The 288,358-nt window shown below is 43.3% G+C and overlaps 4 protein-coding genes across 15 annotated transcripts; 1 reads left to right on the top strand and 3 right to left on the bottom strand.

The window, feature by feature from the left end:
* The first annotated feature begins 29,535 nt into the window (after window positions 1-29,535).
* On the top strand, window positions 29,536-37,887 carry GAMT (guanidinoacetate N-methyltransferase). Its single transcript, XM_075825403.1, has 6 exons — window positions 29,536-29,773; window positions 31,696-31,841; window positions 34,206-34,269; window positions 34,350-34,417; window positions 36,874-36,984; window positions 37,512-37,887. The coding sequence occupies exons 1-6, from the start codon at window positions 29,602-29,604 to the stop codon at window positions 37,650-37,652; spliced, it is 702 nt and encodes a 233-aa protein (XP_075681518.1). The 5' UTR covers window positions 29,536-29,601; the 3' UTR covers window positions 37,653-37,887.
* Window positions 37,888-49,459: 11,572 nt separating this feature from the next.
* Window positions 49,460-59,367, bottom strand: NDUFS7 (NADH:ubiquinone oxidoreductase core subunit S7). The gene is made up of 8 exons (XM_075825402.1): window positions 59,279-59,367; window positions 59,052-59,088; window positions 58,888-58,956; window positions 55,319-55,436; window positions 52,933-53,112; window positions 52,708-52,754; window positions 52,168-52,256; window positions 49,460-49,750 (listed from the first exon to the last, which is right to left on the bottom strand). Exons 1-8 carry the CDS (start codon window positions 59,292-59,294, stop codon window positions 49,653-49,655), a joined length of 654 nt encoding a protein of 217 aa, XP_075681517.1. The 5' UTR covers window positions 59,295-59,367; the 3' UTR covers window positions 49,460-49,652.
* Window positions 59,368-92,694: 33,327 nt separating this feature from the next.
* PWWP3A (PWWP domain containing 3A, DNA repair factor) lies at window positions 92,695-158,980 on the bottom strand. Of its 12 annotated transcripts, none has more exons than XM_075825390.1 (14): window positions 158,831-158,980; window positions 151,409-151,496; window positions 124,425-124,495; window positions 120,847-120,917; window positions 115,372-116,118; window positions 110,893-111,018; window positions 107,025-107,095; window positions 106,849-106,934; window positions 105,912-105,972; window positions 104,120-104,195; window positions 98,699-98,749; window positions 95,863-96,299; window positions 93,993-94,081; window positions 92,695-93,918 (listed from the first exon to the last, which is right to left on the bottom strand). In XM_075825390.1, the coding sequence occupies exons 2-14, from the start codon at window positions 151,463-151,465 to the stop codon at window positions 93,831-93,833; spliced, it is 2,031 nt and encodes a 676-aa protein (XP_075681505.1). In that variant the 5' UTR covers window positions 151,466-151,496; window positions 158,831-158,980; the 3' UTR covers window positions 92,695-93,830. The 12 variants fall into 12 exon arrangements, with proteins under 12 accessions (XP_075681505.1, XP_075681504.1, XP_075681508.1 ...); XM_075825389.1 differs by lacking the exon at window positions 158,831-158,980 and adding an exon at window positions 158,701-158,789; XM_075825393.1 differs by lacking the exon at window positions 124,425-124,495.
* A 29,947-nt stretch (window positions 158,981-188,927) lies between these two features.
* LOC142647748 (calcium/calmodulin-dependent protein kinase type IV-like) lies at window positions 188,928-281,620 on the bottom strand. Its single transcript, XM_075825388.1, has 12 exons — window positions 281,376-281,620; window positions 280,646-280,822; window positions 275,523-275,601; window positions 267,790-267,852; window positions 256,832-256,914; window positions 242,702-242,774; window positions 241,516-241,606; window positions 239,162-239,236; window positions 237,610-237,685; window positions 211,661-211,787; window positions 207,768-207,920; window positions 188,928-190,079 (listed from the first exon to the last, which is right to left on the bottom strand). The coding sequence occupies exons 2-12, from the start codon at window positions 280,741-280,743 to the stop codon at window positions 189,843-189,845; spliced, it is 1,155 nt and encodes a 384-aa protein (XP_075681503.1). The 5' UTR covers window positions 280,744-280,822; window positions 281,376-281,620; the 3' UTR covers window positions 188,928-189,842.
* Window positions 281,621-288,358: the final 6,738 nt, after the last annotated feature.

Here is a 288,358-nt window from a genome sequence, read left to right as displayed (position 1 = left end):
GAGATGCATTTGAAGTCATTTATTACCATTTTAGTAAAGATCTCAACTTGCGGACATATGGACAAAGGTGGGAACCTCGCTGATCTGGGCACAACCGATTTAGGGAACCTACCTTGGTCAGTGATAATTTGTTCCTGTAGGAGATCCTCAAGAGCCTTTAAAGCTTCCTTCTCCATTGCACTATTAAGTCCCAGATCTCCACCCGGTCTACTGTGTAGTTTCTTAAGGACTAGCTTACGTGCAAAGAGGTAAAGATCTTTCATGGCTGAAAAAAAGTTAAAGGAATTACTCGGGGAAAACGTTAATCCCCTGCTAAGTACATCACATTGTGTTGCAGATAGGGAGTGCTTAGATAGATTTATCACCTGCAATACGTTCTTGGGTTTCTTCCCCTGTTGGTAAGACGAGATCTCCTTACGTCTGGCCACCTGTCTCTCTCTATTCCTACGGGGATAACTCATTTCGTGGGAATTAAATCCTTCCTCGTTACGTTTGGATCTCAAAGGGTTCTCACTGGATGTTGCAGATGAGAAGGATGTGGATCTTGATCTGGGTGTAGGTCTTAAACCAGGCTTGCGCCATTTGTACATTTTACCCTCCAAAAAGTCGTTGTTATCTCTTTGAAATTTGGAAGATTTGACTGAGAGGATTTCCTGCTCCCATTTCTTAAAGTCCCCATCCAGATCTACATTAAGTTTTTCCAATTCCAAGTTTGAGAGGTCTTTTTTTTTTCAAGGTAATTTGTAACTCCTCTATCTCCCTTTCCAAGTCTATCAAGGTTGTTTGGTTTCCTTGTGATAATAATCCCATAAAACCCCTGGAACACTCAGAGGCTAGACCTTCCCATTTGGTCTTAAAGGTTTCATCCTCAATGGGGAAAGAGGGGAAGACCTGTACTCTCAGGCCTCTAGGTATTAATCCCTTAGATAAATACTTTTCCAGGAACGCCCTGTTCCACCAAATTTTGGTTCTTTTTTTATGTAGCTCTTTGAACCTATTGATACAATCCCTCATATTTCTACCATTAGTGTTTAAAATTGGATTTGCGTCTTCATTAAAAACCTCGTTTAATTGTGAAATCCAGGACTGATCTCGAGTCCTGAAGTCCATTTTAGGCCCGGAGCCAGCAGCTGTGAAAGATACACAGAAATACAATAATATCAACATATGTCTCAACAGGAAAATAGTTATCAGGGTTAGACCACCAACAAGTGCGGATTCAGGCCTCCCTACTGTGGGAATAGAGACTCCAAATTGACTATAGAAAACACTGAGAACAAAGGAGTCATAAACTATTAGGATAATTTTGCCAATGGCATAGAAAAATAAACTTTATTAGGACAGTACAAATTACATACAATTTAAAAATAGACTACAAAATCCAAGACCTGTACACCTCCCAAGTGGCAAAGACGAACATAGAGGAAATACCTCTTATAAATGCAGCTCCGAGAAGAAAGAGATCATTAAATCAAACAAGCAAGGGCTCAGATAAACATATTGTCAGTTCAGTATGATTGAATATCAAGTGAAGGCAAAACGCCAGAAATTGAAATGTAAGTGAAATCGGGTCATATATTCATCCAGACTCATAGTAGCATTGTAGGTAAATGATTAAATGCTGGACTCAAAAAATGACGACAAATTGCTTACATAAGCCCACATCAAGCAAGACATAGTCGCCGCTAGGGAAATTGAAGATCTTACTTTGCTGAAAACAATCCCCAGACATTTTAAAATCCACCATGCATGTGACCCAAGATCTTTCAAAGCTTGGGGTATAGATAGGGTGATATGTGGTATCAGAGGTGGGGATGCCAAGAAATTGCTAGCTCAGAGGGAGTGCAAGTGGATTATCACGCTTGGAACTATGGCCCCTGTTGGTCTGAACGAGACACTTAGTTTTGCGCCATTTTTGTAATCCCTCTACCATTTTTTATATGTTTGTGTTTTTAAATCTGTATGTCTATTAATTTTTATATTTTCTTCTTCTAGTCTTCTACTGTGGCCATTTTCTGACCTGTATATACTCATATTGATCTAAGATCGATATTTTTGAAACATCTGCTCTACTGCTTGTGAGACGTTGATTCTCACTATATGGATCTGCCTGAAATCATCTCTACACGTCGTGGGATAACTCACTGTATTTTATAATTTTCTGTAAATATTGTTGTATATTCGTTATTTTTTATGTTTCTTTGTTGACAGCCTGGGATATGGGTGGAATAAACACATATTGTGTTCCGCTTTAACGAGTGGGACTCTCTTAATTTGTTCTCTTCACTATTGTTTAATATTCAGCATCAGCATGCTGATAATATATTATAAATATGTTATTATAACATGGATTGTATTCTGTGCACTCATTTATGTATATAATTTTCATCTTATTGGTTCGTTTTTATTGATGAACTTTCTTCTTTCTTATTAATGTATTTATTATCTTATCACAGCACTGTGGGTGTTCATTTGCCATTTTTACATTTTTTGCGATCCCGTCTTATTATATCGATTCTCACATTGATCTTATTATGACTATCTCTAATGAGAACCTTTATGGATCGATATGTGCCTTTATATCTGCACTAAAAAAATTTTTTACTGCAGTATATAACTTTGTAGCATTAGAATTCGGTTTTTAAACTTACCTTGACTTCATCCTTTGATGTTGTATACCGGCCCTGCCTGTCATACGCGTCATCGCTGGCTCTGACCCTGTCTGCCGTTTGTTACCTCTCTGCGCGTGCGCGGTTTCCGGAGCCACGCATGCGTAGTGGGGACTCGACTGGCAGGTGTGCGAGTCTCGCGATGTTTCGGTCTGACAAGCACGGCCGCATTGAATTGATTTCATTGGCCTACCCGTACCAGCTGACTGGTTTAAACAATATATTTAAGGTAGAAGGACTTGATCGAAGTTAGTATACCCCTCTGAAAAAGCCATCTACGCGAAACGCGCGTCGGGGTCCCTCCGTACTCGGGAAGTCACTGAACCACAGGAATTATATGGGTTAGTAGCACCATAGGTTTTTACCTTATACCTTTTCTACTTACCTTTCCTCTTGTGGCTTTACTTGCTGGGAAGATATATCTTGCTTGATGTGGGCTTATGTAAGCAATTTGTCGTCATTTTTTGAGTCCAGCATTTAATCATTTACCTACAATGCTACTATGAGTCTGGATGAATATATGACCCGATTTCACTTACATTTCAATTTCTGGCGTTTTGCCTTCACTTGATATTCAATCATACTGAACTGACAATATGTTTATCTGAGCCCTTGCTTGTTTGATTTAATGATCTCTTTCTTCTCGGAGCTGCATTTATAAGAGGTATTTCCTCTATGTTCGTCTTTGCCACTTGGGAGGTGTACAGGTCTTGGATTTTGTAGTCTATTTTTAAATTGTATGTAATTTGTACTGTCCTAATAAAGTTTATTTTTCTATGCCATTGGCAAAATTATCCTAATAGTTTATGACTCCTTTGTTCTCAGTGTTTTCAATACTTATAAATTGCAGTGTATTATACCTGTCAGTTTCACACTGATAGGCAGCCTATAAGGTCCTGCCTTCGGCAGGGCCTAATAAGGCTTCCATACCTGGTAAACCAGGAAGCCATTGTTAGGCTTCCGATTGCCATGGCAGCCATTGGCACCCCCTCGATCGTGTTGCGGGGATGCCGATTGGCTACAAACGACTTTGGGAGGCAAAGTGTTTACTGTATTCTGCGGGTCAGTATGTTTATGGCAATACAAAATTGATATTGTTTTTATATGTTTTACTACTTCTACACAATAAAACATTTTTGTAAAAAATCATGTTGTTGGGTCGCCGTACTCTCAGAGCCATAACTTTTTTGCTTTTCCATCTACAGAGCTGTAAGCGAACTTGTTTTTTGTGGGACGAGTTTTTATTGGTACTATTTCGGGGTACTCGTGACTTTTTGATCACTTTTTATCCTATTTTTTGAGAGGCAAGGTGACCAAAAAACAGCAATTCTGGCATAGTTTATTGTTGTTGTTTTTTTGTACAATGTTCACCTTGTATTATAAATGAAATGTTAACTTTATTCTGCGGGTCAGTACGATTCTGGCGATACCAAATTTATATAGTTTTTTCTTATTTTAGAACTTTTTGCACGACTTATTTGTAAAAAGAATGTATTTTTTCTGTCACCTCAACGGTTAAAATTTTGTAAATGGAGCTGTATGAGGGCTTGTTTTTTGCGACCTCAGCTATAGCTTTTATTGTTACCATTTTTGGATAAATGAAACTTTTTATTCCAGTTTTTGGAAAGCAAGGTGACCAAAAAACAGCAATTCTAGCATTGTTTTTTAGGTGTTTTTTTTTTACGGCGCTCACCGAGTGGGATAAATATCATAATATTTTTATAGTTCAGACCGTTACGTTCTTGGCGATACCAATTATATAAAGTTTCTTTTTTTCCAATAATAAAGGGCTTGATAAGGGAAAAAGGGCGAGTTTTTATTTTATTACTTGAAACTTTTATTTTTTGATGAAGGTCCAACTGTCCGATCGCTGTTATAATACATTGCAATACTTATGTATTGCAGCGTATTATACCTGCCATAAAGCACACTTGACCTGCTGCACTATATACCGACAACACAGGGAAGTGTGTTACAAATATTGCCGCCACCAGGCAAGTTTTTAAAAATAAACAGCTACCACATTGAGAAAAAACAGAACGCATTATTTCCGTTCTAAAGACTTAGGCCGGATTCACACGAGCGTGTGCGTTTTGCGCATGCAAAAAACGCAGCGTTTTGCGTGCGCAAAAGGCACTTAACAGCTCCGTGTGTCAGCCCCGTATGATGCGTGGCTGCGTGATTTTCGCGCAGCCGCCATCATTATGACACTCCGTTTGGATGTTTGTAAACAGAAAAGCACGTGGTGCTTTTCTGTTTACATTCATATTTTGACAGCTGTTTCGCAAATCACGCTCGTCCCATGGAAGTGCTTCCGTGTGGCATGCGTAATTTTCACGCACCCATTGACTTCAATGGGTGCGTGATGCGCGAAATACGCACAAAGAATGGACATGTCGTGAGTTTTTGTCGTGTCGTGAGGACATGTCGTGAGCGGACTCACGCTGCGTAAAAATCACGCAACTGTCTGCACGGCCCCATAGACTAATATAGGTCCGTGCGACGCGCGTGAAAATCACGCGCGTTGCACGGACATATATCCCATTCGTCTGAATAAGCCCTTAGGGTCCTTTTACACTGGCCAATTTTGGCTGTAACAACGAGTGACGGTCAGCGAGACAGCTCGTTGATCGGTGCTTGTTTGCTCCTTTCACAAGGAACTATGTATGCTGATGAGTGATTGTCAGGCTGGATTCACACGACCTATTAACGGACATAATTCGGGCGTTTTAACCTCGAATTACGTCCGAAAATATGGCTCCAAAGCTCCGGCAAACATCTGCCCATTCATTTGAATGTGTTTGCCGATGTACTGTGCCGACGACCTGTAATTTACGCGTAAAATGACTGCCTCGTCAAAGAAGTGCAGGACACTTCTTTGGACGTAATTTGAGCCGTTTTTCATTGAATTCAATGAAGAACAGCTCTAAATTATGGCCGTCAATGACGCCTCGCAAAATGCGATGACGTGTAATTACGTCTGAAATTACGGAGCTGTTTTCTCCTGAAAACAGCTCCGTAATTTCAGACGTAAATGCAGTTTACGTGTGCACATACCCTTAGGGTATGTTCACACACACTAATTACGGACGTAAATCGGGCGTATTAACCCCCGAATTACGTCCGAAATTACGGCTTGAATGCGTTGACAAACATCTGCCCATTGAAAGCAATGGGCTGACGTTTGTCTGTTCACACGAGGCGTATATTTACGCGCCGCTGTCAAATGACGGCGCGTAAATAGACGCCCGCGTCAAAGAAGTAACCTGTCACTTCTTGGGGCGTTATTGGAGCTGTTATTCATTGACTCCAATGAAAAGGAGCGCCAATTACGTCCGTAATGGACGAGGCGTTCAAGCGCCTGCACATGCCGTTACGGCTGAAATTACGGGGAAGTTTTCTCCTGAAAACATCCCCGTAATTTCAGCCGTTACGGACGCTGTCGTGTGAACATATGTGTACATGTAGAGTCAAAAACTTCTCAAAATAGGAGGCTGTTTTCAAGGGAAAACAGCCCCTGACTTTCAGATGTTTTTTGAGCAAATCGCGTTTTTCGCTGCGTTTTTTACGGCCGTTTTTGGAGCTGTTTTCATTCGAGTCTATGAGAAAACGGCTCCAAAAACGTCCCAAGAAGTGTCCTGCACTTCTTTTGACGAGGCTGTAATTTTACGAGCTGTCTTTTGACAGCGACGCGTAGAATGACAGGTCGTCGGCACAGTACATCGTAAAGCCCATTGAAAGTAATGGTCAGATGTTTGCCGACGTATTGGAGCCGTTTTTTCAGACGTAATTCGAGGCGTAAAACGCCTCCATTACGTCTGAAAATAGGTCGTGTGAACCCAGCCTTACTACGATAGTTCGTCCCCATACATTACCATCATGTCGGCAGCACAGCACCATGTTTACACAGGGAGATGTGCTGCCAACACCGATAATATTTTCTACATAAACTATACGATCATCTGATGTACAAGCATTTGCTCGTTCATTGGCTGCTCGTTGCCCTGTTTATACAGGGCAATGATCGGGAACGAGCATTCAAATGAACATACGCTTGCCTGATCATTGGCCTGTGTAAAAGGGCTTTATCCTCCAAGATCTAAATACATGAGAAATTCCCTTTATTCACTGAGAGAATCACTATTGGCCATGAGGGGGATTTCAGATAACATAATTGGGCAGGGAGAACTATTCTTACAAATAATCTCAGTAATCCCTTTGAAGGACATACCATTTGCCATTGTTTTAAATTGAAAACACCAATTCCTTTGATGTAAACATCTCAAATTCTGTCATTGGATTACTGTCATTTCAGTGTCATACAAGAGTTCTAATAAAGTGCATAGGATAAACTTTGTCGAAATGCTTCATCAAGAGTTTCATGACGTGCTGTCTATACTGTCCATATGGAAAGTAAATATAAGTGGTCAAGTCTTTGTTTTGGAGTTTTTCTTTAATTTTATTTTACCTAGAGGAAATACAACCATCCTTATGTGCAAATAATAAGTGCTGTCTTGATAACTTTGTCTTTGGCAGGTTGTGGTTATCCAGAAAATGTTTACACTGGTGTCTAAAGCCCTCTTCACACCATCTACATTCACTACAATGAGGGTATGTATACACACAAAATCAAAAACGTCTGAAAATACGGAGCTGGTTTGAAGGGAAAACAGCTCCTGATTTTCGGACGTTTTTTAAGCAAACTCGTGTTTTTCGCTGTGTTTTTTTACGGCCTTTTTTGGAGCTGTTTTTCTATAGAGTCAATGAAAAACGGCTCCAAAAATGGCTCAAGAAGTGACATGCACTTGTTTTTCGTGGCCTTTTTTTTACGCGGACGTTTTTAAAAACGTCCGCGGAAAAAAACAGCTCATCGGAACAGAACGCTGTTTTTCCCATTGAAATCAATGGGCAGATGTTTGGAGGCGTTCTGCTTTCAAATTTTCGGCTGTTTACTGCCCGAAAAACGGCCGAAAATAAGCCGTGTGAACATACCCTCATAGTGGAATTTGTCACCCATAGACTGTAATGTATACGTTAAACGGATACCGTTATAAACTCTCATGACCCCAGTTCATGACTTATCCATTTAACGGATACCACTATATTCTGTGGTGACAGATGCCACTATTAGGGCTTCCATCACAGCTTAAGTTTAATGTATATGTCAGAAATGTGGCACACGTCATGTACTCGTGGCAGAATTCTGGTCTATTTTGCTTAGCAAGTCTTCCTAAGTGTGTTTTCATCCTGCACATTGCTTCACTATTGCACATTATCTTCCTAAGGCTAAGGTCACATGTAGAGAAAAAATCTCCGCAGAATTCACCCTGAATATTGCAAATAGATAGGAATTATGTGTATATTAAAATCCTCAGCATGCCTAAAATTTGCTGTGAATTTTTTTTCCGTAGCACGTGAATAGGGTTTTGTAAAACTCTATTCAATTGCATGGTGCTTTACTTTGCCACAAATAAATGGTGTGTGAACATAGCCCTAAAGGGACAAAATTCCAAACATCCCTTTTTTTAATTAGTGCCAGGTTGGAAAGTTCAGGTTAGGTTCTTAGGCGGGATTCACACGACAGGGTTTCCCGGCCGGGTGCCGGCCGTTCATAAATCGGCCGGCACCCGGCTGCATTAGGAATAATAGACCCCTAATGGGGCTATTCACACGACCGATTTTTTGACGGCCGGGAAAACCGGCCGTCAAAAAATAGGACGTGCTCTATTTTCGGCCGGGTGCCCGGCCGCCCAGCTCCCATAGAAGTCTATGGGGCCGGGTAATACCCGGCCATCACCGGAATGTGTCCCGAGTGATAGCCGGGTCTACCGTCGCTCGCGCACTCTCTCTCCTCCTCCTCACAGTGCAGAGTGCATGTGAGGAGGAGGAGGAGGGTCTTTTATTGCTCGCTGTAGGAGTCGGAATCCCCAATCCCCGGCCGGGGATTGGGGATTCCGCTACAGGAGAAGTGCGTGACTACACTGTCCAGATATGGACACAGCGAAGTCACTCACTTCTGCAGCGGAATCCCCGACTCTATGGCCGGGGATGCCGCTACAGGAGAAGTGCGTGACTACACTGTCCATATATGGACACAGCGAAGTCACGCACTTCTGCAGCGGAATCCCCGACTCTATGGCCGGGGATGCCGCTACAGGAGAAGTGAGTGGCTATACTGTCCATATATGGACACAGCGAAGTCACGCACTTCTGCAGCGGAATCCCCGACTCTATGGCCGGGGATGCCGCTACAGGAGAAGTGAGTGACTACACTGTCCATATATGGACACAGCGAAGTCACTCACTTCTGCAGCGGAATCCCCGACTCTATGGCTGGGGATTCCGCTACAGGAGAAGTGAGTGACTACACTGTCCATATATGGACACAGCGATGTCACTCACTTCTGCAGCAGAATCCCCGACTCTATGGCCGGGGATTCCGCTACAGGAGAAGTGAGTGACTACACTGTCCATATATGGACATTGAAGTCAGTGACTTCTCCTGGAAGGGGGGGGGATGGGTGCAACCTACAGGGGGCTGTGTGGGATCACCTACAGGGGACTTGGTGGCATCATCTACAGGGGGCTGGGTGGCATCACCTACAGGGGGCTGGGTGGCATCACCTACAGGGGGCAGGGTGGAATCACCTACAGGGGGCAGGGTGGCATCACCTACAGGGGGCAGGGTGGCATCACCTACAGGGGGCTGGGTGGCATTACCTACAGGGGGCAGGGTGGCATCACCAACAGGGGGCAGGGTGGCATCACCAACAGGGGGCTGTGTGGCATCACCTACAGGGGGCTGGGTGGCATTACCTGCAGGGGGCTGGGTGGCATTACCTACAGGGGGCTGGGTGGCATTACCTACAGGGGGCTGTGTGGCATCACCAACAGGGGGCTGGGTGGCATTACCTACCAGGGGGGCTGTGGCATTATCTACAAAGGGCTGTGTGTGGCAACAAATTTAAATGAAATTCATCCGATTTTAAAACGGACAGGGAAAAAAACGGATGCAAATCGGGTCCAAATCGGCCGGTAAAAACGGCAACTCGGCCCGGAGCGGAATCGGAACGGATGCAAATCGGATGCAAACCGGCCGGGAAAATCGGCCAAAAACGGCCGATTTTCCCGGCCGACACTCGGACCCTGTCGTGTGAATGAGGTCTTACCATATAAATACCCGTCATTTTCATCTTTAAAGAGGCTCTGTCACCAGTTTATAACTACCCTATCTTCTACCTAATCTAATAGGCGCTTTAATGTAGATAAGTAATGTGTTGTTTCTTTTTTTTTTTAAAAGTTTATTTTTGACAAATTTATGAGCATTTTAAGTGTTATGCAAATTTGTTCTTAATGCCCAAGTGGCCATTTTATTTTACTCTTGACCAAGTGGGCGTAGTAAAGAGAAGTGTATGATGCTGACCAATCAGCATCATACACTTCTCTTCATTCATGTCCAGCTTAAGCCACAGCACAGCTTGATATCCCAAGATCACGCTGTGCTGTCAATTACTCCCGGAGGCGATGTCCGGTTATTCTCCCGTCCCTTTTGTGAAGGAACTACAGGAGTGACAGCACAGCGTGCTCTCGCGAGGATTGGCTTTGCTGTGGATTAAGCAAAGAAGTGTATGACGCTGATTGGTCAGCGTTATACACTTCTCTTTACTACGCCCACATGGTTCAAGAGTAAAAAAAAACGCCCACATGGGCATTAAGAACAAATTTGCATAACACTTAAAATACTCATAACTTTGTCAAAAATAAAAGTTTTTTTTAAAACACATTACTTATCTACATTAAAGCGCCTATTAGATTAGGTAGAAGATAGGGCAGTTATAAACTGGTGACAGAGCCTGTTTAAGTCCTTTTTTACCATCATGAGCTTCAGACTTTGTTAATAAATATGCATGTATCTGGCGTACTGAAAATTCAGGAACAGTATTAGGGCGGGTTCACACATAGCGGAATTTCACTTAAATTCCGCTGCGGACACTCCGCAGCGTTAATCCGCAGCGGAGCCGTTTCTCCATTGACTTTCACTTTAATTTAGCAGTGTTCGTTTACACGATGCGTACAATTCCGCTGCGGAGCATAGGCTGCGGAGCGGAATTTGGTGTCCGCAGCATGCTCTGTCTGTTGCGGAGCAGTGGCGGACTGGTTGCGGACTCATGGCGGAATTTCTCCATTGACTTCAATGGAGAGTCAAAATTCCGCAATGAAGTCCGCAGATCTTATGTGTGCTGCGGAGCGTATTGTTTTTACTACCATGACATTTCTTCATTCTGGCTGGACCTATGTATTTCTAGGTCTACAGCCAGACTGAGGAAGTCAATGGGGCTCCCGTAATGACGGGAGCGTTGCTAGGAGACGTCTGTAAATAGTCACTGTCCAGGGTGCTGAAAGAGTTACGCGATCGGCAGTAACTGTTTCTGCACCCGGGACAGTGACTACCGATCTCAATATACATGTATCTGTAAAAAAAAATATAAGTTCATACTTACCGAGAACTCCCTGCGTCTGTCTCCAGTCCGGCCTCCCAGGATGACGTTTCAGTGTAAGTGACGGCTGCAGCCAATCACAGGCCAAGCACAGGCTGCAGCGGTCACATGGACTGGAGCGTCATCCAGGGAGGTCGGGCCGGATGCCGAAAGAGGGACGCGTCACCAAGACAACGGGCGGTAAGTATGAATTTCTTTGACTTTCACTAGGGAAAGTGCTGTCCCTTCTCTCTATCCTGCACTGAATAGGGAGAAGAGAAGCACTTTTCCTGCAGTCCGCAGCGGCCAGTCCGCATCAATTTTCTGCACATTTTGTGCAGATCCGCTGCAGAATCTGCAACGCAGATTCTGTGCGGCATTGATGCGGACAGTTGCGGAGGAATTCCGCCATGTGTGGTCATGCCCTTAAATTAAGCAAGAATTTCATAATATTAATTGTTCGGCTTGAGTCAGTTACTGTCAGTGGTGGGATGTAAACGAACCAGTTATTAAAATAACAGTAGGTTTGCAGAATCGGGAGAAGTGGTATACCAACCTGGTCCTTCTTCGCTTGATTCAATTTTATCCATGTCACCAATATGCGCATGTAATTGAAGATATAAGCGGCGCTGCAGGGTGCAAGAGAGCACTGCTCAGCTCTCTGCCTCAGCCGTATGGCGCCTTTTCTGTAACACAGGTGGTGCGATGAAGTGACAGTGTGAACATGTTGGCAGATAGGTATTCCTTACTGGGGCCTTTTTTTTAATGCAGGGAACATTGGTGGGGCACATTGGTGTATATCTTTATTCAGGGGCACAGTGTGGGTCACATTTTAATCAGGGGACAAATTGTGGGTCATATTTTTATTCAGGGGAACAGAGTTGGGCATTCTTTATTAAAGAGAGCTCTTTATGTGACACTGTTAGGCTGGGTTCACACGTGGCGGAATTTCACTTGAATTCCGCTGCGGACACTCCGCAGCGTTAATCCACAGCGGAGCCGTTTCTCCATTGACTTCCACTTCTATTTAGAAGTGTTCGTTTAGACGATGCGTAAAATTCCGCTGCGGAGCATAGGCTGCGGTGCGGAATTTGGTGTCCGCAGCATGCAAGGGATGTTGCGGAGTTGTGGCGGACTGGTTGCGGACTCATGGCGGAATTTCTCCATTGACTTCAATGGAGATTCTAAGTTCCGCAATGAAGTCCGCAGCTGTCATGCACATGTTATGTGTGCTGCGGATGCGTCTTGCTTTTTTGACATGACATTTCTTCATTCTGGCTGGACCTATGTATTTCTAGGTCTACAGCCAGACTGAGGAAGTCAATGGGGCTCCCTTAATGACGGGAGCGTTGCTAGGAGACGTCAGTAAATAGTCACTGTCCAGGGTGCTGAAAGAGTTAAGCGATCGGCAGTAACTGTTTCTGCACCCTGGACAGTGACTACCGATCCCAATATACAGCAACCTGTAAAAAAAAATAGAAGTTCATACTTACCGAGAACTCCCTGCTTCTGTCTCCAGTCCGGCTTCCCAGGATGACGTTTCAGTCTAAGTGACGGCTGCAGCCAATCACAGGCTGCAGCGGTCACATGGACTGCCGCGTCATCCAGGGAGGTCGGGCTGGATGCCGAAAGAGGGACGCGTCACCAAGACAACGGCCGGTAAGTATGAAATTCGTTTACTTTCACTAGGGAAAGTGCTGTCCCTTCTCTCTATCCTGAACTGATAGAGAGAAGGGAAGCACTTTTCCCGCAGTCCGCAGCAGCTAGTCCGCATCAATTTACTGCACATTTTGGGCAGATCCGCCGCAGAATCTGCAACGCAGATTCTGTGCGGCATTTGATGCGGACAGTTGCGGAGGAAATCCGCCACGTGTGGCCATGGCCTTATTTTCAGGGGCACAGTGTGGGGAAGTTCTGCAAAAGCAAAGAGCTGAAGGCACCTGGGCAGCTAACTCTGCAAAGAGGAGAGTTGTCATAGCGGTCTGGAACAGATGAAAAGTAAAAGGAAGTCGAAGGACTCCAGTCAGAGAAGACGTCACCTGTGAGTCTCTGGATGTAACACTTTATTCTGCTCTGACCTCATCTGATCAGTCCTGTAGTCACTCGTACAGTCTGCAAGGTGATGATAGGTGTTAACATTCTTGTTTGTAAAACAACTGCCAGCATACCTTTACCAATGTTAAGGTCATACTGGGCGCTTGGTTTTTGGTTGTATATATGTATGGTTCTGGTGCATTAAACGTTCAATTTGGGGTGACAGAAAAATGGGAGAATTGCTGCGCGCACCAAACATCTCTCCTGTCTTTACACAATGCACAATCTAAACTAAATAGGCTACACACCTCTATGGTACTGAATGTGCAAATATAATTCCATCAGTAAAGAATGAGTGTAATATAGTGTGGGGGATATGTATGTATTCATAGTCTGGCAAAGCAGTTAAAAATTCTAGCCAGGGAGTGGGCACACAAGTTTGGTTAATTTGCAGGTAAAAACTGTAACAAACATATTAATATATGTGGCATATTTGTAATACTGTAATAATTTTATCTGGTTATAGATGTAGGAAAAATGTTATGCGCTACACCACAGGCACCCTGTTGTATATCTTCGTCATCTAAGTAAGGAACCTGTTGTTAAAAATTGTAACCCCACTTACTGCAGTTCCAAGAGTAGAATCTATTGATTGATACAAGAATAAGTCATTGAGTCATATAATAATACATTTGTGTGATATGACTCACAGTATTTTTTACAGTGGGCAGTCAATGGAAGAGCTGTGCAGCTGTCATTTAGCAGTTCTGATATGTGTTGAATTGCATATATTGTACATACGGTCACGGTGCGGGGTGTGGACCCACTGGGCCGTACCGTGTAGCGGATAGGCAACTGGCCAACCAGGTACAATACAATGTCTATAGTCCAGAAAGGGTACCTATGGCAATGTAGACAGTAGCGGTGATTCAGGCCTAAGTTAAGGCTCCGGCAGCAGACAGATGGGTGTAACACAGCAGATGCAGTAGAAGACACAGCTCGACTTCAAATCTAGATGGCACAGAGGCACGGTAGCACAGAATACAGGGTACAGGCAGCAGGAACGGGTAACACTGGGACCTGGATTACACTAGGAGACCATTTGCAAGACAAACTTTAGCTATACAACACCGCTCAGGCAATGATCAAGAGGGCAGAGCCCTTTTATAGTCCAGGAGCATTCTGGTCTGATTGCAGATTACCTGCAATTGTGCGCGCACTGGCTCTTTAAGGCCGTGCACGCGCGGGCGCGCGCGCCCTGCGGGAGACAGTCTCTGAGGCAGGAAGTGAGTGCCGGCGTCTCCCAGGAGGAAGATGCCTCTGAGAACTCACATGTCCATGGCCGCGGCCGTCAGAGGGTAAGTCAGAACGACGGAACGAGGCCATAGACGTTACATATATATATATATATTATTATTTTTTTTAATTTAGTAGAGTTCTCCAATAAAAGCGTTTTATGACATATCAAAGTGACATCCCAGAATCCAAAGTATTAGCTTCTCAGCACTTGATGGTAAACTGTCAGTGTTCCTTGGAAACCACTATTCTCTGTGCACCAGATCCATATTGTCGGATTTAGAGCTTGTACCTGTAAAAGGAATGAATATGGGTGGACGAAGTGTGGATGGAATTATCATTTTACTTTCTTCTGGGTATCCTGTCAGTTGTTAGTCAGTGTCTGCTCTGCAGTTCCTGTATGTGCAGCCTCCATGTTGGTGAGGCCTGTGATCTGATTGGATGAAACGTCCCAACTGAAAAAGGATGTCAGTTTGTTCCAGTGGAGAGAAAAGGGAGGATGTGCTGGCTAGGTCTGGGCATATAGTTAGTGTCCTGAAGTACCTCAACCCCTCCAATAACAAAGGACGACCAGAATGACATAAAATAGTAAAAAAAAAAAAATTTAATGTTATGCTGCTGAAAGAAATATCTAAGTACAGAATTCATTTATATGCGGGTGCCGATGGCGACGATGCTTAACATGCCCTTTCCTCCAAGGATACTGAGGAATCGTGCAAACTTTATTACCGACTGAATATGGCTGTAAAGGACTGTGTACAACTTGCCTAAAATGCCTATAGATGTGAGTTGTGGATCTGCTCCTAAATATTCAGAATACAGATTGTGACTGCAGCCATTTCTGTCTTAAAGAGACTGTCACCACATTATAAGTGCCCTGTCTCCTATATAAGGAGATCGGCGGCGCTGTAATGTAGGTGACAGTAATGCTTTTTATTTAAAAAAACGATCTATTTTCACAACGTTAGGAGCGATTTTGGTTTATGCTAATGAGCTTTCTTAATGCCCAAGTGGGCGTATTTTTACTTTCGACCAAGTGGGGGTTGTACAGAGGAGTGTATGATGCTGACCAATCAGCGTCATGCACTCCATTCATTTACACTGCACTAGCGATATAGTTATATCACTATGTGCAGCCACATACACAAGCCCTAACATTACTGCAGTGTCCTGATAATGAATATACATGACCATCCAGCCTGGACGTCATGTGTACTCAGAATCCCGACACTTCTGAATCTTTTCTGTGAGATTTACAGCAACGGATACGAAATCTCGTTTACCTCGTAATCTCGCGAGATTTCGTATCCATTGCTGGAATCTCACAGAAAAGATTCAGAAGTGTCAGGATTCTGAGTACACATGACGTCCAGGCTGGATTTCATGTGTATTCATTATCAGGACACTGTAGTAATGTTAGGGTTTGTGTATGAGGCTGCACATAGTGATATATCTATATCGCTAGTGCAGTGTAAATGAATGGAGAGGAGTGCATGATGCCAATTGGTCAGCGTCATGCACTCCTCTGTACAACGCCCACTTGGTCGAAAGTAAAGACACGCCCACTTGGGCATTAAGAAAGCTCATTAGCATAAACCAAAATCGCTCCTAACGTTGTGAAAATAGATAGTTTTCTTAAATAAAAAGCATTACTGTCACCTACATTACAGCGCCAATCTCCTTATATAGAAGACAGGCCACTTATAATGTGGTGACAGAGCCTCTTTAAGCAACTATCATATTTCATGTGTGGATGTCCCCGCATCTTGGGTATAAGATTATACTCCAATAAATGTTTGTGTAACTACTGTATTTTACTGCGAGAAGACTCAACGATATAAGAGTGAGAAGATACACTTTAAACAGCCCCTTTAAATTTTGGCGCTGCGAGCAGGGTCAGACTTCACTGTGTCAGGGATCAATACGGACCTGACAACTGCAGGGATGTCAGCTCCAAGTCATTCTGCCACTCCTACCGCACACATTGTGATACTACCTGTGGGTTCAGTGCTAGCAAATATCCACAAGTTTAAATGGGCAAACTATGCTGCTGACAGACTGGACTAAACAGGTAAGAACAATGGCCCGTTTATGCCAATTCACAGTGTCCTGTCAGGCTGACATGGCCTTGTACTCCTTGAAGGGGGATGCTTGAGGAGAAGTGTTAGGGTATGTTCACACGGCCTATTTACGGACGTAATTCGGGCGTTTTTGCCCCGAATTACGTCCGAAAATTACGCCTCAATAGCGCTGACAAACATCTGCCCATTGAAAGCAATGGGCAGACGTTTGTCTGTTCACACGAGGCGTAATTTACGCGCCGCTGTCAAATGACGGCACGTAAATAGACGCCCGCGTCAAAGAAGTGACCTGTCACTTCTTTGGCCGTAATTGGAGCCGTTATTCATTGACTCCAATGAATAGCAGCGCCAATTACGTCCGTAATTGACGCGGCGTTCAAGCGCCTGCACATGCCAGTACGGCTGAAATTATGGGGATGTTTTCAGGCTGAAACATCCCCGTAATTTCAGCCGTAACGGACGCCCTCGTGTGAACATACCCTTAGTATTGCAACCAGAACAACGGTTAACACTAGAGGCCATCATGCAAAGACTAGAGGCATTATATGGAGATATAACCACTGCCACTGACTTCCGCAAGAAGTTTTAGGCCCCATGCACACGAACGTAAAATCGCCAATAACTACAGTCCGTAATTACAGGCCCATTTGTTTCTATGGCTGATGGATACCTTCCCGTATATTTACGGGAAGGTGTCCTTGCCGTAGAAACTTGCCGAAAAAAATAGGACATGTCCTATTTTTTTATTTTACACACCGTGTTCCCATACTTTATAATGGGAGCACAGCCTGTAAATATGGCCGGCTGTCCGCGGCCGTCCGTGCCCCTAATTATGGGTCGTAACTACGGGTACGGTCGTGTGCATGGAGCCTTAGAAACGGGGACAAAGAGAAGGAGAAACTATACAGCAATTTTCAGTGGTTATGCAGTGCCTATGGAATTGTCTGGCCAAAAAGGACAGTGAGAACTTTGTGGCAGTCCACTACTCAGACCAAGTTTTGCGGGATCAATTTGTAAGTGGTGTCCATAGTTATTTCCTTAAAACAGTACATTAGAAGGAAAGCTTCTGCTACTCTTCCAGATGCAGTGAGAGAAGCCATAAGATTACAAAACAATGTGAAGGATAGTGTGCCCATGGATGTTCAAAGGGTTTGCCAGCCTGAGAAAATGCTGCAAAGCAGGATTGAAGCAGATGGCCTAGTGTTTCAGGACTTGACCCGAAAAATACGCGACACTGTACAAGCTATAAAAGAGGAGATGGCCCACTGGCGTGTGAGTGAGAATAATCCTGGAAGGTTTCATCCAGCTCAATGTCTGTCTCCTGGCCCATGGCGGTGCTGGAAGTGTATACAGCCCAATCATCCAGCACGAGATTGCTGGGGAACCAGACCAGCTAGAGCAAAATGGCCATCCTCCAGCTATGTCATAACTAACACACAGGCAGAGGGGGGTGTTTGCCCGAGCACCAGTTATGGACTGCTGTTTATAGGAGCAGTAAAGAAACCACTAGCTGTGCGAGTAAAGGGAAAAGTGAAGTGGTTTACAGTTCAGATAGTAAGGATATCGTTTCATCATAAGGAAAGATAATAGGGAAGAGGTTTTTCTACATCACACAGCCATCACAAGAATTAACCGACTGAAAATACTGCGCAATGTGGGTGATGGGGAGACTGTTAAATTTGATGAAGTGGAAGATTTCAATGCTGCAGCAGCGGCAAATGTTACAGGCCCTGGTGGCATACCGGTAAATGTAAGTCGGTTTGCTCCCAATAGGCGCAGGTAGACATGGGATGGGATTAGGGATGCACGATGCATCGAAATTTCAATACCATTTAGATGCTGTGCGGGAGCAAACTGTTCAATACCGTAAATTTATGTATTTTGATACTAAGCTGTGTGGCCGCACAGCTTAGTATTGAAAAGAGAACATGGTGCGCGCGCAGTGTAAAGGGCCTGCAATGTTCTCTTCTTACAGTGACCCTTTCCCTGCCCCTTTCTCACATTCTCGGTTTATCATTGGTGGCAGCAGAGAAAGGAAGGAGGAGCGTTCATCCCTCTTATTGTGACGCCCCGTTCGTCATTAGTGCCAGCCCCGTCACAGTAGGAGGGAGGAACGCTCCTCCTTCCTTTCTCTACTACCACCAATGATAATCTGAGAATGTGAGAAAGGGGCAGGGAGGGGACTGTCACGAGCGGCACAGGTTTCCGGATGACGTGCCTGTGTCGCTCACACTGCAGTGTAGTGACAGGTCGGCCCCAGGAAGGTATTACAGCGGAGCACAAGCTTGAAATAAAGGCAGCCAGAATTGAGGAACATTGGGGTTAATGTGACCCACATTAACCCCAATGTTGCTATTATGTGAGGGAATTGATGAAGTCATTTATTATTAATGTGAGGCACATGGTGTTATGAATTTAGTACCTCCATGTGCCTTACATTAATAGTAATTAACCTCATGATGTACCTCACACAATAACCCAATGTTGCCCATTACAACTGTGAGCGAAGTACTTCATGGAATCTCTTACTATAATGATTATAGTGGGCCTCATTGGGTTAATGTGTGAGGGAAATTATGTGATTAATTCACATGGCTGTGTTCGGTGCGTGAGATAAAGATCTTAAGTCGCCCGCTTTTCCTGGATCCAACATAGTTCAGAAAGCCGGGCTCCTAGCATCAGGGCGGGTTCACACATGGCGGAATTCCACTTAAATTCCGCTGCGGACACTCCGCAGCGTTAATCCGCAGCGGAGCCGTTTCTCCATTGACTTTCACTTTAATTTAGCAGTGTTCGTTTACACGATGCGTACAATTCCGCTGCGGAGCATAGGCTGCGGAGCGGAATTTGGTGTCCGCAGCATGCTCTGTCTGTTGCGGAGCAGTGGCGGACTCATGGCGGAATTTCTCCATTGACTTCAATGGAGATTCTAAGTTCCGCAATGAAGTCCGCAGCTGTCATGCACATGTCATGTGTGCTGCGGATGCGTCTTGCTTTTTTAACTTGACATTTCTTCATTCTGGCTGGACCTAGGTATTTCTAGGTCTACAGCCAGACTGAGGAAGTCAATGGGGCTCCCGTAATGACGGGAGCGTTGCTAGGAGACGTCTGTAAATAGTCACTGTCCAGGGTGCTGAAAGAGTTAAGCGATCGGCAGTAACTGTTTCTGCACCCGGGACAGTGACTACCGATCCCAATATACATGTATCTGTAAAAAAACATATAAGTTCATACTTACCGAGAACTCCCTGCGTCTGTCTCCAGTCCGGCCTCCCAGGATGACGTTTCAGTGTAAGTGACGGCTGCAGCCAATCACAGGCCAAGCACAGGCTGCAGCGGTCACATGGACTGGCGCGTCATCCAGGGAGGTCGGGCTGGATGCCGAAAGAGGGACGCGTCACCAAGACAACGGCCGGTAAGTATGAAAATCGTTTACTTTCACTAGGGAAAGTGCTGTCCCTTCTCTCTATCCTGCACTGATAGGGAGAAGGGAAGCACTTTTCCCGCAGTCTGCAGCAGCTAGTCCGCATCAATGTACTGCACATTTTGTGCAGATCCGCTGCAGAATCTGCAACGCAGATTCTGTGCGGCATCGATGCGGACAGTTGCGGAGGAATTCCGCCATGTGTGGTCATGCCCTTATAGTCATTCCCCCTCCTCGCGGGAATACAGTCCTATAGTATAATCATTTTTCAGTACGGGAGCCCGGCTTTCTGAACTATGTTGGATCCAGGAAAAGCGGGCGACATATGGTCTGTATCTCACGCACCGAACACAGCCATGTGAATTAACCACATAATTTCCCTCACACACTAACGCAATGAGGCCCACTATAATCATTATTATGTAGAAGCGATCGCTGCATCTTATTGGTTTGTAGCAAATCAGCAGCCCTGCCATGCGATCGCACGGCTGCCAAGGGCTGCTATGACAACAGGAGGCCTAACAATGGCCTCCTGGTCTGCCATTACAGAAGCGACTGACAGATCTAATAAATTGCACTACATAGGTAGTGCAATGTATTAGAAAATAAATCAGACAGTTGTAGCTTCTAGTCCCCTAGTGGGACTAAAAAAGGTGTAACATTTATTTAACAAAAGTGAAAAAAAATGTTGTAAAAAATAAAAGATTCAAGTAATAAAATAAAACACAATCGCACTTTTTCCCTTATCAAGTCATTTATTATTGAAAAAAATATATAAACCATATATATTTGGTATCACTGCGACCGTAACGGGCTGAACTATAAAAATTTTATTTATCCCGCGCAGTGAGCGCCGTAAAAAAAAAAACCTAAAAAACAATAATTTCTATTTTTTGGTCACTTTGCCTTCCAAAAATTGAAATAAAAAGTGATCAAAAAGTCCAAACATGGTACCTATAAAAACTATAGCTTGTTTCGCAAAAAACAAGCCCTCATACAGCTCCGTCAACGAAAAAATGAAAAAGTAATGGTCCTCACAACTTGGCGACAGAAAAAATACATTATTTTTACAAAAGTAATTTTAGGGTATGTTCACACGAAGTGAGCAAAAACGTCTGAAAATACGGAGCTGTTTTCAGGCGAAAATAGCTCCTGATTTTCAGAAGTTTTTTTAACAACTCGTGTTTTTCGCAGCGTTTTTGGAGTTGTTTTTCAGTGGAGTCAATGAAAAACGCCTCGAAAAACGTCCCAAGAAGTGTCCTGCACTTCTTTTGACGAGCCTTCATTTTACGCGCCGTATTTTGACAGAGACGTGTAAAATAAAGGCTCGTGGGAACAGAACATCGTAATTTCCATTGAAAGCAATGGGCACATGATTGTAGGCGTATAAGGGGCGTTTTTTCAAGCGTAATTTGAGGAGTAAAACGCCCGAATTACGTCTGAAAACACTACGTGTGAACATACCCTAAGGGCACGTTCACACATGGCGGAATTGCTGTGAAATTCTGCTGCGGACAGTCCGCACTGGAAATCCGCAGCAGTCTGTCCATTGGTTTCCACACCTTTTTAGTTATCTTTGTGCAGACGTTGCGGACAACTCCGCTGCGGACCATATGCTGCTGTGCGGAATTTGGTGTCCGTAGCATAAACTGACTGTTGTGGACTTGATGCGTACTTGTGGTGTAATTTCTCCATTGACTTTAATGGAGTTGCAAAATTTCGCAATGAAATCCGCAGATATTATGTGTGTTGCGTTGCGGATTGCTTTCGCGAACAGGATATTTCATCATTCTGGCTGGACCTATGTGTTTCGAGGTCTATAGCCAGACTGAGATGGAATGTTTTAAAAGAGACCACGATGTACTCTTCACCTGAATCCGCAACGACTAATCCGCAGCATTTTACTTCACATTTTAGGCAAAGGCGCAACGGAATCTGCAACGCAGATTATGTGCGGCATTGATGCGGACAGTGTCTACAGAATTCCGCCACGTCTGAACATGCCCATATTGTGCAAAAAGTTGTAAAATATAAAAAAGCGCTATCAATTTGGTATTGCCGAAATTGTACTGACCCACAGAATAAAGTTAACGGAATTTATAACGCGTGTAGAAAAAGAAAAATAGAACTATGCCAGAATTGAGGTTTTTTGGTCATCTTGCCTCCCAGAAAATAGGATAAAAAGTGATCAAAAAGTTGCATGTACCCCAAAATAGTACCAATAATAACTACAGCTTGTCCTGCAAAAAAACAGCCCTCATACCCCTACATCTATGAAAAATAAAATAAAGGTAAAGAGGCTCTGTCACCAGATTAGAAATGCCCTATCTCCTACATCATTTTATGGGCGCGGGAATGTAGTTAACAGCAGTGTGTTTTATTTTGAGAAACAATCTTTTTTCAGCAAGTTATGACCTTTATTACATTTATGCAAATTCATTTCTTAATGCCCAAGTGGGCGCTTTTTAACGTTTAACCAAGTGGGCGTATTACAAAGAAGTGTATGACGCTGACCAATCAGCATCATACACTTCTCTCCATTACACCCAAGCTTGTTTCACTGAACAGCGTGATCTTGCGAGACCACGCTGTGACGTCACTTCCACCCTCAGGTCCTTTATCCCTGTGTCTGAAGACTGAACATAGATCGTCTCCAGGCGTATGAGAAGTTAGTCGTCGCATTTGCAGCAGCAGCAGCAGCAGCAGCAGAGGAGGCAGCATCACACAGGGCAGGTAAGCATATAGAACTCCCTAGAGATGAAGGACCTGTGGACGGAAGTGACGTCACATGAGATCGCGCTATTCAGTGAAACAAGTTTGGGTGTAATGGAGAGAAGTGTATGACGCTGATTGGTCAGCGTCATACACTTCTTTGTAATACACCCACTTGGTTAAAAGTTAAAAAACGCCCACTTGGGCATTAAGAAACGAATTTGCATAAATGTAGTAAAGGTCATAACTTGCTGAAAAAAGATTGTTTCTCAAAATAAAAAACACTGCTGTTAACTACATTCCAGCGCCCATAAAATGATGTAGGAGATAGGGCATTTTTAATCTTGGGACAGAGCCTCTTTTGCAGTTGTGCAGCCGAGGGGAACATTTCTTCTGTTTCAAGAGGCAATTTTCAAGGCCCTAAAATTAAGGAACCAGGAAAGCGAGGGCTCAAACATATCTGCTAGAAGCGAGGGTGCCCGTATTATACCAGGACAACACTTCCTAGCAAAATTCCCCAAACTGCAAAGGTGCGGAGTGTGGACCAAAAGGGGGATAAGGAAGTACATTTATCAGTGCGACACCGGCCTGTGCAGAAAGGATTGTGTCACCGCGTAATACACATCTATGAATTATTTTACACATTTTTTACCCCAGTTTATTACCACATATGGGGTATTTGCATACTCCAGAGAAGTTGCTTTACAAATGTTGGGGGGCTTTTTCTTCTTTATCACTTGTGAACATTGTTTGTTTGTTTTTTGCTAAAACTACACCTTATTGGAATTTCCAAAATGGGGTATTTTTTGAGGAGTTTCCCTTGTTTTGGCATCACAAGACTTCTTCAAACCTGACATGGAGCCTAAAATATAATCTAATAAAAAGGAGGCCCCAAAACCCACTGCTTCTGAAGCCGGTGTTTCAGTCCATTAGCACACTAGGACCAAATGTGGGATATTTATAAAAACTGCAGAATCCGGGCAATAGATATGAATTTCAGCTAAAAAAATAAAGTGTGTAAATTTCACCTCTAATTTGCTTTAATTCTTGTGAAACACCTTAAAGAGACTCTGTCACCACATTATAAGTGCCCTATCTCCTACATAAGGAGATCGGCGCTGTAATGTAGGTGACAGTAATGCTTTTTATTTAAAAAAACTATCTATTTTCACAACGTTAGGAGCGATTTTGGTTTATGCTAATGAGTTGCTTAATGCCCAAGTGGGCGTATTTTTACTTTCGACCAAGTGGGCGTTGTACAGGGGAGTGTATGACGCTGACCAATCGGCATCATGCACTCCTCTCCATTCATTTAGACAGCAGAATCGCATTCTTACTAGAACATGATCTGCAGCCACATACACAGCGATTCTGCTTGATTAACGTTAATCCAGTGTCCTGATAATGAATACAAATGACCATCCAGCCTGGACGTCATGTGTATTCAGAATCCTGATACTTCTGAATCTTTTCTCTGAGATTTCAGCAACGGAAACGAAATCTCGCGAGATTACGGAGGTAAACGAGAAATAGGAATATTAGATTCTAATTTATAACATTTCGATGTGCTGGGCACTAGAGGGAGCACTTCCCAAAATTGCAGCATGGTCAATGTGGTAAAGCAACCTCATTGCTTTATGCTGCAAATTTGGGGTAGACACACTCTCCTCTAGTGTCCTCACACAATCCCCCCTCCCTTATTCTGGCCAGTGCCAGGAGAAGGAGGGGGTTGAATCTTCAAACCTCCTACACTGTGTGCCGCCATTTTCTGAGCGACTGCAGTGTAGGAGGATTAGATACAGTGCTCAGCAGACAGTATAACACGGACATACACGAACATAATACACATATCACATACACGAACATAAATTACCTGCTCCTGCCGCCTCCGCTCCTATTCCTTGCGCCTTCGCTTCCTTGAGCATATGGCCGGAAGCCGCTGCCGGAAGTCGTCATCTTACTGTCCTGCCGTGGCTTCCGGTCCACATGAAAATGGTGCCGGATTTCACTCTGCCAAAGACCTTCCTTTTGGTCTGTGTGGGAGCAGTGAATTCTCTATGGGGATGTATGTGCCGTATTCCATCTCTGTATGTGTCGTTAAAGGGAATGTGTCGCTAGAATTTTTTTTTATTTTTTTTAGTTAAACAGTTAGTGTATAGGTGATTAAACATTGTTCTAATTTTTTACATTTTTTCACGAGTCAGGAAATATTATAAATTAGATTCTAATTTATAATATTTCCCAGTGCTGGTCACTAGATGGAGCAATTCCCAAAATTGCAGCATTGCATGTGGTAAAGCAACCACATTGCTTTATGCTGCAAAATTTGAGAAAACTCACTCGCTCTAGTGAGCTCTCAGAACCCCCCCTCCTTTATCCTGGCTAGTGCCGGGAGAAACGAGGGGATTGAACGGTCAAACCTCCTACACTGTGTGTCGCCATTTTTTGAGCTAACACACAGTGTAGAAGGTTTACATACAGTAGTAAACACACAGTAAAACACGTACATACACAGACCTAACTTACCTGCTCCTGCCGCCGCCGGTCCGTCCGCTCCGTCTGCTCCCTCCGCTCCAAGTGCACAAGTCCGGAAGCCGCGACCGGAAGTAGTAATCTTACTGTCCGGCCGTGACTTCCGGTCCACAAGAAAATGGCACCGGACGTCGCACAGTTCAATTTGTTCCCACACAGACGGCGTACAGCATAGTGGATGGATCGGGCCCCGTTCGCATTCACTATGGGACTGTATGTGCCGTATTCCATGTCTGTATGTGTCGTTAATCGACACATACAGAGATGGAAAAAAAATGGCAGCCCCCATGGACAAGAAAAAGTGAAAAAAGAAAAAATAGTAAAACACAAACACACAAATAAAGAAAAAAATGTTTAATAAAACACTAAAAGCAAATTGATCGAAAAAAAATTTTTTTCGTGACACTGGTCCTTTAAGAGATTCAAAAAAAATGGCAGCCCCCATAGAGAAGTAAAAGTAAGAAAAAAGTAAAAAGAAGAACACAAAAACACAAATAAATAAAATTTATTTTAATATCATGCTAAAAGCAATTGGATAAAAAAAAAAAAATTTCATGACACCTTCCCTTTAAGGGTATGTTCACACGCTTAGCAAAAAACGTCTGAAATACACAGCTGTTTTCAAGGAAAAACAGCTCCTGATTTTCAGACGGTTTTTATTCAAATTCGCGTTTTTCGCTGCGTTTTTGTTTTTCTATAGAGTCAATGAAAAACGGCTCCAAAAACGGCTCAAGAAATGACATGCTGTTTCTTAAAACGGCAGCGTAAATATACGCCCCGTCGGAACAGAATGCCGTATTTCCCATTGAAATCAATGGACAGATGTTTGGAGGCGTTCTGCTTCCGATTTTTCGGCCGTTTTTGGCCCGAAAAACAGCCAAAAATAAGCCGTGTGAACATACTCTAAGGGTATGTGCACACACACTAATTACGTCCGTAATTTACGGACGTATTTCGGCCGCAAGTAGTGGACCGAACTCAGTGCAGGGAGCCGGGCTCCTAGCATCATAGTTATGTACGATGCTAGGAGTCCCTGCCTCGCTGCAGGACAACTGTCCCGTACTGTAATCATGTTTACAGTACGGGACAGTTGTCCTGCAGCGAGGCAGGGACTCCTAGCATCGTACATAAGTATGATGCTTGGAGCCCGGCTCCCTGCACTGTGTTCGGTCCACTACTTGCGGCCGAAATACGTCCGTAAATTACGGACGTAATTAGTGTGTGTGCACATACCCTAAAAGGTGAGAAACATTCTAAATGCTGTTTTGAATACTTTGAGGGGTGCAGTTTTTAAAATGGGGTGAATTTTGGATGTTTGTATTGTATGGGACCCTCAAAGACACTTCACAACTGAACTGATCCATGTAAAAATTGCCTTTTGAAATTTTCTTGAAAATTTTAGAAATTGCTGCTGAAGTTCTAAGTCTTGTAACATCCTAGAAAAATTAAGGGAGTTCAAAAAACGATGCCAACATAAAGTAAACATATGGGAAATATTAACTAGTAACTATTTTGTGTGGTATAACTATCTGTTTTACAAGCAGATACATTTAAAGAGGCTCTGTCACCACATTATAAGTGCCCTATCTCCTACATAAGGAGATCGGCGCTATAATGTAGGTCACAGCAGTGCTTTTTATTTAAAAAAAACGATCTATTTTTACCACTTTATTAGCGATTTTAGATTTATGCTAATGAGTTGCTTAATGCCCAAGTGGGTGTATTTTTACATTAGACCAAGTGGGCGTTGTACAGGGGAGTGTATGACGCTGACCAATCAGCGTCATACACTCCTCTCCATTCATTTACTCAGCGCATAGGGATCCTTCTAGATCCTTATGTGCTGTCTTATACTAACACATTAACAATACTGAAGTGTTTAGACAGTGAATAGACATTCCACGGGATGTCTATTCACAATCCCTGCACTTCGTTACTGTTTCTATGGTAGTTACAGCAGAGGAAGCGTAATTTCGTTGTAACCTGTCATTTACAGCGAGATCTCGCGAGATCACGCTTCCTCTACTGTAACTACCACAGACAGAGTAGCGAAGCGCAGAGATTGTGAATAGACATCCCATGGAATGTCTATTCACTGTCTAATCACTTCAGTATTGTTAATGTGTTAGTATAAGACAGCACATAAGGATCTAGCAGGATCCCTATGCGCTGTGTAAATGAATGGAGAGGAGTGCATGAGGCTGATTGGTCACTGATTGGTCAGCGTCATGCACTCCTCTGCACAACGCCCACTTGGTCTAAAGTAAAAACACGCCCACTTGGGCATTAAGCAACTCATTAGCATAAATCTAAAATCGCTAATAAAGTGGTAAAAATAGATCGTTTTTTAAAATAAAAAGCATTACTGTCACCTACATTACAGCGCCGATCTCCTTATGTAGGAGATAGGCCACTTATAATATGGTGACAGATATGACCATAATGCCCCCAACACTGCTAGCCAGAGTGCCCTCATTTACAGCGCCATACAAAAAGTGCCTCATAAACAGTCCCAGTAACTTTTCACAAAAAGAAAACAACCCAAAGCAACCCATACTCACCTCACGCTCTTTGCACACAGGGAGAACCGACTAGCCAAAAAGTCGATGCTCACAAGTCCCTTCGGTTGCCAGCACTGGTCTCAGTCAGAACATTTTAGTGCCAGAGTTTTACAGAACCCTAAGGGTAGGTTCACACACAAACTCAAAAATGTCTGAAAATACGGAGCTGTTTTCAAGGGAAAACAGCTCCTGATTTTCAGACATTTTTTAAGCCACTCGCGTTTTTCGCTGTGTTTTTTACGGCCGTTTTTGGAGCTGTTTTCAATGGAGTCAATGAAAAACGGCTCCAAAAACGGCCCAAGAAGTGACCTGCGCTTCATTTTCGTGGCCAAAACGGCTTGCTGGAACAGAACGCCGTTTTTCCCATTGATATTAATGGGCAGATATTTGGAGGCGTTCTGCTTCCGATTTTTCGGCCCTTTTTCGGGCGTTTACGGGCCGAAAATAGGCCATGTGAACATACCCTGAGGCTCACACTGAGTTTTTTTGCAGGCACAAAAATCTGCCTCAAAATTCCTTCAGGAATTTTGAGGCAAATTTTGACCTGCCTGCGTTTTTTTTGCCGTGGTTTTGTTGGCGTTTTTTCTTTGTTGCAAAAAATGCTGCGAAAAAAGGTCAGAAACGAGCACCGCTGGTTTTTTCTGCCTCCCAGTGAGTTCAATGGGAAGTCAGAGGCGGAAACCGCAGCAAGAAAGGGTATACCGTGAGCGACTAAAAGCCACCCGGGAAATAAAATGGGGAGGGGGGGGCTGATTCCGACGCGGTTTCCACATCAAAATCGGCGCCACAAATCTCTGTGTGAACATGGTCTAAGGCCTTGTTCCCACAGTGCAAGTGTTGCAGATTTTGCATGCATTATTTAAGCCAAAACCTTCCTTTATATATATTTCTCCCATCTAGGTTTCGTTCCTGGTTTTGCAAAATCCGCAGCAAATCTGCACTGTGGGAACAAGGTCTAATACAGCCCCAATAGAAGTCTATTGGGCCATACCGTACATCCATATGGATCCAATTTTATCAGGAGGTATGTTGTGTGAATTGTGGCGAGCTCCATTGGATGTAGATAGGACAGTTATACACTGCTACATGATGACACGCTGAAGTGTGAACAGGGGGTGAGACAAACCAATGTGTCCCCACCAGCCCTTCTCCACAAAACCTCCCAGTGGGTGAAAGGTATTTTTTTAACCCTTTGATAACCGCTTCACCTCATGTTTGGGCGTGTTTTTTTTCAGCCAATTTTTCAGCTAAAAAAAGAGCAAAAAATAAAATAAAAAAAGAAGAAAAGTACCGGAGACTAAATTCTGCCTGTAAATACTTAGAAAATGTGATGCTTTTCCAACAGAATCGGCAGCTACACTCGAAGGCTCTGATATAACCAACTTCATACTGGCAAAGAAGAGCAGTGGACCATACCAACCAATCAAATCAGTTGCTTCACATGCAAAGCTACGTTGAAAAAAATGAAAGCTGGAATTTGATAGGTTGCTAGGGGTAACACTACTTATAGTCAGCAGTCGTTATTATTCACGACGTCCAAAGCACACGATGCAGTCATTTACACTCAGTTACTTTATGTGCACTTAAAAAAAACAAAAAACCTGACAGAGCGTAAGAAATAAACAAGTATCGTCCATTACAAACAACGATAAACCCGCCGAGCCAATCTCCCCGTATAAAGCAATCTGTGTAGTGACCACACCCACCAGCGGGCACGCCCCCGTCAGCCACGCCCCCTGCTGGGATCCCTATATCCCCGGTCCCGGCCCGGTGCCCTGTCTCTCTGCACTAGTGAGTTACCCGGGTCGTGCAGCCATGGCTTCAGAGAAGATCTTCACAGAGGGGGAAAGCTGCCAGTCCTCTTGGCACAACGCCACTGCAGGGTACAATGAAACGGATACACACTTGGAAATCTTGGGCAAGCCGGTAATGGAGAGATGGGAGACCCCCTACATGCACAGTTTAGCCGGTGTGGCAGCCAGCAAAGGTATGCTCGACTCTGGCATAAATACAGGGGTGCTGGCAGCGGGTGCCTGGCACTCCATACTACTGTCCCTGGGCACAAGTTGTCTCGCCTTTGGCAGATCTATAAGCGTGGCTGTATGTGTGAATAGTTTTTGCATATAATACAGATAATGAGCCTTTGGCATCTGTTTCATTTATGGTATTAACATGCCACCATCTGATCTATTAAAACCCTCCTCATAAGAAATCTATCTATATAATGTGTGTGGCACTCATCAATGCATGAAAGGAGTTAATGTTTTCTGACAGTAATGTTTGCCTGCAGCCAGGCACAAGGTGTAAGGTGGATGTCAGAATAGTTACACTTGGTGACAGCTGTGCTGTAGAGAGGGGGGGTTGGGATTCAGACTCTGCTCTTTTAATAGTGCTTGTAGGACTCCATGACTTTGTTTCTTCACTCCTAGTATGGATTGAGTAACTAAAGTCTTGTTCACACACTGCAGGTTTTGCATGTGTATTTTAAGCCAAAACCAGGAATGGAACCTAAACAGAAAAAAAAAATATTTAAAGGGGTTGTCCACTACTGGTGACCTATTCTCAGGATAGGTCATCAGTATAATCAGTGGGGGTTGCACCGATCAGCTTCTCAGACTGTCTCCAGGCACCGGATGTTATACACTATGCAGTGTGCGGTGCAGAAGGCTTGGACTACTGCGTAGCGGCCGTGTTGCAGAACTGCTTCTTTTCACTTGAATAGAAGCGGAGCTGTAAGGCTGGGTTCACACGAGCATGTTCGGTCTGTAAAGGATGGAACGTATTTCGGCCGCAAGTCCCGGACCGAACACACTGCAGGGAGCCGGGCTCCTAGCATCATAGTTATGTACGATGCTAGGAGTCCCTGCCTCTCCGTGGAACTACTGTCCCATACTGAAAACATGATTACAGTATGGGACAGTTGTCCTGCAGCGAGGCAGGGACTCCTAGCATTGTACATAACTATGATGCTAGGAGCCCGGCTCCCTGCACGGTGTTCGGTCTGGGACTTGCGGCCGAAATACGTTCCGTCCTTTACGGATCGAATATGCTCGTGTGAACCCAGCCTTACACTGCCGCTATATTATGACCGGAGCAATGTACTTCCGACATCCAGTGCCTGGAGGCAGCTGATGGGTGTCGGTGTCTGACACCCACTGATCATATACTACTGGAAAGGTAATCGGTATGAAAAATAGGCCGGACAACCCCTTTATTAAGCCATATGTTCTTGTGAGCAGGCTAGAATGACTAAATGGCTTCAGCCATGCCAGCCTGCTGGCACACCAGAGACAACTTGTATTTCCTGTGCTCTAATGCAAAATCTGTAATGTCCCCCACCCAGGCTTGTACCAATTATAATACTCCAATCTCATAGGGTAAAAGGGCCTTTGGGCACCATCTCCCAGATGTGAGTAGTACCTCTGCACCTTCTTTACCTGTGCCACTGTGCATAGTTTTGCGAGTATCAAACCTTCTCCATGTCCGGAGCATGTGTAACTAATCTTATAAGGTAAGTACTACACCTACAAGGAAGCCCACTGCACTAGCTGTAGTTTAGCTCTTGTGATATGGACTACGTGTGCCATCATGCCATGCCAGGCTCAGAATACTGTGCCAGCACAGGGTGTGGACATGTCAGTGATTGCTTCTGAGACTCTCACCAATTGATCTGGTGATGGTTACTGCGGTTCCCACGGGTGTACATACCCTCTATACTCCCGTACACTTATAGCCCTAAATTTGGGAAAACATTGCCTAGAAATGAAGGTTCACTTGCATCCGGTCACTCGACGTCCCCATTTCTAATCCACTTTATTAGCCTCTACTTTTTTGCGTGCTTTGTAAATCTACTTTGTCACTTGACTGCCCTGTTGTTCATTCTTTGCTAACCAATTACTCGTCTTAAAGGAGGACGAGTGCTGGAGCTTGGCTTTGGCATGGCGATAGCCGCTACTAAATTGGAAGAGTATAACATAGAAGAACACTGGATTGTGGAATGCAACGATGGCGTATTCCAGCGACTACAGGAATGGGCCAAAGCACAACCTCATAAGGTACAGATGTAAAGGTGTGATCTGATCAGCCTTATGCTGGAACTATCAATATTCAAAGTAAAGGGCATAATTCCACTGCTAGAGGTAGTCCTACATCCTGTAACTTCTACATTGACATGCATCTGGCTTGTCCACTAATACAAAACACTCTTCTAACGAATGCTCTCTTCTGCCCTACTACTTCTACTAAACCTAGGGATTCCTTTATTAGCAGGTTACCGAGATCCCCAACCTTTATACCCTATACACTTCACTACAGCAAGGGTATAGCAACCACAGGCCATCCATAAAGCCGTAACTTGTGTACAGAGTCCTCCAGCTGATAGGATGCTATATGAAGATGAAGCTGGTAATATCCCACAACCTGGGCAATGTTTGTGCATCAGTATCTGGGCACACTATGGCAATTTTATTTTTACATTTCATTAAGCCCCTATTAGGGTATGTTCACACGGCCTATTTACGGATGTAATTCGGGCGTTTTTGCCCCGAATTCCGTCCGAAAATAGCGCCTCAATAGCGCTGACAAACATCTGCCCATTGAAAGCAATGGGCAGACGTCTGTTCACACGAGGCGTAATTTACGCGCCGCTGTCAAATGACGGTGCGTAAATAGATGCCCGCGTCAAAGAAGTGACCTGTCACTTCTTTGGCCGTATTTGGAGCCGTTATTCATTGACTCCAATGAATAGCAGCGCCAATTACGTCCGTAATTGACGCGGCGTTCTAGCGCCTGCACATGCCGTTACGGCTGAAATTACGGGGATGTTTTCAGGCTGAAACATCCCCGTAATTTCAGCCGTTACGGACGCCCTCGTGTGAACATACCCTTACACTGGCCAGTGCAGCGAGCGCCGATAAACGATACGTCGTTGATTGGCGCTCACTTGCTCCTGTCACACGGAGCTATGGATAGGGACGAGCGGTCGTTACTCCGATTATCATGTCGGCAGCGCGTCTCCCTGTTTAGAGATGTGCTGCCGACAACTATATTTTACTTTTCTTAAAACTATTCGATCAGCAGATTATAGAGCGTTTGCTCGTTCATCTGCTGATCGTTCCCCTGTTAGCACTGGGCAATTATTGGCAATGAGCGTTCTATGAACGCTTGTCTGCCCGATATTCGCCCAGTGTAAAAGGCCTTTACTTTGGCCCTATATTATAAACTGTAAGGAGGTGGTGTCAATAGAACATGGCGCTACCCAAAGGACATCCTAGTATCAAGTGTTCATATTATTCCCCTGTAGTGCAATATAAGTGAAGGAAAGTGACGACTACTGAGTGCCATTTTTGAAGCCTGGTAAACTGCTATAGCTCTGCTGGGATCTCTTTCTAATATGTGGATTGACCATGGACCAAAAATATAAGGGCTTATTCAAATGGCTTAAGACCCCTGTCCATACGCCCCCCTCGATTTACATGGTCGGCCCATGCATTTTAATGGGGGTGGTGTAAGACTAGATCTCCCCTACAGCAGGCAGCTATAACAGCTGATCACTGAAGGCTGGACTGGCAATAACAGCTGATGGTGGCTTGCTCTAGAGGAGAGGTGTCCAGTTGGGGCAAACTTTTTAATGTCCTTCCTGCTAAATAGTGATTGGAGCCCGCAAACATCTGCCCATTGCTTTCAATGGGTTTTGCGATGTTCTGTTCCCACAAGGTGTAATTTTATCAGTCGCTGTCAAAAGACGGCGCATAAAGACGCCCGCGTCAAAGAAGTGCATGTCACTTCTTGGGATGTTTTTGGAGCCATTTTTCATTGACTCCATTGAAAAACCGCTCCAATAACGTCCGTAAAATACGCAGCGAAAAACGCGAGTTAAAAAAACAACTGAAAATCAGGAGCTGTGTTCAGGCTAAAACGGCTTCGTAATTTCAGACGTATTTTGCTACTGCGTGTGAACATGCCCTAACTAGAAAACAATTTTCAGTTATTTAGTAGAGAAAGTTAGAATGCCATATTTTAGAGTGCATATAATAGGCAGGCATGTGCTCATAGGATTGTAGAGGGTCAATGTGCACGTATGAGTGTGCTCACTGGGTTCATGAGTGCAAATCTAGATAGGAACAATAGGATGTGTATTTGAAACTAACAGAAATTGGACAAAGTGCAAAATAAGGGGGTCTAACGGGGCAGTGAACAAAAGTCGTTTAAAGAACTGCATAGTCGGCATGTAGAGAAATACTATGCAGCCTATGCGTAGATAATTCAGGTGAGAGTGCACTGGCAGTAAGGACATCACGTGCTTTGTGCAAATGAGGTCTAATAAATACTAAGATGGTCATAGGGTGGCAAAGGCATATCCTGGTAAAAGATAGAAAGACCCTGCAAAAAGTCACTGACTTCTGGATAATCATTTACAGATTGTACCACTGAAAGGGCTGTGGGAAGATGTGGTGCCCACTTTACCAGATGGTCACTTTGATGGTAAGAATGTCGTGTTTTGTTTTTGTTTTTTCCCCCTCCGATTTTGTATTTATTTTTAATGAGTTCTGCCTTCCATTTAGGAATCTTGTATGACACATATCCTTTGTCTGATGAGACATGGCATACACATCAGTTCAACTTTATCAAGGTAATTTCATGTATCTTTCTGAATAGCATAGTCGCTGAACCACCGCTCAATGTGTTGCATAAATGCTAAACTGCATTAGTCCCTGCATGCCAGCCATTATGGACCCATTCATGAGTGAGTAGGGAAAACCCTACAGTTCAGCATTGGTGATGCTGTGGTTTCCTGGACAGCCATATTGGGGATGCCTTAAAGAGGCTCTGTCACCAGATTCTCAAATCCCTATCTTCTATTGCATGGGATCGGAGCTGCAATGTAGATAACAGTAATGTTTTTGTTTTTTTTATGAATACACATGATCATCCAGCCTGGACGTCATGTGTATTCAGAATCCTGACACTTCTGAATCTTTTCTTTGAGATTTCTAGCAAGTGAAACGAAATCTCGTTTACCTCGTAATCTCGTGAGATTTTGCTTCCCTTGCCGGAGTCTCACAGAAAAGATTCAGAAGTGTCAGGATTCTGAATACACATGACGTCCGGGCTGGATGATCATGTGTATTCACTATCAGGACACTTGATTAATGTTAATCTCTGTATGCGGCTGCACATCGCTGCTGTGTAAATGAATGGAGAGGAGTGTATGATGCTGACTGGTCACTGATTGGTCAGCGTCATACACGTAAACACGCCCAGTTAAAAACACAATACATGCCCAGTTGGACATTTCAAACCTCATTTGCATAAATATAAAATAGCTCATAACTTGGCCAAAAAAAATGAACGTTTTTAAAAAACAAAACAAAAAACAAGTTACTGTTATCTACATTGCAGCGCCGATCACATGCAATAGGAGATAGGGATTTGAGAATCTGGTGACAGAGCCTCTTTAAGCAGCCCTGCATCAATAAGTTCAGGGCATCTAAAAATGAACGTTTTTAAAAAACAAAACAAAAAACAAGTTACTGTTATCTACATTGCAGCGCCGATCACATGCAATAGGAGATAGGGATTTGAGAATCTGGTGACAGCCTCTTTAAGCAGCCCTGCATCAATAAGTTCAGGGCATCTAAAGTGTGTGTGTGTGTGTGTGTGTGTGTGTGTGTGTGTGTGTGTGTGTGTGTGTGTGTGTGTGTGTGTGTGTGTGTGTGTGTGTGTGTGTGTGTGTGTGTGTGTGTGTGTGTGTGTGTGTGTGTGTGTGTGTGTGTGTGTGTGTGTGTGTGTGTGTGTGTGTGTGTGTGTGTGTGTGTGTGTGTGTGTGTGTGTGTGTGTGTGTGTGTGTGTGTGTGTGTGTGTGTGTGTGTGTCTCTGAACAACGCTGTTTCTGCAACTCCTATAGTAGTGAATGGCAGTTATGGAAGCAGCATAGCTCAGCGAGCTACACCATTTGCGTAATTCCTGGTCAGGAATCACACGCCTAAGCCACAACACAGAACGGGGTTTAGGGGGCCCTGTTCTAGAGATAGATGCGGGTTCCACCTCTGGAACCTGCACCTATCTGACAAATCCAGTGGATGTCTAAGATGGGAGAACCCCTTTAAACTGTATTAAAGACTATGTAAACCTTTTATGAAAGGCTTTTATTATAATAATAATAATAATAATAATGTGTTTGGTGCAACTCTCAAATTTAGATTTTAAATTATTTTTTTACTTTTTGAGATACAGCTGTTCTGTATTCTCTATACAGAGCAGCTGTATTGTTCACCTCTGACCTGAATCATTCAGTCCCGCAGACCTGACTAACAGGATTTAGCGAACAATACAGCTGCTCTGTATGGAGAATACAAAGCAGCTGTATCTCAAAGTAAAGAATTTTTCATAAAAACTAATTTGAAAGTTCCACCAATCCATACTAACTGACCTGTTTTTAATTTAAAAAAAATAGTGTCATGGTTGTGTGATAGTATTTTATTTTCTGGTATATTAAATATATACTGCTGATATAGCCTACACCCTAGTAACTCCTTTTACAGGAATACTCGTCAGAACTGATAGTTATTCTTAAAGCAGGGCCTGAGGCAGCGGTGCATGACATAGGGATTCTCTCTGGTGTTCTTTGAATACCTATGCCCTGCACTAGGCATGACCTACTCCTGTTGCTCTAAGTGTTCTCTTAAGTCTGTTATGAAGACCAGACATAGATGGTAACAGGTCACATGGCAATATTTGGTCCTGTTGTAGGCAAACCTTTGCGTCACATTTCCAAACAGGAGAGCTCCAGTGCCCCATGGTATAGTAGAGCACTGTTCCATTGCTCTGGTAAGGGCCCCTAATGCTACTGTTACTACGGTAGATCAAGCAACTGTCTGTCTCTGAACTTCTCGCTATTGGTCAAAGATCGGCCTTCCAACAGATTAGTGACAATGCCTCTGTCTAATTTGCTGGCAGCAAGGCATGCATTGTGAATGCCCCTCATGCCAAGGCAGTACAGAGAGGCCCTGTGGGATGTTCACATGTATTACAACATACACTAACTATTATGTTTTTTTTATTAACTTTATATGTCTTGTTTTCCAGGGTCATGCCTACCGCCTGCTGAAACCTGGTGGAGTCCTTACATACTGTAACTTGACATCTTGGGGAGAGTTTTTGAAAACCAAATACAATGACATAGAAAAAATGTTTCAGGTAAGTTGTCCTAAGATAATTTTGTTTTTATAGTTTCATTTACTTCCAGGGAGCATCCGGCTGTACCTGTATTGTGCGGTTATTGTGCAGGCTCCAGAGCGGAGTCCGCGGCATCACTTGCAGGTTCCAGCTGTGTTACAAAGCTGACTCCTTCAAAGTGTATGGGGCTGACAAACAGCCGAGTGCTGTGCTTGACTGTTTTCATTAGCTCCATAGACTTTGACTGGAGGAGAGGCCAGGCATTTGCACTGCTTCTCTGTTCAAACTCCCTCTAGCTGGCATCTTGGACCAGCGGTCAGACCCCATGGATCAATATTTTTCCCCTATCTCGAGGATAGGTGGGAAGTGCTAGGAGGCTGGAGTACCCCTTTAAGGGGTTAAGCCCCACTGCAACTAATAATATGTGAACATACACTGTACTGTATGTGTTTTTATTTAGTTACACATCACATGTGCAGTACTAGCCTGACTTTTCTAGCAGAACTTGTACCTTTTATTATGTGTTTAAAAATGTCTACCTCTTACAGGAGACTCAAGTACCTCAGCTGTTGGAGGCTGGTTTCAAGCAGGAAAATATTAGTACCACAGTGATGGATCTTATCCCTCCAGAAGAATGCAGATATTACTCTTTCCCTAAGATGATTACTCCCACCATCCTCAAGGCCTGAGTAGAAGGGATTCTTTTGTTCTGAAGAAGAGAAATCCTGAAGACCAAGCTGCCTTCCTTCCCACGTTGTGCAATAGCATCACTCAGCACCTACTATAAAAGTATGGGGCGCACAAGCTCTACCAGAATGTGGTTACCCTGCGTGGGCAGTGGCAAAGGGCACATGACTGTGCAGAACATCCAGAGCACTATTTTTCACTGAAAATGAATGCTGAATAAAATGTGCTAGTTTTTGACATGCTGTTTCTGTATTCTCATTCTCTCTCGCTATAATCCTGATTACAATTCGCGCAAAAGTTCAGTGTGGCATCTGTATATGGTGCACGGCTGCCTGATTTTCGCGCAGCCGGCATAATAATGACAGTTTTTATGTTACGAAACCGTAAAGGAGGGGCTTTTATGTTTCCCTTCACTTCTTTAACAACTGTAGCGCGAATCACGCGTGTCACCCGGAAGTGCTTCCGTGTGCCGCGTGCAATTTGCACGCACCCATTGACTACAATGGGTGCGTGCTGCGCGAAACATGGGCAAGTGTAGGACATGTCGTGTGTCCGCTGCGTAAAACTCACGACCTGTCCTATATTTGTGCGTTTTTTGCGCATCACGCACCCATTGAAGTCTATTGGTGCGTGAAAATCACGCGCAGCACATGGAAGCACTTCCGTGATTCGCGCAACAGCAGTAAAAACTATGAATAAAAACAAAAGAACCATGTGCTTTTCTGTTTACAAACATAGTGTCATAATGATGGCGGCTGCGCGAAAATCACGCAGCCACGCATCATATGCTGCTGACACACGGAGCTCTTATGTACCTTTGCGCGTGCAAAAGGCACACGAGCGCCGATCAACGAGACATTGTTTATTGGCGCTCGTTTGCTCCTGTCACACGGAGCTATGTCGTTACTCCGATCGCTTGTCCCCATACATTGTCTGCAATGAGTCTCCCTGTTTACACGGAGATGTGCTGCCGACAACGATAAGGGTATGTGCACACGACCTATTTTCAGACGTAATTCAGGCGTTTTACGCCTGAAAAGACGTCTCTCTTACGTCGGCAAACATCTGCCCATTGCTTGCAATGGGTTTTACGATGTTCTGTTCAGACGAGGTGTAATTTTACACGTCACTGTCAAAAGTGCAGGACACTTCTTGGGATGTTTTTCATTGACTTCGATGCAAAAAAACGCTCCAATTACGTCCGTAAAAGACACGAGTACTTCGCCTGGAAACTGTTTCGGAATTTCAGACGTAATTTGCGTGTGAACATACCCTTATATTTTACTCTTTTAAAACTATACATTCAGCAGATGATCCAGCGTTTGCTCGTTCATCTGCTGATCGCTGCCCTGTTTACACAGGGCAATTATTGGCAACGAGCGTTAGAAGAATGTTACTGATCGCCCAGTATAAAACCCCCTTTTTATTCTGGATGACATGTGGCAAGGCCGGTAAACTAAACATTAGCCAGCATGTAACTTTTGGCATGCATTCAGCCCACTATATCCTATAGATCTTGGGAGTCTCCTGGTGCATATGCCAAACGTACTCTTTAAAGGGAACCTGTCACCAGCATTTCACCTATTGAACTTTATTTATCCCTCAGTGGCCGCTGCTATAAAAAGTTAATTGCCGTTATCCCCTCTCCTAAACTCCTCCTCCGACTATAAATAACGGTCCGCAAACATTTTGTGCCTTTTATTGTAATAATCCGGTGTCTCGTTGTGCGCACACACCAGAAGAGGACATCAATGCACAAGCGTGGGATTTTGTGTGCTGGGGGAAGGCGAGGAGCTGTCAATCAAAACTATGTAGGCGGGGTAAACTCGGAAAAACATGAGGAATGAAGATTTGACCTTTTTTCAAGCGACGATTTGACTCTTTTCTGCTCATTAGCATATGGTTTGGGAACTCTAAAAAGCTGAATACTAAAGCTACAGAGCTGACTAAGGCTATGTTCACACGGAGTATTTTGCAGGCAGAATTTCTGCCTCAAAATTCCGTTTGGACGTTTGAGGCAGATTTTCCTCCCTGCACGCAGATTTTCGCAGCGTTTTTCACCCGCGGCCATTGGGCGCTGCGGGCATAAAACACAGCGAAATACGCTTTCTCTGCCTGAAGTTAATGGGAGGTCAGAGGCGGAAACGCCCGAAGATAGGGCATGTCGCTTCTTTCTCCCACGAGCCGGTTTTACTGTTCGCGGGAGAAAACCGCCTCCCCTTGAAATCGACGGGAGGCATTTTCGGGCCGTTTTTCACTAGTTCTGCAGCGCGGTTTCCGCGTCAAAAAACTGTGTGAATTTTGCCTAAGAAGACTAATTATAGGTCATATAGAAGTGATTTTTCACCCACTACCACCAGGTATTGCTGGTTTAATAGGTGAAATGCTGGTGACCGGTTCGGTTTAAATGTGGTGTGAAACAAATTTAAGGATGTGAAACTGTCATATGACCACTGCACATTATAGAAATGCACCAATCCGCTATCATATCAAATCCACTGACAGGTGATGTGAATAATTTCGTTATAATGGCACCTGTCAAGGTATAAGATACATTAGGCAGCAAGTGAAGTCAGTTCTTGATGCTGATATATTGGGTGCATATAAAACAAAATGGCTAAGCGTAAGGTAAACCTCAGGTCCTAGCATTCGTGTTAATGACATGTTTCCTCAAAGCCAGGAGAAATTATTTCCACAAAAAACGTTTAGAAAAAAGATCATCAGGAACGCCATCTTGCATGCTGACAGTGGTCATCCCCGACACACTGTTACAGCCATTCCGGTAGGGCGAAAAGAAATTGCAGTGGAGAGGATGGTTTCCATAGGGAACAGTCGTTGATCTGCCAGAGACTTAATAAAAGAGGCTACAAAAATTTAACTCTTGATAGGGCCAAGGCTATCTCTGACTAAGTCTAGAGACCAGCTGCTCTTCCATAGGAAAAGGTGTAATGTTCTTGATCTGGATCAGCCAACCCTTGTGCTGCGGTACAGCAATCAATTTTATGAAATTAAAAATATTATCCACAGATATATCCCAATTCTTCTAGAGACTGAAGAATTGGATGATATCATAAAACGTGGTTACAGAATTGTTTCTAGAAGAGCATCCATGCCTGGCAACATATCGTCCCCGTCTCCATCCAACAGAGCTAACGTTACATGGTTATAGCATAATGGCTTCTTTAAACATGGTTCGTACCCATGCAAAGTATGTACGTTTGTTTAACCTAAAAGGTTTTTGATTCTAGCAGCCGTAGAAATTTCATGATAACCTATACTACCGTTCAAAAGTTTAGGGTCACTTAGAAATTTCCTTATTTTTGCAAGAAAAGCACAGGTTTTTTTTCAATGAAGACTACATTAAATTAATCAGAAATACACTCTATGCATTGTTAATGTGCTAAATGACTATTCTAGATGCAAACGTCTGGTTTTTAATGCAATATCTACATTGAGGTATAGAGGCCCATTTCCAGCAACCATCACTCCAGTGTTCTAATGGTACATTGTGTTTGCTAACTGTGTTAGAAGGCTAATGGATGATTAGAAAACACTCAAACCCTTGTACAATTATGTTAGCACCGCTGTAAACAGTTTTGCTGTTTAGAGGAGCTATAAAACTGACCTTCCTTTGAGCTAGTTGAGAATCTGGAGCATTACATTTGTGGGTTCGATTAAACTCTCAAAATGGCTAGAAAAAGAGAGCTTTCATGTGAAACTCGACAGTCTATTCTTGTTCTTAGAAATGAAGGCTATTCCATGCGAGAAATTGCCAAGAAACCTACAACGGTGTGTACTACTCCCTTCAGAGGACAGCACAAGCAGGCTCTAAGCAGAGTAGAAAGAGAAGTGGGAGGCCCCACTGCACAACTGAGCAACAAGACAAGTACATTAGAGTCTCTAGTTTGAGAAATAGACGCCTCACAGGTCCTCAACTGGCAGCTTCATTAAATAGTACCCGCAAAACGCCAGTGTCAACGTCTACAGTGAAGAGGCGACTCCGGGATGCTGGCCTTCAGGGCAGAGTGGCAAAGAAAAAGCCATATCTGAGACTGGCTAATAAAAGGAAAAGATAAAAAAGGGCAAAAGCACACAGACATTGGACAGAGGAAGATTGGAAAAAAGTGTTATGGACAGACGTATCGAAGTTTGAGGTGTTTGGATCACACAGAAGAACATTTGTGAGACGCAGAACAACTGAAAAGATGCTGGAAGAGTGCCTGACGCCATCTGTCAAGCATGGTGGAGGTAATGTGATGGTCTGGGGTTGCTTCGGTGCTGGTAAAGTGGGAGATTTGTACAAGGTAAAAGGGATTTTGAATAAGGAAGGCTATCACTCCATTTTGCAACGCCATGCCATACCCTGTGGACAGCGCTTGATTGGAGCCAATTTCATCCTACAACAGGACAATGACCCAAAGCACACCTCCAAATTATGCAAGAACTATTTATGGAAGAAGCAGGCAGCTGGTATTCTATCTGTAATGGAGTGGCCAGCGCAGTCACCAGATCTCAACCCCATAGAGCTGTTGTTCGAGCAGCTTGACCGTATGGTACGCAAGAAGTGCCCATCAAGCCAATCCAACTTGTGGGAGGGCCTTTTGGAAGCATGGGGTGAAATTTCTCCCGATTACCTCAGCAAATTAACAGCTAGAATGCCAAAGGTCTGCAATGCTGTAATTGCTTCAAATGGAGCATTCTTTGACGAAAGCAAAGTTTGAAGGAGAAAATTATTATTTGAAATAAAAATCATTATTTCTAACCTTGTCAATGTCTTGACTATATTTTCTAGTCATTTTGCAACTCATTTGATAAATATAAGTGAGTTTTCATGGAAAACACAATTGTCTGGGTGACCCCAAACTTTTGAACGGTAGTGTATATAAACTGCAATAACGAGTACGTAGTTTATATTCTCAAATGTATGGAATGCTGTCATGTACGTTGGCTGCACGATCAGAAAATGTAAGACCAGAATACTTGAACATCTAGGCTACATCAGAAACCCTGCAATTCTCAATATTTCAAATGCAGCACGACATTTCATTACATGTCATAACAGATCGATTAAGCCATTTAGTACATATGCCATAGAGCAAAGAAAATGTCCAGCAAGAGGTGGCAACCGTAAACACATCCTTCTAGATCAGGGGTCTCAAGCACGCGGGCCGCAAGCGGCCCCTGGGGCTGTTATCTGCGGCCCGCGGGACACCGAGGCGCTAGAATCGGCTCTGCTCCGGGACTCTGTGGAATTCCCTGACATCGCTGTCTATATATGGACAGGGTGTCAGGGTCTTCCCCAGAGCGGAGTCCCGGGCAGAGCGCTGGTATCGGCTCTGCTCCGGGACTCTGTGGAATACCCTGACAACGCTGTCCATATATGGACAGTGTGTCAGGGTCTTCCCCAGAGCGGAGTCCCAGGCAGAGCGCTAGTATCGGCTCTGCTCCGGGACTCTGTGGAATTCACTGATATCGGTGTCCACGTTTGGACACACGATGTCTGGTGCTTCCCCAGAGGCAGAATCCCAGGCAGAGCGCTAGTATAGGCTCTGCTCTGGGTAAGCCTCTGACATCGCTGTCCATACACTGACAATGATGTCAGGGGCTTCCCCAGAGCAGGAGTCCCAGTGATGTCGGGAGCACAGCTGGAGTCCCAGGAAGAGCCTACTAGCGCTCTGCCCGGGACTCCAGCTCTGGGGTTGCCCCTGACATCTCTGTCCATATATGGACAGTGATGTCAGGAGCAGAGCTGGAATCCCAGGCAGGGTGCTAGAAGCGGCTCTGCTCTGGGACTCCAGCTCTGGGCAAGCCCCTGACATCACTGTGGCAGCATCTGCAGAGGGCACTGTGGCATTATCTAGGGGTGTGTTGCATTATCTACACAGGGCACTGTGGCAGCATCTAGGGGTGTGTGGCATTATCTACAGAGGGCACTGCGGCAGAATCCACAGAGGGCACTATGTAAAAAGGGGCTGCCTAATCTTGACATGTGTGGCTGCCAAACACTGCTAACTGAGTCGCCAGACTGCATTTAGCGACACTTAGGGTATGTGCACACGATAACTGCAATTACGTCTGAAAAAAACTGAGCTGTTTTCAGACGTAATTGTATGTACTTGCGATTTTACGGACGTAATTTGGAGCTGTTCTTCATTGGAGTCAATGAAAAACGGCTCCAATTACGTCCCAAGAAGCGTCCTGCACTTCTTTTGACGAGGCTGTAATTTTACGCGCCGTCTTTTCACAGCGACGCGTAAAATGACAGGTAGTCTGCACAGTACATCGTAAAGCCCATTGAAAGTAATGGTCAGATGTTTGCCGACGTATTTGAGTAGTTTTTTCAGACGTAATTCGAGGCGTAAAACGCCTCCATTACGTCTGAAAATAGGTCGTGTGAACCCAGCCGAAAACTGGAAAACTGGATTGTTGAAATAAGCACGTGGAGAAATATCTCAAATTTTAAACCTAGCGCTATTATTATAGTAATGTAGTATTGTTGTAGTAGTTCAAATAACTAATTGATTAACAATAATTTTGTAAATAAATTCTATAAATTTAATTTTATAAATAAATTTGAAAGTAATGCGGCCCGTCAACTTCCCATTTTTTCTATATGTGGCCCACCTACCCGGCCGAGTTTGAGACCCCTGTTCTAGATAGTAGATCCAAAAGGCCTCTATCTGAAAACCAGATTTCCAATGGGCTTAAATCTTAAAAAAAGAACTCCTGTTTCACCACTGAATTGGTTCCCAAGTAAATAAGCCCACTACGGTCGACTACTTTATGCATACAAAATGGCTATGGACCAGTACCATTATGACATTACATCTTGAGCTTCATGTCCATTAAATTTAGATAACCTCTTTCTTCTCCAATATACATTTATGTTTATTATGATCTTTCATAACCCTGTTGCCACCATAGTAGGTTTCTCTTGTTAACCCAAAGATCATGTATCATCATCACCTTGCTAATCTTCGATCAAAGTTTTGTCTTGGTAGATAATACTGGATGCAAAAATTGTTCTAATAATTTGTTTATTAACAACCTTTTTGGGTCAAACCATTTTTTTCTATCAAATATATTGTATGTTTGTGTGACACTTGTTGACGAAGAGACAATTATTTTGTTTTTATCGTACGCTCCGATATCTTTGCTCACTGCAAGGATCATTGTTTTAACAGTTATTATTACTAAACCTCCTTTTGCATCTATATCCGCTTTATTGTATAAATAATAAAAATATAGTGAATGTAATTCAATTCTTCCCGCTGGTACCAGTGTATTTTTGGTAACCTTTGCCTATTTCGGACGAAGGTTGCTTTATTCAGATGCACCGTCTACTTCCTGCAAGCTCAGGTGGGAGTTCCGGCTTGTCAGCTGTTCTTCTGCAAAGGGGATGTTTGACTTCCTTGTGTCGGTTACATTGATTGGACACTGAATGAAACGGGATAAATTTGGATGGAGAACTGATCTGATGTAAAACGCAGGTTGTTTTGTTTGCAGCTTTCATAATGTGCCATGACCAAGGACAGGTCATCTGTCTGAAACGTGTAGTTTATTGCTGAGGCAACCACCCCCATACATATTGCATTTTATTAGGATCTGAAATAACCAACTACCAAAACACTATGGCACACCAAGTATACTCCCCCAAATAATTTCAGTGGCCTCTTTCAGCAGGCTAATGCGCCCTGCCACAGTGCAAGAAAATGTGCAGAAATGGTTTAAGGAACATGACAGAGTTCAAGGGGTTGACTTGACCTCTAACTTTCCCAGATATCAACCCAAGCGAGAATCTGTGGGAGGTGCTGGAAAAACTACTCCAATACATGGAGGCCGCACCATGCAACTTAAAGGATCTACAGTTAACGTCTTTGCGCCAGATACCATAGGACATCTTGAGGTCAGGTAGAGTCCATACCTCTGGAGTCAGAGCTGTTGGGGAACTTACACAATATTAGGCAGGTAGTTTTAATGTCATAGCTGATTGGTGTATGTACACACTGATTAATTTGCGGTGTATTCTTTCCAACTATACTTGCCCGAAACTGAAGCCTGTTTTCTCTATTGGGATCCAATCGAAATTAGTGTGAAGCCATAGATTTACTCCGGATTATCCCTTTTACTGCCAGAATGTTGTGTGGCCATCTGATTTAACCCCTTAATGACCCGTCTATTTTAGGCCTTGAAGACCAAGCAAATTTTTACGTTTTTCCATTCTCATTCAAAGAGCTGTAACTCTTTTATTGTTGCATTGACATAGCTGTTTAAGGACTTGTTTTTTTGCGGGACGAGTTGTATGTTTGTATAGCACCATTTTGGGGAACATATTTTTTTTTTTTGGTGGTGTGGGGGGGGGATAAAAAAAAAAATAAAACATTTTTGCAACACTTTTTTTGTGTCCTAAATTCACACAGTTTACCGTGTGGTATAAATAACACCTTTATTCAGTGAGTTGTTACGATTGCGACTATATCATATCTATATAGCTTTCTTACGTTTTACTACTTTTACACCTTAAAACCACTTTAAAAAAAAAAAAAAAAAAAATTATTTGTCACCATATTTAAAGAGCCATATCTTTTTTACTTTTCTGCCGATGCAGCTGTATGAGGGCTTTTTATTTTTAGTTTTTTGCAGGATGACTTGTAGTTTTTATTGGTACCATTGCAGTACATGCAACTTTTTGATCCATTTTTGAACAGAAAACAGCATTTCTGGATTTACTTAATCTTTTAGAGTGTTTGAGTGGGTTTAATAACATAATAGCTTTATAGCTGGAGTCATCACGTACGCGGCGATACCAAATATGTGCAACTGCTTTACTTTTTTTTTTTTGCATAATAAAAGCATTGCATAAGGGGAAAAAGTTTTCTGTTTTTTTTAGTCCCACTAGGGGATTAACGATTTTATTTTTTTTAATCGCTTTTAGAACACTGCAATATTTCTGTATTGCAGTGTATTACTGCCGGTCAGTGTAAAACTGACTGACATTAACCAGAGGCAGATCTAGGGGCCTTTATTGGGGCACCAGCACACAGCGATCGCATAATGGGCGCGAGAGGGAGCCCTCTCCCTCCAAAACCACTTAGATGCAGCACTTGCTATTAAGCGCCACATGTACAAAAAGAGAGCAGGGAGCTGTAACTGCTCCTGGCAGTGCTGTTTTGGGCTATGGTCACACGGCCTATTTACGGTCACCTCCAAACATCTGCCCATTGACTTCAATGGGAAAAACTGCGTTTCGTTCCGACAGGGTGTTTTGTTACGTGGCAGTTTGAAAAAACAGCCCGTAAGAAGTGCATGTCACATCCTGAGCCGTTTTTTCATAGTCTAAAAATGAAAAGGTGTATAAAAACGCATCAAAAAACTCTTGATGCTTAACAGCTGAAAACCAAAACGGCTCAGTATTTTGTGTGTTTTTTCGTTTGCCGTGTGAACATACTCTTATTCTGACGCAGTGCTGCAAAAAAAGCGTATTGGCAGTCACTAACCGGCTAAACTCCATCTGCTGACCAACACAGCTGATGGTTTGGTCTGAAGTCACATAGAATTAATATGATGAATAGACAGCCCTCATTCTAATGTTTGTGCTCTTCATGATTTTACCCCCTTCCTGACCAGAGGCTTTACCCCCCCCCCCTTTCTAACCAGAAGCTTTACCCCCCCCCCCCCCCGCTTCATGACCAGAGGCTTTACTACCCCCCCCCCCCCTTCCTGGCCAGAGGCTTTATCCCCCCCCCCCTCCTGACCAGGCCCATTTTCACATTTTAGCCATGTGCCAATTTAAAAGAAAATTGTTCTTCTATTACTCTTCCAATCTACGTGTATTTGGTCTTGTTTTTCTCAGAACATGTTTGGCTCCCATATTGTATGAAAAAAATTGATATATTTTCCTTTTTAAAAAATGTAAAAGGGAGAATGGGAAATAAATGTAAAAAAATATGCATATGTCATTTTAAGTTGTTTTTTTTACATCTGGTGCATACCACTGGGTAAAGACGTCTGAATACATATTTGGGAACTTCTGCCGACTTCAAAGAGACCAAATATGTGGGCATTTGGTACACGCTGTGCTCAAGGCGGAGCTTACAATGAATGGTGCGCAAACTGGCTTTTGGAGAGCAAACTTTCCAAAGCTGGTTCCATAGCGATGTTTGTGTATGCGACCAGTGTCGCGGCCAAAGTCGCCGTGTAGCCCCAGCCTAAAAATGGACAATACATCTGTACATATGATATGAAAGATATAGATAAAGAGATCGGTAGATAGAAATAATAATCTTTATTCGTATAACACAAAAAATAAATAAAATCGCAATTTAGAACTGTCTCATATCTGTCGACAGATAGATACTGTATATAGATAGGACATTCATAAACAGAGTTAGATAGAAATATATATATTTTTTATTATACACTGTTCTCCCTCTCCTGACAGCCTGCCAGGAGATGGGGGTGCCATGAGGGGGGGGGGGGCAGTTGTCACAATGATCACATGCTCAGAGACCTCAGTGATTGGTCTCTGGGCAGAGCTGCGGGATGTCATCTGTCTGGAGACAGCCGTATCACGGAGCTAAATACCGCTTCAGACCGGCAAACAGGCTCTCTGCAGGACATTCTGGAACGGCCCTGCAGAGTTAATTAAGGACCGCCTGGACGGTCCGGCAGTGGATATAGAACGTTAAAGGGGTTGATTACTTTAGAATACACTGCAGATAATATTGGTAAACTTACTATTTCCAGTTCAGCGCTATTCACCTGGGGTCATAAGCCACGCCTCCTTGCCATCTTCCATATGACCGCAGCACCCATCCATAAGATGGCTGAGGACAGAGGAGCATTTGATTAGACACGTCACTCTGCATCTTATATTGTAACACCGTGCGTCCTGGAAACGAGCGCAGGCACAGTGCGTTACAATGGAGGTCTAATCACATGCTCCTTCATCCTCTGACATAATGGACGGGAGCTACGGCCATAAAGAAGATACAGTTGTCAGATCCTATGACAACAGCGCCGAAATCCAAATAAAGTCAAATAGTACGTTTACAAATAATATTGTTTAGAATGCACTGCGGATTTCTTAAAGTGACCATCCCCTTTAATAATTTCTTGAAGACGATCAACATAAGAAAGTAAGTACATGTTTAGATGCACTATTGGAAGCGCTATTGGGCAGCTGTCCTCTCCTGCGGAAAACAGAATAAACTGCCCACAAATCCAGAACAGAGTCATTTGGAGTGGTTTATATACACTTCAAAAAAGAACTGCAGTTTATACCTAGAACACTCAGGTGGTCTCCTTTTTAAAGGATTTAGTGTAATGATGCGTTTCCTAGATAGAAGGCGATAAAAATACAGGAATTATTGGGCAAAGCACTGGAGTGAGTGAGCGTAGACACGTTTATACTTCTAATCTTCCTACACAGGCTTATAAGGCAAGCTGGAAATATCAGTCACATGTATGTAGATCTGAATGTGCTAAAAACGAGACGGGACGTAAAGCGAAGTGTTGTAAAATCTGCAGGATGCCCTCTATTTTATGGAAATCTTTCACAGATGCAAAAGGGTTAAAACACACACCAAAATCTGAACGCATCTTGCAGCATTTGTTTTCTGCCATTTGTGAACGAAGATCCAACCCCCAGAATGGAGGTTTGAGGTTAAAGAAAAGCACATGCAAGTTTGCACTATGTACAGTACCGGCAGGTGTTGGATTTCCCTTGCTATCTACGATCACACTATAGCATGGGAGTTGGTCCAGGTGTGTTGTGAAAAGTGTGTCCCCGTGAAATAACACCATCATCTTAGGTTACAGTCCTCTTTAATGTTCTAGAAAGTACAGGGTTGAAAAGAAGCTACTCATTCATACAGAGGCGAAAACCTTGGCATATATCAACACGATCGTCAGATGGTGGCAGCAGAATCGGTTTGTGCACCTTCACAAATAGGACATACCAAGCATTTCTACAATTAAATTAAAAAAAACACACCACACGCTTATGTCCGATACCAAATCCGGATCTTCTTTTCTCTTTTGATCTTCTTTTGCAGCTGCAGGATACCATATAAAAGAGCTTCAGCAGTAGGAGGGCACCCTGGAAATAGCCCAAATAAAGAGAAGTACAGGTCAAATATTTTGTAAGTGCTTCACTTCAGGGAAACATTATGCTACAGCGCATGGCTGACATCTATAGCGGTGTGGAAGAAAGGAAGGGGCTATTTGGACTTTCAACAATGAAGGGGGGAGGCAGAATGTCTTTTGTATTAACGGTTTTAGCAAATAAAGGTTGTTCTTTGAACGACGAAACGTTCTACAGTTTTCCAGTATACTTTGCATCCGTTCCTCGCGATCTTCAAAAGGATTACAATCTCTTCTGGTCATGTGATGGACACACAGGTGCACGGCTCGTTAGACACAGCTCTGATACACCCACTGTAACGAGCCGTGCACCTGTGTGTCCATCACATGACCAGAAGAGATTGTAATCCTTTTGAAGATCGCGAGGAACGGATGCAAAATATACTGGAAAACTGTAGAACATTTCGTTATTCAAAGAACAACCTTTATTTGCTAAAACCAGAATACCCCATTAAAGCGTAACTAAACGTTAAAAAAAACAAAGCACAAAAACAACTGTGGACATATCATAGTGACACGTCAGAAGTATTGATCAGTGGGGGTCTGAACACGGAGACCCCCCCCACCGATCGCTAAAATGAAGTGGTTGAAATGCTCGGGTGTGCCATCCCACGCCCCATTGACAGTTCAGGGGGTTATTTAAATATCGGGCGCCAGATATAACGACACCGATATCTAAATACCAGAGGAGGGTAGGAGAAAAATGTAAAGTGCCCCAGGGTTTGTGCAGCCCTGCCAATTATATGCTGCACATGTATGGGGAGGCGAAAGGTTCTCTTTAAAAAGCAGCATGTAAAGCCATTCTTAGGCTGGTTCCCACGTACCATAAATACTGCAGAATTCTGCAGCATTTACATTAGCAGCAAAGTGGATGAGACTTTGGAATAATGGATTTACACGTTGTTTTTTAGCCAAACGTACACACGTTTGTCCAACACATGTTCACCGAGAATAATGTTAGAGAGTGGTGGAAGTTTTTTTTCTTTAGTCACCCAAAAGAGTCAAGCATTAGGAAAACACACAAACCACACTGTTTATTGAGTCTATTCCAAGTTTGGCCAAAAGAAAAAAAATAAATAAAATTCCTCCTGTACTCACTCGGCAGGCATATAGTATATGAACAGGCATATTGGCCATGGTAACTGTAAGGCCCTGTTCACACAGAGCTTTTTGGCGCCTCTTGAGGTGGAAATCGTGCTGAAAACGCTTCCCATTGATTTCAAGGAGTTTTTCCCGTGAGAAGAAAAAAACTGAAAAAAAAAAAAAAAAAAACGAAAAAAAAAAAAACGCTCGCAGCATTTTTTGCAAGCGGCGCTAAATGCCTTCTGCCGAATTCCTGAAGGAATTTTGAGGCAGATCTTTCCACCTGCAAAAAAAACGCACTGTGAACAGGGCCTAAAAGGTGCTTTTACATGGGCATTTCTGCCGGGAAACTAGCGGCAATAGACTATATAGTATGTCCATCGGCGCTAGTTTAGCTCCATTACATAGAGCAGGTACTGTATGGGGACGAGCGGGAGCGTTTACTCCCATATAGTTTGTATCATTGTCGGCAGGACATCTGTTTACACGGGGAGGCACGCTGCTGCCAATTATGAATTTTACTGCCGCATAGAAGATGTGATCAGCCAGCAAAATAGCGTTCTGTTCCCCCGATCCGCCCGTGTAAAAGGCCTTTATTTGAACACCAGAGAACAAATACTATTTTGCCTACATTATAAATGGTTTGATTACTTTGGAATGTCCTAATTTGCACCAAAGTCAATGATGTCCCTGTAAACGGATCCCTATGCGCTGAGTAAATGAATAGGGAGAAGCGCATGACGCTGATTAGTTACTGATTGGTCAGCGTCATGCACTCCTCTGTACAACGCCCACTTGGTCAATTGTAAAACACGCCCAGTTGTCCATTGAGAAACTCATTAGCATAAACCAAAATCGCTCCTAACTTTGTGAAAACAGATAGTTTTTTTTAAATAAAAAGCATTACTGTCACCTACATTATAGCGCCCATCTCCTTATATAGGAGATAGGGCACTTATAATGTGGTGACAGAGTCTCTTTAAGTCCTCTTGAACACGACCGAGTGACACCCGATAGTTTTCACGAACCCATTCACTTTAGTGGGTGAATCGGGTACATATAAAGAAAAAAAAAATAACCAGACCTATCTTTCCACGGATCAGTGTGTCAGAGCATGTCTGATCTTTCCACGTATCATGGACGGGACTCGGGCGGTACACACTTTCATGTGCATTAGGGCAAAAGGGCTACTGTACTATTTTTCAACACTATTTAAGATAAAACAAATTAGAGGCTTCAGTTGAATAAAAAGATAGAATAATTGAGCCTTGTCAACATGAAGACGGTTACCTGGAACATAGATATCAACAGGGACAATTCTGTCACAGCCTCTGACTACCGAGTACGAGTAATGGTAGTAGCCTCCTCCATTAGCACAGCTGTGGGATAGAAATTATTAGGTGAGAAAATTGCAACAGGTATGTCAGCAGACATAGCAGGCCGCCACGCTGCGAAAAGTCCATAAGGCCTCACATACACGGCCAAGACAACTGGAACGTATACGGCATTTGATGGAACATGCCACAATTCATTTCCCTAACAAATTTACACAGGGAAGTCTGTGTACAAACATACAGTACGGGCCCATAAATGTGCAGAATCATACAACACAGATCCAGATTACGGCCTTGTGGATGAGGAAGCTGCTAAAGGTTCCACATTCCTGTGGGTAAAGGATCATCTTGGTACAATACACATTGCTGCCTAAACTGGGGGTGAGCATCTTTCAACGCTATGGGTTTTTTTTTCTTCCTGTACCATCATGGGGCAAGACAGCTCTATGTATAGCTCAGCAGCGGTTCCATCAGTCACTGCCCATCATTGACTTACCTGCCCATGGAAACGACATAACGAGGCTCCGGCATCTGATCATAAACCTGTGAATGACACAACAAACAGAAGAAAAATCAGAACTAATTCCGCACACTTTAAATGGTCAATTAATAACAAAATAAATCTATTTGTCAAATGGTTTGCTTTGATAAGACCGAGTACATTCTGACACATGGTCAACACGATTTAAAAGTGCAAAACATTAGAAGAAGTAAAACTTGCCTTTCTCAGGGCAGGTGCCATCTTATTAGTGAGAGTCCCAGCAACAATCATGACATCTGCTTGCCTAGGGCTAGCACGGAATACAACACCAAACCGGTCCATGTCATAACGTGGGGCAGCCATGTGCATCATCTCCACAGCACAACATGCCAATCCAAAGGTCATTGGCCACAGGGAGCTCTGTAGGTATAATATAGAGAAAAGACAATACTTTACCCACTGAAGGTGCGCCTGTCCTGCGAAACCTCTATACAATGGCCCAAGTGTCAAATTGGTTCTCACAAACCCTCGTACCACTGAAACAAGGCATTCTCACTGTACAAGGTTCTGAAACACCATCTAAATCACGATTTTTCATCTTTTTCTTCGGTTTGAGTCGCCTTATCCCTCTAGTCTGTTGGTGGCTAGTGGGTAGGCAGCAGCACGTCATGATATGCCCACGCCTCCCAGTACTTCCTAGCATCACAGCTACTGCAAACCCGCCTACTTCAAGCTGGGGCTCCATAAACATAGTCTCCCCCAGGCATCCAAGAAAATAGTCCCTATTTGTGATCACCTACAGCCCTCTCCATCTCATAACACGTATAAGGGCCCCATGCACACGAACGTGCTTTTGTGGCCACAATTCCCCCGAGAGTTGCAGCCCCATTCATTCCTATGGGGCCATGCACACGACCGTGGTTTTCACGGTCCGTGCATGGCCCAGGAGCCCGGACCGCAAAAAGATCAGACATGTATTATTACGGCCATGTTCTGCGGTCCAGGCTCATAGAAAATAATGTGCCCGGCCCGCGATTTACGGCGGGCTCGCGGCTGACAGTCCGCTGCCGGCTGACCTGAAAATCCCGGCCGTGCACATGGCTACGGTCGTGTGCATGAGGCCTTACAGTGTGGAAGGATGATTTTGAGGGAACAGCTTTGGAAAACACAATGACAAGTACAGAATAAACATTTCACCTAAGACTATAAATGTTTAGTCTGTACTGGTCAGATGTGTTAGTGACGCTGTGACCGCCCTAATGGAAATAAATAATAGAAGCTTCAGAATATTTGTGCCTATATGGTATAAGTTTAAAAAAATAAAAAAAAGGAAGGAAGGGACAATAAGGCTCTATACAGGGTCCGAGTGTCGGCCGATAAAAACGGCCGTTTTGGCCCGATTTTCTCGGCCGTTTTGTATCCGTTCCGGGTTTTTTTTTTAACAGACGATTTTGACCCATTTTACATCAGTTTTTTTCCCTGTCTGTTTTAAAAATGGCTGAATTTCATTTGTAAATTTTTTGCCACACTTTTCCATCTGTGGGTAGCGCCACACAGCCCACCTTGTGGGTAGCGCCCACCCCATAGATGGCAACCCCCTACCTTCCTGTAGATAGCGCCACTGTAGGGGACCGTTCCCAGAGAAGTCTGACTTCAATGTCCATATATGGAGAGTGAAGTCGGGTACTCCTCCAGGAGTGGAAACACCGGCCACAGCGCAGTAGGAGACTGCACCAGGAGAAGTCCCTGACATGACTGTCCATATGTAGACAGTGAAGTTAGGGACTTCTCCTGGAGCGGAATCCCCGGCCACAGCTTCAGCAACGCTATGGAATGGGGATTACGCTCCTACAGGGAGTAAAAAAAATAAGAAATACCCTCCTCCTCACATGCACTTTGAGAAGAAGAGAGCGAGCGGCAGAATGCACAGCCCCATAGACTTCTATGGGAGCCGTGCGGCTGGGAGAACAACCGAAAATAGGGCATGCTCCACTTTTTGACGGTCCGGGCTGTCCAAAAAAATAAAAATACATCGGTGTCAATAGAACCATTTGGGGTCTATTGTTCCTACTGCAGCCGTGTGACGGCCGTTCAAATAACGGCCGGGAATCCCTGTCGTGTGAATAGGGCCTTAAGTGTCTGCACAACTTCTCTGAGCATTACAAAAAAGTATGTGGTTTAAAGCAAGCACATCACAACAGGGATGGTTATCCGGCACAAGCGTGTCCACCGCTGGATGATAGTCATCGTATAGCCCTCAAACTTTTTTCAACAAAAGCTTCGTTGATTACGCTTTAAAAACAGAGGCATACTGCGCAGTACACGATTCTTTAACATAACATGGGAGTCTATGGGCGACGTATGCAACTGTACAGTAAAAACAAAGTGTGAACAGAGCCCAATTACAACCCATAAAGGGTTTAATTACACAACTGTATGGTGTAGAAGGGGGAGAGCTGTTAACAGACTGACCCTGGAAGGGGGGAGGGGGGAAGAGATTATGGTCTAACTCATTAGGGACCTTAGGCAGGTGGCTGGTTCAAAGTGCATCTGCCTTGTGAGCTCCATGTTATATAAAAAAAAAAAAGTCACTCTCAATATAAAACATCAATTACGCAGATCTTACCCTTCTTGCCCAGTTCACCAGATCATCCAACTTTGTCACTATAAATTCCCCCTTGCTGCTTACTGCTGACGGTTTTGCTGCACTGACAGCACTGCTCTTCTGTCTGACAGGTAAGGCACTGAAACAAACAAAAAACAATTCATCAGTATACTCAGGGCACTGCTGTAACTACTGCACTAAATACAGAGAACTCTGCTCAGCATGTGCTGACCCAGACAACCCAGCAGTGCGGTCATAAGACATAGGGAGCACTCCAACTGTCACTACCAGTGACCATGTATATGGTGTCTAGGCAGTGAGGTCACCGATACAGGTGGTCGTTACCAACTGGGAAGAAAAAGGCAAATATGCAACTGCTATTAGGTCATCCGTACGTGATAGATTTTTTAGGACACTGCGGGTAAGTTTGCGTTTTCTGGTGTAGCGGTCTGAAAGAAGACCTTTTACACATCACGTTTGTGGTGTCCGTTTAGTGTACACGACAGGAAAGCTTCCAACACACGTGTCCCTCCTAGGGCTCCATCAGCCTGACAGAGGCTGAAAGTTTGTCCCTTTGGCCTCTGTCAGGCGGATATAGGTCAGTCTAATTTTTTTGTTGAAGTATGGAATAGCTATATATTTTATTTTTTTCTAACATGGGAGCCTAAGTATGCAACTGTATCTTACAAGCATTTGTTTAACAGATACGTCATGGGCTTTTCTATGAACGCTCATTATCCCAGTTCACATCGTAGCCGTTTTACAAATATTCTATGGTGAGGGATGCCACCAGTGGCGGATCATATGGGCGGTTCGGGCACGAACCGCACATCATTTTAAAAAAATTACATTGCAGCGCGCTAGCGCCGCTAATGGGGAGGAAGGGCGGGCTGAGAGGGAATAGGGCCGCACCGTCCACCCTGCTGCCTTTCTGAGGGGGCGGCGGAACTGAAACCAGCCGTTGCCACCCCCTACTGCACTAATTGTACCTGCGTCTATAGAGCACAGGTACAATTACATGCATAAGCGCAGAATGGCCCGATTGGCAGGGCAGAATGAGTTGTCCCACCAATCAGCACCTTTCAACTAGTTGAGAGGTGCTGATTGTGGGGGGGGGGTGTCATTATGCCCTGCCAATCAACGATGGTAGCGGCGCGATGACGTCATCGCACCGCTTCCATTGTTGAAGGGCGTTGATTGACGGGGCATGTCATTCTGCCCTGCCAATCTGCGCCTTTCAAAGACGCAAGCAGCCCGATGGCGTCGCTCAGCACCAGCAGACCTGCTCAGAAAAGAGCAGGCCTGCATTGACACAGGACGGCGTGGGAACGGGATCACAGTGAGTATGTAAATGTTGTTGTATTCAACTAAAAAGTGTGGGCGGCATTATATACAGGAGGGGGAGGCTTTATGTGAGGCACAATCTACAGGGCGGGCTCTATCTACAGGGCGGGCTCTATCTACAGGGCGGGCACGCGTGCGCATAATTAGAGGTGCAGTGTATGGTACTATTATATATAGGAACATATTGTGCAGCACCATGATAACTTTATCTTTGTTTATAGATGCAGAAATGTTTGAAAAGTGAGAAGCCCAAGACGTCTGAGCGGAAAACTGCAGAAATGGGTCGTGGCTGAGAGAAGTCAAGAAGAAGAAGAGAGAAAAAGAAGAACTAGAATCTGAAATGAAGTCACCGGTAAGTCACTTAATGTAAATTTTTATTCTGCCTCTAATCAGTAATGTAGTCACTGTATGATCTGCAGCGAGATGATGGGTGGTATTATATATATTTTTTTTTTTTTTAGAGAAACAGCAATTCCCAGCATATCCTTACCATTGTTCGGGCCATGCTGGGAGCTGTCGTTTTATCCATACAAACCTATACAGCAGAGGTTGCACTAAATTGAGCTGTATTTGTGCTGGTGTTGTATTTATGTACTGAGCTTGGATTTCGGGCTGTATTTATGTACAGAGCTTGGTTCTGGTGTTGTATATATGTAGTGAGCTTGGTTCTACTACTGTATATATGTACGGAGCTTGGTTGTGGTACTGTATATATGTGCTGAGCTTGGTTCTGGTACACGGTTTCCGTAAGTCCCATAGAACTGAATGGTAGTTCCGGAAACCGCGTCACTCGCATGCTACGCTGCTTCCGTAACTGCTATTCACTACTTTGAGTTACGGAAAGTTCATGGTCAGGAAGTGGCCAAGAGGCAGCGATAGAAGAAAGAGGTAGAACAGGGTTTAGGGGGCCCGGTTCTAGAGCTAGAAGCGAGTCCAACCTCTGGGAGCTGCACCTATGTGACAGGATCTGTCATAAATTTCCCTCACGGGAAAACCAGTAACTAAACTTCTATCATGTCATAGTGAAATGTCAGAAGTTTTGATCGGTGGGGTACCGAGCACTCAGACTCCCATGGATTACTAAAACAAAGCGGCAGAAGCGCTAAGGTGACCGCTGTGCCGCTTCGTTTCTGATCTGCTTTTCTCGGAAAGCCGAGCAAGCGGTGTACGGACATACACCACTCAGAGGAATGCCGATCAGTAGCAAAGCGGTGCAACATTCAATCGTGCGCTTCTGCCTCTTCACTTTAGCGATCGGTGGGGGTCTCAGTGCTCAAACCCCCCACCGATTAATAGTTCTGACATCACTATGACATGTTCAAAGTTTAATTACACTTTAAAGAGAGGTGTTATAATTTATTATTATTTTTCTTTCCTTAATAAAACAGTGTATCAGTGTGTTTGGTGCAACTTTCTAAATACTTTTTATTAAAAAAAATGTTAACTTTTTTTTTTTTTTTTAGATACAGCTGCTTTGGATCCTGTATACAGAGCAGCAGTATCTAGTGCCAAAAACTGTATCCGTCAGGTCAGTGGCACTGACGGGTACAGTGTCAGCAGGTTGGATTGCATGTGAGGGGAAAGGAGGGGACCCAAGTTGTGTCAACAGCCCAGGGCCCATGGTACACTTAATCCACCACTGAATGCCACTGTTAGGGCATCCACCACATCCTACATTTAATGTATACGATGATTTTCGCTCGTATGTGATCAGAAAGAAAGGTGTGTATTTTTCTCCAGAAACAGCACCACACTTGTTCATGGCCTGTCTGGTAGCGCAGCTCTTCACCATATATTTGAATGGAGCGGATCTTTAATACTAATCACAAGTACTGGGCACGGGAGGCACGGCTTCTCATGGTCTACATCATTAAAAAACATTAAAGTGGTTTTCCCAACTCAAAGATCATGCCATCACTTTCTGATTGGTCAGGTTCCAACTGCTACAATCCCCACCAATCCTAGGAAATAAGGGGCCATAGTGCTAGTTTAGTGCTGCCTTCCCTGCACAGTGGTGCTTTCAGCAACCAGTTCTATTTATTGAATGGGTCAGTACAGCAGAGCTGGTGGCTAGGACGCTACTATGCAGGGAATACCCATTAAAGGGACAGCACTAAACTAACACTGTGGCCCCTTCAGAACGTATTGGTTTAGGACCCTTACATTCCACATGTATCCCCTTGTTCTACAACCTACTCCCCCATACACTACCATATTGGAGTACTTTATAGCTACATGTGCATTACCTGATCACACCGTCAATGTCTGCGGCCGGCTGCCAGGCACGAGTGTGGAGGGCTGCGGTGGACAGTGGTCTGCAGGGAGGGTGAGAAGTGATATGAGGATTAGTCCATATAGAGGAGACATTACATTCATAGTAGGCAAATGTACGAGGCTGGATATAACCTACCGATATGTCTGCAGCCAGAGCCGAGACAGCCTGGGAACTATAGAAAAACACAACACTATTACCCATAATGCAGCGGTACAAGGTCCTATACGAGCAGCGTGAAAGAGCGCACACACGTCAATGTCTATGGCGGAGGTCAGTGTGATATAACGCTATCAGAACCACTACAGTTTACTCTAATGTCCTTCACGTCAGCGAGAACTGCATGTTTTCCATGACCCTCTCACCTGTCAGCGCGGCCATCTTTACTTAGGTCGCCCCCTGAGCGCTTCCGGTGACCACTCAACTGTAGTCCGTCCTGAAAAACATTCCCCAAATAAAGCGACCAATACTGGCGGGTACCGGAAGTTTCCGCACTTGAGCGCTGTATGCTGGGAGCAACTCACAATTATTACTGGAGTAGTTATATCAATTACATCGGTACCTGTGGGCGTTAAATTACAAAGATTTTATTCAGTATTCAGTCTTTTAATTGTCTTGATCAATTTTGTGTATGCAAGTGTTTTAATTAAATAATTTTATATATATATATTTTATATATATATATATATATATATATATATAATTATTATTTTTATTATTATTATATATATATATATTTTTTTTTATATTTTGAAATAAACATATCATGAATACACATTTGCTTGGAATATATACATTTACATATATTCCACCCAAGTTTAGACAATAAAAAATAAGGCAAAAAAAAATCTTTTAGACGATAGTGAACTAATCAGGGGCGTAGCTATCGGGTGCAGAGGTAACTGTCGCACCCGGGCCCTGGAGCCTTATGGGGCCCAAAAGCCCCTCAGTCTCATAAGAAGACACCGGTATTCTAAATGATATATGGTAGGTGGGGGTCCTGTTATAGATCCTAACCTGTTGATAGCACTACACACTCCACCCTATACATAGCGCTACACCCCCAAACTGTAGATAGCGCCATTGGGGCTCTCTCTAGGAGCGGAATCCCCAGCCAGAGCTTTATCGACGCTGCTCTGGCACGTGGTCAAATTAGTTCTCCTTGCCATCTAGATGCTTGACCGCTGATCCCAGTAGCTGTATGGCTATCCTGCTCGCCCTTTCTACATCCACTAGATGAACATGACTTCTACTATCCTGCACTGGAAGGGCATATTCTTTGATCACTGTATGGACACCGTCGTTTCACTGTATTCTTTTTTGATTGGGGGGTGCACCCCTGCACCCTTCATCCAAGTATTGCTTGGCAGATTCCTGCTAAAGTTTATACCATGGTTATTGCAATTGCTTTTGGTTTGGGGATCCAAGAAGAATTCATGCCTACGTGCATGGAAGTAGGGCGGGGGTGGGGAATTTTTTTTGCTTGTCGTTTCACATGTTTGTTTCCATAATGTACTTCATTTGTGTGCTAATACTTGGATCTCAGGTGCCTCTTATTGCATTTACTTAGGTCCTTTATGGACGGCCAAGGCCTTGAATTGTATGTTTCTTCCTTACTATGTCTTCTGGTTTAGAATCTTTTTTTACATTGAATGTGAGGGACCTTATTCCCGCTGCAGCCATTTTTCGGATATTCATTTTCATTTTTTTCTTCCCCCACCTTCCAAAAGCCATAACTTTCTTTTATTTTTCCATCGATATAGCCCTATGCGGGCTATATGCGGAACGAGTTGTTATTTTTAATGGCACCATGTATTGTACCATATAATGTACTAGGAAACGGAGAGAAAATCTTTGTTGTGTGGAAAATTAAAAAGACAATGATTACTCCATTGTTATTTGCACTGTTTTTACGGCGTTCACCATGCAATTAAAACGTCATATTAACTTTATTCTGTGGCAATACCAAATTTGTATATATTTTTTTACATTTTACTACTTTTAAAAGGAATAAAAACGAATTGTAAAAATTTAGTTAATTTTGTGTCACCAAATCCTGAGAGCCAGAACTTTTTTATTTTTATGTCAATTGAGTGATATGTGGGCTTATTTTTTGCGGGATAAGCTTTAGTTTTTAACCCCTTAACGCACCAGGACGCACCGGTACGTCCTGCATTGAAGTGCTTTAAGGCACCGGGACGTACCGGTGTGTCCTGGCTAAAAACTGTCGCCCTGTCAAAGGACAAGGTGACAGAACTGTGCCGTCAACTGTTTATGACAGTTGATCGGCACAGTAAGACGGCAGGGGACCATTCACAGCGGTCTCCTGCCGGCGATCGCTGTGATTGGTCAGTCAAAGCAGACTGACCAATCACAGCTCCATGACGTAGTGTATGTGATGGCGCTGGCTCAGAAGCTGAGCCAGCGCTATCACCGCCGGGTAACGGCTGTGCAACAACCCGCTGTAACGGCCAGGACCGGAGCTAGGCTCCGATCCGGCCGATTAACCCCTTCGATGCATCGATCAACGCGATCGATGCATCGAAGTGTCTTGTAGCCTGTCGGCAACCAAGATGGTTGCCACGGGCGCGGGTGTCAGCTGCTTGTCACAGCTGACATCATGCCCTAATGGCCAGGACCGGAGCTAGGCTCCGATCCGGACGATTAACCCCTTAGATGCAGCTTTGGCTGCATCTAAGTGATTAGATCGTACCCTATGGTTGCTAATGACAACCATCGGCACCCGCGGGTGTTCCGATGGTTGCTATGGCAACCATAGCCTAACAATCGCTTCCTAGAACGGAAGCCTATTAGGCCCCGCCGGGAGGCGAAGCCTAATAGGCTTGCTGTCAGTGAATAGCTGACAGCTCTAATGCACTGCACTATGTAGGTAGTGCATTGTATTAGAATAGCGATCAGGGCTTCATGCCTTCAAGTTCCCTAGTGGGACAAAAGAAAAAGTTAAAACAAGTTAATAAAAATGTTGTAAAAAAGTTTAAAAAAATAAGTTTCATGTTAAAAAACACTATAACAGCCTTTTTTCCTATAATAAGTCTTTTATTATAGGAAAAACAAAAAAACATAAAAAAAGTACACATATGTGGTATCCCCGCATCCGTAACGACCCAAACTATAAAAATATCACGCTATTTTACCCGTACGGTGAACACCATAAAAAAATTAAATAAAAAACTATTCCAGAATCGCTGTTTGTTAGTCACTACCCCTCGCAAAACAGAATAAAAAAAGGGATCTAAAAGTTGCATGTACCACAAAATTATACCATTAAAAACTGCAGCCCGTCCCGCAAAAAACAAGCCCTCCCTCCTGCTTTTTTGACAGAAAAAATAAAAAAGTTATGGCTCTCAGAATCTGGTGACACCAAAAATAAATTATTTGAAACAAAAGTGATTCTATCGTGCAGACGCTGCAAAACATAAGAAAAACTATATATATATGGTATCGCCGTAATCGTACCGACCCGCAGAATAAATTAAAATTGTCATTCATAGCGCATGGCGAACGCCGTAAAAAAAACTAAATAAAAAACATCAGAGTTGCAGGTTTTTGGTCACCTTGCTTGCCAAAAAAATGAAATACAAAGTGATCAAAAAATCGCATGTACCCCAAAATGGTACCAATGAAATCTACAGATTGTCCTGCAACAAATAAGCCCCCACCCAGCTCAGGTGGAGAAAAAATAAAGAAGTTTTGGCTCTCAGAATATGGCGATGCAAAATGTGCAGAGTGTCCAAAAGCGGATAAGATCGGGCGCCATTTATCAGTACGACAGCGACCACATGTCTGCGGATTATTATTTATTTACCCAATTATTATACCCTCTTATTATACCCTGATGTTCTCCGCACAGATTACATACGCCCCCACATCATAAACTGAAATACCAGTAATACCCCAAACAGAACAACTAGCGAGCAAAATCCACGCTCCAAAAGCCAAATGGCGCTCCCTCCCTTCAGCGTGCCCAAGCAGCAGTGTACGTCCACATATATGGCATCGCCATACCCGGGAGAACCCGCTTAACAGTTTGAGGTATTTGTCTTCAGTGGCACGAACTGGGCACAAAATATTGTGCACTAAAATGGCACATACCTGTGGAAATTTGCAATTTTCACTTTGCACCATCCACTGAGCATTCATTTCTAATAGAAGAAAAAACCTGTGTGGTCAAAATGCCTTCAGGGGTGCAGTTTCCAAAATGGGGGTCACTACTTGGGGGTTTGTTTTAGTATTTGACCCCAGAGCTCTGCCATTGTGGGCTAATGCTGCGAAAATCACCAAAATAGGCCTTTCACTCCTAAACCCTGTCATATGTCCAGGCAAATGATAAATGCCTTGAGGGGTGTAGTTTACCAAATGGGGTCACTTCTCAGGGTTTTACACTCTACTCTGGTACCTAAGGGAGCTCTGCGAATGCGACATGGCGCCCGTACACCAGTCCAGCAAAATCTGCGCTCTAAAAGCCACATGGCACTCCTTCCATTTTGAGCTCTGCCATGTGTCCAAACAGCAGTTTAGGGCCACACATGGGGTATTGCTGTACTCGGGAGAAATTGGGTAACAAATGATGTGTTGTTTTTTCTCCTATTACCCCTTGTGGGAAAAAAAATGGGTGCAAAACTACATATTTTTGGGGAAAAAAATAATTTTTCATTTTCACTGCCTCATTCTAATACAATCTATGAAACACCTGTGGGATCAAAATGCTCAGTACACCCCTAGATGATTACCCTGAGGGGTAACGTTTCCAAAATGGAGTCACTTTTCAGGGGTTTCTACTGTATGGGTACCTCAGGGGCTCTGTAAATGCGACATGGCGCCCAAAAAACAATCAACCAAAATCTACATGCCAAGCAGCACTCCTGCCATTCTGAGCCCAGCGGTGTATCCAAGCAGCAGTTTATAACCACATATGGGGTATTGCCGTACTCGGGAGAAATTGTTTTACAATTGTTGGGGCGCTTTTTCTCCTTTATTCCTTGTGAAAATGAAAACAATTCAACATTTTAGTGGAAAGAATGTAGATTTTCATTTTCACTGCATAATCCCAATAATTCAGCAAAAAAACTGTGGGGTCAAAATGCTCATTATACCGCTAGATAAATTCCACGAGGGGTATAGTTCCCAAATGGGGTCACTTTTGCCAGGTTTGCAGTATTTTGGCCCCTCAGTGGCTTTGCAAATGTGACATGGGGCCGCAAACCATTCCAGCAAAACTTGAGCTCCAAAAGTCAAATGGCGCTCCATCCTTTCTAACTTCCGCCATGTGTCCAAACAGCAGTTTATTACCACATATGGGGTATTGCTGTGCTCAGAAGAGTTTACTTTACAAATATTGGGGTGTTTTTTCTCCTTTTATCTGTTGTAAAAATTAATTTCAATTTCAATTTCACGGCATAATTCCCATAAATTCAGCAAAACTCGTGTAGGGTCAAAATGCTAATTACAGCCCTAGAAAAATTCCTTGAGGGGTGTCGTTTCCAAAATGGGGTAACTTTTGGGGAGTTTCCACTGTTATGGTCCCTCCAGGGCTTTGCAAACACGACATGGCCGTTTTACCCACATAGTTTAGGGGGCATGGGCATGTAATTAGGTAAACCACCCCCGCTGTTTTGCAATTGACAAAATCCCGAATGTTGTATTTTTTCTGTGTTGCAACACTGATAAAGCTATTCCCTTTGAGAATGAAATCACAAGCTTTACAGCTACCACATCTAAAAGTGCCTGGTATTTGTCTATCCAGCCACGTACCCCTAGGTGTAATGGGGTCAAAACAACTGTGCATGACTCTATCCCTAATGTTTTTCCCTCTCCGATACGTGACAGAAGGCCACTGTGTGATCTGATCTACCAAATCTATATCAGAACTGAGAATACGCCAGTACCTTTTCAGGATCTGCATAATATCATTTTGTTTAGAATCATAGGTGCCTATGAGTCTCGTAACTTGTTCTTCTTTACGTTTTTTAGGAACCAGGAGACATTGCCTGTCTGCGTCCCTTGCTCCCTCATAGGCCTTCCTGATTACACTCTTGGGGAAACCTCTATCCTTCAATCTTGTTTTGAGTTCTTGGGCCTGGCACTCAAAATCACCCATGGAGCTACAATTCCTACGTACTCTCATAAATTGGCCTTTCGGAATGCCACGTTTGAGGGGATAAGGATGACAACTATTCCATTGCAAGAAACTATTGGTTGCTGTTTCTTTCCGGTGTACCTTGGTACGAATTGTGCCTTCTTCTGTTTTTATAATTTTCAAATCCAGAAAAGACAATTCTTTTTCACTGATCTCATATGTGAACTTAAGCCCTACATCATTTGTATTGAGGGCTGCTACAAAACTATGGAACTCCTCTGCTGTAGAGTTCCAGAGAAGCAGCACGTCATCAATATATCTAATCCATAATCCAACGGATGAAGTCCATTTAGCAAAGTTGTCCCCAAAGACAATTGTCTCCTCCCACCAGCCAAGAAATAAATTTGCATAGGTGGGAGCTGCAGGACTCCCCATTGCAGTGCCACATTGCTGATGAAAGATCTTGTCTTCAAAGATAAATATATTTTTTTCAAGAACAAATTGTAATAACTGCAAAACAAAATGGTTATGGGCTGCAAACTGAGTGCCTCTTGATCCAAGAAAGTACTCGATCGCCTTATAACCTAATTTGTGAGGTATGGATGAATACAACGCCTCAACATCCAGGCTAGCCAGAAGTGTGTCTTTCTCCAAAGAAATACCGTCAATCTGTTTCAAGACATCCATAGTGTCACGTACATATGATGTGAGACTCAAAACAAAAGGGCGCAACACCTGATCAACATATGTACTCACATTTTGAGTTAAATTATTAATGCCTGAAACAATGGGTCTGCCACGTAAGGGGGGATACCCTTTGTGGATTTTGGGCAGGCTATAAAAACACGCCATGATGGGAAATTGTGGGAACAGGAACCCAAACTCACTCGCACTAATCAAAGATCTGCTCTTTGCATCACTCAGAATGCCCAGCAACTCTTTCTTGAATAGTGCTGTGGGGTTGTCCTTTAAAATGGTGTAACAGTCAGGGTTGAGTAAAATGTCCTCACACATTTTTTTATAATCATCCCTACTCATGACCACAATGTTCCCACCTTTATCAGATGCCTTTAGAACAATATTTTGTTTTTTCTCTAAAGTGGTCAGAGCTACTCGTTCGGACCAAGACAAGTTGTTATCTATGCCCCTAATGTCCTGACTAAGATTTTTGATCTCATCTCCCACCATCTCCACAAATAAATCCACATTGGTAAAGTCTCCTATAGGTGGCAACTTTCTACTCTTCATTTTTAGATTGGTGAAAGGACCTAGACCTGGGGTTCTACCAGATTCCTCTAGTAACCCCTCTAAGGCCACAAGGCCTTCCATATCAGACTCTTCTAACCCCAATTCCATGCATTTTTTCCTATTATGGTGTTTGAAGAATTTGATCCATTTGAGCTTGCGAGCAAATAAATTGAGATCCTTTATCCAAGAAAATGAGTCAAATTTAACTGTGGGGACAAAGGAAAGTCCCTTTTCTAATAATGTACTCTCTGATGCACTCAAATTGTATTCAGATAGGTTGATGATTTGTAGCCTATCCATATTATTTCCCTTCACTAATCCTTTTGTCCCCTCAGCATGTAGCGGGAAATGGGGGGATTGTTGGCTAAAAAATTATTGCCACTATTAGAAGAGGCTCTAGCACGGCCTCTATTTCTACCTCTAGCTCCTCCCCTATATTTTTGTTTTCCACCACTACCACCAAAAAAAGGGCCCACTCTTTCAGAGTCTGTTGTTTCACTCTCTGATGTGGAAGGGTCAGATTCCCTCAGCCCCCTATTAGTCTGTTGATATTGCTGTTGTTGGGTATTAACAAAGTCGTAAGCTTTTTTCTCCCTAAATTCCTGTAGGTCTCTCTGGAATTGGAAGTGTTTACGTTCCTTTAAATGATTAGTGAACCTTTCTATAGTTTGTTGAAGGATTTTGTCTTTTTTATCAAAACCAGGGGTATCTACCAAAGACTTAGCTGCCTCAATTTCTTTTTTAAGCTCAGCACTAATAGAGTCAAACTGGACTTTTTCTTCCTCCACTAAAATCTGCATCAGCCTAAGTGAACTCCCTGTGATCTCCTGTTCCCACCTATCTTTTATATTAGTGGTTTTTAATCTTGATGCTGGAACAATGGGGACCCTAAGGCCTCTGGGAACTATGTTATTTTTTAAATAGTTATCCAGACTCTGAATCTCCCACCAGCTTCTAGTGTAATCCTTATGCAATCTATTAAGGTTTTTAAAGGTAGATTTGAGAGATGCACCCTGTACTGTATACACCAGTTCACATTCAGAAAAGACACTTTTTGCCTCACTCATCCACCCTTCTGTGTTTAAATCAGAGAGTGCAAAGGCTGCCATACCCAGATATAATGGAATTATTAACTGTATGGACTAAATATAAATTCACTGTATAAATTGATATAAATATAATTGTGCTCCCACAATATGAAAAAATTAGAAGGTTCACTGAAGTGACAACTGAGTAAAATATACCTTTTAATAGTAACTCGTTTTAAAAACAGGGGTAACACACCACTGTGAAATGAGCCCCACCGTGAAAATTAAAAAACGTATTAAACAGAAAACACTGAGTCATTATGATAGATATATCTCAGTGTTTGTAACAATATTTGTCTGGAACCAGCATATATCCTGGGCACAGCAATAGTACAATCCCCAAAAGAAGCACCAGTGTCCGAAATAAATCACCGGATCTCCTAGTGCTGGGTGTAACACAATGTTACTGTCCCCTATGCAGACATTCCATATACAATAAACGACCCTACGCGTTTCAGATACTCATCCTCAGGGGTCCGTATCTTGGTAACTCTGGCCTCATCACCAGCGATAATAGTGTTCAACAGCAGATATTCTGCTGTGCGTCACGGGAAGATGCACGTATCGATGTCAACGGCATACTTCATTGCAGGCGCTGGGTTACTATAAACACCTAAACTCCACCCCTCGTATTTGGCGGCGATACATGAACTGACCAATCACAACACCCTCTCGATTCGTGACACCTGCCCATGTGACCCCCCGCCGTCAGCTGACAGCCAGGGGTCATCATCGACCGCATCATGCCGAACGCGCAGGCGCAGTAGAAGCCAAGGACGTGTCGCCCGGACTGCCAAGTAAGAGGAAGGTAAGCGCAAAACGATAATTTATTTTCTAAGTATATCTTGCGGGACAGTTACCCACCGCAAGTGGACTACCCTACAACGCAACTCTTAAGCTAATAAACACATATTAGGTGGACAAGTTTACTGAGTCCCTTCCATTTGAAAAATCTGACAAAAGATCTCTTTATGTGTTGGCTGGCCAATATGGCCATATCGAACATAGTGCACTATGCAAATGGAACCCACCCACCCACAGAGGCAACCCAAGGTGAAATTTGGCCACCTTAAGGGGAATGGTATTGCATATTAAATAAAACACGTATAATTAGTCTGCTCGTTTAAACCCGCTGGTTGTATGCATGCCAGTCTATGGATCCATTGGGCTTCTTTGCGTAGAATTAGGTTGTCCCAGTCACCTCCTCTTTTTGGGGGTCTAATGAGTTCAATTGCTTGAAACTTTAAACATGCTGCATGGCCTTGATGTTTAGCATGCACATGCTTAGATATTGGGGTGTCCCTAACATGGATAATATCTCCAACATGCTCCCTTATCCGGCGTCGAAATTGTCGTGCTGTTTTACCCACATAGTTTAGGGGGCATGGGCATGTAATTAGGTAAACCACCCCCGCTGTTTTGCAATTGACAAAATCCCGAATGTTGTATTTTTTCTGTGTTGCAACACTGATAAAGCTATTCCCTTTGAGAATGAAATCACAAGCTTTACAGCTACCACATCTAAAAGTGCCTGGTATTTGTCTATCCAGCCACGTACCCCTAGGTGTAATGGGGTCAAAACAACTGTGCATGACTCTATCCCTAATGTTTTTCCCTCTCCGATACGTGACAGAAGGCCACTGTGTGATCTGATCTACCAAATCTATATCAGAACTGAGAATACGCCAGTACCTTTTCAGGATCTGCATAATATCATTTTGTTTAGAATCATAGGTGCCTATGAGTCTCGTAACTTGTTCTTCTTTACGTTTTTTAGGAACCAGGAGACATTGCCTGTCTGCGTCCCTTGCTCCCTCATAGGCCTTCCTGATTACACTCTTGGGGAAACCTCTATCCTTCAATCTTGTTTTGAGTTCTTGGGCCTGGCACTCAAAATCACCCATGGAGCTACAATTCCTACGTACTCTCATAAATTGGCCTTTCGGAATGCCACGTTTGAGGGGATAAGGATGACAACTATTCCATTGCAAGAAACTATTGGTTGCTGTTTCTTTCCGGTGTACCTTGGTACGAATTGTGCCTTCTTCTGTTTTTATAATTTTCAAATCCAGAAAAGACAATTCTTTTTCACTGATCTCACATGTGAACTTAAGCCCTACATCATTTGTATTGAGGGCTGCTACAAAACTATGGAACTCCTCTGCTGTAGAGTTCCAGAGAAGCAGCACGTCATCAATATATCTAATCCATAATCCAACGGATGAAGTCCATTTAGCAAAGTTGTCCCCAAAGACAATTGTCTCCTCCCACCAGCCAAGAAATAAATTTGCATAGGTGGGAGCTGCAGGACTCCCCATTGCAGTGCCACATTGCTGATGAAAGATCTTGTCTTCAAAGATAAATATATTTTTTTCAAGAACAAATTGTAATAACTGCAAAACAAAATGGTTATGGGCTGCAAACTGAGTGCCTCTTGATCCAAGAAAGTACTCGATCGCCTTATAACCTAATTTGTGAGGTATGGATGAATACAACGCCTCAACATCCACAAATTAGGTTATAAGGCGATCGAGTACTTTCTTGGATCAAGAGGCACTCAGTTTGCAGCCCATAACCATTTTGTTTTGCAGTTATTACAATTTGTTCTTGAAAAAAATATATTTATCTTTGAAGACAAGATCTTTCATCAGCAATGTGGCACTGCAATGGGGAGTCCTGCAGCTCCCACCTATGCAAATTTATTTCTTGGCTGGTGGGAGGAGACAATTGTCTTTGGGGACAACTTTGCTAAATGGACTTCATCCGTTGGATTATGGATTAGATATATTGATGACGTGCTGCTTCTCTGGAACTCTACAGCAGAGGAGTTCCATAGTTTTGTAGCAGCCCTCAATACAAATGATGTAGGGCTTAAGTTCACATGTGAGATCAGTGAAAAAGAATTGTCTTTTCTGGATTTGAAAATTATAAAAACAGAAGAAGGCACAATTCGTACCAAGGTACACCGGAAAGAAACAGCAACCAATAGTTTCTTGCAATGGAATAGTTGTCATCCTTATCCCCTCAAACGTGGCATTCCGAAAGGCCAATTTATGAGAGTACGTAGGAATTGTAGCTCCATGGGTGATTTTGAGTGCCAGGCCCAAGAACTCAAAACAAGATTGAAGGATAGAGGTTTCCCCAAGAGTGTAATCAGGAAGGCCTATGAGGGAGCAAGGGACGCAGACAGGCAATGTCTCCTGGTTCCTAAAAAACGTAAAGAAGAACAAGTTACGAGACTCATAGGCACCTATGATTCTAAACAAAATGATATTATGCAGATCCTGAAAAGGTACTGGCGTATTCTCAGTTCTGATATAGATTTGGTAGATCAGATCACACAGTGGCCTTCTGTCACGTATCGGAGAGGGAAAAACATTAGGGATAGAGTCATGCACAGTTGTTTTGACCCCATTACACCTAGGGGTACGTGGCTGGATAGACAAATACCAGGCACTTTTAGATGTGGTAGCTGTAAAGCTTGTGATTTCATTCTCAAAGGGAATAGCTTTATCAGTGTTGCAACACAGAAAAAATACAACATTCGGGATTTTGTCAATTGCAAAACAGCGGGGGTGGTTTACCTAATTACATGCCCATGCCCCCTAAACTATGTGGGTAAAACAGCACGACAATTTCGACGCCGGATAAGGGAGCATGTTGGAGATATTATCCATGTTAGGGACACCCCAATATCTAAGCATGTGCATGCTAAACATCAAGGCCATGCAGCATGTTTAAAGTTTCAAGCAATTGAACTCATTAGACCCCCAAAAAGAGGAGGTGACTGGGACAACCTAATTCTACGCAAAGAAGCCCAATGGATCCATAGACTGGCATGCATACAACCAGCGGGTTTAAACGAGCAGACTAATTATACGTGTTTTATTTAATATGCAATACCATTCCCCTTAAGGTGGCCAAATTTCACCTTGGGTTGCCTCTGTGGGTGGGTGGGTTCCATTTGCATAGTGCACTATGTTCGATATGGCCATATTGGCCAGCCAACACATAAAGAGATCTTTTGTCAGATTTTTCAAATGGAAGGGACTCAGTAAACTTGTCCACCTAATATGTGTTTATTAGCTTAAGAGTTGCGTTGTAGGGTAGTCCACTTGCGGTGGGTAACTGTCCCGCAAGATATACTTAGAAAATAAATTATCGTTTTGCGCTTACCTTCCTCTTACTTGGCAGTCCGGGCGACACGTCCTTGGCTTCTACTGCGCCTGCGCGTTCGGCATGATGCGGTCGATGATGACCCCTGGCTGTCAGCTGACGGCGGGGGGTCACATGGGCAGGTGTCACGAATCGAGAGGGTGTTGTGATTGGTCAGTTCATGTATCGCCGCCAAATACGAGGGGTGGAGTTTAGGTGTTTATAGTAACCCAGCGCCTGCAATGAAGTATGCCGTTGACATCGATACGTGCATCTTCCCGTGACGCACAGCAGAATATCTGCTGTTGAACACTATTATCGCTGGTGATGAGGCCAGAGTTACCAAGATACGGACCCCTGAGGATGAGTATCTGAAACGCGTAGGGTCGTTTATTGTATATGGAATGTCTGCATAGGGGACAGTAACATTGTGTTACACCCAGCACTAGGAGATCCGGTGATTTATTTCGGACACTGGTGCTTCTTTTGGGGATTGTACTATTGCTGTGCCCAGGATATATGCTGGTTCCAGACAAATATTGTTACAAACACTGAGATATATCTATCATAATGACTCAGTGTTTTCTGTTTAATACGTTTTTTAATTTTCACGGTGGGGCTCATTTCACAGTGGTGTGTTACCCCTGTTTTTAAAACGAGTTACTATTAAAAGGTATATTTTACTCAGTTGTCACTTCAGTGAACCTCCAAACACGACATGGCACCGAAAACCAATCAAGCAAAATCTACGCTCCAAAATCCAAATGGCCCTCGTTCCCTTCTGAGCCCTGCCGTGGGTCCAAACAGCAGTTTATTACCACATATGGGATATTTCCATAATCGGGAGACATTGCTTTACAAATGTTGGGGTGCTTTTTCTCCTTTATTCCTTGTAAAAACTAAAACATCGTATGTTTTTTCAGAAAAAAAGTAGATTTTGATTTTCACAGACCAGTTCCAATAAATTTAGCAAAAAACCTGTGGGCTAAAAATGCTAACTATACCTCTTGAAAAATTTCCATGAGGGGTATAGTTTCCAAAATGGGGTCACTTTTGGGGGGTTTCCACTGTTTTGGCACCACAAGACCTCCTCAAACCTGACATGGTGCCTAAAATATATTCCTAAAAAAAGGAGGCCCCAAAATCCACCAGGTGCTCCTTTGCTTCTGAGGCCGGTGCTTCAGTCCATTACCGCACTAGGGCCACATGTGGGATATTTCTAAAAATTGCAGAATCTGGGCAATAAATATTGAGTTGCATTTCTCTGGTAAAACCTTCTGTGTTACAGAAAAAACTATTACAAATGAATTTCGTAAAAAAAATTTTGCTTTATTTCCTGTGAAATGCCTAAAGGGTTCAAATAATTTCTGAATGCTGTTTTGAATACTTTGAGGGGTGAAGTTTTTAAAATGGGGTGTTTTATTGGGGGTTTCTAATATATAAGGCCCTCAAAGCCACTTCACTGCAACTGGCCCATGTAAAAATAGCCTTTTGAAATTTTCTTGAAAATGCGAGAAATTGCAGCTAAAGTTCTAAGCCTTGTAACGTCCTAGAAAAATAAAAGAATGTTCAAAAAACGATGCAAACATAAAGTAGACCTATGGGAAATATAAACTAGTAAGTATTTTGTGTGGTATTACTATCTGTTTTACAAGAAGATACATTACAATTTAGAAAAATGCAGATTTTTGCAAATTTTCTCTAAATTTTGGTGTTTTTTACAAATAAATATTGAATTTAACGACAACATTTTTTCAGTATCATAAAGTACAATATGTCACGAGAAAACATTCTCAGAATCGCTTGGATAGGCAAAAGCATTCTGGAGTTATTACCACATAAAGTGACACATGTCAGATTTGCAAGAATCGGCTGTGTCCACAAGGACAAAACAGGCTTAGACACTAAGGGGTTAATGGTACAATTTTGGGGTACATGCAAGTTTTTGATCACTTTTTATTCCATTTCTTCATGTTTCTGACAGGCACGTAGGCAGGGCTTATAGGAGTAAAAAGTTGGCAGACCTGGCGGCCTTCATTAGACCCCCAGGCTGCCATGCCAACCATCAGCAACCCACGATCGCGTTGCAAGGGGGCCGATGGGACGTCAGAGGGGGTCGACCCCCTCTTTCTAATGCTCTGGGATGCTGTTGTCGCTATTGACCATGGCATCTAAAGGGTTAAACTAGCGGGTTCGCAGTTGAGCGCGATCCTGCTCATTACAGTGAGGTGTCGTCTGTAACATACAGCCAACATCCGCGTTGTATGGATAGGGCTCAGCCCGTGAGCCCGCTCCATACTTCCCCCTACCCGGCTATAACGTCAGTATACGTCATACGTTGGGAAGGGGATAATGATCATATCAAGAGAGCCATTGTATTTAGGTATTTACATAAGCACGACTGAGACATCGTATGCCTTCAGGAGACCCACATAACGAGAAATAAACTCCAACTTCTCAATAGACAATGGATTGGTTGGTCGTACCGTTTCACATTTACTAATCTGCCTAGGGGTGTCTCGATCTTCATTAAACGCACTGTTCATTTTCACCTTATTACAGTGACCTTAGACCCAGATGTCAAATTTGTTTTCATCCACTGCCTACTCTACCATAAACCTTTCTCCTGATAGAGGTATATTCAATGTTCCCTATAAGTCTTGGCAGCTCCTGAGCGGGGCAATTAGGGAGCAGGGCAAGTCTCCATTAATGGTGGGAGATCTGATGACCAAAAGTAATACCCCCAGAAAAACGCTAATATAGCGTACTAAATAAGAGAATAAGAAAACTTATTTTAAATTAGTTTTAATTACTTTTTTAAATACTATAATATTACAAGAACACCAGTAAAATAGACAGTTATAAACACCAATTAGCATCAATGAAAGAATCCCTCCCTTACACCACTGTCCTTACAGATAGCGCCACACAGACCCCCCTGTAGATAGCAACACACCTCCTCCCTGTAGATAGCGCCACACGAACCCCCTGTAGATAGCAACACACCCTCTCCCTGTAGATAGTGCCACACACAGACCCCCCTGTAGATAGCGCCACACAGCCCTCCTGTAGATAGTGCCACACAGCACCCCCCTATAGATAGCACCATGCAGCTCCCTGTAGATAGCACCACACAGATCCCCTGTAGATAATACCAAACAGCCCCTTGTATATACTGCCACACAGAAATCCCCCCTCCCCTTGTATATACTGCCACACAGCAATCCCCCTCCCCTTGTATATACTGTCACACCGAATCCGCTCTCCCCTTGTATATACTGCCACATAGCAATCCCCCCATCCCTTGTATATACTACCACACAGCCCCCCCTTCCCTTGTATATACTGGCACACAGCAATCCCCCCTCCCCTTGTATATACTGATAAACAGCAATCCCCCTCCCCTTGTATATACTGCCACACTGCAATCCCCCCTCTCCTTGTATATACTGTCACACAGCAATCCCCCTCTCCTTGTATATACTGTCACACAGCAATCCCCCTCCCCTTGTATATACTGCCACACAGAAATCCCCCCTCCCCTTGTATATAGTCACACAGCAATCCCACCTCTCCTTGTATATACTGCCACACAGCCCCCTCCCATTGTATATACTGCCACACAGCAATCCCCCTCCCCTTGTATATACTGCCACACCGAATCCGCTCTCCCCTTGTATATACTGCCACATAGCAATCCCCCTCCCCTTGTATATGCTGCCACACAGCCCCCCTCCCATTGTATATACTGCCACACAGCAATCCCCCCTCCCCTTGTATATGGTGCTAAACAGCAATCCCCCCTGTATATAGTGCTACACAGCACCCCTCTCCCATAGTATATACTGCTACACAGCCCCCTTCCCCTTGTATATACTGCCACACAGCCCCCCTCCCCTTGTATATAGTGCCACACAGCAATCCCCCTCCCCTTGTATATACTGCCACACCGAATCCACTCTCCCCTTGTATCTACTGCCACATAGCAATCCCCCTCCCCTTGTATATACTGTCACACAGCAATCCCCCCTCTCCTTGTATATACTGTCACACAGCAATCCCCCTCCCCTTGTATATACTGCCACACAGAAATCCCCCCTCCCCTTTTATATAGTCACACAGCAATCCCACCTCTCCTTGTATATAGTGCCACACAGCCCCCCTCCCATTGTATATTCTGCCACACAGCAATCCCCCCTCCCTTTGTATATGGTGCTAAACAGCAATCCCCCCTGTATATAGTGCTACACAGCACCCTCTCCCATAGTATATACTCAGGGGCGTAGCTAAAGGCTCATGGGCCCCGATGCAAAAGTTCTTATTGGGCCCCCCCCCGCAAACTCCTCATGGCCGATGGTCCGCAGCTTTCAGCTGCATCGCTGGGTCTCCTAAGTGACCCAACAATGCAGCACTAGCAGCCGGGGCGTCACTAAGGCTGGGCTCACACACCCTATTTACGGACGTAATTCGGGAGTTTTAGCATTGAATTACGTCCGAAAATGCGGCTCAAAAGCGTTGGCAAACATCTGCCCATTCATTTGAATGGGTCTTACGATGTTCTGTGCCGACGGTCATTTTTTTTACGCGCCGCTGTCAAAAGGCGGTGCGGAAAAAAGACGCCCGCGTCAAAGAAGTGCCTGTCACTTCTTCAGACGTAAATGGAGCCGTTTTCCATGGACTCCATGGAAAAACAGCTCCAATTACGTCCGTAATGGACGCAGCAAAAGACGCCTGCACATGCCTTTACGGTAAGGGACGCTGCCGTGTGAACATACCCTCAGGGCTTAAAATGTCAGGGGAAATAGCCCCAATACATATGTGTCCGCCCAAAAAAAAATGTGTGTATAGGAGACAGCATAGCATATCTATAGCACTACGACCCGATAAACTATGGATAGGATTAGATACATTGGCTCAGCAGACAGTATCACACATGATAGGATTAGATACAGTGGCTGAGGAGACAGTATCACACATGATAGGATTAGTTACAGTGGCTGAGCAGACAGTATCACATGATAGAATTAGATATAATGGCTCAGCAGACAGTATCACACATGATAGGATTAGATACAGGGCCCAGCAGACAGTATCACACATGATAGGATTAGATACAGGACTCAGCTCGCTGACATTGCGGCTCCAGCGCTGGACTCAGGAAAGGTAAGAATAATAATTTTGCTTCTTTATGTGTTACTGATTATTTTTGTGTGTTTGTGTTTTTTTTACAGGTTCGGTTGTTGGACTTCGGATTTGAGGACTTCAATGACGGCATTTTTTTTATTCTCAATAAAATGGTTAATGAGGGTTGTGTTTTTTTATTTCAATAAAATATTTTTCTATGTGCTTGTATCTTTTTAAACTTTATTATCACCGCCTTAGTAATGGCCGCTGGCTGATTGCCAACCTCCATTACTAAGGCGGGGCTTAATGTTAGCAGGTGCAGAGGCCAACACTAACCCCCATTATTACCCCGGTACCCACCACCACCAGGGGTGCTGGGAAGAGCCGGGTACGAACCAGTACCCGATCATCTGTAGTGACGGCCAGGCACCAGGGCAGCCGCAGGCTGGTAGTATTAGGCTGGGGAAGGCCAAAAACAGTGGCCCTTCCCACCCTGGTAATGCTGCCTGCTGCTGCTGTGTTGTATCTGGCTGGTTATGAAAATTGGGGGGGACCCGACATCGTTCTTTCCAATTATTTTTTTTATTTCTATTTTTTAAATGACGTGGGGTCCCCCCATTTTTCATAACCAGCCAGATACAATAAAGCAGCAGCAGCCTAGCATTATCAGGGTGGGAAGGGCCACTGTATCTGGCCTTTCCCCTCCTGATAATACCAGCCTGCGGCCACCCCAGTGGCCGACCATCACTACAGATGGTCAGGTACTGGATGGTACCCGGCTCTTCCCAGCACCCCTGGTGGCGGTGGGTACCGGGGTAATAAAGGGGGTTAGTGTTAGCCTCTGCACCGGCTAACACTAAGCCCCACCTTAGCAATGGATGCTGTCAATCAACCGGCGGCCATTACTAAGGCGGTAGTAATATAGTTTAAAACAAAACACAAAGACATAGAAAAAATATTTTATTGAAATAAAAAAATAACCACACAACCCTCATTAACCATATTATTGATAATAAAAAAAAAGCCGTCATCTAAGTAGTCCTGGAATCTGCCGTAGTCCAACGACCCAACCTGTAAGAAAACACACAAAAAAAAAGGATTAGTAACACATGTGTTAGGCTTAGATACAGGGCCCATGTGTGATACTGTCTGTGCGACCCTGTATCTAAGCCTACCACAACGTAGGCTTAGATACAGGGTCCAGCAGACAGTAATCTTATACAGTATAAGATTACTGTGTGCTGGGGCCCTGCATCTAAACCTACAGTGTGGTACGCTTATATACAGGGCCCAGTAGACAGGATCACACATGGGCCATGTATCTAAGCCTACCATGTGATTTGCTTAGATACAGGGCCCAGCAGACAGCATCACACAATCTGTGATCCTGTCTCATGGGCCCCCTAAGCCTGCTACATCGTAGGCTTAGGGGTTGTGCAGTCCCTAAACATTGATGGCCTATCCACAGGATAGGCCATCAATAGCTGATGTGTCTCCCGGGACCCGCAAATCAGCTGTTTTGAAGGGGCCGCAGCACTCGTACGAGAGCTGCTTCCCCTTCATTTCACTACTCGCTCACACTGTGAATCGCCGACACCGATTCACAGTGTGACCGGAATGAAGTGACCGGAATGAAGGGGAGCAGCTCTCGTACGAGTGCTGCGGCCCCTTCAAAACAGCTGATTGGCAGGTCCCGGGAGTCGGACCCCGCCAGTCAGGGCTACTAATCTTACCTTCCTCTTCAGCCGCGGCGGTAGTCCTGTCGTTTCGATGCTGTGCGCGGCGCATAGCGCTGTGACGTCATGCGCTGCGCACAGCGCTTGACGTCAGGACCTCCGCTGCGATCCGGAACCAGGAAGGTAAGTAAAGTCTGTTACTATAGTAACAGGGGCCCGCGGCCCGAGTTACTATAGTAACTTTTTATTGATGTGGTGCGGGGGGCTGTGGGCCCCCCTGGCTTCGGGGCCCGGTCGCAATTGCGAACGCTGCGACCCCTATAGCTACGCCAGTGTATATACTGCTACACAGCCCCCCTTCCCCTTGTATATACTGCCACACAGCCCCCCTCCCCTTGTATATAGTGCCACACAGCAATCCCCCTCCCCTTGTATATACTGCCACACAGCAATCCCCCTCTCCCCTTGTATATACTGCCACACAGCCCCCCCTCCCCTTGTATATACTGACAAAGAGCAATCCCCCCTCCTCTTGTATATACTGCCACATAGCATCTCCCTTCCCCTTATATATACTGCCACACAGCCCCCCTCCCCTTGTGTATACTGCCACGCAGAAATTCCCCCTCCCCTTGTATATGATTCTACAGAGCAATCCCCCCTTTAAATAGTGCTACACAGCCCGTCTCTCCCCTTGTATATACTGCTACACAGCCCGTCTCTCCCCTTGTATATACTGCCACACAGCAATCCCCCTTCTATATATTACCACGCAGCCCCCTCAAAAAACAAAATTTTTTACTTACCTTGCCCTGCTCCCACAACAGACGGAGCGCTACACTGCCTCTCGGGCGGGACACATGCGCAGAACGGCGTGATGATGTGACGTCATCACGCCAGCCTGCAAAGGGAGTCTTCCCAGCGCCTTATAGGCTGTAGGCCTAACGTGGCCTGCAGCCTATAGTATTCATTTGTATCTACGTCCTGAGGACGCATATACAAGTGAATGTGGCTGTCGCTAACACCGGAGCCCCCTCCAGTGCTAGCGATGCCACTGCATCCGCCCGCCGCCCGTGACAGTGCGCGGGCTTTAAACTTTAATGAGCGGACTGTGGATGGTGCGCGGCCGCGCATCTTATAGGGAACACTGGGTATATGTCTCTCCCCCGTTTTCCCTCACTACTATTAATACTATTCTAGCATTTATAGCCATTTAACCTTCCGTCCAAGGTATCTGGTTGGGTGATTTTAACTCTACCTGGGATAAACGCTTAGATAAGTTCCTTAGCTCTGGACAGGGTTCCATATCTCCTGCTCCTTCTTCTCTCCCCTCTCTCCTTTTGGAATTTAACATCACGGATGTCTGGAGAACTAGAAATCCTCATACCCGACAATATTCCTGTTTCACCCCCCAATTCGAAGCATTATCGTGTATTGGCTTGATGCTCATTCACGCATCTCTTCTAACGGCATTTGATTCAGCAGAGTATCTCTCCAGATCAGTCTCTGATCATTCCCCTGGTCGTTTTCGTATTAAACTGCCGAACATACCCCCTAAAACTCACTGGAAATTGAACCCCTTTTGGCAAAAAATTCTTCCTTCCTCTGAAAAGTGGCAACCGTTTTCTTCTACATAATGATGGCAGTGCCTCTCCATTGGTTGTGTGGGACTCCTTTAAGGCATATGTAGGCGGTACCATGACTGTGGTAATTATTGATTTAAAAAGGGGTTTGGCACATAACAAACTGCAACTTGCTAATGAGCTCTCGCAGTGGAACTTCAATATGTTAATGACCCAACTAGGGATCACAAATCTGAATGGCTTTGTAAGGTCCATCTGTACTGTACCTCCTTGAATAGTAAGGCACAGAAAAAAACATTTTTCTCAAGACAGTCCCATTACGAACAGGGCAATAAATGTGGCAAACTTTTGGCATGTATAGCTAAGGGTGACCAGGAACCTACCGTAATATTACTCCTAGAGACTCCTGATGGTACCCAGTCCTCCGACCTGCAGGTAACATTCCTCACACATCAGTGCCTCCTCTATAGAAATTACCAAGTACTTGGATTAGGTGATCCTTCCCTCCTTATCAGCCGCTGATCAAGAAATTCTAGAGGGCTCCATCACAACGGAAATCCTGGAGTCTATTGCCTCCTTTCAGACATCTAAATCACCTGGCAGTGATGGCCTGCCTGTTGAATTCTACAGGACTCATGCAGACTTTCTAGTTACCCGTCTCCTGGATGTTTATTTGGCGGCAATGGACCCCGTAGAACTGCCCTGCTCTATGCGTGAGGCTAACATAGTGGTGCTACCTAAACCGGGTGAGAACCCCCTATTTTGTCACTCATATCGCTTCTCCAGACTGATGTCAAAATTCTGGCCAAGTTACTGGCTAGGAGATTGAATGCTGTTATATTGTCCTTTTATACCCCCCATTCCGACATGCTTCATGCCTGGCAAATCTACAGCCATTAATCTCTGCCAGTTGTTAACTCTAGGGTTGTAGTCTCCCTCGATGCCGCCAAGGCATTTGTTTCTATTGAGTGGGACCTCTTCTTTCTGACCCTTACTAAATTTGGCTTTGGCCCTATGTTTATCAAGGGGGTCAAATTGCTTTACTCTGCTCCATCCTCTAGAGTGGCAGTGAATGCTTGGACTTGGAACCCTTTCCCTTCGCGTAGTTACCAATCAGGGCTGCCCCCTCTGCCCTTTATTGTTTGCTCTAGCAGTAGAATGCCAGGAGGAGCGACTCTGGTGAGAACCCCGCATTATAGGTTTTAATTTCCCTCCCCTACAAGAAAAGGTCAGCATGTATGCAGATGACACTTTGTTGTATCTTGCAGACTCTGGTGAATCCCTTCATACAATGCTCTCTGTCATTACCTGCTTTGGATCAATGTCTGGCTTATCCATTAATTGGTCGAAGTCCCATATTGTACCACTAGATATATCGGTTCATGCTGAATTGGCAGTATCTACACCGCTCCTGTGGTCCCTCCATTACCTATAGTGGAATACAGATTTCTCGATCAGTCGCTGAATTTGAGACATTGAATGTCACCCCGCTCATTACCTTTTTATAAACCAAGATTGGGGGGTGGAATAAGATGCTCCTATCCACTGCAGCAAGATTGAGCCTAGTTAAAAGGACCCTTATGCCCAAAATCCTGTATATACTTCAACAATCCCCTGTATATTTCCCTGCCCGCTTATTGCAAAGTCTTGAAAACATATTCACTACATTTGTTTGGAATAATGGCAGATCATGATTAGCAATCAGGCTACTATACGCCCCATGGGATGAGGGTGACGTGTCTCTTCCCAGTCTTAAAGGGAAAGTGTCACGAAAATATTTTTTTTATATAATATTGCTTTTAGTATGTCATTAAAATAAATTTTATTTATTTGTGTTTTTGTGTTGTACTTTTTTCTTTCTTTTACTTCTCTATGGGGGCTGCCATTTTTTTTTTCATCTCTGTATGTGTCGATTAACGACACATACAGAGATGGAATACGACACATACATCCCCATAGAGAATGCGAACAGGAGCCGTTCCATTCCCTATAGCGTACGCCGTCTGTGTGGGAACAGCGCATGCGCCGCTCCCACACAAACCAAAAGGAAGGTCTTTGGTAGAGCGACATCCGGCGCCATTTTCATGTGAACCGGAAGCCGCGGCCAGACAGTAAGATGACGACTTCTGGTCACGGCTTCCGACCATATGTTCAAGGCAGCGCAGACACAAGGACTAGGAGCGGAGGCAGCAGGAGCAGGTAAGTTATGTTTGTGTATGTATGTTAGTGTTATACTGTCTGCTGAGCACTATATCTAATCCTCCTACACTGTGCATTCGCTCAGAAAATGGCGGCACACAGTGTAGGAGGTTTGAACATTCAATCCCCTCCTTTCTCTTGGCACTAGCCAGGATAAGGGAGGGGGGATTCTGTGAGCTCACTAGAGCGAGTGTGTCTTCTCAAATTTTGCAGCATAAAGCAATGTGGTTGCTTTACCACATGCCAATGCTGCAATTTTGGGAATTGCTCCATCTAGTGACCAGCACTGGGAAATGTTATAAATTAGAATCTAATTTATAATATTTATAATATTTCCTGACTCGTGAAAAAATTAAAAAAATTAGAACAATGTTTAATCATTTATACACGAACGGTTTAACTAAAAAAAAAATTTAATTTGTCTAGCGACACATTCCCTTTAATATGCAAAGGTGTTGTTGATATTTGTAGTGATGCATTGTATTGATAAATTCCAATGATAAACAAGATAAATAGTGTACGTTTGGTATTCAAGTATATAAAGTCCTGCCTAAATAAACGTTTAAAATATTTTTATTAGTGTAGTATTTAAAAGAGGGTACTCATGCCAAAATTTACTGTGAATAGGCGTTGGCAAAACAGAGACACAGTTCCCTGATAAAGTGTCAAAATAAGGAAATTGGTACACCTTAGTATCGATACAACACCCGACAGGGGTAGTGAATCACACTACTCGTCAGTTTGCCATAACGATACAAAATAGCTCAGCCTCATATGAATGTCCCACATGCACTGATACTATGTGCACCGCTTGGAACATGAACAGAGAACCTAGCAATAATCAATGTGGTCTGTTTGCCACAGATAAGCAATTTTCCAGCAATCTCTCAACGCGTTTCTGCAACCTTATACCCAAAGGGAAGCGTCAGGGGTTTTGTTAATTGCTTGTACTAGAATGAGCAGCTACCATACAGCACATATTATGCTGCTGAATTTGTGTATTCTCCGGAGCGCACTGAGACACTGATACCTGGTCTAACGCGCGCCGGAGACTCTCACAAGACTTATACAGCTAGCCCCGCCTATACGAGAGGCGTGATTGATAGGACAGAGCCTATCGGTGTATCACAACTTGTGAGTAACGCCCACCGATCCGACCTGCCCATGGTAACAGAAACGCCAATCCGAGAGATGCATAGAGCATCAGCAGTTTCTAGGGGAGTTTCAGACGGTTTACCAGTACGTTTGCTACATAAACCAGGTAGGTGTGAATGTGTGCTCAACAAAGAGCGAATTGTCTGTGTCTATGAAGCGGGGATCAGTTACAGTTTATGCCAATGGCAATGTCTTGTCTAAACACCCAATTATAGATGTCTACAATTGGGTGCGTAAGATGCAAAAACAAACTATAGAGCACACGTAGTGCCCCATCTCAGTAAACATTAGGAGTAGAAGAATCATTATAGATTGTGACCCCTTGCACGGAATTGCTAATAGGATAAGGTTCCTTAACAGAGAGCCTATATGGAACTACCAGAGCTATATTTTTAGATACTTGTAATAGATGTACTAGCAATGATATTAATAGCAAATATACATGTATAAGTGGAAGGCTAAAGGAAGGAAAGAAAGGATAGATATTCATTAAGCCCAAATGGACTAACTGTTTTCATCCTGAAAATCCATTGGGCTTCCTTCTGCAAGATTCTTTTGTCCCAGTCACCCCCTCTAGTTGGTGGCTCAATGTGTTCCATCCCCTGGAACTTGAGGACGATGGGATCACCAGAATGATGCTCCCATACATGTCTAGAGACTGAGGTATCTTCCTTCCTGTTAATATCACAGATGTGATCTCTAACCCTCCGTCTGAGTTCTCGCCTAGTCTTTCCAACATACTGTATACCACAGACACAGGTAATCATATAAACTACTCCTGTTGTCAGGCAGTTAATGAAAGATCTTGTATAGAAGGTTTCACCTGTGGTTGTACTTACAAATTTGCGGGTATTGAGAATAGAGCAACAGGCTTTGCATCTCCCACATTTAAACGTACCTTTGATATTCGATGACAACCAGGTACTATTTTTTACCTCAAAAACTGCATATCAACACGCTCTGGGTGCTAATAGAGATTGTTTGTTAAACCCCAAAGTACGCCCAGTACAGGATGAGACAATTAGAGTGATAGGTACCTATGATGCTGCACATCGTGAGGTTAGGAGGATACTCACTTTATATTGGGATATCCTTAAATCAGATCCAGATGTAGGCAGCTTGGTAGGCGATAGACCACTTATCACCTTCAAAAGAGGCCGAAATATTAACCCTTTCCCGCGATTGGGCGTAACTGTACGTCCGAAATCAAAGTGATTTCCCGCAGCCGGGCATACAGTTACGCCCTGCAGATAAAGCGAGCACAGGAGCTGTGCGCGCTTTATCTTCAGCGGCTGTCAGCTGTTATACACAGCTGACATGCCGCTGCAATGGCTGTTACCGCCGATCGCAGCCATTTAACCCCTTCAATGCGGCTGTCAATGACATCCGCCGCATTGAAGTGGTTTACAGAGGGAGGGAGCTCCCTCTGTAACCCCCGGCCCCCCCGCGGTGGTTCGCGGGTGGCGATTGTTGCTATGGCAACCAGGAAGCCGTTACTAGGCTTCCTGGTTGCCCAGGTACGGTAGCCTATTAGGTCCTGCCCGAGGCAGGACCTAATACGCTAACTGTCAAATGAAAAATGACAGTTACGATGCACTGCACTACATAAGTAGTACAAGTGCATCGTACCGGGGATCAGAAGATAAGATCTTCAAGTCCCCAGGTCAGTATAAAAGAAAAAGTAAAAAATGTAAAAAAAAATGTGAAAGAAAAATAAATAAATAAAAGTTAATAAATAATAAATAAATAATAACAACAACACTTGTCCTGTTTCCCTGATCAACTCCTTTATTATTAAAAAAACATGAAAATATGAAAAAAAACTATACATAATAGGTATCGCCGCGTTCGGAACGGCCTGATCTATAAAAATATCACATTATTTTTACCGCACGGTGAACACCGTAAATTTTTTTAATAAAAAACAATGACCGCATTTTATTTTTTGGTCATCTTGTCTCAAAAAAAATGTAATAAAAAGTGATCAAAAAGTTGCAAGTAACGCAAAATGGTACCAATAGAAACTACAGTTCGCCACGCATAAAACAAGCCCTCCCGCAGCGATATCAACGAAAAAATAAAAAAGTTACGGCTCTCAGAAAATGGCGACACTAAAACATGATTTTGTTAGAAGAGTATTTTTACTGTGGGAACGCAGTGAAACGGAAAAAAACGATATAAATTTGGTGTCACTGTAATCGTATCGCCCCGCAGAATAAAGTTAACATGTTGTTTATACTGCACGGTGAACACTGTAAAAAAAAACAAAAAAGAAACGTGCTGGAATGGCTGTTTTTTGGTTTCCTCATCTCCCCAAAAATGTAATAAATAGTGATAAAAAAAATTGCATGTACCCCAAAATGGAACCAATAAAAATTACAGCTCGTTCCACAAAAAAGGCGCCCTCACACACGCCCTAACGTAAAAATAACACGTTATGACTCTCAAAACGCAATGGTGCAAAATGATGCTAAATGACGACCCAGACAAATTTTTAGGTCCAGTAGAATTTCACTAAATACCCCACATCGTCTTTTGCTGGACCCCACAGGTGGACCCTGTAGACGCAGCAGAAATGAGGAAACTTTAGGGCCTTGTGCGGCTTATAGGGCTAGTGAAGAAGTCAAATATAAGGCAACACTGGAGCGCAGATATTTTGTATAAGGGTATGTGCACACACACTAATTACGTCCGTAATTGACGGACGTATTTCGGCCGCAAGTACCGGACCGAACACAGTGCAGGGAGCCGGGCTCCTAGCATCATAGTTATGTACGATGCTAGGAGTCCCTGTCTCTCCGTGGAACTACTGTCCCATACTGTAATCATGTTTTCAGTACGGGACAGTTGTCCTGCAGCGAGGCAGGGACTCCTAGCATCGTACATAAGTATGATGCTAGGAGCCCGGCTCCCTGCACTGTGTTCGGTCCGGTACTTGCGGCCGAAATACGTCCGTCAATTACGGACGTAATTAGTGTGTGTGCACATACCCTAATACCCAATAAACCCGGCCTGTGTATAAAGGATTGGTTCCAAGCGTACCACACCAATCCATGGATTCTTCATTCACCCCATTTATTACATCATCCTATTATGACCTGTTGCACTCCGCCCAGCTTACATATACCCTGATGTACTCCGCACAGCTTACATATACCCTGATGTACTCCGCACAGCTTACATATACCCTGATGTACTCCGCCCAGCTTACATATACCCTGATGTACTCCGCACAGCTTACATATAGCCTGATGTACTCCGCACAGCTTACATATAGCTTGATGTACCCGCACATATTACATATACCCTGATGTACTCCACAGTTTACATATACCCTGATGTACTCCGCACAGCTTACATATACCCTGATCTACACCCCTAGATTAATTCCTCTAGTGGTGTAGTTTCCCAAATGGAGTCACTTTTGGGGGGTTAACACTGTACTGGTACCTTAGGAGCTTTACAAATGCGACATGGTGCCGAGAAATCAAACCAGCAAAATCTGTACTTCAAAAGCTAAATGGTGTGCCTTCCCTTCTGAGTCCTGCCGCTTCCCCAAACAGCTGTTTATGACCACATGTTGGGTATTTCTGTACTCTGGAGAAGTTGCTTTACAAATGTTGGGGTGCTTTTCCTCATTTATTTGTTGAAAAAATTAAAAATTTGGAGGTAAAAATACATGGTATTGGAAAATAATTTCATTTTTCATTTTCACTGCCCAATTCTAATGAAATCTATGAAACACCTGTGAGGTCAAAATGCTCACTACACCCCTAGATTAATTCCTCAAGGAGTTTAGTTTCCAAAATGGGGTATTTTTTGGGGTGTTTCCTTTGTTTCGGCACCACAAGACCTCTTCTAACCTGACATGGTGCCTGAAATATAATCTAAGGAAAGGAAGGCCCTAAAAGGCTGTAGGTGCTCCTTTGCTTCTGAGGCCGGTGCTTCAGTCCATTAGCGCACTAGGGCCACATGTGGGATATTTCTAAAAACTGCAGAATCAGGGCAATAAATATTCAGTTGTGCTTCTCCGGTAAAAACATTCAGTATTACAGGAAAAATTTATTAAAATGGAATAAAATGGAAATTCAGCCAAAAAAATGAAATTTGTAGATTTCCCCGCTACATTGCTTTAATTCCTTTGAAACGCCTAAAGGGTTAAAAAAAAAACGGGAAGGTGCCCGTGCCGTTGAAAAAGATAGAACATGTCCTATTTCAGGCCGTAATAACGGCACGGGCAGCCCATAAAAGTCTATGGAGCTCCCGTAATGACAGGTGGCTACGTGTGTGCACCCGTCATTACGGCAGCGTTGCTAGGCGACGTCAGTAAATAGTCACTGTCCAGGGTGCTGAAAGAGTTAACTGATCGGCAGTAACTCTTTCAGCACCCTGGACAGCGAATTCCGATCAGAATATAGAGCAACCTGTATAAAAAAAAAAAAGACGTTCATACTTACCGAGAACTTCCTGCTTCTTCCTCCAGTCCGGTCTCCCGGCCGTTGCCTTGGTGACGCGTCCCTCTCGACATCCGGCCCGACATCCCTGGATGACGTTTCAGCCCATCTGACCGCTGCAGCCAATCACATGCTGCAGCGGTCACATGGACTCTGCCGCTTCATCCAGGGATGTCGGGCTGGATGTCAAGAGAGGGACGCGTCACCAAGGCAACGGCCGGGTAAGTATGAATTTCTTTTACTTTTACCTCGGATAGGGCTGCCTCTTCTCTCTATCCTGCACTGATAGAGAGAAGGGGCTGCCGATTAGTGCAGTGCAATTTTGCATTGAAAACGTGCCCGTAAATACGGGTGGAATACGGGTGACACCGGAACCGTATTTCCGGGCACGGGTCCGTAAATACTGGTGCAAAACGGGTCGAATACGTGTGACACCGGACCCGTATTTACGGGAGGGAAAAAATAAGTTCGTGTGCATGAGGCCTCAGACGGAGGGTTAGAGATCACATCTGTGATATTAACAGGAAGGAAGATACCTCAGTCTCTAGACATGTATGGGAGCATCATTCTGGTGATCCCATCGTCCTCAAGTTCCAGGGGATGGAACACATTGAGCCACCAACTAGAGGGGGTGACTGGGACAAAAGAATCTTGCAGAAGGAAGCCCAATGGATTTTTAGGATGAAAACAGTTAGTCCATTTGGGCTTAATGAATATCTATCCTTTCTTTCCTTCCTTTAGCCTTCCACTTATACATGTATATTTGCTATTAATATCATTGCTAGTACATCTATTACAAGTATCTAAAAATATAGCTCTGGTAGTTCCATATAGGCTCTCTGTTAAGGAACCTTATCCTATTAGCAATTCCGTGCAAGGGGTCACAATCTATAATGATTCTTCTACTCCTAATGTTTACTGAGATGGGGCACTACGTGTGCTCTATAGTTTGTTTTTGCATCTTACGCACCCAATTGTAGACATCTATAATTGGGTGTTTAGACAGGACATTGCCATTGGCATAAACTGTAACTGATCCCCGCTTCATAGACACAGACAATTCGCTCTTTGTTGAGCACACATTCACACCTACCTGGTTTATGTAGCAAACGTACTGGTAAACTGTCTGAAACTCCCCTAGAAACTGCTGATGCTCTTTGCATCTCTCGGATTGGCGTTTGTTACCATAGGCAGGTGGGATCGGTGGGCGTTACTCACAAGTTGTGATACACCGATAGGCTCTGTCCTATCAATCACGCCTCTCGTATAGGCAGGGCTAGCTGTATAAGTCTTGTGAGAGTCTCCGGCGCGCGTTAGACCAGGTATCTGTGTCTCAGTGCGCTCCGGAGAATACACAAATTCAGCAGCATAATATGTGCTGTATGGTAGCTGCTCATTCTAGTACAAGCAATTAACAAAACCCCTAAGGGTATGTTCACACGATGAGAGGCATTTACGTGTGAAAAGACAGACTGTTAACAGCTGCCTCGTTTCACACGTAAATGCTCCTCCTCGTAATTTACGAGGCGTCTGAGACTCTCGTAAATCTTGAGCTGTGCTTCATTGAGTTCAATGAAGAACAGCTCAAATTACGTGGCAAAGAAGTGCCCTGCACTTCTTTTCCGAGGCAGTCCATTTACGCGTCGTCGTTTGACAGCTGTCAAACGACGACGCGTAAATTACAGGTGGTCTGCACAGTACGTCGGCAAACCCATTCAAATGGCATAATACGCCTCCTTTACGTCTGAAAATAGGTAGTGTGAACCAAGCCTAACGCTTCCCTTTGGGTATAAGGTTGCAGAAACGCGTTGGGAGATAGTATCAGTGCATGTGGGACGTTCATGAGGCTGAGCTATTTTCTATCGTTATGGCAAACTGACGAGTAGTGTGATTCACTACCCGTCGGGTGTTGTATCGATACTAAGGTGTACCAATTACTACCTTATTTTGACACTTTATCAGGGAACTGTGTCTGTTTTGCCAACGCCTATTCACAGTAAATTTTGGCATGAGTGCCCTCTTTTAAATACTACACTAATAAAAATATTTTAAACGTTTATTTAGGCAGGACTTTATGATGCATTGTATTGTATCTTCAGAGTGTATATGAGCAATGTTTTCTCGGTTTTATTTATTTTATTTTCTGCTATGTACGCACTGTTGTATATAAGTGATACATTGAGATTTATTTTTTCGGGTTCCTGTGAGTACCCCTCATCTTTGCGGTATTGTATCATTCTCTGAAAGTTTCTATTTTATATGACCTTCGATATTAATTTAAAAAAAAAAAAGTTATAATAATGTTTCTCTGCATAATTAGCGACCACATAGGTCTACGTATTATTCTTTTGAATTACCACAAATGAGATACTCCATCTTGGCTAAAAATGCTTTTTATCCTGGTTGAAAATATGTAGTGCGACCTCTTACGAGAAATCAAAATCAATATTTGGGGTGACCACACTTTGCCTTCAAAATAGCATTAATTCTTCTAGGTACACGTCTATTTTTGAAAGCATTCTTACTTTTCAGCATTTTTCCACAACTGCCTAAAACTTTTGCACAGTACTGTTTATGTATGTATGTATGTATGTATGTATGTATGTATATATATATACACACACACACACACACACACACACACACACACACACACACACACACACACACACTTGCCATTATATACTATTTAGTAGGATGTAGATTTCAGATATTCGAAAAAGTTTTTCAAATTTTTTTAACGTACACTTTTTACATTTTCTTATAGTAAGCTTCCTTGAAGGTTAAGACTTTTTTTTCAAAGCTTTCAGAACTGAGCACACAAGTGTTGAAGCCCATATGATCGATTACTCAATTTCTCCTATCCACGTCACATTGTTAGATTGTTCCCAGTATTTATTTTGCAAGGTGGAAAAACAGTTTGTAGGATTCCCAAAATCTATCCGATCTTATGTAAGGTTGGATTCACACAGGACGGAAATGCTGCAGATTTTACGCAGCGTGTCTGCAGTTTACATGCAGATTTCACTGTGGATTTAACTTTTGCTACATTGAAAACTGTGAAATCCTCCGAACATCCAAAACAGAATAAGCAGCATGCTCCAATTTCAGTCTAGAAAATGTTCACCGGAAGGTGGATGAGATTATTTTTCAAATCTCATCCACAATCCACGGCACTAGAATATACTTATATTGGCAGGGTACAAAAGTGGGTAGGGAACCCACTTGACATAACATAGCCTTATATATTATACCACTTATAAATGTCCACTTCAAAATACTATCTGGTTCAATTTATTTTAGGTACACTAAAATTTTTTGAGCACAAGCAGACAAACACAATTGTTTTTTACCCATTCTTATTATTTATTTAGCATGTGGATTAATTTACCATTGTAAACACTATATCATTAAAGGATAATGGTGTCCTTTCTATAGCCGTTCATGTAAACTGCCATGGGCAGGGAAAGTCTTATATGCAATTATCTATAGTAGCAGAACATGCACAGCTCCTCAAGCAAGTCCCCTTTCATACTACATTTTATTATTTGGAAAACCATTAACCCAGCCTAAAAAAACCATTCCTGAAGTATTCCATAAACAACTATTGGCTAAACAGTATGTAAAGAGTTTAAAATGTTGTGTCTAAAAGGCTCAACCTTTATAGCTACTCACCAATACTATTATTTTCTTCATTTATATAACCCTAAAATGTTCTGCAGCGCTGTACAAATTGTCATTACAGCCCCGCTACACCACACTTCTCCATTCTTACCACTTACCCTTGACCCCCATCACCACGCAACATTGAACCTTTTAGGCAGTTTTTGCATGCATATTGCAAGCCAAAACCAGAATTGGATCCAGGAGAGCAGACCTATAAGGCCTTATTTACACGACAGGGTCCGAGTGTCGGCCGGTTTGCATCCGTTCCGGGCATATCTGGACAGTGACATCTGGGGCAACTCCTGAAGTGGAATCCCCATGTGGCCGGTGATTCCACTTCAGGAAAAGCCCGTCGTCTGTGTCCATTTATGGACACTGAACGTTACTGGCTTCTCCTGGTGTGGAATATCCCAGTCACAGAGTGTTCAGGGATTCCGCTTCAGGAGTTTCCCGATGTAGCTGTCCAGATATGGACAGAGACATCAAGCGCTCTGTCCAGGAGCGGAATCCCCGAACACACGGGGATTCCGCTCCTTCAGGGAGCTAAAGTTGGGCTAGAACATAACAGAGCAGGGAGATACCTCCCTGCTCTGCTATAGTGGCGTCACTAAAGCAGCAGCAGCAGCAGCAGCTGCCAGCGGCGCCATGGGAGGTGTCGCTGGGCTAGGGCGCTTTTAAAACAAGCCAGCGCAGTGCCCCCTTCCTCCTGCTGTACAACCCGGCCCTGCCACACAGTACCCCTGTATACAGCACCCCCACAATGTAGAAACTTACCTGCAGCATACAGCGATTCGTTCGAGTGGCATAAACTCCTCCTCACATGCACTCTGCGCTGTGAGGAAAGCGAGCGACGGTAGACACAGCCGTCACTCGGGACACATGTCGGTGATGGACGTGTATTATCCGGCCCCATAGACTTCTATGGGAGCCCGGCCGAAAATAGGGCACGTCCCATTTTTTGGCGGCCGGTTTTCCCGGCCCGTCAAAAAAAATTGGTCGTGTGAATAGCCCCATTAGGGGTTTATTGTTCCTACTGCAGCGTTTTATGAACGGCCATCACCCGGCCGGGAAACCCTGTCGTGTGAATAAGGGCTAAGGCCTTCCTTTACATATTTCTTCTGTTTAGCTTCAGTTCCTGGTTTTGGCTTAATAACTACATGCAAAATCTGCACTGTGGGAAACCGTCCTTCGAATATAGTACTGGCGCAATAATTTGGACCTGGAAAGCAATAGACTGTAATGCCGCGACACAATCTAATCTTTAGATGCACAGTACAAGATTGCTATAGAAAAGTGGCATAGATATAGAAAAGAACATGCAGCGTTTCACACAAGGAACAGATGCATATAAACATTTATTTCTTAGTAACACCATTTTTATAGTTTTTTTTATTTATATCTTGTCTGAATAGTAAAAAATAACATTTTTTTAAAGAAAAAAACCAAAAAAGTACAAATCAGGAACAAGAAGACTGCTTGAGGATTCCTTCCATCTTAATACTTGATATATACTGTTATCAGTGCGAATTCAATGATGTACGAATTCCATTTTTTTCAGCATGCAGGAGTAGTAGGTTTGTTGTATAGTCATTAGTGTATCCAGTATATTCATCGTTGTGTTCCAGGGTTCCAACCTATTCCCTGGAGATGCAATATGTTCCCACAAAGCCACAGGCTGACATTATACAAAATTAAGCAAACATGTATTCAACAAAAACGTCTTGGCAAGAGGCTTCAGCACACACATTAAACGCAAATCACCAGTGCTTATTTTTCATTTTCAAAATTGCATAACCAGAACGGCAAACACTAAAGGCCTTTATACAGGGACCAATGATCAGGCGAACAAGCTTTCGTACAAACGCTCCCAATCATAGCCCTGTGTAAGAGGGGAGCAAAAAGCAGATGAATGAGCGAAGGCTCCTTCGTCTGTTGACTGCATCTATTATGCAACTTGTTGTCAGCAGAACATCTCTCCGTGTAAATAGGGGATGTGCTGCCGACAATACGTACACTGTATGGGGATGAGCGATCAAATAAATCATCTTTCGTCCCCATACATTTTACATTGGTTCATGTAAAGGGCCTTTGAACGAGCACCGATCCACCTGTGGTCAGCGCTCCTAATGGGAAACCTGTCCATGTAAATCAGTTTTAAGAAGATTTGAAATGTGCACTTATTTTTAAAGACATCCCCTTACGTCTTTACAGAGAAACCCTAATTATGGTTTGGCACATCGGAATATTTTTTTCCAGCGGTTAGCGTTAACCAATGGGACATGTTTGACATATAGAACAAAACAGCTATGAAGAGGTGAGGACAACATGACAATATGATCATGACCAGGACTTGGTGCAATACTGGCATGTAAAACACAAAATAACGGAACCAACCGTCTGAAGAACGGAAGCCAAAGTTTGAACACAGTAGCTACAGATTAAAGCGATCTGGCCAGTCAAAATTTCACATAGCTATTTTCTTGAATCATTTTTGATATTAGCCTCTGACAGCTTAAGTCTCTTTTTTTCCAAAATCTGTTCCTCAAAGATTTTTCTTTCCCTGAAAAAAATAAAAAATGTAAATATGATGAGAATATTATCAATGTAATAAATAAGTACCAGGTATGTGGTTACCTTTTAGTGACACAAGGCCCCTTTAAGTATTTCACTTTAGCTTTTTCATAGCTCATTTGTCCTGTGGCAGCAATTGCAAAGATGACAGCCTGAAAAGAAAAAAAATGTAAAAAAAAAACAAACAAAAAAAAAACGTATACTGAAAGCATATGCAATTGTATAGCTGTACAGTTAGATATATCTGATAAGCCCAAAGAAATGGGATGCTGGGTATGTACTGTATGCACTGGGTGGGGTTTATATAATTCCAACAATATATTTTTTTAAAAAGGCTTCACCTAGGTGGAGCCCACTTAATTGTATATAGCATGCACTGTTAGTGTAGGGTCATTAATATCTAGGATACATAGAAATAAATTAGCAGAAGAGGAACCTGCAATAGAATAAGTTATTACGAGACCGCTGGATCGGCACTAGTTTGCTCCTGTCACAAGGAGCTATGTATGGGGACGAGCGCTCGTTACTCCAATCGCTCGTCCCCATACATTTTTATCATGTCGGCAGCACGTCGATGTGCTGCCGATAACAATAATAGTTTAAGGCATTTAAAACATTGCAATCAGCGTTTGCTCGTTCATCTGCGGATTGCTACCCCGACAATTATCGGGAGTGAGCGTTCTTTGTGCCCGATAATTGGCCAGTGCAAAAAGGAACTCTCGTGTAGGGTCAATTAAGTGGGCTCCACCTAGGTGAAGCCTTTTTGTAAATATATTGTTTGAATTGTCCACTATTGACTTCCATTATAAACAAACAAAAAAAATTCTTTAACTCCTTCCCGACCGCCCACCGTCTTTTGATGTCAGGCGGTGCAGGTCCCCAGTCTACAGTGACGTCTTTTGGCGTCGCTATAGATGAGGCTGATGAGCGCTAACTAACAGCACCTGATCTCAGAGCAGCCTCCTGAATACAGCTGGGGTCGGAAAACATTTGTACCCGAGCTGTTTAACCCTTTGATCGCCGCGGTCCGTGACCGCAGCATAATCAAAAGGGAATTCCCCTCTTTGATCGCATCACCGGGATTCCAGTGATGCGATCAATCACCGGGGAATCCCTCTGCAGTCAGCCCTGGAGACCTTCAAAGGACCCCAGGGCTGTCTATGTCTATGTGCTGCTCTAACAGCAGCCTGTGTCATAGTGACACAGTGTAATGTATTAGCATACAGGAGTATGTTAATACATTACAAGTAAAAAATAAAGTTACAAATAAAGTTATCCCCCCAAAAAAAGTCATTATTTTGCATAAAATATATTTTATTGCCCCCACATTACATAAAACCTACACATATTAGGTCTGCACGACCGTAATAACCTGCCAAATTCATTTAAAAGGTTATTTAGCATGAAACGTGAACGGAATAAAAAGAAATAAAAACAATGCAGAGAATCGCTTTTTCCTATATTCACGCTGTAAAAAAAAATAAAAAATTGCGTGGAAAAAATACTATTTCTCTAACATGAAAACAAGGCCTCATACAGCCACGTCAATGAAAAAATAAAAAAAGTTATTGCTGCTGAAACGCAGAGAGACAAAAACAGAAACATTTAGCTGGGCATTAAGGTCTTTTCAGGCCCGGTCATTAAGGGGTGAAAAGGGGTTGTCTAGTAGGTATATTTTCATATACCCTATTAGGAACATCTGAGTTAATAGAGAGGGCCCCCTCTTTAGGATCCTCATCTCTTGGCCAAAGTGGGGAGAGATTACAAAGAGCGTCTCTCACTTGTTTATCTAAATATTGCAGTGATATTCTGGCATGTACATACTGGAACATCTCCACTTGACACTATATTGATATGCCATTACCATTTAACTTATATTCACTTTTATCTAGAAAATTATTATTAGATGCAATATGAAAGCAGAAGATTTTACCTCAGGGAGCAGAACCTCAAAGATAAACTGTGTCTGATCTCCGAGCATTAGCTTTTTTGTAGCACCGCTCATTTTCTCACAGACGGTCTGTAGGTAGCACACCACAAGCTCCATCTGCTCTTCATCTTCAATATAGGTTTCTAGGCAGTTTATGCGTCGGTTTGATGCCTGAAATTTCTTTAGCCATTCAGACTTTTTTTTCCCTGCCAAGATGGCTAAAAGGTGATTTTCTGCCTCTTTGTTGTCCACAATAAACTCCACCAGTTTCTCATTTGCGCGGTCCCTGGCTGCGCGTGCTCGGTCAGGAAGCAGCTTCCGGTTCCTCTTCTGTGACTCAACGCCGATTTCCTCTTGCTGATCTTCAGTTACTTCTAAGTCTTCTATGGGGAAAGGTACTGCTCTCTTGCCGCTTTCCAGTTCTCTCCGTACTGGCAGACCTACAGTACCAGAACACACCAATTGCAGCATGGCACTCATTAAAATGTGTAATTCATTATATTTTTTAGACTTTTAATGATATTTTTCAAGTTTACGTCTTATTCTTTATTGAGGAAGTGTTTATATAGTTTATTTTATGTGGATATCACTGGAGAAAAAAAAAAGTGGGTCTGAAGCCTAAAACAGAGCTTTACACACTACTTGGGTGGATAACTGGACAAAATATACGTGAAGTGTGCTCTAACTAAGTCTTTGGTCCACTGCAAGGCCGCTCTGCGATCCTTGGTACGAATGAGGTCTGGCTTTCTGATCAGTCTAAGGCTGAAATCACACATCAAGTCTTTGTTAAAAAAAGAAAAAACTGCATCAGACACACTCACACACACCATAAATTATCAGTCTTCCCCCTTATACGATTCCCTTTTTTTGGATCCACTCCTATGTTTGCCTCAAAAACGGCATGCTTGAAAAAGGCTGTTTTGTAGACGAAATCTTGCACAAACAGAATAAAAGGTCTATGATTGTTTGCGTCTAAGAGGGGTACGGTCTTTTATTTGTATACTTGACAGTTTGATGGAAGCCAGTTGGACAGAGACTCAGTTGGGACTTGCTCCACGTCCATTGAAAGAACTTTGGATGCGGTCCATTCCCCACTATTACAAAAACGGAATGTGTGATTCCAGCCTAATGAGACCATTGCGAAGCTCCACCATTGAATCTGCTGCAGCACACAGCACTGGTTCACATGAGTGAATGTGTGATCAGTCACAAAGCTACGTCCTAGCAAGAGAATTCTGACTGCAACTGTGCCGCTGAGGTGGCCTTAAAGGCTTAAACCCAGACAGGCCCACAGAACATAAAAATAATATTTCATGGCACAAAAAAAAAATTGTATTACAAGTAATAGACAGCATGGTTTTACGAATGACAGAAGTTGTCAACTTCACCAGATTTGTTTTTAAAGGTAAGTAGAAGCCTAGATTGAGGGGCCGCTGTGGATATAGTGGTTTTGCGGCAATTTTGCGAAAATAAAGCACAAATTGACCGTGACCTGTGAACACTGGCTCATAGAATGTTGCATAACTTTTTATCAGTTATACAGTGATTAAGTTTTATTTACATAAAAATCCAAGACTCCTTTAATTGAACCGATTCGATTTTTGCAGAGGACACCAAGTTATTGTAAATTAGTACGGTCTATGGAAAATGTTTATAAATTACAAGCCGTCTTGAACACTATTAAGATTTACTAAAATGCGGCACAAATTGCGCCAAGAAAGCGCAGTATATAGCATAGGCCAAATTTATTATGTGCTTTAGACACTTCTTTTTCTAGACACTTTTCAAAATGGCAAGAAGTGCTGCGAAGAGGAGTCATAAAATGAACCAGATTTTTGTGCCCGACATGCACATTTTTTTAGTACAAAATATTGATTTAAAGCACACCAGCTAAGAAGCGGTGTAAGGAAGAGAAAAGTGACTGACATGTCTAGCAAGATCCGTGCGCTACGGTGATAAATTTGATACAGTTTCTGCATATCTGGTCTAGTTTTATATCGCCTATCTTTAATAAACTGTATTGTCAGGAGGTAAACTGGTAGAGTAATTTGTTGAGAAGGATCTGGGTGTATTTGTAGCTCTTAGAGTAAATAACAGCATGCAATGTCAATCAGCTGCTTCTAAGGCCAGCAAGATCTTGTCGTGTATTAAAAGAGGCATGGACTTGCGGGACAGGGATGTAATATTACCACTTTACAAAGCATTAGTGAGGCCTCATCTAGCAGTTCAGTTCTGGGCTCCAGTTCATAGAAAGGATTATCTTTATTAACATGATATCACCTAGAGACAGGCAGACATGTTATAAGTAAATTCACACAGTGAAGTTGTGCAATAACCACAATAATAATAGTTATTCTACCATTAGTCCTATTTAGTTCACCTAGCTTATGAATGTTGATAACTGAATGCACACATGGTGCGTGTGGGTGATCTCATGACTGACGCCTTTTTATTTCTATTCGGTTAGCCCACGGATGCATTACATGGAATGGGCTATACAAATTTACTGTGCAGAGAGAATTAAACCTCACTGGTGTAGGAAAGGTATGAGAGCAGATTTGAAATACCTTTATATATATATATATATATATATATATATATAAAAAAAAAAAAAAGATGGTATGGTTTCCTTTTCAAAAAATACATAAAAAAAACAAAACAGAATGCCCCTTAAAGTGAAAATCTACTGTATCGCCAGATATGTCTTTTCTTTATGTCATATAGGATAGTGCCAGGGGGGAGGGTTTTGTATGCTTTGTTTTGCATTGTATAAATTTGAAGCTTCAATAAAAACATATGGTTTAAAAAAAAAAAAAATGTAAAGTAAAAATCGACTTACTGATAGCTGCAGTGCAGTAAGCCTTAAAAGAACCAGAAAAGGAACCACAGCCTATAATACAGTGAAGAAAATGTAAGTTATTGCCAAAAAATAGTGATACATTTCATCATACAGCGGACATGAAGAAAAAAGAAAAGTTGTCTTCTCCTAACCAAGGCCATACCCCGCTCACAGTGCTAATCAGTTTGTAGCCCAGCATTAAGAGAAGCAAAACTAAACATAGGTTAGAAAAAAAAAAAAGGACTTAAAGCGGTTGTCCAGGAATTTTCTTTCTAAAAACGGTCCCCCAGCCTTGGTTTGCCTTCCCTAATACCCCCTATTAAACTTCTAACCGGTTTCAGTTTGATCTAAATTGTCACTGCTACCGTTTCTGCTTGTTTACATCCCTTGCTTCTGGTACTGGCTGTTTCCTGTCTTGTAACTCACCATACCCATGATCCCTTGCTGCATCTGAGGAGACAGCTTACATCCCCCTTCCTCCAAAGCATCTCAGCTATTTGCATACTGCCACACCCCTTTATGTTCACAGTGTGATTCCCTGCTCTAATTACAGGCACCCAGCTCCCGACACACACTGTCTTACACACTAATAATCATCATTATCCTTTGTGCTTCCATCTATCCCTGATCGAATTACAGGCACCCATCCCCCTCCCCCACCCCTTTAACTGACTGATAGATGTAATTCTGCCCAGTCCACCTATGTCAGACATCTTGTTACACACAAACCAGTATAAAGAGAGATAGGCCTATCCCTTTTATACTTACATGAATGGTTTGTGTTGCGCAAAGTATAATGAAGTGCTGTGGTTTGTAGAGAAATAAACCAGTCCAACAGATAGATGAAAACAGTTTGAACACTTTATTCAATTAACAAATGTTGTTGCAGACAGTAATTAGGCAAATAGATTAAAAAAAAGGGCCATTAGCGATAGGAGAACAATAGAGGAGGAGTAGGGAGCGTGGAGGACAAGATAAAAGGAGGAGGGGGCGTGTTAGGGAAGAGACAAGACGACCAGGCAGTGCGGGAACTACGAGCGTGAAGAGGGCTGAGGAGGCGTGGACGACGAGATAGAAGGAGGGGGCGTGTACTAAGATTGATGACGCTCCGTGTCTTTGCTCAGCCAAGACTTCCTGCTGTGTAAAGACACGGCACATCATCAACTACATCTACAGGCGGCGGGACCAGAGGCGGCGGAGCCCTGAAGAGCTCATGAAACATCCGCCTGGCCCACTGCCTGTAAATGTAGCTGATGACGCGCCGTGCCTTTCTCAGCCGGAAATGCTGGCTGAGCAAAGACACAGTACCTCACAGGAAATAAAAAATTTACCCTGGGTGCGGTCATATTTTCTCATACATATCATTGGGTGATGCAATTCCTATAATTCAAAGATGGTAGTATTTGCGTTCACTAAAAAAGTGCAAGAGTAAGAGCGCTTAAGAATAATTTTATTAGGTATATTTATTAAAACATGGGCTAAAACTAGCCAAATTATATCATAACAGGCTACCAAACAGGGAGCGACCAGGATAGAGTAGCAACCAAAGGCAATAAGGAGAGGGGGAGAGAGAGGGGGAGAGAGAGGGGGAGAGAGAGGGGGAGAGAGAGGGGGAGAGAGAGGGGGAGAGAGAGGGGGAGAGAGAGGGGGAGAGAGAGGGAGAGAGAGGGAGAGAGAGAGGGGGAGAGAGAGGGAGAGAGAGAGAGAGAGAGAGAACACACAAAAGAGCGAGCGAGCGCGAGAGGGAGAGCGAGCACGAGAGGGAGAGCGAGCGAGTACGAGAGAGAGCTTGAGCAAGCACGAGAAAAAAAAAAATAGAAAATGTTTCCATTCACACCTCTGAAAATACGTCTTCCAAGTGCAGCTTTAAGGGTAGGAAGAGGCCGGCTGACACACCTCGAACCTCTTCCGAAAAAACATTAGATCCGATGACAGCAGCCTCAATAGCCATGCCATTAAATATAACAACTATCAATTTGGGAGGAAGAGAGAAACCTGAGAAAACAGGTCTGGTCAGATGGATAGACTCCAGGGAACATCTGAATCTGCATATCAGAAGCGCTTCAGCCAGTCTGAAGCCAGTAGGATCACAGTTCGTCCTTTTCCGCCTTTATCTTCTTAATCAGCCGCAAATGCGGGGGCTGGGTTGAGAAAGAGGTAAGGAAGGGGGAACCAAGTCCATGGGATCACTACAGAATTTGTCATGAATACCAAAGTATCGCCAGCTGTAGCGACTGAATGTACCTTGTGAAACTATGAGGTTGACTTCTGTTTTAGAAGTCACAGATCTGGGTGAATACGTCGGGGTGAAAAGACTATTCACCGGGATCTATAATTTTTTTAGATAATCGGCTGCACGTTTCTCCACTCCTGTGATGAGGACTCCCGAGAGTGCCGGAACGTGAAGGTCCACCCATGCGAGAACACGGGATGCCTCTTTCATGGCTGGCTTACTGGGTGTGCAGCCTTGGTGAATGATAAAAGCCATGGCCATGTCTGTCTGTACCCACATCAGGTGTTCCAGGAGATGTTGCCAGTGAATTATAAAAAGATCACTCTTAGATCCTGTATGTTGATTGGCAATCGAGCCCCCTGCGTGTTTTATCGACCATGGACTGATGGAGGATATACTCCCCCAGCCCAGGAAACTAGCATTCGTAGTGAACACCAGTTAGTGAACCCAGAGGAAGGAGCCACCCTTGATCGGCAAAGCGGCCCTGACAGATGGAAGGACCAATTAGGAGACCGGGGGAGGGGGCTTGTCCCAGTTGGCCATCTGCAAAGCACTGAAAGGAAATTGAGCCAATTGAATCACCATCAAGGCCGCCACTATTTTTCCAGGGAGCCTCATACAGACCCGGCGTGAGAAATGGCAAGGTTGACAGAGAGTCTAGACCAAAGCGAATCAGTCTCGATTGTGAGCCTGAGGCTCACCAAGTTTTCCCACGTTAGATGAGGGGTTTTACAAGATTCTTACCTAATAGGGGGTGACCACAATCCTCATGGACAGAAGTGCCATGAAGGCTGCAATGACCTGGGTAAATACGCAAGGATCAGTGGACAAATGAATGGAATGGAGACAAACTGATAATGCTTAGACTGAACTGCAAACTGGAACCGTTAATGGGGCAGGGGAATAGGGACAATGTAAAGCCGCGTCCATAACGACAACTGATGAATGAAATTTGTCCGGTTCCATTCATGTAATGACTGATCAAAGAGATTCTATCTAAAAACACAGCAAACAGACAGGGTGGATTTTTCCTTTGCCTCATGAACAGTTTGGAGTAAAAACTGCGAACCTCTCTCTCTCTCGGGGGAACTGGTACAATCATGCCCCGATCTAGCAGCGGGCACAAGGTCAGGGTAAAACCTGACTTGAGAGGATTATCAAGGAGGACAAGCTGGAAGAAACGATCACGGGAAATAGATGTAAACTATTTTGTACAGGGTCGATACAACCTCCCCCTGACTCAGGCGTCCTCATATTGTGAGAGCAACACGTCCTGGAAAAGAAGGAGGAGCCCCTTCAGGAAGTGTGGGGTTTGTTTGGCTCAGACTTGGTCAAGCTGCGACTTTGCTGTTTGCGCGTTACCAGAAGGCACAGGACTTAAATAATTGTCTTTTCTTAACTTGGAAAGAGGATTCTCTCTCCGCTCGGGAGGTCGAGAACTACTGAAAGGAACAAAAAGGCAACGACTTATGGCCTGGTCCCGGATGTCAAACCCACACATAACCTTAGTCCAGCTTTTTGCCAAATAGGCATTTACTGGTGATGGGGAGACCTGCAAGGGACTTCTGCAAAGCCAAGTCCACACTATAGGTCTTCAGCCAGAGAAACCTGCGAATAGAAAACAATATAGGCAGCAGCTAGAGAGGAACGCTTAGCCGATTACAGAGTGTCTGAACAGAGATATTTGCCGGTGTGGGCAATCTGCTAGTTCTTCTGCTGGAGCCCCATTAAGGATTCCCTGCCTGAGTTGTTTAGTCCATGCATATATAGCCTCGTACACCCAAGTAGATGCAAAGGCTGATCCTGCCACCTTAAATCCAGTCCTCTGCCAGATGAGTGGTAAACCTTAAAAAACCAAACAGGTGGATCCCACCATAGGAAACCCCATTTTAAAACAAGGTTTTCAGGGAAAGGGTAGAGGATATCTAAATGTTTTGGTTTTTGAAAAGGTTTGTTAGGGTACTTCCATTCACTAGTTAGGACCACCTAAAAAGAATTGTTAGTGAAGAGAGGCAGAGGCCTCTCTTTAATTTGGAGAGTATCCTTAACTAGGATAAGGCTGTCCGTCAAGTCTCCAATTTTGAGGATTGCAGACTCAGAATCTGACACCTATGGCAAAATTCGCCCAAGGTGCTCACATTTTGTAGAACGTCTAACGAGCCAGTCTTCAGGCTAACGAGGAACACCATTCAGTCGAAGGTGCAGGGCTCTCAGCTGAGCTCTTCTGCACCTTTATTTCAGTGACGGTAGGATCTCAGCACCCAGACCCACACCAATTTAAACTTGTGATGTGTCTCTATGACATAAATTATTTTTTTTTAAAGTGTAGATCCTCTAAAACAGAGAGAAAGGACAAAACAGGCAGGGCAATTGTTCACACACGGATATATACCAGTAAAAAGTGGGGTTGGGTAGTAGAGAAGATCTTTATCTCAACACATACTCGATGAAGGCGACAGATCCTCTCAGCATAGCTCAGAAACTACACAAATCATATAAATCAATGCCTGAAAAGTGAAAGTACAGCGCATATATCCAATTCTGGCAAGGGAATGAACACAGCAACTCATCACTGCTCAAAAATAGGAGTAGGTCATAAAATGACACAGTTTAGGGAGTAAAAATGGCTTCACAGTCTTGCCCAAAGTGCATTCAGAATGTCATCACACGTTCTGGGTGGGTAAACGGTACAGCATCATGTCACAATGTGAGTAGACAAAAGCACATCACATCAAACAATATTAATGTAAATACAGTTACAGCATGACATCTTGCAGTTTAATACACTTTGAATTTTGATTTAAAAATTGAAGTAAATTTCCAGCAAAATGTTTTGCATCTCTCAAATCTTCCCTCAATTACTCACTACCCATGGTGCGAAAATTAACCAAGCCTCTATTCATAAAAAACATTCCCTCTAAAGAATATTTTATTATGTGTGGAGCAAGGCTGCAGAGGGTGTGCTTGTGGTACCCAGTCTGGGCCCATCCATTTATCAAGTTTCTGTCTTGCCCCTTCAAAGTATTACTTATCTAGTTCATCAGAGAAGAAGAGACTGTTCATGAAGAAAAACACTGTTTAGAGATGAAAAGAAATATGAAAACTACCACAAAAAAGCAGAAGACAACGAGATCAATACTATCGCAGGACCGTGAGTTTGGGAGAGGGAGTAAAAGATTTAAACTCACCCAAGCGGATTCTGTAGTCTGATATTAGAGAGTCACACCAGTCAATGGAGCTGCCAAAATCTTTGCGAGCACTTTCCTTAAATTACAGAATGATAGAGAACTCAGAAAGAATGATTGTGCATTACACTCAAGGCCATTTTACAATGGCCAATTATCGGGCAAACTTGGGTTCACAGAACGCTCGTTCACGAGAATTACCCGGTGTTAACAGTGCAACGATCAGCCGATGAATGAGCAAACGATCATAGTGGGGAAAACACCCGTTTTTCTTTTTTTTATGGCTGAATTCAAAGTAAATTATGCTTCACAACCACTAGACAGACTTCAAAGTTAATGGTTTCTACAGAGCAACAGTAACTTAAAGGAATCTTGTACTGGTGACCGATTCTTTTTTTAAAGAGTACCGGTCAGCTCTCCTGACAAGTCTGTTTTAGTAAATACAGTGATCCCTCAAGTTACATTGGCCTCAGGTTAAAATATTTTCAAGATACAGTGGTCTTTCCTGGACTATCGAAACCACATTCAACATACAATGCCACAGACAATGTAGGATCTGCGGCATGTGTAATTGGCTGGAAGATCCAGCCAATCAGCTTGGCCATTTTATTGCACACACTGATTGGCTGTCTAGTACTACATGTCCTGTACTGTTCTTTACCTGCACCAGGATGATCTGCTGTTGGGCACCAGGTGAGGGCTGCCTCGTTTTATTTTTCTGGTATACGGTGTACTGTACAGGACTCTAAAGTGATTTACAGCAGCTCTCTCTGACTTTTATATGTGAGAACTCGCTTTATCTGTATTAGTTATCAGCTTAATCTTTTTTTTTTTTTCTTACTTTGGGAAGACATTTTAGGGTTTTGGAAACAAGTACTAGTTTTACAGAGTTTGTATCAAGTTCTAATATTTTCAACTTACAATGATCGTCCCGGAACTAATTATTATTGTTACTTGAGGGACTATTGTACTATACTATACTATTGTATAGTATTCCGCACTAAACAAGAATTGTGCAGCATCTTTTCTGTTTTGTATCGTTCCGTTATTCCTCCTGGAATTGTATGAATAAAGTGACAACTGGGTGCTATCATTTGCATTCCCAATAGGGTGTGTGCCTATACATTCTGACACTGACATTGTCAGACTGTGTAGAGCAATGATAAACTACCTGCAGCACTCCAACTGTTGTGATACTACAACACCCAGCATGTCCTGACAGCCAACGGCTTTATTATTCCAGTCAAATGCTGTGAATTGTAGTTTCACAACAGCTGTAGTGCCGAAGGTTGCCGACCCCTGGTGTAGAGGCACGACCCATTGACAACGGAAATACAAATGCTAAGTTGTCAACTAAGGTAGAAGAAAGATATTTCAGCAGAATTATTTAATGTGAAATACAAGTATTTACTAAAACAGCCACTGACAAGTCCTCTTCACGTAATAAGCATTTTTCAACGGAAATTAATGGTTATTGCTTCATAAAATGCAGCTGGATTCAAAAACAATCACCCTGAACTTTTAAGCTGGACTTAAACATGCCGTTTTTGTGGCAATTTTTGAACCAAACCCAAGTGGATACAAGAGAGAAGTAGTAACAGTCTTTTTCATAAAATATATATATATATATATATATATATATATATATATATACACACACACACATATACACACATACATATATATACATATATAAAAAAAAAAAAAGTTTCCTTCGTTTTGGAAACACTCCTGTGATTGGCTCAAAAAACTGCATGTGTGATTTCAGCCATATTCAAATTTGCCACGGACTTACCAAAAGCTGCTGCTTTTCTGGACAGTCATAATGCTTTATGGAACGAAGTGCAACTTTAAAACTATATATAAAAAAAAAATAATGTTTTTAAAAATTTGGCATTTTATATTTTTTCAAACTTTAAGCTTTTAAAAGCAATAAAAAGAGACAAACTGAAAGGCAAAAACAGCATAGGATAGAGGGGGAATACTGAGCTCTGGGATATATAGTTGTCCAATTTCATTTAGTATTCTGTGTAAAAGGCTGTTTTCATGCTGCCAGGAATAATTGGGGATGCCGGGGGTAATCTTTCACCAATTAAAGGACCGAGCTCCCATTTTATGTCATAATATTATATTTTAGGGTTTCCTTAGTTCGATATTCTGTACAATAACACGTTTCAGTGGTTTATTCCCCTACATCCTAGACATCATCCTGCAGAGATGATGTGCCATATATCCACATGACCGATGCCAGTCATCACTGGCTACACACTAGCATCACAGCTGAGGCCAGTGATTGGCTGCCACGGTCACGCGGATGTACGGAACCAGAGTACAAAGGGGCTTTTAACAGGCGAGTACCGTTTAATTTTTTTGGGCTTCTAGTTTATTTCATTATCGCACAACCTCTCCAACTAACATATTCACGCCAAATGTAAAAATCGGTCATATTAGTAAACCAAACGTTAGAGCAGTAGCCAAAATGTGATAATTATGGGTTATTTACATACACTTTTCTTTAGACGCAACTATATTTTGCAAAATTCCTACAACAGAAGGATGCTGCCATACTGGTTGTCATCCATGTAAAAATTCTTTTTTTTGTGCCCTGGACCCCTTTGGTAGCGTAGTGAAGCCTAAAAAAAACTGGACACACACACACATTTTACTGACACCCGAACCAAAATCGCTCTCTCTCATATATAAATATAAGGAAAAGAAAATTAATATCTCACCATTTAACTTTCTTTGTAGGATCAGAAATGGACTCCTCTAAAAATATTATAGTTGCCTTCTTGTGTTTTGAGTCCACCAGTTTCACCTGTTACAAGAATACTGTTTAGTGCTTCCAGTGAGCATAAAAAAAGCGCTAAAAAACTATATTATATATTTGTTTTAAATTTATTCTTACCAATGATGGCCAGTAGGGGTACTGCTGAAATTTACACCAGACGAAAGCTCCAGGTTTAATCGCAGCTGGTTCTAAATGAAAATAAATACAATGGTAATTAAATTATGCTAATACCAGACCTAGAGAATAAGACATATGAGACAAATAAGGGGAACTGTGTAAAATTAACCAGGGTATCTTTAGAAGAATGTGATTTAAATGTATAAAAAGCGGTTTAAAGTGGTTGTCCCAGAATCAACAATTATCACCTATCCACAAGATACGTGATCATTTTCTGATCCCACTAATTCCGAAAATTGGGGTCCCGAACCCCCAGATCCTCCTCGCTGTATGCTTTGCAGTGAAGAGGACATTAAATGGAGCTACGGTCGAGCATGCACCCACCGCTCCATTCACTGTCTATGGGACTGACAGAAGCAGGAGAGCGTTGTACTCGACTGTTTCAGTCATTCTCAGACTTTGAATGGAGTGGCAGAGCGCATTCTCGGCCGCCACTCTATTTAATGTCCTCTTCACTGCAGTTGAGCAGTTGGGAGGTACAAGGGGGGGGGGGGGGGGGGTTTGAGACCCCCAGTCTCTCAATCAGTAGGGTCCCAGCGGTGGGCCTCCCGGCAATCAGACAATTTTTACCTATCTAGAGAGCTGGTGAAAACCCCCTGGTGGGTCTTTGCTTGCCACTAGTTAGTGGAAGAGAACAGCTTATTGCTCCGGCAGCCTTCCGATACAGGGGTGGGCCACCAGGAGTTCCTGGGTGAGCACCGCTTACTGTGGCGAAGCAGACTGTCATTGGCTCCACTTACTGTGGTAATCCAAAGGCTGTTCGGGACAACGTCAGCCTGACTTCACTGAATCGCACTGTGACGTCACTGCATTGCGTCGCCTGTGCTGAACAGCAGGCAGAAGACCCAGCATCTTGTCGTGGAAACAGCGTTCGGAGAGTTGAATTATTATTTTTTATTGGCGCAAAGAGAGGCCTAACTACTATATGGGGGACCTTGTTACTGTATGGGGGCCCGCTTCTATATGGGGCACAAGAGTTGAAATTACTACTGTGTGGGTGCACGAATACTGTTCGGTACCTAGAGGGGGCACTAATACTGTTTGGAGGGCAATTTTACTGCATGGAGCCCAAAAGGGGGGTACTATTACTGTGTGGGGCACCAAAATGGGCATTATTACTGTGTGGGTCAATACGGATGCTGCTGAAAAATCAAGGAGTCAGCGATGTATTTTGCTGCTAATTCTGCAGAGACGAATCATGGCTGGAAGAAGTCTTCATGGCGGGCCAGATGAGGAATAAAAGGAAAGTAAACGACTTCAATCAGAGAAGACGTCACCTGTGAGTCATTGGATGTAACTGTACAGTAGTCACTTATATTGTCTGCAGAGAGCCTGTGTAAAACTGGCATCTACCACTATATGGTGGTAATATTGGTCTTTGAATAATACCACTATACGGTTACTGAATAAAAAAAACACTATTCAGTCAGTATGTGGTGGTAATATGTAGTCATGATGCTGCTGTATTATTCAGTCACTATGTAGTGGTAATATGTGGTCATAGTGTGGTAGTATAATTTAGTAACAGTACGGTGGCAGGAGTTGACCCAGGTAGAAAATTTGCCTTGGGGCCGACAGGATTCTAGTTACGCCCCTGAGTGCAAAAGTAGTAAAAATGTAAACTAGACATATTTGGTATCGATGCAGCCATTTTGACCTATAGAATAAAGTTATCATCTTCACTTAAACCGCATGGTGAATACCGTAAAAAAAAATCCAAACGCCAATAGCGGAGTTACAATATTTTTCCACCCCCCCCCCCCATTTCTTTTAATAATAGTTAATCAATCAAGGCTATGTACCACCCAAATGGTGTCACTAAATAACAGAAGAAGCAGGTTTTGTACTATTTTTTTTTTTTTACCAGATTCATCGCAGATATAGCCATGTAGCTGAAGGATGGGCCCCCAAAATCAATTCCACTGGAGGGTCCTAGAGAGACTGTATGGACACACCCCTCTGCTAAGTGGAATGGTAACACTCAGTAATCAATTTATTCATATATTTCCAGGAGAAATAACTGAACAGAAAGCAGAATTCTTAGAAAATAGGGAATGCAAGTATTTACTAAAACAGACATGTCAAGAGAGTGGACAGGTACGCTTTATAGAGAACCTTTCACCTGCCCATACATGTGCAACATGTAATAGGCAGGGCTTCACAAAAATTGTCTCACTTTAAAAAAAAATTCTAACTTCCTCCGTTATTTACATATCGGTGCCGTTCTATTTGGCGCCTGGTATGAAATAAGCCCCTGACCTGTCAATGGGCGTTTCTATCTAACTAAATGGCAAGGGGGCGTGATCTCTTCGCTCGGACACTGTTCAATCATCTACGGACATTGTGAGGACGGCTTGCGCTGTGTTCCCTCCCGTGAGAACACACACAGAGAGCGCTCTCTGCAGAACCACCAGTCTGTGTGTGTTCACGAGAGCTGAAGAGTGAGAGCACACGCGCTCTCTAGCTCTTGCTGTGGCACTGTCCGTAGCGGATTGGACAGTGTCACAGCCATAGTAACACGTCCCCTTGCCATTATATGCCCCATTGACAGTTCAGGAGGTTATTTAAATATCGGGAGCCAAATATAATGGCACCGATATCAAAATAACGGAGGAGGGTAGGAAAAAACTTTAACCCCTTAATGACCGCCGATACGTCTTTTTACGGCGGTCATTAGTGGGCTTTATTCTAGAGCGCCGCCAAACTACGTCGCTGCATTAGAATAAAGTAAACAGAGCAGGGAGCCGTGAAATCTCCCTGCTCTCAGCTGCCAGAAGCAGCTGAGGGCTGGGGGCGTCCCTGCTCTGCCGGGTGAGATCGATATTAGTATCGATCTCACCCGTTTAACCCTTCAGATGCGGTGCACAATAGCGAGCACCGCATCTGAATGGTTTTGCAGAGAGGGAGGGAGCCTCCCTCTCATCTCACTGACACCCGGCGATAAAATCGCTGAGTGTCTGTGTCTTCTATGGCAGCCGGGGGTCTAATAAAGACCCCCAGGTCTGCCTGCAGCGAATGCCTGCTAGATCATGCCGCAGGCATGACCTAGCAGATGCCTGTCCGTTTTAAACGGACAGGCAGTAATACACTGCAATACAAAAGTATTGCAGTGTATTATAATAGCGATCGGAGAATAGGGAAGTCCCCTAGTGGGACTAGTAAAAAAGTAAAAAAAGTTTAATAAAGTTAATTAAAAAAAAAAGTGAAAAAAAAAAAAAATGAAAAACCCAGCTTTTCCCCTTACAAAATGCTTTACTATTAAAAAAAACTACAATAAAGCAAAAAAGTTACACATATTTGGTATCGCCGCGTCCGTAACGACCCCGACTATAAAGCTGTTACATTATTTAACCCGCACGGTGAACGTCGTAAAAAATAAAATAAAAAACAATGGAAAAATTGCTGTTTTCTGTTAATCCTGACTTAAAAAAAATGTGATAGAAAGTGATCAAAAAGTCGCATCTACTCTCAAATGGTACCAATAAAAACTGCAAGTCGTCCCGCAAAAAACAAGACCTTATACAGCTATGCCGACGCAAAAATAAAAAAGTTACAGCTCTTCGAATGTGACAATGGAAAAATGTAAAAAATCGCTTGGACATTAGGGCCCAGAATGCCAGCAGGGGGAAGGGGTTAAAGTGCCCCGGGTTTGTGCAGCCCTCCCCATTATATGATGCACATGTATGGGGAGGTGAAAGGTAAATATTAGTGGAGCTTAAAAAACATGTATGGAGTGCCAATACCATTATTTTAGAGCAGCCAGAGCGGAAAAAAATGCTAACACTTGTTATGCAACATAACAGCTTACCTTTCTGGAGCACAACAACTGGCAGTTGTATATCTTCCTCTGGATCATCATGTGTCGGGAACGCCACATGCACATGTGTACATTCAGGAGAGCTCATTTCCAAAGAGAGCTCAGATGATGATAATCCTGGAGGAAATATTATATAATAAAATTAGAAAGTCACACGAATATAATGAACAATGTGAGGCAAAGTAAAAAACAAAAAAAAACAAACAAGAACATCTATAGCCCCTGTTCACACAGGGATTTTTTGAAAATCTGAGCTTTTTATTGCACAGACGGAATTTTGACCTGCCTGCACACCGTTTACCGCAGCTTTATTTGTCCGCGGCCATTGAGCGCCGCGGGCAAGAAAAACTGTAAAAAATGCTTTCTCTGCCTCACATTGATGTCAATGGGAGGTCAGAGGCGGAAACGACTGAAGAAAGGGCATGTCACTCCTTTTCCCCACGAGCGTTTATTTCCGCTCTCGGGAAAACCACCTCCACCTCCCATTGAAATCAATGGGAGGCGATTTCGGCAGTTTGACGCGGCAAAAAGCTCAGAGTGAACAGGGCCTTAGGTGTCATTAAGCAGTTTAGAAGCTCATATTGAATGTATCTTTTGTCTTTCCATCATCGAAAATATTTTCTTTATTCCACTGACAAAAAGTATTATAATTTAGTGGACACAACATTTTGCCATAGGAATCGAAGCAGAACAAATAGGATAGGAATTGAGCCGTTTCTGTGCAATATAAGAAATTGTATCTGCGGTTACATGGAAACGATCAATAAACAAAGTCTCTGCTGTTGATGGATCTTATTAGGTGTCTTTATACTATTGTACACTGAAATGATTAGATATACTCTTCTGAATGGGCTTTGGATCGGATTGGCTCTTTATCACCTTAGTACAAACCTGAAGTTCAACTATTTTATCAAATACAGGTATTGGGTATTCAAGTGTTATCAGACCATTTTGACGCTTATGTATTATGGTATAGTCACATGTGCCAGTAGCGTGACACACAGCAAAACCACGTGTTTGGTCAACCAACTGTTGAGGTCTTCGGCTGTGGGGTTTTACAAGTGAAACAGGTTTTATTGTGTAAACCTCTAAAACTGCAGTAAAATACAGGCTGTTTTGTCGCAAGGTTTTTGACCTTACAACACACTACTGGCACGTATGAATACATCCTCAAGGAGATCGGCTCCACAGTTTAAGGCTAAATTCAGACTTTGTATTTTGCGGTGATTTTGTGCAGATGTCCAGATGTTTGTACAAATATTATTATTCACATTCTGCATTCACAACCATGCAATTTTCAGGGCTTGCGGTGCTGAAAACTAAAAAACAGCAAGAGCCATTTGCTGCAATGCTGGTGTTTCCTCACTGACCTCAGCATGGAAAACCGCATGCAAGAACCAGTATCGTGATTGTAGTTTTCCATAGCAGTTCTAGGACAATTTAACGTTTTTTGTGACAAAGATCACAACTGTATTTACGAACATCATTTATTACTGAGCGGTTTTGGTGTGGCTGTGAGCGGCACCGATCAGTGCGAATAACTTACAGTTCTAAATAAAAAATATAATATTAAAAGGGGTTGTCCGAAGATTAAATGTTATCCCGTAACCACAGGATAGGTGATAACATGCTGATTGGTGGGGTTCTGACCGAAGGGACCCCCCCCCCCCGATCACGAGAACGGGGGTCCCGTTCCTCCAAATTAATGGTGCAGCAGGTTCAGAATGTGCACTGCTGCTCCAGTCACTGTCTATAGGACTGTCAGAGATAGCTGAGCACTGGACTCTATCTCCGACAGTCCTATAGACAGCGACTGGAGAAGCAGTGCACACATTCTCAACCTGCTCCTCCATTCTTTTGGAGGAACGGGAGCCCCTTTCTCGTTATCCGTTCACTGTGCAGTAAAAAAAACCAAAAAAAAAACCAAAAACACACGTTAGCTTTATCAATACGATTACAGCGATGCCAAATTTATTTTATATTTTGTAAAAGTAGTAAAACCTATACTACTTTTACAAAATCTAAAAGAATTTGTTCAAAAAAAATTTTTTTTTATGTGTTGCCATATTCTGAGAGCCATAACTTTATTTTTTATTTTTCCCGTCTTTGGAACTATGTGAGGGCTTGTTTTTTGTGGGGCAAACAGAGTTATCATTGGTACCATTTTGGGGTAAATATGAATTATTGATCACGGTTTACGACTTTTTTGGAAGACAAGGTGACCAAAAAACAGAAATTCTTGCATTCCCATTAGATTTTTTTTTTATGGCGTTGATGATTTTTTTTTAAACTTTACTAAAATAACTGTAGGTACCTTGTAGGTAATGCCACACAGCACCCCCTTGTACATAGCTTCCCCCATAGATGGGGTCCTTTAAGTCAGGGACTTCTCCTGGAGAGGAATCCCCGGCCACAGCTTCGGTCGAAGCTGTGGCTAGGGATTCCGCTCCTACAGGAAGCCACAAAATACCTTCCTCCTACATTACAGGCGGTGGGCCGGGCAGATGTTTCATGAGCTCTTCAGAGTTTCGCCTCTAATCCCACTTCCTGTAAACACAGTTGATCATAGTACACGCCCCCTCCTCCTCGGCCATGTTACGGCCATTCTAAGATGTGTGAGGAGGCGTGGACGACGAGATATGAGGGCGGCGCCTGTACTATGATGGATGACGCTCCGTGTCTTTGATCATCCAGCACTTCCGATTGAACAGAGGCACGGCGCGTCATCAACTATGTTTACAGGCAGTGGGACCAGAGGATGAGCTCTGAAGAGCTCATGAAACATCCGCCCGGCCCACCGCCTGTAAATGTAGTTGATGGCTATGCCTCTGGCTTACCCAGAAGTACTGGCTGAGCAGAGACATGGAACGTCACCGGGAAAGAAAAATTTACTCTGGGAGCAGTCACGTGACCGAACATTGTAAGTCGGTAACGCTGCCATATTTAAACATATTCTTATAATTAGAAAAGTAAATGTAGATGACACATTAGGTTATAATAAAAACAAAATGTATTCCTGGCCAACCCCTTTAAGTAATCAAAAGAGCCATAACTTTTTTCGTCAACATAGCCATATGAGGGCTTGTTATTTGTGGCATGAATTGTATTTTAACGCCAATGAACTTTTGACAGCAGCGGCCAGCGAGGGGTGAGTAGAGTTCAATAGGTGAAATGCGGGTGACAGATTCCCTTTAATGTACAATAAAATGTACTGAAAACAATTGTGGAGTGGAATGGAAAAAAAACCTGCAATTCCCCCATAGTTTTTTTAATTTAGATTTTACGGCATTCACCATGCAACAAAAATGACATAACTAATCTGTGTGTTGGTACAATTATGGCGATACCAAATTTATATTTTACTACTTTTACTAAATAAAAACAATTTGTTAAAAAAGCAGTCAAACCATCAGCGACTTTTAATGAATAATACTGTGCACGACAAGGGAAACTAGCGCATGCGCAGTGCCGTGTGCAGTGTTAGGCTACAGTCACAAGACAGTGAAAAACGTCCGTTTTCAGAACAATGAAGTTCTATGGGTGAATACTGGCCGTCAAAAAATAAATGTCTTATTTTTGGCCGTTTTCATGGCCATATAACTCAATGGATCAGTTTTTAAACTGACGTTATTCAGGAATCAATCCTTGAGACAGCTGTTAAAAACAGATTCTGGTCAAGAGGATTCCTAGGGAACAGCGCTACTTTAAGCGCTGACCCCGGGGAAGCCCATGACTATTAAGTCCCCGGTCAGAGAATCGCAAATTCTCTGGTCGGGGACTCCTGTCTTAGGAAACCCCACATCCCCCCTGTTGATAGCGCCACACACGCCCAACTGGGTAGCTAGCGCTGCACCCATGCTCTGGCTGAGGATTCCGCTCCTAGATGGAGACCCAATAGCACTATCTACATGGGGAGTGTAGCGCTATCTATCCGGTGGGGGGTGTGGCACTATCTATAGTGGGCATTGTGGCACTATCTACATGGGCTCTGTGGCGTTTTCAGGGGGTTTGGACAAAAAAAACAAAAACCCTGACAAATGTAATCCATCCGTTTTTTTTCTTTTTTAACGGCCATGAAAAACAAAAAAGAGAAACGAATGGCAAAAGGCCATTAAAAACGGATAGACGGATTGGAAATGGATGAAAATTTGGAGACACACTGATGCAAAATGCCCATGAAAAACGGACAGTTGATCCGCTTTTATTTAACGGCCATTTTTTTTCACCTTATTCAATGAAGGCTGCTGATGAACAGGTGTGGTCACATGCCACTTCATCAGCGGCCATGTTTGAACCTGAGCCCCATACAGTGATGAAGATTGGACTACACAAGGGGGCAGCACTATAAAAATCCTGACACCGGCAGAGCTTTAAATAACATTATATTAGTAAGTGACTATGTGCTGTTTCCAGAACATTTCAAATAGAAAATGATAAAGTGGCCAGCCCCTAAAAGTTTAACAATGCTACCTTTTTCCTCTTCAAAGTCTGGCATGCGGTTCTTCAAATATTTGTGCACTTTATGGCTACTTTCTTTCTCTGTGTCAGTTTCTGAAGATGAAGCCGGCAAATGAGTATTGGACTCTTGAACTCCTCTTTTTCCAACAAGATGTAATCTGCGCTGTACAGGACGCTGCTTAGTCCCCTTCTGCCCCCTTGTATTCTGGGACATTGTCAAGGAATCTAAATCCTTGGCCGTGTTGCTAGAGCCCTTTAATTTGCCCACTGAAATTTTACTCTTTTTAGATTTTTGATCATCTGCAAGAGATACACCATCGCAAAAGGTTTCTTCTCCACATAAAGGTTCAACTTGATGTGGCCTTTTTTTGCTCATTTGTCTATGACCTATGGGACTCCCTGAAATATGTTGTGCAATGCTACGTTTAGTTGGAGAAACTCCTGTTTTATTTGTTGTATATGGAATTTCCAAAGCATCTTTAGAAACCGCTGCATCAGGCGGTTTCAGTTTCTTCTTATCACTTCCGTCAGAACTTTCTCTCTCTTTTCCTTTAGTTTTATTTGGTCTAGTAGTTATTCCATGAGATTTAGTGTTTTTTTTGTTGATGCCTGTCTCTTTCTGTTCATATGCTCGGGTGCTGGATGAACTTGTGCCCTGAGATGCTGAGAAAGAAGGTGGTTTCATCATGTCCACAGCATTCTTTATAGCCCTCCGATAGGTTACATCTTCAGTGGTGGAGATCAACTTTTTAGTTCTGTCTGGTTAAAAAAAAAAAAAAAGATCAGGCACCAATCAAACACAGAGACTGCACAGATAAATATGTCAATTTGAGTAAAACGTCCTAACCAAAATTAGGACAAATGTACAGATTTTGTTACACAGAAATTTAATATCAGTCTTTCGGCAAGGCCGGTCTTTCCGCTCTACTGCACCCACTGATCGGCATTCCGAACTCTTGCCACGTGCAATATTCAAAACAGATGCCTCTTAGCCTAATTAGACAAAACAGACCACATTACAACGTGGATGAAGCCACGTAGTCTGTTCTTGTTCTCCTTATGGAGTTCAGCTTTGGGTTCCACACTAAAAATTATATAGGAGAGACTGAGATTGTACAAAGGCAGGAAACTTGGAATTGTTTGGGAAGCCTCATGTGCATGGCCTGTGATCAATGTTTCCTCTAAGGGTATGTTCACACAGTGTTTTCAGATGTTTTTCGGGCTGTAAACGTCCTGAATAACGGCTGAAAAATCGGAAGCAGAACACCTCCAAATATCTGCCCATTGATTTCAATGGGAAAAAAACGGCCTTCTGTTCCGACGGGGCGTTTTAAAAAAAAAAAAACGGCCGTAAAAAAAGTGCATGTCACTTCTTCAGCCGTTTTTAGACCCGTTTTTCATAGATTCTATAGAAAAACAGCTCCAAAAACGTCCGTCAAAAAGGCAATGAAAAAAGCGACTTGATTAAAAAACGTCTTAAAATCTGGAGCTGTTTTCCCTTGAAAACCGCTCCGTATTTTCAGACGTTTTTTATTTTGTGTGTGCACATATCCTCAGTCTTGGCAGCTCCTGAGCAGGGCAAGTCTCCATTAATGGTGGGAGATCTGATGACCAAATGTAATACCCCCAGAAAACATTAATATAGCAACTAAATAAGAGAAAACTTATTTGAAATTAGTTTTAATTACTTTTTTAAATACTATAATATTTCAAATCCACCAGTAAAATAGACAGTTATAAACACCAACAGACCCCCCTGCAGATAGCGCCATCAGCCCCCTTGTATATACTGCCACAGCAATCCCTCTCCCCTTGTATATACTGCCACGCAGCAATCCCCCCTGTATATACTGCCATACAGCCCCCCTCCCCTTGTATATACTGCCACACAGCCCCCCTCTCCCCTTGTTAAAAACAGATTCTAGCCAAGAGGATTCCTAGGGCACAGCGCTACTTTAAACGCTGACCCCGGCACACAGTAATCCCCCCTCCCCTTGTATATACTGCCACGTAGCAATCCCCCCTCCCCTTGTATATACTGCCATGCAGCAATCCCCATCCCCTTGTATATACTGCCACGCAGCAATCCCCCCTCCACTTGTATATACTGCCACACAGCAATCCCCCTCCCCTTGTATATACTGCCACGAAGCAATCCCCCCATCCCTTTTTATATACTGCCACACAGCCCCCTTCCCATTGTATATACTGCCACACAGCAATCCCCCCTCCCCTTGTATATACGGCCACACCGAATCCGCTCTCCCCTTGTATATACTGCCACATAGCAATCCCCCTCCCCTTGTATATACTGCCACACAGCAATCCCCCCTCCCCTTGTATAAACTGTCACACAGCAATCCCCCCTATCCTTGTATATACTGTCACACAGCAATCCCCCTCCCCTTGTATATACTGCCACACAGAAATCCCCCCATCCCTTTTATATAGTCACACAGCAATCCCACCTCCCATTGTATATACTGCCACACAGCCCCCTCCCATTGTATATACTGCCACACAACAATCCCCCCTTCCCTTGTATATACTGCCACACAGCCCCCCTCATTGCATATACTGCCACACAGCAATTCCCTCTCCCCTGTATATAATGCTACACATCAATCCCCCCCCCTGTATAGTACCACAAAGCAAGGTTCGCGGGCGGACTGTGGAAGGTGCGCGCCCGCAAACCTTTTAGGGAGCACTGCCCGTGATTACGGCCGCGGACTGTCACCCGCATTATAAATTTGAGGCGCACGGTCCGTAAATCAAAAATATAATAGGACATGTCCTATTTTATGTGGGTCATTTCTAGGGCCCGGACACCTACCCGGCTATGACGTAGCCATACATCAAATGTCGGGAAGGTGTTAAAAAAACAAAAAGTTGTGTCCCCCCCCCCCCCCCATATTCTGAAAGCCATAACTCTTTTTTTTTTTGGGTCTATTGTGTGGTGTGAAAAATACAATGGAGCGGACCTCAATAGTTGGTGGGCGTGCAACAGTTAAATTCAAAAAAGGCTGCCTGCCGGCAGAAATAAGCCCTGTTTTCCAACCATTATTAAAGAGTAAAAATAAAAAAGTCTTTATTCAATTTGCAACAAGGACAGACGAAATTTAAAAGTTAATGTCCATTTCTGACAGCAATTAGCACAGTGCCAGACGTAAGAGCTCTGTCTAGAAAGGGTTAAGTACCACAACCACAGAGCGCTACATGCAGTTAGTTATTAGTTAGATTCAAAGGTGTCAATAGGACAATTATTAAAATAAAGGTAGAAGCCCCCCCCCCCCCGACATGTTTCGCTACGATGTAGCGTCCTCAGGGGTATCGGGGCCAATGACCTTGTGGTGTGAGGGCTTACATTTTGCAGGACGAACTGTAGTTTTTATTGGTACATACGACTTTTTGATCACATTCTTGTATATATTTTTAATTTTTTTTTAAGCACTAATGTGACCAAAAAACAGCGATTCTTGAGGTTTTTTTTACAGCGTTCACCTTGCGAGTTATAAATTTTTTTTATATTGTAATAGTTCAGACGTGGCGATAATTTTATTTGTTTTTACATTACTTTAGAGGAGAAATGGGAAAGGGGGGCTAATGGGCTGTCTGAGAGGGCTGTCTCCTCTTTCGCTATTGACCGCGACATTTAAGTGATTAAACTGCCAGGAACACGCAGTTCCTGGCCATAAGAGCAGGGTGTCTTTTGTAAAATACAGCTGACACCTGCAGCATATGGACCGCCAAAACACATATGAAGTCGCCCATTGATTTCAATGGGAGGCAGATGCATTTGGCCGCTCTTGGAAAATAAAAACCTGGGATGTCCTTTCTTTCCGCCCATTGAAATCAATGTGAGGCAGGAAAAACCGCGTTGCTCTGAGCTTCAATGGCTGCGGGCGAAAAATGCTGCTAAAAGATACGGAAAAATAGTGCAGGCCGTTCAAAATTTGCCTCAAAATTCCTGAACGAATTTTAAGGCCCTGTTGATACAGCGGAAACCGTGGCAAAAAAACTGCCGTAATTGCATCCCATTGATTTCATGGGAGGTGGAGGAGTTTTTTTCCCACGAGAGGAAAAAAACGCTTGCGGGAACAGAAGAGACATGCCCTATCTTGAGGTGTTCTCTGCCTCAAAAACCCAATTGAAATCAATGGTAGACAAAAAATACTGCGAGCCGTTCGAGGCGTTTTTTTTTTAGACGTTTTTTTTTTCCTTGTGCCTGTTGAAGAGGTAAAAGTGGCACAAAAAGGCGACAAAGCAGCCTGTGGTGCAAAACTAATTAAAAAATAAAATAAAATCCGGAGCTGATTTTTCGAAAAATCAAAACCGCGTGTCATAAGGATGGCATATGCGTGAAAATCACGCTGCCGCGCACCAAACACTTATGACACATGGAACTGAAACGCGCAAAAAACGCAGTGTTTTTTGCACGCGCAAAATGCACACGTTTCGTGTGAATAAGCCTTAGGCCCCATGCACACGACCGTGCCCGCAATCGCGGCCCGCGATTGCGGGCACGGCCGGCCGCTGACTGACAGCCGCATTTTCGGGCCGTGCTCCCATACAAAGTATGGGAGCACGGCCCGCAAAATGCGAAAGAACGGACATGTTCCATATTTCCACGGCACTGACACCCTTCCGTAGTGCTACGGAAAGGTGTCAGTGTTCAATTTTGCTGTCGTGTGCATGGGGCCTTAGAGATAAAGTCTGCAGAGGGAAAAGCGGCTAAATAATGCAGAATACAAGTCATTTAATGTACACACATATGACAGCTTATTCTGAAAAGTCACCTAAAAAGTAAAGTACGCTTTAAGCCATTAGCATAATAAATACATTTAGCAGCTTCCTCTGCATATGGACAGCTAATTGGCCTGTGTCCACACATGCTGAGCAACAGTGAATATAATTGGTCAAAGCGCTCACAAGCTAAAGCCTTTAGTCAGTAACCGGAAAATGTGTTTATTTTATTTAAAAAACAGCTCGACAGGACACTAAAAAAGTAATAAATATAATTTAACTGAACACACGTGAGAATATATCGTAATACAATTACAACTCATAACACAAATGCTCTTTAAGGATTCCACCGGATAGGCCATCAGCATATAATCAGTGCGGGTCCAACACCAGAACCCCGCACCGATCAGCTGCTCCGGTGGCCTGCGCGCACCGGATGTTATGGCACATTATGTAATGTACGGAGCAAGAAGCAGTTGGCTCCGAACATTGAATAGCAGCCGTGCTGCCAAACTGCAGCTCTGCTCCTATTCACTGGAATAGGAACAGAACTGCAGCACTGAAGCTTTGTCGCAATTTCATGACCGGAGCCTTCTGCTTCCAGCATGGATGTCCGATGCTCGCAAGTCAAAGCGGCTTAACAGTAACAGTGCGGGCTCCAGGTGTCAGACCCTCACAGCTCACGTACTTGTGGATAGGTCATCAGTTGTCCGGTAGTGGACAACCCTTTTAATCATGTTTTACCTAGTTGGTCACTAATCTTCTGTAGTTCGTCCTCCAGGAAGGGTTTTGTATCAGTCAAACTCACATCTATCCTTGAAAAGAATGTGAAATAATAAAGGAAGTAATTCAACAGCATAAAGAGACAATATGACAAGTTACATCTAAAAGTTGTAACTCCCTTCATTGAAACTAATTTACAACGTATGATTACATGAATGGATTTAAATATTCATACATCTTATATTAAAGGGGTTGTTCAGTCACAAAACATTGATGGCCTATCCTCAGGATAGGCTATAAATATGTGATCGGCTGGGGTCTGACTTACAGCACCCCCGCCGATCAGCTGTTTCGCCTTCATTTCCTTTACTGCTCACACGTGTACCGCCGTCACACTCGTAGAAGTGGTATAAAAAGGTATTCCAGCCTTCTCCCACTGATTCAGAGCGAGCAGCAAAGGAAATAAAGGGGAAGCAGTGCCAATACAACCCCCTAAAAACAGCTGATCATCGGGGATTCCAGGAGGCGGAGATTCAGCGCAGATAACCGATGTCATCTTGCGCCTTTAATTTTTCCCCGGTTTCAACTGTATCTGCGTCATTAGCAGATACAGTTGAATCCAAATGGTAGAGCAGGGAGCAGTCAGCTCCCTGCTCTACCATTCACTATGTAACGCCCACCGTTCGGTGCAGACAGGCGCAATGACGTCACTGTCTTGTGCCGGTCTATGCCAAACTGTGAGCGACTCAGGACAGACAGACGCGAGGCAGTGACGTCATCGCATCGGTCTGCACCGAGCCACACCGACCGGAGAGATCTCTACCACTTGCCATGGGATTGGGAGGAGTATGTATTTTATTAGCCACTATTGGGGCATTAAACTGTCTGGGGGCATTTGTGGGGCAGCAGTGTCAGGGGGTATATTATATCCAGTAGTATACAGCAGGCTCAGGGGATATATATTAATTCAATGGCATGGCACGTAAATAGGGGGGAGTGGTATGCAAAAAGGGGCCTGGCCTATATAATCGTTCATAAATTTTAATTGAGGTTACATGTTCAATTAATTGTGATCATAATCGCCCAGCCCTAGTAGGTACCACCTCAGGGACCCACACCTCTCTGAAGAACAGGGGTCTCCCCACTGCCCTGGTAAGATGGCCGCCAGATCCAAGTGGAGAATGAATGGAGAGATGGCTGCAGTATGTGGACTTATACCTCTCAAACATTTATGGCATATCTTGTCACTGCGCCATAAATGTCTGAGATGGGAATACCCCTTTTAAGTAACAATTTTATTTTATTTCCTTTAATAAAAGGGTATCTTTTCCACGCACATAAACCGGTCATTGTTATCACACTATAGATTTTGCCTGGGGTTAGGCCTCTCTACAACTGTCTAATCTTCCTTACTTCGCAGCTGCCACTTCAGAGATCTATGACACTCTTCAGCTAGTCAGCGAGCTGCCCAGGAGTCAGCAAAGGAGATAAAAGTAAAATTTCATTAATCCAGAACCAGACTGCTCGAAAACCCCGATAATCCAACATGCAGCAAAAATAGTCCCATGTCAGATTAACAAAACTACCAGATACTCCAACACTGCCTTAGGGTCCAAAGTGATGATCCAACTCGTAACAAATCTGTGTTGGCCCCTACATTCCATGGAAAGTGGTTACCTTTAAAATCACTTACTACAACAAATTCAACACACCTCAAATACAAAACTGTAATACCTTCTCATCATGCAAAGTACAAGTCTGAAAGGACTTCTCATGTACCCAATACATAAAATAAACAAGTGGGCGTTGGTCGACATGGACTACATGAGAAAAGTTCCAAGCACACTTTTGATGTTATTTGATCTTGAAGTTCAGTTTCACGGAGGTGTAGTGCATGCCACTCAAAATTCTCTCAACTGCTGCTTAGCAACATACACTCCTCAACATTGAAATTGCAACACCAAGAAGGAAAAGTTTTGGAATTGTGGAAATCACAGGATCGATAGACATGTAAATAATATGCAAATGATGAATAAATCAAGATGTTTGGAATATTTTGTTTCCATTTTTTTAGTATCGAGTAGGAGCGCCACGCGCAGAAATACTCGCACTTACACGTCTTGGCATGCTAATAATGAGGTTATTAATGGTTGTAGGAGGAATGTTATGCCACGCTGAATACACTTGGGCATGCAAATCATCCAGATTGGCTGCTGACAGCTCCATTTGCAATTGCCAACCAATGATGTCCCAGATGTTCTTGAAGGGAGACAAGTCCAGAGACGCTGAAGGTCATGGTAGCAGATTTAGGCCACGCAGTAGGACGAGCAACACACAGCCTGGCATTGTCCGGTTGAAAAACTGCTTCTGGGACACTTTGGAGAAATGGCCGTACTACTGGTTCCACGACCAAATCAATGTAACGCTGAGCTGTTGGTGTACCTGAAAAGAAGACTAGAGGGGTCCGGCTACCGTACATCACCGCCACACCATAACCCATATACCCCATACCATAATCCCGGGAGTAGGACCGGCCTTGTGAAGGCCTCTTAATGGCATTGCCCACGTGGTCTCCAGACCAATCTGCGACTATCATTTAGTCTGAGACAAAAGTGGAACTTATTGCTGAAAAGGATAGACTTCCATTCCAGCCTCCATTGCAGTCTTGGTGTGCACCATGATACCCTTTGAAAGCGGTGGTGTGTGATCAATGGAACACCTGTAGCTGGATGTCTGGCTCGTAGCCCAATGTAATGCAAACCACTTCTGATGGTTTGTGTTGACACTTGTTTCCGACCTAGGCTTGGGATGTAACATTCAATTTCACTTGCAGTACAGAATGTATCACTATGCGCCATTCTTTCAATCAGATGACCCATCCGTGTAGAGGTTGAGGTCATTCCCGTTCATTTTTGTTCTCTCAACTTCTGATACACACAACGTTGAACAGTGCTGACCTCTCGGCCTAGTTGTTTAGCGATCTGGCGGAGTGATAAACCAGGGTCTCGCAGTTCAAGCATTCTGTCCCTTTCAGTTTGTGACAAGTGGCGATAACTGGCATATTGACGAACAGGAGGCGTTCCACACCACTTGATTTTTGAGGTGTCACGTGGCTAAAAAAAAACAAAAAAAAAAAACCCCCTTTGCTTTCAATCTGGCTTTTCTGCCCCTTTCACATGCCACAGATTGGAGCTAGGTACTTGTAAATTTGATCATTTGAAGATCTTAGCGACACCGGCTATTTATACGATTTGCATAACCTTACGGCTTGTCCTTCTTGGTGTTGCAATTTCAATGTTGAGTAGTGTATAATAAAAAAAAAGCTGCTCATATCAGGACCAGTATATGACAAACTGGCAACTTCCCATCCGCTGATAAGGAGCAACAGAGACAATTCTAAGTGGACCTACACTTCAAAGTCAATATGCACAAAACTCTGTGTGCCGAGACCCCAAAAGACAGCCAGAAAAAAGCGTCTTCATAGTACTGTGCTTCTCCTGAGAGAGAGAGATGCTCTGCAGCCATAGACGTTGGAATTAAGAAATATCATTGGTTAAGTACTGTACGTTGTATTTATTGAAATTGGAGATTTACTCAACTGTTTTTTTATGGAAAATATCTCAACACTCAATCTGCATTTGTTGGACGAATGTTTGGGTCGTGACAACACCTGATTAAGAAGAAAAGATCATGTTACAACCACAAATTCTTACCTTAAAGGGGTATTCCGGTTGTAACAAGTTATCACCCATCCACTGGATAGGTGATAACTATTAGATCGGTGATGGTCTGACTGCTGGGACCCCCACTGTTCGCCAGAATGAGGGGATAGGTGATAACTTGTTACAACCAGAATACCCCTTAAGGGCCAGTTCCCACTGAGTTTTTTTACCCGTTTTTTGACGTGGAAACCGCGTCGGAAAACGCTCCAAAAAATGGCCGAAAATGCCTCCCATTGATTTCAATGGGAGGCGGAGGTTTTTTTTTTCCAGCGAGCGGAAAAACCGGCTCGCGGGAAAAAGAGGAGACATACCCTATCTTCGGGCGTTAACGCCTCTGACCTTCCATTAACATCAATGGGAGGAAGAAAAAGCATATGCCCGCGGGCGAAAAACGCAGCGAAAATCGGCGGGCAGGCAGGCAGAGGAAAATCTGGCTCAAAATTCCAAACGGAACTTTGAGGCAGATTTTCCTCCTGCAAAAAAACTCTGTGTGAACCCAGCCTTAACGTGTAAAAAATTTAAATGATACCGTTTCATTTTCACTGAAAAGCCACTATTTTAAATCGTAATAATCTTAAAAGTAATAATATGAAATGTTAAATACTTTTGTGTCAAAAAAGACAAAAGTATAATAGTAATAAAAGTATAAAAGTAATAATAAAATAGTAATAAAAGTATAAAAGTAATAATAAAAAGCAAACATTTCTTTGTTGTTAACTATATTGTATACCAACGAGAAAAAAAAAAAAAGGAGGACACGGTCCCGCACATCCAGTTTTTACAGTGATCTATTGCGGTTGCGAAGCAAAAATATATATATATAAAAAAATGAACAGGAGCTTCTCAATGCACAGTTTGATCAAACTGAAAAGGACAGTATATATTCTCTTCTTGATATATATTAACTACAGTGCATTGTATAGATTCATGTATCCAAAATAATTTTCTATAAAAGGTCAATATATTTAAAAAAAAAACAAAAAAAACACCAGTAGTACGTATTGAAGGCAAACAATTTACTATGGAAGGTCCTAGATACAAGGCCCTGTTCACACGGACTATTTTGGCGCGGAAACAGCTCTGCAAAACTCGTCAAAATCTGGCCGAAAATGCCGCCCATTGATTTCAATAGGAGGCGGAGGCGCTTTTTTACCACGAGCGGAAAAACCGCCTCGGGGTAAAAAGCGACATGACCTATCGTGAGGCGGTTTCCGCCTCCAAAACCCCATTTCAATCAGTGAGAGACGGGGAAAAAACGCCTCGACGAGTGTTTTGACGCGTTTTTGTCAAACCACTGTGCAAAAAACGTCTGGAGCAGTTTTTGCAGGAGGAATTTTCCTCCTGCAAAAAACTCAGTGTGAACAAGGCCTAAAAGTTGCAGCTTCTTCCTCAGAGATCGTCACATGCTGCAGGCCCTGGCTGCTGTAATAAAGTGAACTACTATATATTTTTTGGAATTTTCCATCATGATCTCCATTGAAGAACACTATAGTCACATAATGGCTGCCCCAAGGAATCAATTGAGAACATTCAACAGCACAGTAACTATTGACAAAATAGACTAGAGGATTAGGCGGGATTCACACGACCGGGTCGTTCCCGAGCCCGAGTGTCGGCCGGTAAAATCGGCCATTTTGCATTAAGTTCTGCATCCGTGCCGGGCAGATCCGGACAGTGACATCAGCGGCAACTCCTGAAGGGGAATCCCCATGTGTTCGGGGATTCCGCTTCAGGAGTTTCCCCTGATGTCACTGCACAGATATGGACAGAGACATCAAACGCTCTGTCCAGGAGCGGAATCCCCGAAAACATGGGGATTCCGCTCCTTCAAGGAACTAAAGTGCGGCTAGCACATAGCAGAGCGGGGAGATACCTCCCCGCTCTGCTATAGTGGCGTCGCTACAGTAGTAGCAGCAGCAGCTGCTAGCGGCGCCATCGAAGGGGTCGCCGGGCCAGGGTGCTTTTCAAGCAGGGGAAGGGAGCCAGCGCAGCTGTACACCCCGGCCCTGCCACACAGTGTACAGCGATGCCATTCGTCAGAATGGCATCAACTCCTCCTCCTCACATGCACTCTGCGCTGTGAGGAGGAGATAGAGCGCAAGCTCCGGAAAACCCGGCCATCACTCGGGACACATCCCGGTGACGGCCGTGTATTACCCGGCCCCATAGACTTCTATGGGAGCCTGGCGGCCGGGTACCCGGGCGAAGATAGAGCATGTCCTAAAATCGGTCGTGTGAATAGCCCCATTAGGGGTCTATTATTCCTAATGCAGCCGGGTGCCGGCCGATTTATGAACGGCCGGCACCCGGCCGGGAAACCCTGCCGTGTGAATGAGGCCTTATTGTCCTTTTAAAGTGTATTGACAAAACAATTCCAGTTTAGGGTCAGTTCACACAGAGTTTTTTTTTTTACATGTTTTATGACGCGGAAACTGTGTTGGAAAACGTGCCAAACGGCTGAAAATGCCTCCCTTTGATTTCAATGGGAGGTGGAGGCGTTTTTTCCCCCTGCCGAGAGCGGAAAAACAGTCTTGCGGGAAAAAGAAGCGACATGCCCTATCTTCGGGCGTTTACGTCTCTGACCTCCCATTGTTATCAATGGGAGGCAGAGAAAGCGTATTTCGTGGCGTTTTCACCCGTGGCACTCAATGGCCGCGAGCGAAAAACGCAGCAAACGGCGTGCAGGCAGATCAAAATCTGCCTCAAAATTCCAAACAGAATTTTGAGGCAGAATTTTCTGCCTGCAAAAAACTGTGTGAACTCACTGCCTAATTAGCGTTAGGCCAAACTCTCAATCAATAGCTATTCCTACCGGCCTGCCCGTATAAACACTCGGATGAGCGTGCTTGTGTACTTTATGGGGAGAGGGGAATACACCGTGTTCCAAATTATTATGCACATTGCATTTAAGTGTCATAAACATTTAATTATTAGTTTTTCAATTAAACTCATGGATGGTATTGCGTCTAAGGGTATGCGCACACGCTAGCTTCCTTTTACGTTTGAAAAGACAGACTGTTTTCAGGAGAAAACAGCTGCGTCGTTACACACGTAAATGCTCCTCCTCGCATTATGCGAGGCGTCTTTGACGCCCGTAATCTTGAGCTGCTCTTCAATGACTTCAATGAAGAACGGCTCAAATTACGTTGCAAAGAAGTGGCCTGCACTTCTTTGCCGAGGCAGTCAATTTACGCGTCTTCGTTTGACAGCTGTCAAACGACGACGCGCAAATGACAGGTCGTCTGCACAGTACGTCGGCAAACCCATTCAAATGAATGAGCAGATTTGTCTGAAAATTGGTCGTGTGAACCCAGCCTTAGGGCTCTTTGGAACATTGTAATCAATCTCAGACACCTGTGATAATTAGTTTGCCAGGTGTGCCCAATCAAAGGAAAACTACTTAAGAAGGACGTTCCACATTATTAAGCAGGCCACAGGTTTCAAGCAATATGGGAAAGAAAAAGGATCTCTGCTGCCGAAAAGCGTGAAATAGTGCAATACCTTGGACAAGGTATGAAAACATTGGATATTTCAAGAAAACTTAACCCCTTAATGACCAGGCCATTTTGCCCGTTAATGACCAAGGATTATTTTTTGTTTTTCCACGGTCGCATTCCAGGAGTCGAAACTTTTTTTTTTCTTCTGTCGACATAGCCGTATAAGGGCTTGGTTTTTTGCGGGACGAGTTGTATTTTGTAATTGTACCATTTTTAGATGATTATAATATATTGTTTAACTTTATTTTAGGAGAGAATTGAAAATAAGCAGTTATAAATTTACACCGTTTACTATGCAGCGTAAATAACATGTTAACTTTATTCTAAGGGTCGGCACGATTACGGGGATACCAAATCCGTAAAGGTTTTATGTTTTCCTACGTTTGCACAAGAAAATGCCTTTTCGAAAAAAATTACTTGTTTTTGCATTGCCACATTCCAAGAGACGTAACTTTTTTTATTTTTCCGTCTATGTGGGCTTGATTTTTGCGGGCCAATGTGTAGTTTTCATTAGTACTAATTTGGGGTACATAGGACTTATAGATACATTATTTATGGGGGGGAATGGGAGAAAAGAGAATTTTGCGGTTTTTTTTCGACGCCGTTCATCCGGCGGTTTAATTAATGTGTTCATTTTATTGGTCAAGTAGTTACGATCGCGGGGATACCATGTGTGTGTGATTTGTTTTGACACTTTAAATAAAACCACTTCTTGGGCAAAAAAAATTATTTTATTTTTTCTCAAACTTTAACTGATTTACATTTTTTTTTTTTTTGGCACACCAGGGGACTTCACTATGCGATCTGCTGATCGCATATATAATGCTTTGGTATACTTAGTATACCAAAGCACCATTGCCTGTCAGTGTAAAACTGACAGGCAACCTATTAGGTCATGCCTCCGGTATCGCCTAAGGCTGGATTCACACATGCACATTACGTCCGTAATGGACGGACGTATTTCGGCCGGAAGTCCCGGACCGAACACACTGCAGAGAGCCGGGCTCCTAGCATCATAGTTATGTACGACGCAAGGAGTCCCTGCCTCACTGCAGGACAACTGTCCCGTACTGAAAACATGATTACAGTACGGGACAGTTGTCCTGCAGCGTGGCAGGGACTCCTTGCGTCGTACATAACTATGATGCTAGAGAGCCCGGCTCCCTGCAGTGTGTTCGGTCCGGGACCTCCGGCCGAAATACGTCCGTCCATTACGGACGTAATGTGCTCGTGTGAATCCAGCCTAACAGGCAGATGCTGAAGGCAGACCTGGGGGCCCCTGGCTGCCATGGAAACCCAACGGCGACCCGCGATTTCTTTGCGGGGGTGCCGATGGGGTGACAGAGGGAGCTCCCTCCCTCTGTCAAACACACTAGGTGCCGCTGTCACTATTGACAGCGGCATTTAATGTGTTAAACTGCCGGAACCGGAGCGCGCTTAGATTCCGGCAGTTGCAGCAGGAGCCAGGCTGTATATAACAGCCGTGCTCCTGCCGCTGATCGCGTGGGTACAGTGGCAGTACCCGCGCCATCACAGGACGGATATATCCGTCCTCCTGCGCGAACTAGCAGCTGCAGAGGACGGATATATCAGTCCTTTGGCGTTAAGCAAGCTCATCGTACTGTGAAAAGATTTGTGGCTGATTCAGAGCACAGACGGGTTCATTCAGATAAAGGCATAATGAGGAAGGTTTCTGCCAGACAAATTAATAGGATTGGGAGAGCAGCTGCTAAAATGCCATTGCAAAGCAGCAAACCGGTATTTGAAGCCGCTGATGCCTCTGGAGTCCCACGAACCTCAAGGTGTAGGATCCTCCAGAGGTTTGCAAGTGTGCATAAAGCTATTATTCGGCCACCCCTAAACAATGCTCACAAGCAGAAACTGTTGCACTTGCTCAGAAATACATGAAGACTAATTTTCAAACCGTGTCGTTTACTGATGAGTGCCGTGCAACCCTGGATGGTCCAGATGGATGGTTGGTGAATGGCCACCATGTCCCAACAAGGCTGCGACGTCAGAAAGGAGGTGGCGGAGTCATGTTTTGGGCTGGAATCGTGGGGAGAGAGCTGGTAGGCCCCTTTAGGGTCCCTGACGGTGTGAAAATGACCTCTGCAAAGTATGTAGACTTTATGACTGACCACTTTCTTCCGTGGTACAAAAAGAAGAACCTTGCCTTCCATAGCAAGATTATCTACATGAATGACAATGCACCATCTCATGCTGCAAAGAAAACCTCTGTCATTGGCTGCTATGGGCATAAAAGGAGAGAAACTCATGGTGTGGCCCCCATGTAGCCCTGACCTCAACCCTATTGAGAACCTTTGGAGCATCCTCAAGAAAAATATCTGAGGGTGGGAGGCAGTTAACATCAAAACAAACTCTGGGAGGCTATTCTGACATCCTGCAAAGATATTCAAGCAGAAACTGTCCAAATACTCACATTCAATGGCTGCAAGAATTGTGAAGGTGATATCAAAGAAGGGGTCCTATGTTAACATGTAACTTGGCCTGTTAAGTTTTTTTTGATTGAAAGAGCTTTTGATTTCTGTAAATATGACCTCCTGATGTGGCAAATTAAACAAATTACCATTTTAGTTCTCTTTACAACTTTTAAAATGATTTGATCTCTGTTGTGCATAATAATTTGAGACCGTGCATTTTGAGTTTTTTACTTCTAAAAAAAAAAAAAAAAAAAAAAAAAACTTATTAGGAGATTTGTTAAATAAAATTTGCATTATACTCCAACGGTTGATGGCTTGAAGATTATACTGACTGTCATTTGCATCGACTATTTAGGAAAATCAGCGAAAAATAACATTTGCATAATTTGGAACGGTGTAAGCCGCTGCCGGTCACATTTGGCAGTGGCTTATCTCCTATGAGAACAAAAGAACTCGTTCTGTCCTTCGACATATGCCATTGGGCGGGGTCAAGACACCCCCATACACAGTAGGTGGTCAACGTTCGTCTAATGTGTATGGGCACATTTAGGCTTTGTTCACATCCTTTTCGCCAACAACATTTCGTGTTTGTATTTAGGAAAAGCATGAAAAAAAAAATCTCCATGACCGCACACCTGAGATTGCCTTTACATCTAATAGGGGAAATATATAAAAAAAAGGTTAAATCAGGGGTCGCAAACACATGGCCCGCATGCGACCCCTGAGGCTGTCATCTGCGGCCAGCAGGGAATCGAAGCGGTCTCGGGAGAGGCGAGAGCAGGCCGAAGGAGGAGTGCGCTGTCGCTCCGTCATGACGTCCCAGAGCAGTGCTTATACTAGCGCTCTGCTCCGGTACTCCTGCTCTGAGGAAGAGCTGGAGTACCAGTCAGAGTGCTAGTAGCACTCTGCCTGGGACTCCGGCTCTGGGCTTGCCCCTGACATCACTGTCCATATATGGAGAGTGATGTCAGGAGCAGAGCTAGAGTCCCAGGAAGAGTGCGACTTATCCGGTTATAGGTAATCAGTTGTCCGGATGTGGACAACCCATTTAACTTCTATGGGACTCCTGGAAACAGCCTAGCAAAACAAAAAAAACGCAACCTAATAAAAATCACAAGGTTTATAGCGTGTTCAGCATGGACTTCCACCTAACAATTGGCCGCAAAAATGTTGCGTTTTTCATAAAACCGCTGCACATGAAGCCACCCTTATGCCTGATGAAGTAGTAGGGATTCAAAGACGATGAAAGATCGAATCTCTGTCATGCTCCGCGCCATGTACTAGGAATAACACTGCATCAATTTTTCCCGAGGGGGGGGGGGGTATAGAAAAACTGAGATATACCATTTTTATAAAAAAAAAAAATCTGCAACATTAGGTGTGCGCAGAGAGACGCTACTAGATGTTACCCCGATTCAGCAGTTTTTAGAAATATCCCATATGTGGCCCTAGAGATAAGAGAGCATCTTGTGCATTTTGGGGCCCCCTTTTTGCTAGGTTATTTTACAGGCAACATTATAGTTTTACAGAGGCCTTGGTGTCAAAACATAAGAAACACCCAAAAAAAATTTTATTATGGAGAGGACACGCCTCAAAAAATTTTTTCCAAGATGATGTCGTTTTAGCTCAAAAATTTCCCTTTCCAGAAGGAACACTTGAGAAAAAGCAACCCCAAGTTTGTTACGTAATTTCTCCCGAGTACGGCAATATGGGTTTGTAAACTTCTGTTTGGGCACACGGCAAGGCTCAGAAGGGAAGGAGCGCCAGTTGGCTTCTGGAGCAGAGTTGGCTGGGTTGGTTTCTAGACGCCAATGTCTCATTTGCAGAGCCCCTGAGCTACCAGTACAGTGGAAACCCCAGTAGAAGTGATTAATTTTGGAAACTACACTCAAAGATATCATCTAGAATTAGTGAGCATTATAGAATTTATTTGAATTGGGCTGTATATGATTTTTTTTCCAAGATGTAGTTTTAGATTAAATTATTTTATTTTCAAAAGGAATGGAAGGGAGAAAAAAAATTAATAAATTGTTATGCAATTTCTCCCAAGTAAGGCAGTACCCCCAAACAACCGTTTGGGCACATGGCAGGGCTCAGAAGGAGCACAATATGGCTTTTGGAATGCAGATTTTGCTAGATTGGTTTCCGGGTACCATGTCGCAATTACAAAGCCACAAAATACCAGTACAGTGTAAAAACCCCAAAGAACTGACCCCATTGTGGAAATTATGCCAATCACTACATTTATCAAGGGGTGTAATGAGCATTTTAACCCCACATGTGTTTTCCCATAAATTAACGCGTAGCATATGGTGCCAAGTGAAAATTGCAATTTTTCCACAGATATGATAGTTTGGGCAGTGTAGGGCTCAGAAGGAAGGGGAGCAATTTGGCTTTTGGAGTGCAGATTTTGCTTGGTAGTAGTTTTGTTTGGAGTATTACTGGTATTTCAGTTTATAATGTGGGGGCATATGTAAGCTGAGCAGACTACATTAGGGCATAATAAAAGGTGGTATAATAGGGTAAATAAATGATAAAATTATCCATGGATGTTTGGCCTGTTCAGAATTACTTCAAAGCATAACAAAGTCGCACTGAAAAATAGCGTTCATCCTTTACCCCTTTTGGAACACACTCTGCACCTTTGCAGTTGCGGGAATTTTGCTGGCAGAATGTTGCCCTGACACCATCACTTCCAGCAGATATGTTTGTTTGGGCCCTCCCCTTCCTGGTTCCCAAATATTAGGACCTTGATAATCACCTCTTGAAACAAGAAATATTCTCCTCTGGTCTACCCATCGGGATGTTTTTCTTCAACCCCGCCTTACAGGAGACATAACTTTTTTCATAGATGTAGCTGTAGGAGGGCCAATTTTTGCAGGACAAGCTGTAGTTTTTGTTGGTGCTATTTTGGGGTGCCTGTGACTTTCTTTTTTTATTACATTTTTGGCAGCCAAGGTAATAAAAAAAACTGTTAGTCCTGCATAGTTTTTCATCGATCCGTATACGTGACATGTTAACTTTATTCTGCGGGTCAGTAAGACTATTGCAAAATACAAAATTTATAGTATTACATTTACACAATCAATTTTTATTTATTTTAAATAAAAATGTGTTGCTATATTCCGAGAGCCATAACGTTTTAGTTTTCAGTCAGCGGAGCTATGCGAGGGCTTGTTTTTCGCAGGACGAGCGGTCGCTTTTATTGGTACCATTTCAGGGTACAATTAGACTTTTTGATCACTTTTTATTCAATTTTTGGAAAGGCAACTTGACCGAAATACTGCAATTCTGGCATTGTGTAATTGCGTTCACCGCCTGGGATCAAGAACGTAATGTTTTTAGGTAGTTACCTAAATTATGTATAGTTTATCAGTTTAATTTTTTCCCCCAATGATAAAAGGACAAAATTAATTTCATGTCTTGAAACAAATTCTTTTTTACAACTTTTTTTTTTTTTTTTTGAGTCGCACTATGGGACTTGAAGGCCTGAACCTCTGATTGCTGTTATAATACACTGCACTAATTTTGTAGTGCAGTGTAGAACAGTCAATTTTACACTGACAGGCAGTCTGTTAGGCCCTAACTCTATTAGGCTTTCGTACACGGCAGACTGGGAGGCCATTGTTAGTTGCTATGCCAATCGGAGGCCTATCGGCACCCCCGGCATTGCGTCGCAGGGAAGCCGATGAGCTACAAACCACTAAGATGCCGTGGTCGCTATTGACCGCAGAATTTAAGGGGTTAATCGGCCTTGATCAGAGCTAGTTGCGATCCGTTACAGCAGAGTGTCAGCTGTAATATACAGCTTATAAACGCTGCTGATTGCCGTACTGTTATGATGAGTCCGCGCAAACAGTGGAAACCACTTGCCGACCATAACGTAGTTATGGCAAATATCTGCAATGGGTTAAATAGAGCTGTTGCAGTTACCCAGTTTCTTGTTTTCCAGCAAATATTCTGCCTTGCAGTACATGAGATGCTTCCGCTGTGTTGCATCCGCTAAATGTAGGGATGTTTCTTTCACTAACTTAGATACTGGTACATCTATTTTTGGGTTTGTTTCACAATCACAGGTATCTTCTATTTTTTCCTCTGGGAATTAACCCTTTCACGACCAAGGACGAAAATGAACGTCATGGTCGGCTGCTAGTTCCCGCACCATGACGTTCATTTTCGTCCGCATTTCAAACTGTCACTGTGTAAACACAGAGTGACAGACGCACGCTGACAGCTGTCCTAGACATCAGTCTCGCCGGACAGCGGACCATCGCCGCTGCTTTCGGCAGTTAACCCCTTAAGTGCGGCGACGGATTGCCGTCGCTGCATTTAAGTGGTTTGAAGCACATCGGCAGCCCCCACGAAGTGATCGTGGGGGCTACCGATGCTTGTCACGGCAATCTGAGGTCAGATAATGACCTCCGGGTTGCCATGTACGGAAGCCTCGGAGGAACAGCCTCCGGCCGTTCCTCCTCTGCTTCCTGTCAGTGTGACAGTCACGTCACAATGACAGTTAGGAGTACATCACACTACGTGTGTAATGTACTCTAGCAGCGATCAAAGCTGCAAGTCTAAGTGTCCCCTAGTGGGACAAGTGAAAAAAGTAAAAAACTGTAATAAAAATGTTTTAAAAAAAGTGTAAAAATAAGTTAAGTTCTATAAACACAAAATGCTTTTTTTTTTATAAGACTTTTATTATAGAAAAAAAATGAACACGTTAAAAAAGTACACATATTTCATATCACCGCGTTCGTAACGACCCCAACTATAAAACTATAATGTTATTTTTCCCGCACGGTGAACACCCCAAAAAAAAAAAAAAACTATAAAAAACGTCAATCACAATTTTTTGGGTCACCACCGCTCCCTAAATAAAGAATAAAAAGTGATCAAAAAGTCGCATGTACCCGAAAATAGTACCAATAAAAACTTCTATCCGTCCCGCAAAATACAAGCCCTTACACAGCTTTTTTGACTAAAAAATTATGGCTCTCTGAATATGGTGACACAGAAATTATTTTTTTTTATAAATAAGTGATTTTATTGTGCAAACGCTAAAAAAAAGGACCAAACCTATATACATATGGTATCGCCGTAATTGTACCAACCCGCAGAATAAAGTAAAAATGTCATTTATAGCGTACGGTGAGCGCCGCAAAAAGAAAACCTAAAAAACGGTGTCAGAACTCCTGTTTTTTGCTCAGGATTGCAAAAAAATTGAATAAAAAGTGATAAAAAAAAATAAAATAAATCGCATGTACCCCAAAATGGTACCAATGAAAACGACAGATTGTCCCGCAACAAATAAGCCCTCACAGGGCTAGGTGGTGAAAAAATAAAGTTCTGGCTTTCAGAATATGGCGATGCAAAATGTGCAGAGTGTTCCAAAAGTCAATAAGATCGGGCGACATTTATCAGTGTGACATCGGCCACATATCTATGAAATATTATTTATTTACCCCATTATTGTACCCTCTTATGCCCTGATGTTCTCCGCACAGATTACATATGCCCCCACATTAGAAACACCAGTAAAACCCCAAACAGAACTACTGCCAAGCAAAATCTGCGCTCCAAAAGCAAAATGGCGCTCCCTCCCTTCTGAGGTCTGCAGCTTGCCCAAGCAGCAGTTTGCGCCCACACATATGGCGTCGCCATACCAGAGAACCCGCTTAACGTTTTATGAGGTATTTGTCTTCTGTGGCACAAACTGGGCAAAACATATTATGCACTAAAATGGCGTATCAGTGGAAAATTTCAATTTTCACTTTGAACCATCCGCTGCGCATTAACCCCTTTGCGCACTATGACTTAATTGCCAGTCATGGTGCGGCGGTTGATGTATGGAGCCGGCTCACGTGCTGAGCCCGCTCCATACGCTGCGGGTGTCAGCTGTGTATTACAGCAGGCCCCCTCAGTACTAACGGACAAGTACAGCGATCGCTCTGTTACAGAAGCCTGTAAGAATAACAATATACTGCAATACATTAGTATTGCAGTATATTGTACCAGTCATCCAATGATCGCTGGATCAAGTCCCCTAAGGGGATTGATTAATAAAATGTGTAGAAGAATTATAGTTATTAGTAGTGAGAATTTTTTTTTTTTAAAGAGGCTCTGTCACCAGATTTTGCAACCCCTATCTGCTATTGCAGCAGATCGGCGCTGCAATGTAGATTACAGTAACGTTTTTATTTTTAAAAAACGAGCATTATTGGCCAAGTTATGACCATTTTTGTATTTATGCAAATGAGGCTTGCAAAAGTACAACTGGGCGTGTTTACAGTGAAAATACAACTGGGCGTGTATTATGTGCGTACATCGGGGCGTTTTTACTTTTACTAGAGGGCGTTGTGAATAGAAGTGTATGATGCTGACGAATCAGCATCATCCACTTCTGTTCGTTACCACCCAGCTTCTGGCAGTGCAGACACAGCCGTGTTCTCGAGAGATCACGCTGTGACATCACTCACTTCCTGCCCCAGGTCCCGCATCGTGTCGGCCACATCGGCACCAGAGGCTACAGTTGATTCTGCAGCAGCATCAGCGTTTGCAGGTAAGTAGCTACATCGACTTACCTGCAAACGCCGATGCTGCTGCAGAATCAACTGTAGCCTCTGGTGCCCTCGCTCGTCCGACACGATGCAGGACCTGTGAGTGACGTCACAGCGTGATCTCTCTCGAGAACACGCTGTGTCTGCACTGCCAGAAGCTGGGCGTTCTGAAGAGAAGTGGATGATACTTCTCGTCAGAACGCCCAGCTAGTAAAAGAAGTAAAAACGCCCCGATGTAACACACATAATACACGCCCAGTTGGACTTTAGCAAGCCTCATTTACATAAATACAAAAATGGTCATAACTTGGCCAAAAATGCTAGTTTTTTAAAAATAAAAACGTTACTGTAATCTACATTGCAGCGCCTATCTGCTGCAATAGGAGATAGGGGTTGCAAAATCTGGTGACAGAGCCTCTTTAAAGATAAAACAAAACACCTTTTCGCATTTTTCTTCTAAAGTAATGTAAAAAAATGAACAAAATTGGTATCGCTACGTCCGTAAAAGTCCGAATTACAATATACCATTATTTAATTTGCACAGTGCACACCTTAAAAAAAATTAATTGAAACCGCCAAAATCGCAGTTTTTTTTTTTTTGTCACCTTCGCTCTAAAAAAAAATGTAATACAACTTTTGAATCACTTTTTATGTACCAAAAAATGGTACCAATAAAAACTGCAGCTCCTCCCGCAAGAAATAAGCCCTCACACCACTCTATTGATGGAAAAATAAAAAAGTTATGGCTCTTGGAAAGCGGGGAGTGAAAATCTAAAATATGAAAGCAAAAAATGGATCAGTCCTGAAAGGGTTAATTCATTTCTAATGAAAAACGTATGACCCCATGTGGGGTATTTCCATACTCGGGAGAAATTGCTTTATAAAAAATGTTTTGTTTTTTTTTCTCCTCCTTTATCCCTTGTGAAAATGAGAAAATGCAACATTTTAGTGGAAAAAATTTTGATATTAATTTTCACGCCCTAATTCTAATAAACTCTGCAAAAGACCCGTGGGGTGTAAATGCTCACTATACCCCTAGAAATATTCCTTGAAGGTTTTTCCAAAATGGGGTCACTTTTGGTGGGTTTCCACTGTTTTGGTCCCTCCAGTGCATTGCAAATGCGACATGGCACCGAAAACCATTCCAGCAAAATCATAAATCCAAATGGCGCTCCATCCCTTCTGAGCCCTGCTGTGGGTCCAAACAGCAGTTTATTACCACATATGGGGTATTGTAGAAATCGGGAGAGATTGCTTTACAAATGTTGGGGTGCATTTTCTTCGTTATTCCTTGTAAATAATAAAAATTTCTATGTTTCAGAAAAAAAGTACATTTTAATTTTTACAGACTAATTCCAATATATTTAGCGAAAAACCTGTGGTCAAAATGCTAACTATACCCCTAGATAAATACCTTAAGGGGTCTAGTTTTCGAAATGGGGTAGTTTATGGGGAGTTTCTATAGTTCTGGCAGCTCAAAGCCTCTCCAAATGTACAGTGGGGCCTAAAACATTTTCAAGCAAAATATGAGTCCTGAAAGCCTCCGGGTGCTCCCTTCCTTTTGGGTCCTACCGTGTGTCCAGGTAGCGCATTAGGGCCACAATGTGGGTATTTTTGAAAACAGGAGAAACAGGGTGATAGATTTTGGGGTGTGTTTCTTCATTCTCATGGTCGCTTTACAAAGAAATTAGTCTTCAAACTGATACTTTTATGAAAAAAAGTGAAATTATTTTTTTTCACCTGCTATGTATTCAATTTAGCAAAAAACTGGGGTCAAAATACTTACTATACCCCTAGGTAAATACCTTAAAGGCATGGTGTTGCCAGAAAAACATGTTTTTTTTTTAAAAATTAAACATTTAGTGTGTGGGTGATTAAACATGGTTCAAATTTTTTTTATTTTTTTCACGAGTCAGGAAATAGTCAGGAAATATTATAAATTAATTCTAATTTATAATACTACCCATTTTTGGTCACTAGATGGAGCTAGTTCCCAAAATTGCAGCATTGCAACATTGGGTTAAAAGCCCTCGCTCTAGTGAGCTCTCAGCATCCCCCCCCTCCTTTATCCTGGCTAGTGCCGGGATAAACGAGGGGTTTGAAAGGTTTAACCTCCTACACTGTGTGTCGCCATTTTTTGAGGTAACCCACAGTGTAGTAGGTTTACATACAGTAGTAAACACACACAAACACTAACATACATTGAAATGTCTTACCTGCTCCTGCCGCCGCGGCTCCCTCCGGCCCGTCCGCTCCCTTTGCTGCCGCTGTTCCATGTGCACAAGTCCGGAAGCCGCGACCGGAAGTAGTAATATTACGGTCCGGCCGCGACTTCCGGTCCACAGGAAAATGGCGCCGGACGGCGCCAATTTCGAATAGGACTGTGTGGGAGCGGCGCATGCGCAGTTCCCACACAGACGCCGTACACGGACGTGAATGGGACGGGAGCCGTTCACAGTCCCTATGGGACTGTGGCTGCCGTACTCCATGTCTGTGTGTGTCGTTAATCGACACACACAGAAATGGAACAAAAAATGGCAGCCCCCATAGGGAAGAAAAAGTGTAAAAATAAGAAAAAGTAAAACACAAACACACAAATGAATAAAAACGTTTTTATTAAAGCACTAACATCTTTAACATATAAAAAAAATTATTTGCCATGACACTGTTCCTTTAAGGGGTCTAGTTTTCTAAATGGGGTCATTTGTGGGGGTTTTAATCACTCAGACCTATAAGCCTCTGAAAACCTGGCTTGGTGCAGGAAAACAAAATGTACTTCAAAATGTATAAAATTATTATTCAATTTAAGTCCTCTAAATTGCTGAAAATTTTATTTTTTCAAAAGTGCTGCCAAAATAGAGTAAAGAGATAGAAATCTATATTTAATTAAAAAAATTGTACAGTATGTATGTACATATGTGATATATTGCAGTTAAAAATAGGGGAAAATGGTAATTTTTACAAAATTTCTTCCATTTTTCTATTAATTAATTTCCGCAAATCGTATCAGTCTACTTTTACCACTAAAATAAAGTACAACATGTGACGAAAAAACAATGTCAGAATTACTTGGATATTCAAAACTTTCAGTTATTCTCTGATAAAGTCAGACATACCAGATTTGACAAATTTGGCTTGGTCATTAAGGTACAAACATGCCCGGTCATTAAGGGGTTAAGGTTCCTTTTTCTGGTTTGTTTCATTCAAGCTTCATTGGGGCAGATTTACAATTCAAAATGCACCAGAATTCTCACTCAAATAGAGCCAGAATTCTGGTGCACATGCCATGTGCCACATTTAACAACTGTTTTAGACATTTCTTGCACCACACTCGACAAGGGGGTGTGGCTTAGTCGAAGAGGATAGTAGTCTAGCAAAGGCGAGGCTTAAAATGCACCACTGTGCACTAACATTTGGCTGCAAATCAAGAGGCAATATAAGTAAGAGAAAATGGTCTAAGGCCCTATTCACATCACGTTTTGGCCTTCTGTCGGAGGTATACGTTGCCCCGGGGACTGGCCCTAGGAAAACTCCTGAAGTCACTGTCCATATAATCGACAGTGACCTCAGGAGCTTTCCCAGGGTCGGAGTCCTGGGGCAGACCATCTACTAGTGCTCTGCCTCGGGACTCCAGCACTGCTCCGGAAGTCATTTGTCCATTTATGGACAGTGCTGTCGGGAATTTTGCAAATCCCCTGACGTCCCAGTCAATATATGGACAGTGATGTCGGGAGCTTCCCGAGGTATACGTTTAATATTAAAAAGACACTCTCTTGGTCTCCGTCGGGATAACTGAGCCCTATGAACACGTTTATTGTGTACGTCAGGAGCTTCTGTAGATGCTGGAGAGAGCTGCCCATACATATCCCCAGCGGGATGGGGAACCACTGCCTTCGGGGACAGGAAATAAATCCGGAAAAGCAGGGGAAAGGGCTTTTTGTCTCAGTGTTTTCCCTGTTTCTACAAGGTGTGGATGCAATCTTGGGTGTCTGGTCATGGAAACCACAAAAGAAAAAAAAAAAACATACTGCAGACCTATGAAACTGCAAGCCTATACAGTTGCATACTTCTCAGCCATTGACTTTTATTTAAAAAAAAAAAATTATATATATATATATTTATATTAAGGTAGGGCTTGGCGATTAAGACCTGAATCAAAATCACGATTAATTAAACATGTAACCTCAATTAATAAGTGATTTAGGCCACACCCTTTTTTTTGCATACCATACCCCCTATTGGATTGCTACAGCTTTGAATTAATATTTATCTAGAGCCTACTGTCTGACACTGCCCCCACAGTGCTCTCCACACAGCATAATGCCCCATAATTACCCTCCACCAGGGACGGACTGGGACTTAAAAATGGCAGGGATGATTTTAAGCACACAGGCCCACTGCAGGGCATATGCAGCCGCCAGTGTTGGGCTGGGCCCACCTTTCAGTTATACAAGACATTATTTATTAAAAACCGGTGTAAATGAAAAGAGGAATAGTTCTTGATAGTCCCAACTCCAACGAATCCACTGCTTTTCCACGAGAATAATGGACATGCTCGTTATTCTAGAGGATTTTTTTGGTATATAGTGCCCCACATATAGCCTCTCCTGTAGATTGTGGCCCACATATAGCTCCCCTGTATATAGTGCCCCACATATAGCCTCTCCTGTAGATTGTGGCCCACATATAGCTCCCCTGTATATAGTGCCCCACATATAGCCGCTCACACTTTTAAGTGGAAAAAAAAGACAAAAAAACCCAACAACTTTACATACTCACCTCGATCCCATTCCCACGTCATCCTATGTCAATGCAGGCCTGCTCTCTTCTCTGGGGCTGAACGCCGGCGCTGATTTACAGGGCAGAATGACTTGCCCCGTCAATCAGCAGCCTTTCAACAGAAGCGGTTGACAGGCGCTGATTGGCGGGGCAAGTCTTTCTGCCCTGCCAATCAGCGTCATTGTAAGGCAGATACAATTAGTGAATGAGGGGGTGGCGGCAGCTGGTTTCAGTGGCGCCACTGCCCAGGGCCAATTCTAGCTTTTCTGCTGCCTGAGGCGAAAATTTAAATGGCGCCCCCCAGATCTTGATTGGCATCCCCCTGATTGTTCTACATTACTACCAGCCTTCTCCTTTGCATTGTACTCCCCTGGCATGCGCGGTGCAATGATGAAGCCGAGCAGAGTACAACTCGCTGAACGGTGCGTGTTCATGGAGTACAAGGCAATGGTGCATCCAAGAAAGTTGGAGGAGACTGGTAGTGATGTAGAACAGTCAGGGAGATGTCAACCAAACATGGAAAGGTAGACTTGCAGTTAGGACTGTGTAACTCTACAGGATAGCGGCACCGACCCATGACCCTTAGTAATTAGCATATAGCGTCGACTATTTTAAAAGTTGATTTGAAAGATTTTCATCTGAAACAAACATACATGTTTGGAAATATTGTCAGGTCATGTATAACTGCATGGTGGCAGTTCAAGGGGTTAAAACTACCAGACTGGTTCTGATTAAACATACAATGAATTGCAACAATGCCATCTTCTCTACACCAGAACCAAGCTCAGTACATATATACAACACCAGAACCAAGCTCCGTATATGTATACAGTACCAAGCTCAGTAAATATATACAGCACCACAACAAAGCTCAGTACATCTATACAGCACCAAAACAAAGCTCAGTACATATATACAGCACCAGAACATGAACAGTGGTAATGATATACTGGGAGTTGCTTATACCCCAAAAAAATAGTACCCTCCATCTGTATAGATCATACAGTAATAGTTAGGCTTCATTCTCACCTGCGTCGGGGTTCCGTCAGACCTTTCCGTCAGGGGAACTCATGAACGGAAACCAAACAGAAACCATAGCTTTCCGTTACCATTACCATTGATTTCAATGGTAACGCTTCCATTGCTAATAGTTTCCGTTTGTCTCAGTTTCGCATGGTTTCCGTTTTTTTGGGCGGAATCAATAGAGTAGTCTACTGTATCCACCTGTAATCTACCACATTTAAGTAACTTAGATGTGATTTATTATAGGTGGATCCTACGTGTCAGAGACACACAGGACACGCTGACACTGAACCAGTCAGTCCAACGCACCTGAAATGTTCAGGATGCAGCGTAAGATACAGCTGCTCTGTATACAGGATACAGAGCAGCTGTATCTCAAAAAGTAAAAAGATTCAATAAAAACTAATTATAAAGTTGCACAAAACACAGACTGACATTTTATTAAAAAAATAAAAAATCCCCTTCAAAGGGGTACACAGCCTTTAATGCAAACAATCAGATCGTAATAACAACCATCGTCCAGTGCAGCACGTGCAGTTTTACCAAAAGTCGGTGCGGTTTTCAAATGATTGATAGGGTATGTTCACGCGCAATCTCAAAACAGTCTGAAAATACGGAGCAGTTTTCAAGGGAAAACTGCTCCCGATTTTTCAGACGTTTTTAACGCCACTCGCGATTTTCGCAGCGTTTTTTACGGCAGTTTTTGGAGCTGTTTTCTATAGTCCATGAAAAACTGCTCCCAAAACGTCCCAAGAAGTGACCTGCACTTTTTCGCAGCCGGTTTTTAATTTTTTTTTTTACACGTCAGTTTTTCAAAATGGCCACGTAAAAAAACGGACCGTTGGAACAGAACGCCGTTTTTTCCATTGCAATCAATGGGCAGATGTTTGGAGGCGTTCTGCTTCCGATTTTACGGTCGTTTACGTCCTGAAACGGCCGAAAATAGGCTGTGTGAACATACCCTTATGGTTTGCAAAAAACTGCATGGACATTAACAATCATTTGAAAACTGCGCTGACTCGTGGGAATGCAGCATGTTGTATCGTTGTAAGACAACAGCTACTATATGTATATACTGTACGGGTATGTTCACACAGGACGGATACGTTGTGTAAAAGCATACCGCGTATACGCCCTGTGCGCTGCAGGGAATTCAAGATGAAAAAACGCACCAAATTGTGGTGCAGTTTTTCGGCCAAGAATGGCCACTGCGGAAAACTGAGCAGAAAAAATGGATACTTACCATGGTGACGCTTCCCTCCTACATCCCTGGGATGATGATTCATCCCATGTGACTGCTGCAGCCTGCGATTGGATGCAGCGGTCACATGGATGAAACGTCATCCCAGGAGGCCGGCCCGGACAAAAAAGAAACTGAATTCTGGGTAAGTATAAGATTAAAATTTTTCTTGAGTTGCGTTTTTTTTTTTTTTGCATTGGAATCGTGGCATTTCCGCCGCAAAAAAACATAACTTCTGCTATTTGTTGCAGGTTTTACCTCCCCATTGAATTAAATGGGGAAAACCCGAAACAAGTAAGCAGCGTTTATGCACATACAATTGACATGCTGTGGATTAAAAAAACGGGCCGCAGGTCAATTTCTGAGCCTTTTTTCCGTTCATCGCGTGGGTGAGATTTGTTCAAATCTCACCCACTCTGTTGCTACTGCATTAGGGCTTGTCCACACGTAACGGAATTGCAGCGTATTTTCCATCCGGCATTGCGGATGCAAAATACGCAGAGTAAAGTAGCAGCAAAGTGGGTGATACTTATCAAATCCTATCCACACGCTGCGTAAAATTTCTGAAAAGAAGTTTACCTGCTGTGTCACTTCACTACATGTCGCTTCCTGCTGCGGAAAGTGCACAATCGCTGCGTTTTTCAGAGGAGAGGTCACCATCCCCAACAATGAGAAAAACGCAGCAAAATACGCACCATTTTCTGCAGCAATTCCAATACATGTGGAGAAGCCCTTATGCTGCGGATATAGCTTATACACACACAACGGAATTGCTGCAGAAAGTTTCTGCAGCAATTCCATTTGAAAGTCAAAGGCTTTCCGAAGTGGCAAAAACGCACCATTTCCTGCGGTGTTTACGACAGAAAATGGTGCGTAAATTGCTGCTTTTTTCTCAATGTTAGGAGATGGTGACATCTGCAATAAAAAAAACGCAGCAATTCTGCACTTTCCGTAGCAGGAATTGACATGCTGCGGTCCGTAAATTACGCACCGCGGGTCAATTTCGGCACAGAAATTTTACGCAGCGTGTGGATAAGATTTGTTAAAGGTCATCCACTATGCTGCTACTGTATTCTGCTATGTTTTTTCAGCCGAATTTCCGGCCAGAAAAAACACAGCAATTCAGGAGCGTGTGGACGAGCCCTTACCACAACTAAATCCATTGGTAAAATCTGCAGTATTTAAACTAGGAGTGAAATACATACAACAGCTATAGCGCTCTCCACTTGTGTGTATAATATATATATATATATATATATATATATATATATATATATATACACACATACGAAAACATAACATCCAGAATACACATACACACGAACACATCACATTATATATATACACACACATACATACATACATATACACAACCGTTCAAAAGTTTAGGGTCACTTAGAAATTTCCTTATTTTTGAAAGAAAAGCACAGTTTTTTCAATGAAGATAACATTAAATTAATCAGAAATACACTCTATATATTGTTAATGTGCTAAATGACTATTCTAGCTGCAAACGTCTGGTTTTTAATGCAATATCTACATAGGTGTATAGAGGCCCATTTCCACAAACCATCACTCCAGTGTTCTAATGGTAAATTGTGTTTGCCAACTGTGTTAGAACACTAATGGATGATTAGAAAACACTTGAAAACCCTTGTGCAATTATGTTAGCACCGCTGTAAACAGTTTTGCTGTTTAGAGGAGCTATAAAACTGACCTTCCTTTGAGCTAGTTGAGAATCTGGAGCATTACATTTGTGGGTTCGATTAAACTCTCAAAATGGCTAGAAAAAGAGAGCTTTCATGTGAAACTCGACAGTCTATTCTTGTTCTTAGAAATGAAGGCTATTCCATGCGAGAAATTGCCAAGAAACTGAAGATTTCCTACAACGATGTGTACTACTCCCTTCAGAGGACAGCACAAACAGGCTCTAACCAGAGTAGAAAGAGAAGTGGGAGGCCCCGCTGCGCAACAAGACAAGTACATTAGAGTCTCTAGTTTGAGAAATAGACGCCTCACAGGTCCTCAACTGGCAGCTTCATTAAATAGTACCCGCAAAACGCCAGTGTCAACGTCTACAGTGAAGAGGCGACTCCGGGATGCTGGCCTTCAGGGCAGAGTGGCAAAGAAAAAGCCATATCTGAGACTGGCTAATAAAAGGAAAAGATTAATATGGGCAAAAGCACACAGACATTGGACAGAGGAAGATTGGAAAAAAAGTGTTATGGACAGACGAATCGAAGTTTGAGGTGTTTGGATCACACAGAAGAACATTTGTGAGACGCAGAACAACTGAAAAGCTGCTGGAAGAGTGCCTGACGCCATCTGTCAAGCATGGTGGAGGTAATGTGATGGTCTGGGGTTGCTTTGGTGCTGGTAAAGTGGGAGATTTGTACAAGGTAAAAGGAATTTTGAATAAGGAAGGTTCACTCCATTTTGCAACGCCATGCCATACCCTGTGGACAGCGCTTGATTGGAGCCAATTTCATCCTACAACAGGACAATGACCCAAAGCACACCTCCAAATTATGCAAGAACTATTTAGGGAAGAAGCAGGCAGCTGGTATTCTATCTGTAATGGAGTGGCCAGCGCAGTCACCAGATCTCAACCCCATAGAGCGGTTGTGGGAGCAGCTTGAGCGTATGGTGCGCAAGAAGTGCCCATCAAGCCAATCCAACTTGTGGGAGGGGCTTCTGGAAGCATGGGGTGAAATTTCTCCAGATTACCTCAGCAAATTAACAGCTAGAATGCCAAAGGTCTGCAATGCTGTAATTGCTGCAAATGGAGCATTCTTTGACGAAAGCAAAGTTTGAAGGAGAAAATTATTATTTCAAATAAAAATCATTATTTCTAACCTTGTCAATGTCTTGACTATATTTTCTAGTCTTTTTGCAATTCATTTGATAAATATAAGTGAGTTTTCATGGAAAACACAAAATTGTCTGGGTGACCCCAAACTTTTGACCGGTAGTGTATATACACACACATTATATATATATATATATATATATATATATACACACACACACACCATACACATGTGTGTGTGATCTGTACATGTGTGTGTGTGTATAATATATATATACACACACACACACACACACACAAACACATCACACACTATATATACACACACTTACACATCACACACTATATACACACACACACTATATATATATATATACACACACATTTACACATCACAAACTATGTATATACACACGAACACATCACACACTATATATATATATATATATATACACACACACATCACACACTATATATATATATATATACACACACACATCACACACACTACCACATCACACACTACATATACACACACACGTACACATCAGACACACAAATATGCACATTGCATGCACACATTATACACATATAAAGTACACATTGTAAAAACACATGCACTTACTTTTATGTAGGATATTTGTGGAGGGAGTTCAGCAGGCTAATGGGGTGATGGTCTTCTCTCCAGCACTTCTCCTGCTCACAGCCCGACATAGAGCGCGCAGACAGTCTCGCCTCCCCCACCCTCACGTCCATACTGGTAACAGCAGGAGGAGGAAAGGTTGTGTGAAGAGCAGGTAAAGGGAGATTTTAAAGCAGCACAGGGAGATTTAGTAATAGCAGCACAGACCACGGCTGCTATTACAGTCGGACGGCAGTTCTTAGCTGCTGTGCCGGCCACCCCTACAAATGCTGTACCCTGCTGCCTGAGCCGACACTGATTGTTTGGACGGCCAGCAGGCGGCCCACTGTTCATCGGCCCATCTGGCATTTGCCAGAACTGCCCGATGGCCAGTCCGGCCCTACCCTCCACACAGTATAATGCCCCCCATAGCTGCCCCCACACAGTATAATACCCACGTAACTGCTACCATAGCTGCCCTCCACACAGTAGAATACCCCATAACGACCACCATAGCTGTCCTCCACACAGTATAAAGTCCGCCATAGCTGCCCCCACACTGTATAATGGCCAACAGCTGCCACACAGTATATTGCCCTCATAGATGCTCACACACAGCTCGTTCCACCGACAAGTGGAGTAGATCAGTCTGCTCCTCCGCTCTGTGTGGCTTGGTCGCAGACAGGCGCGATGACATCGCTGCCTCATGCTGGTCTGTGCTGAGCTGTGAGCGTCTGGCGATACATAGTAAATGGCAGACCTTACGGCTCCCTACTCTACCATTGGATTCAACTGTATCTGCATCCTGAGGATGCATATACCGTTGAAACTGGGGGAAAAAAAAAATAAGCAAAAGAAACCGAAATGCGCAAGAGGACTTCTTAATTGCGATTAATTTTGTGTATTTTTCTCGCTTAATTGCCCAGCCCTACCTTTATGGTATCAGTACAATTAACAAAAAGTATTTTGGCATATGTCAGGCACACAGCAGTCTATAGAGACGCCTTAAAATCTTCCAGACCCATGTGGTGTGAACTCTTAGTAAATAGAGAATTACATGGTCACATCACTGGTTCTTTTGAATGGGCGCCAAGCGATAATACATTTTCTCGGTAGAGCTTGGCTGTTTCCGTCAGCCTCATAGACAGTAAATTGAGCGGCAGGGCGAATGCTCGACGACCGATCCATTCAAACCCCTCCTAACTGCGGCCATGCAGCGAGGAGGAAAAGGGTGCTCAGGACCCCCATTCTAGAGATCAGTGGGGGCCCCAAACAATCAGACATTTATCACCCTATCCTGTGGATGTGTGATAAATGACCATTTTGGTACAACCCCTTCAACATTTGCATCATGCCTGAACAACAAGAGTACCACCTACTACCAAATTGTAAATATAGGGCCTGCAATCTCATCTCATTAGTACATGGAAGGTAATACTGGAAAATTATTTAGGAGGCTACAAACAAGAGCTCAAATTACATGTTTGATATCCAACTCTGGTTAGATTTAAATGTACACCTTCAGTCCAATTTTATTTCTTTAGCGTATCTAAAATAAAAAAATGAAGCAACTTTTGCAAACAGTCTTCATTAAATAATATCCTACTGTTTTGAGTCTACAGCTCCCCTGCTTCTCCATGATAGTAGATAAAACCCTGTCCAGTCTGATCTTGCAGTCATACTACCACCTCCATTCTTACATACATTTGTTTGATTAGCAAGAAGTGACAGACGGAAATATGACTGCAGGATCAGACTACATAGTGTTTGTGGTCTATGGCCATAGAGACGCATCTATCCGCATATGAGATATAGACACAAAATGGTAGGACATTTTTAATGAAAACTATCTGCAAAACGACTTCATTTTCATTTAAGCTACATTGGAGCAATAGAAAAAATTGGCTTGAAAATGTGAACATATCCTTTAAAGTAAGGCTAAGATCACACTACTGTTAAACTTCCGTCAGAGGAAGAGAGAAACGAGAGTCCAAACGGAAAGCATCGCTTATCATTGATTTCAATGGTAATTCTTTTGTTTCAGATGCTTTCAGTTTGCCTTCGTTCGCTAGGGTTCCGTTTTTCTTTACAAAAGCAAAAGTGCAGTCTGCACCAATTTTAGCAACAGAGATACATCACATCATGGAACATGCTTTAAAAGCTATGTACACCTTTGAAAGGGATTTATTTTTTAATAAAAAGTTCAATCAGTGTGTTTGGTGCAACTTTATCATTAACTTTTATTACGCAGGATCGAGACGTTACTGATCACATCCAAGTTCATAACTTAGATGTGAGATTACACTGAACCCGTCAGTCTCGTGGAGCTGACAAATTCAGGTCTTAGCAAACGATACTGCGGCTCTGTATGCAGAATACAAAGCAGCTGTATCTCAAAAAGTAAAAATTATTTTTAATAAAAACTAATTATAAAGTTGCACCAAACGCAATGACTGACGTTTTCATTAAAAAAATAAATCCCTTTCAATTGTATACATAGCCTTTAAATGACTACATGGTGAATATGGGGAAAAATCTCTCAAGCAGAAGCCACAAATACGGGGAAAAATATCTCAAGTAGAAGCCACAAATATTTACTGATATAAATTACAATATGGATTAAAAAACATTATTCAGATAAAAACTGCTAAAATACTAGACATTTAAAATTATGGCTCCTTTAAACTACCGTATATCATGTATGCCATGGATGTGGTTAAATAGTATTATATTTCAGGGAGTGTATATTTTGCACAAAGAACGTCATTAAATCCAGTGAGAAGAAAGCAGGGAAACCTATCCCAAGTGGTATTTGATCACATTTGTGGTGTAAAAATTACATCTTCCACAAAGAGCAATGTTATGACTGTCTGACAGCGGCCTAAGGCCTCATGCACACTTCCATCACCGTTCTCACGGATCCGTGTGTCCGTGATTGGATCAGTGTGGTTCCCGTGTGCCGCGCATGGTCCTCACTGTCCAACGGTAGTCACTTTCCAGGGTGCTGAAAGGGTTAACGATTAGTGCTGGATAGAGAAAAGGGGCTGCACTGATCGGCAGTAACTCTTTCAGCACCCTGGACAGTGACTACCGCTGGACAGTGAGTACCATGCGCGGCGCTCGCAATATAGATTTCTAATGTTTCCTTCAAAAACCCCAACTCAGAAAAAAATAAGTTTATACTTGCCCAGAACTCCCTGCTTCTTCCTCCAGTTCGGCCTCCCGGGATGACATTTCATCCCATGTGACCGCTTCAGCCAATCACAGGCTGCAGCGGTCACATGGACTGCCACGTCATCCAGGGAGGTCCGACTGGATGTCAAAAGAGGGACGCGTCAGCAAGACAACGGCCGGGGTACGTATGAACTGCTTTTACTTTCTATCGCTGCGGATGCCCTGCCCGAAAGGGCTGCTCCTTCTCTTTATCCAGCAATGATCGCCAGCCTCTTCTCTCTATTCAGCACTGATAGAGAGAAGAGGCTTCTGATCAGAGCTGGATAGAGCGAAAGGGCTGCCGATTAGTGCGGAGCAATATCTCTCTCTGTGTGTACTTCTGCCCGCCCGGCCATTGCTAGGCAACAGCTCCATCACACACGGATGCCTTCCGTGTGCCTTCAGTTTTTTTGAAGGACCCATTGACTTGTATGGGCCCCACGGTCACGGAATCTCGGACCAAATTAGGACATGCTCTACTTTTGTGAGAACGGAACAACGGGACCGTCAAGAAAACTGAAGTGTGCATGGCCCCATTGAAATGAATTGGTCAGGGTGCTAGATGTAAAAAAAAACAAAACACGGCTAGCACCCTGAAGGAAGAAAAACGGAAGTGGGCAAGGGTATGGAATAAATCCTCCTGCCAGAAGCATGATCAGTATACATACACAAGTGGTACTTACCTTTGCTGGCCATAAACGATTATTCCACATACATAAGACATAGTCTGCAGGACCCATGGTACACCTTCATTTACATCAGAATTTTATTCTTCAGTCGCGGACAACAAGAGAATATCTAGGTATTAGTATACGAGCATATACGTTAACAGAGAATTTAAAGCAGAGTACACTGACATTTCTTTTCCTTGACAGTAAGGGCCTGTTCACATCAGTGTTCAGTTCTGTTGATGGGTTCCATTAGACCTTTCGATCAGGGGAACCCATCAAGGGAAAGGCAAATGGAAACCATAGCTCATGTTTGCATTACCATTGATTTCAATGGTAAAGCTTCCGTTGCAAATGGTTTCCATTTGTCTCCGTTCTGTAAGGTTTCCGTTTTGTTTTTTTGACTGAATCAAAATTTCATAGACAATGCACAGAACTTAAAAAAAAAAAAAAAAAAAAAAAAACAACCACCACAATTTTATAACAAAGAAATTGGAGCACCGCTGGACATGACAGGACCTGGGTGGGTCATTTACGTAAAGGGCTTTTCTTCGACCGGACAACTGATGACCTACCCGCAATGCTTTGGCTGCCTCCGGGCACCTGATGTCCATCCTTGAAGCAGATGGCTCCGGTCACGGAATAGCGGCCAAGCTGCAGCTCTGCTCCTGTTCAAGTGAATAGGAGCAGAACTGAAGTTATGCAGAACGGTCGCTATGCAGTGGTCTGAGCCATCTGCTCCATACCGTTCAAAACATCTGGCACCTGGAGGCAGCCGGAGCGCCTGATAGGTGCGGGGTCCGGGTATCGGACCCGCAACGATCATATACTGATGACCTATCCTGTGGATAGGTAATCAGTTTTACGGTCATGGAAAACCCCTTTAAAGTCTGTGCACCTTAAAATTAATGTTTTTTTAAATGATATTTAGTAAATTGTTGTTTATTTAATTTAACTCTTTAGTGACGAGTTGTATTTTTATTTTTTATGGCACCATTTGGGGTACATACGTTTATTCAATTTTTTTTGAGGGGAAGGGAATAAAAAAAAATTACGCCGTTTACAATATGTTATACACCACATAACTTTATGATTACGGCGATACCATATTTATGTTTTTTTTGTTTTACTACTCCTGTGTAATAAAAACACAATTTTTTAAAGAGGCTGTCACCAGATTATAAGTGCCCTATCTCCTACCTAATCAGATCGGCGCTGTAATGTAGATAAGAGGTTTTTATTTTGAAAAAACTATAATTTTTGAGCAAGTTATAAACAATTTTAGATTTATGCTAATTAGTTCTTAATGACCAACTGGGCGTTATTTTCACTTTTTACCAAGTGGGCGTTGTAAAGAGAAGTGTATGACGCTGACCATCATACACTTCTCTTCATTCCAGTCCATCTAATTTCACTGCACAGCGTGATCTCGCGAAATCACTCTGTGACGGTACTTCCTCCCACAGGTCCTTCACCGGAGAGATGGAAGAGTCAACAGACATCGCCTCCAGCCGTGCCAGGACGTTTATCCGAATCTGCAGCGGCTGGAGGCGATATCCGTTCAGTCTTCCATGGCTCTGATGAAGAACCTGTGGGAGAAAGTCCCGTCACAGCGTGATCTTGCGAGATCACGCTGTGCAGTGAAACAAGCTGAGCATGAATGGAGAGAAGTGTACGAAGCAGATTGGTCAGCGTCATACACTTCTCTTTACAACGCCCAGTTGGTAAAAAGTTAAACAGCCAGTTGGTCATTAAGAACTCATTTGCATCAATCAAACATTTTTCATTGTTCAGCTCAAAAATGATTGTTTTTCAAAATAAAAACCACTGTTCTGTACATTCCAGCGCCGATCAGATTATGTAGGAGATGGGGCACTTATAATCTGGTGACAGAGTCTCTAAGTATTTGGGTCTCCATAGTCTAAGAGCCATAACATTTTAATTTTTCCGCCTACATAGCTGTATGAGGACTTATTTTTTAAAATTTTTATTGGTACCATTTTGGAGAACCTATGACCTGTTTAATCGCTTTTGTATTTTTTAGAACGCAGGATGAAGAGAAAACAGCAAAGCTTCTGGCAGTGCAGATCTGTGACGTCACTCACAGGTCCTGCATCGTGTCGGACGAGCGAGGACACATCGGCACCAGAGGCTACAGATGATTCTGCAGCAGCATCGGCGTTTGCAGGTAAGTAGCTACATCGACTTACCTGCTAACGCCGATGCTGCTGCAGAATCAACTGAAGCCTCTGGTGCCGATGTGTCCGACACGATGCAGGACCTGTGAGTGACGTCACAGATCTGCACTGCCAGAAGCTGGGCGTTCTGAAGAGAAGTGGATGATACTTCTCGTCAGAGCGCCCAGCTAGTAAAAGTAGTAAAAACGCCCCGATGTACGCACATAATACACGCCCACTTGGACTTTTACTTTTAAACACACCCACTTGGACTTTTGCAAGCCTCATTTGCATAACTACAAAAATGGTCATAACTTGGCCAAAAAAACAAAAACGTTACTGTAATCTACATTGCAGCGCCGATCTGCTGCAATAGCAGATAGGGGCTGCAAAACTGGTGACAGAGCCTCTTTAAGGCCCAGTTCACACGGAGTTGTTTTTTTTTAGCTGATTTTGATGCGGAAACCACGTTGGAATCCGCACAAAAACGGAGAAACCGCTCGTGGTATAAAAAAATTCTTGCCACGATTCTGCCTCTGACCTCCCATTGAAATCAATGGGAGATAGAGAAAGCGTTTTTTTGCCCGCAGCGCTCAATGGCCGTGACAAGAAATTGCAGGCAGGTCAAATTCTGCCTCAAAATTCCTGAAGGAATTTTAAGGCCTTATTCACACGAACGTGTTACACGTCCGTGATACGCGCGTCATTTTCACGCGCATCGCACAAACCTATGTAAGTGAATGGGGCCGTTAAGACTGTGAGTCATTTTCACGCAGCGCATGTGCGCTGCATACAACTCACATGTCCTATACTTGCCCGTGTTTCGCGCAGCACGCACCCATTGAAGTAAATGGGTGCGTGCAAATCACGCTCGGCACACGGAAGCACTTCTGGGTGCCGCGCGTGATTCGCGCAACAGTAGTAAAAAGAATGAATGAAAACAGAAAAGCACCTCGTGCTTTTCTGTTGTTTGTAAACATAAAAACAGAGTGTCATAATCACGCAGCCACGCACCATATGCTGATGCCACACAGACCTGTTGCGCACGCAAAACGGACACGCTCGTGTGAATAAGGCCCAAGGCAGATTTTTCTGCGTGCAAAAAAAAAAAAAGTGTGAACAGGGCCTTATAGTCTGGGTTGTTACGTACACGGCGATACCAATTACATGTAGCTTTTTTCATTTTAGTAATTTATTTCTTAATAAAGTATCTTGCAAGTGGAAAAAAATGTTTACAATTTTTTTTTACATTATAAATTTTATTGTATTTTTTACTTTTTTTTTTATTACCACTATTGGACTTTACTAAGGCCCCATGCACACGACAGTAAATTTGATACGCAATTACGGATCCGTAATTGCGGATCAAAAAACGGATCCATTCATTTCTATGGCCCACGGACACCTCCCTGTAGATTTACGGGAAGGTGTCCAGGACGTAGATAAGATCCTATTTTTGAATTTACGGACCCTGCTCCTATACTTTAGGCCCGCATGTCCCGTACCGAACACACTGCAGGGAGCCGGGCTCCTAGCATCATAGTTATGTACGACGCTAGGAGTCCCTGCCTCTCTGTGGAACTACTGTCCCGTACTGAAAACATGATTACAGTACGGGACAGTTGTCGTGCAGCGAGGCAGCGACTCCTAGCATCGTACATAACTATGATGCTAGGAGCCCGGCTCCCTGCAGTGTGTTCGGTCCGGGACATGCGGACCGTATATCATGGACCGAACACGATTGTGTGCATGGGGGCTTATAATAGGAGATGGCCTGCAAAATGTGGATGACAGTCCGCAGCCACCCGTGCCTATAATCACAGACCGTGTTTACGGCCACAGCCATGTGCAGGAAGAGTAAGTGATTGTTTGATCGCTTTTATAATACACTGCAATAATTCTGTATTGCAGTGTATTATGCCAGTCAGTGTAAAACTGACAGGCAGACTATTTGGCCCTGCACCTAGAATGGCCTAATAGACATACATTGTTGGCAGATCTGGGGGGCCATATTTGGGCCCCTGGCTGCCATGGAAATCATCAGCACCTGCAATCGTGTAGCAGAGGTGCCGATGGGGTGACCGAGAATCATCACAGCATCTAAGGGTATAAATTCCAATCCCGGCTGTTAGGCCCCATGCACACGACCGTACTCGTAATTATGACTCGTTATTCCGAGCCGTGCTCCCATTATAAAGTATAGTAGAACGGCCCGTAAAAGAAAAAAATAGAACATGTTCTATCTTTTTCAACGGCACGGGCACCTTCCCGTGAGAAAACGGGAAGGTACCCGTGGCCAACAGAAGTCTATGGGCCCGTTATTTTGGGTCGTAATCACGACCCGTAATAACGGGTGTTTTTACGGTCGTGCGCATGAGGCCTTAGAGTAGGAGCACGGCTGTCATTGGACAGCCAGGTACTCGCTGTAACCGCAATGTATTCGCAATGAAGGTGTTAAAATAAGAACATTCAACTCTCCATGATACCGTAGGTACTCTTTAACTAGAGCTGTGAACCCTTTAAACTGAAGATTGTGGGGGTCCCGGCATTCGAACTTCACCAACCAAATCAGATAGCGGGATTCTTCTTTGCTGCTTAGTTATTGAAGTCTTACAAAAAAAAAGTTTTAGCCAACAACCGCGGGCCGCATTTTCGCACCATGCTCACATACAAAGTATGGGAGCACAGCCCGCAAAAAACGAAAAGTAGGACATGCTCCATATTTCCCGGCACGGACACCCTTCCGTAGCGATACGGAAAGGTGTCCGCGGCTAATAGAACCGGGAGGGCCCGTAATTGCAGACCGTATTGCAGTCTGCAATTACGGAGTTTTTTTTTACGGTTGTGTGCATGGGGCCTAATTCTGTAAAAACTTGCCTTTACAAATGTTGCACTTCTTTTCAGTTATGTTTTTTTTCGCTCCAATTCACATCCACAGTGAACGAATTTTGCTGATGCTTTCTACAAGCAACCTGTATGAAGTTTATATACAAATCCACTATAAGGGGTTATTCAGACGGACGGGATATACGTCCGTGCAACGCTCGTGATTTTCACGCGCGTCGCATGGTCCTATATTAGTCTATGGGGCTGTGCAGACAGTTGCGTGATTTTTATGCAGCGTGAGTCCGGTGTTTTTCACGCATCCATTGAAGTCAATGGGTGCGTGAAGATCACGCATGCCCAACGGAAGCACTTCCGTGTGACAAGCGTGAATCGCGCAACAGCTGTGAAAAGGATGAATGAAAACAGAAAAGCACCACGTGCTTGTTTACAAACATACAAATGGAGTGTCATAATGATGGCGGCTGTGCGAAAACCACGCAGCCGCGCATCATATGATGCTGCCACATGGAGCTGTCAAGTGCCTTTTGTGCAGGCAATACGCCTCGTTTTTTGCGTGCGCAAAAGGCACACGCTCGTGTGAATCCGGCCTAACACAGTTTTCTAGCGCTGATTTTGACGCGGAAACTGCATCGAAATCGCCACCAAAAAAAAACTTCTGAAACAGTCTCCCATTGATTTCAATGGGAGGGAAAAAAGCTGCACGTTCATTCTTGCTGAGGTTCCACCTCTGACCTCTCAATGAAATCAATGGGAGGCAAAAAAATCGTTTATCGTGGTTTTTTTTTTTGCCCAAGGCACTCAATGGCCACAGGTGAAAAACACCACGAAAACCGTGGCAAGAAAGTGCAGGCAGGTCAGTTTTTTGAGGCTTTTGTTTTACGCTGTTCACTTTGCGGTTTAAATAACATGTGCACTTTACTGTTCAGGTCGTTACAATCGTGGTGATACCACGTAAGTGTACTTTTTATTTTTTATACTAAAACAACTTTTAATGGAAAAATGTTTTTTTAATTTTTTTACTGCGCGCTGTTTTTTTTTTAAATAAATTTGATTTGACTTTTTTTTTTTAGTCCCACTTGGAGACTTCACTATGGAATCTTTTGATCACGTATAGCAGCGGTTCCCAACCATTGGTTCGGGAGCCACATGTGGCTCTTGACCTCCAGTTGTGTAGCTCGTGATAGGATCCTGGCGTTATGACCATATGCGTGGACTACAAGAAGACTTCCAAATTGACTATATTGAAGACATATCCTAGCCTCTGAACTGCGCCAATTCGGATGCTATAATATCCATTTTCTTCTGTATATACCACTTAAAACATGCAATACCACTTTCTTGATTTCCGCCATGTTTGGACTGTGGCTCACGACCATCACTCCAACTTTAATGTGACTCACAAGATCCAAAAGGTTGGGTACCTCTAACCTATATAATGCTACGGTACATTTTGTATACCAAAGCTTTATTGCCTGTTAGTGTAAAACCGACTGACAATCTATTAGGTCTGACACACAATGGTGCATTTGCGTTCACAATTTATCCTAAGCAACAACATGTGGGCTCAAACTACTCACTATATCTCTGAATGAATACCTTAGGGGGGGGCGTAGTTTTCAAAATGGGTTCACTTTTAAGGGGTGTCACAACGTTCTGCCAGATCAAATCCTTCTCAGGCATGAAGTGGGACCTGTAGGTCATTCAAGCTAAAATGATGCGCTAGAAAACCACAGGGTGCTCCTTTGCTTTTGTGCCCCACTGCGTGGCCAGGCAGCAGATTACGGGGGTATTTCCTAATACTGGAGACACAGGGCAATAAACGTTAGGGTGCGTTTGCTTCATTTTTTTTGCACGGTATATGAAAAACGCGTCCTAGAAGTGACGCATTTGTTAAATTTTCAAACCTACATTATATTAATTCTTGCAACAAAATGATGATTGGAATCAATCGCTGTCCTGTGACTTCCCCTTTAAATGGGCTTATACTGTAGTAATGGTCGTGTGTCCCTTTATTCTCAAACCTGTGCTACAATCCGGTTACTATTGGTAAAACATCTGCTCCAACTCACGTTGGATTGGTGGAGTAATTTCATCTAAAGTCATAAGCAATGAAGTTAAAATCATAAAGGAATAAAGTTGACTGAGCACATGAAAAACATAGGAGGTGAAAAGACAGCAATCCCATAGTAATAAACACAAGGTATCGACTAACAACTCTGTAAAACTCCATAGATAATAATACAAAGACAACAACGAATGCGGACATACACCCCAGATACGTACGGACTACAGGAGAGGACACCCGCACACGAGCGCACGATCCGCCTATACACATACAGGGAGTAGTCCCGTACACACGCACCGTACCCTACAGGCCGGCGGCTGTCATCCCGCAGAGTCGGCAGTTACTTACTCCAACACCGCCCTACCGATGACGACATGTAAGGACCCGCCCATTAACCTAGATCCTTCTGCCCGCCCGAACCAGTGCGTGAGTTTCAGAAAGTGGGCTGGCCGTCTCTTTCTGTCTGATTGGTCGAGTTAGTAAGCTGCTCCCGCTTAAACATTGGCGCGCCCTTTGTCGCTGGCTTGTGGGGGCGGTGGATGGAATGCTGGGAGCTTGTGTTGAGGTGTTCCCGCCAGAATGTGCGTTTGTTCTGTGTTACTTCCTAATGGTTTGCTGGTTTCTCTTTTCTATTCCTTTGGCCAGTCCCAAGAGAGAATATTAGAAGTGTTCGAGGTTGAGAGTTGCACGGCACATGTTTGAGATAACTCGGTGACAACCCAAATCTATTGGAGTATGACTTTTTAGAGTTGGTTTCTTCAAGTTTTTGCAATTTAGTATTTATTACATGTTTGGATCTGTCAGGCAGTGTTCACCGTTTTTTGCAGGTGGAAAATTCTGCCTTAAAATTCAGTTTGGGAATTTTGAGGCAGATTTTGTCCTTCTCGCACGTCGTTTGCCGCGATTTTTGCTGTGTTTTTCACTCGCGCCCATTGAGTGCTATGGGAAAAAAACTCAGCGAAATACGCTTTCTCTGCCTACCATTGAAATGTCAATGGGAGGTCAGAGGCGTAAACGTGCGAAGATAGGGCATGTCCCTTCTGCGAGGCGGTTTTACCGGGAGAAAACCACCTCCCATTGAAATCAATGGGATGCATTTTTGGGTGGTTTTTGACGAGTTTTGCAGAGCAAAAAGCATGTCAAAATACTCCGTGTGAACGGGGCCTTAAAGAACTGTTCCCATTGTGGACAATTTTGACTGTTCCACAGGATAGGCCATAAATGTCCAATAGACGTGGGACCCGTATGTATAACTAGAATGGGGCTCCTTGACCCTCAGTCCTACCTTCTGGGCTCCGGCCACTGGTTTACGAGGTGGCTGGTAGTATGGAAACCGCATAGCTTGTCAGTTTCTAAAAAAGCTGTCGCCTCCTGTTAGTGGCCTCCAGACCAGTAGCAGAAGGTAGGTCGTGGGGCCCTGGTTTAGAGATAGATGTGGGACCTGCATCGATCAATATAAATGTCTGAGATGGCAATACCCACTTTTGCAAGGGTTTTAAACTAGTTTCTCTACCATAGTATATTTACTATCTCTCCCTGATCTGTGGTGGTCTGTCTAAGACCCCCCCTTACAATCCTCAGAAGCTAGGGACTGCAGCTCTTGTTAAAGTGGTTGTCTCAATAGAGCTTGTCCCAGGGTCCTGCGTTCCTGGAGAACAGCGTTTTTTTAGCGTTGTAAAGAGAAGTGTGACTCAATCAGTCAGCAATGATGTACTGTCACATACTCGCACATTAATGTTACTGAAGTGTCTTTAGAGTGAATAGACATCGCTTCCAGCCAGGACGTGATGTCCATGCAGAATCCTGACATTTCGGTAACATTTGTGTGGGACTTACAGCATATCGAGATCACGCTTCGCTGTCATTTAGAGCGTGATCTCGTGAGATCACGCTTGCGGTCATTAAGTCCCACACAAACGTTACCGAAGTGTCGGGATTGTGAATAGATATCAGTGACGTTAATGTGAGAGTAAGTGTCAGCAAGCGTGATCTCGCAATATCACTATATGCGGAGTACATGAATGGAGAGAAGTGTGACGCTGATTGGTCAGCGTCATACACGTGTCTCTACAACGCCCACGTGGTCAAAAGCTAAAAAATGTCTAGTTGGGCATTAAGAAAGTCATTGGCATAAATCGAATGGGTCATAACTTGGTCCAAATTGATCGGTTTTATAAATAAAATAAAAAAAACTGCTGTAATCTACATTACAGCGCCGATCACAATTTGTAAAGAGGCTCTGTCACCAGATTATCAAATCCCTATCTCCTATTGAATGTGATGGGCGCTGCAATGTAGATAACAGCAAAGTTTTTTGTTTTTTTTGAGAAACGATTATTTTTGCCCAAGTTATGAGCAATTTTATATTTATGCAAATTATCTTTTCAATGGACAACTGGGCGTGTTTTCTCGTTTTACCAACTGGGCGTGTTTTGTGTTGTTACCAACTGGGCGTGTATTGTGTTTTTACCAACTGGGCGTTGTGAATAGAAGTGTATGACGCTGACAAATCAGCGTCATACACTTCTCATCGTTCCCATCCAGCTTCTTTCACTGCAGACACACAGCGTGACAACACCCACAGGTCCTTCAACCTTGGCGTCGGACAGAGAAGATACATGGGCTCCAGCCATCCGAGAGGGTAATATGCTCGTCTCTAGGGCGGTTATTATGCTTACCATCACACGGTGATGCTGCAGCAGATTCAACTGTACCCTCTGACGCCTGGAGCTGATGTGTCTTCTCTCGTCCGACGCCAAGGTTGAAGGACCTGTGGGTGACCTCATCGTTCCCACCCAGCTTTCACTGCAGACACACAGCGTGCAAAAAACGTCTCCCATTGATTTCAATGGGGTTTTTGAGGCGGAAAACGCCCCCAGATAGGGCATGTCGCTTCTTTTTACCGCGAGCGGTTTTTCTGCTCGTGGTAAAAAAAAGCCTCCACCTCCCATTGAAATCAATGGGAGTCAATTTTGGACGTTTTTTGCTGCAGTTTCCCTGGCAAATACTGCGGGAAAAACTGTGTGAACGGAGCCTTAAGGTCCGAGCCATTTTTGACTTTCGTTTTTCACTTCCCGAGTTCCAAGAGCCATAACGTCTTTATTTTTCTGTCAATAGTGGTGTGAGGGCTTATATTTTGTGGGAGGAGTTGTAGTTTCTATTGGTAGTATTTTCAGTAAAGTGTCGGGAGTGTGACTAGACATCGCGTCCTGGCTGGAGGTGATGTCTATTCATTCTCAAGACACTTCGGTAAAGTTAATGTGGGAGTATGTGACTGCTGTGTTGTGAGTACTGCTAAAAATGAATGGAGAGAAGTGTATGACTCTAATTGGTCAGTGTCATACACTTCTCTTCACAACGCCCAGTTGGTAAGAAAAAAGTAAAAACATGCCCAGTTGTCTCTTAAGAAACGAATTGGCATAAATCTAAAATTGCTCATAACTTGCTCAAAAATGATAGTTTTTCAAAATAAAACCCACTTCTGTTATCTACATTAGGCTATGTTCACACAGAGTATTTTGCCGAGTTTTTTGACGCGGAAACCGCGTCGCAAAACTCGGCAAAAACGGCCCAAAAATGCCTCCCATTGATTTCAATGGGAGGCATCGGTCGTCTTTTTCCCGGGAGCAGTAAAACGGCCTCGCGGGAAAAAGCGACATGCCCCATCTTCGGGCGCTTCCGCCTCTGACCTCCCATTGACTTCAATGGGAGGCAGAGAGAGCGTATTTCGCTGTGTTTTATGCCCGCGGCGCTCAATGGCCGCGGGCGAAAAACGCAGCGAAAATCAGCGTGCAGGGAGAGGAAAATCTGCCTCAAACTTCCAAACTGAATTTTGAGGCAGATATTCCTCCTGCAAAATACTCCGTGTGAACATAACCTTACAGTGCCGATCAGATTATGTAGGCGATAGGGCACTTTTAATTTGGTGACCGAGCCTCTTTAAGCCCTGCCACAGGCAGGGCTTAACAAAGGCAGAGTGAAGGCAGCCCTTGGGGCCTTCATTAGGCCCCTGGGCTGCCATAACAACCATAGTCACCCCCGATCTCATTGCGGGGAGGACGATAAGCTGTTGGAGAGGGCCGTCCCTCTTTTCAATGCCTTAGATGCTGCGGTCGTGATTGACTGCCGCAATAAAGGGGTTAAACAGCCAGGAACAGCGTGGTCGCTGCTCCTGGGGGGTTAGTCCCGGGTGTTGGCTGTAAAACACAGCCGACACCTGCAGCATATGAAGCGCGCTCAGCTCGTAAGCACGCTCAAAACATCACCCCCTGCACCATGACGTACCGGTGCGTCAAGGGGTTAAAGTGTTCAAAGGTTTACGTAGCCTTTTAAGAACTGAGCTAATCTTGGCCTCAAAGGCTCTTTAATAATTCAATGTTTTATTGTGGTTTAAGCAAGTTTTGAATTGGGTTTCACTAAAAAACATTTTTTACACTACTTTGAGTTTGGCCTCCCACACACGAGCGTGTTTGGTCCGTGGTATACGGTCCGTACGTCGGCCGAGTTTCCTGGACCGAACACACTGCAGGAAGACGGGCTCCTAGTATCATAGCAACAACTGTCTCGTACTGTAATCATGTTTTCAGTACAGGACAGTCGTCCTGCAGCGAGGGAGTGACACCTAGCGTCATAGATAACTATGATGCTAGGAACCCGGCTCCCTGCGTTGTTTGGTCTGGGAAATGTGGCCGACGTACGGACTGTATATCATGGACCAAACACGCTTGTGTGTGAGGCTCCTTAGGCCTTATTCACACGACAGTGTCCGAGTGTCGGCCGATAAAATTGTCCATTTTTTCCAGCAGTTTTGCATCCGTTCCAATTCCGTTCCGGGCTGGGCATATCTGTACAGTGACATCAGGGGCAACTCCTGAAGTGGAATCCCCATGTGGCTGGTCATTCCACTTCAGGAAAAGCCCCTGTTGTCTGTGTCCATTTATGGACACTAAACGTTACTGGCTTCTGGTGTGGAATCCCCGATCACAGAGTGCTCGGGGATTCCGCTTCAGGAGTTTCCCCTGATGTCCCTGTCCATATATGGACAGAGACATCAAGCGCTCTGTCCAGGAGCGGAATCCCCGAACACAAGGGGATTCCGCTCCTTCAGGGAGCTAAAGTGGGGCTAGCACATAGCAGATCAGGGAGATACCTCCCTCCTCTGCTAGTTCAGCGCCCCCTTCCACCTGCTGTACACCCCAGCCCTGCCACACAGTACCCCTGTATACAGCACCCCCACATTGTATAAACTTACCTGCAGCATACAGCGCTTCGTCCGAATGGCATAAACTCCTCCTCCTCACATGCACTGCGCTGTGAGGAGAGAGCGAGCAACGGTAGACACTGCCGTCACTCGGGACACATTCCGGTGATGGCCGCGTATTACCCGGCCCCATAGACTTCTATGGGGGCCGGGTGAACGGCTGAAAATAGGGCATGTCCCATTTTTTGACGGCCGGTTTTCCCGGCCTGTCAAATCGGTCGTGTGAATAGCCCCATTAGGGGTCTATTGTTCCTACTGCAGCCGGGTGACAGCTGTATTATGAACGGCCATCACCCGGCCTGGAAACCCTGTCGTGTCCTGGATACATAGAAGCTAAATCTTGTGGTCAAGCAGAATTAGTCAGGTCAGCAGGACTGATTGCTTCGGTGGGTGCTGGTGCGGTCTCTGACACAGTTTCCATCTAATATCGATCACATCCAAGTTTCTGAATTTAGATGCGATCGATAATAGCTTGATCCTGCATGTCATACATGCGTGGTTAGTTCTCGCCGAAGACGCCAGTTCTGTTGACCTGACTGATACTGCTGTGACCGCAAGATAGAGCTTCTATGTATCCAGGACACACAGAAGCTGCATCACAAAGCAAAATGTTTTTTTAACCCTTTCATGACCAAGGGTCATTGATGCCCCTGTATCCAGGTCAAATTTTCCATTTTTGATATGCGCTTCTTTAAACGATAATATTTTTTGCAACCACTTTGTTTATCATAACTATTCTTACTTTGTGGTTTGTATTTTTTATAAGATTTGCGGCTAATTTTCTAGATTAGTTTAATTCAATGTTTACATTTTTATCACTAGCAGACAAATCACAAAAATTAGAAAAAAGCCAACACTCTAAATACACACACACACACACACACACACACACACACACACACACACACACACACACACCCCTGTAACAATTATTCGTCTTCTCTCTGTTAGCCTGGATTGCTGCGAGGGGAGAGGGAAGAAGGCTATTTTCACAACCATAAAATATAACGACCGTTAAAAACTGACTCAGTTTTTCATGGCTGTTTTGCATCAGTGTCTCAAAATTGTCATCAGTTTACTGGCTGTCTGACTATTTATTTTTAACTACCGTTTGCTACCCTATTTCATGGCCATTAAGTAAATGGATGATTTTCATTCGTCAGTGTTTTTGCAGATAGTGCCCACATGGTGCCACACAGTGCCCATGTAGATAGTGCCTAGATTGCACCACCCCCTATAGATTCTGCTCCCAAAGGGAGCCCCTGACATCGCTGTCCGCATATGGACAGTGATGTCAGGGGCTCCCTCTAGGAGCACAATCCCCAACTAAAGCGCCAGCAGCGGTGCCCTCTGGATCGCGTCACGGGGAATCCCTGTGACTCAATCGAGGGACATACCATATATGGGCAGACGGCCCACGGTCTATTGAAGGACCCCAGGGCTGTCTGACCGTATTTCCGGTTATGGCATACTTAGGCAAGTCCTAACAACTGCCTGTGTACTATCCGTACATAGGCTAATGTACTGGCATATAGATATATGCCAGTACATTAACCCCTTCCCTCTTTGGCCACTTTTGACCTTCCTGACAAAGTGAAACATGTCAGATTTGAAAAATTAGGCTCTATGTGGTAATAACTTCGGAATGCTTTTACCTATCCAAGCGATTCTGAGATTTTCTCGTGACACATTGGACTTTGTTACTAGCAAAATTTGCTCGATAAGTTAGGTATTTGATTGTGAAAAACACCAAAATTGAGAGAAAAATTGCAAAAATTAGCTTTTTTTCTGAATTTAAATGTATCTGCTTGTAAGACAGGCTGTTATACCACACAAAATAGTTGATAATTAACATCCCCCATATGTCTACATTAGATTGAACATTCTTTTATTTTTCTTGGATGTTACAAGGCTTTGAACTTTAGCAGCAATTTCTCACATTTTCAAGAACATTTCAAAAGGCTATTTTTACAGGGGCCAGTTCAGTTGTGAAGAGGCTTTGAGGGCCTTATATATTAAAAACCCCCAAAAAGTCACCATTTTAAAAACTTCACCCCTCAAAGTATTCAAAATAGCATTTAGAAAGTTTCTTAACCCTTTAGATGTTTCACAGGAATTAAAGTAAAGGTGAAATTTACAAATTTCATATTTTTTTGCAGAAATTCATTTTTAATCAATTTTGTTTGTAACACACCATTTAACCAGAGAAATGCAACTCAATATTTATTGCCCAGGTTCTGCAGTTTTAGGAAATATCCCACATGTGGCCCAAGCATGCTTATAGACTGAAGTGCCGGCCTCAGAAGCAAAGGAGCACCTAGTGGATTTTGGGCCTCCTTTGTTTTTGTTTTTTTTTTAGAATATGTTTTAGGCAACTTGTCAGGTTTGAAACACTCCAAAAGTTACCCCATTTTGGAAACTACACCCCTCAAGGAATTTATCTAGGGGTATAGTTAGTACTTTGACCACACAGGTTTTTCGCTAAATATATAGGAATTAGGCCCCATGCACACGAACGTGCTTTTGCAGCCGCAATTCCCCTGAAAATCCACGGGAGAATAGCGGCCCCGTTCATTGCTATGGGGCCATGTACACGACCGTGGTTTCCAGACCGCAGAAAGAACGGGCAAGCCTTATTACGGCCATGTTCTGCGGTCCGGGCTCATTGAAAATAATGGCCGCGGCCATGTGCACAGCACACGGCTGACACTCCGTGGCCGGTCGACCCGAAAATCACAGCCGTGCACATGGCTACGGTCGAGTGCATGAGGCCTAAGTCTGTAAAAATGAAAATCTACTTTTTTTCAGAAAAAACATAGACATTTTTAATAAGGAATAAAGGAAAAAAAGAACCCCAACATATGTAAAGCATTTTCTCCTGATTTCGGAAATACCCTATATATGACAATAAAGTGCTGACTGGACCCACTGCAGGGCTCAGAAGGGAAGGAGTGCCATTTGGATTTTGGAGCACGGATTTTGCTGGTTTGGTTTTCGGTGCCATGTCGCGTTTGCAACACCCTGGAGGGACCAAAACAGGGGAAACCCTCCAAGTGACCCCATTTTGGAAACTACACCTCTCAAGGAATTTATCTAGGGGTATAGTTAGCATTTTGACCCCACAGGTTTTTTGCAGAATTTATTAGAATTAGGCCACGAAAATGAATATCACAATTTTGTCCACTAAAATGTTGAATTTTCACAAGGGATAAAGGAGAAATAAAACAAACAATTTTTGTAAAGCAATTTTTCCCGAGTACGGAAATACCCCACATGTGGTCATACGTCTTTTTCATTAGAAATGAATTAAACCTTTCACTCTCCGTCTTCCAAGAGCCATAGCGGTTTTCTTTTTCCGTCAGTAGAGTGGTGTGAGGGCTTATTTCCTGCGGGAGGAGCTGTATCTTCTATTGACACCATTTAAAGTGCCATAAAATGTACTGGGAAACTGAAAATAAATTTGTTGCGGGCTGATATAGGAAAAAAATCTGATTCCATTATTTGGGGGGTTTCGTTTTTACAGCTTTCGCCATGCGGTAAAAAGGAAAACTTTTCTTTATTCTGCGGCTCAATACAATTACGGTGATACCAAATTTTATATCGTTTTTTTATTTTTATATTTTACTACTTTTACAAAGAAAAATCTAATAGTTAAAATAAAAATTGTTTTATTTCACCACATTCTGAGAGGCATAACTTTTTTTTTTTCGGTCGATTTTTTTGCGGGACGAGCTGTAGTTTTTATTGGCACCATTTTTTGGTACATAAAAAGTGATCAAAAAGTTATTACATTTTTTTTTTTTTTTTTTTTTTTTGAGCGATTTTGGCGGTTTAAATTATTTGTTTTTTACAGTGTTCACCGTGCGAGTTAAATAATGGTATATTGTAATAGTTCGGCTTTTTACGGACGTAGCGATACCAATTTTGTTTACTTTTTTACATTATTTAGAAGAAAAGTGGTAATTTTTTATTTTTTTTTTCTCACTACTAAAAACTTTAAGTCTTCTACACATTTTATTAGTCCCCTTGGGAGACTTGATCCAGCGATCATTGGATCGCTGGTACAATATACTGCAATACTAATGTATTGCAGTATATTGTTATTCTTACAGGCTTCTGCAACAGCACGATCGCTGTTCCTGTCCGTTAGTCCCGGGTATCAGCTGTAATACACAGCTGACACCCGCAGTGTATGGCGTGGGCTCAGCACGTGAGCCCGCTCCATACATCAACCCCCGCACCATGACGTGCAATTAAGTCATAGTGCGCAAATGGGTTAATGGACAGCGGATGGTTCAAAGTGGATATTGCAATTTTCCACTGATATGCCATTTTAGTGCATAATATGTTGTGCCCAGTTTGTGCCACTGAAGACAAATACCTCCTAAAACTTTAAGAGGGTTCTACCGGGTATGGCGATGCCATATATCTGGGCGCAAACTGCTGTTTGGGTACGCTGCAGGGATCAGAAGTGAGGGAGCGCCATTTTGCTTTTGGAGCGCGGATTTTGCTTGGAAGTTTGGGGTTTTGCTAGTGTTTCAGTTTATAATGTGGGGGCATATGTAATCTGTGCGGGGTACATCAGGGCATAATAATGCGGTAAATAATTCATAGCTATGTGGCCAGTGTCGCACTGATAAATGGCGCCCGATCTTATCCGCTTTTTGAACACACTGCACATTTTGCGTCATCATATTCTGAGAGCCGTGAGAGGGCTTATTTGTTGCGGGACAATCTGTAGTTTTCATTGGTACCATTTTGGGGTACATGCGTTTTTTTTGGGATCACTTTTTATTCCATTTTTTTGCAAGCCGGGTGACCAAAAACAAGCAATTCTGACAATGTTTTTTTAGTTTATTTTTTTGCGTCGTTCACCGTACATTATAAATGACAATTTAACTTTTTGCAGGTCGATAAGATTACGGCGATACCATATGTATATAGGTTTTTTTTATGTTTTGCAGCGTTTGCGCAATGAAATCACTTTTCCATAAAATTATTTATTTTCTGTGTCACAATATTCTGAGAGTGATAACTTTTTTATTTTTTAGTCAAAAAAGCGGTGTAAGGGCTTGTTTTTTGCGGGACGGGTTGTAGTTTTTATCGGTACTATTTACGGGTGCATGCGACTTTTTGAACACTTTTTATTCTCTATTTTGGGAGGGGGATGACCAAAAAATTGTGACTCTGTCGTAGTTTTATTGATTATTTTTTTTCGGGTGTTCATCGTGCGGGAAAAATAACATTATAGTTTTAGAGTTGGGATCGTTACGAACGCGGTGATACCAGATATAATGGAAGTCTTATTATAGGAAAAAAAACATTTTTGGTTTATATAACTTTTTTTATTTTGACTTTTTTTATTTTTTTGAAAACATTTTTATTAAGTTTTTTTACATTTGTCACACTAGGGGACATTTAGACTTGCAGCTTTGATCGCTGCTAGAGTACATTACACTACCTACGTAGTGTAATGTATTCTAACTGTCATTGTGTCATTGTCTCGGCCTCCGGCTGCTCCTCCTAGGCTTCCGTACGTGGCAGCCCGGAGGCCATTGTCTGGCCTCCGGTTGCCGTGACAAGGATCGCCAGAAGCCACAAATGTATGTGGGGGGCTGCCGATCTGCTCTAAACCTCTTCAATGCGGCGATCGCATTCGACTGCCGCATCAAAGGGGTTAATTGCCAAAATCGGCAGCGGTGGTCCGCTGACCGGCAAGACTGGAGTGTCAGCTGTCGGGTACCGCTCCGCAACTGTACGTCCTGGTGTGGGAAGCAAGCCCTCTCCAGGACGTATAGTTGCAGCACAACATTTGTAAAGCAATTTCTCCCGTGTACGGCAATACCCCACGTGTGGTCATAAATGTTTTTTCATTAGAAAGTAATTAACCCTTTCCGGACTGATCCATTTTTTCTTTTCCTTTTTTCGTTTTTTCCTCCCCGCTTTCCAAGAGCCATAACTTTTATTTTTCCGTCAATAGAGTGGTTTGAGGGCTTATTTATTGAGGGACCAGCGGTCTTTTTTTTTTTATTGGTACCATTTTTTGGTACATTCAACTTTTTGAGCACTTTTTATTACATTTTTTGGTAGAGCCAAGGTGACCAAAAATCAGCGATTTTACCCTTTTTTAAATTCTTTATTTTTCACGTGAGACGCTCCATACATCACCCCCCACACCACGACATGCTATGTCGTGGTGCGCGAAGGGGTTAATGTGCAGAGTGCAAATTTTAAATTTTCCACTCATATGCCATTTTAGTGCACTATATGTTATGCCACTGAAGACAAATACCTCATAAAATATTAACCGGGTTCTCCCGGGTATGGCGATGCCATATCTGTGGACGTAAACTGGTGTTTAGGCACGCTGCAGGGCTCAGAAGGGAGGGAGCGCCATTTGGCTTTTGGGGAGCAGATGTAGCTTGGTAGTTCTGTTTGGGGTTTTACTGGTGTTTAAGTTTATAATGTGGGGGCATATGTAATCTGTGCGGGGTACGTCAGGATAGAATAAGAGGGTATAATAATGCAGTAAATAATAATTCATAGATATGTGGCCGGTGTCGCACTGATAAATGGCGCCCGATCTTATCCGCTTTTGGACACTCTGCACATTTTGCATCGCCATATTCTGAGAGCCAGAACTTTTTTATTTTTTCTCCACCGGAGCCGTGTGAGGGTTTATTCTAGGCGGGACAATCTAGTTTTCATTGGTACGATTTTGGGGTACCAGAAATTTTTTTGATCATGTTTTATTCCATTTTTTGGCAAGCAAGGTGACCGAAAACCATAAATTCTGCCAATGTTTTTTCTTATTTATTTATTCTTTATTTTTTTATGGCCTTCACCCTAGGCTATAAATGACCATTTTACTTTATTCTGCGGGTCGGTACGATTACGGCGATACCAGATGTATATAGTTTTTTTTACATTTTGCAGCGTTTGCGCAATAAAATCACTTATTTATAAAATAAATTATTTTCTGTGTCACCATATTCTGAGAGCGATAACTTTTTTTTATTTTTCAGTCAAAAAAGCGGTGTAAGGGCTTGTTTATTGCGGGACGGGTTGTAGTTTGTATTGGTACCATTTTGGCGTAAATGTGACTTTTTGATCACTTTTTATTGTATATTTTGGGAGGGTTGGTAACCAAAAAATTGTGATTCGGGCACTGTTTTTCGTTTATTTTTTTCGCAGTGTTCATCGTGCGGGAAAAATATTAGTTTTATAGTTGGGGTCGTTACGAACGCGGTGATACCAAATATGTGTACTTTTTTTAACGTGTTAATTTTTTTCCTATAATAGACTTATTATAGGAAAAAAAGCATTTTTTGTTTGTCATTTCTAACTTTTAGTTTTACACTTTTTAAAAACATTATTATTATTTCTTTTACTATTTTTACTTGTCCCACTAGGGGACACTTAGACTTGAAGCTCTGATCGCTGCTGGAACACATTACACTACCTACGTGGTGTGATGTGTTCTAACTGTCGTTGTGACGTGATAGTCACACTGACAGGAAGCCTCAGAGAACCAGCTGAGGCTGCTCCTCTGAGGCTTCCGTACATGGCAACCCGGAGGCCACTGTCTGGCCTCTGGTTGCCGTGATAAGGATCACCAGCCCCCGCAAATGCATGTGGGGGGCTGCCGATCTGCTCTAAACCTCTTCAATGTGGTGATCGCAATCGACCACCGCATCAAAGGGGTTAATTGCCGATTTCAGCGGCGACAGGCCGCTGATCGGCAAAGGGGAGAGCAGGGCAGACACCCTGCACAGTTAACCGCCACTGCGGTGTAGCGCCGCGTGGCGGTTAACTGTTAAAGAGCGGATGTAACTGCACGCCCAGGTTCGCGAAGTTACTGCTCACCTGGGCGTTCATGTACAGCAAGGTGCGGGAAGGGGTTAAAGAGGCTTGCCCATCAGGGACATTTATCGCATAGCCACAGGATATGCCACAAATGTCAAATGCGTGTCCCACCTTTGGGACCTGCATCTAGCTCTAGAATGGGGTCTATAAACCCCGTCCTACCTTTCATGGTTCCCACTGCCACTAGTAATTTCCAACCATGCAATCATAAAACCATGTAGCTCGCTGAGCTATGCTGTTTTCGTAACTCCTGTAGAAATGAATGGCAGTTACAGAAGCAGTGTAGCATGCAAGCTAAACTGTTTTCTGATTACATGGTTGGAAATGACTAGTGGCAATGGGAACCATGAAAAGTAGAACGGGGTTTAGGGGGCCCAGTTCTAGAGATGGGTGCGGGACCCTGACCTGACATTTATGGCATATCCTGTGGATATGCCATAGATGTCACTGATGGGCAAACCCTTTACTCATTGAATTCAGGTATCTTATTTAGTCCCATTGTCACAAGTGCATAAAATCCAGCACCTAGCCATGCAGTCTCCTTTGCAGAAATTTGTGAAAGAATGGGACATTCTAAAGAGATGCTACCGTTGCAACAAGTCAGTTTGTAGAATATCTAGGAGAAAAGGGATTTCTCAATCAACTGTGAGTGGTGATATTGTAAAAGGGAAGCGTTTAGGAACCACATAAACTCTGCCACAAAGTTGCTGCTCATGTAATGTTACAGAGCAGAGTCGGTGACTGTTGAGGTGTATAAGTCGCTTACGCTCTGCTGACTAACTGCAGAGTTCCAAACCTGCTCTGGCCTTACCATCCACATAACCGCTGCCCCCTATCTTCATGGCATACGTTTTCTTGGCTGAGCAGCTGCCAGCCTTGCATCATCAAGCATGCCGACACCGGGCAGTGGAAACGTTCTGTAGAGTAATGAATCGTGCTTCTTTATAAGGCAGTCCTATGGACGAATATAATGTTATGGGGTTGTTTTTTTAGGGGTTGACCTAGGTTCCTTAGTTTCAGTTAAGGAAAATATTAATGCTTCAGCATACCAAGACATTTTGGACAATTGTATTCTTCCAACTTTGTGGGAATGTCAGGTCCGTATATCAGGGAAGCTCCTTTCTCCCTGTCATTTCACACCGAATAACCACCTCTGTAAATTGAAAGCTGAAGGCATGCCTGGAAAGAAGTAAACCAGTCAGAGATGTTCGGTACACAACTTTCCCTTAATCAGAAAAGAGGAGAACTAAACTTTATTCAGAACAAAGAAACACACAGAGAGAAGACACATGTCCCTCCCTAGAGATGTGGGACTTGCTTAAGTCCCATTGGCTCCTCAGCTGTAAGTTTTCCTGTACATTCTTCTGCACACTCCTCTTTGCATTCCAGGGGGCGGTGTCTTCCATAGGCGTGTTATGCAGGCTCTTTGTGCTCCATGAATCCAATCTCTTTGTGTAATATACTGAATATATATATATATATATATATATATATATATATATATATATATATATAATGTAAGGATAATATTTTTCAAACAATATACATAGTAATGATCCCTGACAGGAACAGTTTGGGGAAGGCCCTTTTCTGTTTCAGCATGACTGTGCCCAGGCACACAATGCAAGGTACATAAAAGCATGGTTGGATGAATTTGGTGTGGAAGAACTTAAGTGGCTTGCAAAGAGCCCCGACCTCAACCCCATCAAACACCACGTTAGCGTCGTACTCACAAATGCTCTTCTGGATGAATGGCCAAAAATCTTCCCAGAAGAGTGGAACCTGTTTCAGCTGCAGAGGGAGGACCAACTCCATATTAATGCTTATGGATTTAGAACGGGATGCCCTAAAAGCTTTTGCAGGCTTAAAGAGGCTCTGTCACCAGATTTTGCAACCCCTATCTGCTATTGCAGCAGATAGGCGCTGCAATGTAGATTACAGTAACGGTTTTATTTTTAAAAAACGAGCATTTTTGGCCAAGTTATGACCATTTTTGTAGTTATGCAAATGAGGCTTGCAAAAGTCCAAGTGGGTGTGTTTAAAAGTAAAAGTCCAAGTGGGTGTGTATTATGTGCGTACATCGGGGCGTTTTTAATACTTTCACTAGCTGGGCGCTGTGAAGAGAAGTAACATCCTCTTCTCTTCAGAACGCCCAGCTTCTGACAGTGCAGATCTGTGACGTCACTCACAGGTCCTGCATCGTGACGGCCACATCGGCACCAGAGGCTACAGTTGATTCTGCAGCAGCATCAGCGTTTGCAGGTAAGTCGATCTTACCTGCAAACGCTGATGCTGCTGCAGAATCAACTGTAGCCTCTGGTGCCGATGTGGCCGTCACGATGCAGGACCTGTGAGTGATGTCACAGATCTGCACTGTCAGAAGCTGGGCGTTCTGAAGAGAAGAGGATGTTACTTCTCTTCACAGCGCCCAGCTAGTGAAAGTATTAAAAACGCCCCGATGTACGCACATAATACACACCCACTTGGACTTTTACTTTTAAACACACCCACTTGGACTTTTGCAAGCCTCATTTGCATAACTACAAAAATGGTCATAACTTGGCCAAAAATGCTCGTTTTTTAAAAATAAAAACGTTACTGTAATCTACATTGCAGCGCCTATCTGCTGCAATAGCAGATAGGGGTTGCAAAATCTGGTGACAGAGCCTCTTTAATGTGTAGGTGTCCCAATACTTTTGTCCATATGGTGTATCTGAGTTCTTTCCATGAGCATAGTATCTGTCCCCTAAATTGAGCTGACGCTTGCATTGATCTGCATCTACATAAATCACATAATATAATTCTCTGCTTTTTTAAAATGTTGTTCTGCAAGTATATTCACATGGGACAGATTTGTTGCAGAAAGTTCTGTGACTGTCCCATTCATCATGGCATTTGCAGATATCTATTCACATGTTGCAAAAATAAAAAAATGTATGCAATGGATTAGCAGTCCCAGAAATTTCTGCAATAAATCTACGACGTGTGAACATACCAGAGCTGCAGAAAAATCTACCACAAATCTGCCTGCAGACTCTGATGCAAATTTGCGTGTTACACGTGGAGTTTGCTGCGAATTTCAATACTCTCAATTAAAGGGGTGAAATCTGCAAGATAAACTGACATGCTGTGGATTTTAAAATTTGCACTGCAGGTCCATTTCTGTGAGGAAAAATTCTGCAGCATGTAATGTGAGATTTGTCCATCTCATCTACATGGCTGTTCCTGTATACCGCTGCAGATTTTCTGTCCACAAATACGGATGAGAAATCTGCAACATTTCTGCTACTTTTCCATCTAGCCTAAAGCAGACAGTGCCAGCTCTGCTGCTAAATGAAGTCACTTACTATAAGGAGCCTCACACACGAGCGTGTTTGGTCCGTGATATACGGTTCATACGTCAGCCGCATTTCCCGGATCGAACACAGTGCAGGGCTCTAATACGCTAGGTGTCACTGCCTCTCTGCGAAACTACTGTCCCGTACTGAAAACCTGACCCAATCGGACCTGAAAATCGGACCCAAAACGCCTCCAAACATCTGTGCGTTGATTTCAATGGGAAAACGGCGTTCTGTTCCGACGGAGCGTTTTTCGCTATGTTTTTTACGAGTAAAAAAACGGCCGCGAAAAAGTGCAGGGATGTTTTTGGAGCCGTTTTTCATTGACTCGATCGAAAAAAGCTCCAAAAAACGGCCCTAAAAAACTTCTGAAAATCAGGAGCTGTTTTCCCTTGAAAACGGCTCCGTATTTTGAGACTTTTTTGAGTTTGTGTGTGAACCTACCCTCACAGTGCGGGATAGTTGTCCCGCAGCGAGGCATTGACTACTAGCGTCATAGATAACTATGATGCTAGGAGCCCGGCTCCCTGCAGTGTGTTCGGTCCGGGAAATGCGGCCGACGTACGGACCGTATACCACAGACCAAACACGCTCGTGTGTGAGGCTCCTAAGAAAAAATATTAGGGAATGGCTGTTTTTGTTATTAAAGTAAAAAGTTTATTTTCAATGCACAAGAAGTTACTGAAATGTTTAGTGTCTGCATGTTTGTTATAATTCACCTAGGGAGCATTTTATTTTCTTTCTTCACAAAAAAAAATACTGTTTTTTTATAAACCAACAAAAATATAAGCCATAGAGGATGTCTCCTAATAACTTACTAGAAGTTATGTCAAGATTATTATTATAGTAAAATATATTTATCTACTGCTGCATATTTTCATGTCTGAAATTCAAAGTTAACTTAAAGGGTTATTCCCAAGTTGATAAATGTAGCTATTAAGCTCCCCCATGTAAAAATACGAACTTTTCTAATTACCTGTCCGTCGCCCAGCGATGTCGTTTTACTGCGATTCTTGATTGAAGTCCAGGTCAGTCCCTCTTTGTATCTTGCGCGTTGTCTAGGTTCCCGGCCACCGCTATCTACCTTTAGCGGTGGCCGCGCATGCGTAATGACATCCTCTCCTTCCTGAGGAGAGGATGTCATTTATCTTGTGAACGCGCATCTCGGCGCATGCGCCGTAGATGCACGGCGAGACACCAGTCGCACGTTATATATATATATATATATATATGTGTGTGTGTGTGTGTGTGTGTGTGTGTGTGTATATATATATATATATATATATATATATATACACACGTGTGTGTGTGTATATACACACGTGTTTGTACGTATAGGTGAGAAGTATTGGACTACTGCGTAGATCTGTTTTTTCAAATTTTAATAAAATGGTTAATGAGGGTTTTGTTGGGGATTTCTTATTTCAATAAAAAAAGAATTGTCTGTGTTGTTTTTTTTTAAACTTTATTAGTGCCTAGATAATGGCAGTTGGCTGATTGACAGCGTCCATTATTAAGGTGGTACTTAGTGTTAGCCGGTGCAGAGGCTAGCACTAACCAACCCCGGTACCCACCACCACCAGGGGTGCCGGGAAGAGCTTGGTATGATCCAGTACCCGACCATCTGTTGTGATGGTCGGGTACTGGGGCGGCCGTAGGCTGGTATTAGGAGGCTGGGAAGGGCCAAAAACAGTGGACCTTCCCACCCTTGTAATGCTAGGCTGCTGCTGCTGTGTTGAATCGGGCTGGTTATAAAAATTGTTGTTTTTTTTTAAATTTAACAGAAGGGCCACTGGTTTTGTCCATTCCTAGGCTAATAACACTGTGTTGTATGTGGCTGGTTATGAAAAATTGAGTGGAACCCCAGGGTAATAATGGTGGTTAGTGTTCGCCTCTGCATCGGCTAACACTAAGCCTCGCCTTAGTAATGGATGTTGTCACTCAGACAGCGGCCATTACTAAAGTGGTAGTAATAAAATTTGAAAAGAAAAGACAAAGATATAGATAAAATATTTTATTGAAATAAAGCACCCCCAACACGACCCTCATTAACCATTTTATTGTAGAAAAAAAACGTCATCTAAGTAGTCCTCGAAACCGACGTAGTCCAAACACCAAACCTGTAAAAAAAAAAAAAATGAAATAAAACATGTCGTAGGCTTAGATTCAGTTTAATGTGTGATCCTGACTGTTATACCATGTATAGAAGCCTGCCGCGAAGTTGACTTAGATACAGGGCGCCAGCAGACAATATCATACATGGCCATACATGCATGCATGCATACATACATACAGTGAAGGAAATAAGTATTTGTTCCCTTGCTGATTTTGTAAGTTTGCCCACTGTCAAAGACATGAGCAGTCTTGAATTTTTAGGCTAGGTTAATTTTACCAGTGAGAGATAGATTATATTAAAAAAAAAACAGAAAATCACATTGTCAAAATTATATATATTTATTTGCATTGTGCACAGAGAAATAAGTATTTGATCCCTTTGGCAAACAAGACTTAATACTTGGTGGCAAAACCCTTGTTGGCAAGCACAGCAGTCAGACGTTTTTTTGTAGTTGATGATGAGGTTTGCACACATGTTAGATGGAATTTTGGCCCACTCCTCTTTGCAGATCATCTGTAAATCATTAAGATTTCGAGGCTGTAGCTTGCCAACTCGGATCTTCAGCTCCCTCCATAAGTTTTCGATGGGATTAAGGTCTGGAGACTGGCTAGGCCACTCCATGACCTTAATGTGCTTCTTTTTGAGCCACTCCTTTGTTGCCTTGGCTGTATGTTTCGGGTCATTGTCGTGCTGGAAGACCCAGCCACGAGCTATTTTTAATGTCCTGGTGCAGGGAAGGAGGTTGTCACTCAGGATTTGACGGTACATGGCTCCATCCATTCTCCCATTGATGCGGTGAAGTAGTCCTGTACCCTTAGCAGAGAAACACCCCCAAAACATAATGTTTCCACCTCCATGCTTGACAGTGGGGACAGTGTTCTTTGGGTCATAGGCAGCATTTCTCTTCCTCCAAACACGGCGAGTTGAGTTAATGCCAAAGAGCTCAATTTTAGTCTCATCTTACCACAGCACCTTCTCCCAATCACTCTCAGAATCATCCAGATGTTCATTTGCAAACTACAGATGGGCCTGTACATGTGCCTTCTTGAGCAGGGGGACCTTGCGGGCACTGCAGGATTTTAATCCATTACGGCGTAATGTGTTACCAATGGTTTTCTTGGTGACTGTGGTCCCAGCTGCCTTGAGATCATTAACAAGTTCCCCCCGTGTAGTTTTCGGCTGAGCTCTCACCTTCCTCAGGAACAAGGATACCCCACGAGGTGAAATTTTGCATGGAGCCCCAGATCGATGTCGATTGATAGTCATTTTGTATGTCTTCCATTTTCTTACTATTGCACCAACAGTTGTCTCCTTCTCACCCAGCGTCTTACTTATGGTTTTGTAGCCCATTCCAGCTTTGTGCAGGTCTATGATCTTGTCCCTGACATACTTAGAAAGCTCTTTGGTCTTCCCCATGTTGTAGAGGTGAGAGTCAGACTGATTAATTGAGTCTGTGGACAGGAGTCTTTTATACAGGTGACCATTTAAGACAGCTGTCTTTAATGCATGCACCAAGTTGATTTGGAGCGTGTAACTGGTCTGGTGGAGGCTGAACTCTTAATGGTTGGTAGGGGATCAAATACTTATTTCTCTGTGCACAATGCAAATAAATATATATAATTTTGACTATGTGATTTTCTGTTTTTTTTTTTTTATATAATCTATCTCTCACTGGTAAAATTAACCTAGCCTAAAAATTCTAGACTGTTCATGTCTTTGACAGTGGGCAAACTTGCAAAATCAGCAAGGGATCAAATACTTATTTCCTTCACTGTACATACAAGCATGCAAATATACATACATGCGAACACACGCATGCACAAATATACATGCAAACATAATTACATACATGCACATATATAAACATACATGCAAAAATAAATACATGCAAACATACATACATGCACATATATACATACATGCCAACATACATACATACATACATACATACATACATGCAAATATATACAGGCAAACATAATTACATACATGCACATATATATAAACATACATGCAAAAATAAATACATTCAAACATACATGCACATATATACATACATACACACACGCCAACATACATGCCAACATACATGCAAATATACATACAAACATGCACATATATACATACATGCCAACATACATGCAAAAATAAATACATGCAAACATACATACATGCATATACATACATACATGCCAACATACATACATGCATACATACATACATGCAAATATACATACAAACATGCACATATATACATACATGCCAACATACATGCAAACATACATGCACATATATACATACATGACAACATACATACATGCACATATACACATACATCATACATACATACATACATGACAACATATATACATAAATAAACTCACCTAAGACGTTCCCACGAAGATTTGAACGGTCCCGTCACTTTTCTTCTTACTGCTCCCATTCACAATAACAGAGCGGTGGGCGCAGATGACGTAATTACGTGTGCCTGATATGATTACGTCATCTGCGCCACAACGCATTGTTACTATGAATGCGAGCGGTGCCAAGAAGAAGGAAGATGGCAAGTGACGGGACCGTTCAGAGCGCCGTTAGAACGTCTTAGGTGAGTTTATTTTTTTAAATATATTTTTAGTTGCTCACCGGGTGCTGATGCAGCACCAGTGCGGCGGATAAAAAAAATTACATGTAGTGACAGGGTGGGTGATGGAAAAGTGGCTTGCCGAAACGGGGTGTAGTGTAGTGTAGATGACATTCACGGTAAGTTCGTCTCAAACGTGCTTACCATGCCCGCTTGAGACTAACATTTTCCCGATGTTTCTAGAACTACAGTATCTAGCAACGTCGGGAGCGCGCACACTGCAGAGCGGAGCGGCTTGATTGACATCGAGCCGCTCACGCTCCTTTTTAGAAAAGATAACCAGCACTTGCTGAGTTATCAAGTGTAAAAAAAAGGTACTTAGGAAATGAATTTTTAATTTTTTTTAACAGCAAATGTTTTAAAATTCATTTCCTGCTTAGAATGTCTAAAAAAAATAATTTGAGTCAACTTGGGAATAACCCTTTAAAGGGGTTTTCCCCATCGGATGCATTTATGACATATCCACAGGATATGTCAGATAGATGCAGGTCCCACCTCTGGGACCCACACCTATCTCTAGAACAGGACTCCCTAAACCTTGTTCTACTGCTCTGTGTTGTGGCTGAAGTGTGTGATTCTCAACCATGAAATACGGAAACCGCGTAGCTTGCAAGCTTCCGTAACTGCCATTCACTACTATGGGCGTTACGGAAACAGCGTAGCTTAGCGAGCTACGCTGTTTATATAATTCATGGTCGTAAGTCACAAGCTTCAGCCACAACAGAGAGCAGTAGAACTGGGTTTAGGGGCCCCTTTCTAGAAATAGGTGCAGATCCCATCTATCTGACATATCCTGTGGATATAAATGTCTCTGATGGGAAAAACTCCTTTAAATGGGTTTTCCCACCAATATAAGTTATGACATAATGCGAAGATATGCAACAACTTACTGATTGGTGGAGTCCAACGACGGAGACAATAATGGTCCCCAGAACAAAGAAGTTGTATTGCAGTGCCTTCACATCATTGGATTAGAAGTGGTTCTGTGTAGCTCCAGAAGTTACACATCCAAGCCATATGCCATAGCTTAATATGATAGGGAAGCCACCTTAAAGTGTATGTCTACCTTTGCAGTCACATATGTTATTGCTTCAATGCATGTAACAAAAACCTCCTACCATTGTGTCAACAGATCCAATGCAGACCGATGTCTCAGTGGTTACAGACTTTAGACAAACCCTGTGTAGTCGGATTATGCAGTCTTCCATTTGTCCCCTACTTCTTGGTGACGTACTGTCACGATCTGTGGGTATGTGGACCCACTGGGCCGTACCGCCGTAGCAGGATAGCAGCTGGCCAAACGGTACGAAGTCCAGGTCTACAGTTCGGATAAAGGTACCTGTGGCAATTCAGACAGTAGCGATGGTTTAGGCTCGGATGAAACTGTCAGCAGGCAGACAACAGGTACGGTGAAACACAGCGGGTGTAGTAGGCGACACAACATGACTTCAACTCTGTACAGCACAGGAACACGGTAGCACAGGATACAGGTAGCCAGAACGGGAACACTGGGAACTGAAAAACACTCAAGGGACCATTTGCAAAGACAAACACGGGTAGGTACAAGCAACGCTCAGGCAATGAAGGAAGGGGCAGGGCCCTTCTTATAGTCCAGGGTGATCTGGGAGCAATCAGCTCAATCTCACACGTGTGCGCTATGGCTATTCAAGGCTGGACTGAGCTCGTGCGCGCACCCTAGTGGTCACTGCGGAACACGACGGCCGCACATGCTGGCATCTCTGGAGAGAAAGGCGTCGGCAGGATGAGAGGAGTTCGTGACCACGGACGTTACACGTACATTTGTTAGAAAACGTCTTTTTTTTATTTTAGACGCATTGGAGAATTGTAAAAAATTGCGTTGATTCAACATTTATAATATACAGTATATAATAATAATGTTTTTAATGCTCACCACAGTTTAAATCTGCACATAATATACATAAAAAGTAACTTATTGCATTGCTTATTGTGTACTGGTCTTCAGCCTGCATTATAAATAACCAAAAGCCCAAGCGAAGGGTTAGGGTATGTTCACACGCTTAACAAAAAACGTCTGAAAATACGGAGCTGTTTTCAAGGGAAAACAGCTCCTGATTTTCAGAAGTTTTTTGAGCAGCTCGCGTTTTTTTATGGCCGTTTTTGGAGCTGTTTTCAATAGTCTATGAAAAACGGCTCCAAAAACGTCCCAAGGAGTGTCCTGCACTTCTTTTGACGAGCTGTCATTTTACGCGCCATATTTTGACAGCGACGTGTAAAATTAATGCTCGTGCGAACAGAACATCGTAAAACCCATTGAAAGCAATGGGCAGATGTTTGTAAGCGTACTAGGGGCGTTTTTTCAGGCGTAATTCGAGGCGTAAAATGCCCGAATTATGTCTGAAAATAGGCCGTGTGAACATACCCTCAGGTAGAAAAATTCTACAATTGTATTTGCTAAATTAAAACAATAACCTAAGTTCCACAACACTTTTAAAACTTAAAGAGGCTCTGTCACCAGATTCTGAAATCCCTATCTCCTATTGCATGTGATCGGCGCTGCAATGTAGATAACAGCAACGTTTTTTTAAAAAAAAGTTTACAGTGCTTGGGAATAAGTGACTGGGGCAGAAGAGGATGGAGGCGCAGCCTTATATAGTGGATCGAGCGGGTACCCCAGCAGCATTTAAAAAAAACAGGATCCTGACCTGTCCACAGAGTTTAAGGCAGCACAGAGTATTTCAGGAGATGAGCGTGCGGATCTTGTGCGGGGTGGTGACTTGCCAATCATGTGAAGGTGTTATTGAGGACAGGAGTGGAGGAGAGGTAACAGACTGAGAGCTACGTAATGGTAACAGCAGCACAGAATATTGCCAATCATGTGAAGGTGTTATTGAGGACAGGAGTGGAGGAGAGGTAACAGACTGAGAGCTACGTAATGGTAACAGCAGCACAGAATATTTCAGGAGAGGAGCTTGGAGATGTTGAGGAGTGTATAGAAAAATTGGTAGAGACCCTAGCAGCTGGCAGGGATAATTTTAATGAACGAACAAATAAATGTGCTAGGCACAAGGAAGTCCCAAGTTTCCCAGCTGCTATAGAATTAATTAAAATATAACTTTTAATGTTTAAATTAGAAACAAATTGGAAACAAGTTGCAGTGCATAAGGTAAATGGTTGTACAATAGTTTGTGTCAATTAAAATTTTTCTTCAGAGCTGGTTAGTCTAACGTTGGAGATCTGATGTATGTTAGGATCTCAGTGTGTCAGGCATGGACGGCAGCTGCAGACTGCTCGGGCAGCCTCTAGTATGACACAGTGATAGAGTTTATTTGTTAGACCAGCAATGATTTTAAAAAAGAAACGCTAGCCCCCCCGACATGTTTCACTGCTTCAGCAGCGTCTTCAGGGGATAATTTCAGGGCTATTACTCGCGCGTTTGATTTCCTCTTCCTTATATAGTGAGGAGACACCTCTTTCATGGTGTGTCATCACCCTGAAACAACCAATAGAGATTGTGAACCGGGACGAGCCTACTCTGTGTTTGACTGGCACAGAGATCGGCCTATCATATGTAGAGGCCGTTGTTCCGGACATGTGGAATACTTAGTGCATGCGCACTACAGTTGAATCAGGTAATAGAATCAGGTAATAGAAATTATGGCTTTCTGGAGATCGTTATTCACAGGGGACCTGGTGGTGATGCCCAAAACTGATACGATACATTGTATATGCAGGTGCATTCTATGTTGCCGGCGAAATCTTAGTTTTTTATCAAGCAATGGAGTTGTCTGATAAAATAGGTCATTGGTTTCATGGATATATATATGTCTGTGATACAGACAGAGATGTCATTGTTTAGATCAGACTCTAAGTAGCGACGCTTGCGTGCCTTAGTTAGATCCAGACATAGAATTATGATGTTAAGGGGAACCACTATTATCACTAAAGATGCCGTAATAGACGAGAGAGAAAAAGGAGTAAATGTGCTCTGTGTTTAGATGCACTGCATCCTATCAGCTGTGTCTACGTTTACTGGCATTCAGTGTAGATCCTAGATTTAGAAGTAGTTACATCTAGATGTATATATATTTATTGGGATGACAGTGAGATATGGCCTTTATTGAGACCACTGCTGTCATCAGAGAATACCGCAGCAGATAGATGCGCTGTATGTACAGTCGCATTACATATTGTCATCTAAATTTAGATTTGCCTGCTGTGATGTTGTTACTGTAAGTCACATCTATATTTACCCACATATGATTGAATTACTATGTGGCAGGTGTATTTTCTAAAGAGAGCCAGAATATGCGCCGTGTGTGCCGGCGTGTGAGGTATTGACTACTATGTCATAGTTTCTCATCCTAATATAGTTGCACTGTTTGAGTAACTGTTTAGATGTATATATACATCCACAAACAGTAGTGGTAGTTGAAGTGTTGGCATCGGTGTCCGTGGTGATGACATGTATAGAGGGAGAGGAATATATTGCGAAATCACTGGCCCATTCTGCAGGCAGATCCCGACCTATCTGAGGTAATCTCTAATAGCCCAAGTATAACGTATCGACGTGGCAAGAACCTCCGAGAATATCTTACGCACAGCCACTATACAACAATATCTACTCCTCGTCAAACATGGCTTCCATCACCTGCCACAGGATCATACCCCTGTGGCAAATGTTCCTTCTGCCCCTACATGTTAAAAAACAAAATTTTCAAAAACCCAGTAGACGATAAACAATATACTATAAGGCAATTTATAAACTGCCAGAGTAGCGGTGTTATATATGCCGCCACTTGTCCATGTCCAAAACTCTACATCGGCAAGACCGTCCAACAACTAAGAAGAAGGATCTCAAAGCACATCAGTACAATAAACACACAAGAAGATACACCCCTCTCGAGGCACATTAGATACTTCCATCAAGGAAATAGTAACACTCTCAAATTCTGGGGTATTGCACAAGTAAAACTGGGTCCAAGATCTGGAAACCTAGACAAAAAATTATTACAAGAAGAGGCACGCTGGATACACAGACTCAATTCTCTCAGTCCCAATGGTCTCAATGAGGGTTTCACATTTGCTGCTTTCCTGTAGCTTATCCATAACCTACTCAGAATTTTCTCCATAGCTTTCCCCTATCAATTTCTCCATACATCCACTTACTTATACTACCACAGTCACTAGTACCAATTCCACACACATTTACCCTAACTATTACCTATTAACTAAAAGGATGCTATACAGGACTTCTAAAAAAACACAAAAAACATACAATTATCAATATATATCAGCATACTCAACAAGCAGTTTTGACAACAGACTCACAACGCACCGCCGTTGTACAATTTAAAATAGGACATCTTTCCTCTCCCTCTATACATGTCATCACCACGGACACCGATGCCAACACTTCAACTACCACTACTGTTTGTGGATGTATATATACATCTAAACAGTTACTCAAACAGTGCAACTATATTAGGATGAGAAACTATGACATAGTAGTCAATACCTCACACGCCGGCGCACACGGCGCATATTCTGGCTCTCTTTAGAAAATACACCTGCCACATAGTAATTCAATCATATGTGGGTAAATATAGATGTGACTTACAGTAACAACATCACAGCAGGCAAATCTAAATTTAGATGACAATATGTAATGCGACTGTACATACAGCGCATCTATCTGCTGCGGTATTCTCTGATGACAGCAGTGGTCTCAATAAAGGCCATATCTCACTGTCATCCCAATAAATATATATACATCTAGATGTAACTACTTCTAAATCTAGGATCTACACTGAATGCCAGTAAACGTAGACACAGCTGATAGGATGCAGTGCATCTAAACACAGAGCACATTTACTCCTTTTTCTCTCTCGTCTATTACGGCATCTTTAGTGATAATAGTGGTTCCCCTTAACATCATAATTCTATGTCCGGATCTAACTAAGGCACGCAAGCGTCGCTACTTAGAGTCTGATCTAAACAATGACATCTCTGTCTGTATCACAGACATATATATATCCATGGAACCAATGACCTATTTTATCAGACAACTCCATTGCTTGATAAAAAACTAAGATTTCGCCGGCAACATAGAATGCACCTGCATATACAATGTATCGTATCAGTTTTGGGCATCACCACCAGGTCCCCTGTGAATAACGATCTCCAGAAAGCCATAATTTCTATTACCTGATTCTATTACCTGATTCAACTGTAGTGCGCATGCACTAAGTATTCCACATGTCCGGAACAACGGCCTCTACATATGATAGGCCGATCTCTGTGCCAGTCAAACACAGAGTAGGCTCGTCCCGGTTCACAATCTCTATTGGTTGTTTCAGGGTGATGACACACCATGAAAGAGGCGTCTCCTCACTATATAAGGAAGAGGAAATCAAACGCGCGAGTAATAGCCCTGAAATTATCCCCTGAAGACGCTGCTGAAGCAGTGAAACATGTCGGGGGGGCTAGCGTTTCTTTTTTAAAATCATTGCTGGTCTAACAAATAAACTCTATCACTGTGTCATACTAGAGGCTGCCCGAGCAGTCTGCAGCTGCCGTCCATGCCTGACACACTGAGATCCTAACATACATCAGATCTCCAACGTTAGACTAACCAGCTCTGAAGAAAAATTTTAATTGACACAAACTATTGTACAACCATTTACCTTATGCACTGCAACTTGTTTCCAATTTGTTTCTAATTTAAACATTAAAAGTTATATTTTAATTAATTCTATAGCAGCTGGGAAACTTGGGACTTCCTTGTGCCTAGCACATTTATTTGTTAGTTGAGGAGTGTATGACGCTGACTGGTCAGTGATTGGTCAGCGTCATACACATAAACACGCCCAGTTAAAAACACAATACACGCCCAGTTGTCCATTTCAAAGCTCATTTGCATATATATATATAAAATAGCTCATAACTTGGCCAAAAATGAACGTTTTTTAAAAAAAACAAAACACGTTGCTGTTATCTACATTGCAGCGCCGATCACATGCAATAGGAGATAGGGATTTGAGAATCTGGTGACAGAGCCTCTTTAAGTGTTGTCCCGTTCTGCTCACATACCTTTCTTTTAACAGTGCGATAGCCTCTGCCTTAAAAAAAAAATGGTATAGCTCACATTGTAGTCCATAGAAATGCATCCATAGGATAACTGACTAGACTAAACATGGCATCAGTCATGTGACCCACCACCCACACATCATGTGACCACTTGCATCCAGGTAACACTGTCCAGGTATCTAATAGGTTAATATTATTTTACTGAGGATTTCAAAGTAATTCTACCTACAGCAACATCTCATAATGTCTGTCTGTGTAGGATCAGATCTTACATTGTCTCTGCTGTGTCTGTGGGTGTTTTTTTTTTCTTTATAGTTATCCTTATTAACAACATGCCATCACTTCGAGACAGGCAGCCAATTTATACCTGTACATACATGCACAGTGAAGCAGTTGTTCATTATCATTCTACCATTAGTCTCATACCTCACAACTTTCAAGCATTGCCAAGAGTTACAACCAATGCAGGTTGCAGAGCACAGCATGGCAATTTTTTTCCCCTGTTAAACCACATCCCACCCATACACACCAAGTTCAGCCCACACAGTATCATGGTCCCATAGTGCCTCCCCACAGTATAATGCCCCTATCGCTCCCCTACCCCGTATAATACCCCATAGTGCCTCCCACACGGTATAATGTCAAATAGCTGCCTCTACACAGTATAATGCCCCCATAGCTGCCCCATACAGTATAACGCCCACACAGATGCCCCTATACAGTATAATGCCCCATAGCTGCCTCAATTCAGTATAATTTCCCCTTAGATGTCCCCATACAGTATATTGTCCCCTTAGCAGGTGCCCCATACAGTATACTGTCCCCTTAGCAGGTTCCCCATACAGTATAATGCCCCCTTAGCAGGTGGCCTATACAGTATAATGCGCCCAGACAGTATAATGTCCCCTTAGCTGCCGCAATACAGTATAATTCCCCTTAGCAGGTGCCCAATACAGTATCATGCCCCCTTAGCAGGTAGCCCATACATGCAAATTTATCAAAAATTAAAAACTCTAATTTCACATGGATGTAAGTATGCAGACCCTTTGCTACGACACTTGAAATTGACCTCCGGGGGCCACCCATTTCTTTAGATCATCTTTGAAATGTTTCTACACCTTGATTGGAGTCCACCTGTTGTGTATTCATGTGATTGGACATAATTTGGTAAAACACACCCTTGTCTATATAAGGTCTCACAGCTGACATTGCATATCAGAGCAAAAACCAAGCCATGAGGAGGAAAGAACTGCCTGTAGAGCTCAGAGACAGCATTGTGTGGAGGCACAGATCTGGAGAAGGGTACTGTAGTCTGTAGTTCCCAAGAGCACAGTGGCCTCAATGATTCTTAAATGGAAGAAGTTTGGAACAACCATGACTCTTCCTAGAGCTCGCCGCCCCACCAAACTAAGTAATCGGGGGAGAAGGGCCTTGGTAAGAGAGGTGACCAGTGAAGCATGGTGGTGGCATCATCATGCTGTGGAGGTATTTTTTAGCATCTGGGACAGGGAGACTGGTCAGGGTTGAGGGAGTGTTAGGAGGGATGCATTTAAAAAAAAAATACTCACCTAACAGATCCCCCGGCATTCCAGTGCCACCGATCCATACCTCCGTTGTTTATTGACATGGCTGCAGCGATGATGTGCCTGTATACCCACATGATCGCAGCAGCCAATCACTGGTCTCAGTGGGTATACGGCACAGGACCACTGAGTACTATGTGTACTATGTATGTGTACTTTGTAACCATGTGTATTTCTTTAGGCCCCACGCACACAACCGTAGATTTTGTTCTTAATTATGGACCCATTCATTTCCGTGGCCGATGGACCCCTTCCCATATATTTACGGGAAGGCGTCCGTGCCGTAGATACCCTCAGGAAAAAATAGGACGTCCTATTTTATTATTTTACGGACCTTGCTCCTATACTTTATAATGGGAGCACAGTCCGCAAATGCGGATGATTGTCCGCGGCCGGCCATGCCTGTAATCATGGACCGTGATTACCGGCACGGTCGTCTGCATGGGGCCTTAGTAAAATCCTTAGCCATCATATTTAGGACACCAGTGATGGTAAAGAGCAATAAACAACATAATAAACAATGTTTGTGACAAAATATTTAGTGCTGTAATCAAAAGAAACTATTTTCTCTGCCACAAGGGGATTTTTATTTGTAAGAACAAAAACGATACGATAACTATTAACCTCTCAATCTCAACCCTTCAATCTTGATGACGTTTTTTTTATACATGCATGCATAATTCACGTTAGGCTGAATTCACACAGCTCCTGGCGCTTACTTTAAGCATATACCTAGCCCCCAATTCACCCAATGGAGGCCAAAAGGGTGCTTTTCATCTCCGTAAGGCTGGCATGCAGTGGTATACTTTTATTTTTTTGGACTGTATGGAATAGCGTAGTCTGCTGAGCTATTCCACACAGAGGCATCCTGCAAAAAAAAAAAACAACATACTGCACGGTATAAGTATTTTTAACATGTGAGCCTATGGGCGACGAATGCGAATATATGCCAATACAGTAGCATCTGTTGGAGGTATACATTGGCAAATACTCTCGACGTATACCTTCTCCCTACGCTGCAATGTGAATAGACCATTACTGGGAAACTGACTTCGCATGGATTAACAAATCAGGACGTTTATGGCCGCATGCACATGTTGCATATTACGTGCGGTTTTGCAGCGCGTATGGCAAAACCGCAGCGTAATACAGTACCAGCAAAGTCCAGGTAATCTCATGTCCGTGCATATTTTTGAAACCGCAGCATGTCTATATATCTCGCGATTCCACTTACCAATTCTATCCCTGTAGTTCTAAAGAAATACACCGCAAAACCCGCAGCATGAAAACGCAGCTATTTATGCAGCAAAACGTAAAAAACGCATTAAAAAAATGCACCTTTCTTGCGGTTTTGCTGCGTATTTTCCGCAGCAAAATACGCAACGTGTGCATGTAACCTAGCATTGGCAAAATCCTTGTTGAATTACTGCCAATGCCATGTTTTCTAAATCTAACATAAAATTAACCCTGCTAAATATTTTATAAAAGTCATCTGCCTGTTTCATTGTATGTCACCTTTGAGTTCAGTGAGTGCTTCTGCCTAACAGGTTCTTGTGAAGGCCCCTCTGATAAATTAGGTAGTTCTTTAGATGAACGGAGGCCACCACTCTCAACATCTAAAATCTGACAAATTTTTGGATCTTCTGAGTTTTGCATCTCTTTGGAATTATCAGGGTGATTATGATTTCCCAAACGGCTTGATGCGACCACAGCTTTCATTGCTGCCTATGGAGAAAGACAAGGAAAAAATCAAGTTACCATTCTAAAGTACTTAACACAGCATAAAATGGAAAATTGTATGGGCCATGTATGTATTAACAGGTTCCCGACCGCTGGCTGTGTTTTTACGTCCAGCGGACAGGGTCTCTGAAGTCCGCCGTATAGACTAATTACGGCGGCACTTCAGAGACTGTGCACGCGCGATCGCGTGCACACAGCCCTGTGCCCTGGCTGTTGCTAACAGCCATGGGAACTGGGCAGAGGGTCAGGGGCCAATCTTTTGGTCCCTGAACATGTGCTCGCTGTGAAAACGAATCACATGCATTTCTATGTAAATATAGTGTGCAAGCACCCTATGCCTACGCTGTTACTAACAGCTCTGGTCCCTGATACTCTGCCCAGTGCCCAATCTGATGGTCCCTGAACATGTGATCACAGCGATCACATTTGTTTTTATTTTGACATTTCTGGCAGCAAATCTCCTGCCTCTTTTCTTCTTCTCACACATTGCTTCAGAAGAGACTTGAGAGAATTGCTGCCAGAATAATACTGTGAAAAAAAATTATGCAGTGTTGCACTATAAAACATTCTCTGTATAGATAGATTTCTATCTTTTATTATATTAGAGTTGGCAGGTAGGGCATATATAATTATATATATATATATATATATATATATATATATATATATAGCAATAGCTGTTTATTTTTTTGTTAGCGGTAGTGTAGATGGCGTCGGAAATGGAACCTGTTTTAGGCAGTGACGATGATAGCGTCACTTCAGGTTCATCTTCAGGGGATGTTATCCCTGACGCAGTTGAAACTGCAGAACATGAAAGCGCAGGGACTATTAGCGCTGTAGCACGGGACAGCCTGGTCCCTCCAGTCCAGGCTCTTGTATGGGCACCTGCTTCATAATTTGGGCCTAGAATCCACTGATTTACTGCCACTCCTGGCATAACTGTGGACAATACAAATTTTGTCCAAATGGATTACTTCCAGTTTTTTTTATTACAGATGACCTCCTAAATATGATTGTCCACGATACTAATTTATATGCCACTCAGTATATAAGGCAGAAACCTTCATCCACCCATGCCAGAGATTGGACGCACACCAATTTGCAGGAAGTAAAAAAAAAAAAAATTTGGGGCTCACCCTAAATATGGGTATTGTCAAAAAGTCCTCCGTAAGATCGTACTGGTCAACAAGACCCGCCCAAGCCACCCCAGTGTATTCTGCAGTAACGCCCAGGTCTCGTTATAAGACAATAATGAGGTTCCTCCACTTCAACGACAATGCACAGGCCCCCCCAAGTACCGATGCAAACAGTGATCGGTTGTTCATTATAAATTCCCTCAATAATTTATTTCTGCAACTCTACGCCCCTGAGCAGAATGTAAGTGTGGACGAATCGCTCATCAACTTCCATGGAAGACTTAGCTTTCGCCAATATCTACCTTCCAAAAGGGCAAGATATGGCGTTAAGCTCTACAAATTGTGTGAAAGCGGGTCGGGATATACCACAGCCTTCAGGATTTATGAAGGGCGGGACCGCCCTCCTGATCTTTCCACCAGCAGTAAGATCGTGTGGGAGTACCACCTCTACTGTGATTTTTATTCCAGTGTGCCCCTGTTTAGGCATTTGCATGCTGCAAGGACTGGGGCATGTGGTACCATGTGCAGAAATCGAATTGGTGTTCCGCAGCAATTAGTGGGGAAGCGCACGGTAAAGGGGGACTCCTGTGCTTATGCATCTGAGGAATTTCTGGCGTTCAAGTTCAGGGATCGCAAAGATCTGTATGTACTAAGCAAAATACATACCGCAGGAACAGTGGCAGTGAGGGAAAGAGGGGCAACATCGGACAAGCACAAACCAGTGAGCGTGTCCGAATATAACAAGTACATGGGGGGGGGGGGTGGATTTAAGCGACCAGGTTTTACAGCCGTATTTAGTAAAATTAAAAACAAAAAACCTGGTACAAAAAAGTGGCCATTTTATCTTTTACAGGTGGCAATCCACAACTCATCTGCGCTCTATAAAAAAAAGCAGAAGCAGAGACACATACCTGGATTTCCAGGAGAAAATTATTGAAGGCCTCATATTTGACGTTCAGGACACCAGAGAATGCCCCCAGTCTGAGGATGTCACGCGACTGACTGAAAGACACTTCATCAGTCGGATTCCCCCCTCGCAGCAGGACAACTGTCCCGTACTGTAATCATGTTTTCAGTACGGGACAGAAATGGATTTGTTTAAGGGGTCTGTATTTAGGGGGCCTGGTTTGGGGACTGTATTTAGTGGGTCTGGCCTGTATTTAGGAGGTTTGGTGTCTGTATTAGTTTAAGGGGTCTGGGGTCTGTATTTAGGGGGTCTGAGGTCTGTATCAGTTTAAGGGGTTTTAGGGTCTGTATATTTAGGGGTCTGAGGTCTGTATTTAGGGGGCCTGTTTCAGGGTCTGTATTAGTTTAGGGGTCTGTATTTAGGGGTCTGGTCTGGGGTCCGTATTAGATAACGGGGTCTGGTCTGGGGTCTGTATTACTAAAGGGAGGCAGGTCTGGGTTCATTATTAATGTAGGGGGTCAGGTCTGGGGTCTGTATTAGTTTGAGGTCTGGTGTCTGTATTTAGGGGTCTGGGGTCTATATTAGTTTATGGGGTCTATTTAGGGGGCCTAGTCTAGGGTCTGTATTAGTTTAGGGGGTCTGGTCTGGGGTCTGTATTAAGGGAGTCAGGTCTGGGGTCAATATTAGTGTAGGGGGTCAGGTCTGGGGACTGTATTTAGGGGTCTGGTCTGAGGTCTTTATTTATTTTGGGTGCTTGTTCTGGGGTCTGTATTTGTTTAGGGGGGGTCTGGTCTGGGGACTGCAATAGTTTAGAAGGTCTGTGTCTGTATGTATTCTATGATCTAGTCTAGGGTCCAAATTTATTAGTAAAAGGGGTTGCCCGGGTACATCGATAGGTCATCAGTTTAAAAAACGGTCTGTGCCCGGACAACCACTTTAACCCCTTAGCGCTCAGTGACGTACTATTCCGTCATGGTAACCATCCCGTTCTCGCTCCGTGACGGAATAGTACGTCACGGGAGGAACGGCCATTTCGGCCGTACTCCCGACACATACAGGAGCTGTGACAGCTGCTGTCTTGTACAGCGGTTGCCGCAGCTCCCATAGCGGGGACTGATCACTGTGTCAACGCTGATTAACCCCTTAAAAGCCGCGTTCAATAGCGATCGCGGCTTCTTAGGGGTTAAACCACCATCGACGGCCCGCTACATGATAGCGGGCAGCGATGGTTTCTATGGCAATCGGACGTCTAACAATGGCATCTGGCTATGCCATCTACGAAAGCCTAGTGGGTCCTGACAAAGTCAGGACCCACTACGCTTGCTGTCAGTGAGTAGCTGACAGCTCTAATACACTGCACTACGCATGTAGTGCAGTGTATTAGAATTGCGATCAGGGCCTCCTGCCCAACAGGCCCCTAGTGGGACAAAGTAATAAAGTTAAAAAAAGTTGTGTAAAAATAAGAAAATAAAAGTTTTAAAAGTAATAAAAGTAAAAATCCCCCTTTTTCCCTTATCAGTCCTTTATTATTATTAATATAAATAAACAAATAAACGATACATAATTGGTATCGCCGCATCCGTAACGGCCTGAACTACAAAATTATTTTGTTATTTATCCCGTGCGGGGAACGCCATAAAAGAAAATAATAATAAATCATACCAGAATCACAATTGTTTGGTCACTTCACCTCCCAAAAAATGGAATAAGAAGAGATCAAAAAGTCGCATTTACCTAAAAATGGTTCTGATCAAAACTACAGTTCGTTACGCAAAAAATAAGTGCTCACACGGCTTTCTTGATGGAAAAATAAAAAAAGTTATGGCTCTTAGAATAAGGTAACACAAAAAGTAAATGATTTTTTACAAAAAGTATTTTATTGTGCAAAAGCCATAAGACATAAAATACTATAAACATCTGGTATCGCCGTAATCGTGTCGCCACGCAGAATAAAGTGAATATGTCATTTATAGCGCATGGTGAACACTGTATAAAAAATAGAATAATAAAACAATAGTAGAACAAAAAGTTGCATGCACCTCATGAAAACTACAATGAATTCCTCACGGGGTCTAGTTTCCAAAATAGGGTCACTTTTGGGGGGTTTCCACTGTTTTGGCACCACAAGACCTCTTCAAACCGGACATGGTGCCTAATAAAAAGGAGGCCTCAAAATCCTCTAGGTGCTCCGGAGCTTCAGTCCATTACCGCACTAGGGCCACATGTGGGATATTTCTCAAAACTGCAGAATCTGGGCAATAAGTATTGGGTTGCGTTTCTCTAGTAAAACATTCTGTTTTACAGAAAAAAATGGAATAAAAAGGATTTTCTGGCAAAAAATAAATAAATGTAAATTTCACCTCTACCTTGCTCTAAATTCCTGTGAAACACCTAAAGGGTTAATAAACTTTCTATATGCTGTTGTGAATACTTTGAGGGGTCTAGTTTCTAAAATGGGGTGTTTGATAGGGGTTTCTAATATATGGGCTCCTCAAAGCAACTTCAGAAACTGAACTGGAACCTAAAAAATAAATAAATGAGGCAATACTTTGCTTCTTACATTATACTGATGAGCAGTGCCCACCCCGAGATGACCCCAGTTTTGACCGTTTGTATAAACGGAGACCCCTATTAGACCGTTTCAGTGCCCGGTTTTCCCAAGCATTCACCCCCAAGAAGTGTATTTCTATTGATGAGTCCTCGGTACATTTTAAAGGGAGGCTTCAATTCCGCCAGTACCTGCCGGGTAGGAGGGCAAGGTATGGCGTGAAGATGTATAAGCTGTGCGAGGGTGCATCAGGGTATACTTACAAATTTAGGCTATATGAAGGGAAGGACACCAGTATTCAGCCCCAAGAATGCCCCCCCCCTTACTGGGATTTAATGCAATAATTGTGTGCGATTTGGTGCACCCAATTGCTGGACCAGGGTTACCACCTCTACCTGGATAATTTTTATACCAGCGTCCCACTCTTCAAGTGCCTCGCTTCCAGAAGTACTGCGGCATGCGGCACTGCTAGAAGAAATCTGAGAGGCCTCCCTAAGACACTGCTTGGGCAAACACTCAGAAGGGGTGAGAGCAGGGCACATTCTAGCAGCAACATATTGTGTGTCAAGTACAAGGACAAGAGAGAAGTCCTTGTATTGACAACAATACATGGCCACACCAGTACCCATGTACCTGTACGAGGTACCAATACAGAGACCCCCAAACCAGACTGCATCCTGGACTACAGTAGGTTCATGGGAGGGGTGGACGTGTCAGATCAAGTCCTGAAGCCCTACAGCACCATGCGGAAATCAAGGGTGTGGTATAAGAAGCTGGCCGTGCACATCATACAGATGGCATTGTACAATGCGTACGTGCTACGTCGATGTACAGGCCAGAGGGGAACTTTCCTGGAATTTCAAAAGGTGGTTATCAAGAACCTAATCTTTAGGGACCAAGAAGGGGGGCACCCAGTTCTTCTGGAAGCGAGGCCACACGCATCGTACCAGGGCAACAATTTCCAGGAGAAGTTCCCCCAAACTGGGTAGAAGGGAAAAAGTCAAAAGAGGTGCAAAGTCTGCTATAAGAGGGGGATAAGGAAGAACACAATATATCAATGTGACACGTGTCCCAAAAAACCAGGGCTCTGTATGAAAGAGTGTTTTAAAATTTATCATACATCCCTTGATTTTTAATCTACCCCAGTTTTACTTACCCTGATGCACTCTGCACAGCTTATCCCCCTCATCTTTCCCTTCTGAGCCCTGCTGTGTGCCCAGGCAGCTGATAACAGCCACATGTAGGATATTTTCATACTCGGGAGAACCCACATTACAGTTTATGGGGTGTATGTCTCCGGTGAAAATGCTCACTACACCTCTAGATGAATGCCTTAAGGGGTGTCGTTTTTAAAACGGGGTCACTTCTCGGGTGTTTCAACTGTACTGGTACCTCAGGGGCTTCTGCATACATGACTTCGCACCAGAAAATCCACAGTAGGCCAAATAGTGGTCCTTTCCTTCTGAGCCCTCCCATGGGCCCAAACGGCAGTTTATCACCACAAATGGGGTATTGCCGCACTCAGGACAAATTGGGCAACAAAATGGGGTATTTTATTTCTTTTGAAAATAAGAAATTTTGAGCCAAAACTACATCTTCTTGGAATAAATTTAAATTTTTTTAATTCACAGCCCAATTCAAATAAATTCTATGAAAATACTGTGGGGTCACAACACCCATAAATGAATTTCTTGAGTGGTGTAGTTTCCAAAGTGGTGTCACTTCTGGTGGGCTTCTATTGCTTTGATACCTATGGGGCTCTGCAAATGCGACATGGCACCCGAAAACCAATCCAGCAAAATCTGGACTCCAAAGAACAAATAGCACTCCTTTCCTTCTGAGACCTCCCATGGACCCAAACGGCAGTTTATCACCACAAATGGGGTATTGCTGGACTCAGGATAAATTGGGCAACAAAATGGGGTATTTATCTCATTGGAAAAAAAAATCATTTTTTTAATTTCACAGCCCAATTCAAATACGTTCTGTGTAAAAACTGTGGGATCAAAATGGTAACAACCACCATAAATGAATTCCTTGAGGGGTGTAGTTTCCAAAATGGGGTCACTTTTGGGGGATTCCTACTGTTTTGGCACCTCAACACCTCTTCAAACCTGGTATGCTGCCTAAAATATATTGTAATAAAAAGGAGGCACCAAAATGCACTAGGTGCTTCTTTGCTTCTGGGGCTTGTGGTTTAGTCCACAAGCACACTAGAGCCACATGTGGGACATTTCTAAAAACTGCAGAATCTGGACAATACATATGTAGTAGTGTTTCTCTGGTAAAACCTTCTGTGTTGCAGAAAAAAATTGAATAAAATTGAAATTCAGCAAGACAAATGAAATTTGCAAATTTCACCTCCACTATGCTTTAATTCCTGTAAAATGCCTAAAGGGTTAAAAAAAACTTTCTAACTGCTGTTTTGAATACTTTGAAGGGTCTAGTTTTTAAAATGGGGTATTTTATGGGTGTTTCTAATACATAGGCCCCTCAAAGCCACTTCAGAACTGAACAGGTACCTTAAACAAAAGGCTTTTGAAATTTTCTTCAAAATATGAGAAATTGCTGTTTATGTTCTAAGCCTTGTAACATCCAAGAAAAATAAGAGTGCTCAAAAAACGATGCCAATCTAAAGTAAAGATATGGGAAATGTGAACTAGTAACTATTTTGGGTGGTATATCCATGTGTTTTACAAGCAGATACATTTAAATTCAGAAAAATTCAATTTTTTTCAACATTTTCTCAAAATGTTGCAATTTTTCACCAATAAACACTGAATATATCGATCAAATTTTACCACGAACATAAAGCCCAATGTGTCACGAGAAAACCATCTCCGAATCGCTTGGATAGGTTTAAGCATTCTGAAGTTATTACCACATAATGTGAAATATGTCAGATTTGAAAAATGGGCTCCGAGCCTTAATTAAGGCGCAAACTAGGCTGCGTCCTTAAGGGGTTAATTTATGGTCCTGGGCCTTGGTGTCTAAATTTGTGTGTTTCTATAGAGGCTGGAAATGGCTGCAGAAGTGATGGGAAAAGATGTCTCATCAGGAGAAGTCGCCATAACGGTCTGCATCAGATGAAGAAAAGAAAACGACTCCCATCAGAGAAAACATCACTAGTAAGTCACTGGATCTATAGAGGATCTGTCCCCTCTCCTGACATGTCTGTTATAGGAAATCCTTGTATTCCACATAAAGTCTTTTTGTACCCAGGACTAATAGACAAATGCGTGTTACCATTCCCATTGTCAGGAGGATGTGTCCTAATAAGGAAGGATGAACAATTGTTTAATTTTTCATATTATTCTATGTGTAATTCCAATATCTTTTGTTTTATGCCTACATGTCAAGATGATGTTATCTCACATTACGTGACTTATGTAACATTTTCTTTCTGCTTAGCTTGTCTTGTGTGGTCAAACGTCTCAGACAGAGCACGCCTTTATTCTGTATATTTCAGCAAATAGCTTGACCACATCTTGCAGAGTAATTGTGGTTTTGTCCTATATATATGTGTTATACTTGCCAGTAAAAACAGAGATATTCTGACAGAGAATCATGACTGCTGTGCCTGATTTGATGTACAGAGGGCCCGTATATATTTCTCAAAGCCAACATTAATTTGAACACCACTCAACAAAGAAGGGGAGTCCATTTTGCTTCTGACAAACACGGTCTACCTGCAGGGGGCTTCTATGACAGTCCCTACACGGTGTGATACAGTCAGCGATGGTTGGAGACTGTCAGTATGTAGGGACAGAGCCCTTTGACAAGGGGAATTGTAACAACCATTTGTCAATGCGCACACAGAAAGGTGGTGTTCACTATAGACACGGCAGAGCGGCCCAAGTTTGTGGAACAGCCCAGTGCCTATGGTCTACTTAGTCCGCCACTGCTGCTACTGTATTCTGCTGTGTAGTTTCCGGTCTTTAGGTTGTTAATAACTGAAAGGCTATATACACCTTTGGAAGGAATTTTTTTTATTATTATTCAATGTGTTATGTGTTTTTAAAGCAATTTTCTAATGAATAAAAAAATGTTTCTACTTTTTACAATACAGCTTCTATGTATACTGTACACATAGAAGCTGTATCGTTCTCTCTCTGACTGCTCGACTGAGAATGGGTCCTGCGTGTTTCTGACACACAGGATTCAGTTAATATCGATCACACTTTGTTGGCTTTGTTCCACATTAAAATCACTGAGGAACCACAGCAACCTGTAGATCAGTGCTTCTCAAAGGGTGTATTCACACGGTGCGGTTTTGCCACGTTTTTTGCAGCACAGCTGAAAATTGCATTTAAAAAAATGCATTCGTTTTTACAGCGATTTGCAAAATCGCTGTAAAAACGTATATATTTTTTGTGTGTTTTTTGGCCACGGGGCGAAACATGCGGCAAAACTTCACCTTGTGAATACACCCAAACTGAGTCAGACCTAACCAGTGAGGCACCCCTCCAGTTGTTGGTGAGATGCAGCTGGGGAGGCAAGTTTGAATAGGCGCACACACCAACTGGTAACATCCAGTTGTCAATCTATTCATATATTTCTAGGAACAACAACAGAGATGCAACACAACATAGAGTTCCAAGAAAAGATGCTCCAGAATAGTTATTTCATGTGCAATACAATTATTTACTAAAACAGACACGACAGGAGAAGTGACAGTTCCTCTTTAACCCCTTCTTGGCATCTGGGAGGCCAGGAGGGAAAGTACAGAGCAGGCTCATGACCTCAGCCCACTCTATAAGTTGAGGGTGTCGGCTGTCACTGCAATGAGTGGGATCCTGCTAATTTAATGCCTTCGATTCCGAGGTCAACAGCGACCGTGGCATCTAAGCCATTAGAAAGAAGGGGGCGGCCCCTCCAACGACCCATCATCTCCCGATGCTACACAATCGCGGGGTGCCGATGGTTGTCATAGCAGCCTGGTGGCCCCCCAGGTCTGCCATCTTTGTGCTCCTATTAAGTCCAGAGGCAGGCCTTAATAGGAGTCTGTACAAATCACGATATACTGCAATACATTAGCATTGCAGTATATTGTGCTACCGTTCCAATGATCACTGGTTCAAGTCCCCTAAAATACAGTTGAATAAAGTTTTTTTGATATATTCAAAAAAATATATATTTAAAGTTAATTTTTTTTCCCATTTCCCCCAAAAAGTTATCTAAAAGAAAATAAATAATTAACTGGTATCACCACGTCTGTAAAAGTCCAAACTATTACAATAAAACAATATTGAACCCGCAGGGGGGGACACAGTAAAAATAAATTGTAAGCGCCAGAATCCAAGTTTTTGGTTACCTCATCTCCCACAAAAAAAAATAATATATGATCAAAAAGTCTTATGTACCCTGAAAAAAAATACAATCGGTCCCGCAAAAAAGAAGCCCTCGCACCGCGTAACCCCTTTAGTACGCAGCCTGTTTTGGCCTTGTGGCACAGCCGATTTTTTTCAAATCTGACGTGTCACTTTATGTGGTAATAACTTGGGAATGCTTTTACCTATCCAAGCGATTCTGAGAGTGTTTTCTCATGCCATATTGTACTTTATGTTAGTGGAAAAATTTGGTCGATAAATTCAATATTTATTAGTGAAAAACACCAAAATGTAGAGAAAATGTGCATTTTTCTAAATTTAAATGCATCTGCTTGTAAAACAGATAGTAATATCACACAAAATAGTTACTAGTTTACATCTCCAATATCTCTACTTTATGTTTGCATCGTTTTTTGAACGTTCTTTTATTTTTCTAGGACGTTACAAGGCTTAGAACTTTAGCAGTAATTTCTCACATTTTCAAGAAAATGTAAAAATGCTATTTTTACAGGTACCAGTTTAGTTCTAATTTTTTATTTTTTTGCAGAAATTAATATTTAATCAATTTTTTTCTGTAACAGAAAATTTTACCAGAGAAATGCAACTCCGAATTTATTGACCAGGTTCTGCAGTTTTTAGAAATATCCCACATGTGGCCCTAGTGTCCTAATGAACCGAAACACAGGCCTCAGAAGCAAAGGAGCACCTAGATGATTTTGGGGTCTGTTTTTTTAGATTATATTTTAGGCACCATGTCACGTTTGAAGAGGTCTTGTGGTGCCAAAACAGTGGAAACTCCCCAAAAGTGACCCCATTTTTGGAAACTACACCCCTCAAGGAATTTATCTAGGGGTATAGTTATCATTTTGACCCCACAGGTATTTTGCTATATTTATTGGAGTTAGTCTGTGAAAATGAAAATCTGAAATTTGTAATATTTACAAGCAATTAAGAAGAAAATGCACCCCAACATTTGTAAAGCATCTTCTCCCGATTACGGAAATAACCCATATGTGGTAATAAACTGCTGTTTGAACCCACAGCAGGGCTCAGAAGGGAAGGAGTGCCATTTGGATTTTGGAGCACAGATTTTGCTGGAATGGTTTTCAGTGCCATGTCGCGTTTGCAACGCCTTGGAGAGAACAAAACAGTGGGAACACCCAAAAAGTGACCCCATTTAGGAAACTACACCCCTCAAGGAATTTTTCTAGGGGTATAGTGAGCATTTATACCACACAGGTTTTTTGCAGAATTTAGTGGAATTAGGCCGTGAAAATGAATGTCAACATTTTTGTCCACTAAAATGTTGAATGTTTTCATTTTCGCAAGGGATAAAGGAGAAAAAGCCGCCAACAATTTGTAACGCAATCTCTCCCGAGGAGGACAATACCCCACATGTGGTAATAATTGTTTTTTTAAATAGAAATTAATTAACCTTTGCAGGACTGATCCTTTTTTGCTTTTCCATTTTAGTTTTTCACTCCCCGCCTTCCAAACGCCATACATTTTTTAATTTTCCATCAATAGAGCGGTGTGGGGGCTTATTTTTTGCGGGAAGAGTTTTAGTTTCTATTGACACCGTTTAAAGTACCATATAATGTACTGGGAAACTGAAAATAAAATTATTTGCAGGGTGAAATTGGAAAAAACTGTGATTCCTCCATTGTTATTTGGGTTTCGTTTTTACCGCTTTCATCGTGCGGTAAAAATGACAACTTCACTTTATTCTGCGGGTCAATACGATTACGGTGATGCCAAATGTATATAGTTTTTTTTATATTTTACTACTTTTACAAAGAAAAAACTATATTTGTTAAAAAAAGAAATTGTTTTGTATCAACACATTCTGAGAGCCATAACTTTTTTATTTTTTGGTCGATTGAGCGGTGTGAGGGCTTATTTTTGGCGCGACGAGCTGTAGTTTTTATTGGTACCATTTTTTGGTACGTACATCTTTTTGATCACATTTTATTTAGAGCTAAGGTGTCCAAAAAACAGTGATTTTGGCGTTTTCAATTCTTTATTTCTTACGGCGTTCATTATATGGTTACGGCGATACCATATGTATATCGTTTTTTTAATGTTTCGCAGCATTTGCGCAATAAAATCACTTGTTTATAAAATAATTACAGTATATTTCTGTGTCACCAAATTCTGAGAGCCATAACTTTTTTTATTTTTCAGTTAAAAAAGCTGTGTAAGGGCTTGTTTTTTGCGGGACGGGTTGTCGTTTTTATTGGTGTTATTTTGTGATACATACGACTTTTTGATCACTTTTTATGCTATATTTTGGGAGGGGTGGTGACCAAAAAATAGTGATTCTGGCATAGTATTTAGTTTATTTTTTTTGCGGCGTTCACCGTGCGGGAAAAATAATATTACAGTTTTATAGTTTGAGTCTTTACGAACGCGGTGATACCAAATATGTGTACTTTTTTTTTAATGTGTTAATTTTTTTCCTATAATAAGAAACTTATTATAGGAAAAAAAATCTATTTTTACACTTTTGTAAAACATTTTTATTAACTTTTTTTAATTTTTTTTTTACTTTTTACACTTTCTTTTTTTACCTGCAGCTCTGATTGCTGCTAAAATACATTACACTACCTAGGCAGTGTAATGTATTTCAACTGTCAGTGTGACGTCACAGTCACTCTGACAGCCTCTAGCTGGTCCTCGTAGGCTTCCATACATGGCAGACCCGGATGCCATAACAAGCATCAGCAACCCCCACAATTGCATGGGGGCTGCTGATGTGCTACAAACCCCCTAAATGCAGCAATCGCAATTGAGCGCCACATTTAACGGGTTAATTGACTAAATCAGCGGCGATGAGCTGCTGATCGGCTACAGTGGAGTGTCAGCTGTCGGGGACAGCTGACCTCCCGGTTCCCGATGCACACTGTCACCGGCACTGTCACCGACAGTGTGCATCGGGAACGACACAGTGACTTCCTGTTACTCTGACAGGAAGTCTATCAGGAGGCTGGTCCTGATAGGCTTCCGTGCATGGCAGACACGGAGGCCATTACTTGGCCTCCGGTCGCCATGCTAGCCATCTGCAAACCTGACGATTTTATTGTGAGGTCTGCCAATGTGCTAGAAACCCCTAAAATGCGGCGATTGCATTTAAGGGGTTAATTGCCGAAATCAGCAGAAATGAGTCTGCTGATCAGCAACAGTGGATTGTCAGCTGTTGGGGACAGCTGGCCTCCCGGTACCCATTTTAACACCTTCCCGACATTTGTCGTATAGATAAGTCATGGAAAGCTAGTGCTTCCCGCATTTTGCCATATCCATACGACAAATGGTGGACACCGGCTCAGAAGCTGAGTCGGTGCCACCATTGCCGGATGTCAGTGGTATCTTACAGCTGACATCCGGCTGTAATTCCGGGTACCGAAATTAGCTTTGATCCCCGCAATTAACCCCTTAAATTCCGCGCTCAAACGTGATCGCTGCATTTAAGCTGTTTGCAGCTCATCGGAACCCCTGCCTAGCGCGGAAGCCTTCCAGGACCCGCCTGGCGGCGGAGCCTGAAAGGCTTCCGTAGCCAACGGCAAGATGGCGCCAGCTCAGGAGCTGAGCCAGCGTCATCAGCGTTGGATGTCAGCTATATGTTACAAGTGATATCTACCTGTAACAGCAGGAACCGGAGATAGCTCCGATCACTGCCATTAACCCCATAGATGCAGCGATCGCTGCATTTTAGCGGTTGCTAGCAGATCGCCAGCCCTGCCATGCAATCATGGCAGGCGACTGCTGCTATGTTAACAGGAGACCTAACAATGGCCTCCTGCTCTGTCATTACGGAAGCCGATTAGGCCCCGCCAGGAGGCGAAGCCTAATCGACTTGCTGTCAGTGAATGACTGACAGATCTAATACATTGCACTACAAAGGTAGTGCAATGCATTAGAAAAAAAAAATCTGACAGTTGGACCTTCAAGTCCCTTAGTGGGACTTGAAATAAAGTGTAAAAAAATAGTTTTAAAACATATACCATAATAAAAGTTTCAAGTAATAAAATAAAACACAATCGCCCTGTTCCCTTATCAAGTTCTTTATTATTGAAAAAAATTAAATAAACCATACATATTTGGTATCGCTGCGTCCGTAACCGCCTGAACTATAAAAATATTATATTATTTATTCCACGCGGGGAACGGCGTAAAAAAAAAACCTTAAAAAACTATACCAGCATTTCTGTTTTTTGGTCACTTTGCCCTACAAATATTGGTATAAAAAGTGATCAAAAAGTCTTGCAAAAAACAAGCCCTCATACAACTCTGTCGACGAAAAAATTAAAACGTTATGGTTCTCACAACTTGGCGACAGTAAAAATACATTCTTTTTACAAAAGAAATTTTATTGTGCAAAAAGTTGTAAAACATAAAAAAGTGCTATAAATTTGGTATCGCCAGAATCGTACTGACCCGCAGAGTAAAGTTAACATGTAGTTTATAACGCATGGTGAACGTTGTATAAAAAGACCCGAAAAAAAACTATGCCAGAATAGCAGTTTTTTGGTCCCTTGCCTTCCAAAAAATAGGTCATCAAAGTCATCAAAAAGTCGCATGTACCCCAAAATAGTACCAATAATAACTACAGCTCATCCCACAAAAAAAAAACAGCCCTCATAGCACTATGTCTATCAAAAAATACAATTAATTAAGGCTTCCATAAGTCAGGAAATAAAAAATATGCAGTTGTGCCGGCCCGAGGGGAACATTTCTTCTGTTTCAAGAGGCGAATTATCAAGGCCCTAAAATTAGGGAACTAGGAAGTGTAGGGCCCAAACATATCTGCTGGAAGCGAGGGTGCCCGTATTATACCAAGGCAACACTTCCTAGCAAAATTCCCAACACTGCAAAGGTGCGGAGTGTGGACCAAAAGGGGGATAAGAAAGGACATCAGTGCGACACCGGCCTGTGCATATAGGATTGCTTCGCAACGTAACACACATCTATGGATTATTTTTCTGTTTTTTTTTAACCCAATTATTATACCACCTGACTATGCCCCTGATGTACTCTGCCTGGCTTACATATGCCCCCACATTATAAACACCAGCAATACTCAAACAAATCTACTACCAAGCAAAATCCGCTCTCCAAAAGCCAAATGGTGCTCCCTCCCCTCTGAACCCTACAGCGTGCCCAAACAGCTGTTTACTTACACATATATGGTATCGCCATAAACCGGAGAACCCTTTTAACAATTTTTGGGGTGTGTTTCTCCAGTGGCACAAGCTGGGCACAACCTATTTGCCACTGAAATAGCATATCTGGGGGAAAATTTTAATTTTTACTTTGCACCATCCGCAGCGCAATCATTTATGGAAAAGACCTGTGGGGTGAAGATGCTCAATACACCTCTTAATAAATGCCATGAGGGGCGCAGTTTCCAAAATGGGGTCACTTCTCAGGGGTTTCATTTATTATTTCCCATCAGAGATCTGCAAACACCTGCGGGGTTAACATGCCCACTACACCCCTAGGTGAATACCTTGAGGCGTGTAGTTTCCAAAATGTGGTCACTTCTGGGGAGTTTCCACTGCTTTTGTCCCACAGGCGCTTTGCAAATGCGACATAGCGCCCAGAAACCAATCCAGTAAAATCTGCACTCCAAAAGCCAAATGGTGCTCCTTCCCTTCTGAGCCCCGCCGTGTGCCCAAACAGCAGTTTATGACCACAAATGGGTATTTCCTTACTCCAGAGAATCTGCTTTACAAGTGTTGGGGGTTATTTTTATCCTTCATTTGTTGAGAAAATGAGACATTTTGAGCTAAAGCTACGTCTTGTTGAAGAAAAGGGATTGTTTTTATTTTCACTGCCCAATTCTAATATATTCTATGAAACACCTGTGGGGTCAAAATGCTCACTACACCCCTAGATTAATTCTTCAAGGGGTGTCATTTCCTAAATGGAGTCACTTTTTGGGCGTTTTCATTGTTTTGTCCCCTTAGGGGCTTTGCAAATGTGACCTGGCCTCCGCAAACCATTCCTGCTAAATGTGAGCTCCAAAAGCCAAATAGCGTTCTTTCCCATCTAAGCCTTGCCGTGTGTCCAAACTGCCGTTTATGACCACATGTGGGGTATTGTTTTACTCGGGAGAAATTGCTTTACAAATTTTGCAGTGCTTTTTCTCCTTTAGTCCTTGTGGAAATGAAAAAAATTTGCTAAACCTACATTTTCTTTGAAAAAATTTAGATTTTAATTTTTACGGCCTACTTCCAATTATTTCTGCAATGAACCTGTGGGGTCAAAATGCTCACTATAGCCCAAGATAATTTCCTTGAGGTGTGTAGTTTTCCAAATGGGGTCACTTTTGGGGGATTTCCACTGTTTTGGCACCGCAAGAGCCCTTCAAACCTGAGATGGTGCCTAAAATATATTCGAATAAAAAGGAGGCCCCAAAATCCTCTAGGTGCTCCTTTGCTTCTGAGGCTGGTGCTTCAGTCCATTACCACACTAGGGCCACATGTGGGATATTTCCTAAATCTGCAGAATAAATATTGAGTTGCATTTCTATGGTAAAACTTTCTGTGTTACGAAAAAAATGGCTTAAAAATGAATTTCTACAAAAAAAAAAATGAAATGTGTAAATTTCACCTCTACTTTGCTTTAATTCCTGTGAAACATCTAAAGAGTTAAGAAACTTTCTAAATGCTGTTTTGAATACTTTAAGGGGTGACGTTTTTAAAATGGGATGATTTATTGGGGGTTTCTAATATATAAGGCCCTCAAAGCCACTTCACAACTGAACTGGCCCCTGTAAAAATAGCCTTTTGAAATATTTTTGAAAATGTGAGAAAGTGCTGCTACAGTATCTAAGCCTCGTAACGTCCTAGAAAAATAAAAGGATGTTCAAAAAATTATGCCAATCTAAAGTACACATATGGGGGATGTTAATTAGCGACTATTTTGTGTGTTATAACTGCCTGTCTTACAAGCAGATACATTTAAATTTAGAAAAATGATAATTTTTGCAATTTTTCACAAAATGTTGGTGTTTTTCACAATTAAATACTTAATGTATCGAGCAAATTTTGCCAGTAACATAAAGTCCAATGTGTCACGAGAAAACAGTCTCAGAATCGCTTGGATAGGTGAAAGCATTCCGAAGTTATAACCACATAAAGTGAAACATGTGAGATTTGAAAAATGAGGCTCCGTCAGGAAGGTCAAAAGTGGCCAAAGCGGGAAGGGGTTAATAAGGCTAGTGTTTTAGAAGCGTTTTTTGATGCAGTTTAAAATACCATAAAAAAATTGTGTGTAAAGAAGGCTTAAAATGAGTAAAAAATATATATTTGGTTTCACCGTAATCGTATTGAAACACAAAATAAAGTTACCTGTAGTTTTTACCACATGTGAATGCTGTAAAAACAAAATAAAAAAACCAATGGAGGAATCAATGTTTTTTTTTCCAATTCTAAGCCACAAATCATTTTCTCCAGTTTCCCAGTACATTATGTGGTACAATAAATTGTGCTGTGAAAAACTACAACTTGTCTAGCAAAAAACAAGCCGTCATACGGCTATATAGATGGAAAAAGAAAAAAAGTTATGGCTTTTAGAATGTGGGAAGAAAAAAAGCAAAGATGAAAAATCGAAAAATGGCTGTGGAGGAAATGGGTTAAAGTTTTAAAAGTATGCTTCAATCCTCTTTCACTTCTAGTGTATCTACATAGGGCCATCACGGGGAGTAAAATTAATTGTTTTAAAAAAAAAAGTTTAATTGAAAAACCATACCTTAAGTTTGCGCTTAGCATTGAATTCTTGAAGTTTCTTTTGTGTGCGGTCCATATGGGAAAACTTAGCAGCCCTTCCTGTTACCCATGGGTGCTGCAAAGCCTGAGAGACTGTTAATCGTTTCTTTGGATCTAACACAATCAACTTCTTAACCTGCAATAGAAATGTGGTAGGTTTACAGTTTCAGTATAATATATGTGTATATAGAGAATTAAAATCTTCATCATCCTGGCTGCTCACTGGTTACACTGTTGTCTTGCAGCACTGGGTCTTGGGACAAGGATACATGTGCACGGAGTTGTATGTCCTTCCCGTATTAGCATTGGTCTCCTCTGGTCAAGGTCCTATTACACGGCCTAATATAGGTTGTGAAAACGAGCGCCGATCAACCAAGGCTGCTCATTGATCGGCGCTTGTTTGCTCTTTTCACAAGGAGCAATGCTTGTTAATGTACGATCGCTCGTCCCCATACATTTCTATCATGTCGGCAGCAGATCTTCCGATTTACACAGGGAGATGTGCTGCCGAAACAATAATATTTTTTCCTGCATAAACCATACAATCAGCCGATGAACGAATGTGATGATCGGGAAAAAGCGTTCATATGAACGCTCATTTGCGCGATCATTGGCCCGTGTAATAGGGCCTTTACTGTGGTTTCCTCCTAAACTCCCCAAACATACTGGTTATATGGCTTTCTTTTGTATATGTTATCAAGGAAATTAGAATGTGAGACACGGGATATGAGTAATGACAATCTCTGTTCAGTGCTGTGGAATATGTTGGTGCTATATAAGCAACATTAAAGAGACTCTGTCACCACATTATAAGTGCCCTATCTCCTATATAAGGAGATCGGCGCTGTAATGTAGGTGACAGTAATGCTTTTTATTTAAAAAAACGATCTATTTTCACAAAGTTAGGAGCGATTTAAGTTTATGCTAATGAGCTTTCTTAATGCCCAAGTGGGCGTACTTTTACTTTCGACCAAGTGGGCGTTGTACAGAGGAGTGCAAGACGCTGACCAATCGGCATCATGCACTCCTCTCCATTCATTTACACTGCACTAGCGATATAGTTATATCACTATGTGCAGCTACATACACAAGCCCTAACATTACTACAGTGTCCTGATAATGAATACACATGAAATCCAGACTGGACGTCATGTGTACTCAGAATCCTGACACTTCTGACTCTTTTTTGTGAGATTCCAGCAACGGATACGAAATCTCGCGAGATCACGGAGCTAAACGAGATTTGGTTTCACTTGCCGGAATCTCACAAAAAAGTACACATGATGTCCAGGCTGGATGGTCATGTGTATTCATTATCAGGACACTGTAGTAATGTTAGGGTTTGTGTATGAGGCTGCACATAGTGATATATCTATATCGCTAGTGCAGTGTAAATGAATGGAGAGGAGTGCATGATGCCGATTGGTCAGCGTCATGCACTCCTCTGTACAACGCCCACTTGGTCGAAAGTAAAAGTATGCCCACTTGGGCATTAAGAAAGCTCATTAGCATAAACTTAAATCGCTCCTAAGGCCTCATGCACACGACCGTATTTTTTCCCACCCGTAAATACTGGCGTAAATACGGGTCCGTTGTCACACGTATTCGACCCGTTTTGCACCAGTATTTACGGACCCGTGCCCATAAATATGGGTCCGGTGTCACCCGTATTCCACCCGTATTTACGGCCACGTTTTTGGCGGCAAAATAGCACTGCACTAATCGGCAGCCCCTTCTCTCTATCAGTGCAGGATAGAGAGAAGGGACAGCCCTTTCTGTAATAAAAGTTAAAGAAATTCATAATTACCCGGCCGTTGTCTTGGTGACGCGTCCCTCTCTTCACATCCAGCCCGACATCCCTGGATGACACGGCAGTCCATGTGACCGCTGCAGCCTGTGATTGACCTGTGATTGGCTGCAGCGGTCACATGGAATGAAACGTCATCCAGGGACGGCCAGGACGTCGGGCCGGATGTCGAGAGGGACACGTCACCAAGGCAACGGCCGGGAGACCGGACTGGAGGAAGCAGGAAGTTCTCGGTAAGTATGAACGTCTTTTATTTTTATTTTTTACAGGTTGCTCTTTATTCTGATCGGTAGTCACTGTCCAGGGTGCTGAAAGAGTTACTGCCGATCAGTTAACTCTTTCAGCTCCCTGGACAGTGACTATTTACTGACGTCGCTTAGCAACGCTGCCGTAATGACGGGTGCACACATGTAGCCACCCGTCATTACGGGAGCTCCATAGACTTCTATGGACTGTCCGTGCCGTTATTACGGCCTGAAATAGGACATGTTCTATCTTTTTTAACGGCACGGGCACCTTCCCGTAAGAACACGGGAAGGTACCCGTGGCCAATAGAAGTCTATGAGCCCGTTATTACGGGTCGTAATTACGACCCGTAATAACGGGAGTTTTTACGGTCGTGTGCATGAGGCCTAACTTTGTGAAAAAAGATCGTTTTTTTAAATAAAAAGCATTACTGTCACCTACATTACAGCGCCCATCTCCTTATGTAGGAGACAGGGCACTTATAATGTGGTGACAGAGCCTCTTTAAATAATCAGAACTGTTGTGATTACAATTAGAATAGCAAATTCTACTATTAATTACCTTAAAAAGAAAAACGAACTCCCTTCTATGGAAAACCTGAATATTCAACATTATTTTTAAATGTTTCCTTGATGTTAGGAAACAGGTTAAACACATAAGGAAATTAGAGCTTACACATATGTCAAGTAAAACATACAGCATGCAGCTCTGTTTTTCTCTTTATTCTGCTCCTATGATGGATCAGAACAACGGAAAGACTTGACACATATGAGAACAAAGCCTAATGAGTGCTAAAACTGTAAACATTGGGGGAGATTTATTAAGACTGGCCTTCCATACACAAACTTATATATAAAGATAGTTGGACGAAGATTCCCTTCATTTAATAAGAGGCGCACGTCTCTAATCAAATAAAGCGCCCAAGCTGGAAATCTACGCCAGATGCTAGATGGCGTAGATTTCCACTATAAGTTCGACAGTTTTGGCCGTAAATGAAAGTAAATTTGTTAGTTTGCATGCCACGCCCTTTCTCGAAGCCACGCCCACTTTGGGAAAATTAAAGCAACATTTGATGCATTTAAGAATTTTTATGCATTAAGAATTTACACACAACAACTCTACAAACCACTGATGGACCATTATTTGTGAGGATCCAATGTACAATCCATCATTTCAATCTTCGCTGATCACAGGGAGGAAACTCCTCTCTGCCAGGCGAGGAGTGACAAGTGTTGAACAGTTAAAAAGTGTTGGATCTCAGAAGAGCCTGTGCTAGGCTATAATGCTTATTGTAAGTGTCGCTACAAGCGGCATTTACAGATTGTGCCAAGAATAACTTTTTATGCAGCACAATCAATTAAGATCACGCTGGCCAAATAATGTAACATTCACTTAGAAAGATGAACAAAATTCCCTAGTGTAAATAGAAATTAAAGAGGATCTATCAGCTCTACTGACATGTCGGTTTTGGTAAATACTTGTATTCCCCATGAAATAACAATTCTGGAGCATCTTTTCTTAGAACTCTGAGTTGTGCTGTTCCTCTGTTATTCCTCCTAGAAATTTATGAATAAATTGACAACTGGATGTTGCCAGTTGGTGGTATGTCCCTACACAGACTGACAAAGTCTAATCAGTGCTGACAGTTTCATACTGTGTAGGGACATGCCCCTTTGACAAGGAGAATGGTACATTTCCAGGAGGAAAAGGAATAACACAGAGCAGATCTCTAACAATTCAAAAGTTGCATTAAACACCATAATACAGTGTTCAATGGTTTACATAGCCTTTAAGTCTAACATATTGCAATTTTAGTATCTCACCAAGTCTTTAGCATTCAGTGAAATTTCGTCCCACCAGGGTGACATGAATTCAAAGTCACAACTCAGAATTCTGCTGTACATATACTGATCTCCCCGTGCATCAAAGAATGGTTCAAACCCACATAGCCTGGTAAAGAAAAAAGATTTATAATGTTCATCTGCAAATATGGCCATTACACAAACACAGCCGGGATCATAGTGTGGGTGTTGTATTATAAGATTGAAATTTGTAACGAAAATCCGCCACAAATCTTCCATGTGTGAATGTGGTCTTGGAGCAGTGTTCCTGGTGCGTTTATATGGGCACTGCTGAAGAAATAGGCACTAGGTGATTGTTGTATTGTTATTGCTATGTGGCTTGAACAATTAAATGGGTAATTCCCTGTAGAGGTTATTACGGTGCTGGAACTGTTTGGGGGCTACACTCCTGTAGTCTGGAACATCTATAATGTGGCACCAATATGCAGGTAGCTGAAGTATGAAGACATTCTGACAGTATGCTATCTGCAGTGGCGGATTATCATTAGGGCGTTTCGGGCGGTCGCCCGGGGCCCAAGACTGCCAGGGGGCCCAAGGAGCCTATGACCGCCCGAACCCCCTCATGCCCAGTGGCGTCGCTAGCACCGGAGGGAGCCCCGGTGCCAGGACCGCACCTGTCAGGCGAGGGGAGCTTTGCTTCTACTTAGCAGCCGTGGTCTGTGCTGCTTTAGAAGCTCCCCCTCCAGCCCCCCTTCCCTGCTCTAAACATCTCTGCTGCTAGCTGTCGGGACATGGGGGAGGGGAGACTGTCGGCGGGCTCTGTGCTGTGAGCAGGAGAAGAGCTGCAGTGAAGACATAAAAGGTAAGTGCATGTGTGTTTAATATCCATATTCATGTGTGTTTAATGTCCATATTCATGTATGTTTAATGTCCATATTCATGTATGTTTAATGTCCATATTCATGTATGTTTAATGTCCATATTCATGTATGTTTAATGTCCATATTCATGTGTTTACAAGGTGTACTTTGTGTATAATGTGCATACTCGTGTATAATGTGCCTACTTAGTGTATAATGTGCATACTCGTGTGTACTTTGTGTACTATGCATACTTTGTGTATAATGTGCCTACTTTGTGTACTTTGTGCATAATGTGTGTACTTTGTGTACTGTGCGTACTTTGTGCATAATGTGCGTACTTTGTACTGTGCGTACTTTGTGCATAATGTGCGTACTTTGTGCGTACTTTGTGCATAATGTGCGTACTTTGTGCGTACTTTGTGCATAATGTGCGTACTTTGTGCATAATGTGCGTACTTTGTGCATAATGTGCGTACTTTGTGCATAATGTGCCTACTTTGTGCATAATGTGCGTACTTTGTGCATAATGTGCCTACTTTGTGCATAATGTGCCTACTTTGTGCATAATGTGCGTACTTTGTGCATAATGTGCCTACTTTGTGCATAATGTGCGTACTTTGTGCATAATGTGGTACTTTGTGTACTGTGCATACTTTGTGCATAATGTGCATACTTTGTGCATAATGTGCGTACTTTGTGCATAATGTGCCTACTTTGTGCATAATGTGCCTACTTTGTGCATAATGTGCGTACTTTGTGCATAATGTGCCTACTTTGTGCATAATGTGGGTACTTTGTGCATAATGTGCGTACTTTGTGTACTTTGTGCATAATGTGTGTACTTTGTGCATAATGTGCGTACTTTGTGCATAATGTGGTACTTTGTGTACTGTGCATACTTTGTGCATAATGTGCGTACTTTGTGTACTTTGTGCATAATGTGCGTACTTTGTGCATAATGTGCCTACTTTGTGCATAATGTGCGTACTTTGTGTACTTTGTGCATAATGTGCGTACTTTGTGCATAATGTGCCTACTTTGTGTACTTTGTGCATAATGTGGTACTTTGTGTACTGTGCGTACTTTGTGCATAATGTGCCTACTTTGTGTACTGTGTGTACTTTGTGCATAATGTGCGTACTTTGTGCATAATGTGCGTACTGTGTGTACTTTGTGCATAATGTGCCTACTTTGTGTACTAGTGTTTAGGTAGTGTTAGCAATAGTTACGGCGCGGCAGGGTGGTGGTGGAGAAGGGGGGCCCAAGTTTGGGTAACAGCCCAGGGCCCATGGTCTTCTTAATCCGCCACTGGCTATCTGTGTGCTATGCATGTTTTGTGAAACTTGTTTAAACCCTTCACGACTGCCATATGGCTATATACGTTCCAACTGCCAATTCCCCGTGCAGTTGTCATGTTTATAAATGTTGGCAGCCTGGAATGAGTGCAGTGCTGCTTCAGTTTGAGCAGCGCTGCACTCTCATGTCTGCCGGGGCTTTGAGAGCCCTGGAATACACCCCCACTGTAGATAGTGCCTAACACAACCCTATGTAGATAGCGCAAAACCCCCTGTAGATAGCGCCACCTAAGCTCCCTCTAGGAGCTGAATCCCCAGCCAGTACTACAAAGATTCCGCTCCTACAGTGAGCTACAATGGTGCTAGCTACACGAAAGGGGTGCCATTTTCGTGTGTGTGTGGGGGGGGGAGGGGTGATATCTACACAGGGAGTGGCGCTATCTGCAGGAAGGGTGGCGTTATCTGCAGGGGGTGGCGCTATCTGCAGGGGAATGTTGATATCTACGGGGGGATGGTGCAATCTACAGGGGAGATAGTGCTGTCTACAGCAGCTGGCGCTATCTGCAGGTGGTGGCACTATCTACATGGGGTGTGGTCCTATCTACAGGGGGTGCTATATACAGGGGGTGTGGCACTATCTACATGGGCACTGTGGCATTATATGGGCACTACCTACAGGGGACACTGCAATTTACATGGGCACTGTGTGTGGCACTATGTGGGCACTTCTACAGTGAGAACTCTGGCACTATTTACAGTGGGCAATATCTATGTAGGCACTGGCACTATCTACAGTGGGCAATGTGGCACTATCTACAGTGGTATTGCATCACTATCTACATGGGCACTGTGGTATTTTCAGGTGGCTGGGACAAAATAACCCTAACGAATAGAATTCATTTTTTTAATGTCTGTATAGGGAAGTGTCCCCTAATATATATATATATATATATATATATATATATATATATATATATATATATATATATTGTGAGGGTTTAGCATCAGGAGAGGTTGGTACTGCGGTTTCTTAGTAGCCAGAGACAGGGACACCGTGCATTAAAGTTCATAACAGGGCTTTGCCTGTGTTTTATTCTTGTCAAAGAAACAGCCTCTTGTACAACAAGGCAAAATACAAAATAAATCCTGCTCGTCTGAGCACTAACTAAACAAGAGATTATCTAACTATACCAAGTGCCTTCCTACCAGGCACTGGACACAAAGTAACACAGGTCTTTACTCACATAGAATACAGGCTACTCCAGACTTAGTAGTCTCCAGTCTGAGTCAGGGGTGAGACTCTCACACACTGTGTCTGCACCTTTTTATACACAGGCTGCAGGTGCAGCTAATTGAGCAGCAGCCTTGTCCTACAAACAGAGATGGACTAGGAATTGGGGAACCCGCCCTGCTCTTCCCCAATCCAACTCCAGGCCCTTTTTCCGGCTTTTCCTTAAGCCGAGATTGGAAAGCTAGAGCTTTCTATTGCAAAAAATACTCATTCCCTGGAGCCTAGGATACATATGACAGGATTCTAGGGGAAATGTACCTTCCCTCAATTACTTTACCTGTCACTGTCTCACATACCCTCTTCCTCTGTTCGAGCCCGTGGGATCGGACACATTTAGCTACAAGGCAGTGTGTCCTAGACAAAGCGTCAGCATTGCCCTGCAGTTTTCCTGCTCTGTGTTCCACAGTATATTTGAAGTTCTGCAAAGTAAGAAACCACCGTGTAACTCTTGAATTTCTCTCTTTAGCTTGACACATCCACGTAAGAGGAGAGTGGTCTGTAACCAGCCTAAACTGACGACCCAATAAATAATATCTCAGGGACTCAAGTGCCCACTTAATTGTCAAGCACTCCCGTTCAACTATGCTATAGGTTTTCTCAGCCGGGGTAAGTTTTCTGCTCAAATAGGTCACAGGATGTTCCTCACCACCCACCTCTTGTGACAGAACTGCTCCGAGCCCCACATCAGAAGCATCAGTTTGGACAACAAACTCCTTTTTGAAGTCAGGAGTGACTAAGACTGGTTGGTTACACAGGGCCAGTTTCAACTCTTGAATGGCGCTTTCAGCCTTCGTGTCCCACTTGACCATGACAGACTTACTTCCCTTGGTAAGATCTGTCAGGGGCGCTGCTGTGCTGGCAAAGTTTGGAATGAACCTGCGGTAATAACCTACAATTCCTAGAAAAGCTCTGACCTGCTTTTTGGTTGAGGGCTGGGGCCAGTTTTGGATAGCCTCAACTTTGTTGACCTGTGGCTTTATCACCCCTCTCCCAATTATTTACCCCAGATACCGTGCTTCCTCCAAGCCTAAGGAACATTTCTTTGGGTTTGCTGTTAACCCCGCGGCTCTGAGGGAGTTTAGTACTGCTTGTACTTTTGGTAAGTGGCTTTCCCAGTCATCACTAAAGATTATAATGTCGTCCAGATATGCCAAAGCATACCGACGATGGGGTTTGAGGACTATGTCCATTAACCTTTGAATGGTCGCTGGAGCCCCATGTAGCCCAAATGGTAAACAAATATATTGAAACAGACCATCCGGGGTGATGAACGCAGTTTTCTCTTTGGCGCCCTCCGTGAGGGGTACTTGCCAATAGCCTTTGGTTAAATCAAGTGTTGAAAAATACCTTGAATGGCCCAGTCTCTCTATTAACTCGTCAACTCTTGGCATTGGGTATGCGTCAAACTTTGACATCTCATTTAACTTGCGGAAGTCGTTACAGAAAAGTAATGACCCATCTGGTTTCGGAATCAATACAATGGGACTTGACCATTCACTTTTTGACTCTTCAATAATCCCAGGGTCTAGCATTTTCTTGACCTCCTCAGATATGGCTTGTCTACGAGCTTCAGGGACTCTGTAGGGTTTCAAGTGGACCCGAACCTGAGGCTCGGTCACAATGTCATGTTTTATTATACTAGTCTGTCCTGGCAGTTCTGAAAACACGTCTGTGTTTCTCTGCACAAACTCTTTTGTCTCCTGTTTCTGTGGCTTTGCGAGGGATTCTGACACATACACATCTGGGTTAAGACTATAGGGGGTACTTACTGCCATGAGGGTCTCTCTTTCTTTCCATGGCTTAATTAAGTTTACATGGTATAACTGCACTGTCTTCCTTTTACCTGGTTGGTAAATTTTATAATTTACATCCCCCACCTTTTCAATTATCTCATACGGCCTTTGCCATCTAGCAAGAAATTTGCTTTCTACGGTCGGCACTAAGACCAACACTCGATCACCAGAGTTAAAATTTCTAACTTTAGCAGTTCGGTTATACACCCTGCTCTGAGCATCCTGAGCTTGCTCCAAGTGTTCCTTAACTATCGGCATGACCGCAGCGATTCGGTCTTGCATCAACGTGACATGCTCAATTACACTCCTATAAGGTGTGGACTCTTGCTCCCAGGTTTCCTTGGCTATGTCCAGGAGACCACGGGGTTGTCTGCCGTATACAAGTTCAAAAGGAGAAAACCCTGTGGATGATTGAGGAACTTCACGTACAGCGAACATCAAATAGGGCAGAAGACAGTCCCAATCCTTCCCATCCTTACTAACCACCTTCCTCAACATGCCTTTTAATGTCTTATTGAATCTTTCGACAAGACCATCAGTTTGAGGGTGATATATAGAGGTACGCAGGTGTTTAATTTTCAGCAGTTTACATAATTCCTTGGTGATTTTGGACATAAAGGGAGTTCCCTGATCGGTAAGGATTTCCTTAGGTAAACCAGTACGGGAAAACATGTAAAACAACTCTCTTGCAATGGCTTTTGAAGAGGAATTTCGCAAAGGGACTGCCTCAGGGTAGCGTGTGGCATAGACCAACACCACTAGGATATATTGATGTCCTCTAGAGGATTTGACTAAAGGGCCGACTAGATCCATGGCAATTCTTTCAAAAGGGATCCCAATGATAGGCAAAGGCACCAGCGGACTCCTAAAATGTGGCATAGGAGCCGTTATCTGACACTCCGGGCAGGACTCGCAATACCTCTGAACTTCCGTATATACCCCCGGCCAGAAGAATCGTTGTAAGATACGCTCTCTGGTCTTTTCGCAACCTAGATGTCCACCCAGCACGTGTTTATGAGCCAGGTCCAACACCGTTCTACGATATGGTTGGGGTATCACCAGCTGTTCAACAACCTCCCCACGTACGTTATCTATCCGATACAGCAAATCCTGGTTAACCGCCATGTGTGGAAACACCTTATCAGCCCCTGGATGTTGAGGCACTCCATTTAATACCTTAGTATTTTCCCTGGCTTTTACCAATGTGGGATCGCTAAGTTGAGCATTCCCAAAATTGTTACGTGATACATTTAACTCTGGTATATCATAAATTTCCTCCTGCTCATCTGTTTCACCAGCAAAAACAGCCAGAGGAAATTTATCAGGCTCAGTGGTCAGCCCTACTGCTGGCACCTCAGCATCCTCGTTAAAGGGTTCTGGGCTAATCACAGCGCACACATTAATACCATCATTAACATTTACAGTGGAGGTTACATCTTTCTTCCTCCACAAGTCCCAGAACACTGGGAAGTCTCTCCCCAGGATCACACTGTGCATCAGGGACTTGACCACACCCACTTCATGGCGAGCCATTCCACAGGAAGTCTCTAGAGTGACCAAAGCGGTGGGGTATTCTTTAGTGTCCCCATGAATGCACAGGACCCCTATACTATGTCCTCTGAATGTTCCAGGGTCTATCAGGCTGGCATGCACCAGGGTAACCAGACTCCCAGAATCCAGCAAGGCACTCACAGTACACCCTTCCACTTTTACGACACACATTTGTTGTTCAGTCTCGTAAACCGTCTCAGCAGAACAAACAGGACGTGCAAACAAGGATATTCGCCTTGCTGCATCACACTCCATTGGCTCAGTAGTCAGGGGACAATTGGCAGCAATATGCCCAGGTCCATAACACCGCCAGCACTGTATGCGGCCCCGGTCCCCAACTTGAGACCCTGGTCTGGCCTTCAGTGTTTCTCTGGGATTTCTTCCCTCCGTCTGCTCCCCTTCTGAGCCACCTCCCTTAAAGACATTTCTCACCCCTCTAGTAAATAGAACAGTCTTACCGGGTGCTCCGCACGATTTGCTGTTCCTGGGGTTAGAACATCCAGGCGGTACTTCTTGGAGTAGATCCTGAGTAGCTCTGTACCTTTCAATCAGGTTCACCAGCTGTTCCGCATCTGTAGGATCTCCTTGACCGACCCAACGCTGAACCTTCGGTGGTAAGGAGCGGATGTACTTGTCAAGCACCACTCTCTCCACGATCTGCGCAGGCGTTGATTCCTCTGGCTGTAGCCATTTCCTTGCAAGATGGACAAGATCATACAGTTGTGATCGGGCAGGTAGGCGTTCCACAAAAGTCCAGTTGTGCACCCGTCGAGCACGCACATTCATATTAACACCCAGACGGGCAAGGATCTCACCCTTCAGCTTGGAGTAATCCTTGGCATCCTGCTCATTGAGATCAAAGTACGCCTTTTACGGCTCTCCGGTTAGGAAAGGTGCCACCACTGCTGCCCACTAATCTGAAGATAACTTCTCTCGTTCTGCCACTCGCTCAAACACCATGAGATAGGCCTCAACATCGTCGGTGGGTGTCATCTTCTGCAGAGATGTCTGTACCGCTACACGAGTGGTTTGGCGCAAACCATGAGGCCCCGCTGACCTCTCCACTGAGGCCTGAATTTGGTCTTGCAAATGGCGATTAATTTGCTGCTGTTCTTTTAAGGCCAGTCTGTGGGCTTCACCCAGCAGAATATTGGTTTCAGCCTGTGCACGCATGGCTTCCTCATGCACCATTCGCTGAGTCGCGCTGGCTTCTTGCAGAGCTGTGCTTATCTTCCCCTGGTTGATACTAGCCTGAATCAGCTGTTTAAGTATTTCATCCATTTTAACAGTCTCTTTTTCTAGCCCTGTTGCCGCCTTCACCCAAGACATACGCTTACAAGCACTCTCGGGGAGAAAAAAATTGTGTTGTTGCCCCTAGCAACGATTTTCCGCTTGGAGCAGCAAAAGTCCTTTTAAATAGGTGTATGTCTCTTTAAGACCGTGCCCGCATCGGCCACCATATGTGAGGGTTTAGCATCAGGAGAGGTTGGTACAGCGGTTTCTTAGTAGCCAGAGACAGGGACACTGTGCATTAAAGTTCATAACAGGGCTTTGCCTGTGTTTTATTCTTGTCAAAGAAACAGCCTCTTGTACAACAAGGCAAAATACAAAATAAATCCTGCTCGTCTGAGCACTAACTAAACAAGAGATTATCTAACTATACCAAGTGCCTTCCTACCAGGCACTGGACACAAAGTAACACAGGTCTTTACTCACATAGAATACAGGCTACTCCAGACTTAGTAGTCTCCGGTCTGAGTCAGGGGTGAGACTCTCACACACTGTGTCTGCACCTTTTTATACACAGGCTGCAGGTGCAGCTAATTGAGCAGCAGCCTTGTCCTACAAACAGAGATGAACTAGGGATTGGGGAACCCGCCCTGCTCTTCCCCAATCCAACTCCAGGCCCTTTTTCCGGCTTTTCCTTAAGCCGAGATTGGAAAGCTAGAGCTTTCTATTGCAAAGAATACTCATTCCCTGGAGCCTAGGATACATATGACAGGATTCTAGGGGAAATGTACCTTCCCTCAATGACTTTACCTGTCACTGTCTCACAATATATATATATATATATATATATATATATATATATATATACACACACACACACTAACGTTCAAAAGTTTAGGGTCACTTAGAAATGTCCTTATTTTTTAAAGAAAAGCACAGTTTTTTTCAATGAAGATAACATTAAATTAATCAAAAATACACTCTATACATTGTTAATGTGCTAAATGACTATTCTAGCTGCAAACGTCTGGTTTTTAATGCAATATCTACATAGGTGTATAGAGGCCCATTTCCAGCAACCATCACTCCAGTGTTCTAATGGTACATTGTGTTTTGCTAACTGTGTTAGAAGGCTAATGGATGATTAGACAACACTTGAAAACTCTTGTGCAATTATGTTAGCACCGCTGTAAACCGTTTTGCTGTTTAGAGGAGCTATAAAACTGACCTTCCTTTGAGCTAGTTGAGAATCTGGAGCATTACATTTGTGGGTTCGATTAAACTCTCAAAATGGCTAGAAAAAGAGAGCTTTCATGTGAAACTCGACAGTCTATTCTTGTTCTTAGAAATGAAGGCTATTCCATGCGAGAAATTGCCAAGAAACTGGAGATTTCCTACAACGGTGTGTACTACTCCCTTCAGAGGACAGCACAAACAGGCTCTAACCAGAGTAGAAAGAGAAGTGGGAGGCCCCGCTGCACAACTGAGCAACAAGACAAGTACATTAGAGTCTCTAGTTTGAGAAATAGACGCGTCACAGGTCCTCAACTGGCAGCTTCATTAAATAGTACCCGCAAAACGCCAGTGTCAACGTCTTAGGGTATGTGCACACACACTAATTACGTCCGTAATTGACGGACGTATTTCGGCCGCAAGTACCGGACCGAACACAGTGCAGGGAGCCGGGCTCCTAGCATCATACTTATGTACGATGCTAGGAGTCCCTACCTCGCTGCAGGACAACTGTCCCGTAATGAAAACATGATTACAGTACGGGACAGTTGTCCTGCAGCGAGGCAGGGACTCCTAGCATCGTACATAAGTATGATGCTAGGAGCCCGGCTCCCTGCACTGTGTTCGGTCCGGTACTTGCGGCCGAAATACGTCCGTCAATTACGGACGTAATTAGTGTGTGTGCACATACCCTTATGGTGAAGAGGCGACTCCGGGATGCTGGCAGAGTGGCAAAGAAAAAGCCATATCTGAGACTGGCTAATAAAAGGAAAAGATTAATATGGGCAAAAGCACACAGACATTGGACAGAGGAAGATTGGAAAAAAGTGTTATGGACAGACGAATCGAAGTTTGAGGTGTTTGGATCACACAGAAGAACATTTGTGAGACACAGAACAACTGAAAAGATGCTGGAAGAGTGCCTGACGCCATCTGTCAAGCATGGTGGAGGTAATGTTATGGTAAAGTGGGAGATTTGTACAAGGTAAAAGGGATTTTGAATAAGGAAGGCTATCACTCCATTTTGCAACGCCATGCCATACCCTGTGGACAGAGCTTGATTGGAGCCAATTTCATCCTACAACAGGACAATGACCCAAAGCACACCTCCAAAATAAAAATCATTATTTCTAACCTTGTCAATGTCTTGACTATATTTTCTAGTCATTTTGTAACTCATTTGATAAATATAAGTGTGAGTTTTCATGGAAAACACAAAATTGTCTGGGTGACCCCAAACTTTTGAACGGTAGTCTGTGTGTATATATATATATATATATATATATATATATATATATATATATATATATATATATATATATATATATAGTGTATGTAATGTTTCATGAGCCAGAGCTGTAGAGACACACAGCCCTGGTCATGAGCAACACGGCTTCACAACAAAGCAGGACAATTAGTTATTGTCCTGCTTTGCTTGGAAGCGGTGGAGATAGGAGATGCTGCTTATATCTCCTGTCTCCATTTTAAACTTCCAGTGCGCACGGGCGTTCTCGCGCTCGCGGCAGCACTCTTGCATGTTCATGGGTCAGCCGGTGACGACATATCACCATGTTAGCCGGGGGTGAGCACCACTCGCCCTGCTACGAGCATAAAGGCAGGGCTTAAATAGCCCTGCGTCGGTGCGCTCAGTAGCTGGGACCTGCCCTCACCACTTCACCAATGTCCGGCTCACCTTAGTTGAGTCCAGCCTCCCACACCAACAACGGAACTGGGCACCACTCAAACTGAGTCCTGCCTCACACACCACCAACGGAGCTCACCTCTCCAGTGGGACCTCACCCTCCACCAACGACCTGCTCCGGCTCCTCACCACAACGACACACTAAGTATCGCCACAGCTACACTTTAACCCTTTCTCCCTGTCATCCCCTGAGAACATCCCTAGTTAACCCTTGCTGCCCCTGGTTATCCCTTGCTGCCCCTGAGTCCCTAGTTAACCCTTAGTGCCCCTCAGTTAACCTTTGCTGACCTGCACATCCCCTGTTCACATCCCCTTGTAACCCTTTCTGACCTACATACACATCCCTGGTTAACCTGCCTGCACGTTTCCATTGTTAACCCTTTACCTGATTATCCCCTGGTAACCCTTTATACTCCACATCCCTTGTTAACCCTTATTGTATAGGGACATTTATATTTAGGAGGGAACGGGACAGAAATAGTGAGAGTGTGTGTATTGTAACGTAACTTATATGTATGTTTAGATAAGTGGGTGGTGGTATAGATTAGGATTGTAATACCTTGTTTATACTGTACCACGTGAAGGGTCAGTGTATTCAATATATATTAAGTTATTATGTGTATTGGGATACACTGATACTATACTGTGATTATTTACTGTGTTTGGTGTATTTTATCTAGGTGCGATTACTTTGTATTAATAAATATTACCTTTAGTTTTAATATACAGTGGTATACACTTAGCAGCAAAGCAATTAGATTGACGTTAATACAAGAGAAATGTAGGGGAACTATACATAACCCTGGTGACCCTGATATAAAGGCGGTAGTAGTAGTGGGCGACACTAGTAAGTGAACCCCGCTATTACCCCACCCCCTTTTACAATGTTCATGAAAAACGGATGGCAAATGGCGGTTAAAAACAGTCAGACGGCTGGGAAATGGATTAAAATTTTGAGACACATTGATGCAAAACAGCCATGGAAAACTGACAATTGGTAACTGCCCTTTTTTACCACATCGTGTGAATATGGCCTTATAGCCCTCTTCACTCTCGCATCACAGCGATCCAGGCTGATAGAGAGAGACTAAGGCTGCGTTCACACTACCTATTTTCAGGCGTAAACGAGGCGTATTATGCCTCGATTTACGCCTCAAAATACGGCTCCAATACGTCGGCAAACATCTGCCCATTCATTTGAATGGGTTTGCCGACGTACTGTGCCGACGACCTGTAGTTTACGCGTCGTCGTTTGACAGCTGTCAAACGACGACACGTAAAATGACTGCCTCGTCAAAGAAGTGCAGGACACTTCTTTGGACGTAATTTGAGCCGTTTTTCTTTGAATTCAATGAAGAACAGCTCAAATTTACGGCCGTTAAAGACGCCTCACATAATGCGAGGAGGAGCAATTACGTCTGAAAACAGTCTGTAATTTCAGACGTAAAAGGCAGCTATCGTGTGCACATACCCTAATTGTTACAGAGCTGAACAGTTCGAGCCAAAACGTCACACCAGGTCGAATAAAGAAACTCACTTTTTTCCTAATTACTTGCAGTGCTGCCTACTTTTGTATATTTATATATATATATATATATATATATATATATATACATATAATAAAAATTACAAAAAAGTGTTTTTGTTTTTTTCAAATTTTTGGTCATTTGTCTGCTCATAATAAAAATTAAAAACATGGAATTAATTAAACTAATCTAGAAAATGAAAGCCTCATAAGTCTTATAAAAAACAAAGCAAAAATTGTTGTGATATTTAAAGTGGTTGCAAAGATTATAGTTTAAAGAAGTGTATATAAAAAATTTACAATTTTACCTGGACACAGGGGCATCAAAGACCCTTGGTCATGAAAGGGTCGCAAAATACAAACGGTCATGTTCATGTAGCCTTAAGGAGGAAGTCAGATCTTAGCTTCTCAACATACTTTACAATGCCAGACATTACAACATATGGGTAAAAGATGGCCTAACAGTATTAACCCCTTCAGGACCAAGCTCATTTTGGCCTTCAGGACCAGCACCATTTTTTCAAATCTGACATGTGTCACTTTATGTGGTAATAACTCTGGAATGCTTTCACCTATCCAAGCAATTCTGAGATTGTTTTCTTGTGACATATTGGACTTTATGTTAGTGAAAAAATGTGGTCGATAAATCAATATTTATTTGTGAAAAACACCAAAATTTCGTGAAAATGTGCAAAAGTTTGCATTTTTCTAAATTTAAATGTATCTGCTTTTAAAACAGAAAGTAATACCACACAATATAGTTACTATTTCACATATCCCATATGTCTCTTTTATGTTTGCGTAGTTTTTTGAACATTCTTTTATTTTTCTACGACGTTACAATGCTTAGAACTTTAGCAGCAATTTCTCACATTTTCAAGAAAATTTCAAAAGGCTATTTTTTCAGGGACCAGTTCAGATGTAAAGTGGCTTTGAGGGCCTTATATATTAGAAAGTCCCCATAAATCACCCCATTTTGAAAACTGCACACCTCAAAGTATTCAAAACAGCATTTAGAAAGTGTTTTAACCCTTTAGGCATTTCTCAGGAATGAAAGCAAAGTAGAGGCGAAATTCACAAATTTTATATCTTTTTGCCAAAATTAACTTGTAATACATTTTTTTTCTGTAACACAGAAGGTTTCATTCAAGAAATGCATCTCAATATTTATTTCCCAGATTCTGCAATTTTTAAAAATATCCCACATGTGGTCCTAGTGTGCTAATAGACTGAAGCACAGACCTCAGAAGCAAAGGAGCAACTAGAGGATTTTGGGGCCTCCGTTTTTTAGAATATATTTTAGGCACTATGTCAGGTTTGAAGAGCTCTTGTGGTGCCAAAACAATGGAAACCCCCCAAATGTGACCCCATTTTGGAAACTACACCCCTCAAGGAATTTGTCTAGGGGTATAGTTAGCATTTTGACACCACAGGTTTTTGCGGAATTTATTGGAATTAGTCTGTGAAGATGAAAATCTACTTTTTTTCTGAAAAAACATAGTTTTCTAATTTTTACTAGGAATAAAGGAGAAAAAGGACCCCAACATTTAAAAGCAATGTCTCACGATTACGGCAATACCTCATATGTAGTAATAAGCTGCTGTTTAGACCCACGCCAGAGCTCAGAAGGGAAGGAGCACCATTTGGATTTTGGAGCACAGATTTTGTTGGACTGGTTTTCGGTGCCATGTCGCATTTTCAACGCACTGGAGGGACCAAAAGAGTGAAAACCCCCCAAAAGTGACGCCATTTTGGAAACGACACCCCTCAAGGAATTTTTCTAGGGGTATAGTTAGCATTTTGATCCCACAGGTTTTTTTGCTGAATTTATTGGAATTAGTCTGTGAAGATGAAAATCTACTTTTTGTCTGAAAAAAAAATCTTCATTTTCAAATTTTTACACAGAATATAGGAGAAAAAGCACCCCAACAATGGTAAAGCAATGTCCTCTGATTACGGCAATACCCCAAATGTGGTAATAAACTGCTGTTTAGACCCACGGCAGTGCTCAGAAGGGAAGGAGTGCCATTTGGAGCGCAGATATTACTGGAATGGTTTTCGGTGCCATGTCGTTTGCAACGCCCTGGAGGGACCAAAACAGTAGAAACCCACCAAAAGTGACCCCATTTTGGAAACTACACCCACAAGGAATTTTTCTAGGGGTGTGATCACTTTTTTAACCCAATAGTGTTTTTGCAGAATCTTGTGGAAATCTGGCATGAAGAATAACATTTTAATTTTTTTTTTCACAAATGCGTCATTTCTAGGAGATATTTTTCCAACATAGTACATGAAACTGATGAAACACACCCCAACATTTATTACCTAGTTTCTCCTGTGTTCAGAAATACACCCACTTAGGCCGTAATCTGCTGCATGCCCACACAGTGTTGCCCCAAAGCAAAGGAGCACCGTTTGGCTTTTCAGGACATAATTTTAGCTTGAATGACTTGATAGGCCCCACTCCATGCCTGTAAAGGATTTCAGCTGGCAGAACGATGTGACAACCCTAGAAGTGACTTTAATGAGTGTTTGTACAGCTAGGTTTTCATAGCCGGAAACATGGGATTTATGTGGTAATTTTTTTTTACAAAGTCTATTATTTTTTGGGCATGGTTGCCTTCCACGGCATATTAACCCGTAGAAGTGCATTTTCCAGTGTATGTAAGTATGTCATGCTAACAAAGCAAATGACTAACAAATGTGTCAGTCCACAGCTGTTAAGAACAGTTAAAACAGGGAGAATTAAAATTAGAACTGTATTGGACTGAAGGGCAATATATTTGAGAACTGGAGGAAAAAGTTTAGATCTTGAGCATGTTCACAGAATGAAGGAACAGGGCTTTATAATGTCACTTCTTTTTTTCTAAGGGACTGGTCATACAACATCTCTTTAGCCCCATTAATCTCTATATCAGAGACTAACGTGCCAAAGGACGTTGGCACACCATTACAGGTCCCTGCCCGGCAAAGTAGGAACCGTAATGTGCGCAAAGCAACCACTCACCTACAGAATATATAAAATGGCAGTGTCCAACACCATCTTTATGGACCGTAAAGGATCACTAATCCCCTAAGATATTGTCAGTTTTCCTGGAAGTATTTTCGAGTCTAACAGGTTGTGCAAAAACTTGAACAAAACAACAAAAAAGCCCATAATGTATTGATCAGGAACAGTTCGTAAATTGAGTAACCTCCAAATGTAAAGAACTATGCCCATATCACCAAACATTTTATAAGAATTACTATAACCGCTTTATATGGCAGAACATAGTTATAATAGTAGGCAAACTCAATAAAATTATAAAAAAAATATATGTATTGAAGAAATATTACATTTATATGAAATTACATTTTTATCTCAATATGCTATTTCAGTGATTCCAACTGACCTTATTTTGAAAACTCTACCCTTCAAGGTATTCATCTAGGGGTACAGTGAGAAATTTGTTAGGGGTTTTTCAAAAATATTTTTATTTGGTGTGACTAATTATAACGTGAAACCACTTTAGGTATTCATCTATGGGTGTAGTAAGATTTTTTGTTTTGTTTGGGCTTCTTTTAAACTATAGTAAGTGGGCACAAATATATGAAAATAAAATTACTCCGCTTAAAAAATCAATTTAGAATTTAAAACAGCTCCGTATTTTCAGATGTTTTTGAGTTTGTGTGTGCACCTAACCTTACTTTCTGACAGGGCTTCACACACCGACTCTCACAAGCTGACAGGAATGAGCCTGTCAGAGCCGGTGATGAGAAGAATCCTGTGTCTTTTATTTACCTATGCTGTGATTGGTCATTCAGTTTTGAATAACCAATCACAACGATCGACGTCACAGGACCACTCTCATTGGTCCTGTGCTGACGAGTGGTGAGTGTCTGTTGTCACTCGCCGCCGCGATCTGCCCCTTGTCACCATGCCATTTGACATGGTGACAGTTTATTGTCGTCACGTAACTGTACATGAGAAGGCGGCAAAGCACCGCCCATTGTCACGTACAGTTACGTGATTGGGCAGGAAGGGGTTAAGCAGGTCGTCAAAATAAACTGGCCAATAAGTGCATTTCTGTTGTTATGGTAATTTGCAGTATCAAATCCCATTCAAACAGTGCAGTTGAAAACCGGCTTATTTTTAGAGCATGCACATTCTTGTTGCGATTTTATACATCTTTCCCTATTAACGTCAATAGGGAAAACTGCGGCATTAAAGCGACCCTCCAGCCAAAAAAATTGACTATACATTGCAAATGTATAGTCAACTTACCTGATGCCTTGCTCCTGAATGATCCAGTCTCCATTCCTGCGTTCTGGTCCCCCACTTTCCGGTATCCAAAATGACCACCGCTATCTCAGCCTTTCCTGAGATCATATTGAATGTCGGAGAAACCCCATTTCCACTGCTCTCCAATAGACCAGTGCTGATAATGGGACCGATGTCATCAGCATTAGTCAATTGGAGTGCGGTGGAGGGTGTGGGGGCCTGTCTCAAACTTTCGATGAAGCTCTCCATAGGAAAGTCAGAGACAGCGGTGGCCATTTTGGATACCTGAAAGTGGGGAACTGGAATGGAGGCCGGATTATTCAGGAGTGGGACAGCAGGTAAGTTGACTATACATTTGCAATATATAGTCATTTTTTATTTTGGCTGGAGGGTCGCTTTAAGTTTTGCATACAGACAGTTCTAAGGTTCTGTTCACACCGCGACTTAAAATCCGACATGGATTTCCGCGTTAGAAATCCGAGGCTAACCCTCGCATTTCTGCTACAAATGTGCTGCTGTGTGTGCAGCAGATCTGCCCAAGGATTAACCCCATTTTCATTATTGACCACAGCATCTTATGTGTTAAATGGCACAGCTGCAACACACTACCGAGTTCAAAATTTCCCCTGCAAGTGTGAAAGTGAGTAAGGTGTGTTTATGTAACTTCATTTTGTATGAAGAATCCATTTTGTAGTTGGAAGTATCTGTGAAAGTATAATTTTAATTTCTTAGTAGTGCTGTGGGTATTTGAAGACTCAACAAGTCATATCTGGTATAAACAGTTTTTTAGTTTTTTTTAAGGAGCTGGCCACTTCCTTGTCACGTACACAATTTCAGTATCAACCCCTTCCCGACATTTGTCGTAAGTATACATCATGGATAGCCAGCGCTTCCCGCAATTTGTCATATACTTACAACAAATGGATGGCACCGGCTCAGAAGCTGAGTCTGTACCATCATCCCCGGGTGTCCGCTGCATGTTACAGCTGACACCCTGCTGTAATGGCGGGGACCAAAGTTAGCTTCGATCCCCGCCATTAACCCCTGAAATGCAGCGGTCAAAAGCGATCGCTACATTTAAGGTGTTTACAGCTCATCGGCAATTGCCGGAGTGTCGGTGGCTGCAATGGCAACCGGAGGCCTAATACCGGTCATTTGGTCTGCCTAGTACAGAAGACTTCCAGGCCCCGTCCGGAGGCAGGGCCTAAAAGGCTTTCATAGCCGACGGCAAGATGGCGCCGGGTGAGGAGATGAGCCGGCGTCATCAGCGGTGATTGTCAGCTGTATGCCATTAACCCCTTAGATGTTTCGATCGCTGCATCTTAAAGGTTGGTAGCAGATCAGCAACAGGAGGTCTAACAATGGCCCACTGTTCTGCTATTATGGAAGCCGATTAGGCCCCGCCCGGAGGCGAAGCCTAATCAGCTTGCTGTCAGTGAACGACTGACAGATCTAATACATTGCACTATATAGCAGTGCAAAATATTAGAAAATAAATCAGACAGTTGGACCTTCAAGTCCCCTAGTGGGACGAAAACTGAGTGTAAAAAAAAGTGAAAAAAATATATAATAAAATTTTCAAGTGATACAATAAAACACAATCGCTCTTTTTCCCTTATCAAGTCCTTTATTATTTAAAAAAATAAACCATACATATTTGGTATTGCCGCGACCGTAACGGCCTGAACTATATAAATATTATGTTGTTTATTCCACGCGGTGAACGACGTAAAAAAAAACTTGAAAAACAATTCCAGAATTTCAGTTTTTTGGTCACTTTGCCATACAAAAATTAGAATAAAAAGTGATCAAAAAGTATCCGCATGTGTCATGATGCGCGGACCCACTGGGCTGTACCGCCTTATTGGTATTGCAGTTGGCCAACAGGACATAGGTCAAAGTCTATAGTTCAAATAGGTGTACCTGTGGCAACTTCGGACAGCAGCAAGACAGGCTCGGATGAGACTTTGGCTGCAGGCAGACACCAGGCATGGTGTAACAGGACAGGCGTAGTACTTTGCGCAGCTCGACTCCAACTCTATACGGCACTTGGTTCTGGATAGCACGGGACACAGGATACAGGTAACAGGAACGGGAGCTCTGGGAGCTAGGAAACACTAAGAGACCGTTCGCAGAGACAAACATAGGTAAACAACGCTCAGGCAATGCAGGAAGGGACTGGGCCCCTCTTATAGTCCAGGGTGCTCATGAGCTAATTTGGTCTTTAATTCAGGTGCGCATGCTGGCCCTTGAAGAGCCGGCACGAGCGTGCGCGCGCACCCTACGGGACACAGCAGTGAAGCGGAAGTGAGCGCTGGCGTCTCCTAAGGAGGAGATGGGGACCAGCACTCACTGATCCATGGCTGCGGCTGTCAGGAGGTAAGTAAACCTGGCGGCCATGGGCATTATAGCATGTATCCAAAAATGGTACTTTTAAAAACTATAGCTCGTCTTGCAAAATACAAGCCCTAATACAGCTCCGTCGACTAAAAAATTTAGAAGTTATGGTTCTCAAAACATGGCGACAGAAAAAATACATTATTTTTACAAAAGTAATTTTATTGTGCAAAAAGTTGTAAACACAAAAAAGTGCTATAAATTAGGTATCGCCGGAGTCGTACTGACCCGCAGAGTAAAGTTAACATATAATTTATAACGCATGGTGAACGCTGTATAAAAAAAACTATGCCAGAATTGCGTTTTTTTGGTCTCCTTGCCTTCCAAAATATAGGATAAAAAGTTGCATTTACCCAAAATGGTAACAATAAAAAAAACAGCCCTCATACCACTACGTCTATAAAAAAATACATTTAGTTACAGCTCCAATATTTAAGAAAGAAAAAATATGCAGTTGTGCAGGCCCAAGGGGAACATTTCTTCTGTTTCAAGAAGCGAATTATCAAGGTCCTAAAATTAGGGAACCAGGAAGTGGAGGCCTAAAACATATCTGCTGGAAGCAAGGGTGCCCGTACTATACCAGGACAACACTTTCCCAGTAAGATTCCACAAACTGCAAAGGTTGAGGAGTGTGGACCAAAACGGGGATAAGGAAGGACATTTATCAGTGCGACACTGGCCTGTGCAGAAAGGATTGTGTCACATCGTAACACACATCTATGGATTATTTTATTGTTTACCCCATTATTTTACCACCTGACTATGCCCCTGATGTACTCTGCCTAGCTCACAACGACCCCCACATTATAAATGAAAACACCAGCAATACTCAAACAAAACTACTACCAAGCAAAATCCACGCTCCAAAAGCCAAATTGTGCTTCCTCCCTTCTGAGCCCTACAGCCTGCCCAAAGAGCAGTTTACTTCCACATATATGGCATCACCATACCCGGGAGAACCCCTTTAACAATTTTTGTGCAGTGACACAAGCCGGGCAAGACATATTTGCCAATGAAATGGCATATCTAGGGAAAAATGAAAATGTTTACTTTACACCATCCGCAGCGCATTCATATATGGAAAAGACCTGTGGGGTGAAAATGCTCACTACACCCCTTAATAAATGCCTTGAGGGGTGCAGTTTCAAAAATGGGGTCACTTCTCAGGGGTTTCTTTTATTATTTCACATCAGAGCCTCTGCAATTGTGAACCAATACTTTGTAAATCGCCAAATTAGGCCTCAATTTCGCATGGTACTCTTTCACTATTGAGCGGTCTTGTTATGGTTGCACAAACTGGGCACCCCATATTGGCATATAATAATTTCTGGAAAACACCTACGGGGGTTAACATGCTCACTACATGCCTAGGTGTCGTTTCCAAAATGACGTCACTTCTGAGGGGTTTCCACTGTTTTGGTCCCACAGGGGCTTTGCAAATGCGACATATCGCCAAGAAACCAATCCAGCAAAATCCACTCAAAAAGCCAAATGCCTATCCTTCCTTTCTGAGCTCTGACGTGTGCCCAAACAGCAGTTTATGACCACATATGGGGTATTGCCGTACTCTGGAGAAATTGCTTTACAAATGTTGGGGTTCTTTTTTTCCTTTATTTGTTGAGAAAGTAAGAAATTTTGAGCTAAAACTTCGTCTTGAAGAAAAAGGATTTTTTTTATTTTCACTGCCCCATTTCTAATAAAGTCTATGAAAGACCTGTGGGGTCAAAATGCTTACTATACACCCCTAGATGAATTCCTCAAGGGGTGTATTTTCGTAAACGGAGTAACTTTTGGGTAGTTTCCACTGTACTGGCACCTTAGTGGCCTTGCAAAAGCGACATGGTGCCAAGAAACCAATCAATCAACATCTGTACTTCAAAAGCCAAATGGCGCTCCTTCTCTTCTGAGTCCTTCCGTGTGCCCAAACAGAAGTTTATGCCCACATGTGGTATTTCCGTACTCCAGAGAGGTTGCTTTACAAATGTTAGGAGGCTTTTTTTTCTTTATTCCTTTTGGACAATTTTTTCATTTTCACATCCAAATTCTAATAAAATCTATGAGAAACTTGTGGGGTCAAAATGCTCCTTACACCCCTAGATGAATTCCTTTTGGGGTGTAGTTTCCAAAATGGGGTATTGTTTGGGGTATTTTCTTTGTTTTGGCATCACAAGACCTCTTCAAACCTGACAAGGTGCCTAAAATATATTCTAAAAAAAGGAGGCCCCAAAATCCACTAGGTGCACCTTTGATTCTGAGGCCGGTGTTTTAGTTCCATTAGCACACTAGGGCCACATGTGGGATATTTCTAAAAACTGCAGAATCGGGGCAATAAATATTGAGTCGCGGTTCTCTGGTAAAACCTTCTGTATTACAGAAAAAAAAAGATAAAATATGAATTTCTGCAAAAAAAATAAAATGTCTAAATTTTACCTCTACATTGCTTTAATTCTTGTGAAATGTCTAAGGGGTTAAGAATCTTTCTAAATGCTGTTTTGAATACTTTGAGGGGTGCAGTTTTTAAAATGGGGTGACTTATGGGGGTTTGTATTGTATAGGCCCCTCAAAGCCACTTCAGAACTGAACTGGTCCCTGTAAAAATAGCCTTTTGAAATTTTCTTGAAAATGTGAGAAATTTCTGCTAAAGTTCTAAGCCTTGTAACGTCCGAGAAAAATAAAAGGATGTTCAAAAAACGATGCCAATCTAAAGTAGACATATGGGAAATGTTAATTAGCAACTATTTTGTGTGGTATTCTATCTGTCTTACAAGCAGATACATTTAAATTTAGAAAATGCAAATTTTTGAAATTTTTCGCAAAATGTTGGTGTTTTTCAAAATTAAATACTGAATGTATGGACCAAATTTTACCACTAACTAAAAGTAAAATGTGTTAGATAGGTAAAAGAATTCCAAAGTTACTTCCACATAATGTGCACATGTCAGATTTGAAAAGTAAGGCTCTGTCAGGAAGGTCAAAAGTGGCTGCAGCGGGAAGGGGTTAAACAAAGGAGAAAGCTTTTGATAATGTGCTACCATCTAATTGGTTATGCGTAATAAGACGTGTGTTTCTATTGTGATTTAAGGCCATGTTCAGGTGTGGCAGAATTTTTCCGCTGCAAATATTGGTGCAGATTCGGGGCAATTACGCAACGCATCTGCACCAACATTTGCATATTTAACAGGTAATTCAGACGTTGCAGATATCACAGGGGACTTGCCAGAGATTTTATTTTCTGCATTGCAAAGGCTGAAATACGCAGTGAAATTCCGCTGCTTCTCCACAACATAATGAGCATGCTGCGGAGGGAAAATTCTGCACTGCAGCCTAAATTCCACAGTTATTTTCCGCAACGTCTGAACTAAGTTTCCTAAAATGTATAGAAACAAATGTAAAAACCGGCTGCTGCAGAATTCCACTGCGGACTGTGCGCAGCGGAATTCAACAGCAATTCCGCCACGTCTGAATGTGCCCTAATAGGATGAACCAAAGCCCTGCACTAATGCTGAAGGAGCTATATAAACCGCTGTATTTCCGCAATAAATCAGAGGAGTGCCTGATTCACAAGTTACTAGACTCATATGTTTAATTCCTCTCCAGCATGCTGCCACATTACACTTTAATTAGGACCGTCTGATGAAAGGTCAAATAGCTCAGTTTGCTATCTTATCAAATTCAGTCTAATTAACTACGCCGACACCTGTAACGTGGATTCAGTTTTAACCCCTGACCTTAATCATGCCTCCCAACCGTCCCGGATCCGGTGGGACAGTCCCGGTTTCTCACCGCTGTCCCGCCGTCCCGGGCGGTCTGCAAAATGTCCCGCTGAGCGCTGCAGCTGCATCAAAACAGCCGATCGCTTCTGACAGGCGCCCTGCATGCCAGACGTCTGCAGCAGCGATCAGAAGAAGGCAGGAGTCTTGCGACGGTGTTCTGACTGGGATCGATGCCTGCCCGGGAGTGGACCAGTCCAGTCACCTGACCTGTCATCTGACTTCACCGGTCAGGTGACAGGTCAGGTGACTGGACTGCTCCACTCACGGGCCGGCATAGAGAGACTCCTGCAAGACTCCTGCCTTCTTCTGATGGTGAGTTACATCAAAGCAGAGCGGAGAGTGGCAGCAGTAGGGCCGGCTACCTCTACCGCTCTCTGCTCTGGCGGCATTGTGGCACAAAGTATAAGGGGGAGGGCGGTTGTGTGGCACTATGTACAAGGGAGAGGGGGGTTGTGTGGCACTGTGTACAAGGGGGAGGGGGTTGTGTGGCGCTTACTACAGGGGGGCTGTGCGTGGCGCTATCTGCAGGGGTGCTGTGTGTGGCGCTATGTACAAAAGGGGGGTTGTGTGTGGCGCTATCTACAGGGGGGCTGTGTGTGGAGCTATCTACAGGGGGGCTGTACATGGAGCTATCTACAGGGGGGCTGTGTGTGGAGCTATCTACAGGGGGGCTGTGTGTGGAGCTATCTACAGGGGGTCTGTGTGTGGGGCTATCTACAGAGGGCTGTGTGTGTAGCTATCTACAGGGGGCTGTGTGTGGAGCGATCTACAGGGGGGCTGTGTGTAGTGCTATCTACAGGGGGGGCTGTGTGTGGAGCTATCTACAGGGGGGCTGTATGTGGAGCTATCTACAGGGGGGCTGTATGTGGAGCTATCTACAGGGGGCTGTGTGTGGAGCTATCTACAGGGGGGCTGTGTGTGGAGCTATTTACAGGGGGGCTGTGTGTGGAGCTATCTACATGGGGGCTGTGTGTGGAGCGATCTACAAGGGGGGCTGTGTGTGGCTCTATCTACAGGGGGGCTGTGTGTGGAGCGATCTAGGGAGGGAGCTCATGTGGATGATTTTTCCATTGACCGGTAGCAGAGTTACACAACTGGAAAAAAAAATCCCCATCATGTAACTCTGCTACCTGTCAATTGAAAAGTCATCCATTACAGGGTCTCCCTCTTGACTTTCATTGTTTCAGCCTTTTGGTTTGTCCTGCTGCCGCCGTGATGGGCAAATGTTATACACAAGATAGGAAAAGTAACACAAAGTCTATATATAACCTGAAATATAATATCTGTGATATCCAGACAGTCTAGAGATCCGCAGTGAGAATGTGCGCTTGTTATTTGAAGCAGGATCTGTCCGTGATTTGATGTGTTTATGCGGGATATTAGGCGTGGTTAGGGGGCGTGGCTTAAAATGTCCCTCTTTTCCGAATTCAAAAGTTGGGACGTATGCCTTCAAGAGGCTCTGTCACCACGTTATAAGTGCCCTATCTCCTACATAAGAAGATCGGCGCTATAATGTAGGTGACAGCAGTCCTTTTTATTTAAAAAAACAATCTATTTTCACCACTTTATTAGCGATTTTAGCTTTATGCTAATGAGTTTCTCAACTGACAACTGGGCGTGTTTTACTATTGACCAAGTGGGCGTTGTACAGAGGAGTGTATGAGCACATTTATCGCCTATACATATTGTAAGAGATAAATGTATGATTGCTAGTGACCCCACCACGGGGAGCCTCACCAATCACTAGAATGGGGATCCCGAGCTCTACACCCCCGCAGTGAGTGAATGGAGCGGAGGATGAGTATGCACCCTGCTTTTCCATTCAATGTCTATCGGACTGACGTAAACAACCGAGCGCTGTACTTTGCTGTTTCCGTCGGCCCCATAGACATTAAATAGAGTAGCAGAGCATATGCATGTACGCCGCTCCATTCAAAATCCTCCTCACCTCGATCATACTTTTTTTTTTTTTTTAGTAAAATGGTACGTGTGCTTTCTATGGCGTTTTTGGTGGTGTTTTTTTGCAAATAGTGTTTTACTACCACATTGCAAATCACGTGATTTAAAGCTTTTGTAATGCAAAAATTTGTGTTTGCAACACATGATTTATTCTGAGAAAACAACATATAAAACGCAACACACATTGACACTTGTGTTTTTTTTTAAAAGGAAAAGAGAAACTTTTGGAGGTCTATGGGAGAAAAAAGCCACGAAATGCTTGAAAAAACGCCAAAGTTAGCTTTGCTATGGTTTTGAAAAAACGCCACTGATTCAAAAAACGCAATACATAATAAATTAGAGCGGCACCTAAAAAGACTTCATGTGTGTAGCTCATTTTATATTTCAACATTGACTTTAAAGGGAACCTGTCACCAGATTTCACCTATTGAACTTCACTTATCCCTCACTGGCCGCTGCTATCAAAAGTTCATTGCCATTATCCCCTCTCCTAAACTCCTCCCCCGACTGTAAATAACGGTCTGCAAACATTTTGCGCTTTTTATCGTAATAATCCGGCGTCCCTTTGTGCGCACACACCAGAAGAGGACATCAATTCACAAGCGCAGGATTTTGTGTGCTGGGGGAAGGCGACGAGCTGTCAATCAAAAGTAAGGAGGCCGGGGAAACGCGGAAAGACTTGAGGAATGTAGATATGACTTTTTTCAAACGAAGATTTGACTCTTTTCAAGAGAAGATCTGACTCTTTTCTTCTCATTAGCATACGGTGTGGGAACACTAAAACACTGAATACTAAAGCTACAGAGCCGACTAAGAAGACAATTATAGGTTATATAGAAATGATTTTTCACCCACTACTCCCTGGTATTGCTGGTTTAATAGGTGAAATGCTGGTGACAGGTTCCCTTTAAGCTAACATCTGGCCACAGTGTTTTATGTAAAAAAAAAAGTGCAACAAAAAACGCCACACAAAAAATGTGCATTTTTTTCGAATAATGCTACTTGTGAAGCCACCCTTATGCTGAATTTGCTATTATTTATAACTGAATTACAGCAGATACTTTTCTGTCACAGTAAGACCAGCAAGAAATTCTTACAGGATGTATGTAATAACGCCAATAGACCACATGTCAACTTCAGGACCATATGGAGAACCATGAAGAATTTCTGGTGCTGAAAAAAAAAAAGTTGTATAATTAAGGGCTCTCTTCACATATAGGGGAGATGTATCAAAACTGTGCAAAGTAAAAGTGGAATAGTTGCCCCAGGCAACCAATCCAGTTACTGCTTTCATCTTCCAAATGGCCTCTCAAAAATGAGAAGTGGAATTTGATTGGTAGCTTTGCGCCAAAGCTCCACTATTCCTTTGAACCAGTTTTGATACATCTTCACCATTTTTTATTTTTATTTGGAGTGTGAAAATAATTTACAAAAGGAATTATTTATTCCTAGGCTAGTAATAAATGTTGTTTGGCCAATGATTAAAAAAAGACAAATTTAAATAAGGGGCTGTTCACATCAGTGTTGGCTTTCCGTTCCGGGGTTTCGTCGGAGATTTCCGTCGGGTGAACCCCGCAACGGAAAGTCCAACTGAAACCACAGCTTCCGTTACTGTCACCATTGATATCAATGGTGACGGAAACATTGCTAATGGTTTCCGTTCGTCACCATTCCGGCTGGTTTCTATTTTAACAACGGAATTAATAGCGCAGTCGACTGCGCTATTGATTCCATCGGAAAAACAGAAACATGCCGGAATGGTGACCAACGGAAACCATTAGCAATGTTTCAGTCACCATTGATATCAATGGTGACGGAAACGGAAGCTGTGGTTTCAGTTGGACTTTCCGTTGCGGGGTTCACCCGATGGAAACCTCAGACGGAACCCCCGAACGGAAAGCCAACGCTGATGTGAACAGGCCCTAATTGACAAAAACAAAGTAAAGCTTTGTTTGCATCTGCATCGGGACTCCGTTCATGGGTTTCATCGGAGTTTAACCACGAACAGAATCCAAACTGAGACATACGGAAACCATGGGTTTTCTGTTTGCATTACCATTGATTTCAATGGTAACGGATACGGTGCAAATGGTTTCTGTTTGTCACCGTTGTTTAAGGGTTCCGTTGTTTTGATGGACTCTATACCGTAGTCGACTGCACTATTCATTCCGTCAAGACGATGGAACCCTTACACAACGGTGACAAACGGAAATCATTTGCACCGGATCCGTCACCATTGAAATCAATGGTGATTCAAACGGAAACCTACGGTTTCCCTTTGTTTCAGTTTGGATTCCGTTCGTGGGTTCCCCTGACGGAAAGCTCCGACTGAACCCATGAACGGAGTCGCGACGCAGGTGTGAACGAAGCCTCAGGCTTTATGCACACAGTCATGTGTAAGATATGTATCACGTGGATCCTAAATATAGCCGTCAAGTATCTCAATGTAAATGGCCCGCAATATGATGCACAAAACAGTTCCATTTGTGCACCGTTTTGCTTCTTGAAATGCAAACAGTTATGTGCATAACACCTAACAAAGTATACACCTTTCTATGTTATAAATAAGTACTTTATATTGTAATGTCTAGAAATGACTGTATACTCCATTTTATATGAATTGTCCAATGATGTTTATTATTTACTTACCACAGTAACCTGGTGTTCCACATACAGTCTTCATAGCTACCTGGTCATCAATAATCTTAGATAGACCAAAGTCAGCTTCAACAATAAAAAATAAAAAATTATTGATAAATAATTAAAAAGATTATTACGTTCTAATTGTAACAAGATAATTTTATCACAATCTTCTTGGGTAAACAGTCTCATGGCAGCAGACACACATGAAATTCAGTCCACAGCAGGAGTTTCTGTTGAGGCTGGGTTCACACGACCATGTTACGTCCGTAATGTATGGAACGTATTTCGGCCGGAAGACTCGGACCGAACACACTACAGGGGGCCGGGCTCCTAGCATCATAGTGATGTACGATGCTAGGAGTCCCTGCCTCTGCGTGGAACTACTGTCCCGTACTGAAAACATGATTACAGTACGGGACAGTTGTCCTGCAGCAAGGTAGGGACTCCTAGCATCGTACATAACTATGATGCTAGGAGCCCATCTCCCTGCACTGTGTTCGGTCCGGGTCTTCCGGCCGAAATACGTTCCGTACTTTACGGACGTAACATGGTCGTGTGAACCCAGCCTTAAACTGACCTTAGCCAGTTTTTCATATTCACACAAATGGTGCAAAGAAACAGATGCGTTAAACAAAAATAATAAGGCCTGTATGACACTAGTATGTAGTGCTATTCTTCCCTACAAATTGACGGAAACCTTGACGGAACCTGAAGGGCCCCAATGTAAAACAATGGGATTAGCTGGGGGCACCCCTGATATCTGACAGATCCGGCACTGCGGTGTGGCTTCAGTTAGAAACCGAAGCCGTGATGTGAACAGAGTGTTAACAATATATTATAAACTGATAGTCAAAACGTTTTTGGCCTCATGCACACAACCGTAGCCATGTGCATGGCCGTGATTTTCAGGTCGGCCGGGGGCGGAGTGTCACCCGAGAGCTGCCCGCAAATCGCTGGCAGCGTCCATTAATTTCTATGAGCCTGGACAGCAGAACATGGCCGTAATAAGACATGTCCGTTCTTTCTACGGTCCGGGCTCCTGGGCCATGCACGGACCGTGAAAACCACGGTCGTGTGCATGGGCCCATAGAAATGAATGGGGCCGCAATTCTCCCGTGGATTTTCAGCGTTTTCAGCGTAAAAAGCTATGCTTAGGCTTTATGCCTATAAGACACATCATTTGAGCTATGGCTACCCCATAAATAACAATAGGATATTCTAATGAATGCATTTCTATAATTTTATTTTAGTTTTTTGTGAGAAAACTGTTGTGCTGGGGTATTTCTTCTACAGGTGTAATGATCAAGGGGAGATATTCCGGACTCCCATCCATTCACCATTAATCGGTGGTTCAGCATGTGATGCTGGTGCAGGCGGACATTTCCCTGGGCCATGTTACCTCTCCTGCCCAGGAAGACCAAGTGTGCCGGCTAACCCCTTCACACTGAGCGCTACGTTGCCATCCACCTGTCTTACCCCTTTCTCTCCTGGCTGCGTTTTCTCATCAGACCCACGGCTGCACTACCATGGCGGAGCCATACCTTGAGGAATTCTATAGTGTGGTAACTATTAGTCTGTCTAAGGTCTGAAATAATGTGGGAGTTGAGTTCTGTGGTCAGGATTAATTTGGTCGTCGAGTCTAGAGTCTAAATTGATTTGTGGGTTGAGTCTGGGGTCTATTGCAACAGTCCACAATATCACAACATATTAGTGCTGTAGCTGATAAGAACATTATTTGAAAGAGTTGCTAGACATGCAGTTCCCTAATGTGAAATGTATAGGCGTCTAGTTTAAAAAAACAAAACATTTTTATATAACCTATTAGTGTATTCTGAATTAATAGAAAGGGGTCGCCTGTTCAGGACCCTCATCTATTAACCAGAATGGAGAGCAGCTACAAAGAGTCTCTCACTCTGAAGGACCTAGCAAATCCTTACATTACCTAAGCAGCCCATTGCTTTTTGCCAGGTTCCCAAACAAATAACAGATGATCACTGGGGGTCCCAGCAGCAGGACGATCTGACAACGTATTTTTAGGGGTCCTTCTACTAAAGAGGGATTGTCCAAAGCAGACTTCACAAGTTCAGGTCTGGATATTGCTGCTCTGTTCTTATATGCTAGTGAGTGGAACAACTGAAGCATTAAGTACGTGTTGTGCTACTTTTCCCCGGAGACTAAAACATTCTAGTGGCATTTTATGGGTGAATTCACACGTGGCAGATTTGTTGAAGAAATATCACATTTATTTGAATGGAATTTGCAATAATCCATGCACCAATTGCAGAAACAACCCCATTCCGATGTATGGGACGTATTATATATTGTAATGCTTACAGCTTAAACAAAGAAATGAACTTTACCAATTTTAAGAAGGGAATTTGGAGACATATCAGCATAGAGGAGATTCTCTGGCTTGAGGTCACGGTGAACGACTCTATTTGCATGCAGATACTAAAAATACAAAAAAAAGTATAGTAGGCTTATTATAAAAACCTAATTGAAGCAAATTAATCTACTATTATTTTATGTAAGTATAATACCTGTTTTATTTTTTGAAATCTCTTTTTATTTGTTTAAGTCACAAAATACTGAGACTTCGTAAAAAAAACAATGCAGAGACAAAAGACAAGACATGAGAATGAACCTGTTTTATTTTTTATTCCTTTTTAAACTTGATGGTACAATACTATTAAGGCCTTATTCACACAAACGTGTCCGTTTTGCGCGCGTAGAAAACGCAGCGTTTTTCCTGCGTTGCAGTTCCGTGTGACATCAGTGTATGGTGCTTGACACCAGTTTTTACGCGCGTATGTCATCCGTATGTCATGCGTTTTTTGCGTCAGCAAAATAAAATGAAGGAGGTGGTTTTCTTTTTCTAATTTCTTTAGCAACTGTTGCGTGAATCACGCACAGAACACGGATGTGCGTCCGTGTGCTGTCCGTGATTTTCACGCACCCATTGACTTCAATGGACGCGTGATGCGCAAAAGGCACACAAGTATAGGACATGTAGTGAGTTTCACGCAGCGGACACACGCTGCGTAAAAAACACTGAATGTCTGAATGGCCCCATTGACTTGCATAGGTCCGTGTGACGTGCGTTATTTTCATGCGCGTAACACGGACGTGAAATACGCTCGTGTGAATTAGGCCTAACTCCCCAGTTGTAATTGCTAAGAATAGATCTGAAGGTACTAAAAGAATGTGCAGTATGATATTTCATCTTCTCACTCCTCTATGTAGTGCGTTTCATTGACAACTTAGGCGTTAATAGTTTATACCAAACGAGGTAACATGCAGGAAAGAAACTGTCTATTGTCATGAAAGAAACAATAGGTTTTTAATAACTGTGCAGCAGGTCACCACTTGTTCTAGGTAGTCAGGCTTGGATCAGGTCACATAGATATCCATAGGTCCATCTACATTGGGGTCACATTAGCATTTTGAAGCCAGAATTTATTCTAAAAATGGCAGTAAGTGTAGAAACGCAACTGTAATTTTCATTTATCAAGTTTAATATTGTAGCTATGATCAATCTAAACTCACAGCAACTGCTTCCAGGATCTGTTGTACAACACTGGCTGCATCTCTTTCACTGTAATATCCACGTTCCACTATCCTAGGCAAAGAAAAAAATACTAGTGAAGATTTACCATACTGCATCTCCATTTGCCTCCATTCTTACAAATCTGGCAGAAATAAAATTACATGTTCATTCAGATGCTGTATGTACGGAGTTATTCTTCCCTACAAGCATTTCTTCAAGGGAGAATAGCTCTGTACATACGACACCGTCAGTGCATGAGGCTTTCGAGAGATCTGTCAGCCATGACTTTTCCCTTCAAATTATGTGCTCTGGAAAAGATAGAGTTAAAAATTTCAAACACTGTAGACAGGTACAACTGCTATTGGGCTTGTTTACCTCATTAGAATTTTGTTTTAATTTTTTCCTTTCCAAAGCGCACAAGCTCAATTTACACCAGGTAAATCTTCTGATGTAAAGGTCAATGTGCCCATACATAGAGATGTGGCAGCTGGTTAAGAAAACGAGACCACCAGCTACTAATGTGTCCATACACTTTAATGTGAAAATGTGTGACAAAACGGTGTCATTTTGGCATACATTTTGCCGGAATTAGTCGGGTTCCCCAGGCTAAACTGTATGGAAAAGTGTAGTCAACTGTACTGTTAGTAGAACTGTATGCAAAAAAAAAAAATTCATACCGTGTGGTATATGGTTCATCATAAATGCAGTCTTACAGTTTCAGACATCTGTCTATATGTTGGAACGTGGTGTGCACCGTGTTCCAAATTATTATGCACATTGGATTTAAGTGTCATAAACATTTAATTATTAGTTTTTCAATTAAACTCATGGATGGTATTGTGTCTTAGGGCTCTTTGGATCATTGCACTCAATCTCAGACACCTGTGCTAATTAGTTTGCCAGGTGTGCCCAATCAAAGGAAAACTACTTAAGAAGGACGTTCCACATTATTAAGCAGGCCACAGGTTTCAAGCAATATGGGGAAGAAAAAGGATCTCTCTGCTGCCGAAAAGCGTGAAATAGTGCAATACCTTGGACAAGGTATGAAAACATTGGATATTTCAAGAAAACTTAAGCGTGATCATCAAACTGTGAAAAGATTTGTGGCTGATTCAGAGCACAGACGGGTTCGTTCAGATAAAGGCATTGTAATGACAGGGTAGGGAGACAGACAGGTGAGCCCTAATCTACCCGCCACTCAGTCCCTGCCTACTTGCAACGACCCGTCCTAAGCGACGGGGTACAACTGGGCGACGGTCCCTATGCTCAGTAAGTGCAAGACAGACAAACAGACAAGGGTACACAGAAGCTAGGGAAACGGGGAAGCTGCCCACGGAGACACCGTGAGCAACAAGAGTAGTGAACGAGCCGAGTCAAACCAGGAGAGAACGAAGTACAAAACGCTTAGCAGGAGAGTGGTCAGTAAGCCAAGGTCAATAACAAGCAGAGGATTAGTAGCTCAAGCAGCAGCAGCAGCAAGCCAGGAAACAAGCATAGAAGAATCACAGGCAAAGGAGGAACAGGAAAGGGAGGTATAAATAGACAGTGGGCGGGAGCTAGCTCCGTCTGGCCAGGCTGTGATAGGCTCTCCCACTCCTAAGCCTGCCATCCTGAGTGGTGGAAGATGGAGTCAGTCTCACAGACATAGGAGTAGGTGCAGACTGATTGCCCACGGGCGTCGACACAGAAGCTGTATCTGGCAAATCCTTTACAGTAACCCATCTTTTTTGAGGGGCCACCGGACCCTTTCTAGGTGGAACTGGTTTATTTGGGAAACGAAGGTGGAACCTCCTGAGCAATACCCCAGCGTGAACATCCCGGGCGGGTACCCAAGTCCTGTCCTCAGGCCCATATCCTCTCCAATGGACCAGGTACTGGAGGGAGCCTTGGACCATCCTGCTGTACACAATCTTGGCCACCTCGAATTCTACCCCCTCAGGGGTGAGAACAGGGACCGGAGGTTTCCTCGAGGGAGCCAAGGACGGGCAGCAGAGTTTAAGGAGGGAGGCATGAAAGACGTCGTGCACTCGAAAAGACGGGGGCTAGTCCAGTCGGAAGGAGACAGGGTTAAGGACTTCAATGACCTTGTATGGCCCTATAAACCGGGGAGCAAACTTCTTGGACGGGACTTTAAGGTGCAAATTTTTAGAAGATAGCCACACCAGATCCCCGGCCACAAACAAGGGGTTAGCAGAACGTCTTCTATCTGCCTGAGTCTTTTGTATGCCCTGGGACGCCTCTAGGTTCTTCTGAACCTGGGCCCAGACTGTGCACAGTTCCCGATGAACGACCTCTACCTCGGGATTGTTGGAACTACCAGGTGAAACGGAGGAGAACCGTGGATTAAACCCAAAATTACAGAAAAAGGGGGAGACCCCTGGCGAGTTACTGACCCGGTTATTAAGGGAAAATTCGGCGAGGGGAATGAATGAGACCCAATCATGTTGACAGTCAGAGATAAAACACCTTAAATATTGTTCTAGAGACTGATTAGTCCTCTCCGTTTGGCCATTAGTTTCAGGATGGAAGGCCGAGGAGAAGGACAGATCAATCTCCAACTTTTTACAGAAGGCTCTCCAAAACAATGAAACAAATTGTACCCCTCTGTCAGAAACAATATTGACAGGAACCCCATGGAGACACAGGATGTGTTTGACAAACAAGGTAGCTAACGTCTTAGCATTGGGTAGTTTCTTGATGGGCACAAAGTGGCACATCTTACTGAAGCGGTCTACTACAACCCACACCACCGACTTGCCTTGAGATGGAGGCAAATCGGTGATAAAATCCATGGAGATATGGGTCCAAGGTCTCTGGGGAATTGGCAAAGAACATAGTAAGCCCGCTGGACGGGACCTGGGAGTCTTGGACCTAGCACAAACCTCACAAGCGGCGACGTAGGCCTTAACGTCTTTAAGCAACCCAGGCCACCAGTAGTTTCTGGCAATGAGGTGCTTGGTACCCAGGATGCCTGGATGGCCAGATAGTGCAGAGTCATGATTTTCCCTAGTACCCTTAGCCGGAGTTGCAGGGGAACAAACAGCTTGTTCTCAGGAAGGTTCCCGGGAGCTGAACCTTGATCAGCCGCAATTTCGGAGACTAAATCAGAATCAATAGAGGAAATTATTATACCTGGAGGCAAAATACAAGCAGGATCTTCCTCCGATCGAGGGCTGGTCATGAAGCTACGCGACAGTGCGTCAGCCTTAATATTTTTAGACCCAGCCCTATAGGTGACCAAAAAGTTGAATCTGGTAAAAAATAACGCCCCTCGAGCTTGTCTCGGGTTTAGCCTCCGGGCAGATTCTAAGAAAACCAGATTCTTGTGGTCGGTAAGGACCGTTACCTGGTGCCTAGCCCCCTCCAGGAAGTGGCGCCACTCTTCACATGCCCATTTAATGGCTAAGAGTTCGCGGTTGCCAATATCATAGTTACTCTCAGTGGGCGAAAACTTCCTCGAGAAGTAAGCACAGGGACGGAGATGGGTGAGGGACCTGGTACCCTGGGACAAGACAGCACCCACTCCCACCTCGGAGGCGTCAACCTCCACAATGAATGGCTCCATTTGGTTGGGCTGAACCAGCACTGGGGCCGAGATAAAGCACTTCTTAAAGGAACAGTGTCATCACAAATTATTTTTTTATATGTTAAAGATGTTAGTGCTTTATTAAAAACGTTTATATTTATTTGTGTGTTTGTGTTTTACTTTTTCTTATTTTTACACTTTTTCTTCCCTATGGGGGCTGCCATTTTTTGTTCCATTTCTGTATGTGTCGATTAACGACACATACAGACATGGAATACGGCAGCCACAGTCCCATAGGGACTGCGAACGGCTCCCGTCCCATTCACTTGTGTGTACGGCGTCTGTGTGGGAACTGCGCATGCGCCGCTCCCACACAGTCCAATTTGAAATTGGCGCCATCCGGCGCCATTTTCCTGTGGACCGGAAGTCGCGGCCGGACAGTAATATTACTACTTCCGGTCGCGGCTTCCGGACTTGTGCACTTGGACTAGCGGCAGCAGACGGAGCGGACGGGCCGGAGGGAGCCGTGGCGGCAGGAGCAGGTAAGAGATTTCAATGTATGTTCGTGTTTGTGTGTGTTTACTACTGTATGTAAACCTACTACACTGTGTGTTAGCTCAAAAAATGGCGACACACAGTGTAGGAGGTTACACCGTTCAAACCCCTCGTTTATCCCAGCACTAGCCAGGATAAAGGAAGGGGGGGATGCTGAGAGCTCACTAGAGCGAGGGCTTTTTACCCAATTTTGCAATGCTGCAATTTTGGGAATAGCTCCATCTAGTGACCAGAAATGGGTAATATTATAAATTAGAATTAATTTATAATATTTCCTGACTCGTGAAAAAAATAAAAAAAATGTGAACAATGTTTAATCACCCACACACTAAATGTTTAATTAAAAAAAAAACAACATGTTTTTCTGGCAACACATTCCCTTTAAGGACCTCAAAAGCCTGGACAGCCTCAGGAGGCCAGTGGAGGAGATCAGCACCTTTGCGAGTGAGATCCGTAAGAGGCTTAGCGATGACTGAGAAGTTAGCAATAAATCTCGTGTAATAATTAGCGAATCCCAGGAAGCACTGTAACGCCTTCAGGGAGGCAGGTTGGACCCATTCCGCCACAGCCTGGACCTTGGCGGGGTCCATGCGGAATTCATGAGGAGTGAGGATTTGACCCAAAAATGGTATCTCTTGCACCGCAAACACACATTTTTCGGTCTTAGCAAAAGTTTGTTTTCCCGAAGGACCTGGAGCACCTTCCTGACATGCTCAATGTGGGAGGACCAGTCCTTGGAAAACACAAGTATGTCATCAAGGTACACTACAAGAAATACCCCCAGGTAGTTTCTTAAAATCTAATTTATGAAATTCTGGAAGACCGCGGGAGCATTACACAACCCAAAGGGCATGACGACGTATTCGAAATGACCTTCGGGCGTGTTAAACACAGTCTTCCACTCATCCCCCTCTTTGATGCGGATAAGGTTATAAGCCCCCTCGTAGATCAAACTTAGAGAACCATTGGGCCCCCTGAACCTGATTGAAGAGATCAGGAATCAAAGGAAGGGGGTACTGGTTCCTTACAGTGACCTTATTCAAGTTCCGTTAGTCGATGCACGGCCTAAGACCACCATCCTTCTTCCCTACGAAGAAGAAGCCAGCACCTACCGGAGAAGTAGAGGGGTGAATGTAACCCTTGGCCAGGCATTCCTGGATATGCTCTCTCATGGCTTCACGTTCGGGACAAGAGAGATTGAATATCCTACCCTTAGGAGCTTAGCTCCTGGTACCAAATCGATTGCGCAATCGTATTCTCTATGAGGAGGTAACACTTCGGAGGCCTCTTTAGAGAAAACATCAGCGATGTCCTGAACAAACTCAGGTAGCGTGTTCACCTCCTCAGGGGGAGAAATAGAATTAACAGAAAAACATGACGTCAAGCATTCATTACCCCATTTGTTAAGATCCCCAGTATTCCAGTCAAACGTGGGATTATGCAACTGCAACCAGGGAAGGCCTAAAACCAAATCGGACGATAATCCCTGCATCAACAGTACAGAGCACTGCTCCAAATGCATGGAGCCAACAAGGAGTTCAAAAACAGGGGTATGCTGTGTAAAATAACCATTAGCAAGAGGAGTGGAGTCGATACCCACTACCGGGACAGGTTTAGGCAAATCAATCAAAGGCATAGCTAGAGACATAGCAAATTCCACAGACATGATATTAGCAGACGACCCTGAATCCACAAAGGCACTGCCGGTAGCAGACCTACCACCAAAAGAGACCTGAAAGGGAAGCAAGATTTTATTACGTTTCATATTTACGGGAAATACCTGTGCGCCCAAGTGACCTCCCCGATGATCACTTAGGCGCGGAAGTTTTCCGGCTGCTTATTCTTACGCTTAGGACAGGTGTTCACTTGATGCTTGTCATCCCCACAATAGAAGCAGAGACCATTCTTCCTGCGGAACTCTCTACGTTGTTGGGGGGACACGGAGGCCCCGAGTTGCATAGGTACCTCCGAGTCTTCCGTGGAAGAACGAAGCAACGGAACCTCGGGAGGCATCATGGGGGAGTCAGAGGAGAAAACACATAAACGTTCACGTTGTCGTTCCCTGAGACGTCGGTCAAGTCGTACCGCTAAAGCCATAACCTGGTCTAGGGAGTCAGAAGAGGGATAGCTAACTAGCAGGTCTTTCAGGGCGTTCGACAGACCCAACCTAAACTGGCACCTTAAGGCAGGGTCATTCCACCGAGAAGCTACGCACCACTTCCTAAAGTCAGAGCAATACTCCTCAACAGGTCTCTTACCCTGACGTAAAGGTCACCAGCTGACTCTCGGCAAAGGCAGTCCTGTCAGTCTCGTCATAAATGAGTCCGAGAGCAGAAAAGAAAAGATCAACGGAGGAAAGTTCAGGGGCGTCAGGAGCCAAGGAGAAGGCCCATTCTTGTGGCCCTTCCTGGAGCCGGGACATAATTATACCCACCCACTTGCTCTCAGAACCTGAGGAGTGGGGCTTTAAACAAAAATAGAGCCTAAAACTCTCCCGAAAGGAGAGAAAAGTCTTCCGGTCCCCTGAGAACCGGTCAGGCAACTTGAGGTGGGGTTCAAGAGGTGAGGTGAGGGGCACTACCATGGTAGCATCAGGCTGGTTGACCCTCTGAGCCAGGGCCTGGACCTGTAGGGAGAGACCCTGCATTTGCTGAACCAGGGTCTCAAGGGGGTCCATAGTGGGGTGAGCGACCAGGGTAGAGTAGGTATATGGGCTTGTGATTATGTAATGACAGGGATAGGGAAACAGACAAGTGAGCCCTAATCTACCCGCGTTATAGAACAATACAAGGATATGACCCCTGGTAGTTGGCGGGCACAATATACAATTACACAAAAAAAGGTTGCCTGCAAGCAACAAAGCTCAATTTCCCAACTACCAAAAATGTAGTAAAATAAATAACCTTTATTCAGCTACGTATAGCTAGACAGACCACAAACAATGGGTTAAAATTATCACTACCTGATGGCCGGACGTAAACATATGTTCCCTGTGTTAACAGGCACATGTAGTAATTGACATAGGAGCACTAGTATCTTCCCTAGCCAGTTAGATTATTAAAGTAACTAATGTATGACAGTAAGTCCGGTCAGCGGTGAGTGTTTAAAATCTTAGCAGCCCCCCCGACATGTTTCGCTACCAAGTAGCGTCCTCAGGGGTACACGGGGCTAATGGCGGCGCGGAATGAAAGAGATCCTAATATAGATGTGTAAGATGACAGATCTGAGGGTGCCTGTCCTGAAATTGGGCTTGGTTGCTTGCAGGCAACCTTTTTTTGTGTAATTCTAATCTACCCGCCACTCAGTCCCTGCCTACTTGCAACAACCCGCCCTAGGCGACGGGGTACAACTGGGCGATGGTCCCTAGACTCAATAAGTGCACGACAGACCACAGACAAGGAAACACAGAGTCAAACCAGGAGAGTACGAGGTGCCAAATGCAGAGCAGGAGAGTAGTGAACAAGCCGATTCAAACCAGAAGTGTGCGAGGTATCAAACCCAGAGCAGAAGAGTGGTCAGTAAGCCAGGGTCAATACGAAGCAGGGACAAGTAGTTCAAGAAGCTGCAGCAGGGCCAGGAAACCAACAGAGAAGAATCACAAGCAAGGAGGAACAGGAAAGGCAGGTATAAATAGACAGAGGGCGGGAGCTAGCTCCGTCTGGCCAGGCTGTGATAGGCTCTCCCACTCCTAAGCCTGCCATCCTGAGTGGTGGAAGATGGAGTCAGTCTCACAGACATAGAAGCAGGTGCAGACTGATTACCCATAGGCGTGGATACAGAAGCTGTGCCTTGCAGATCCTTAACAATTTGATTGTCCATCAGTACTGGTGGCCTTCCATGTCCCAAGACAGTAAAGACTTTGTTTCAGCCTGCTCCACCTGCTCTCAGAATAAAGTCTCCCATTTAAGACCTGCTGGCCTTTTGCATCCTCTACCCATGCCTGACTCTCCCTGGTCGCACATTGCCATGGACTTCATCACTGATCTGCCTAGTCCTGCTGGGTGTACCGTGATCTGGGTTGTAGTGGATCACTTTTCTAAGATGGCGCACTTCAGACCCCTCTCAGGCCTTCCGTCATCTTCACGACTGGCAACGCTGTTTATCAAGCACATCTTTCGCCTTCACGGTCTTTTTAAGCATATTGTTTCTGACAGAGGAGTTCAGTTCACATCCAAGTTCTAGAGAGCCTTGTGCAAACTGCTGGAGGTCAAACTAGACTTCTCTTCCGCGTACCATCCTCAATGCAATGGTCAAGTAGAGCGGATAAACCAAATACTTGAAAGTTTCCTCGGGAATTTCGTGTCTCCACGACAAGACGACTGGGCAAGTCTACTTCCATGGGCCGAATTTGCCTACAACAACCATACGGGGGAATCTACCCGCTCTTCTCCTTTCTTCTTGGTTTATGGCCAGCACCCAGGAATTCCCCTACCAGTTTCTGCGCCTTCTGAGGTTCCAGCTGCTAACACGGTCCACCGCGACTTTGTATGGAAATTGCAAAATGCCAAGGATTCCATCCACAAAGCTGTAGCCAGGTTTAAGAAAGACGCAGATAAAAGACGCAGGATACCGCCGCAGCTCCTTCCTGGGGATAAAGTCTGGCTGTCCACCCGGTACATACGTCTGAAGACCCCTTGTTACAAGCTAGCTCCTCGGTTTCTGTGTCCCTATGAGATAACTAAACAAATCAATCCAGTAACTTTCAGACTTCGCCTTCCTCAGTCTCTGATTCCTTCCACATTTCTCTGCTGAAACTCACTATACTCAACCGATTTTAAAAAAAAAATCCTGTCCATCCTGCTCCTGCGGCTGATGTCAAATTTGAAATGAAAGAGATCCTGGATGTCAAACAAACACGGGGGAGATTATTGCACCTAGTGGACTGGAAAGATTATGGTCCTGAGGAGAGATCATGGGAGCCCATGGAGAATGTCAACGCCCCAGCTCTCATCAAGGACTTTGAACGAAGGTTTCCTAGCAAGACAAAAAAGAGGGGGCGTAAAGGGGGGGGGGTACTGTAACGGCTGCCGCGCCGTTCCCCGTCTTCCCCATGGCCTCTGCTCTGGTTCCTGCGCCCTCCATTAGCTCCTGCTCATCCCGACCTCCACTCACCAGATCCGGACGCTCTGCTGGCCCTGGGCGGCGTCAGGTAAGTGCATCCCTTACCTCCCTCCGTGGCCGTCATCCTCGATGTGCGGCTGCAGTCACTAGAGGGCGCGCGCGTTGACTCATTCTGCCTTAAAGGGCCAGCACGCGCCTTAATTCAAAAGACTTCCTATTTAAGGTTCCTCCTTCCTTTCATCCGTGCTTGTTCAACCAAGTTCCCCATGAGTTTCCCTGTGCCCTGGTTCTCTGTTTCCTTCCCTTCTGCCTTTGTCTGGATTTCCCGTTGCTGACCTCTGCCTGAACTTGACTATCCTTGCCTGCCGCCTGCCTTGACCTATTGCTTCCTTACCCATTACGACATCTGCTGCCTGTCCTGACTTCTGCCTTTCCATCCGACCGCCTCTACCCGCTGTGCCAAGCATTGCTTCAGTTCCAAGCACCATCTCCCAAACGATACCGAGGATCCACAAACTAACCGGTGAGAACCGTTATAAGTAGCTTTTAAGGAGTCTGAGGAAATTGAGCTGCCCGATGCCACTGCATTAAAAACTGTCAGAAAATGGTCCGTAAGCTGGTCAATAAACATTTTGTAATAGCTAACTTTCAATCCATCGGGGCCTGGAGCTTTTTCTGATGTGGTGTCCTTCAAAGCCATCGAAAGCTCCTCAGGTGAGATTGGGTGGTCTAGTGAAGAACAGGTTTCCACAGAAAATTGTGGAAGACCCGATGAGGAGATGTAGTTGTGTATGTCTACGCGAGTGGGTGGTCTATGTGGTTCTAGCTGGTATAGAGATTAGAGCTCCTCAATAGACTGGGTGATGTCCCTCGGAGAGGTAACCTTTGTGCCTGTTGGGGAAGTAACTTGGGGGACATATGTGGAGAACAAATGTATGCGCTATGGCAAAAATCCAATGAGAAAACTTTCATAAGTTGACCTGCGGTGTTCTAGGACTGATACGCTGCATACTTTTGCGCAGCGAATTCACCCTGTGTGTACATACCCTTAGAGTGAACAATGGTCATGTAGACATGGGCAAGTGGAATGTATGAACTCTGCACATCATGGACTTTTATTTTTAGGGGTGTTGTGCATCCAAGACTCTAATTGAGTTGGACTTTTAGCCACAAACCTGAATTTTTATGAATTTTTTTTATTTATTTATTTAAAAAAGGTTTTCACTATAATGCAAAATTGCATGAAGGTTCTAATGAGTATAAAGTGCTGGGTGTCATTTTCACAATGTCTCAGGTGTCAACTTTCAGAAAATATATGGGTAATAGGGTATGTGCACACACACTAATTACGTCCGTAATTGACGGACGTATTTCGGCCGCAAGTCCCGGACCGAACACAGTGCAAGGAGCCGGGCTCCTAGCATTATACTTATGTACGACGCTAGGAGTCCCTGCCTTGCTGCAGGACAACTGTCCCGTAGTATAATCATGTTTACAGTACGGGACAGTTGTCCTGCAGCGAGGCAGGGACTTCTAGCATCGTACATAAGTATGATGCTAGGAGCCCGGCTCCCTGCACTGTGTTCGGTCCGGGACTTGCGGCCAAAATACGTCCGTCAATTACGGACGTAATTAGTGTGTGTGCACATACCCTTAGGGTATATGATTTTTTCTATTTTAATATTAAGGTTTTATTTATGTATATCAAAAGTGTGAAAACAGTCCTGGCAGCAAAAGACTTAAAATTCTGCATTGGTACATCAAAGTGATACATAATAATATGCTCTCTCAGTGGTTGGTTTCAATATATACAGTATGTGTATATATATATATATATATATATATATATATATATATATATATATCACTGTACAAAAGTTTTAGGCAGTTGTGGAAAAATGCTGCAAAGTAAAAATGCTTTCAAAAATAGAAGTGTTATTAGTTTTTTTTATCAGTTAACAAAATAGAAAGTGAATGAACAGAAGAGAAATATAGTTCTAATCAATATTTGGTGTGACCATCCTTTTCCTTCAAAACAGCATCAATTCTTCTAGGTACACTTGCACAAAGTCATGGATTTGGTAGGATTAAAGTCAGGTGTATGATTAACTATTTTCATATGTAGGTTGAAACATAGACATTAAGGCTATGTTCACACGGAGTATTTTGGGGGAGGAATATCTGCCTCAAAATTCCGTTTGGAACTTTGAGGCAGGTATTCCTCTCCCTGCACGCCGATTTTCGCGGCAATTATCGCGCCGTTTTTCGCCCGCGGCCATTGAGCGCCGCGGGCATAAAACAGCGAGAAATACGCTTTCTCCTGCCTCCCATTGAAGTCAATGGGAGGTCAAAGGCGGAAGCGCCTGAAGATAGGGCATGTCGCTTCTTTTTCCCGTGAGGCAGTTTTACTGCTCGCGTGAAAAAGACGCCGACGCCTCCCATTGAAATCAATGGGAGGCGTTCTCGGGGCGTTTTTGCCGAGTTTTGCGACGCGGTTTCCGCGTCAAAAAACTCGGCAAAATACCCCGTGTGAACATAGCCTTACTGTAACAGAAACAGCTGGGTAGGAGTCTTAAAACTCGATGAGGAACAGCCAAACTGATACAAAGGTGAGGTTTTGGAAGACTGTTTCATGTTACAGGTCCACAATGTCAAGACTGAGCACAGCAGCAAGACACAAGGTAGTTATACAGCAAGGTCTCTCCCAGGCAAAGATTTCAAAGCAGACTGGGCTTTCAAGATGTGCAGTTCAAGCTCTTTTGAAGAAGCACAAAGAAACGGGCAACATTGAGGACCGTAGACGCAGTGGTCGGCCAAGAAAACTTAGTGAAGTAGATCAAAGACACATCACGCTTACGTCCCTTCTAAATCATAAGATGTCCAGCACTACCATCAGCTCAGAACTGGCAGAAACCAATGGGACCCAGGTACAACCATCTACTGTTCGGAGAAGTCTGGCAGAAGTGGTCTTCATGGAAGAATTGCAGCCAAAAAGCCATACCTTCGACGTGGAAACAAGGCCAAGCAACTCAACTGGGGTCGGTTGTGAATAGGAATTGTTTAGCATTGGGAACACTAGCATTGTTTGTATACCTCAACACTAGGAGCTTCCGGTGCGGTTATCACGGACTCTAGTGTGAATTAGGGTCAAGACTATTGTTATGCCCATTTTTCAAATGCTGATTCCGTATTGATATTCTTGTTGAACACTGAGCTATAGTAGGTTCACAATTGAATTAGAACTCAGAGTTTATTATTTAATATGTTTTTATACACACGGTGGGGCTTTTTCACAGTGGTGATTGTACCCCTGTTTTTAGAGAGTTATAAATAAATGTTATATTTTACTCATATATCACACCAGTGAATCCAAGCAACTCAACTATGCACAAAAACATAGGAACTTGGGTGTAGAAAAATGGCAGCAGATGCTCTGGACTGATGAGTCAAAATTTGAAATATTTGGCTGTAACAGAAGGCAGTTTGTTCTCCGAAGGGCTTGGAGAGCGGTACAATAATGAGTGTCTGCAGGCAAGTAAAGCATGGTGGAGGTTCCTTGCAAGTTTGGGGATGCATTTCAGCAAATGGGGATTTGGTCAGGATTTATTGCGTCTTCAGCAGGACAACGACCCTAAACATACACCCAATGTCATTAAGAATTATCTTCAGCGTAAAAAAGAACAAGTAACCCTGGAAGTGATGATATGGCCGCCACAGAGCCCTGATCTCAACATCAATGAGTCTGTCTGGGTTTACATTGAACATATAGAAGGATTTCAGGAAGCCTACATCCATAGAAGATCTGTGGTTAGTTCTCCAAGATGTTTGGAACAACCTCCCCGCCGAGTTCCTTCAAAAACTGTGCAAGTGTACGTAGAAGAATTAATGCTGTTTTGAAGTCAAAGGGGGTTTTGAAAGCATTCTTACTTTTCAGCATTTTTTCACAACTGCCTAATACTTTTGCACAGTACGACGCAGCAGGCAAGTGTCCCGCACTGTGCAGACGTTGAGACGCCTGTAATCCACACAGAACCGCTTACTGCCATACATACATATACATACACTGCTGATTGAGAATCTCTTACTCTACAGGAAGCGCTGATGAGTTACAGTGGGCACCTGTCATACAGACAAAGTCTATACCTGTAGGACAGTCAATGCACTAAAGGGAAGCGGTCATCTGTCCCCGGTACATACAGCATGATCAGGAGCTCAGACACAGCATCCAATTAGTAATTCAAAGAAATGTAAAGACGTAAAGAGTAAAAATTTAAAAAGTATTGTTTTTGTTTTAATTCATAAATTGCTTCCCCTTCTCATCTGTTCTACAGGTGCCAGCTACCCTGCCTACCATCTCAGGGTATGGTCACACGCAAACTCAAAAACATCTGAAAATATGGAGCTGTTTTCAAGGGAAAAAAGCTCCTGATTTTCGGACGTTTTTGAAGCCACTCGATTTTCGCTGCGTTTTTTACGCCCGTTTTTGGAGCTTTTTTCAATAGGGTCTATGAAAAATAGCTCCAAAAACGTCCCAAGAGGTGTCCTGCACTTCTTTTTCACGGCCATTTTTTTATGTGGCCGTTTTTCAAAACGGCCGCGTAAAAAAACGGCACATCGGAACAGAATGCCGTTTTTCCCATGGATTTCAATGGGAAGATGTTTGGAGGCGTTCTGCTTCCGATTTTTCGCCCGTTTACGGCCCGAAAAACAGACTCAAATAGGCGGTGTGAACATACCCTTACCTTTGTCAACACAGATGCATGTTAAAATGTGTCAATCATACTTGTTGAGTGGGAAAGAAAATGTCGAAACTCATTACCACAGAGCAGGGGATCAGAATGTTGGATGTAGGACAGTGTAATATTGTAACCGTGTAAAGTTGATTTAAATAATTTTCTATGACATTCTAGCTTTATTGGGCTGTGGATAGGACCTATTATTTCTAATGTAGACTCCATGCATTCTTTTTCAAGCATTGAATATGTACCTGTCAAACAATTCTCCTCCTGTTACCAGTTCTAGAATCAGAAGAATTTCAGATGGGGTCTCAAAGATTTCTTTAAGTTTAATCTAAAACAAAAAAATTTTTTGTTTATGTGTAGTTATTCTGGTTAGTTTTCCTTTACGAGACAAATGCTGAATTAAAAGGTAAATTATTATTATTATTATTTATATATCAGTATCATCTTCTATGGCTCTGTACATTGTAAAACATTTGCAAACACATAAAAAAATTAGCAAAAACAGATAAATGCAGAAACAAATTGTAAATAAGCTTAGGGAGCTCATCCATTTTTGAACTTCCATTTTAGACCTGCTGATTGTTAAAGGGGTTTCCAGGACATTAACTTAGGATAAGTCATCATTTATTGATTTTTGGGGTCTGACCTCCGGGATCCCTGTCAATCAGCACAATGAATGGGACGAGCTGCAGTTCCAGTCACAGCTGGCAGTAGGGACAAGTGACTGTGTCTGCGTAAACAATGAAGAAGACGCAGCGCTTGTAGGAGAACGGCAGTCCCTTCATTGTGCTGATCGGTGCAGGTTCTAAAGATTGCACCTCCACCAAATAAGCATTGGTTTCCTATCTGAAGGATAAGCCATCAACATTTAAGTGCCACAGAACTCCTATAAGCAGAGTGCTGTTTAACCCCTTAGTGTCTAAGCCTGTTTTGGCCTTGTGGACACAGACGATTTTTGCAAATCTGACATGTGTTACTTTATGTGGTAATAACTCCAGAATGCTTTTGCCTATCCAAGTGATTCTGAGATTGTTTTCTCGTGACATGTTGTACTTTATGATACTGAAAAAATTTTGTCGTTAAATTTAATATTTATTTGTAAAAAACACCAACATTTTGAGAACATTTGCAAAAATCTGCATTTTTCTAAATTGTAATGTATCTGCTTGTAAAACAGATAGTAATATCACACAAAATATTTACTAGTTAACATTTCCTATATGTCTACTTTATGTTTGCATAGTTTTTTGAACATCCTTTTATTTTTCTAGGACGTTACAAGGCTTAGAACTTTAGCTAGAATTTCTCGCATTTTCAAGAAAATTTCAAAAGGCTATTTTTTCAGGGACCAGTTCAGTTCTGAAGTGGCTTTGAGGGCCTTATATATTAGAAAGTCCCCATAAATCACCACATTTTAAAAACTGCATGCCTCAAAGGATTCAAAATAGCATTCAGAAATCATTTTAACCCTTTAGGCATTTCACAGGAAATAAAGCAAAGTAGAGGTGAAATTTAGAAATGTAAATTTGTTTTTATGAAATTCATTTGTAATAAATTTTTTCTATAACACAGAAGCGTTTACGAGAGAAACACAACTCAATACTTATCGCCCAGATTCTGAAGTTTTTAGAAATATCCCACATGTGGCTCTAGTGCACTAATGGACTGAAACACAGGCCTCCGAAGCAAAGGAGCACCTGGTGGATTTTGGGGCCTCTATTTTATTAGAATATATTTTAGGCACCATGTCAGGTTTGAAGAGGTCTTGTGCCAAAACCGTGGAAACCCCCCAAAAGTGACCCCATTTTGGAAACTACACCCCTCAAGGAATTTTTCAAGAGGTATAGTTAACATTTTTAGCCCACAGGTTTTTTGCTAAATTTATTGGAACTGGTCTGTGAAAATGAAAACCTACTTTTTTTTCGGAAAAAAGATACGATGTTTTAGTTTTTACAAGGAATAAAGGAGAAAAAGCACCCCAACATTTGTAAAGCAATTTCTCCCGATTACGGCAATACCCCATATGTGGTAATAAACTGCTGTTTGGACCCATAGCAGGGCTCAGAAGGGAACGAGGGCTATTGGGATTTTGGAGCGCAGATTTTGCTGGATTGGTTTTCGGTGCCATGTCGTGTTTGCAAAGCCCTGGAGGGACCATAACAGTGGAAACTCCCCAAAAGTGACCCCATTTTGGAAACTACACCCCTCAAGGAATTTTTCTAGGGGTATAGTTAGCATTTTGACCCTACACGTTTTTTGCTGAATTTATGGGAATTATGCCGTGAAATTGAAAATCTAAATTTTTTCCAAATAAAATGTAGTTTTAGCTCAGATTTTTTCATTTTTGCAATAGATAAAGGAGAAAAAACACTCCAATATTTGTAAAGCAAACTCTTCTGAGCACAGCAATACTGGTAATAAACTGCTGTTTGGACACATGGCGGAAGTTGGAAAGGACGGAGCGCCATTTAACTTTTGGAGCTCAAGTTTTGCTGGAATGGTTTGCGGCCCCATGTCACATTTGCAAAGCCAAAGAAAAAATAGTGCAAACCCGGCAAAAGTGACCCCATTTGGGAAACTATACCCCTCGTGGAATTTATCTAGCGGTATAGTGAGCATTTTGACCCCACAGTTTTTTTGCTGAATTATTGGAATTATGCAGTGAAAATGAAAATCTACATTCTTTCCACTAAAATGTTGTATTTTTTTCATTTTCACAAGGAATAAAGGAGAAAAAGCGCCCCAACAATTGTAAACCAATTTCTCCCGAGTACAGTAAGGGCGGGTTCACACATAGCGGAATTTCACTTAAATTCCGCTGCGGACACTCCGCAGCGTTAATCCGCAGCGGAGCCGTTTCTCCATTGACTTTCACTTTAATTTAGCAGTGTTCGTTTACACGATGCGTACAATTCCGCTGCGGAGCATAGGCTGCGGAGCGGAATTTGGTGTCCGCAGCATGCTCTGTCTGTTGCGGAGCAGTGGCGGACTGGTTGCGGACTCATGGCGGAATTTCTCCATTGACTTCAATGGAGAGTCAAAATTCCGCAATGAAGTCCGCAGATCTTATGTGTGCTGCGGAGCGTATTGTTTTTACTACCATGACATTTCTTCATTCTGGCTGGACCTATGTATTTCTAGGTCTACAGCCAGACTGAGGAAGTCAATGGGGCTCCCGTAATGACGGGAGCGTTGCTAGGAGACGTCTGTAAATAGTCACTGTCCAGGGTGCTGAAAGAGTTACGCGATCGGCAGTAACTGTTTCTGCACCCGGGACAGTGACTACCGATCTCAATATACATGTATCTGTAAAAAAACATATAAGTTCATACTTACCGAGAACTCCCTGCGTCTGTCTCCAGTCCGGCCTCCCAGGATGACGTTTCAGTGTAAGTGACGGCTGCAGCCAATCACAGGCCAAGCACAGGCTGCAGCGGTCACATGGACTGGAGCGTCATCCAGGGAGGTCGGGCCGGATGCCGAAAGAGGGACGCGTCACCAAGACAACGGGCGGTAAGTATGAATTTCTTTGACTTTCACTAGGGAAAGTGCTGTCCCTTCTCTCTATCCTGCACTGAATAGGGAGAAGAGAAGCACTTTTCCTGCAGTCCGCAGCGGCCAGTCCGCATCAATTTTCTGCACATTTTGTGCAGATCCGCTGCAGAATCTGCAACGCAGATTCTGTGCGGCATTGATGCGGACAGTTGCGGAGGAATTCCGCCATGTGTGGTCATGCCCTAATACCCCACATGTGGTCATAAACTGCTGCTTGGATACACCACAGGGCTCAGAATGGCAGGAGTGCTACTTGGCAGGTAGATTTTGGTTGATTGTTTTTTTGGCGCCATGTCGCATTTGCAGAGCCCCTGATGTACCCGTACAGTAGAAACCCCTAAAAAGTGACTCCATTTTGGAAACTATACCCCTCAGGGTAATCATCTAGGGGTGTACTGAGCATTTTGATCCAACAGGTGTTTCATAGATTGTATTAGAATGAGGCAGTGAAAATGAAAATTTTGTCTTTTCCCAAAAATATGTAGTTTTGCACCCAATTTTTTTTCCACAAGGGGTAATAGGAGAAAAAACAACACATAATTTGTTACCCAATTTCTCCCGAGTACGGCAATACCCCATGTGTGGCCCTAAACTGCTAAAAATGGCAGAGCTAAAAATGGAAGGAGTGCCATGTGGCTTTTAGAGCACAGATTTTGCTGGACTGGTGTATGGGCGCCATGTCGCATTTGTAGAGCTCCCTTAGGTACCAGAGTAGAGTGTAAAACCCTGAGAAGTGACCCCATTTTGTAAACTACACCCCTCAAGGCATTTATCATTTGCCTGGACATATGACAGGGCTTAGGATTGAAAGGCGCAAGTGAGACCTATTTTGGTGATTTTCGCAGCATTAGCCCTCAATGGCAGGGCTCTGGGGTCAAATAGTAAAACAAACCCCCAAGTAGTGGGGGGGGGGGGGGGGGGTGTAGTGAGCATTTTGACCACACAGGTTTTTTTTTTCTATTAGAAATGAATGCTCAGTGGATGGTGCAAAGTGAAAATTGCTAATTTCCACAGGTATATGCCATTTTAGTGCACAAAATTTTGTGCCCAGTTCATGCCACTGAAGACAAATACCTCAAACTGTTAAGTGGGTTCTCCCGGGTATGGCGATGCCATATATGTGGACGTAAACTGGGCACGCTGCAGGGCTCAGAAGGGAGGGAGCGCCATTTGGCTTTTGGAGCGCAGATTTTGCTTAGTGGTAGTTTTGTTTGGGGTTTTGTTGGTATTTCAGTTTATGATGTGGGGGCATATGTCACCTGTGCGGAGTACATCAGGGGCATAATAAGAGGGTTTTTATAATGGGGTAAATAAATAATAATTCATAGATATGTGGCCGGTGTAGCACTGATAAATGGTGCCAGATCTTATCCGCTTTTGGAACGCTCTGCACATTTTGCATCCCCATATTCTGAGAGCCAGAACTTTTTTTTTTCTCCACCGGAGCTGGGTGAGGGCATATATCTTGCGGGACAATCTGTAGTTTTTCATTGGTACCATTTTGGGGTACATGTGATTTTTTGATCACTTTGTATTTCTTTTTTCTTGGCAAGCAAGGTGACCAAAAACCTGCAATTCTGATGTTTTTTCTAAAAAAAAATTTACGGCGTTCGCCATGCGCTATGAATAACAATTTTACTTTATTCTGCGGGTCGGTACGATTACGGCGATACCGTATATAGTTTCTCTTATGCTTTGCAGCGTCTGCACAATAAAATCACTTTTGTTTAAAATAATAAATTTTTTGTGTCACCATATTCTGAGAGCCATAACTTTTTTATTTTTCCGTCAAAAAAGCTGCGGGAGGGCTTGTTTTTTGCAGGACGGGCTGCAGTTTTTAATGGTATAATTTTGGGGTACATGCAACTTTTAGATCCCTTTATCTATTCTGTTTTGCGAGGAGTAGTGACTAACAAACAGCGAAATAGTGGAATCGTTTTTTATTAAATTTTTTTTACGGTGTTCACCGTACAGGTAAAATAGCATGATATTTTTATAGTTTGGGTCGTAACGGACGCGGGGATACCACATGTGTACTTTTTTATGTTTTTTTGTTTTTTCTATAATAAAAGACTTATTATAGGAAAAAAGGCTGTTATAGTGTTTTTTGAAACTTATTTTTTTCATGAAACTTATATTTTTTAAACTTTTTTACAACATTTTTATTAACTTGTTTTAACTTTTTTTGTGTCCCACTAGGGAACTTGAAAGCATTAAGCCGTGATCGCTATTCTAATACACTGCACTACCTACATAGTGCAGTGTATTAGAGCTGTCAGCTATTCACTGACAGCAAGCCTATTAAGCTTCGCCTCCCATCGGGGCCTAATAGGCTTCTGTACTAGGAAGCGATTGTTAGGCTATGGTTGCCATAGCAACCATCGGAACACCCGCGGGTGCCTATGGTTGTCATTAGCAACCATAGGGTGCGATCTAATCACTTAATCGGCCGGATTGGAGCCTAGCTCCGGTCCTGGCCGTTAGAGCACGATGTCAGCTGTGACATGTGACATGTGATTTGAGATGAGCAACTGTCTACCCAAGTCAGTCTTGAGATCATGGTAATTTTCCCTTGAAAACAGCTCTGGATTTTCAGACGTTTTTGTTGACTACGTGTGAACATACCCTAAGGGTATGTTCACACGGCCTATTTACGGACGTAATTCGGGCGTTTTGGCCCCGAATTACGTCTGAAAATAGCGCCTCAATAGCGCTGACAAACATCTGCCCATTGAAAGCAATGGGCAGACGTTTGTCTGTTCACACGAGGCGTATATTTACGCGCCGCTGTCAAATGACGGCGCGTAAATAGACGCCCGCGTAGAAGAAGTGACCTGTCACTTCTTTGGCCGTAATTGGAGCCGCTATTCATTGACTCCAATGAATAGCAGCGCTAATTACGGCCGTAATTGACGCGGCGTTCAAGCGCCTGCACATGCCGGTACGGCTGAAATTACGGGGATGTTTTCAGGCTGAAACATCCCCGTAATTTCAGCCGTTACGGACCCCCGCCGTGTGAACATACCCTTAGTCTGCACTGACATCCTATCTGTATCAAATGGTAGGTGCTCCACCACAAGGGTATGTTCACACGTAGTCAACAAAAACGTCTGAAAATCCAGAGCTGTTTTCAAGGGAAAACAGACCCTGCTTTTCAGATGATTTTTTAACCAACTCGCATTTTTCGCGGCGTTTTTCGCGCCGTTTTCGCGGCGTTTTTTACGTCCGTTTTTGAGCTGTTTTCATTGGAGTCTATGAGAAAACAGCTCCAAAAACGTCTGAAAGAAGTGTCCTGCACTTCTTTTGACGAGGCTGTATTTTTACGAGTCGTCGTTTGACAGCTGTCAAACGACTACGCGTAAATAACAGGTCGTCTGCACAGTACGTCGACAAACCCATTCAAATGAATGGGCAGATGTTTGCCGACGTATTGGAGCCGTATTTTCAGACGTAAAACGAGGCATAATACGCCTCGTATACGTCTGAAATTTGGCCGTGTGAACATACCCCAAGAGTGAATCAGCTACTTTGCTAAGGGTATGTTCACACGCTGAGAGGCAGTTACGTGTGAAAAGACAGGCTGTTAACAGCTGCCTCGTTTCACACGTAAAAGCTCCTCCTCGTAATTTACGAGGCATCTGAGACGCTCGTAAACCTTGAGCCGTGCTTCATTGATTTCAATGAAGAACGGCTCAAATTACGTGGCAAAGAAGTGCCCTGCACTTCTTTGCCGAGGCAGTAAATTTACGGGTCGTCGTTTGACAGCTGTCAAACGACGACTCGTAAATAACAGGTCGTCTGCACAGTACGTCGGCAAACCCATTCAAATGAATGGGCAGATGTTTGCCGACGTATTGTAGCCATATTTTCAGACGTAAAACGAGGCATAATACGCCTCGTATACGTTTGAAATTTGGCCGTGTGAACATACCCTAAGAGAGGAGATCAGGCTTTCCTCATGTCAGCTGGTAAAATTAACATATTGTTATAACAAATAAAGGAATTGAAGAAACTCTTTTAGGCTGTGTTCACACAAGTGTCATGACTTTTGTTTAAAGAAGCTATGACAGTCATGCTGGATATAGCTTTAAATGTATTTATGTGAATCCTGACTGACCCCATTCTTGCCGTAAAAAAATACCAGAAACCTTGATACGTTGGCAATAAGGTCAGAGTGAACATAGCCTACGTGTCCGTGTTTGAACATTTAAGTCTTGGCTGGTTTGTACCAGGGCAGATTCAGACGAACGTTGCGTTTTTGCGCGCGCAAACAACGCTGCGTTTTGCGCGCGCAAAAAATATTTGACAGCTGCGTGTGTCATCCGTGTATGATGCGCGGCTGCGTGATTTTCGCGCAGCCGCCATCATAGAGATGAGGCTAGTCGACGCCCGTCACTGTCCAAGGTGCTGAAAGAGCTAACTGATCGGCAGTAACTCTTTCAGCACCCTCGACAGTGAATGCCGAACACAATATAGAGCAACCTGTTAAAAAAAAAGAAAAAGTTCGTACTTACCGAGAACTTCCCTCCCGGCCGTTGCCTTGGTGACGCGTCCTTTGTGACGCGCCTCTCTTGACATCGGGCCCCACCTCCCTGGATGACGCGGCAGTCCATGTGACCGCTGCAGCCTGTGCTTGGCCTGTGATTGGCTGGAGCTGTCACTTGGACTGAATTGTCATCCTGGGAGGTCAGACTGGAGGAAGAAGCCGGGAGTTATCGGTAAGTCAGAACGTAGTTTTTTTTTACAGGTTCATGTTTATTGGGATCGGTAGTCACTGTCCATGGTGCTGAAACAGTTTAACTCTTTCAGCACCCTGGACAGTGACTATCTCCTGACGTCGCGTACCGGAAATTTTTTTGCCGGGTTCGGCCAAAACGAGTTTGGCCGAACCCGGTGAAGTTCGGTTCGATTGTCCGGGTTCGCTCATCTCAAAGACACTCCATTTGGATGTTTGGAAACAGAAAAGCACGTGGTGCTTTTCTGTTTACATTCATCCTTTTGACAGCTGGTGCGCTGTTTCAGTCGGTTCGCACGGAAGTGCTTCCGTGCGACCTGCGTGGTTTTCACGCACCCATTGACTTCAATGGGTGCGTGATGCGCGAAATACGCGGAGATATTGAACCTGTCGCGTTTTGTACGCAGCGAACAAACGCTGCGCACAAATCACGCACTGTTTGAACTGCCCCATTGACTTCTATAGGGCTGTGCGTGGTGCGCGAAAAATATACGCGGCCTGCACGCACGAAAATCACGCTCTTGTGAATCCCCCCTCACTCTGTTAAGCTGGACATACACATAATATAGCTGTCGGCTGAACACTTGTTCGACGGATGACCAACTCCCTTGACCTTCTCATAAACATGCATTCTCCTCTTGGCCAATAGTTCATACTTATTTCAATGAGGAGAGGGAGACAAGCTCTTGCCAGAAACCTCTGCCAGCGGATTTTCTCCTGACACAACAAATAAATGAGCATGTTGGATTTGCCATCAGGGAATAGTCGGGAGGCCACTATTCACATTAGGGTATGTTCACACGGCCAAATTTCAGACGTATACGAGGCGTATTATGCCTCGTTTTACGTCTGAAAATACGGCTCCAATACGTCGGCAAACATCTGCCAATTCATTTGAATGGGTTTGCCGACGTACTGTGCAGACGACCTGTTATTTACGCGTCGTCGTTTGACAGCTGTCAAACGACGACGCGTAAAAATACAGCCTCGTCAAAAGAAGTGCAGGACACTTCTTTGGACGTTTTTGGAGCTGTTTTCTCATAGACTCCAATGAAAACAGCTCCAAAAACGGACGTAAAAAACGCCGCGAAAACGGCGCGAAAAACGCCGCGAAAAATGCGAGTTGGTCAAAAAACGTCTGAAAAACAGGGTCTGTTTTCCCTTGAAAACAGCTCTGGATTTTCAGACGTTTTTGGTCACTACGTGTGCACATACCCTTAGGGTATGTTCACACGGCGGGGGTCCGTAACGGCTGAAATTACGGGGATGTTTCAGCCTGAAAACATCCCCGTAATTTCAGCCGTACCGGCATGTGCAGGCGCTTGAACGCCGCGTCAATTACGGCCGTAATTAGCGCTGCTATTCATTGGAGTCAATGAATAGCGGCTCCAATTACGGCCAAAGAAGTGACACATCACTTCTTCTACGCGGGTGTCTATTTACGCGCCGTCATTTGACAGCGGCGCGTAAATATACGCCTCGTGTGAACAGACAAACGTCTGCCCATTGCTTTCAATGGGCAGATGTTTGTCAGCGCTATTGAGGCGCTATTTTCGGGCGTAATTCGGGGCAAAAACGCCCGATTTACGTCCGTAAATAGGCCGTGTGAACATACCCTTAGATTGAAAGCTTATATCAAGCTTATATCATGGGTTCCGTCAGACCTTTCTGTCAGGGGAACCCACGAACATAATCCAAACTGAAACAAATGGAAACAATAGGTTTCCGTTTGCATCACCATTGATTTTAATGGTCATGGATACGGTGCAAATGGTTTCCGTTTGAAATCAATGGTGATGCAAACGAAAACCTATGGTTTCTGTTTGTTTCAGTTTGGATTTCGTTCATGGGCTTCCCTGAAAGCTCAGGCGGAACCCATGAATGGAGTCCTGACGCAGATGTGAACGAAGCCTTAGGGTATGTTCACACAGCCTATTTTCGGCCGTTTTTCGGACGGTAACCGCCCGAAAAACGGCCGAAAAATCGGAAGCATAACGCCTCCAAACATCTGCCCAATGATTTCAAACGGAAAACGACATTCTGTTCCGATGGCCATTTTTTTTACGGGGCCGTTTTGAAAAACGGCCATGTAAAAAAAAGGCAGTGAAAAAGAAGTGCAGGTCACTTCTTGGGACGTTTTTGTAGCCGTTTTTCCTTGACTCTATAGAAAACAGCTCCAAAAATGGCCATGAAAAACGCAGCGAAAATCGCGAGTGGCTTAAAAAACTTCTGACTATCAGTTAAGTCTAGCTAGTTGTATGCCTGAGCCGGATACAACCGGTCTGGCTCACAAAACCTGGACAGAAAAACTCTGCATGCAGTGTTTTTCTGTTGGACGCAGGGAGACATCCGGCCTCACAATTGATGCATCAAATGTAAAAACTTCTCCCATGGGAAAGCACAGGATCAATTATTTCCGTCCTGACATATAAAGGAAGCCTAAGGATCTGATCATGACTGAAATGATGAAGACCGATGCAAACTAGTTTCACATCCATTTGAAGCCCGTAGATATAAATAAGATTCATATTTTTAAACAAAAAAACATATCAGATAAATAAACAAACAAAGAAATAAAAAGGCATAGGAGTAAGGCTACATTCACACGAGCATATCAAATTCACGCGCGTGAAAAACGCGCGTGAATCTGGTCCGTGCGTGTTGCGTTATGCATCAGTGTGCTTTGTGAGTGGCATGCATTATTCATGCACTCGCGAAGCACATCTTTTTTTAAATATTTTTGTCAATTGAATTGATGCGCAAATCACGCACCACACACGGATTTGCATCCGTGTGTGGTGCGTGGTTTTCATGCACCCATTGACTTCGTCTGAATGAGCTCTTAATGCCATGTGCTCATCTTTATGACTGTCAGTATAAAAATAATAGTATTTGCACATAAATGAAACTTACAATATTAGGGTGTGACAGGCATAGCAACACTCCAATTTCAGTTCTTACAATTTTTTTGTCAATCTGCAAAGTAAGTAAAAATATATTTTTTATTTTTAGGCTGGTAACGTGTTCTTATATACAGATTTTGTATTATAAATAAATATAATAAATTTTTTTCAACAAATGTTATTTTGTATCAAAGAGTTAGTTTTCATTACAGTTCAAATGTATGGGCTTGTTCACATCAGTGTTGGGCTTCCGTTTGGTTCTCTGTTCATCTGTTCCGTCAGTGGAACAGATGAACGGGAAGACAAACGGAAAGTATTGTTTCTGTTAGTAATACCATTGATTTCAATGGTATTTTTTGTTTCAGTTGGTGTAATGACCGGGGGGTAGGGAAACGGACAAGTGAGCCCTAATCTACCCGCCACTCTGTCCCTGCCTACTTGCAACGACCCGCCCTAGGCGACAGGGTACAACTGGGCGGCGGTCCCTGCACTCAGTAAGTGCACGACAAACACGACAAACATACAAGGGAATACAAGCAAGGGAAAGGGGCAGTTGCCCACGGCAACACCGTGAGCAACCAGAGTGGTGAACGAGCCGAGTCAAGCCAGGAGTGTGCGAGGTACCAAACGAAGAGCAGAAGAGTAGTCAGTAAGCCAGGGTCTGTATGGAGCAGGAACAAAATAGAAGGAGCTGTAGCTGGGCCAGGAAACCACACGAAAAAGAATAACAAGCAAGGAGGAACAGGAAATGCAGGTATAAATAGACAGAGGGCGGGAGCTAGCTGAGTCTGGCCAGGCTGCGATAGGCTCTCCCACTCCTAAGCCTGCCAGCCTGAGTGGTGGAAGCTGGAGTCAGTCTCAGGGATGTAGATTCAGGTGCTGACTGATTAATTAAGGGAGTTAACCCCGAAGCTGTGCCTGGCAGATCCTTTACAGTTGGTTTTAGTTTGCCTCCGTTCCACTAGGTTTGCATTTTGTTTTCATAGAAACAATAGCGTAGTGTTCTGCGTTATTCTTTCCGTGTAAAAAAACAGAAACCTAGCGGAACGGAGGCAAACTGAAAGAAAAAAATATCATTGAAATCATGACCATGGGATTACAGAGCTCGCCCCTCTTTCGAACCCTTTTGCCTAACCTCCCCTTCAATACCGTCCACCCCCCTTTTCTGCTTCATGGCCCTTCCTCTCTTCCATGCCACTCTCCCATCCCAGTGAAACACACGAGACAGTGGGTTGGAAAATTTCGGCCACAGCAGCCATTTTATTAACAAATTTACATGAACATAAAACATAACTTTATAAATAACATTACTAGGAAAGGGAAGTCCTTGGAGCTCCAAATCTTTGGTGCCTAACTACAGGCTCAGGGGCACCTTTCTACTCCGCAGTTGGCTTGCCAAGTATGTAAAACCACTCCCCGGGACACCACCCAGCAGCAGGCCAAAATACGCCCATATCCATGAGCAATTATGTACTTGTTAGGGACCATACCTCTGATGAATCCCCCACTTCAAATTACCACCAACTCCAAGGACCCCCCAATCCGCCACACGAGCATACTTAAACCACCTTTAAGTATATGCGAGCCCCCACCATCCATCATTGCGCGTTCAATCCCTTCCTGAATACGCAAAGCCCAAAGGTCAATGCCCACTGCATTCAGATGTACTCCATCACCTAGCCAATATTTGCCATCCTCAAAATCATAGTGCCGGACAAAAAAAACCCCATTTTTTACCACAAAGCTGGAAACCGCCCGACCAAATCACCTTCACCTTCGGAAAACAGGACCACAGCCGGAGAAGATCATACTTGACATCCCTAATTAATTCTCTAAACGGACGAGTACCTAAATCATTACCCCCCACATGAAGGACCAACAAATCAGGAACCCGATCCAACTGCGCATACCGATGAAAAGCCGGCAAAACTCGGCTCCACACCATGCTGCGCGTGCCCAGCCACCGTATCACCACCGATGCCCTTTGGAACCCCAGTTGCCGCCCATCCGGCCAAACATCAGCCCTCAAAGCCCCCCAGTGCACATACGAGTGTCCAAGTATCCACACTAGTGCAGGTGAGCCATCTGCAAAAGAAGAATATCAAAGATTACACAAACCGGAAATAGAATTAAGAGACGAGGAATGCGGAATGACAAGACAGATCGGGGAGGAAAAAAGAGGGGGGGTATGAAGAAGAGAAAAGAGCAAACAACCCCCTTTCTGCCACAGCCGTGATCGCAAATCACATGGATTGGAGACGCACGTATGACTTATACCTCACAGAATCCCAATGACCTATGCACTTCACCACCTCAGGCCCCAGACCCCATGATGCAGCTTCCGTAGCTGCCCCAATACGAAAAGAGTGTGGTGAGTAAACAGCCTTGTCCAACCCCAACACCTCCAAACACCTACGGAAAACCACTGTGAACTGGCATCGTGACAAGAAGGAACCATCCTTATGACATAACAGCGGCCCCCCACTACTCCTTTTTAGTGCTGCGTACCGTGTAAAACATCTCACCGGGCACATCCCTGCCCCCGCCACTGCCCCCAGCACCACCCGTTTACCCTTACCCCCTTGATCCGTTTTTGACCGCCTCACCCAAAATTCCACTCTCTCCCCGCCTCCTAGTACATCTTCCGATTGCAAACCCCCCGTTCTCTGCTTGCTGGGGGCAACTAGCTACCCCACCCATAAAGCTCTAAAAAACGCCCACGAAAAAGCCAGCTGAAACAATGCTACTTCAAAGCCCGAAAAACACACCTTCCCCAATACGTCACCTACCTGCTCCAAAAGCGCGAAAGAAACCGGGCGACGGCCGTCCGGCCGCCCCGCCCCCTTTTTTCAAAATCCCTTTAAAGCCTGAACAATCAAGAAATCCTTTGTCAAGTCCGCCAACCCCCTTAGTTTAAAACCAAAAGCCAAAGCTGAAATAAAACGATTCACCTTAGACACCGACCAGCCTTCTACCGATACCTGACCCAAGAAGCCCAACAAAGCTACCACCTGTTCCTCCGTAGACCCGACTTCGGGCAAACCTGCTAACCACGACACCCAGTCCTTCCACGCCGCGTCATACGCCAACCATGTACCAGGCGCTAGAGAGGACTTAATCAAACCTCCTGCTGCTCGCAAACCAAGTCCCAAAGCCGTTCCGGGAACGTGACCCCTTCCAGATCCGCCTCCGGTGCCAACAGACGAAACCGCTCCCACTGTAGGTGAGAGAGAGAATCCGCAATGTCATTTTGCACCCCCGGAACATGAACCGCAAAAATCCAAGCATTGAGTGACAAACATCGCAACACCAGACGCCGCAACAACCTAACCACCAGGGGGGAAGACGCCGATACATTATTGATTGCCACCACCACCCACATGTTATCACAGTGGAACCGCACCTTGCTATTTCAAAAACGCTCCCACCAAATTTCCACCGCCACCACAATCGGGAAGAGTTCCAGAAGTACAAGATTACGAACCAGTCCCAAAGATACCCATTCACCCGGCCACTGCCCCACGCACCATTGTCCTTTACAATATATACCAAACCCCACGCTACCTGAAGCATCTGTAAACAATTCCCATTGACCATTATCCACCACCGGCGAAATAAGTATTTGACTTCCCATTATACAAATGTAAAAACTCCCTCCAAACTGCCAAATCATCCCGATGCTCCCGTGTCATCCGCACAAAATGGTGTGGGGCTCTAACCCCCGCCGCCGCTGACGCCAACCTCCTGCAAAAAACTCTGCCCATGGGCATTATCCGGCAAGCGAAATTAAGTTTCCCTAATAACGACTGCAAATCCCGCAGCTGAATCTTACCAAGCCGACCAGTCCTGCTCACCTCCAATCGCAGCGCATCCAGCTTATCACTAGGAAGTCGGCATTCCATTGCCACCGAATCCAGGGTAATGCCGAGAAAAACTATACAAGTGCTGGGACCTACAGTCTTCTCCGGGGATAACGGAACCCCAAAACGATGAGCGACCCACTGGATTGCCCCCAGCAAATTAGCGCACACCCCCGAACCTGATGGGCCCACACACAGGAAGTCATCTAAATAATGGATGACCGACTCTAACCCCGCCACTTCACGGATTACCCACTCCAGGAACGAACTGAACGCCTCGAAAGTAAGTGCAAGACACAGAGCAACCCATTGGGAGACACCGATCCATATAGTAAGCCCCCTCCCAGTAACACCCTAACAGCCGCTGGCTGTCCGGGTGAACCGGGAGAAGCCGGAAGGCCGCTTCAATGTCGGTCTTAGCCATAAGGGCCCCCGCACCGTACCGTCGCACCCACTCAACCGCTGCGTCAAACGACATATATACCACCGAGCACAGTTCAGGGGCAATGCCATCATTGACGGACAACCCTCGCGGATGTGACAAGTGATGGATAAGCCGGAATTTATTTAGCTCTTTCTTTGGAACAACCCCTAGTGGCGATACAACCATGTCCTGTACGGGACGAGACAAGAACGGACCCGCCATACGCCCTAACCCCACCTCTTTACGCAACTTGTCTGACACCACCTCCGGATAATCCATTGCCGACTTCAAATTCCGTAAAGAAAGGGGGACCGCGTGAGCCGGGGAAGGGATCACAAAACCAAACTGAAAACCACGCAACAACAACTCCCCTTTCTCCCTATCCGGGAACCTATTTAGGTACGGCTCCATCTCTTCCCACCTCACCGGAGTCAGCCCCATGGCCCCCACCACTCCCCACTTTGCCTTTACTTTTTTTTAAACACTTGGCGGACCCGTGCGAAGTCCCGCCGCAAGAGGAGCAAGAATGCTTGAACTTACATCCCGCCCCGAACTTGCATTAGCCATCATTAAACTGCCAGCACAAGCCCAACCGCCCTCCTGTCCCTCCCCCGATTGTCCCGATTGTCCTGAGGGGCCGGCAACCCCAGCCCCCCCAACTTGAAAGGACTGCCAGAACTTAGCCGGGGCCATTACCTTTGGGCTCTGGCAATGTCTTTATTGTCCCACCTAATGTTGGGACGAACCGCTTTTCTCTGACGAAACTGTTCGTCATACCGCAACCAAGTCTGACCACCATACGACCGATGCGCCTCACCTATAGCATCCATGTACCCGAAAAGGCCGGGACAATTTTCCGGCGCCTTTTCCCCTATAACACTTGCCAGAATGGCAAACGCCTGTAACCAATTCACAAACGTCTGAGGGATTAAACGGTATTGACGCTTCTCCTCCTCCTCCTTTTTACTTTCCCACCTTTTACCCTTATCTAAGTTACATTTTTCCAAGGGAAGAAGCGAGAAGATTTCGACGTATTCATCTTTCCAAATTTTTTCCTTTACTTCAGGCTTTAAATGTGCCCCCAACAACCCCTCAAAACAAACGTACACTTCGCGTTTTGCTTTATCATCTAACCTCACCCTATCCACATCCTTATCCTTGTCAGTCTGAACCGCAACCATCACCCCCCCGACCTCCACCATGGGAACCCCCCTCAGGGGTGCTCTGTTTCTCTGCCCCCCCCTGCTGCAGGGACCCACGCTGCGACCGGGGATGTAGCAGGCAACCTGCCCCCCTCACAACGCGCTAGCAACGCCTTTACACAGCCAAGCAATTCCTGAACATCTCCCCCCCTCCCCTAACAGTAGACATCAACCCACTATTTTCAACATCTCTAACTGCCTACCCCTGGAAACCCCCACCAACCCCTGGGGATCTAAATATAGCTGGAAATGTATGCAACGGTGAGAGTGACTCACCAGACTGCGTGAATTCCCACCAGCCGGGGCGACGGGACCCCCACGACGACCATCCTCCATCGGCACACTTCTGACTTCACCCACCTCCGGACATCTGGGGCCTGATGACGCGCCGCAGGCTCTACAGCTGTATCCACCGTCCTGGACCTCGGAATCGCCACACGTCGTCCGGGGCCGTCCCGACCTCCGCTCTCCCTCCACTGCTTCCTCCTCCCTCCGCCTCTGCAGCACCACCGATTGTGGCCTGTGGATCCACGAGGTGTCGACCTGGAGACGGGAGGCTGTCCCTCCGGCCTGGGATCCTGCCCTCCTCTCTCCGAAGGGCCCGACCGGCGACCGGGATTCCTCCTGGACGGGACCTCCGCCCCCTAGCGGTGGAAGCGGAAGCCCGGCCCGAAGGGTCCCTCGAGGGGCTCCCAAGCCTGCGCCGAGCCCTAGGTAAAGCGTCCGGGCTAAGGCGCTCTGGAGGCCGCACCCGCTGTGAACGCCGGAGGGGGGGGGGTGACGACTCCTCTGCCGATGCCTGCATCCCGGCCGCACTCGTTCCCGCTGCCTCCTCTAGCCCTGCGGACAGCCTCTGCTCCGAGACCGCCGGACCTGTCCTCCCGAGCTCTTCCTCAAGCCAGGCCATACCCCGCTCCGCCACAGCCTGCCGCACTTGCTCCATCAGGGCCTGCATCGCGCCTCAGGTCAGTCCTGTGTGACAAGGGCTAACCTGCTTTCTTGGAGCGTGAATGGCGCGAACCTGGCATTCACCCTTCCTATATGCCCTTTGTTAACCTCGCCCCCTCCTAACCACCCCCCCCTTCTCCTTCCTCCCCCTCCTCCATTTGAACTTTTCACCTCTATCCTTCTCCCCTGCAACCCTGGTCATGTCTGCCTCCCCCAATCATTTTATGTTGTGTCCGGCCATTTTTATAGTATTGCAAACAGAAACGATACTTTCCATTTGTCTTTCTGTTCATCTATTCCACTGACGGAACAGATGACCAGAGATCCAAACGGAAGCCCAATGCTGATGTGAGCAGGCCCAAAAATATATACAGAATCCTGGATTTTGGTAGATTGTATAAGATTAGAAAACATGGATGTTTTCTTCAAATGTTACTCTTACTAATGGACTCTGTCTGTTATTATGTCTTATTTCTAGCAGAAATACCAGACCCAGCCAATGGACAAGAGTAGTTTCTGGAAGAATGCCGCCTTGTTTTTCTAGTTTCATACACAGATTTCGAGAAAGCTTTGTGGAAAGTCCTGTCAAACCATTATTTTGCTAAAGATTTACGGCACAGAAAGGTAATTTACACCTCTTCTGCTTAATTCTAATATGCGAATTATGCTTTTCACACATTGGTATTGGTATCAGGGTATCTAAAATATCCTTTATAAATCGATTGTGAACAGATTCTGTTCAGGAGGTTACTCAATTATTTCTATGTAATAAATGCACTTTTTTTTAACTTAAACTTTACCTAAACAACAGCAGCAGCAGCAGCAGCAGCAGCAGCAACAGCAACAGTAATAATAATAATAATAATAATAATAATAATAATAAAAAAAATTATGTTATTTGCTTGTATACCACCTTGCACATGATATATGCAGTACACACTGGGTTCTGTGGAAATGATAGGTGCTAGTGGTAGAGCAAGCTGGCGACAAGGCACCAGCTGACCATTAGGCATAGAATGTTGAATGTATTACTGGGCACCAATTGGGGGGCTGATGGGTGTTTGAATGGGGAGTCCAGGTAATCACAGAACACACCCGTTGTGAAATTGCCTGGTTACTGTGTGGTGGTTGCATGGTGGATACACCTGACTGATAGTCTACCCTTGTGATATGACCATACAATGTCAAATGAATTTTAAGAAGGTCATTTCATTCCACAGCTTACGTGCATTTTTATGTATTTTTGGTTTCTTGTTCAAATTTCACAGGGATAAGGGGCACACAGGGCAATGAAAGTATAAATACTTACTGTTTTTTTAATTATTTTTGCAGCATAAGACTTTTGTGTTCCTTTTTCCTCACATCTAAAAACGGTAGAAGTAGCTCCACTGCATGCAAAACATGTTGCAAAGAAGTGATTCAGTAAATAATCACAAACAAACAGTATAATATTACACAGTATCAAAATAGTCCGAAAAGTTAATGTCAATACAATGGGTGGCAAAGTGTATAGAGTTGACCTTTTTCAATCTTCTATATGACCTTGCAGTTTAGGAAAAAAAAATCAATTAAGGAAACGACAATCCGCTGGCTACATACGTATGCATCCCACTCGATTAATACATGTGGGACTGCTTTTTTCTTTTATTACCCTGCAATTCTATCATATTCTTCCTTGTAAACAAGTGTTTATCAAACGTCATCTTTTTTCATCATTGTATAGAGGCCTTCTTTGTACAGCCTTTGGATTGAGGTCTGAGCTCATAGTAGGGTGAGCCATTCCTAAAAGCCTACCATTGAAAGCCATTTCTTGGTTGACCTTCTGGGTTGTTATCCTGTTGAATTCTTCATTTTGACACCAGCATATTTTGTGACTTAATGTCTTCATATTTTGATATATTAGCTATCCCCCCTATCCCCAGTCCTTGCTTGGTATAGTTCCAAAGAATGATACTGCCATTACCAAATGTTCCAGCAGATATTGTTGTCTATGGGCAAGCATATTTTTTTTGGAATTGAGCCCAAAAAATCTCCAATGCTTTTTGTTTAAGATGTTCTTTTTTTTTTTTTTTGAATGGCTTAAATCTTGCCACCCTTCACCACCATATAACGGCTCTCGTGTATTTATAATAGGGCTACCTTAGAGGTCCATGGGGCCTCTACTGTTCCTCTGTATGCCTCCGATTTCATGGCATGCTCAATTGGCAATGGCAGTGCTCCTAGCGGAGAATATCTCTGTACACACGGATCTTGTACAGCAGTGTAAGAGATAATGCTTATTCCTTGTTATCAGATTGAAAGGGTCATGTTTGAAATGTTCATGTGATTGACATTATTCTTATACTCATATGCTTTGGGATGGGACAAGTGGTCCTTTTACAAACAAATATCCAACCTGAGCAACCTACCATATTTTGTTAGAAAAGAAGACTACAAATTTGTGTTTAGTAACTCAGTCGTCATATTAACATGGTCCTGCTTTTACCATAAAGATATTTGTGTAATTAACATTTAGGGAGAACAGCAATTCACTCTACGGGTAAATCATTGAAGATACATTGCTTGATGTTCTTCATGAATGTATTATGGGAATTTAAAAGGCAATAATTTGAAACATTGAATGTGCAGATGAAACTAAGTGAACAGATTAAAACTGCAGGATCTACAATTATTTTATTAGGCTTAGTCTGGCTAAGCAGTCCCAGATGAAAGGCAATGTACAGTTTGTAAAATGCATGAGTACTTACAAGGTCATTAACAGACTTGACAGCATACAATTTTAATAACAAAAATATGTCCATTATCAGATAATGAGCGTGTGCAAATATAAACACTAGCCTTATAAAATTAGACATATTTATTATATACTGTGCAATCATTCTTAGTTCCATATTAAAGCAATTATTATTAATCAATAATGGAAAACATTAAAGGGGTATTCCCGGAATGGACAATTATAGGTGTCTGATCGCTGGAGTCCCCACCGATCACTAGACTCCCACCGATGACTAGACCCCGACCGATCACTAGAACGGGGGTTCCGAGCCCCTATTCCTCCTCACTGCACCCCCTGCAAGGGAGAGGAGTGTAAATAGAGTGGTGGTCGAGCATGCTTGGTGCCGCTCTATTCAAAGTCTATGGTACGGATGTAGCCATCTTTATCTTGACTCTGATAACTTGCTGTAGCGTGATATCACACAACAAAAGCCATTGAAAGGTCATTAAAAAGTTAAGATAATGGATCTTTCCTTTGTATATTTAATGCGTTAAAAGTCAAGAGACAGACGGCTACATCTGTACTTATGGAGACAGCCGTGTACATCATTTGGCTGTTTCCGTGAGTCCAGATTAAGTTAAGCGGCAGGGCTCCTGCTCGACCACTGCTCCATTCAAGCTCCTCTTACTGGGGGATGTGCAGTGCCTCGAGACCCCCGTTCTAGTGATGGGTGGGGCCCCCAGCGATCAGATCCACAGAATAAATGAACATTTTTTAATTCTGGGAACACCCCTTTAGCTACCAAGAGAATCGTAAACCTAGATCTGTGAATGTTTGTTACTTTCATAACTACTAGTATTTAAAGTGAATTTTGGGACAAAGCTAATTCCAGCCTAAATTGGGTTTTTGAATTGAATTCACATGGTGCAAAGCCCTCTAGCTCAGGGAAATCTGAGAATGAGAGAGAGAAATGTGCCGTATGCAAGTGATATAATGGCCAGAAACAGTGTGATTCCTTATACACACACGCACACGCGCACACACGCGCACACACACACACACACACACACACACACACACACACACACACATAACAGCATATTCTGAAAAGTCATCTAAAATAACAGGTACGCTTTCAGTCCTACAATATTGACATTTCTGTGCCTGCAGCCGAAAATCATATTTAAAACTTGCAGGACATCACATTAAAGGGAACCTGTCACCAGCATTTCACCTATTAAACCAGCAATACCTGGTGGTAGTGGGTGAAAAATCATTTATATGTAACCTATAATTATCTTCTAAGTAGGCTTTGTACCTTTAGTATTCTGTTTTTTTAGTGTTTCTGTGCTGTATGCTAATGAGCATAAAAGAGTCATATCTTTGGTTGAAAAGAGTCATATCTTCATTCCTCATGTCTTTCCGAGTTAACCCCGACTGTTTACTTTTCATTGACGGCTTACTTTTCATTGACAGCATTCAGGGTGGGCCAGTTTTCAGCGGTGGGTGGGCATAAGAAGTGGAACGAACGAGACTCACGGATTATTATATAAAAGGTACAAAATGTTTGCAGATAGTTTTTTACGGTCGGGTGAGGAGTTTAGGAGATAACGCCAATGAACTTTTTTACAGCAGCGGCCAGCAAGAGGTGAGTAGGAGTTCAATAGGTGAAATGCTGGTGACAGCTTCCCTTTAAAGGCAAACAAGCCATTCAGCCATGACTGTGATTAAATGGTGGAAAGATGGAAAAATGTAGAATAGTACGGATGCATCTCATGACTACCTTGCCAAAATGTAAAATGTCTTTACAGTTAAAAGAGTTGTCTGTTACAAAATGCCACCGGTCATATACAATAATAGGGCATGGTTAGCTAATATGGATCGCATGGATGCCATGCCAATCTTTTGTTTTCCCTGCAGAAGCACAGCAATGAAAACAAGCATTTACAAGCTGATTATGGAAGCTTCCATCTGCAATTATGAACATCTTATGCCAGGGGGGACCTTTAGAAAACGGGTAAACTAAAATGAATGTTTTGGCATGGAGTTACACACTGCACCCTTTCTTACTGTATTCTAGTTGTTAGAACACATCCTATACTAAGTGGACCATCTAATGTATTTAAAGGTAAGGTCCACCTTTGCAACCAATTTTTTTAATTGTTTGAGTGTATCTAAAATGAAGCAACTTTGAGAATGTTCTCAATTAAAAATCTATATGTCTTCGTGTTTAGGCTGATCCTGCAGTCATATTACCATCCATACGTTGGTGCTTCTTGCTAACCTATTAAATGTTATGTATGTTAGTAACAAATTAGGGATAGATGAAAGGAAGTATGACTGTAGGATCAGACTACATAGGGTTTGTAGTCTGTTACCATGGAGACACATAGGTCTGCATAGGATTTGTAAGCACAACATGATAGGATATTTTTTATTTAGCCTATTTGCAGTTACTTTATTATTCATTTTAGATATATTTCAGATATAAAAAAATGCTGGAGGACCTTCGCTCTAATTAAATTTAGTACAGTTACCGTTACATTTAGTGAAAGCAGTCCCTACCCTTTTTGTACTTTGTCTGAAACTGCAGGCTTATTGCATCTAGCCACAGAATAGTTAACATGAGATGATTTCTGCTCAGTGGCAGATGCTGAGGGATTCCACACACATATCTGGCAAACATGTTATTAATGTCTCCGGAGCATTCTGTTGTAACTCCAGGTTCTACAACAAATGAATGAAACCTTCCAGGAGTTGAAGATTCATTTTCTGTGCCAATTTATATCTGATGAATGTATCAAGCTCTTTACCAGATACTGATCACTTCAATTACCTAAGACTTGCATTTGGATAAATGAATCTCCAAAATACGTGTCTAAGATGTGGATTCGATTTTTAGTTGTTGCACATCTCATTGTTACTCATCTGCTCCTGAAGTGTTTTTTCATGTTTATCACATTTAGTGTTATTAGCCACACCTAGACTTCCATATAAATATCATGATGCATAATGAGTTTAATGTTGTGTTGGTTGTCATACTGTTATTTGATGTAATTTTGTGATTAAAACATATTACACAGTGTCAGAAATATGTGCTTTGCATTTACACATTATTTATAAGACTAGTGTTCAAAACCAAATTACCTGCTTTTTGCTATACTTTTTAAAGCAAGATACTCAGATGTGAATACATGTAATATGTGAATGAAACACCAAAAAGTGGAAAGTTTTACTAGCCCATGATCTGCTCCAGTGGCAGCTTATAGCGGTTGACTGGTTTAGAAAGCCCTTTTTCAAAAACTCTATATGGGAATTCATAGTTAGAGGTAAGTCCCCCCCATTTAGGATCCGTGTCTATTAGCCAGAGCGGTGAGCGGATACAAAGAGTGTCTCTCAATTTGGAGGACCCAACACGTTTATGCATTACAAGGACAGCCCATTGATTTCAATGAGAACTGTGTAATGCTTAATTTTCCCTGTGACACCCTACGATTATCGGCAGGGAACCCTTCTAACAAAAGGGATTGGATACAGGGGACAACCCTTTAAGGTGGGGTTGTCCATTCTTGGACATAATGATCTCTGTTGTTTGCCCCACTGAAAGGGTCTCTGTTTCTTTGGTGGGGCAGTTCAATCCTGCCCAATGTACCTTCAATGTCATGCAAATCAACTATCCGTAGATGTTAAAGGGACACAGCACATTGGTACAGTACCTTCCCAATTCTTGTTTCAAGGTATAGAAGTTTTCCAATCCATTTCCTCTCTGAGATCCTTCTATCCAATACATATCTTCTGGTTTGCAGGTTGGCATCTTCTTGACGTAGTTCCAAAAATGTAAGTCAGTACTCAAATCATCAATCTTGTGGAGATAACAGGTATACAATAGGAATCTGAAAAGAAAACTAAATCTTATCCTGATATATAAAAGGTAAGGTTACTATTTGTAATTTTGTCTATGATCATGTCAATTATATATACCTCAATATTATAATCTTCTCATATTGATATGGTTTTCGTCTATGGTGTTAACATTTTCTTGGCAACGCTTGAGTTGGAGCACAGTATCAAGTGCATACTACGCATTCATAGGGTAGATTTTGCCATTATATAATACATATAACTGTGACCTCTTTTCAACTTGAATAGAATAACATTAAAGTACATATTTATGAACACAGGCCGCCATATGTGTTATCTGTGTCTTTTAGTATTTGTCTACATGATGTCTTACTTCATTCATTTCAATTGTAACAAGATTGTAGATTTAACTACCATAATCCTTTCTGGGGATTATGTTATATAATCCATGCAGAATAGAGGGTATATGACAAATGTGTGTTTGATATGGAGTCAATAGCTTTCAGTCTGTGTAGATGCAGGTGGCAAAGTCTTCTGAGCAGGTGTTACATGGAATAGATGTGTTCCTGGTATAAGTGCACTTACCTGCTTGTCCTGTTTAGTTCATTCCCAGATACAGCTGTTCTCCTCCTTGACAACAACCCAGATCATTGCTATTCTGTACTGAGGACATCTAATAAATATATCTTCATTATCATGTCAGAAGCCATGTTTATCTGATGCCAGCAGTGATTCTATGGTATCCACTGGTCACTGATTCCCCAGAGGTACTGATGTTTTCATCATAACAACACATCTCCATCCCAACACACCCTTCATCCACTCCTCCTTTAACCATGGTATATAGGATTGAGGTTTTAAAGTTGAAAACGTAACTTTGGCTCCCTCCAGTGTATGCAACTGGTATGACTGCACGACTCTGCGAAGCTATACTGCGGATTATGGAATATGCTGACTAGTGTAAACCAGTGTGGGTGTAATGATCGGGGTAGGGAAACAGACAAGTGAGCCCTAATCTACCCGCCACTCAGTCCCTGCCTACTTGCAACGACCCGCCCTAGGCGACGGGGTACAACTGGGCGACGGTCCCTACACTCAATAAGTGCACGACAGACAAACAGACAAGGGTACACAGAAGCAAGGGAAATGGGGCAGTTGCCCACGGCAACACCGTGAGCAACAAGAGTGGTGAACGAGCCGAGTCAAACCAGGAGTGTACGAGGTACCAAACGCAGAGCAGGAGAGTAGTGAACAAGTCGAGTCAAACCAGGAGTGTACGAGGTACCAAACGCAGAGCAGGGGAGTAGTCAGTAAGCCAGGGTCAATATGAAGCAGGGTCAAATAGTTCAGAAGCTGCAGCAGGGCTAGGAAACCAAACGAGAAGAATCACAAGCAAGGAGGAACAGGAAAGGCAGGTATAAATAGACAGAGGGCGGGAGCTAGCTCCGTCTTGCCAGGCTGTGATAGGCTCTCCCACTCCTAAGCCTGCCATCCTGAGTGGTGGAAGATGGAGTCAGTCTCACAGACATAGAAGCAGGTGCAGACTGATTACCTATGGGCGTAGACACAGAAGCTGTGCCTGGCAGATCCTTTACAGTGGGAGATATAGATCTGTCCCATAAATTAAACAAATTGTACACGAGTCCCCTCTTAATTCTTGGACCCTCAGATAAACTGTCGGTGAACACATTTTAGTACAGATTGCAGATTTTTTGTAGGCTCTATTTTTATAAAGTATGGATAAATTTTGGATATCACCCTGCCTCTGGCAGGACTTAACAGGGTTGTCCAGTCCTTAAAAATTGATGGCCTATCTTCAGGATAGGCCGTTAATATTTGATCGGTCGTGGTCTGACTGCTGTGTTCCCTGCCGATCAGCTGTTTTAAAGGGGCCACAGCGCTCGTACTAGCGCTGCTTCCTGTTCATTCCGGTCACTGCTCACACTGTGAATCGCCGACAAAGCAGTAGTGACGGTTCATCGTATTACAACCTTCTCCCATTGAAGTGAATGGGAGAAGGCTGAAATACTGTAAACCGCCGCTGCAAGCGTGTCGGCAATTCGCATTGTGAGCAGTAAGGGAAATGAAGGCCCCTTCAAAACAGCTAATCGGCAGGGGTCCTGGCAGTGGGACCCCCACCGATCAAATATTGATGGCCTATCCTGAGGAATACCCCTTTAATAGGAGCACAAAGATTTCAGACCTGGCGGCCTTCTTTAGCCTCCCAGGCTGCCATGTCAACCATCGGCATCTCGTAATTGTGTCCGATCCTGGTCGTTGTAATGAAGTGTCGGGTATAATATACACCTGATGCCTGCTGAGAATAGAGCGGGCTCAGCCCGTGAGCCTGCTCCATAGTCCCCCTATACGGCCGTGATGTACAGTTACGCTACGTGCCACCAATGGGTTAAAAAAAAATCACAAAATAACACAACATACATAGTTGGTATCTTCAGCTGTAATGAACCATACAAAACTGTTGGGCTAGTTTCAAACTGCGTTTTTGCATCCTGTTGAAAGGGACTGTTTTTTCATGGACAACTTTACCATTAACCCCTTAATGACCGGGCCATTTTGCACGTTAATGACCAAGGATTATTTTTTGCTTTTTCATGGTCGCATTCTAAGAGTCGTAACTTTTTTTTTATTCCGTCGACATGGCCGTATAAGGGCTTGTTTTTTGCGGGACGAGTTGTATTTTGTAATTGTAAAATTTTTAGATGCTTATAATATATTGATTAACTTTTATTAACTTTATTTTAGGAGAGTATTGAAAATAAGCAGCTATTCCAGCATTGATTTTCACGTTACAAATTTACGCCGTTTACTATGCAGCGTAAATAACATGTTCACTTTATTCTATGGGTCGGCACGATTACGGGGATACCAAATATGTAAGGGTTTTATATGTTTTCCTACGTTTGCACAATAAAAAGCCTTTTAGAAAAAAATTACTTGTTTTTGCATCGCCGCATTCCAAGAGGCGTAACGTTTTTATTTTTCCATCAAATGTGGCCGTATGGGGGCTTGATTTTTGTGGGCCAATGTGTAGTTTTCATTAGTACTATTTTGGGGTACATAGGACTTATAGATTAATTTTTATTTTTTATGGGGGGAATGGGAGAAAAGAGAGAATTTTGCCGTTGTTTTTTGCGTTTTTTTTGGACGGCGTTCATCCGGCTGTTTAATTAATGTGTTCATTTTATTGTTCAAGTCGTTACGATCGCGGGGATACCATATATGTGTATGTGTGATTTGTTTTGACACTTTTACTAAATAAAACCACTTTTTATTTGATTTTCACTGTAATTATTATTATTTTTTTTTTCACCAACTTTATTTAACTGATTGACATTTTTTTTTTTTTGTCCCACCAGGGGACTTCACTATGCGATCTGCTGATCGCATATATAATGCTTTGGTATACTTAGTATACCAAAGCATTATTGCCTGTCTGTAAAACTGACAGGCAACCTGTTAGGTCATGCCTCCGACATCGCCTAACAGGCAGATGCTGAATGCAGACCTGGGGGTCTTTGTTAGACCCCCGCTGCCATGGAAACCCGACGGCGACCCGCAATTTGTTTGCGGGGGCGCCGATGGGGTGACAGTGGGAGCTCTCTCCCTCTGTCAAACACATTAGATGCCGCTGTCACTATTGACAGCGGTATTTAATGGGTTAAACTGCCGGAATCGGAGCGCGCTTCGATTCCGGCAGTTGCAGCAGGAGCCAGGCTGTGTATAACAGCCGTGCTCCTACCGCTGATCGCGTGGGTACAGTGGCAGTACCCGCGCCATCACAGGACGGATATATCCGTCCTCCTGTGCGAACTAGCAGCTGCTGAGGAAGGATATATCAGTCCTTCGGCGTTAAGAGGTTAAAACAGGAAGCAACAATACACAAAAATTATGCAGGCTGCTTTCTTTCTGTCCTGTTCAAGAACAGGATCCGGGTTGATTCTGTTTTTCTAACAAAAAGTCAGTGGCAACAGTATCAAAAATATATTTTTCTCCAATCTTCAAAAAACAATTATTTTTTTTCCAACAGGATGCAAAATGTGGTGTGAACCTAGCCATAGTTTATTATTTACACTGATCAATAATAGGTGTCAAAGAAATTGTAAGAGTAATTGAAATTACAATTTTATTATGTGTTTATTTTTTTATTTTTTATTAATAATGTCTCATAAGCAGTTTTGAATTAAGCTGTTTAAAACAGGAAAAAAATTCTAGCCACCACGCAGAAGACTACGTAGAAGAGGATGCACATGGCATCCTGAGATACTACAGATAAGAAAACATTGTTATGTATGTCATAAGATTTAGTGCTGAGAAAGACAGAACAGATAATATCATGTGATAGCCTAGACATAATTAAGCAGTTTACTCTATGTAAAAGTGACGTATATATCCTATTGTTGTAATTATCTGATTGTTTGATGGTTTTTAACTGAAAGCAGGAAGTTATAAATAAGCCTAAAACTCCCAACTAAAAACTGGTTTTGCAGAATCCGCACGATACACAGTGTGTGTGCATGTGTGGGTTTTTCTCCGGCCGTATATTGAAATATATATATACTTGGAAATTGATCAACCTGTGAGAGTAACTCTAACATCTTTGGAGGCCCCAGAGAGATATCCCAGTCACGCCTTCATGGACTGAACGGAGTTGGACTTTCTCCGGTACGGGAACGCTAAACCTGTGTGGGAAGTCCCTTGTCAGTCCAGGGAGGAATCGGGAATCTCAAGGTAGAATTTGAAGAATTAGAGGTTGAATATTGCTGTTTTATTAACTCTGCTTGAAATAACCAAGTCATATGACTGAGTGATTGATTGTATATGCTCTCTGCGTGTAGTATGGTCATCCTTGTGAAGCCGGACGTCCAATGGATGAAAAGAGATTGAAATCTCTGCTCATCTGAGGTCCGACGGAATTGTGTATGACCATCTCACCAGGGGCTGTTTGAAGTGACGGGTAACCACTCCCGCCCGCGTTTCCAGATAGTATCTTTGCAGTTCCCAGGTTGAATCTGGTCCGGGCTTCTTGGGTCAGGGATAAGTGTGTTCATTGTCCAGTATTGTACTAATGCATGAAGAATACATTGCGATAGCAATAGTGATACTTTTACTTTTGTTGGTATTCACCTATCTTTGTAACGATATATATGAGAAAGCTAGGCAGGAATCTAAAGCTGTGCAGTGTATTATAGCCCAGGAACAGGTTCTGGTAGTTATTCGGAACTGACAGATTTTACATAGCAGGTTGATCAAGAACAGGGATCCCTACCTCTAGTATTTGATCACTATGGGAAACTTACCTACCAAGTCAGGATTAGGGCAGACTAAGGGTTCACCACCCAAGATGTCAGCCAGAGACATGGTTAGGGAAGAACATGGAAAATAGGCAGTTAAAGATGCTGATAAAATACTGAAGAAGGCAGGAATGCCCTCGAAGGGATGCCTAGATTCAGAAAGATGGTGCAACTTTAGTAGCCAAAATTATGGGTGGATAGACAAGCAAAAATTAGGAGACCAAGTCGGAGCATGGATTAAGACTTCTTAGAAATATGAACAACAGAGGGAACATGTAGATTTAGAGGAGGAATACTGGAGGAGAGGGAGAACAGTGACACCACTGGCTACCACAATGCCGGCCCCAGTGTTTGCACCAGCAAGGGGTCAACCTCCTGCTAATTCTCCACAGCCGGTGACCTCCCCTAAACCTGTTAACAACCCATTCCTGACAGGTGAAATTAATAGTCCCATACCTAATCTGTACCCTTCTTTACCAAGAACCCCTGAGCAAAAGAGACAGGGAGGGTGTGGATGGGAGTGTTGAGTGTGTGGACGTTGTAACCACCAGGATGCAAGTGTATGTGTGAAATGTCACGATTTGAGAGTTAGGGGAGAATCAGATTATACCTTGCAGACAGAAGAGAGTTATGAAGCCCCACAGAAAGCGCTGACTACCAGACTAGCAGACACCCTAATGGAGGAACTAGAAAATATGAGTACAGCTAAGCCTAGACCAATAAGATCTAATACTTAGGTGTGCAAATGCCCCAGGGACTGGAAATCTGATGGTCCTAAATTCTGCCCGCATTGTGGTGCTAAGAACCCCATGTTTACACAAATCCTTATGGTTCTGGATTTTGGGTAATTACCTCCTTATGTGGAATCGTTAATGTACAACCCACAAGCATCAGCACCCACTGCCCCAGCGTTTCAAGTAATAACACAGACCACTACGGTGCCACAGCCTGGTAATGCAGCAGACAGGATAGAAACCACTACTTGGTATAAGGCTTGGAGTCAGAGTGATCAGCTTGCGATGGCAGGCAAACTGCCTGACCGTTATAAACATCCTACAGGATTTTGTAGATAGCTCCACAGCATCTGACAAAATTCTGATGCCGGTTGGAGTGATTTGGCAAGTCTTTGCACTATAGGTGCAGGAGCGCCCTTTACCAACAGGGTGCAGAATGTGTTGTATAATGACCAATCAAATCAGCTCCCTCCAGGAGACCAAAAGATTAGAGAATCAGGTCGGAACTTTATAGAAAGGCTGCAAGCCCTAGCCAGACGGATGAGTGATGATATGTCACTTGGATTGCCTGAAGCATTCCCAGGTCCAGATGAAACAGTAGATAAATACCATGCTAGATGTACAGCCATATTTACTGACCAGGACTTTGACATGACTAGAGGATGGGATGCTAGAATCATGAAAACGTGTGTTATTAACGCACTCCAGGCAGAGATTAGACAAAAATTACTAGAAGTGAGACCGGAATGTATGTATGCCCCAATAGAACAGACTCTGGCAGTATTACGAGGAATAGAAGAACAGGCTCTAAAGAAAAAGCAGAGCAAAGCCAGACCATCAGCTGTCCCTGTAATGGTGACAGTAAATGCAACTCCAGGAATGACAGCATCAGCTGATGTGGGTGGAACTCAACCTAAAACAGGATTTAGACAAAGGCCAAGGATAAATGGGGAAGAGCGTAGAAAGAAAGGACTTTCCTTTGGATGTGGGGGATGTCACGAAGCGGGTTAGTGAACCCACTAGGCCGTACCGCCGTAGCGGGAAGGCAGCTGGCCAAACAACAGGACACCCCAGAAATACAATGTCCCGCACAAGGGTACCTGAATAGTCCAGATGGTGGCCGCAGCTCTGGCACAGATGAGATGGGTGCAGCAGATGGCGCCAAACGTGGCGGATGACACAGGAGCCGCAAGTTGCGCCAGACGTGGCAGATTCCTCCAGACGTGGCAGATGACACAGGACGTGGCGGATTCCTCCAGACGTGGCAGATTCCTCTGGACGTGGCAGATGACACAGGACGTGGCGGATTCCTCTGGACGTGGCAGATTCCTCTGGACGTGGAAGATGACACAGGACGTGGCAGATTCCTCTGGACGTGGCACGACTAGATACTAGGGCAAAGCACGGGAAACAGGAACGGGAAACAAGGTACGGGTAACAACAAGAACGGGAAACACTAAGGGACCATTTTCAAGACAGACTGGGAAAACTAACAACGCTCAGGCATCGAACTAGGGGGCTG

Source organism: Rhinoderma darwinii, chromosome 1 (assembly GCF_050947455.1).
Source record: "Rhinoderma darwinii isolate aRhiDar2 chromosome 1, aRhiDar2.hap1, whole genome shotgun sequence".
NCBI lineage: Eukaryota > Metazoa > Chordata > Amphibia > Anura > Rhinodermatidae > Rhinoderma > Rhinoderma darwinii.
This window is presented reverse-complemented; position numbering and strand designations above follow the sequence as displayed.

Bases quoted from the DNA above. Each gene is read 5' to 3' on its own strand.
- GAMT (XM_075825403.1), top strand. From the start codon at position 29,602: ATGGCTTCAGAGAAGATCTTCACAGAGGGGGAAAGCTGCCAGTCCTCT. The intron at 29,774-31,695 runs GTATGCTCGACT...CTCGTCTTAAAG, and splicing joins CGGTGTGGCAGCCAGCAAAG to GAGGACGAGTGCTGGAGCTT. The intron at 34,418-36,873 runs GTAATTTCATGT...CTTGTTTTCCAG, and splicing joins ATCAGTTCAACTTTATCAAG to GGTCATGCCTACCGCCTGCT.
- PWWP3A (XM_075825390.1), bottom strand. From the start codon at position 151,465: ATGGGTCCTGCAGACTATGTCTTATGTATGTGGAATAATCGTTTATGG. The intron at 116,119-120,846 runs GTAAAACATGAT...TTTTTTAACCAG, and splicing joins GAAGATTAGTGACCAACTAG to ACAGAACTAAAAAGTTGATC. The intron at 93,919-93,992 runs GTAACCACATAC...TATTTTTTTCAG, and splicing joins GGGCCTTGTGTCACTAAAAG to GGAAAGAAAAATCTTTGAGG.
- LOC142647748 (XM_075825388.1), bottom strand. From the start codon at position 280,743: ATGCCAACCTGCAAACCAGAAGATATGTATTGGATAGAAGGATCTCAG. The intron at 267,853-275,522 runs GTAAGTATTTAT...CTTACTTTGCAG, and splicing joins CAAAAATAATTAAAAAAACA to ATTGACAAAAAAATTGTAAG. The intron at 211,788-237,609 runs GTAAGAATTTCT...TTTCTTTACCAG, and splicing joins GGCGTTATTACATACATCCT to GCTATGTGGGTTTGAACCAT.
- NDUFS7 (XM_075825402.1), bottom strand. The intron at 53,113-55,318 runs GTAAGATCTGCG...TTATACCTACAG, and splicing joins TGGTGAACTGGGCAAGAAGG to AGCTCCCTGTGGCCAATGAC. The intron at 49,751-52,167 runs GTAACCGTCTTC...GGCTATTTCCAG, and splicing joins TGTTGATATCTATGTTCCAG to GGTGCCCTCCTACTGCTGAA.